General features: G+C 45.1%; 3 protein-coding genes across 6 annotated transcripts; 1 reads left to right on the plus strand and 2 right to left on the minus strand.

The window, feature by feature from the left end:
- Positions 1-5,375: 5,375 nt before the first annotated feature.
- DYNLRB1 (dynein light chain roadblock-type 1) lies at positions 5,376-13,110 on the minus strand. Its single transcript, XM_084645856.1, has 4 exons — positions 12,976-13,110; positions 8,829-8,904; positions 7,379-7,546; positions 5,376-5,863 (listed from the first exon to the last, which is right to left on the minus strand). The coding sequence occupies exons 1-4, from the start codon at positions 12,976-12,978 to the stop codon at positions 5,820-5,822; spliced, it is 291 nt and encodes a 96-aa protein (XP_084501982.1). The 5' UTR covers positions 12,979-13,110; the 3' UTR covers positions 5,376-5,819.
- Positions 13,111-36,536: 23,426 nt separating this feature from the next.
- Positions 36,537-151,364, minus strand: ITCH (itchy E3 ubiquitin protein ligase; the record flags this gene model as incomplete). 4 transcript variants are annotated; one of them, XM_084645714.1, is made up of 25 exons in its annotated part: positions 36,537-39,187; positions 42,385-42,457; positions 42,907-43,003; positions 48,246-48,350; positions 48,945-49,065; positions 50,801-50,941; positions 53,153-53,286; positions 53,587-53,746; positions 54,949-55,037; positions 59,487-59,558; positions 61,884-61,956; positions 62,800-62,928; positions 73,524-73,608; positions 76,046-76,112; positions 77,198-77,372; positions 79,401-79,496; positions 85,309-85,543; positions 87,280-87,449; positions 91,705-91,747; positions 98,686-98,823; positions 100,187-100,311; positions 106,892-107,033; positions 122,320-122,410; positions 135,514-135,620; positions 151,259-151,364. In XM_084645714.1, the coding sequence occupies 25 exons, from the start codon at positions 151,362-151,364 to the stop codon at positions 39,088-39,090; spliced, it is 2,874 nt and encodes a 957-aa protein (XP_084501840.1). In that variant the 3' UTR covers positions 36,537-39,087. The 4 variants fall into 4 exon arrangements, with proteins under 4 accessions (XP_084501840.1, XP_084501839.1, XP_084501837.1 ...); XM_084645713.1 differs by lacking the exon at positions 135,514-135,620 and having other exon boundaries at positions 36,537-36,570; positions 39,043-39,187; positions 151,259-151,346; XM_084645711.1 differs by lacking the exon at positions 135,514-135,620 and having other exon boundaries at positions 151,259-151,346.
- Positions 151,365-167,389: 16,025 nt separating this feature from the next.
- Positions 167,390-219,473, plus strand: AHCY (adenosylhomocysteinase). Its single transcript, XM_084645715.1, has 10 exons — positions 167,390-167,548; positions 174,644-174,834; positions 177,504-177,579; positions 183,351-183,503; positions 194,027-194,139; positions 198,417-198,624; positions 199,474-199,561; positions 200,521-200,638; positions 204,668-204,862; positions 218,528-219,473. Exons 1-10 carry the CDS (start codon positions 167,521-167,523, stop codon positions 218,657-218,659), a joined length of 1,302 nt encoding a protein of 433 aa, XP_084501841.1. The 5' UTR covers positions 167,390-167,520; the 3' UTR covers positions 218,660-219,473.
- Positions 219,474-247,513: the final 28,040 nt, after the last annotated feature.

A 247,513-nucleotide genomic window follows, 5' to 3' on the forward strand; every position in this document is an offset into this window, starting at 1 on the left:
CTGAATTTGGCAGTTTTCCAAACATACCACGGAATTCAGCCTTTTTGCTGTAAAACTCAGTATTTTGCTGCAGCCAGGCACTTGGCTTTTGTTTTCAGGGACCTGCCTGCAACCACCTCTGGCTCCACACCTTTCCCCACATAATCACAATGCCTGTTCCCTTCACTATTCTAGAACTAGGCTAGGGTTGCCAACTCTCTAAGAGACCCTGCCCCCTGACCCTGCTTCCCTGAAGCCCCGCCCCTGCCCCTTCTCTGAGGCCCCCCTCCCTCCAGCCTCTCTCCTTCCATTGCTTGCTTTCCCTCACCCTCACTCATTTTCACTGGGCTGGCGCAAGGGGTTGGGGTGTGGGAATGGGTGAGGACTCCAGCTGGGAGTGTGGGCTCTGGGGTGGGGCCAAAAATGAGGGGTTCAGGGTGCAGGAAGGGGATTAGTGCTGGGACCAAGAAGTTTGGAGTACAGGAAGGGGCTCAGGTCTGGGGCAGAGGGTTAGGGGGGTGAAGGCTCTGGCTGGGAATGTGGGCTCTGTGGTGGGGCCAGGGATGAGGTGTTTGGGGTACAGGAGGGTGCTCAGGGCTGGGGAAGGGTATTGGGGTGCAGCAGGGGATGCAGGGTGCAGGCTCCGGAAAGGAGTTTGGGTGCAGGAGAGGGTTCTGACCTGGGGCAGGGGTGCATTGGGCTCCAACCGGGCGGCGCTTACCTCCCAGTTGGTGGCGCAGCAGGGCTAAGGCAAGTTCTCTGCCTGACCTGGCTCTGTGCAGTTCTCCAGAAGCGGCCAGCATGTCCCTGCGGCCCCTAGGCAGAAGCGCGGCCAGGCGGGTCTGTACAGTGCACGCTGCCCGCGACCACAGGCACTGGCCCCACAGCTCCCATTGGCCATGGTTCCTGGCCAATCGGACCTGTAGTGCCAGCACTGGGGCAGCATTCAGAGCTTCCCTGATCACCGCTGTGCCTAGGGGCTGCGGGGACATGCTGGCCATTTCCGGGGAGCTGCACAGAACCAGGGCAGGCTGGGAGCCTGCCTTAGCCCCGCTGCGCTGCTGACCAGACTTTTAACAGATTGGTCAAGGGTGCTGACCAGATCCGCCAGGGTCCCTTTTCAACCGGGCATTCTGGTTGAAAACTGGATGCCTGGCAACCCTAATACCAGGCAGTAAGGGGGGTAAGGAGCCAGAGTTCGAGTCCAATTTGAAGCTCTGGAGCAGGGGAAGCCAGAAGTGCAAACAGGGAAACTATACTGCCTAGAGAACAGAGCAGTAGCTGAGGCCTGGGGAGCTGAGAAGATGGAGCTGTTTGCAAGCTCCCCTCTTCCCTGGCACACACGAGATGGGAACTGTTCAGGCAACATCATAACTGCTGATATCCAGAGCTGAGTCATCCACAATATGCAGTGCAAAAAAAAAAGAAAAATCCACCATCTAAAATAATCATTGCTGAACATAATCACTGGTTAACTGCACATCATTGAGTATCTTCAAACTATGAGCTGGGGGGAAGGGGATGAAGAGTATTTCATGGAGCTACAATAATAAATTAACTTTGCTGCAGAATTTAGGTCCGTTTGCTGCAGAACTGTGTCCTATTGTGCCAAGTAGTACACGAGGCCCTAACTACAACACACAGCAGTGGACAGTTTCAACAGCTTGTGCACAATCATAAAATCATAGATTGGGGTTGGAAGAGCCTTCAGGAGGTCATCTTGTCCAACCCCCTGCTCAAAGCCAACTAAATCATCCCAGCCAGAGTTTGTCAAGATGGGCCTTAAAAACCTCCAAGGAGGGAGATTCCATCACCTCCCTAGGTAACCTATTCCAGTGCTTCACCACCCTCCTAGTGAAATAGTTTTTCTTAATATCCAACCTAGATCTCCCCCACTGCAACTTGAGACCATTGCTCCTTGTTCTGTTATCTGCATCACTGAGAACAGCCGAGCTCCATCCTCTTTGGAACCCGCCTTTAGGTAGTTGAAGGCTGCTATCAAATGATGGGTTCTGAATTAGTAACCCATTAAGAACAAGATGTTTACTGCTCTTATATAGAGTTGACAACTGTCTAATCACACAAATCCAAACACCTATGCCCTGCCCCTTCCCCTCCTTTTTCTGAGGCTCCGCCCCCACTCACTCTAGCTCCCCTCCCTCCATCGCTCACTCTCCCCCACCCTCACTCACTTTCACAGGGCTGGGGCAGTGGTGCAGGACGAGGTGCGGGCTCTGGGCTGAGGCCGAGTGTGGAGGGGGCTCCGGGCTGAGACTAGGGCAGGGGGTTGGGGTGGGGTAAGCGGTTTGGGGTGCAGGCGGGGGTTCAGGGTGCAGGCTCCGGCCAGGCAGTGCTTACCTCAGGCGGCTCCTGGAAGCAGCGGCATGTCCAGCAGTGGCTCCTAGGCTCATGGGCGGCCAGGCAGCTCTGTGCGCTGCCTCTGCCTGCAAGTATCACCCTCGCAGCTCCCATTTGGCCATGGTTCCCCATTCCTGGCCAATGGGAGCTGCAGAGTCCGCAATCGGGATGGGGGCAGCCTGCAGAGACAACCCTGGCTTTGCCTCCTTCTAGGAGCCGCTGCTGGACATGCGGGCCGCTTCTGGGAGCGGCGCAGAGCCAGGGCAGGTAGGGAGCCTGCCTTAGCCCTGCTGTGCTGCCACACTTTTAGCAGCCTAAAATCTCCTAGATTTCCTGAAGGCTACTGAAGCCAATCGAGCCTGATTCCGGGAGACTCCCGGCCATACCAGGAGGGTTGACAACCCTATTCTTATATTGTGAACTCCTGGGGGCAGGGACTGTCTTCCTATCTAGCCACACCCCCACACACTAACTAAAATGTGCTAGGGGCTGTCCTACACATCCCACCATCTATATTGGGATGGCCAAACTTACCGGTCCTCCATACAACAATCTTCAGAAATTTGAGAGCTGGGGCACACTGTGCCCCCACCCCTGATTTTTGCCAGGGTTTGCTGGCTCCACTCGGTCACATGATGTGCCCAGGACCCCTCCCTGCATGGCAGCTGCTGGAGCCAGCTGTGGGGAGAGGCAGCAGTAAACCGCTTGGGATCGCAGGGAAGGGTTGCTGATTTAGGTGGTGAGAGGCAGCAGCAAACAGCTGGGAGCTGCAGGGAGAGACCACTGAGGGTAAGAGGGGGCACATGCCTGGAGGTGTGTGACTCCAGTTCCTCACCCCCCCCCAATGGCTTAACCTTTAAATTGTGCCACCCACTCTCAGCAGGTACCAGTTATCTCTGGCAGTAGCCTCTAGTCCCCCAGCACTGCTGCAGGGCAGTAGCCCTGAGCTCCCAGGGCTGCAGTCTGGTAGGTGAAGAATGAGGGGGTCGGGTCTGGGGGGCTCTGGGAGCCACACTTTAACTATAAAAGAGCAGCATGTGGCTTGTGAGTCACGGTTTGGCCACCCCTGGTCTATACACATATATGATAGCCCCTAGCACAAACGATGGTTGCCAACATGACTAACAAATAGCATTCAATAGGTTGTGCCAGCCAAAACTGTGACCAAGGTAGGGAACAAACATACTGGGACTATTACAGAGGCCATTAAGGCCATCAATGGCACATCTTCACGCTGAATAGTTTTCTCAAAAAGAAAAGGAGTACTTGTGGCACCTTAGAGACTAACCAATTTATTTGAGCATAAGCTTTCGTGAGCGACAGCTCACTTCATCGGATGCATACTGTGGAAAGTACAGAAGACGTTTTTATACACACAAACCATGAAAAAATGGGTGTTTATCACTACAAAAGGTTTTCTCTCCCCCCACCCCACTCTCCTGCTGGTAATAGCTTATCTAAAGTGATCACTATCCTTACAATGTGTATGATAATCAAGGTGGGCCATTTCCAGCACAAATCCAGGGTTTAACAAGAACGTGGGGGGGGGTAGGAAAAAACAAGGGGAAATAGGTTACCTTGCATAATAACTTAGGCTTGAATAGAGACTGGGAGTGGCTAAGTTATTATGCAAGGTAACCTATTTCCCCTTGTTTTTTCATATCCCCCCTCCCCCCTCAGATGTTCTTGTTAAACCCTGGATTTGTGCTGGAAATGGCCCACCTTGATTATCATACATATTGTAAGGAGAGTTATCACTTTAGATAAGCTATTACCAACAGGAGAGTGGGTTTGTGTGTGTGTGTGTGTATGTGTTGGGGAGGGGGGAGAAAACCTGGATTTGTGCTGGAAATGGCCCACCTTGATTATCATACACATTGTAAGGAGAGTGATCACTTTAGATAAGCTATTATCAGCAGGAGAGTGGGGTGGGGGGAGAGAAAACTTTTTGTAGTGATAAACACCCATTTTTTCATGGTTTGTGTGTATAAAAACGTCTTCCGTACTTTCCACAGTATGCATCCGATGAAGTGAGCTGTAGCTCACGAAAGATTATGCTCAAATAAATTGGTTAGTCTCTAAGGTGCCACAAGTACTCCTTTTCTTTTTGCGAATACAGACTAACACGGCTGTTACTCTGAAACCTGTCAAAAAAGGATAAGTGAACACACACCTGGAAGACAAATGGTCTCTCATATAGGAGAGATTAAAAATCAGGGATATTTCATTTGTAAAGAAGAGTAAAATCAGACATAATAAATGGTACAGAGAAGTCCACTTAGGTATCCCTATTTACCCTTTCCCATAATACAGGGACAAGAGGATGTACAAAACTAAAGTCAACATTTAAAAAAAATTATCTATATATAGTTACCATGAGAACTCACTATATAGGGTATTGAGGCAGATAAAACAAGATTTTAAAATACTCATTCGAAATTCAGAGCCTTGTTTTTAAAACAAGAGGCATGCTCTGACACATGCATTTGTGCATCTAATTCGCCTGAAGAATTACTGCAATTGTATATTCACATCATGTTTGCAGGTTACTGTAACCATTTGCACAGGTAGGTATCCAATTTGCATGCCTCAATTGTTTACAAACCAAATCCTGAATACCTCAAGACTGAATACCTGATTAGACAGATTATTGGACTGTACTGGAACGGCAATTCCAACAGATGAAATCCTGCTGCTGTTACTCAGGACAAACCCCTAATAAGTCAATTGTATTTTTCTTCTTTGTCCCTGGTTTAAAAGCAAGTGCATAGGGTGAAAATGGATGAAAATAATGGACCACTACTAGTACAGAGCCCGTTCGCTTCGAAAAAGTCACCATTCAGAGAGATAACATTGTGAGGTAGGGACATCCTCAGGGAGAGTTCAGAGCTTCTAAAGATTTGCAGTAAGAAGTTCAGTCATCAAAGGGCCATTGAAAATTTCACAAGAGAAGGAATAGAGACATGACAAAAATAATCATTGATGACACTTTTATTGAGTTGATAAGGCAAGACCTTTTCAAAATAAATCATAAAAGCGGCAACAAAAAAAAAACCAAAAAACAAGAAGGTAAGTTATGAGTAATCAAGCTTCATATTTACAGTCATTCAAAACCAAGAAGGTAAAACCATACTTCAGTCAGAATTGACAGGAGTGTGCAAACCACAAAGATTCATTTTTTAGATCACACTATTAGAATTTCTATTATATTATCTTCTTGAACACTAAAAGAAATCTGTCCATTTCTGACTGCCCAAGTCACTTGATTTCAATCCTCAGACCCCTTCCACGGAATGCCATTTTAGTGATACAAAAGAAAGGTACTTTTACTTCTTTGTAAACAACAAAAGAGCACAAGGTGGTCCTCCTGGTCATTATTAAGGTGGCACAATAGAATTAACCCTAATGCTTTGTTTTTGGCTATTAAATTTAAAAATATTGGGTACTGGGGGAAAAAAACATACTAATTTAGGATCTCATTCTCATTCTGTTGGATTCTGGATGACGATCAGGAAATAGTCTTTATCTGCAAGGGAAAAAAAGGAAGTTATTCCTCCATTGCTAATGCTCATTCACAGATTAAGAAAAGTTGTTTTCTTGTTTTGTTTTTTACCTTGCACGTTTATCAGACATTGACTAGTGACAGTAAATGTCACCTACTTAAATGTTCATCAGCTCCACTTCAATTTTAAAGTAGTGTGAGAAAATAAAAATACCTGACAGCAAGTGTTCCTTAGTGAGCGAGGTGGGCTTGACAGGTATTTCCCATGGATAAATCAGGTCAGTCTCTCTAATCCTACTGTGGGGGAATAGTTCCAGCCTCTCTAGAGAACGGGATGTACCAAGCTGATGTAATTTAATGCACATTCCTACATTCTGGAACAACACCCACTACCCCTCTGCATCTTCCACGTGGGGATTCTGGACCACTAGATCCACATAAGCATAAATCTCTCAGCCATTCCCCCACTGCAGCCACAACCAGCACCTCTTTGCCAGCACAAATAGGTTGTTATACAAAGAGGACCCCTTGCCCTGTGCAGTCACTCATCGTGAACAGCTCCCTACTCATCACAGCTCCACCACAGGTCTTAAGTGATGTGGAGGGGCATATATGAGCCCTCTACACCTGGGTGAACTGCACTCATATTGCACCAGTTCCCTCCGTGACACTATCTGGTGATTTCATGAAACATTCTGGCCTCCTCGGCATGAGGCATTTTCTCTCGACATGTCCCACCAATGCTACATCATTGCAAGTTCCAGTGTTTCCAGGCTACTGGTGTTTTAACCACTACGTTGTCTAGACACGCTCTGACCAGTGGCGAAAAATTAACAGAGTCTAGTGCAGACACAGACTCAAACTGAGAGATTCTAGGACCAGCAAGTACTGTAACAATATGCGTGCTCCTCCAATTCTGAGAAAGACGCCAGCCTCCCACTCTGGTTCGTTTCAGTAGTTATGCTAGCAGTGCTGGCCTGAAGCAGCTCATAAAATGTGTTCCGCTAATTTCAGACTCTTCTGATCTTATCTTGAAGAAGGCAAAACACAAGAGAACCTTCTTTCAAATGTACAGTTTGACTGGCAGTGAGATGGGAAAACTGGTTCCTTCCCACACCCCACCATGAAGAGGGAGGCTCAGTTTAACAGAAATAGACCCATCTCTGAACCGAGTATACCACCAGAAATTCTTTGGCTACAGCATACTAAATTAGACAGTCACAGAATCATAGACTATCAGGGTTGGAAAGGACCTCAGGAGGTCATCTAGTCCAACTCCCTGCTAAAAGCAGGACCAATCCCCAATTTTTGCCCCAGATCCCTAAATGGCCCCCTCAAGGATTGAACTCACAACTCTGGGTTTAGCAAGCCAATGCTCAAACCACTGAGTTATCCCTCCCTCAATCACTGGTAGGATTCACTTCTTCAGGCTGTATAGATTTTGTGCCATGGAAAGCTTGACAGGGAAGGATGAGACACATGCCGCGAGAAAGGAATTTCAACAGGAGGCTTTGAAGCCTGATTCTTAGGGGCTTTTACCTGGAGCAATCATGATCTCGTTTTTCTTGGAGCGGATTCGCAGGAATGTCAGGTCGTTCTGGGGATCAATGTCTCGCACAGTGCTCCTTGCCTTCATGATGAAGCTGTGCATTAGGCCTGCGTATTGCACTGTTGTGGAGTTGTCCACCGTGCTTTTGATAGGAATACCTGCAAAGAGAGAAGGTAAGTGTGGTGAGATAGTTAATGATGGTAACCTCTGAGACTAACTTAATTCCTGGCTACCCACTAGACACATCTGTACAGTCCCTTTAAACCTCAGTAGATTTTATGCTTAAAATTTAGCATATTTAAAAAAAATTTTTTTGAAACAAAGTGTGACTAGAAACCCTTCTGTGAGTGGTGCAGAAACATGTGGGGGGGGGAGGGGCTGGCTGCTTCTGCAGACCACCAGCCTTCCTTCCAAAAAGCAGCTGGAAACAAGGAGAAACTTCCACTAGGAGCCACTAATACATACAAAAAAGAGAACATATAAGAAAAGCCCTCAAGGAACATAGATGGTAGCAGAGAAGAGTTGCTCACCACCACTGGGACCAGAGCCCTCCATAGGCTTGTGTAACATTGAGAGTTTTTCATTGTTTTTCTCGGGGGGGGGGGGCAGGGAGGGAGTGCTTTATAGCCAGGTGCCATATGAGCCGGTCCGCTGGAGGCTGCTGACGGGATGCACTCACTCTGTGCATCACCTTGGTTAGGACCGATCCGTAAGGATGGGGAGGTAGCAGTTGCTCTCCTGCTCCACAACCTCCTCCTGAGGGGGCTTTCCAGTACCAGTGCCCTGGCAGAAGCCAAAAAGCCAAACTCAATCCACATTTGTCGTACGTTGTAGTATGGGACGGATGCAGTAGCAAATTGCTAACATTTGATCTATCTGTTTTTCTAGTACACTGAAGATGTATACCCCACAAGCACAACCCAAACATTTGACCTTCCTCCCAGTCCTAAGACACCAGCACTACCAAGGAAGGGAAAGCCGAATGCTGATTTGTAAATGAGGTCACCAATTATCAGATCTTCAATAGAGCCTCCACGTATTTACCAAATGTCTTTTTTCTAAGACACTTATCAGTTAAATTAAAATTAAGTGTTGGAAGATTTACTGTACATTACATATGATCAGAAAAACCTTTTCATTGTACTGGCAAAATGAGCTTGCCTTGTTCTACATTCTATACACTGATATTTTTCCTCTTGGCTGTAAAGTTATTCTTAAAATGCATGAGGGCAAATTTTGCTCTCAGATACATCCGCTCAATGCCACTGACTTCAATAGGCTTGCAGAGAGACAGCTTGACTTAACCTGCCTCTCTAAGGGAAGAAAACATATCTAGAGAGACATTTAATCTCTTTCTAAATAGCAAATACATTGATCTTTAAAGTGCCCTGTTCTGAAAAAGTAACATCCTTAGGAAATATAGCCAGAGTGGCACAATACCTTCCGAATTAACAACAATGATTCCTTGGACGCCCTTTTGGCTCTGAATTCGCTTCAGTGTTTCTTCCACCTCAGCCTGAAAAAAACAAACAAACAAACAAACGATTAGGCAACATGATGTCTTGAAGGTGCAATCTGCCTTCAAATAATGCTTTGTAATAATATATCTGGAAATACAACTGAGCCAAGATGATTCCAATAGATATTACTCATTTTCTCAGAGCAAAGCACAGCTATCTTTTGCACCATCATATTACCAAGGCCTTTTTAGTTGTTTTCAAGCCCCTTGTTGTCCATCAGTCATTTGCCATAACAAGCCTTTGGAAGCCTGAAACCTGTTCCCCAATACATCCCTCACCCTTTCTCCCCACCCCTCACTGCAACACTGGTTTCTCATTACAGGTTCGCTCATGGGCACAAGGCCACACACACACTATTTTGTTACTGTGGGATTGCTCATTAGGGCTGCTAGCACTTCTTCTTACTATTTTACAGTTATACAAAGGACAGGGCTGCAGCACTTGTTTTGAAAAAATACATAGAATTTACAAACAAGAAAGAAAAAACATCGAGTTTTGGGTTAAACTCCATTTATCAAAAATATGCTAAAGGCAATAAACAAAGCAAACGAGGGGAAAGAGTCTGGTTTACAACCATTAGCCTACAATAACGATTCATGGTGGATGGGCTATTGTTATCTATTGCTAACAGTTTATTCTACTACGTTAAAAAGTCAATATACAAAGAAATCTGCAAAGGTATTATTATCCGTTTGTTGTCTCTGTAAAATTAGTGTCAACTCTGAAAGATTTTGAAAGTTTTCTTAGCAATGCTAGCTCTTACATCAATTACAACTCACTGGGGATCTCGATAATGGAGCCTAATGATCTGAGTGGCCGAGGTGTGATTCTGCATGGTGCTGAGTGCTACTTGAGAGGTGCTGGGCACTGTGAACTCCCATTAAAGAGAATGGGGGGCTGGAGCACTCAGCACCTTGACTGACCGAGCTCCATAATGCAATGTCGGGCAAAACAGACTTCTTCAAACAAAGAAACATGCTTGTCTTCACAGGAACAAGGAAACAACTGCACAGGAGACTAAGCAACTAAGTCTAAAACAATACTAACTGCTGCCAACTATGGGAACCATACAACATTGGATTTGTTTTGTGTCTGCAAACTACAGTTGGTCTTATCCAGCATGGAAAATCAAGAGCTATTTTAAAATGATTATCAGGCATGGAAAATCACAGTGCAAATTTCAAAATGAAGGAAACGGAATGGTAACTAAAAGGAGATTGTAACAAATGAGTTGTATGCTGGAGAAGTGGAAAAATAAAATAATAGCAGCTGGTGACTGCTATTAAATCTGAAAGTAAGTGCTATTATTCCGGTTTAAAGCCCCAACCCTACAACCTGTTCCAGGCATCCGGGCCCTACTGACTTCCAAAGAGTGTTGCCTGAGCATAAGGATCCATCCGTGCAGATCATCATCTAATTTTGCATTTCTTCTCACATAGCAAGCAAGACTAGTCACTCTCTCTTTGTTTTTAGCTCACACCCAGACTGAGATTTTAAAAGGATCAAAGGGAGTGTGGTGCTCAAACACCAATTCAATAGGAGTTGGGTGCCTAACTCCCTTGGGCTCAACTGAAAATCCCAGCTGTAGACTATTTCATTTTCAGGTTCTCATCTGCAATGCAGGGAAACATCTGTTTCTTAAGAAAATATTTCAGCTGTATTTTTTGTAAACAGAAACAGTTTATGGTGATCTTTGTAAAAGTCTGTTTTCAGTGTCTCCTTTAATAGAATTACAATAAAAAACAACAATAACAACCCTTCCCTCCCAATCCCTAAGATTTCCTCAGGGAAGCACCTCGTAGACCAACATCCCTGTTGACTTGGTACATCCCAGTGCCCACGCTTCTTTGAAAAAAGACACCCAAGCCATACAGTCAATGGCATTAATTAAAATGAGATTTTTTTTTTCGCTCACCCAAAGCCATGCAGTTAAGGGATAGTGCATTGGACTGGGAGTTAGGAGTCTGGGTTCTATCCCTGGCTGTGTCACTGACTCCCTGTGTGGTCTTGGAAAATTTACAGAACCTCTTCATTTCCCCATGTGTAAAACAGGGATTTCACTTGTCTTCCTTTGTAAGGTGCTCACTCACAAATTATTGGCTTGATAGCATTCAATTATGTATCATGGAAGAATAATTCCTTCCCTTGTAAGAGTTACTGTGTAGAATTTTATGGTCTGTGTTATGCAGGAAGTCAAACTCAATAATCATTGTGGTCCTTTCAGGCCTTGAAATCTAGGACTCTGAGGATATGTCTACACTGCAATAAAACACCTGTGGCTGGTCCTTTTCAGCAGACTAAGGCTCACTGGGCTGTGGGGCTACAAAACTGCAGGGTAGATGTTTAGGCTTGGGCTGGTACCTGGGCTCTGGAAGCCCACAAGAGGGTATAAAAATTTTATTAAGATGGTGTTTTAAAAAAATAGTGAATGGTACAGAGTTTAAGCGTAGAAATTTCTGGTTATCAGGGAATAGTGTACAGATTATCAAAGAGTGCAATCTGCACTGCCATGTAAGCCCAGGGTTCAAACTCAGGCTCAAGCCTAACTCCCCTTCTGTCTACATACAAATTGTGATAACCCAAGGCTCAGACGCAGGCTACCAGGAGCCCATCGGGGTGGAGGGTCCGAGCCTGAGTAAAGCTGAGACCCAGGGTTCAAGCCCTATTGCTTTGAAGGGTAGATACAGCCCCACTGGACTTGTGCTCTGGGAGTTTGCCAAGGGTATCCCACAATCCCATGGGCCAACTCTTTTGGTCCTTTGGGGAGTCAAGTTTGGAGGACAATCAAGTTTTCTCACACTGCACCACGAACAAAGGCGTAGAGCTGCCACAATTTGGGAGGGCACTAAAAAGTCTGGATATGGGTGGCTGGACTCGGGCCGGCATCATGCAGTGTAGACACTGGAGCCCCTTGTCTATGTTATGTAGGACCCAGGGTTCAACAATTCCTAACCTGGGGGTTACAAATAAATGCAAATATTCAAGCCCTAGATTCATAGGCACTGGCTTCCTCCGGGCCCGGGAGGGTGCTCAATCCACCGCTCTGCTCCACCCGAGACCCCACTCCCATCCAACCCCTTCCCCCAAGCCCCCATCCTGCCTTTTCCTTTTCCTGCCCCAGGCCCTGACCCCGCCCCATCCCTTCCCCCAAGCCCCCATCCTGCCTTTTCCTGCTCCCGCCCCATCCCTTGCCCCCAACCCTGCCTCTTCCCCTCCATTCCCTGAGCGTGCCAGGTCCCCACTCCTCCCGCTCCCTCCCAGAGCCTCCTGCATGCCCTGAAGCAGCTGATCTGGGCGGGCAGGAGGCACTGGCAGTGCGAGGGGGGAGCTGGCTGTCGGTGGGTGCTCAGCACCCACTAATTTTTTTCTATGGGTGCTCCAGAACTGGGGCACCCACGGAGTCGGCCCTATGCCTAGATTAACAAACCCAGGGGCCGCTCACTCCAGTTCTACTAACCCTGGGCTCATGTTGCTGCCCAGACGTACCCTGAAGTCCACTTCGGAGGGCTCGTACAGATGGGGACAGCAGGAAAATGAATCGCTCCGAATTAACTAAAGCTGTGAATTTGAAGTGGATTCGCTAAACCCCATTCAACCCCTGTGTGGCTGCTGATATCGAGAATTACAGTGGCCTTAATTCAGTTTGTCTTCATTCACTTTGGAAGTGACTCAGACTAACCCAATTTAAGGCCCCTTTTGTTCGGAATGAGGGTGCTCACGCAGGGGCTGAATGCGGTTTAACTGATCCGCATAACTAATGGTGTGGTGCTGTCACTCCGGACTGATCTGGGGTGACCCCTCCGGATTGAGCCCCCCAGGGAGCCCCCACTTCCCTCCCGTGAGCCTCAGGCCCCCAACCCCCCTCATGTGGCTCCAGGTTCCCCCCACAACCCCCGGCCCCGCCTTTAACTCCGCACCCGGGTCCCCGAGCCCGGGGCTCCTTGGGCTGACACGGGGTCTCGAACCAACGCCCTGGGCTGCGGCCCGGCCCCTCTGCCCCAGCCCCGCCCCTGCCGCAGGTGAGACGGCGGCCGCGGGGCAGGGGTGCGGCCCCGCCCTCCACTCACCATGTTGGGGGATCTTCGCCTGAAGCAGCCACCGGTCCCCAGCGGCACGCAGACCCGTCACAGCACCAGCACGCATGCGCGGCCCCCGAGCTGGGGATGGGCAGCTCCATCGGCCAATGGGCTGAGGCAGCGAGCGGGGGGGTTCGACTCGAGCCAAGGGAGCGGGTGTCGTCATTTCCCCCGGTGCTGGTTGCCCCGGAAGTGTTCGGGGGGAATGCCTCGGTTGTCACGGGTGGGGTCGCCTAGGGGTTTCTTCGCTATCTGGGTCTTGGGGTGCTGGCTGCGGGGGCACAGGCTGGGGAGGGGCACCTGGGTCGGAGGGGCTGGCTGGGGGGGCACAGGGCTCTGGGGGCACAGGCTGGGGAGGGGTACCTGGGTCGGAGGGGCTGGCTGGGGGGGCACAGGGCTCTGGGGGCACAGGCTGGGGAGGGGTACCTGGGTCGGAGGGGCTGGCTGGGGGGGCACAGGGCTCTGGGGGCACAGGCTGGGGAGGGGTACCTGGGTCGGAGGGGCTGGCTGGGGGGGGTACAGGGCTCTGGGGGCACAGGCTGGGGAGGGGTACCTGGGTTGGAGGGGCTGGCTGGGGGGGCACAGGGCTCTGGGGGCACAGGCTGGGGAGGGGTACCTGGGTTGGAGGGGCTGGCTGGGGGGGCACAGGGCTCTGGGGGCACAGGCTGGGGAGGGGTACCTGGGTTGGAGGGGCTGGCTGGGGGGGCACAGGGCTCTGGGGGCACAGGCTGGGGAGGGGTACCTGGGTTGGAGGGGCTGGCTGGGGGGGCACAGGGCTCTGGGGACCTGGCCTGGGTCGGGGTACCTGGGTCGGGGAGGCTGCATGGGAGGGCACAGGGGTCTGGGGCGCTGGCTGGGGAGGGGTACCTGGGTTGGGGGGGACACTGGGGTCTGGGGCGCTGGCTGGGGAGGGGTACCTGGGGGGGTACGGAGGTCTGGGGACGTGGTCTGGGGGGGCGACAGGGGTCTTGGGGGCTGTTTTGTAGGGTCCCTCCCTAGCCCTTGTAGACATTTCTGGGCCAGCTGGAGTCTTGGGATCATCTAGTCTAAGGTTCTGCCTTGCCCAGTTCAGAGTGCCAAGCTGGAGCCTGCCTAAAGTCCTGCCGGCCGGGTGAAACCAAGTGGCGTGGCTAAGAAGACACCCTTCTCCAAAAGACATCACATTCCGGTGGCTGATTGTTCAGTTGTGCCTCTTTGACAGTCAAGACATGTGGTCCCCCAGCACACACATTCTTACTTCTTGTTGGGAGAGGTTTAATTATGTCCATGGGAGAGCTCCCTCCCATCGGCATAGAGCAGCTACACTGGAGATCTTACGGTGGTGCAGCTGCATCAGTACAGTGGTGCTGCTGGAAGGTCTCTAGTATAGCCATAGCCTTAGTCTCTTTGTGCCTTAATTCCCATTCTGTACAATGGGGATAATAGCACTTGTATTAAGAAAAGGAGTACTTGTGGCACCTTAGAGACTAACAAATTTATTTGAGCATAAGCTTTCGTGAGCTACAGCTCACTTCATCGGATGCATTCAGTGGAAAATTCAATAAGGTGCCACAAGTACTCCTTTTCTTTTTGTGAATACAGACTCACACGGCTGCTACTCTGAAACCAGCACTTGTATTGTGAAGATAAATACATTCAAGATTGAGAATGGGGCACGGATGTACCTAAAATAGATAGATAGTTGGGTTCCCAGGCTCAAGGAATGACCATGCTGTTAGCCTCAGGGAAGAAAATTCACGCTGGGGATAGGGACTGAGAAGGCAATATAAAGGCCATATGGCAGAATTCAGCTCTGGAGTACAAGTCCACTGACTAGGAAAATGCCTTATTCACCTTGGCTGAGTTTAGTTTATGAAGACTTGCTCTGTTTCATGTTCTGACCGCATTCCATCTCTGTCATTGATTGGATGAGTTCATGATTTCTGTAAATGAGTGTTTTATTCACCACGTTGTTCACAGAATCCTGAATACTGGTACAAATAACTACTAGGAAGAACAATCACTCCAGAGAGGAGGCTTGCCACCATTTTGAAGAGCTTTATCTGTTACACTATGGGTAGGGCCCAACCGGATTCACAGTCTATTTTGATCAATTACACTATCGGAGGATTTTAAAAATTGTAAATTTAATGATTTCAGGTATTTAAATCTGAAATGTCACAATATTGTAATTGTAGGGGTCCTGGCCCGAAAAAGCATTGTGAGTGGGGTCACAAGGTTATTGTGTTGGGGAGGGGGGATTGTGGTACTTGACCTTTACTTCTGCGCTGCTGCTGGTGGGGCGCTGCCTTCAGAGCTGGGCACCCGGCCAACAGCCACAGCTCTCTGGCCGCCCTGCTCTGAAGGCAGCACGGAAGTAAAGGTGGCAATACTGCGACCCCCTAAAATAACCTTGTGACCCTCCGCAACTCTCTTTTGGGTCAGAATCCCCCATTTTTAGAAACGCTGGTCTTCGCCATGAAATCTATATAGTATAGGGTAAAAGAATACAAAAGACCAGATTTCATGGTCCGTTTTTCATTGCTGTGAATTTGGTAGGGCCCTAACTATGGAGTCATCGGACAATTGTGAATTTCATTGATCTTTTGAAACACAAGAGGGCACACTGCCTGAACACCAAACAGAGCCAGGCCACTTTGCTTGAAACTTTTAAAATTCAATGAAAAATCATAAAACTATTTTTGCAAAATTTTTTTCACCAGTTTTTGATCAGCTCTAATAATGAGTATTGAATGCTCACTGCAATTAATTTGCAAACAAATTAGAGACCAAAATGCAATGTCTCTCACCAAACCAGTGAATAAAAATCACAACGGGGTGACACGTAATTCATGAACAATAAAAATCCACAGGAGAAATTATTTGTAATGAATTCATACAGCTCTCCCAGTCAGGAGACACATGATCACCTCAGCCATTATTCTTTCAACACAGAAAGAGAATGCAAAAGCACCATGCTGCATGCTCAATTCCAGGCATCTAAGCCATCAGGATTCTCACAGCTCCCATGGCGCATTCCAGTCAAATCCTCCACCATCTGCAATGAGCAGGGAAATACTGATGTTACATCCAGAGATGGGGAGATTAATGGACTCAGTTCCTGCATCAAACTGCCTACAGAATCGAGAGTAACCATACAAAAGCCCCATGCCATCCCCTCCTGAGCTTCACTGTATTGCACAGATAATCACCTTCTGCACAGACCTTGAGCTACGACACATGGTGAGAATTCATCTCCCCCAGCATTTCCTGTAATGATACAGGGGTAGGGGCTGCCCTTGCACTACTTGAGGGGTGTCAGCAGACTCTTCCCATCCCCTCTCTGCATTCAAACAGCAGATCAGGAACTCTCCAGAGTGCCTAAGAAAGCCACTTACCGACCTTTACTGTAACTTGTTCTTTGAGATGTGGGTGCAGACGTTTATTCCATATAGGCCTAGTGCACTGAAGCCAGAGAACTCTGCCGGCAGTACCCTTCGGGGCAGCACTTGTGCCCTCTGGTCCTGTCGCCCCTCCCATGACTATTGAAGGGCAGCACCTCCTGACCCGCCTCAGTTCCTTTGCATTGTACACGAAGAGTTGAAACTGGTGCAGAGGGGATGGAGGGTGGGTTGTGGAATATAAATCTGCACCCACAACTCAGAGAACCACAGTTCTAGAACCGGTAGGTAGCCGTTTATTTCTTCAAGTACTTACAGATGTGTATTCCACTGGTGGCTCACAAGCCATCTTGGTAGGAGGTGGGACTCGGTGTAATTAGAGAATGGCTACGGAACTAAGTGCCTTCCCCAAGTTTGCATCTGATCTAGATACAGCTGTGATACCATAGTGCTTGGTAAAAGTATGTACAGAAGAGCAGGTAGCAACCCTGCATTTCTTCAATATCAAAACATTGCTGAGGAATGCAACTGAAGGCGCTTGGGCCCTCGTTGCAGGAGCCTGTAGCCTCTGTAAAGGTATGGTCTGAGTTACTCCATAAGCCGTCATAATTCAGGAAGTTATCCACCTAGAAATCATTGGCATGGAAACCACCGGACCCTTAATTTGATCCACATAGAAGACAAAAAGTCAAGGTGATGAATGAAAGGTGATGAATAAAAACGCCAAGCATCATCTCACATCCAGTGTAGGTGCTGCTCATCTTCGTTTGAATGTGGTTAGGAAAGTATGCCAGTAAAGTATATTATGTGGCTCAGGTGTAACTCTGAAACCACTTTAGACAAAAAATTTGGATGCAGCTATAGAGCCACTTTGTCTTTGAAAAACTGCATATCTGGGGGCTGTGCCATTAAGGCCTGCGGCTCACTTACCTTGCAGATTTCAAAGCAACAAGAAAAGCAGAGAACAGCCCTGTAGAGGAAAAAGGTGCCATTTAAGTTCATGCAGCCAAGTGACCTAACAACTTTAGGCATACACAGCTCGTAGCTGAAGGGTGAGAGTGGAGGGACAGACAGGTGACAAATTGCATGAAATTGTTCCTTTGGCAGAAACACCCTCACACTAGTAGGGTATATCTACACTACAACATAAGCCCAGGGTTGGTAGAACTCCAGTTAGCAGACCCTGGGTTTGTTTACCTAGGGTTTGAACATTTACACTCATTTGTAACCCCAGGTTAGGAATTGTTGAACCTTGGGTCCCAAGCTATGGCTCCAGTGTCTAAGCTGCATTATGTGGGCCTGAGTCCAATCATCCATATCCCAGACTTCCTAGCCTCCTCCCCAAATGTGGCCATCTAGCCCTTTGTTCATGGTGCAGTGTGGGAAAACTTGACTGTCCACCAAATCAGAGGACAAAGGAAGTTGGCCCTTGGGATTGTAGAATACTTTTGGTGGATTCCCAGAGCACAAGTATAATGGGGCAGGTTCTACAAAGTGAAGCGATAGAGCTTGAACCCTGGGTTCTGGCTTGATTCAGGCTCAGGCCCTCCACCCCCATGGGATCCTGGTACCCTGGATCTAAGCCCTGGCTGGTTAGCATGATTTGTGTGTAGATAGAAGGGGGGGTTGGCTTGAGCCTGAATTCAAACTCAGAGGTAATGGAAACAGAAAATAGTTGACAAAAAAACAAAAGTGTAACATACTGTAAAGAGAAAAGGAGTACTTGTGGCACCTTAGAGACTAACCAATTTATTAGAGCATAAGCTTTCGTGAGCTACAGCTCACTTCATCAGATGCATATCGTGGAAACTGCAGCAGGCTTTATATATACACAGAGAATATGAACCAATACCTCCTCCCACCCCACTGTCCTGCTGGTAATAGCTTATCTAAAGTGATCATCAGGTGGGCCATTTCCAGCACAAATCCAGGTTTTCTCACCCTCCACCCCCCCACACAAATTCACTCTCCTGCTGGTGATAGCCCATCCAAAGTGACAACTCTTTACACAATGTGCATGACAATCAAGTTGGGCTATTTCCTGCACAAATCCAGGTTTTCTCACATCCCCCCCACCCCCATACACACACAAACTCACTCTCCTACTTTGGATGGGCTATCACCAGCAGGAGAGTGAATTTGTGTGGGGGGGTGGAGGGTGAGAAAACCTGGATTTGTGCTGGAAATGGCCCACCTGATGATCACTTTAGATAAGCTATTACCAGCAGGACAGTGGGGTGGGAGGAGGTATTGGTTCATATTCTCTGTGTATATATAAAGTCTGCTGCAGTTTCCACGATATGCATCCGATGAAGTGAGCTGTAGCTCACGAAAGCTTATGCTCTAATAAATTGGTTAGTCTCTAAGGTGCCACAAGTCCTCCTTTTCTTTTTGCGAATACAGACTAACACGGCTGTTACTCTGAATACTGTAAAGAGACGACATGTAACCTTAGCAGGCTCCAAGCTTTGTCTACAGCAATTGTCTCACCTTCAACTACTCACTGTCCCCAACCCACAAGGCTGGGGACCCACCGTTCTTAGATGCGAAGAGCCCCTTGTTTCCCGCAGTGATCGATAATCAGATACCCTTCTGCTTCTTATATTCCCCAAAGTTCATTGTCTTTGTCTCAAGAGACAGGATAATCCCTGGGATCAGACTGCCCGGTGTGCTCCAATGGGCTGACGACAGGCTGGTTCCTTAGCCTCTTGATAACTAATGGCTGTTTCCCACAAATGCAGATGAACTGCCCATTGAGTCTGGCAAGACCCTGTTTGGTTTACATCAGAGATGCAAGCAAAGCGGCATTCTTTTGTCTAGGACAAGCTTGCTTACCCAGTCTGCCCCTAAAACAAATGTATTTCCAGTGCACCTACATAACTCCTTCCACACCACCCATCCGTCCGTCCTGCGGTGTCATTAACGATCTGTGTGTCACCAGCTTTCCTCTGACCCTTTGCACTGCACACCTTACAGCTGAGTGTGAGGACAGCAATGCAGCAGGTTTGGTGAGCGTGTCAGGTCTGACTGGAGTCACAGGACGGGAGTCCCTCTGCCAGCTGACACGGAGGGTTGCTTAGAGTCCCGCTGGCCATGGCCAGGAATTAACCCTGGAGCTCTAGAAAGAAGCAACGCTAATTGTGGCTCTCAAGCGCCCTGAAGGGCAAGAGGACGGCGTCCCACTGGCCCTTCAGCACTCAACAGGCACTTGTCCTGGGGTCTGCCCAAGGCCCTGGTTGGCCAGCCGGAGGCCCAGGTGCAACTGGCTCTGAGGCATTGTGCATCCAAGACAAGGGGAAGGTACAAGGAGGGATGAGGAATGTAACTGGGGAATGACCAGCAGGTGCTGGCAGCCAGGCCCCTGGAGAGAAATTTCAGGCCCTGGTATATCATTTGCTTCCCCCCATTTAATCATTTACCCAGATGTTACAGATGTTTTGGGGGCCTCCTGAGCCCAGAACCTTGTTACTTCCCCCTTTTCCTCCCCCATCTTCAGCCCTCCTGGCAGCTGCCCAAGGATCTCACATCTCACTCTAGCATCCATCTCCCTCATGTCTAGCAGTGCCTCGGACAGGAGCAGCTGGACATTTTATAGACAGTGACCCAGCCCAGAGGAGCCCTGAGTCCCTACGCCGAGACATAAGGGAGGACAGTGACAGATGCAGGGGCTGGAGGGAGCAGGACGAGGGCTGCAGCAATAAGACCCACCAGGTCACTAGTGATGTGCACAAGACATAGGGCGTTGTTTGTCTGGCAGATGAAAAGTGCATAGGATGGTGGCAGGGAGGGACTGCAGCCACGCCCCTTACTCATTCAGCACTTAGTGAACGCAGCCAAATGGGATCGAAGTGCAATGCTGCCTCCTAGTGATCCATCTGTAGAGGGGCTGTCAGAGGCATCATAACTATGAGTAATACTGTACTCGTCTCCATATAAGACCTTGTACCTGGGCCTGACACATCCCAAACTTCCAACCCAAACATCGTTTCCCCTAGTGCTGAAATGCAGCTGCCCCCCGGAGTCAACATAACAGTTATTTAACAGCCTAGAGAAAAGCTGCACAGCAGTTTAGGACAGGCAGTGAAGAACACAGTATCTAGTCAGTAAAACTACAGATGCAAATTTAGGCAGGAAGAATGTAATTACTCAAAATGCAGTTTGACCAAGACATGGAGGTGGGGAATCCTGCACCTGCAAAAACCACCATGAGGGTCTTTGATGACCCCAGATTTGAAGGGTCTCAGATTTCCAAGCCGTTTGAAAGACAGCCCAGCACCCCTCACGCCATGCTGGGGAGTGTGTGTTCGCGTTGGCCACCTTCGGAATCAGCAACGCCATTTCCTGCAGCACATGCTTTTGCCAAGCTAGTCTGACAAGGCCGGGCGCTGCTCAGCTTCTGGGATCAAGGGGCTCTGGCTTTATTACTTCCTGTTTACCCACTTAAATCCTTCACAGAGTCCCAGTCACCTGGAGGCATGTAACCATTCTGGCTAGTGGCATAGGCTGTCCTATTCAGAGCACATAACTAGTTCAATGAACTGCAGCGAGCCGTCTCCTCCTGAATGCCTCATGCCATCAGCTGCGTTGTGGGGGAAGGGTACAATGCTGCCTGTCATGGCTCTGTACAATAGCCCTTTCAGTTCTCTAGGCATTACTTAATGCCCCATTCATCTGCCTCGCCCATGCCTGCCCCTGTGCCATTTTCCATCCACCCCCTGTGGCATGGAACGCCCTCCCCAGTCCAGTGCACCAAGCCACCTCCCTTCATAGCTGAGCCACCACTAAGGGTTCAGGCTGGGATGTTGGCATCCAGATTCCAGTGGGAGTTCGGTGCCTAACTCCCAAAGGCATCCGATGAAGTGAGCTGTAGCTCACGAAAGCTTATGCTCAAATAAATTGGTTAGTCTCTAAGGTGCCACAAGTCCTCCTTTTCTTTTTGCAAAGACTCCTTTGAGATCCCCAGTCTCAGCTCTTCTGTAATGACCCACAAGAAGGGAAACACATGTAAAAAATGAGAATGGGAGAGCTTCCTCAGGGCTTTCCTTGGATTGCTTTCTCCTTAGCCGGAGAGCTCTTCTGAGCAGGGATTGTCTCATATGTTTGTACAGCGCCTAGCACATTGTCCGGGTTTACTAGATAACACTGAGGCTAGGTCTACACTGCACGCCACTCGTACTGTGGTGTAGGGTGTGTGACAAGCAGGCTGTGTCCACACTGTAGTGTGTGGCTGCGCCCTTCAGTGAAATGGTGGATGTAGGGAGCCTTTTCCTGCTGTCTCCTTCCTGCCAGAGGCTTTCCCTGAGAGTCAGCAGGACAGAATGCTGCTAAAAATAGCAGTGGAGACTTGGTAGGCCTGGCTTGAGTGTGTAGGGAGGTAGGATACATAACCACAGGATTCAGGTATGTCTTTACCTGCCTAAGCAGTGCCTCAGTGGCCATAGTGCTGTTTATACCTGTGCTGGGGGACCGCAGTGTATGTCCTCTACCCTCTGCTGTCAGATTTGTGCAGTGGAGACGTACCTTAACAGGCCCGCTGAAGCCCCGGAAGCACCATACTCCTTTGGCTCAGCAGCACACAGGATCACCCACCTCAAGCGTTCAGAAATAGAATCACAGAATATCAGGGTTGGAAGGGACCTCAGGAGGTCATCTAGTCCAACCCCCTGCTCGAAGCAGGACCAATCTCCAATTAAATCATCCCAGCCAGGGCTTTGTCAAGCCTGACCTTAAAAACTTCTAAGGAAGGAGATTCTACCACCGCCCTAGGTAACGCATTCCAGTGTTTCACCACCCTCTTAGTGAAAAAGTTTTTCCTAATATCCAACCTAAACCTCCCCCACTGCAACTTGAGACCATTACTCCTTGTCCTGTCCTCTTCTACCACTGAGAATAGTCTAGAACCATCCTCTCTGGAACCACCTCTCAGGTAGTTGAAAGCAGCTATCAAATCCCCCCTCATTCTTCTCTTCTGCAGACTAAACAATCCCAGTTCCCTCAGCCTCTCCTCATAAGTCAAATCCCAGTTCCCTCAGCCTCTCCTCATAAATCATAAACCAGGCCCCCAAAATCCCAAGACTGGCTTAAAACTCCTGAGCTTTTAAAAAAGTTTGGGGTGGGAGTTGATTTGTCTCTGGTTTCTCAGCCTTTGGAGTGCATTCACTTCACATTTGCATGCTTTTCTCCAGCCATGAGGGCTAAACACGTACCTGGTTAAAAAAGAAAGCTGAGAGTCACGTGCAGTCACATGACTCCTGGAGCTCGGGCTTCAAGAAAACCACCAAGTAGAGCAAGACTGGGGAAACCCCCCTGAGCTGGCAGCCCAGAGTGTTTAATTATACACCTACTTCTAGTTCCACAGCACGGCTCACTCTTTGTAATACTTATTTTCCTCTTAATCAAGGAGGACTTGCAGCTGTACCTGTGTGGTAACGTTACAACCACACATCCACAATGCAGGTCAGAGAAAGTTACAGGCAGCAGCTATTTGTGTTGAGGCCCTACGCCCCAGGCCAGCTTCTGAGCTGGAGGGGAGCCAACGGGCAGCGCTCTGCAGTAGTGGAATGAGGTAGAAATTACTGCTGTTATTTTTTGCTTAAGTTGGCTATTTTTCTTTGGATTTCAAATGATTTTTTTCTTCCAATGGCAGAACTGCCCATTTTAAAAACACAAACACCACACCTTTCTGTGCACTTGCCCCAGCATCTCGCTGTCTGGGGCAGTGATTTTACCAACATGTTCGGACTGTGTTGTTCTCTCCCACAAACACAACAGGAGAAACTGACTAACTCCAGGGGTGACAGGGTGAAACAGACTCTGCACAGGGTGAAACAGACTAAACGCAACCTGAGCAGAGATTTTTTTCTCCCTCTAGCACATTTTACTTATAAGGATCTTGTGTGCTACTCATAAATGTTCAGGCGACAGCCTAGAGAGGCAAGGTGGGGGAGGTAATATCTTTAATCAGACCAACTTCTGTTGGAGGGGGAGAGAAATTTTTGAGCTACACAGAGCTCTTTCTCAGTTCTGGGAAAGGTCCTCACCCACCTTGTCTCTCTAAGACCTGGGACCAATGCAGCTACAGCAACACCTGGCTTTTCAGTGGACTGTGCTCCTTTCAATCTATTCTTTATTAGTAGTAAATAGTTATCTTATGGCGGTGCCCAGGGCATAGCTGGGATTAGGGCCCATTGTGCTGGGTGCTGTATGAACACCGAAGAGACACAATCCATGCCTTGGAGGCCGTGCAGTCTAAACACAGACAGATGAAGGGCAGGGCAAGCAAAGGAGCCTGCTGAAGAACTGGCCTCACCTGGTTAGTCCCACATGTCAGTTTGAGGCTATACACAAACTGCTGTCTGTGTAAAACCAGTAGTTCAGTGTGTGCCATATGGCCCTTTCTCGTGGCTGGCTCAGGTAAGAGGCTCAGTGTCTACTTTAGCTAGCAGCTCACAGAGGCATTCCCTTAACACAGAGGGTAGAGACCTGTGCTTTATACCCCTAAAGGGCCTAGGTTCAAGTGCTTGGCTGACCCATGCTGGAGAGATCAGTACAAGCAGCCTCCTCCTGGGCCGTTTTGGGCTGACTCACATGGAAACGCCCCATCCACTCTCCCTGGCACTTTCTGCTGGCTTTTTATCACAGCTCTACTGTGTTACGCATCCAACCCTGTGGTAAGAAGAGAATCCTGGGCAGCTGTTTTTAAAAGCTTTTTTCAAGGTCACCCAGGGGCAGAGCCGGGTACCAGAAAACTCCAGCGCTCTTTTGATGCAGGAACAGCTACCTCTACTGACTAGCAGGTTAATGGCACTTTGGGGAGTCAAGAAGCCCATCCAAATGGCAAAGCATGGACAGGATATCAACATTCTTGATAGGTTACATGTTCTGTGTGTGTGTGATACACATGATTCTGTCATGGCCCCGCTTGCCTCTCTACACCCCCCACAGCATCTCTGCTGTCCATTAGTGCAACATTTGCAGGAAGAAAGGCCCAGCCCAAACCTCTCACTCAGGGGGAAGAGACCAGGATCCAGAAACATTTCCTGATTTCTCACAGGCAGCACCCCTCCCCTCTTGGCAACACAAACTGTAACACAAGCCAACCTCTCCCATCGGGGGCTAAGCATGTACCCCTTGGCTTGGAGGGGAAGGGGGGGGAAGTAGGTCTGACTGGCCTGAAGAATACCACCACCTAGTGCTCACAAAGCACGTTACAAGGGAGAGCAGAAGCACTGTTCCCATTTTACAGAAACCAAGGCACAGAGAAGTGAAGTGGCTTCCCCAAGGTCACCCATGGACAGAGCTGGGAACAGAGCCCAGGTCAACTAAGGCCCAGCATCATGCTTCATCCACTAGACCATGCTGGGCTGGTTTATCACCTGCAGTTTCTTACCCTCTACTATGCACTGATGACTTAGCTGTACATATCGTCATAAAATCTCTTCCAGATCTCCACAGAAGCTCTCACCCACAAAGTGCACCGCGCTTACTGCACGCTCCCGCTCCCCAGCCTGCATAGCGCACAGCACTGCTACATGAGAGCTAAGCAAGGGGAAGGAGCTCCAGCAGAGCAGCCCTTGGCCCAAGAGCCTCTTTGAAACCCAAGAGCCTTGAGCTCCATAAACAACTCAGGGGTTTTTCAGGGAGGCCTGGCGTGGGATAGATACAAATGTGTCCTGGCAAAGCCTCCATCCCATCCCAGCAGCAGCCTCCTGCTCCAAGTGCCCTCACCCAAATGTAGATGAGTTCCTAGGTGAGTCTCGGGCTGCTGTTGGTTTCCCAAGTGGAGAGAAACCTACCCTAGTTCTGGGAGGTGGAAGCAGCTTGAGTCCTGGAGCACTAACTTGTGGAAGACCTGAGCTTTAACCAGTTGCACCCAAGGACCTGTGGGCTGAGGGATGGGAGCAGAGCCAACTCCACTCCTGTTTCTCTCCTCCCCACCAGTTTGCTCTTTCTGGGTACTTCCTCTGCTTCTCAGCCAGTCCTTCCCCTACAGGCCCCCATTTAAGCTATTGTAAAGCAGATGCAAAATCTTCCACTCCCAATGCACCTGCCCTGGAGCATGGAACCACTTCTGGATACACGTGCATTCCACTGCTTCTGAGGCTGCAAGCCCCAGCCCCTCCTGGAACAAGGGCAAGGCAGCTGTGGGAAGCAGAGTGAGCCTCTCAGGAACCTCAGGGATTTTGGCCCAGACCTCTTTTTGAATCACCCTTTGGCAAAGAAACTGCTGTACAGTAACTCCTAGCTTAACGGTGTAGTTCTGTTCCTGAAAAATGCTACTTTAAGCGAAATGATGTTAAGCAAATCCAATTTTCCCATAAGAATTAATGTAAATAGGGGGAGTTAGGTGCCAGTGAAAAAAATTTTGCCACACAAAAGACATACACACATTATATATATATATATATATATCACACACACACACACACACAGAGTATAAGTTTTAAACAATGTAATACTGTGCACAGCAATGATGATTGTGCAGCTTGGTTGAGGAGGAGTCAACGGGTGGGATATTCCCCAGGGGATGCCTTACTGCTAAGTGATGAACAAGCACTGGGCTGAGCCCTTAAGGGTTAACACATCGTTGTTAATGTAGCCTCACACTCTACAAGGCAGCACGCATACATAGAGGGAGGAGACCCAGCACAGCAGAGACAGACAGACTGCATTGCCCCTTTAAGTACGCTGACCCCACTCTAAGTACAGTAACTCCTCACTTAAAGTCATCCCAGTTAACTTTGTTTCATTGCTGATCAATTAGGGAACAGGCTCCTTTAAAGTTGCGCAATGCTCCCTTATAATTGTTTGGCAGCCGCTTGCTTTGTCCACTGCTTGCAGGAAAAGCAGCCCACTGGAGCGAGCTGGGGGGGCTTGGAACCAGGGTGGACCAGCAGCCCCCCATCAGCTCCCCTAAGTTCCCCGTGCAGCAGCCGCCCAGCAGGCTACCAATTGCCGGCAGTTCAGCTGTCCCTCCCCCTACCGCCATATGCTGCTCCTGCCCAATGTATCATAGAATATCAGAGTTGGAAGGGACCTCAGGAGGTCATCTAGTCCAACCCCCTGCTCAAAGCAGGATCAATCCCCAATTTTTTCCCCAGATCCCTAAATGGCCCCCTCAAGGATTGAACTTACAACCCTGGGTTTAGCAGGCCAATGCTCAAACCACTGGGCTATCAGTGCCCTCTGCCTTGGGGCTGCTCCCGGGAGCCTCCTGCTTGCGGGGGGAGGAGGGGTCGAGGGGGGCTAATGTCAGGGTGTTTCCCCCCTGCTCTATGGATGGGGGGAGCAGGGAGGAGACACGACAAGGCTCAGGACAGAGGGAGCTTGCTGGCTGCAGCTGCCATCTCAACTTCCTGATAGATTTAAAAAGGCAATGTACTTAGAATGGGGTCAGCGTACTTAAAGGGGCAATGCACATCTCTCTCTCACACGCACGGGTGTGTCTCTCTGTCTGCCATGCTGTCTCCCCTCCCTCCATTTGTGCTGCCTTGTAGAGTGTGAGGCTACATTAACAACGATGTGTTAACCCTTGAGGGCTCAGCCGAGTGCTCCTTCATCACTTAGCAGTAAGGCATTCCCTGGGGAATATCCCACCCGCTGACTCCCCCTCAACCAAGCTGCACAATCATCATTGCTGTGCACAGTATTATGTTGTTTGTTTAAAACTTATACTCTCTCTCTCTCGGTGTGTGTGTGCGTGTGTGTGTATATATATATATAGTCTTGTCTGGTGAAAAAAATTTCCCTGGAACCTAACCGCCCCCATTTACATTAATTCTTATGGGGAAATTGGATTTGCTTAACATCGTTTCGCTTAAAGTCGCATTTTCCAGGAACAGAACCACACCGTTAAATGAGGAGTTACTGTCCACTGCCTTTTGAAGTAACTGGAGACAGCAGCTGCTGCCAGCAAGCTCCCTCTGTCCCCCCACCCCCCGCTCTCTGGATGGGGTAAAGGAGCTGGGGGAAGGGGACACCCTGACATTAGCCCCCCTCTTCCCCCCCCCCCCCACCGCCTTGCACCGCAAGCAGGAGGTTCCCAGGAGCAGCCCCAAGGCAGAGGGCAGGAGCAGCACACGGCAGTGGGGGGAGGGACAGCTGAACTGCCCAGCAATTGATAGCCAGTTGGGTGGCTGCCGCACAGGGAACTTAGGGGAGCTGAGGGGGGCTGCTGGTCCACCCTGGTTCCAGCCCCCCCCGCTCGCTCCAACAGGGTGCTCTTCCTGCAAGCAGTGGACAAAGCAGGTGGCTGCCAAGCAATGTTATAAGGGAGGATTGCACAACTTTAAACAACCATGTTCCCTAATTGATCAGCAAGGAGACAGTGAAACAATGTTAACAAGGACGACGTTAAGTGAGGAGTTACTGTACTCTGCTAACATGCAATACGCCAGGTCTATTGCTCTTGGATTTGTCCCACTGAATTTCTACCTACTGCATGTGACAAAATCCATCCTCTGCCTTGGTGGGTCCTGTGCTTATTGGTGGATTTTCTTGCCTCAGAGATTCACGGCAGCCCTCAGTTTGGCCACTTTTGCTAGTGGCTCAAACCTGCTGTTCACTCAGCTAACCTCATCACTGGCCAGCATGGGGAAAAGGAGGAGAACAATCCCCGTAGTCTCTGCTGACCCACCTAGTGGGTTGGGGGATAGGCCAGGGACCTTCCTCTCTCATGGGACCCACAGGCCAGGTCACTTCCTCTTGCCTCAAATAGGGAGTTGGGAGGAGATGGGGGGAGCCCAGGCCCACTCTCTACTCCGGGTTCGAGCCCAGGGCCCTGTGGATTGCAACTGTCTACAGGGTCTCTTTTAACAGCTGCATGACAGCTACAACTCCCAGGGCTACTTCCCTCCCAACACCTTCTTTACCCTCACCGCAGGATCCTCCTCCTGAAGCCTGATGACGCTTGTACTCCTCAGTTCCTCCAGCAGCATGCCCTCTCACTCCCTGCTCCTTGTATGCACCCCCCCCCATGGGGTGAGTTTCAATGAAGTCACACAAATGAGGGTCATTCTTGTCAGTTGCCAGCTTGTGCAGATCAAGGAGTGACTGGTTCACATTCTTTTCCCCATGCTGGGAAGTCCTTTTTAAACCAGGTGTCCTGATTAGTCTGCCTGCCATAATTGATTCTAGTTTGTTTTTAATTGGCTCCAGGTGTCTTAATTAGCTTGCCTGTCTTAATGGGTTCTCACCAGTTCTTGATTGCTCTAGGGCAGCCCCTGCTCTGGTCACTCAGGGAACAGAAACCTGTTCATCCAGTGGCCAGTATAGTTGCCTTCTACGAGACTCCTGTAGCCCCCGGTCTGAGTCTGTCAGTCTGTCAATACATCCACAGCTTTCTGGTGCTATTCACTGCCTTCCTCCATTAGCCAGTATTCTAGTTTCGTCTTCAGTATGAGTTTATTCTGCCCTCTCTGTCACAGCAGCAGTAACAGGAGCGTAGGAAGGAGGTTTATTCTCAATTGTGTGATGACAGCTATGCTTTAGAATGGCTGTAGGGGGGAGGGGGTGTGTCCCAAGGGAAAAAAAAAAAGAGTTGTACCATTCAGAATTTGGGTGCAACTTGGCCTCCATTACACCCTACAAAAGACAAATCAGGCCTCAGCCTGCACTGCTGAGAAGAGAGTGGTCTTAGCCTTGCAGTCCAACATCCCAGGGACACTTACTGCAATCGTATGTCTTATGACATTGATGGTATTTTCTAACACAGCTGAAACACTCAAATCAGATTTCCAAACCCTCAGCTGCCTTCTTGCAATAGATGACCAGGTCACACCTCTGGACCACAGACTAACTAATGCCTTTTCCACATTGGCCAGAGTAGATCTTTTACACTGGTTCTTGACACAATTCATGCCAGCTATGTTTTGTAACTGGTCTACTTCAGATGAGCAAGGATTTAACTTACATCCAGATCTGCTCTGACTCTTTAAACCAGAGGTGGGCAAACTAGGGTCTGTGGGCCACATCCAGCCCACAGGACCGTCCTGCCCAGCCCTTGAGGCTAGCCCCCGGCCCCTCCTGCGCTGTCCCCCCTCCCCCACAGCCTCAGCTCACCACACCACCAGCGCCCTGGCCTGCTGCTCCTGCCAGGCAGAGTGGGGGGGCTGCGAGTTCCTGCTGCTCTGAGCAGCATGGTAAGGGGACGGGGAGGTTGGATAAGGGATAGGGGGTCCCCGGGTGGCAGTCAGGAGACAGGGAGCGGTTGGATAGGATGGAGGTTCTGGTGGGGGGCAGCTAAGGGATGGGAGTTGCAGGGGGCCTGTCAGGGGGCGGGGTGTGGATTCGGGTTGGGGCAGTCAGGGGACAGGGAGGAGAAGGGAGTTGAATAGGGGGTGGGGGTGGTGGCTGGGTTGGAGGTTCTGAGGGGGGCAGTCAGAGGGCAGGAAGTGGGAAGGGGCAGGGCCCAGGCTGTTTGGGGAGGCACAGCCTTCCCTACCCGGCCCTCCATATAGTTTCACAACCCTGATGTGGCCCTCGGGCCAAAAAGTTTGCCCACCCCTGCTTTAAATGCTCAAACTACCTTCCCTGGATTTATGAGACTCTACATTAGTAGGTTTTTTTTTATACCAGGGATTGGCTTGCTGTGTCAGGGAGATCTCAGGGGCTGGCACCCCACCTGTGAGGATCTTGAGCAGGACCTTGTGCATGAGAGGGATTGGGGGAGAGGCGCAGAGGAGACTGCCTTCCCAGGGTAGCAGGAATGTGTCTGCAATTGAGCCCGGGCTGCTTTTCTGGAGGGAACAAAACACTGGGCACTTCCTGTTGCTCCGTCGACCTGGGAAAATCCCCACCTCTGGAAAATGGAGTGAATGACATCCAGCCGGATGGACCATTCGTGGCTGTGGAAGGACCTGCTGAGGTGGTAAGCCAGTATGTTCTGGACTCCTGGCAGATATGATGCTTCCAGGTGAATGGAGTGGGCTATACAGAATTCCTAGAGCCTGAGAGCCTCGTGGCAGAGGGGCAAGGACAACCACCCTGCTTGTTGATGTAAAATATTGCAGTGATGTTGTCCGTCACGACTGCCACATGTTGGGCTTGCAGACTAGACAAAGGCCTGGCATGTGAGTCGCACCACTCTGAGCTCCTTGATAGGGATATGGAGAGAGAGAACTCATCCTGTGCCGAGGCCCTGCATTCGGAGATCTCCCAGATGTGCACCCCAACCACGAGCTGACACGTCTGTAACTAGAGACAAGGAGAGTTGAGGGACTCCCTCGCAGACTATCCAAGCATTGAGCCACCCCTGGAGTGACTCTAGGTCCTTCTGTGATATCACAACCACTAAGCTCAGACTGTTAAGCCGCAGGGAGTATGTCGAAGTGAGCCACGTCTGTAGAGGCCTGGGCTTCAGCCTGGCAGCCGTACCACATATGTGCAGGTGGCCATGTGACCGAGTAGTTGGGTACTCTCTCATGCACTGAATGATGCATGACATGGTTTGTAATCAGGACTCTGGCAGACATGCTCTTGCCTGGACCCAGTCCAACACTGCCCCAATAAATTCTATTCTCTGGGTCAGTGATAAGATTGACTTGTTCACTCTGCGGAGGAGACAGAATCTCTCGAAAGTGGATGTGACCAGGCTGACCTGTGACCCCATCTGCTCTCTGGTGAGCTCTGAGTAGCTAGTCATCTAGGTAAGGGTATACCTGTGGTATTGTCTGTCATGACTGCCACGTGCTGGGCTTGCAGATGAGACTGAAAGGCCTGGCTACCACCACCATCAACTTAGTCAGCACTCGTTAGGCTGTCGACAGGCTGAAGGGAAGGATCATGAACTGATAACGTTTTTGGTCGATCACAAACCTCAAGAAGGGTCTGTGAGCAGGGTGAATCACTATGTGAAAGTACGCGTCTGTCACATCGAAGGCGGCAAACCAGTCTCCTGGATTCAGGGAAGGATGATTGTATTGAGGGAGACCATGCAGAACTTCAACTTTACCATGAACTTGTTGAGTCCTCGCAGGTCTAGAATGGATTGGAGACCCCACCCTCCCGCCTTTGCCTTGGGGATTAGGAAATGGCAGGAATAGAATTCCTTGCCCCTTAGCCCCTGAGGAACCTCCTCCATCACTCCCATGGCGAGGAGTGCCTGCACCTCCTGGATTAGGAGATGCTCGTGAGAAAGGTCCCTGAAGAGGGACGGGGAAGGGGGTTGGGAGGGAGGGTAGGAGCAGAATTTGAGAGAATATCCCATTTCTACCGTGTGAAGAACCCAATGGTCCGAAGTTATTTGGGACCATGCATGGTAGAAGTGGGATAGACGGTTCCAAAAAATACAACCACAGGGAAGGATCTGGCATTGAGACAGGTGCTCCATCCTCGGGCACATCTTCAAAATGTGTTTTGAGCCCGACGAAGGCTTAGTCTGGCCCTGACTGGACAGGAAATGGGAAGGCTTACACCTGTCATTCCTACTCCTGCACCTGTAAACATCCTGCCTTGGCTGAGGATAAAGGCACTGTTGCGGCGGTTGGGGCTTAAAGGGCTTTCGTTGGGTTGCCGCAGTATGCATAGCCAAAGATTTCATTGTCACCCTGCAGTCTTCGAGGCTATGCAGTCTGGAGTCCGTCTGTTCCGCAAACAGGCCCACCCCCTCAAAGGGTAGGTCTTGCATAGTTTGCTGAACCTCGGGCGGGAGCCCTGAGGCCTGCAGCCATGAACTACGCCACATAACTATCCCTGAGGACGAGGTGCACGCTGTCGAGGCCGCAGTGTCCAGTAAGGCCTGTAAAGAGCTCCATGCCACTGCCTTGCCCTCCTCTACGTAGCTCCAAACTCCTCCCTGGTCTCTGCTGGTACCAGCTCCCTAAAATTCAGCATTGAGTTGCAGGAGTTAAAACTGTACCTGCTCAGGATTGGCTGCTAGTTGACAATCCTAAATTGCAAGCCCCCGGTGGAGTAAATTTTGCATCTGAATAAGTCCAGGCGCTTGGCGTCCTTAGATTTAGGTGCTGGGACTTGCTGACCCTGACTGTCCCTCTCATTTACTGCTGACACTATTATGGAAGTATAACATTGTATAAGGGGACATGCTGGATACATTGTATATGAGAGGCATACCAAAACATGATACAAAGTATCTGAGGGAGCACACGTAGGGACAGTTAGCTTTTGAATGGAGAAGCAATTAAGATAGAGCCAGCACGTCTAAGAAGCAGGCATCAGAATGGAAGGTGTGAAGGGCAATTAGTTAAGTTAACTGGAAGCTGTTAAAGGAGATTGTTAAGGGTGGCAGGTAATTGAAAATACGTGACTGGTCTCAGGGATCTCGAAGGGTGGTGACTAAAATCTTTTTCTTCTTTTGTCTGTAACTTCTCTGTAACTTGTTCTCCAAAAAACTGTATAAATTAAAAGACACAAGCTCCACTCGGGGGGCTCACTTCTAAATGTATTAGCAGAGCAGCTTTGCTGATAAAACAGAGTGGGTCTGAGTCAAACTTTGACACCACCAACGAGCAAGGCTGTGGGCATGTGAACAGGTAGTCGAACCCCTTGGAGGGCACAAAGTAATTCTTCTCCACACCCTTAGCGGTGAGAGGGAATGAAGGCCAGGATCTGCCAAATGGTCTTTGCATTGGCTTGTATAGTTTTGATAAGGGGTACAGCGACCGTGGATGGTCCTGCTGGTGCCGGGATGTCCACCATAGGGTCCTCCGACTCTACCACCTCAGTGAACGGGATCGGTGCCAGGCCAGTCCTGCCGTCTTTGGTGCCGGGGAGTGACAATGCCGTCGGTCTCTACCAGAGTCCTTTCACAGTGTCGCCTCCACCACTGCCGTTGGGGCACTGTGCACTGAGGAATTTGGTGCAGAGTCCTGCTGCACCGATCCGGGTTGCAGTCAAAGTGCCGCCTCCATAAGGAGCTGCTTCAATCTAAAGTCACGCTCTTCCTTGGTTCGGGGCTGAAAGCCCTTACAAATCCTGCACCTTTCTGACAGATGTGCTTTCCCCAGACACTTTAAATAAGCGTCATCAGGTTCGCCTGTTGGCATGGGCTTGTTGCAGGACTTGAACCCCTGGGATTTAGGCAGGCAAGTCCCCCAAGGAGAAAGCATTCAGGGTGGAGGGTAAACCACCCAGCCCGACAGCTAGCTAACTACTAACTAGAACTACAATAACTAAGAACTAACTGAACAACTGTAAAATACAAACAGTCCAAAAGAGAAGCTAGGGAAAGGTGGAGAGCTTGCAAAGCAAGATGGCACAGTTCCAACGACCGTCACTGGCGGTAAAAAGGCACTGAGGCAGTGCCGGGTCGGCAGGGTCATATATTGAGAGCCATGGAGGTACCACTCCAGGGGGCTCCACAGCCGACCCGGCAGGTGCTGCTAGGGGAGAAACTTTCCGACTGTGCAAGCAGTGCGCACACCTAATTGGAATCAATATGAGCAATCACTCGAAGAAGAATCTCATTAGGTGATCAGCCCAGACGTGAAGTGCTAAATCATAGCAAAGAATGTAATTACATAGCTAATTGAAATTAGACTAATTATAATGTCACTAATTAGACTGAATCTAATTAATTAGTTGCCATCTCTAGTATAGACTAATGCACCTCAATCCTGGAGTGCAACACCCCTCTCCGATTTTAGTCTTGCGTGTCTTCATCTTCACTTCTCATCCCATATGCACTTTGTCTGCCACACCCCTAGTATTCTGGTCTTGGGTCACTCTTGAGGAGACTCAGTTGCGTCAGTTTGTACCAAACAGGTGGTGATGTACAAGAAAAACAAAAAAGGGCAACTAGACCCACTAAAATATCATTTTTTCACTTCATTTTTATAAATAAAGATCTAAGGAGCAGAGGCTTCATCACAGAAACATCAGCAAAACCTCATGTCATGGCAAATGTTGATAAAGATGAGGGCTACATCCAAGGCTCTTTCTACATTACAAAAGTTACCATATTTAAGTACAGATTAGTACCATAAACTCTGGCTGTGATCCCACTGGGAGACTGAGATTCAACCCTGGGGAGATTCTTATACTAAAGCTTTGTTCCTTAGTAGATTTTTCCCCCTCCTGTCCACTCAGGCAAGAAGAAATTATAAACAGTTGGGTCACAATCATATTTCACCTTGGTCACTTCTGTAGTGTAGAGCCAAGGTGAATGACAGTTCATTTAATCCTATCTCCCCCCCACCAATGCCTTGCCCCTTTCCTCCAAGCAGCCCAGTGACCTAGATCTTGCTTCTTCGGACCATCATTCTCACTATGCTCTAGGCACAGGATCCAGGTACAGCACTAAACTTTAAATAAAATAATTCCTAAAAGTCAGGACATGGGACATCTGGCTGTGATGAAACCAATCATAAAACCCACAATAATGTGATCACACTGCTGAGTTCCTTTGAGATTAACCATGGCAGAACCGTTCCTAGAAGTGAACTGACAACAAACCAACCTTACAGCTTCCACTGCTAAAGGGAACATGTAATTACAAACTTAAGTTTCATATCAGGAAAGGAAATGATGACAGGAAGACCAGCTCTTGAAGTACTTTTATAAAAGTATTTGACTTTCTGAGATACTTTTACAGTTACCTGAGTATTTAAAATTACAGTTCAAGGAAAATTCAACAATGGAATTTCAGTACAGTATTTTACAATCCAGTGCTGCTGATCCTAGTTCATATACTAGTTCACTAGAGCACATATTTACAAACTATGATTCTGAAAGAAAATGAAAAGCCACCACACACACACAAAAACAGGAAGGGGGGCTGGAGATACCAACGGAGTGGAAGATGTTTAGATTACAAATCCAGTGCAGAATGTTAGGAAAACATGAAACAAATAAATGGTGAGTTATACCACAGTTTGCTTTTTTGTCATATATTAAAAACTGCAATATATTTGGTCACAAATTATTTTTTCTTTTACACAAATCAACTGGATAAATTAAAAAAAAATATATAAAAAATTTTATACTTAGAGCCCTACCAAATTCATGGCCATGATAAAAACCCATCACAGACAGTGAAATCTTGTCTCCCCAACCTCCCCCCAGCCCACAGTGAAATCTGGTCTTGTGTGTGCTTTTACCTTACACTAAACAGATTTCACAGGTGAGACCAGTGTTTCTCAAATTGGGAGTCCTGACCCAAAAGGGAGTTGCGGGGGGGGGGGGGGGTGTCATAAGGCTATTTTATGGGGGTTGCTGTATTGCCACCCTTACTTCTGCACTACCTTCAGAGCTGGGTGGCTGGAGAGTGGCGGCTGTTGGCTGGGTGCCCAGCTCTGAAGGCAGCGCCCTGCCAGCAGCAGGGCAGAAGTAAGGGTGGCAATGCCACATCATACCACCTTTACTTCTGTCCTGCTGCCGTCAGAGGGGGGCAGCTGGAGAGTGGCATCTGCTGACTGAGGTCCCAGCTCAGTAGGCAGCACCGCAGAAGTAAGCGTAGCAATACCATACCAGGCCATCCTTACTTCTGCGCTGCTGCTGGCAGCGGCTCTGTCTACAGAGCTGGGCTCCTGGCCAGCAGCGGCTGCTCTCTGGATGCCCAGCTCTGAAGGCTGCGCTGCCACCGGCAGCAGAGCAGATATAAGGGTAGCAGTACCGCAACCCCCTCTACAATAACATTGCGACCCCCCCCAACTCCTTTTTGGGTCAGGCCCCCTACAATTACAACACCATGAAAATTCAGATTTAAATAGCTGAAATCATAAAATTTATAATTTTAAAAATCCTGTGACTGAAATTGACCAAAATGGACCGTAAATTTGGTAGGCCCTATTTATACTGCAGCAAATTTTAAGTCATGACTCTTTTACGACACATTTCATTAATATGTTAACATTTTCTGAACTACCCAGAAATACCAGACTGTGTTAGCGGTAACAATTTTGATCCACTGAACTTATGTTAATCAAAATTAACATCTTCATAAAGCCAAATCCTAAATAGCGTTATTGTAAATCTCACGTAACTGGATCCACTGACATTCTCACGTGCATACAGTATAGACAAAGTATCAGTTTACTGCAATTTACAGGCTGCTAAATCAACTTAAGGAAGGCAGATACATGTTCATTAATCTCTACCAAAGATCACTTGGAGTCCAAAGTCACTCTGCCCATCACATGGTGTGCCAAACCGTGTGCTTGCACACATGATGGTTTCCCCAGATCCCCGTAAAGAGCAGAAGAGAGCATTAGTTGCTCGTATTAATTCCTTTTTATTTCAACAAAACATGCTGTAAAAAATTAACAGATCTGTTAGCATTTACAATGCTTACAAAGCAGAATGTATTTTAAAAGCAATTTTTAGTATGGTTTTCATAAATATTGCTAATTTAAACATTTACTATAAACCTATTTTTAAATGTTAACATTTTGGCCAAAATTCAATATTTCATTTTACAGATTAATTTTTCAGTGAAATATTTCTTATTTGCAATATTTTATAACATGACTTCTGGTGCTTGGGATATCCAGCCCCCTTTCCCCTTCCCTAATACAGCAGTAAAGACATATAAACATGCCATTTAAATTAAAGGAAGAAATGGAGTAAGTGAGACCCCGGACTGCAAAAATATATACAAGCATTTACCTTTTTCCTGAACTAAACATTTCAACCATAAAAATATTAAACAGCCTCACCCTATAGAACTAGGGCTATGGCTATTTCAACTATAACTATTCTTTATTTTAAAAATATAGGGCAGAAAGCCTTCTGGGTGATATTTATACATTAATATATCTAGGTCCCTACATGAAACATGAATCATTATGCAGAACACAAAAACTATTTTCCATAGCTTAATCTCCCATTATCTCACTTAATCTAATCTTTCTCGTAAATATGTTAGATAACTAGGCTTCATTGTAAGAATCATCAACAGAAAATATTTATCAGGCTTTTGTTCCATGAGCCATATGTTGCAAGATATTCATCAGATGTTTTGGGAGTTGGCAGACATTCCTCCAGATAAGATAAAGTCAGTTCACTTCTCATCCACCAGGGAAAAGATAAAAGTGGGTCAATTTCTCTAAAACCAGCAACATGTTTACATGCATTTCTTGGACTATGCATGGCAAAAAAAGTAAAAACACTAGAGGTCTAAGCCATTCCCCCTTCTTACAAGCACATGCTGAGGAACAACTGATCCCTTTGCATGACCTGGTACAGAAAAGCCCTCACAATAAATGTTAAGAAACATTTTCTTCCCAGATGGAAGTTCGATTGGACAGTGCCCATCTGTCCTCTTCCAACTCTAATATTAGTAGCCTTCCAAAGGGCACTGTGACACTCTGGAGGCAGAAGCAGGTATGCATTAACATGCACTACTGCCGTTTCAAGCGTCATCTCTCTTCCCATAGTTAGAAACTCATCCCATTGAAGTTTAATCAACCGGAGGAAGGAAGGCCAGGGAGAGAGCTGACCATATACAGAAAGTGCATTAATTCCAAAAGAGGAAGTATAATGTAAAATACTATTGTATGCTGTTAGAAAATTGTAATATTAATAGATAACAGGAAGTGAAAGGTGTTATCCGTCCAAATCAGAAAGAATACACACACTACAGAAGTTACTGCTCAGAAGCAACTCAGGGCCGAGTTAGTCTGAACACATTAGTTCTAACCTCTACGGAGCTACTGAATTTACTGATATATCAACATTTGGACGTCTGCAATCCTTGACTAAACTTTCTAGGACTGACTATTTCTTAGCCAATTATAGCACATCAGTTCTCCACTAAAATTATAAAGCAATACAATTTTGAGGCTGCTTTATAGCCATGTTTTAGAATCCAGTTACATGGTATACCTCTTCCTGACAACAGGATAAAATCCTAGAAGAAAACTATTTGATTGGGCACTTAACAGCAACATCAAGTCTACTTTCCATTAACACATTTGATAAGAAACAGCAATCTGCAAATGTATTCAGTGCATTTACTTGAAATCCCAGATGGTCTCATCTTTTGCAAAATGAGTGTTGAAGTACCACAGTGTTAATATTGTATCTGACATTAAGTGTGTGTATTATATGGAAATGGATCAAAATTCTTCTGAGATAGGAGAGGGAGCTCAAACATGGCAACAACCTCAGACAGGTTATCATGCCAGAATTAACAGGATTTAAAAAACAAAACAAGGTATACTCTGGACATGTGCAGTAGTTCTACACCCCCCTTAGCAATGATCTGAATCAAAATGAAACGTGAACAAGCTCCAGGAGGGGAAAAAACAAACAAACAGGCCACACTTGAGTAAGACACAACAGCCAAGCAATGGATCTGCTCATAGTACCCAGAAGCTGGCTACAAGCTGGCTCTAATAACACTGTTGTAAAGAGGCTTATGAGGATGCTGCAGCATTGCACTTCCCAGTGCATCAGTAGCAAAAGAAATGCTACTAAAAAGGAAAGACAGAGCCCAGTTTTTAAAAAACGGTCATTAAGGAGGACACATTCTAATTAATGAATTGTGAAACAAAGCAGAGCTGAGAGCTGTATTAAATCTCTAGTTAGGTCACATTTCATTTGTAGATGAATAATTTGCTGATTTGATTTCTGGAAGGGCTCTGTAGAAATCCAGAGTTAGTGGGGATAAAGTCTCAGGATAACATCCATTTACTTACACACTAGTAATTGTTTAAATAAATCCTAGTCAAGTTTACTTTACAATGAGATGTGCAACAAGCAGAGGAAGAGAAGAACATACATCACACAAGTTCATGTTCTTCGGGGTGCAAATTCACACATGTGATTACTCTTGCCCAAATCCTTCTGTTTCTTCAATTGCAAATAATAATTTTTCCTTCAACTGCTCATAACTCTTGTAGGGTGGCAGGTCCAAGCGATTGAAACTGAAAATAAAAATTAAACAACTTCTAAAAAAGAATTTAAAAAAATTAAAACACAACAAAACCAATCATTTTACTAACAGATGCACCTTGAACATAAATCCAGGGTACTCAACTCCCCACTATCCAGAGTAGAAATCACACTTATTACACAGCTATTTATTTTATATTTAGATGGAGAAAGAAAAAAAATCCACTGATAGCCTGGGTCTACACATTTTCAAAAGGTGACCAGTGATTTCAGATGTCCCTATTTTTGGGTGCAAATCTTGACACACTTGAAAGAGATTGGATTTCCAGAAGTGTGGTGCACTTATCCATTGACTAAAAATCTGATCCCTTTAAAGTGTTAAGCTGGGCACCCAAAATCATTAGTCACTTTTAAAAGTGTATGCACTGGTAATATTACTCTACTTAAAACTGCTTATTTTTTTCCCCCTGAGAAAAATGAAAATGGCTGAAGGAAAGGGTCTACCAAAGAGAGTAAGTTGCATCTTTTCTGTTTTTATTTTTTTAAGTCAAAGGGGAAATTTTCTAATATAAATGCATTGTGATTGATGGAATGAGACCAGATTAATGCTGACTTTTTTGGAAGTAAGTTTATATGCAATTTTTAAATTAAGTTACACAATAGCTGTGTAGTCTAGTTGTGCAGCTGTAGAATTTGCAGAGACAACTACCCCTTGCCACAGTATATTTGTCTGACTTTCAACTTTAAATTAAATACATTTTTGTGAAAATAACCTTGAAAATGCAACTCACGTATAAAAGAGAAGCAGTATTCTCTCCCTCAATTTGCAGACAGCAGCTTTGTGAGGTTTCAATTGACCTTTATCTCAATGATATGTCGATTCTAAAATTGGCATCTATATGTTTCAATGTCCACACTCAACTATTTCACCACTAAACATTTTAGCAGGAATATAAAGCTAAAATGCTTACCCAATCCCGAACTGCCTCCCCATGCCTTTACAGGCAGAGAATTTAAATATCATAACAAACAGATCCTCATGATTTATTCACAGTATTTCAAAAAAAATAAATGAAGCTGCCATAGAATTTTCAGTATGCTGTACGACAATGCCACAGAATATGGAGACCATGCTGTACGTTAAAGACAGGTTCTGGCTGTTGAAAGGTTCAAGTTATTTTGGAGTGAATAAGGGCAGGATTCTAACAATATATAATAATCAACTAAACTTTAAAGTCATGAAAAATTTGAGCTTCTCTTGATGCAGGAAGGAACAAATTTAGTATGTTAAAATGGCAACAGTCAGACTGTGCTGGCATTCAATCATCTTTATATAAGATTTACCACAGTAGGAAACAATTCCAGAGACCCTTACAGCTTTCGAAACTGGCAACTAATTGAGACATTCCTTTGGCCAGATGTTTATGTAACCTACACTAACAGCATGACACTGTCTCCTGATAGTGACTGCACCACATAGACAGAGTTACAGGTCCTTGCCTCTGTGCTAACAGATTTTGTCTTTTAGCTCAAGCAGTAGAAGCTCATGCTTTTAGATCTGGAGGTTCCGGGTTCAATGACTGCAGGTGACTTGCCCAAGGATATTCTTACAAAAGACAGCTGGCTATGAGCTAAGATTAAAGCTTTATTTATAGAAAGTGCAGTTACAAAGAAAAAAATTGCTATATAAGAAACAACTTGAAGTCAGAAAAAGAAAAGGAGTACTTGTGGCACCTTAGAGACTAACCAATTTATTTGAGCATAAGCTTTCGTGAGCTACAGCTCACTTCATCGCATGAAGTGAGCTGTAGCTCACGAAAGCTTATGCTCAAATAAACTGTTTAGTCTCTAAGGTGCCACAAGTCCTCCTTTTCTTTTTGCGAATACAGACTAACACGGCTGTTACTCTGAAACTTGAAGTCAGAGTTACAGCTATTCATAATTTCTGACTATCCTGGCTCCATTTTGTGTCAATACTTTATTTTTACTGAAACATCTATCTCAGCTGTAGAGCACTAGTCCAATGTATCCCCCATACCACACCCCAAAAAGCAGTCTCAATATCATTTGTGCCCTCCCTGCCATACTCCAAAGCATTTATACATTTCATGCAATATAAATACTTGACTCCTAACATGTCCATCAAAACATGCCAAGCACCAAACTATCAACTGAGGCACAACCAGTGCCGGAAGAAATGCTTTCTATCTGGATCTAGCTGTAGAAGGAAAATAACTAGGATTATGTGATGCTCATCATAGAATATAAGGGTTGGAAGGGACCTCAGGAGGTCATCTAGTCCAACCCCCTGCTCAAAGCAGAACCAATCCCCAACTAAATCATCCCAGCCACGGCTTTGTCAAGCCTGACCTTAAAAACCTCTTAGGAAGGAGATTCTACCACCTCCCTAGATAATCCATTCCAGTGCTTCACCACCCTCTAGTGAAAAAGTTTTTCCTAATATCCAACCTAGACTTGAGACCATTACTCCTTGTTCTGTCATCTGGTACCACTGAGAACAGTCTAGATACATTCTCTTTGGAACCCCCTTTCAGGTAGTTGAAAGCAGCTATCAACCCCCCCCCCCCCCATTCTTCTTGTCTGCACACTAAATAATCCCAGTTCCCTCAGCCTTCTCCTCATAAGTCATGTGCTCCAGCCCCCTAATCATTTTTGTTGCCCTCCGCTGGACTCTTTCCAATTTTCCCACATCCTTCTTGAAGTGTGGGGTCAGTTTCCTTTTACAGGCAGTTCCACTTTTGCAGAGGGTATTGTTTGCTACAGCTGGCCAGAAAAACAAATGGAGGGCAATAAATATGTAAATCAAGTTAAAAAAATAAATGGTTGATTACCCACTGGAAACAAATATGTGGATCACTAAGGTTTAGAGTAAGAACTATAAAATTGTTTTGGTTCTATACTAAACTACGATTCAGTTCAAAATGATTATCCATACTTAAGGCTCGACTCCAAAAGGTCCTGGGCATTCTCCACTTTCGCTAAAGCTAATGTAGGATTTGCAGAATACAGGGTGATTATGGCTGTAAAGCAGATTCCAGGCCAGAGTTAATTTTTCTTTGTAATCTCTGGACCCCTATATATTTGAGCATCACTTATGCTTAGAGTCCCAAAATAAACTGTTGCTATATTAACCCTTGCTAAAATATTAAAGTAGTCTAACAAAGGATTATTAGAAGGACAATAATATTCTAATCTAACGAGTACTCACCAAGTATGACTTCTGGGTAACCAGTTTTCTTTTCCAACTTTTTCAATACAAAACTTTTGGGGTCCATTGCTCCCTGCAATAAAAATCAAGTATTTTAAAGTGATACCCATATTTGCAACTGGCATGAGAAAGTGTGGGACATAGCTAGCTTTCCTTAATGCAGTAGATAATATTCTACACATCAAATCTAAAGCACCCCAAAAAGACAAGATTATCTTTACTGGCAATAGAAGAATAAAGAAGTCTGCCTTCAATCACTCATCTCCAGCCAGATCAAACCATTTACATGGTGAAGTGCACAAACTTAAAGAAATGGTTTTGAAGGCAGTCTGGGAGCACTCGAGATCAGTGTATGTTTTTCTCCACCCTGCCATGGTTGAAATATAATGGGGAATTATGAGAATAGCTAGTGAAATGTATTTGATTTGATTCATTACAAAAAAGCTGTTCATAAACAATCACAAAATACAATTTGTCCTTTTAAAAAATGAGCTAATACATTAGAAGGATTATTCTACATACCCATGAGGTCAGCAAATCCTCCAACTGGTAATCTGCATGTTCCTGTAACAAACTGCAATAGTCGCATTCTCTTCTCATTGTCTATTTCTTTCACAAACTGAAAGGGAACGAATATAAAACAGATATGTAGGTGCGCCTTCTACACACAATTATTTTTACAAAGAACATCTATGACCATAAATTAACCAATTAGTTATATTACTGTGAAAATCCTCTGGAGCAGTAATAGTATGCATTAATAAAGTCTCTCTCAGCACCTTACAAAGTTAGGGAAGCATTATGATCCCCATTTCACAAATCAGGCACTGAATAGAGAGGTTAAATTACTTGCCCGAAAGAACATGAGTTAGGTGAAGAGGAACATAAAAAGTTACATGTTATGTTACATTTAAGTTACTTGGTTTCTTTATTCAGAATTAAGAACATGTTAGGTTTCTGTCTGCATAAGTGACTACCAGAATTTTCTTTGGAGCGCATCAAGATAGCTCCTAAATATTTTTATTTTAGGAAAGACAGAAAATAGGTTTCTGAAAAATATTCTAAAATACTAACTGTCCAAAAGGTGATCATCATTTAATACTACACCGTTCTAATCTTCATTTTGAAGATCAGACACTCAGTATCCAACATTTGACATGCTAACGTCTGACTGAAAGATCGGCTTTCTACTGGTGTAACAGGAAACATACCCTTCCTGGGACTATATTCCCATGTTGGTGGCTGTATTAATATACTGGGGGAGGAGGGAAGAGAGCAGAATGTAATTTTGATAACAGAAAAATTAAACTCCGGTTGAATAACTAAGCTGTAGTGCCTATTGCCAACAGCCAAACATCTAGTTCTCCAAGGGTCATGGCAGTCATAAGGGAATTAATGTCTCCAGAACCTGCAGGAAAATATGTATTTCCAGGCTTGCTGTATGCAGGGACTGACAGTAGCATCACTAATGCTCTGTCTCCATTTCAGATTCACACTTTGTAATAAAGCCCAGGGGACGCAGAGGGACAGCTGGGCAGGATACTGGAGTACCTTTAGTGCTTTGGGGTTCAGAATGGTCAGTAGCGCCAGTCACTAGCTGCCCCTACAAGGCAGGTTTTTACTCCTAAATTGAGGAAACCTGTTAACAAGTCTCTCTGATCTTAGGTCCATCCCAGCAGAAGTTGTGAAATACTTTATCATAAAGCTGAAAACCATCAGCACTGCTAGGGCAACTACTTCTTCACACCTTATGGCCATTTCTTTCTTTTAGCAGGTAGCATGTTTTCCTGATCTGTGTAGGGCTTTATTAATAAGATGCATGATAGAAGGGTGGGTTTTGCTGCAAGTTCTTAGATAGAAAGAAAGGCTACTTACTTTCTCCTAACTGTTGTTCTGAGTTGTGTTGCATATGTCCATTACACTGTAGGCATCTGCACTGGTGCTGGAGAATTTTCCCCAGCAATACCCACTGGGCAGCCCTGCCCACTGCTCAGCTCCTCAGAGGGCAGAAAAGCCTCATCCCTCCTCCAGTTCCTTTGCTCTAGAATCCAGTGGTAGACTCTGATGCACTGGGGTAGAAGGGTGGGTCGTGTAACAGACACATGCAACACATTTAGAAAAACAGCAGTCACAAGAAGGTCACTAACTGCTTTTTCTTCTTTGAGTGCTTACATATGTCCATTACATTGTAGGTGACTCCCAAGCTGTTACCTCAGGAGGTGGGGCTCCAAGTCTCATCAGAAGAGGGACTGTAGGACTGCCTTGCCTACGTCTGGATCTTTCCTTGAAGCAACAGTCTGGAATGTCTGGTAAAAGTACAGACCGAGGACCATGCTGTTGCTCTACAAACGTCTGCAGGAAATGGGGTAAACTGTTCCAGAAAGGCAGGAAAGGGCCAGATGGATCCAGGTCAACTGGCACGCTGTCCTCAAATGAGTCAAATCTGCTATTTTGAGGACTGGGGATGCCTTTACCTGAGGAAAAGGCAGGCATCTGCTGCCTCCTCTGTGATCTTTTCCTCTTCTTAGGTTGGTCTGCCTGATGGTAATATTGCTGTCTAGGCTGGTATAGAGGATGATATAGTGTCCTTTTCATTGTGGGGGTGTAGAGTCCCAAGCACTTCAGAACTATTCTTATCAGAGAATCATAGAAATGCAGGCCTGGAAGGGACCTCAAGAGGTCATCTAGTCCAGCCCCCTGCACTGAGGCAGGACCACCTATTATCTAGCCCATCCCCTGACAGGGGTTTGTCTAACCTGATCTTAAAAACATCCAATGACAGAGATTCAACAACCTTCCTAGGTAATCCATTCCAGTGCTTAACTGCCCTGACAGTTTCCTAATGTCTAATTTAAATCTCCCATGCTGCAATTAAAGGCAATTACTTCTTTCCTGTTCTCAGTGAATAAGGAGAACAATTTATCACCCTCTTCTTTAGAGCAACCCTTTAGGTACTTCCCCCCTCAGTCTTCTCTTCTTCTGACTAAAGAAACCCAGTGTTTTCAATTTTTCCACATAGGTCATGTTTTCTAGACCTTTAATCATTGTTGTTGTTCTTCTCCGGACTTTCTCCAATCTGTCCACATCTTTTCTGAAGTGTGGTGCCCAGAACTGGACACAATACTCCAGTTGAGATCTTAACAGTGTTGAGTAGAGTGGAAGAATTACTTCTCATGTCTTGCTTCCAACACTCCCACAAATGCATCCCAGAATGATGTTTGCTTTTTTTGCAAGTGTTGATTCTCATTTTGTTTATGATCCACTATAACCCCAGATTCTTCTCTGCAGTACTCCTTCCTAGGCAGTCATTTTCCATTTTGTATTTGTGCAATCAATTCTTCCTTCCTAAGTGTACTACTTTGCATTTGTCCCAACTGAATTTTAGCCTATTTATTTCAGACTATTTCTCCAGTTTGTCATCATATAGAATTCCAATCCTGTTCTCCAAAGTGCCTGTAACCCCTCCTAGAACCGCAAACTTTATAAGTGCACTCTTTATGCCATTGTCCAAATCATTCATGAAGATACTGAATAGAACAAGACCTAGGACAGATCCCTGTGGGACCCCACTTGATATGACCTTTCAACGTGACAGTGAACTAAAACAGTACAACTGTCCAACCAATCGTGCACTCACCATATAGTAGTTTCATCTAGGCAAATTTCCCTAGTTTGCTTATGAGAAGGTCATGAGAGACAGTAGCAAAAACCTTAAGAAAATTGAGATATATCACATCAACTGCTTCGCCCCCCATCTACAAGGTTTGTTACTCTGTCAAGGAAAGATATTAGGTTGGCATGACATGATTTGTTCTTGACAAATTCATGTTGACTGTTATTTATCACCTTATTATCTTCTAGGTGCTTACAAATTAATTGTTTATTTGCTCCATAATCTTTCCAGGTACTGAAGTTAAGCTGACAGGTCTATAATTCCCTGGGTTGTCCTTATTCCCACTTTATAGATAGGTACTATATTTGCCCTTTTCCAGTCATCTGGGATCTCTGCAGTCCTCCATGAGTTCTCAACAATTGCTAATGGCTCAGAGATCTCTTCAGTCAGTTTCTTAAGTATTCCAGGATGTATTTTGTCTGGCACTGCCAACTTGAAGACATCTAACTTGTCTAAGTACAGTAATTCTTAACTTGTTCTTTCCCAGATTTAGCCTTAGAAACTATCCCATTTACACTGATGTTTACTATGTTATTCGTCTGATCACTGCTAATCTTTTTGCTGAAAACAAACAAAAAAGGCATTTAACACTTCAGCCATTGCTGTGTTCTCTATTTCTATGGAGTGCTTTAGAGTGTGCAGTCTTATCTGTTCTGGAAAAGAACAAGGCACACCTTTCTAAGGGGAAGCCCCTTAATCGTTTGTTGCACCTCTACTGGGATTCCCAAGAATTGCATCATTACATCTGTTGCCATAGACTGAGAAGTGTGCAGCACTGAATAAGCTATGAGGCAATCCTCAGCCATGAGTGACTGAAACTGCTCCCTTGAATCTTCAGGCAGCTTGGTGACTAAACAGGATATGGCTTCCTACTTGGAGAAGTCATACTGCAACAATCAGGTGTGATAGTTGGCAATCTGAAGTTATAGATTTCCTTGGAATAAATTTTTCCGCCAAAAACACCAAGCTTTTTAGTGTCTGTCTTGGGGTGACCTAGCAACAGCTCTGACAAATTTTCTCATTCATTATGGATCCATCTAAAAAGTCAGGAGTGGATGTAGATAGAACTGCTCAAATCCTGGGATGGAACCTGGTATTTTCGTTCTGCTTGTCTGACAACCGGAGAATGGAGGAAGGTGTCAGCCAGATCATTTTGTCTGGCTGCATGATAGCCTAACATAAAAAACATAAGAACCAACACACTGGATCAGACTAATGATCCACCTAGCCCAGTCTCCTGTCTTCTGTCCGTGGCCAATGCCAGGTGCTTCAGAGGGAATGAACAGAACAGGCAATTGAGTGATCCACCCTGTCGTCCACTCCCAGCTTCTGGTAGTCAGAGGCTAGGAGTTGCATCCCTGACCATCTTGACAAATAGCCATCGATGGAACTATTCACCATGAACTTGTCTAATTTGTTTTTTGAACGCCATTATAGTTTTGGCTTTCGCAATATCCCCTGACAATGAGTTCCACAGGTTGACTGTGTTGTGTGAAGTACTTCCTTCTGTTAATTTTAAACCTGCTGCTTAAATAATTTCATTGGATGACCCCTAGTATTTGTGTTATATGACGGGGTAAGCAACACTTCCTTATTCACTTTCCCCACAGCAGTTATGATTTCACAGACCTCTGTCATATTCCCCCTTAGTCGTCTCTTTTCTAAGCTGAACAGCCAGTCTTTTTACTCTCTCTCGTCATATGGAAGCTGTTCCATCCCCATAACCAAATTTGTTGCCCTTCTTTATACTTTTTTCAATTCTAATATCTTTTTTTTTGATGGGGTGACCAGAACTGCATGCAGTACTTAAGGTGTGGGTGTACCACGGATTTATATCGTGGCATTAAGATAATTACTGTCCTATCCATCCCTTTCCCAGTGGTTCCATCATTCTGTTAGTTTATTTGATTGCCACCGCACATTGAGCAGACGTTTTCAGAGAGCCAACCATGACTCCAAGATCTCTTTCTTGAGTGGTAACAACTAATTTAGACTCCATCTTTTTGTATGTATAGTTGGGATTATGTTTTCCAATGTGCATTACTTTGCACAAATAAAGTGGAACTGGACCTATTATGGTAGCACAGACTTGCTTTGTGATTTTGGTTTTTACTCATCGTGCTGTAGCATCGTCCCACTCCTTCTGTAATTCTTACTTTTAAAGATAAAGGAAAAATCAACCACAAACCTGCCAAAACCACATAATGTGTTTGCTGGTCCTGGTGTAGTGCCGATAGATGGTGTGTCTCTGCCAGTCATTCAAGTCAATCTCTTGCATTCCGCATAAAAGCACCTTTTTCGGGGGAGAATATAGAAGTATAAGCTAATATTTTGTTTCAATGGCTTCTATAGAGTGGCAGCAAAGGACATCTGTGCTTGCACTTGGAAACACCTACTATGACTGTATATTCACTTTTTATTTTAAAGTAGCTGCTTGCTTCCACCTATCAATAAGCAGTAATGCTGGTGACCTCACAGACACAGAGCTTTATTCAGACCTACTATAGGAAAGGGTAATCTCTGATTATGAAGAAACCAGACAGAATGGGATAATCTTCCCTAATGAAAAGATGAACAACTGCCTGTTTTTGGACCTCAAATATAGAGCTCGGTTAAAAGAAATATTAAAAATGACTACCCAGTGTGAACAGTAACACTGCTCTCTTCTGTGTATATAACTTCTCCATATTTTTGTTTTTAAATAAAAAATGCTTCCTGGGGGAAATGTATTAACCAAAGAAACTGTTTAGGAAAAATTTTCACCACTAACCAACAGTTTCTTCAACAATCACACAGCTCTGTTTTGCAAATTGAGGGCTGGATTCCCATTGAGTCTTGTTCACTTTAATTGCAACCGTACTTACCCATACCCAAATAAGTCCCTCACCTCTAGTTCCTTGGCATCAAAGTACTGCAAGTACTGCTGTGGAAGAATTTCATTGAAGCCTTCAAAGAAAGCTTGTGTCTGTTCTTCAACACCTCGGGAAAGTCTCCATTCTGCTACCAACCTGGAAAAGGAAGAAGATAAGGTAATCTGTCATTTAAACTGTCCCAAGCTGCCCAGATCCACATTTCTTTTGTTAGCCCACTTTGTGATGAACTGTGAACTATGTTAAAGAGTATTATGGAAAGTTCTGAGGACCAAACACCACATAATTTGTAACCTTATCTCAATACAGTGCAAACCAGCATTGAAGTGAAAGTTAAAACCTTTCATTTCTGACCATTCCGCTAAGAAAAAGCTTACATGATCAAAGAGAAGGCGGTATCTATCCAGCGATTATACTAATGAGTGCACAGCAGTCCCCAGGTATTCAAGAAAAAAGCAAAAAACTGTATTTTTGTCCAATATTCTCCCCAGAAATCTCAGTCATTAACCATGAAAAGGGAAAAACTAGGTCAAGTTGTACTGGTGAAGATAATGAGGACTGCTAGCTTACCAAGAAACGACTATGTCCATTTGGAAAGTTCCATATTTGTGTCTGTTAATCATGAAACTTTGCTCTGTGTCAGAAATTCCACTCTCCATAAATAAAAGGGTGAAAAGCAGGCAGGAGACCCGGAGAACCTGAACCCAGGGAGAAGCAGATATTATGCTGAATTCAAGCCTAACCTGGAGAATTGGAGTCTAGAGGAGAGAAGGCTAATTTCGGATATCAATCCTAGCAACTCAGGAGACAAAGCAGGGTACAGAGGAAGAGACAGAGAAGTGGGAGTGCAATAGGAATCCAAGCTTTACCTGGGCTGCTGGAAGCTAGAAGAGAAGGGTTTTTTTTTTTGCAGATTCTGTTCAGGGGTTTTTCTATTAATATCTTCCAAAATATAAAAGTGTTCCCTATCTAATGTGTTACCCTTTGTGTGACTTAGTGTTATTTATTTAGAAATGTTCGACACTATCACAGCTCAGTCATGTAATTATACCAAGACCTGCCAACCAACAGTAATCTTAATAGAATAAATCATTTAGAAATGAAAAAATGAGATTGAGTTTATTCTCTGCCTCCAATACACATCACTGGTGTAAGGTATTATTTCAGAAAGTCCATATCTGTAAGGAGGGTTTTCGTACTATAGCAAATTTGGAGGAATTGACTTCAATATTAACAAGTTTACTTGGCCCATACACTCCTGCATTCCCTTTGCTAGTATTCAACATAACAGTGTCTTTTTCAAATAAAGAATCCCTCCCACCCAACACAGCTTCAGAATGTTCCTGTGGTGAAGTCAATCTCATATTTACCACCATGTTTTCCAGGCCTCTGACTGTGACATCACAAAATAAGCATTTTGACTGCACTACAGGCGCAACTAACAGACAACCGGCTGAGAACAGAACTTCTAAACATATTTTTGATAAACAGACAATAAGAAAGAAACATTAAAAAACACATGACATGTAAACAAAAGTTTTAAATCTGACAGTATAAAAGTGGTAGGCTAGTATCTCAGTAGACTCTGAAATGGTTTATAATCTAACGTTCAGATTTTTGACTACCAGAGCATATTGGACATTAAGCTTGAACATCTTCAGTATAAAAGTGGCTCTTCAGCTTCTTTTAAAAGTCACTTTTCAGAAACAACATCCAGAACAGTCACTTGCTGCTAACATTATGAGTTGTTCATTTAAAGTATTTCTGTGGGCTTTAAATTATGTAGCTAGACAAATTCAACTCCTGCTTTAACTAGGGAAAGAAATAGATGGAGGTAAAGAAATAGATTAAAAAAAACTTCATTTGTTCTTACCTAATATATTCGTCTTTATTTTCTTCTGTGACCAGAATGTTGCTACCATTAGGTTTCAAATCATGGCTCTTTATTTCGCCTAGAATTTCTTTATCCACTGAGAAATACATTTCCAAGCCACATTCTTCAATATTGTTTTCTCTGCAAGAAGCAAACCCCACGTATTGTAAAGAACTGCAAAGAAATCCTGTGCCAATTAGATGAGGTTTTTAATCAAGAGTCTTATTAAATAAACTTTTTCGGAGTTCATGACTCAAGTTAAGAATCACTTTTGACTACTTTCCAATAAAAGCTATGTCTCTAATGCTACATGTGCACTTTTCTACTTGTACAATGTGTGCAGGCTAAACAGTAATTTAGTTGGATGGCTTTGCATCAGCAACACATGCCCTCTCATGATTACAAGGATCGTTTATTGTTATTTCCCTCTTGTAGGTCTTTCAGCAGGGCTTTTCTGCCATTTTCAGCTTATGCAGAGTGAAGTACTTGATATCTGGAGTTAACGTGATCGTACTGTATCAAAAAATGCATCCCTGCATTCCCCCCCTTTAGCTGATGATGATATACCAAGCTGATTTTATGATGGAACTTTTGACTTTAAAGCCGATAAATATATAAGCTCTAGTGATTATACTTCCTTTCTAAGCCTCAGTTTCATGGGTACCTTGCTCAAACCCCAATTACTAGCTAAAGTTCCCTTCACTCAGTCTTAAACTGCTAAGCCACTGGGCCTTTCTGTGGTGACTCTGCAGGTGTGGGACTGACTTCTTTATGAAACCGGTCTCAATCAATTTCTCCCTAGTTTTAAATATAGCTCAGTGTCACAGAATCATAGGAATGTAGGACTGGAAGGAACTTCAAGGGGTCTTCCAGTCCAGTCCCCTGCACTCAAGTAGAACTAAGTAAGTATTGTCTTTTTATTAAAATTTATTATTCCAAAAAGTGTTTTTAAGTTTGACCCTTAAAAGACTTGTAATTATTGTTTCCTACTCCCAGTTTCCATTTCCTTCATTTTAAAGAGACTCCTCCCTGTTTTTATTTGTTAAGTTTATAAGGCGTTTTAAAACTACATTCTTCATATTATTTTATTATAAAATAAAGCATCTTGAGTGCTCCAGCAATGCAGATGCTTTATAAATAATAACTACAATCCTATAGTTTTTGCTACTGATGACATCCACAGGGCCCGTTTTTCTCTTATATTTACATTATTATGGATCAGCTCCTTGTTAATCATCAGGTTGAATCTAGCTTTCCATTTTTTGGCGTTATTTTCAAATCTTCCTCCACTTTCCCCAGAAAGTAATTAATCTTACTGAAATTTTTAATATTACACCTCAATCAAGAATAGAGTTTTTTCTGGAAGTTTGCTTAAAAAAAATCTTAAAGTTATGATGTTTTCTAAATACACCTGAAGTTTTATAACTTGTTTTTACTCAACTTTCCAAAATGACTTGGGCCAACAAACTCTAAATTTGTTTTGTCTCCCTTGCAGGGGAGAAGGGCCCTTCAAGGTAGGGGAAAACTATGAGGTACGGGTGCATAGAGCATGGACAGGATATTGAGAGGGCATAGATGGGAGAGAAAAGAGGTGAAAGGTCATGGGGTCAAAGGAGGGGGTGCAAGGAAGCAGAGGAGTCAAGGATACGAAGAGGCAGAGGGGTTTTAATCAAGTTTAACTTTGAAGTGCTTTAAATGCTTTAGAAATACTTTTTTTTTTTTTTTTTTACACACTATGGAGCATATTTTTTTGAAAGTTTTATGAGACAAGTAGAATTTGGATGGGGTGACTGATGAAGGATTAGATGGAAGTGAGGATAAGTTGAGATCCACTAACTGTTCATTTCAGACATCCTAATACTTGGCCTATTTTTGGTTTTGTTTTTTCATAAAAAGAAAAGTAATACTGGGCTTGGGTATTAGCTGATTCCACTGAAACACCTTTTACATTAACTTACACTGAAGATGTTTTTTTTTAAATATTGAATCTACTGTTAGGGAAACAATATTTGATTATCTATTCAGACATTTCTATTTCCAACAATGTGTAAGACTGCTTATGCTCAGATTAATTCAACGGGAAAACAAGCAGAAACAGAATTCTAGTTTATGCAATATTTAGTGAATTATGGAGGACAGTTAACCTTAGCATTACCGAACTACTGAACATGTAGGTTGGAATTATAGTAAAATGCAAGAAGTTCAGTGCTGGTCTGCAATTTATACAGTTCTGTTATTCAAAATCTGTCTGCAAAACATTTCAAATTTACATCTAAATTACACAAATAAAATGAAACATCAAAAACATCTGGATTTTTATTTAAAGAACGAATTAGAAAGTTAGAAACTCACTTTACCCAGATGAGAGAGTTGTAAAACTCTGGATCAACAGATTCTAAATCCTTGAGTCCTGTCGGCTTGTTTAGGATACGCTTATAGAATGGCAAAGAGAAACCTGTATCTATGAATCTCACATGGAACAAAGCCTAAAAAACATGAAAACAGACCAGGAATGATCCAAAGGATGCTTGGTTACCTAATATTCCAGTATAGTGTATCAAATAAACCCTGGAGCCCAAAGGTGTTGTAAGATGTTCTGTAATACCATCACTACTAATGGCACACCTCAAAATGTGATCTGAATGTATTAGCTGTTACAGCCAGCCATCTGGCAACAAAGCACTAAATAGTTCATCTCTTGATTTGAAACAACTGCTGTGTTTTAAACTAACCATTTAAAAATAAACACACACTATGGTGGATGAGCACTGATTATCTGAACTTACCATGGCAATAAATCTGCCAATAAAACGGAAGTATTTCAGGTGGTCTGGATTAATGTAAGAAGCTGGGTTTATCTGTAAGCAGTAGTTATCCTTCCCTGCATATTCAAACAGGCAATACATTGGATTCAACACTTCATGTGACAACAGAAAGAACCATTCCCTGAAACCACACAAAAAACAAAAAAATCATGAAGACTTCAAAAGAAAATGGGATGACATTAGAAAGTATCCTTGCTACTACATATGCTAAAAATTATTTTAGGGATTGGCTGGTGCTCAACTGGTAAAACTGGCCTGTCCAGAAAATTATTAAGTTACCAATTGCTAACAGACAGTAGGTGTCAGTACGCTACATGGTTTACTAATGCAGCTCAAAAAAGTAGAACATCTAATGCCCAGAGTTGGCTAGTTCTCAAATGAGGACATCACTGAATTAAGCTTTAGTTTATTGTACCCATTAACATATGCCTGGGTGCTTATGTTCAGTGAGCATTTCTCGTTTAGAAAGTTAATTTCTTTTTTCTGTGGCAGATATTTACAAGGGCTGCTTTTCAAAGAGAAGCAGGAAATCTGGTAGAGATCAATTCTGACAGGTTCATATTTTAAAAAAATTATCACTATCACCTTTTGCGGAAGAGGTATCCATATTATACTACAACTTGGTTCCAATTCTTTGCTGGCAGCATAAGTTCAAGAATTCACTTTTTAACCTTAAGACTAAATACAAATTAGAATTTCCTGGTAGGAAGCATGTGTGTTTGATATTTATTTTCAAATTAAAATTCAAGTATAATCCCAAGGTTAAAAAGCAAATCGCATGAAATATACTACTGTCTCTCCCGTCACAATGTTGTCATCTTGCATTTTACATCACATTGACAATACTAAATAAGGTTACATTTGTAATGTTGCATATAAAAAAAACAAAGTATAGCAAAAACAGATCTGCAAGTAGTCTGTGCATATTCATTTTAAGTACTATAAAAAGACTTGCACATGAAGCAAATTTTGAGAATAATGAATAAGAAAGCATTTAGTAGGTATTTCAATAAATCTCTAATCTGCAGTTCATGGTTTTGTCTTATGAGTTGTGCAGAGTTGCATAAATGCTTGCTCTAAACTTTACTGAGGCACTTTAAACTTTATATATGTTCACACAGGAAGACGCATCCTCCTACAATAGTTTTGACAATGCATTTTAGAATTGGAGAGGTGATATTATAGAGAGAGAGGGGAAAACTCTCATTGGCATATTAAAAAGACAGCAAACAAAACACCTCCTTGTGGGAATCTTTCACACCAAATATTCATAGAATGAGGTGTTCAGATTGATTTGTTATGTGAAACACACATTTAGTTTACCTTGCAACACCTCCATAATCTAAACCTTCTTCTCCAGGAAAAATGACCCACAGGCGTCTTCGCAGATCCTGAGGGCTGAAGCTCATTATCTTAGTGAAAGAAAAAACATGGTTATAAAGAATAAAAGCAGCTGGTCTTGGAATATTACTATTTGCTATCCAATAGTGTGTAAATCACATTTTTCATTGACCATGAAGTGAACTAGGTGCAGTGAATAAAGCAATATTTAAGGAAATGTTTGAGGGCTTGGCAGAAACATTTCTATCCAGCGGATCAGAAGATGAAAGGTGTAAAAGTGAGACAGAAAGGAATATAAGAATTGTTAAATGGAATGTATTAGTCTAACAAGTATAGTCTTTCAACTATAAAAAGGATGAAAATCTGGACCCCAAATCAGTGGCTAATCCAAAAAGAAAACGGGGCTATTGAGGACCACCAAGATGTCACACTAAATAGTAAGCTAGCCAGGAAGAATACGAGAGAAGTCTCTAACAGACATGCTAAACAACTAAAAAAGCCACAATATAAATTCTTTAAAATGTGTTTACAAATTCACATTTTCCATTCCACAGTTTCTGCCCACAAGTAGATGCAATATAATTTTCAAGATAAAACTCATCTTTGCAGACAGGCCATATTTATTTCTGGTTCCAAGAAGAAAGTTGGATTCTACAAAGCAATTTCCTTAGTGCTATTTTTGGCATAATACCAAATTTGTGACTGTGCTGATTTGGTCAGACAGCAGACATTCACAACAATCCAGTCGATGTGGTGATTTCATATAAATCTTTGTCCAAGGACAACCAGTTTGTGCTCTCCCATGAGACCTTGAATTTGGAATGAAAGCCATATTTTAAGAGCTTTCCTAGCTATCCGCAGTTGCGATGCTAAATTCTATACTTCCACGAAATTCAACCGCTATTAATGAAAATTCTTGGTGCTGCTGAAAGATGACAGGACAGGACTCTGTACTGGTAGTGAGAGGCTCCTATTTGGAATCTGGGTTATTTTCTATGTGCCAGGTGAGTCAAAATGTGAAAGTAGGCATCTTGCAGGCCAAGAGCCACAAGCCAGCCGTGGAGATCTAAGGAGGGAATTAGGGTTGCCAGAGTTACCATCCTGAATTTGAAGTGATGGTTGAACTTGTTGGATCTCTCAAATCTAGAAGCATGTACCAGTCTCCCTTGTTCTTCGGGGTTAAAGAAATAATGGAAGTAAAACCTCTTCCCTCTGAATTCCAGAAGCACCTCTTCCACTGTTCTGAAATTTAGACGGGAATCCACTTCTTGTTTTAATAATGTCTTGTGAGAGGGGTCCTTGAAGATGGATGGGGAAAGAGAGTAGGGATAGTAAGTGACTGAAATTGGATAAAATACCCCTTTGCTTATAAATTTTGAAGACCTACTGGTCTAAGGTAATCAGAGTCCAGGCTTCCCAAAATAAAATGGCAGTTGCCAAATGGGGGGAAAAGAGATCTTGGAATGGTTCGGACTAGTTCTCAACAATGGTGTCAAACTTACTGCTGTCAAGTACACATGGGACACACAGTAGAGAAGGAAAAGACAGAAGGTCTCCTGCATTGGAATGTCTGCTCCCTATTTAGTGGCTTCAGTGTCCTCTCTGGATTGTAGTAATAAGCAGAGGGTCTCTGTCTCATGAAGCTTTGGATCTGGCCTGTTTCCTACTAGACACTGGCATGTAGTCCCAAGGAGAAGAAAATGGCTCTTGAATCCTTCAAAGGATGCAAGGCTTCATCAGTACGGGCATTAAATAGGTCGCAAACCTTCAAATGGGAGGTCCTCAATCATTGTTTGGACCTTGTTTAGTATTCCAGAAGAATGGAGCCATGAAGCCTTGTGCATTGTGATGGAAGTAGCCATTGAACATGCTACTGTATCATAAGCACGCAACAGCCTGAGGAATGTTCGGGCTGACCTTCAGACAAAATGGATTTCAAACCCTCTCTACATTCTTGTGAGAGCTGTCCTATAAAATTGTGATACCTTCTCCCAACTGATGTAGTCATGTATTGACAAAAGTGCCTGATAGTTTGAAATACACATCTGCAGACTTGCAGAGGAATAGGTCTTCCTTCCAAAAAATGCAAGTTTCTTTGTGTTGTTATTGGACCCCCTGTGCACCACCATCAATACCAGGGATCCTGGAACTGGGTGGGTGTAGAAATATTCAACCACTTGGGAAAGGATCTGACAAAATCTATCTGCTCTTTAAGCCATGGATACCACTGATTCTGTGGTCTGCCACAGTTTTTTTCTTTTGCCAGTTCCAAAAGCCCTTCATTAATAGGCATAGCAAGTCTACCAGGTATGGAGGAGTGCAGAATATCCAATAATTTTTGGAATTTGCTTGAACTACCTCCACAGGAATCTCCAAGATCTCTGCCATATCACATAGAAGACCTGGAAAAATCTTAAAATCATCAGGCTTGCTAGGAATGGAAGAGACTACTGCCTTGTCTGGTAAGGAAGAGGATACTGCTACTGGAATCAATTGCCCTTCTGCATCCTGCAGATGTTCTTTCTTGCTATTATGATCTTGCCAGTACAGAGAATGGGACTGTACAATTGGTCCTCTTGAGTAGAACTACAACATCCTGTAGAGGAAGGAAATTGAATACCCCGAGGAGCCCAATAAGGGAAAGACTGCACATTGCAGAGGTAAGGGGCTGGGGCGATAGGTTGGATAACTTGGTCAATATTCCCCAGGAGACCCCTGGGGTCTATGTTTGTAATAGAGAGTCCTGAAGTCCCTCTCAGACCAGTATGGCCCATAAGAGTGACTGTGAGGTGAATGGATGGGGAATAACTCCTTGCTACGTTCAGAAGGACAGGAAGTTTTTCCTCCAAAAGAGGAGATACCCTGTCTGGAGTCCCAGAATAAGTAGTAGTTTCAAGTAGTACCGTAGATACCTGGTGACTGGTCTTGCGGAGGCATCAGAGAGACTCAATTTGGACCATGAATTGCAGCATGAGGTTAAACAGTGGCTTGGTGAAGTTTTTTGCCTCCTTTTAGTAGGCACCAGAGATGGTGACCTAGGTCTGCACTCACTGCACTCCTACCCCTTTCTGATGACTGGATGGAAGAGGTCTTAGCAGCTAAAGGGTTTGATCTCTTCAATGAAGAGTTAGCCAGGGAGCTTGAAGCTGAGCTACAGCTCACAGGAGCACTAGAAGAAGACGACGACTCTTAGAAGCTGAGAAGAAAGGGCCCACCAAGTCTTGAGAAGGCACTCACTGAGCACTCCAGAAGAAAAAGTTTGAGATGGACCTCCTGCTTTCTGTGGTCTCTTGGAGGAGTGACAGATCGAGCATTTATTGGGGATGTACCCCTCTCCAAGGCAAAAAAGGCACGGGCAGTGATCACCATTAAAGCAGAATAGCTGTGTCACAAGAACAGCAGATTTTGAATGCTGAAGACTTTGTTTCATTCATAGCAGCTAGACCCTAGTACGAGGTGTTGTGTCTCAACCTAACAGAAAAAAAGTTTGCTTTTGTTTTAGTTTTTTTTTAAAATGGCAGTGGACATTATAACAAGGAAAACTGTACGAACTGATGAACTAGCCAAGAAAAAAATTAAATATAGTGCACCAAGCAGGAGATATTGCAGTAGTTCTGTCTCATTGCTACAGGCAGAAAGAAGGAACGGAGGGATGGCTGGGCCCTCTCCACTCTTTATGCCCTCTAGTGTTTTTTTTTCTGGGGAGGACGGAGGAAAGGAAGGATGTCTAAGGTGCAGGTGTGGCCCCCACAGACACTGCTGGCCAAAAGAACGTGCATGCACACCAGAAGTCGAATCCATGTGGACTATCATTTGAAGGAAGATTTATTTTTCTTAAAAACCTTTTAAATATTCTTTAAACGGATTTACTTCCAGCTAAAGACTGTGGTTTTCTGTATAGCAAACCTGAATAATTAAAACACCAGTTAATGATACATGTATTCTTGTCAGAGCAGTAGAAGAGAGGCAAAACAATTATGATGTAATCTTTTTGATACACACAAGCACCAAACAGAGATATCAGCTGTATGCTAAGTTTTTAACATTGCCTTGTGTATCCAATTATGCATCTACTCCAGGAATAGCATAATGAGTGCTTTTTAAAAAAATCATCACTTTAACCATCATTAATGAGGCTTGTCTACACTACTGCATGGGGTCGATCCAAGATACACAACTTCAGCTATGTGAATAGGGAAGTTGAAGTTGATGTACTTAGATCTACTGACCGTGGTGTCTTCACTGCGGTAAGTCGACAGCTGACGCTCTCCCATCGACTCCGTTTGTGCTTCTCATTCTGGTGGAGTACCGGAGTCAATGGGAGAGCACTTGATTTATCGCGTGATAAATTGACCCCTGCTCGATTGATTGCTGCCCGCCAATCCGGCGGGTAGTGTAGACAAGTCCTAAGATATCGAAAGATTAAGGGTGATGTTCTCTTTCAGCTACAAAGTTCAAAAAATTTGCCCAGTACTGCTTTGTATACAAAAGCAAGCAAGCATGTGTTAACAATACAATACCTGCTGAAATGAGTCCTCAAACAATGTCTTTCTGGACACTGTAATCTTTATGTGTTGTGGCATAGCCAGTTGCTGAAATGCAAAATGTTTCAAAAGTGAAATATATATATACAGCTTTTAAATAAGTGTTTTGAATAAGCATTCAGACAAAATTAACAGAAATTAGAAAAGGGACTGGTGAATCTGTCTGGCCTATGTGAAACAGAAAAACAAAATCAAAACTGGGGGCGGTAGGACTGTCCTTTTGTTCATTGTACAACACCTAGCACAATGGGGCCTAAGGCACTATGGTAATATAAATATTTGCTTTTGATATCACTACGACATGTATGATCCCATGATATAGTTTTAAACAGGTTCTAATATAATAACCTAGCACAATGTGATAATTTGCCTAGATCTATAGTCCCTTCTCAACAAGACAAACTGCTCACCCAAATTTAATTGAAAGCTGTTCAGTTTTAAACTGATTTATATTTAAATTTATTTTCCTCACAAAAAATACAAACTGCAAAATTATCGATGCCAGTGTCTCTGTTAATTTTCAAAGTAGATCCTGAGTGACTTATGAGCCTAAGACATTGGTGCCTGAACTTTTCCTCTTGTGCCCCCCTCCTCCCCAGGAATGGAATGTGTCCATACCCCCCTGGGTCAGGAGCGGAGTCGTGGCCAGGCTGGGGGCTGCGGCCAGGAGCTAGCAGCCGAGAACGGGGAGCCTAGCCACAGCTGGGAGCAGGGCTTGGGCCAGGAGTGGAGCTGGTACTGTGTGCAGGGGCCGGAGCAGAGCTGGGTGGTGCTCCCTCTCTGCCCCCCATGGAGGCCGGCCTGGGCCCCCCCCGAAGATGTTCCCCTCACAGGGGGCACATCCCACAGTTTGGGGACCACTGGCTTAAGGGCTTGTCTTCACTAAAGCGCTACAGTGGTGCAGCTGCGCCACTGTAGCGCTTTAGTGAAGATGTTACTATGCCTATGGGAAACCTTCTCCCATCAGTGTAGTTAATCCACCTTCCTGAGAGGCAGTAGGTACATCAATGGGAGAAGCTCTCCTGTCTACATAGGTTCAATCTACAGGGGGGGTTAGGTCGGTATAACTACATTGCTCAGGGTGCAAATTTTTCACACCCGTGAGCGACAGTTATACCAATAGAGTTCTGTAGTGTAGACCTGGCTTAAGTTATAAAAGTCAATGAAGCTGAGGGCCTGCCTACATGAACAACTGGTTCCTGGCAAGTGGGGATGTGATCTACCCTGCACTAGCCCAATGTGGATGAACTGTTCTTGCAGACCCTGCTGACGCACGCTAACAGCCTGTTAATGCGCTTTGATCTAGGTTCCTTTTCAAAGAGGACTAGATCAAAGTACATTAACTGTTAATGTACATCACCAGGGCTCATAGAGGCTGCTAGTCCTTGGCAGGTTAGTGCGGGGTAGACCACACTACAGCTTGCTGCAAACTATCTGTTCCTGTAGACAGCTCCTCAGGCGTTTAAGTCACTTCACACTTTTGAGAATGTTATCCTTCGAGCCTAAGGCCATGTCCACACTAGTACTTTTGTCCATACAACTTTTGTTGGTCAGGGGTGTGAGAAAAAACAAAACAAAAGAACAAACCCTGACCAACATAAGTTTCACCACCACCAGACACACCAGTGCGTACAGTGCTATGTCAGTGGGAGACGCTCTCCCGCTGACATATTTATGGCCGCTCGTTGGGGTGGTTTAATTATGCCGACAAGAGAGCTCGCTCCCGTTGGCTCAGAGCACCTACACGGGAGACCTTGCAGTGGTTCAGCTGTGCTGCTGTAAGGTATCTAATATAGACATAGCCTAAGACTTTTTTGGTCTTATGCTACAGACCAAGGGATTTATTCTCTTGATAAGTGGGAAGTTTTGAGTATAAAGACCTGCATATCAATATGTATGTCTAATCACCAGAATGAGCTAATTTGCCACATAGTACATTTGTTTGACGCTTCAAGGATATATCAAAGTACAAAAATACTTAGGAAGACTTAGACTTCCTGCCTTGTAAGTATGGAATTAAAGCAGAAACTAACTCCACATTATCTACACTGAATTCCATTAAATGTCTTCATGCAAACTTCTGTACAAGAAGAGCAGAAATAAGTTGTTGTATTGAGCCTTTTAGAAATGTTACCACAAAAATAATTGTGGAAGACAAAACTGAACGCTTCTTTGTTTTAAAAAGTTTTAAAACCATGTTGAAGCCTGATAGTTACTCAGTTTTAAAGCTTATGCCAGTGCATGCTGGCCAGCTGTATTAATCTAAATTGCTTCAAATGTTTTTAGATGGTCCCAGCTGAAGCTGTTTGGATGCAGCTTTAGAGGACACATTTCAACAAAGCCATTCCCAAGGTTAATTTTTTTTTTTTTTACCTGACACCAGAACCGGAAATACTGGACCTTCGCTTTGAAGTCACGCACATAGGCTATCTGGGGCCCATTGTCTCTGGAAACAGGAAGAAAAAATAAATTTCTGAAACACTGCTGAAAGTCAAGATAACAGCTTCAAAATACTACAATTATGAAGCTATGTGGTTTACCTGGCTGGTTAAACAAACCAGTTTTCTAATTGTGTGAATGCTTCGGAAAGGCCATCATTCACAAAAGTTTTTTTTTCTTTTTTTAAAAAAATCCTTAAGAGTAATTTACTTTACATTTATTTTTAACTTGCAAAATGCATCTATTAGAAAGATTCTGGGTTCATATGCAATTTTTAAAAAATGATGTCTTGTTGACCCAAAGTTAACAAGAAGATTCTTTCAATAAATTAACTAAATGCCAACCCCAATTTCCAATCTACTTGTATCCAACCTGACTTAAATTGGCATGTCAATTCTGCATACATCCACTTCCTGGTTCTCTGGATGCTAGAATATATTAAAGGACTGAATTTGCATCTACCTGCACACTAAAATACACAGAAGGAGAAGGGAGGACACAGCATTAGCACAATAGTTTTTATTGACTGAGTGGCTTAGTTAGAGGCCAAAGAGTCTTATCTAGTACTCGGCTGGAAAGATCCAAGCCAACAGAGGGGCCTCAAGAATTAGGAATTGTAAAGCATTCAAAATACGGTGTACGTAGGGGGAAAAAAATATTCAGGGATGTTGAAGATCCTCAGTAGAAGAGATAATGGGAAATTAAAAGCTCTACTGGTATGCCAAAAACCTTCTGCAAAAAAACACTAAACAAAAAAAAACAAAAACCATACTTGGCAATACCTGTTAAACAAAGCATATGTAAAAAAATCTCAGTGTAATATAGTTTGTCTTCTTGAATAAAGGCTTACAGAGCAGATTTTCCAGTGCGGGGATCTATATACGTTGTAGTTCTTCTATTGTGATCCACAAAATAGGGAATGCCATCCACAGTAAATCTCATTTCCCAGCCCTCTGGCAAGGGTTTCTCGTTTAATTGACTGTGGGACACAAGAAAATACAAAGATAATTGATCAAGTTAATATATTCTGTCAACTGATCATGGATAGGGACAACACAAATTAGCTGAAATTCTGGAAAACTTGTGGTGATTTCTCTGAGGAATTTTCTGTTTGATTTGTTTCTACTTGGCTTTACTCTTAAATTTTAATGTCAGATACCACAGTGAGACCAGAATAATCAATATCAGCTTGGTAAATTCAACTACAAAGAAGGAAAAACCAATATCTAATAGCAATCTGAAGAAAACTGGTAAAGTTTCTGGATGTTTTCTCTCCTCAACATACAGAATTTTGTTTGACAGTGTAACCAGATTTTTAAAAAATCACAGTAATTTTATTAAACAGCATTTGCTATTATTCATATAATTACGGCGGTCAAAGAGGAAAGATATAGCATGTCAGAGATATCACCACCCCATTAATATCTGCACAGATCTTTGAAAAAATTGCCAAGAAATAGTAAGACAACTTCAAAGCAAAATCAAAATAATACTGTCCCCTTTATACTGACCCATTATCATTTAGGATGGCTTCAAACATTGTGTGGTAAATTTAACAATCAAAAATATCAGGGGTTCTCATTTCACACTTTGCTGGAAGTCCCGGTGATGATAACTGGAGGATCTGAATGGTAACATCCCTGCAGTAACTCTTGCTCTCAGAACATATTGTTTCCACACAGCCACTCTGAAGGTATTGCATGTCTCATCAGGAGGTCAAGAGATTTTGAGCAGTAGTTTGTAGTTACTACTTATTTGTATTATTTCCTAACAGGAGGCTTGCACATTTCCCTCAAGTTCTATATTTCATAAACTAAAAAGTATATATAGAAATACTCCACCTTCTTTAAGGGAACTTCAGTTCCACTCTACCTTCATCTTAATAATCTGACAGATTTTTTTTAAATTAACATTTGTTATTTATGCTTCCTGTCTACTTTATGCAGCTCTTTCAGCTTGGACAATAAATAATTTAAAAAGACACGTATGTTTAACTTTTGGGTTCTCATGCTCTAGAGCAGCAGTTTGCAAACTGTGGGTCAGGATCACAAAGTGGGTTGCAACTCTGTTTTAATGGTGTCGCCAGAGCTGGCTTTGGCCCCTCCTGTCCGGTGCAGCCGAGCTCATGCGGGCTCAGACTTCAGTCCTTGCCTCCTGAGGATGTGTAGTAATTGTTGTTGTCAGAAGGGGACTGCGCTGCAATGGAATTTGAGAACCCCTGCTCTAGTGCTATGCTGTAAAGCAGTGGTTCCCAAACTGGGGTTCGTGAACCCCTGGGGGTTTACCAGAAAAATTTCACTAATGGCGGCCAGGGAACCCTGGGCATTGGAGGCAGCAGGTGAGACCTGGTTGCAGGGCAGACAGCGGGAGAGCGGGGAGGGCAGTTGGGACTGGCGCCCGAGCCCTGCCCCTGTCAGCGGGGGAGCCGGAAGCCCGAACCCCAGGGCTCCTTGCGGGGCTGGCAGCCCGAGCCCCAGGGAGAGTGGAGCTGGGCAGCTGGGGCTGGCAGCCCGAGCCCCAGCGGTCAGTGGGACCTGCAGCCCAAGCTCAGTGGAGCTCAGTTGACTGGGGTAGTCAATGGGGTCCAACAGCTGGAGCCCCACGGAGTGCGGAGCTGGCAGCCCAGACCCCAGTGCGGGGCCAGTAGCCTGAGTCCTATGGTGGGCAGGACAGGAGCTGAGACCCCAGGCGCACAGGTGGCAGCTTGGACTCCTGTCCTTGTCAGACAGGGGAAGCTGGCATCGAGGGCAGAGTGAGCAGGAGCCACACTGGACGTGGGGAGAGGTCCAAGCTAATTTGTCCCTCACAGGGCACCCTCATAGGGACGGAGCTTATGGCGGAAGAAAAGCTGTTTGCGAGCCAAACTAGCAGGAAGCACGTTGTAGACAGTGTAGCAGTATTTAAGGTGCCTCAGTAATGGTCATTCTCTCTGGAGTGCTGTTTTGCTTCAGTGAGACTTGAGTGAATCTTCTCATTTTCTAGTTTGTTGGTTGTTAGCAGTCTTATTTTTATTAGAACTTTTGTACACAAGTTCAATGGATAAGTCGCTGAAAAAGGAAAGTGTAAAGACGCAAGAATCCGCTAGTGTTTCCTCAAGTCCACACTGTGGAAAATCTAAATCTAATGATCATGATGGTCCTGGAAAGTCACTTACAAAGAAAAGAAAATATGACAATGATTATATAAAATATGGCTTTACATGCACTGGTGATCTGTGGAGCTCAGTTGATTTTGATTTAACTGGGAATTGGTCCTGCTTCGAGCAGGGGGTTGGACTAGATGACCTTCTGGGGTCCCTTCCAACCCTGATATTCTATGATTCTATGATCAAGATGTCCAAAACCAGTGAGAGAGATTTGTGGTGATGTTCTAGCAAACAGAAACCTCAAACTTTCTCTACTTCAGTGCCATTTAGAAACTAGGCATCCTGCACAACTCGACAAGCCCGTTGATTTTTTCAGGTGAAAATTAGCTGAGAGGAAAAGTGACATTACCAGTTTTATATCCAAAGCAAGTACTGATAATGAAAATGCCCTTGAAGCATCATACTGCGTGAGCTACTGAGTAGCAAAAGCATCAGAAGCCCATACCATAGCAGAGAGCTTGATTGGTCCATGTATAAAAGACGTAGTTCATTGCATGCTCGGAGAAAAGGCTGCAGAAAGGATTGACATGGTACCTTTGTTCAATAATACGTTGTCACGAAGAATTAATGACATGTCAAATAATGTAGAGACCACAATTGTACGTAGAGTGAAAAATAGTCCACATTATGCTATACAGTTGGATGAATCAACTGATGTAGGTAATCTAGATATTCTGCTACTGTGTGTACGTTATGTGAATGAAAGTATGGTTGAAGACGACTTCTTGTTTTGCCGACCATTGCAAGAACGTACAACTGGAGAAGATATCTACAATCTGATGTGGTAAACCCAGGACAAACAGCTACAAAAAAGGGAGGGGTAGTAATTAGTCCCAGAGGATTAAAAGGCCCCTCCCTGTCCACTGAGGAAATAATCACAGGGAAATAAGGTTCAGGTGGAGAAGGGGTTGCTAGGGAGCTAATTAGGTTCAGCCAGCTCCAACTGGTGGAGACCTTTTTAAACCCTCCCCAGCATCGAAGGAGAGGGAGGAGAGAGTGAGAGAAGGAGGGAAGCTGCCAGTAGGCTAAGGGCAGCAAGACACCGAACCTGTCAAGGAAGAGAGACTACACTCCCCCAGCCCCAGAAGGGAAGGAAAACAAACACAAGGGACGGATCAGAGAAAGGAATAACCGGACCCTGTGCTACCTGTAAGGATTTGCCTTGCTCAGGCCGATGTCTCCAAGGCTAAAAAGGACGGAGTCTGCTGAGGAGAACAAGGTACTTTGCCACACGTGGTGTCAGCAGTGGGATGTGGTGAGTGAGTAAGGCTTGGAGGCAAGCCATCTCAGGGCAGGGCTTTAAAAAGGATGTAGTGAAGGCATTGATACAGGCACTGTGGCCCAACAAGAAGCTACCAGGGTAAAGATGGTGACCCAGCAAGAGGCAGTAGATATCCAACAGGAGATGAACCAATTACTAATGAGCCAAGCGGCCCAAGATTGAGCCACCCTGACTGAAGCAGTGAACCAGTTGAAAGCCCTGACGCACGGACCCCAAGGGACCCGGCCGCTGCGGGTAAACAACTATTCACAGAAGATGACAACAGACGACGATATAGAAGCATATCTCCTCGCGTTCGAGAGAACGGCTCTACAGGAGGACTGGCCCCAAGACCAGTGGGCAGGGATCCATTTCTGTAAGGGGAAGCCCAGAAGGCCTATTTTGACATGACCATGGAAGCAGCTATGGATTACCCCCAGCTGAAGGCGGAAATCTTGGCAAGGTCAGGCGTGACGCCAGCCATAAGGGCCCAGTGCTTCCACGAGTGGGACAACAAAGCACCAATGTCCCAACTTTTTGACTTAATCCGCCTTGCCCAGAAGTGGCTCCGCCCCGAGACCCATGGGCCGGAAAAGGTAGTGGAAATCCTAATCTTGGACAGGTACATGAGGGGGTTGCCGCTGGACATACGAGGATGGGTCCGTCAAAATGATCCCTCCTCCTATGATGAACTAGTTGCCCACGTAGAGAGGCACTTAGCAGCCCAAGAACTTTCTCGGATCACTGGGGAAGGAAGGCAGGCGTCAGAATCGGAGACAAGTCTTCGTGCCGAGGCCCCGGTTTGCCCGAGTGCCAGGCCGGACAACGGATGGGAGGAAGGAGGCAGAAAAGCAGCCGGCGGTCCCAGAGAAACTTGAGGACTGGGGGATAAAGACTCGGGGGATAAAGCCCAGCATCCTGAAAGATAGGCGGCTGCCCCTAGTGGGGTACTGATGTTACACCTGTGGCAAATTAGGGCATTTCGCTGCCCAATGCCCAAATCTAGAAGAGCCCATGAAATGTGAACTGGGAGATATAGGGGGACCATGTGATCTAATAAGTCTAGTCGGGGTTGCAATGGTCCCTCATAGATACACTAAACCCGTTAAGATGAATGGTATAGAGACCACCGAGTTGTTAAGACTCGGGGAGTGCAATCACGTTGATCTCGGGGAAGCTGGTAGGGCAGGACCAACTATCCTGGGCCTAGTGCTCAGGAATATCCTGTGTGCATGGGGATGTCAACTATTACCCAACCATCCCCGTAAAAACAGAAGTTCGCGAAAACCCCACTAAGGTGACGGTGGGAGTAGTTCCGAAACTCCCCTACCCAGTTCCCTACCCCCCCCACCCCCGGCCTTCCATGAATTTGATCAGGATTTGTTCTCCCCACGGGGGAAGCCCCGGAAGGAAGGTAAAAGGAGGGGGACGAAGATCCTGACCCAATACCAGAAGTCTACACTTGTAGGGGAAAGAGGTGGCTCAACGAACAGCGGGACTGGGCCGGCAATCAACAACCATATCGTCGAACCGGGTTCCCCAGGGGCTTTCCCCAAAGGGGAGACTGAGGTAGACCCCCCTGAGTTTGGACAAATGGGGATCACACTCAGGAATTTTCGTCAGGATCAGGCCAATGATCCAATACACAACAATATTCGTAAAGAAGCAGTCGAGGTAAATGGGGTCTCTGTGGAGAGGAGAGTTAAGGGCCCAGGGCCATGTTATGTGATTAAGAACGATCTACTATACAGAGTACTCCGGGTCCAAGAGCAAGTTGTAGAACAACTCTTGGTCCCACAGAAGCATCAGAGGGATGGGATGGATCTGGCCCACAGCCATTTGTTCCGGGGCCACCTAGGTCACCCTTGATCAGATCCTGCAGAGGTTTTTTTGGCCTGGCATTTACGCGGCGGTCCTACAATATTGTACGTCCTGTCCCGAATGCCAGATACATGGGCCCCGTCCACACTTAATAATTGGTAGAGGTACCAAAGGGGCCCTTGAGATCCCATTTGAGCGAATAGCTATGGACCTAGTAGGGCCATTGGAGAAGTCAGCCAGGAACCACCAGAATATTCCGGTAATACTAAATTATGCCACGAGATACTTCGAGGCCATACCCCTGCTGAACGCCCTGACCAAGACCATAGCCAAAGAATTAGTCCAGATTTCCAGAGTAGGGATACCCAAGGAGATCCTGACGGACCAAGGGACCCCCTTTGTGTCTAAGCTGATGAAGGACCTATGTACAATGCTCCACATACGGACCCTCAGGACATCGGTCTACCATCCCCAGACCGATAGTCTTGTCGAATGCTTCAATAGGACATAGAAGAACATGTTGCGGAAAGTGGTTAGTCGTGGTGGAAAAGACTGGGACACTCTGCTGCCCTACTTCCTGTTTGCCGTACAGGAAGTACCCCAGGCTTCCATGGGATTCTCCCCCTTTGAGCTGTTATATGGTTGCCACCCCAGAGGCATACTGGACCTGGCTAAAGAGGGCTGGGAAGAACAGCTGAACCCAGGGAGAAACATCATTGAACATGTGTTACAGATGAAAGACAGGATAGCCCAAGTTGCCCCCCCTTGTACACGAACACATGGAGAAGGCACAAGAGGCGAAACAGACATACTACAATCGCTAAGAGGCGACCCAGAAGTTCCAGGTGGGAGACTGAATAATGGTGCTCATACCCACGGCAGAGAGCAAGCTCCTGGTCAGGTGGCAGGGGCCATATGAAATAATAGACGCTATAGGAGAAGTCGACTGTAAGTCGACAACCGGGCCGCCAGAAGCAGATCTAACATATAAATCTGCTGAAACCTCGGTAGGATAGAGAAATCTGGTGGTTGCGCTGGGGGCGCCATCCCCTAAAAGCAACCAGCCCGACCAGGTGGGGATATCTCCGAAGTTGACTCCGGAACAACGATTGGAAGTTATCAGCCTGATCAAACGCAACTAGGATGTGTTCTTGGAAAAGCCAGGCAGGAATACTGAGGTTCACCACCACATCCTCACAGAGCCTGGAGTGAAAGTGAACATCAAGCCATACCGGATCCCAGAGGCCAAAAAAGAGAAGAGATCAGGACAGAGGTCCAGAAAATGCTGACCTTAGGAGTCACTGAAGAGTCTCATAGCCAATGGTCAAGTCCCGTGGTATTAGTGTCTAAGCCTGACGGCAGTAGGATGTTCTGTAACAACTTCAGCAAGTTGAATGAGGTATCCCAATTTGATGCATACCCTATACCCCGGATAGATGAGCTAACTGACAGACTGGGAAAAGCATGGTTTATGTCTACCCTTGACCTGACCAAGGGCTATTGGCAAGATCCCACTGGCCAAGGCCGACAAAGAAAATACGGCCTTTGCAACTCCAGAAGGTCTGTATCCATACACTGTCTTCCCCTTTGGGTTGCACGGCACTCCTGCTACATTTCAACGACTCATGGACAAGCTGTTGCGACCCCATGGCAAGTACGCGGTGGCCTCTCTCGACATCATCACTGTATATAGACCCGACTGGGAGACGCACTTGGAGAAGGTGGAAGCAGTCCTGGACACCCTGAGGAAGGTGGGGCTGATGGCGAATCCCTCCAAATGTTCGATCAGGTTAGCTGAGGCCAAGTACCTCGGGTATATAGTGGGGAGGGGCATGGTGAAGCCCCAACTCAACAAGTTAGAAGCTATACAGAAGTGGCCCTGACCCCTCTGGAAAAAACAGGTCAGAGCCTTCTTGAGACTAGTGGGGTACTATAGATGGTTCATTCCCCACTTCGCCACCAGGGCATGCCCATTAACGGACCTAACAAAAGCTAGGGGCCCAGACATAATAAATTGGTCTGCTGCAGACGAAGGCGCTCTTGGGGATCTGAAGACGGCCCTGTGCACAGATCCCAGACTTGTAGCACCAGACTGGGGGAAGGAGTTTATCCTGCAAACCAAAGCCTCTGAAGTAGGGTTGGGAGCTGTACTTTCACAAATGGTCGGAGACGACGAACACCCCGTCCTCTTCCTCAGTAGGAAGCTCCTGCCTAGGGAACGGAAGTATGCCGGAGTGGAAAAGGAATGTCTGGTGGTAAAAGAGGCCGTAGAAAGCCTACGCTACTATCTACTGGGATGGAGGTTTACCCTTGACCATGCCCCTCTGCAGTGGATGCACCAAAAGAAAGACAAAAATGTGAGAGTAAAGAGATGGTTCCTGTCGCTTCAACCCTTCCACTTCACAGTACAACATAGGTCTGGAATCCAACATGGCGATGCGGATGGCCTATCAAGAGTGCACTGCTTTCCGACCCAAGTAGCCCAACCCTGTAGTGTTGAGCGGGGGGGAAATGGGATATGTGGTCAACCCATGACAAACAGCTACAAAAAAGGGAGGGGTAGTAATTAGACCCAGGGGATTAAAAGGCCCCTCCCTGTCCACTGAGGAAATAACCACAGGGAAATAAGGTTTAGGTGGAGAAGGGGTTGCTAGGGAGCTAATTAGGTTCAGCTGGCTCCAACTGGTGGAGACCTTTTTAAACCCTCCCCAGCGTGGAAGGAGAGGGAGGAGAGAGTGAGAGAAGGAGGGAAGCTGCCAGTAGGCTAAGGGCAGCAAGCCACCGAACCCGTCAAGGAAGAGAGACTACACTCCCCCCGCCCCAGAAGGGAAGAAAAACAAACACAAAGGACGGATCAGGAAAAGGAATAACCGGACCCTATGTTACCTGTAAGGATTTACCTTGCCCAAGCCGATGTCTCCAAGGCTAAAAAGGACTGAGTCTGTTGAGGAGAACAAGGTACTTTGCCACATTGACTAATGCATATTTTCAAGAAAAGGAAACAGATTGGTCTAGTTGCTTAGGCATTTGCATTGATGGGGCCACATCAATGACGGGGAAGTATACTGGATTTGTAGCTCGAACAAAAAAGGTTGCATCAAAAGTCTCTTGGACTCATTGCAGCATCCACAGACAAGCCCTCGCAACAAATTGCATGCCTGATGGACTGAAGGAAGTGCTGGACAATGCAGTGAAAATGGTGAACTTCATAAAATCACGGCCAACAAATTCCAGAATATTTCACATACTTTGTGAAGAAATGGGTAGTATACACAACTGTCTGTTGACACATACTGAAGTTAGATGGCTCTCACGGGGCAAAATCCTTGTGCGCTTGTCTGAGCTTAGAACAGAAATCCTAGGTCCCCCCCCCCCCCCCCCCAACAGCCACTCTTTGCACCTTGCCAGCTGTATGGAAAATAATGTCTGGCTCCAGAGCCTAGCTTATTTAGTAGATATTTTCTCAAGAATTAATGACCTAAATTTATCTCTTCAAGGCCACAATATAACAGTTTTCAACGTGCAAGAAGGAGCTGAATCCATGATAAAGAAGTTTCAGTTCTGGGAAAGTTGTTTGGAAAACGATCAAACTGAGTGTTTCAGTAATCTTCATGACTTCCTGGCAGAACATAAATTTCAGTTGGATCAGTGCACTAAAACAAATATAACTACACACCTAAAAGGACCTTGCACAACTTTCAGGGAATACTTTCCAGCTATGTCAGGCGATGACTGGATTCGCAACCCTTTTGATGATACCACTTTCTCAACACAGATATTGAACACGGAGGAAAAAGAGAAATTGATTGAGACCTCCTGTGATTATGAACTGAAAAGGAGTTTCAGAAATCTGTCACTGATCAACTTTTGGTTGAGTTTAAGAAATGAGGACCCCCTTCTGGCAGAAAAAGCTGCTGCAGTTTTGTTACCATTTTCGACAACATACTTATGCGAGAAAGCGTTTTTCTCGTTTGCACATCTGAAAACCAAATACAAAAACAGACTTGATACAGAAACAGACCCGAGACTTTATCTTTGTCCAGTGGTTCCAGACCTCCAAGAGCTATGCAGAGTAAAGCAAGTGCATCCATCACACTGAGGAAATTTAAACTTAAATCCCTGGAAATATTCATTTTTAGGAGGGGGTTCACGAGATTTCACAATTTAGTGAAAGGGGTTTGTGGGCTGTTAAAGTTTGAGAACCGCTGCTGTAAAGTGAGAATTACAAGCACTAAGGGCAGGGTTGCTTATTTCTATTTAATTTTCTCTATTACTGGAAATGTTTCCGGTTGGTCTTTGACTTTGTAATAGTTGTTTGTGTGTTTGGGGTTTTTTTTGCAAAGAGGTGTTGCTGTTAACTGGGACTTTCCTAATGGTTTTCCTGTTATGCAAGCAATGTTCCTTTTAGTAATTCCTGCTTTAGTTCTGGTTTCAGAGTAGCAGCCGAACGAAGTGAGCTGTAGCTCATGAAAGCTTACGCTCAAATAAATTTGTTAGTCTCTAAGGTGCCACAAGTACTCCTTTTCTTTTTGCTTTAGTTCTGTATCATTTTCTACATTGTAAGTGAGTCTTGTCTGAAAAGCCGATAGAAGGCAGCAAGGTTCAATCCAAGGCTTCAGTTTTCAGAAATGCCTCCTAATTCTCACTTTCAACCAATGTTCCCTCTAATTTTTTACATCCATGTGCAGAATGAATTTTGTTATGTGCACCAATATGGAGGTGATGCATGGTGGGGATGGGGCTGAGGGGTTTGAAGTGAGGTAGGGGGCTCAATGCTGGGGCAGAGGGTTAGGGTGCCGGGGACTGAGGACTGTGGCTGGGGATGAAGGGTTTGGGGTACAGGAGGCGGCTCAGGGCTAGGGCAGAGGGTTGGGCTTGGGGTGCGGGGGGGGAGGAGACGAGGGCCCTGGCATGGGCCCAGGGACAAAGGGTATGGGGTGCGCGAGGGGGCTTGGGGCTGAGGGTTGGGCTTAGGGTGTGGGGCCTGAAGGCTCCAGCTGGGGGTGAGGACTCTGGGTGGAGCCAGGGATGAGGGGTTTGGGGTGCAGGCTGCCCCGGAGTTGTGGTGGGTAGAGAGAACTCCCCATAGCCCTCTCTGTGCAGCAGCACCTGGGCTGGGGGAGAGGCGCCTCTCCCCGCCGCAGCCCTGCACAACCCAACTTGCTCCCCCACCCACCCCCTACCTCTATGCTCTCCAGGCCCTGTGGCTGCGTGTGTGCACGGTCCTTGATAGCCTGCTGCACGGCCGCGCTTAGAGGGAACTTAAGCTCTCAACTAAAATAATAATAATTATAACACTTATATTAAAAATCCATTTGAAATTATTTAACTGATTTAAAATTCTTACCCCTGATTTCTGGGGTCTTCCCATTGTGTGATACGTGTGTTGTGATTGACAAAATACACTCTGCCATTGCTGTCAGTTCTCTTTTCTAAGGAGAAATAAAAAGTGAAGAAATTTTAGTTCCAGCAAATTTACTCCTCACACTAACTGTGCTTAAAATAACCAATTAGCTGGACATCTTGTGGCAGTGTGTTTTCTTTAGGTGCTCTTGGCACCTCAATCTCAAATTTAACATATCTGATTCTTCATCATCTCTCCAAACTCATCATTTCTTACCAGTTTCTCAGCACCAGAAATCTATTTTAATTCAAGTACTAGTGTAATGTTTTGAAGTGTACCATAACTTACCCTCAGCAAAAAACAACATTCAGGGTGTTCATCTGATATTCTTTAGGGACTTGTCTCACTTGTGTGTTTCTACAGCACCTAACACAATGGGGCCCCAAACACAAGTGGGGCTTTTGGGCAACAGCATAATATATTTACTATGACTAATTATAACAACAACAAACAATAATAATAATAAAAGTAGAAAAGCCTTTTCCCCCCCTCCCATTATTTTAAAAATAGGTTTCTTTAGCAGATGCCCAAAGAAAGATAACTTATGGAAGAACCAGATTTGCATTTTACCTTAATTTCTCTTACTTTTTTTGGTTGTTCTGGAATGCTCATGTAGATATTTCCCCCTTGTTTAAAAATTAAAATACCAATATTGATTTTTTTATTTTTAAATCAATCTGAGCCTTCCATCTTCAACAAAAACTATACTTAAAAACATCCACATATGTACAGTTATTTATTATACTATTTATTTTCCCATTGAGAAAGGTGGGAAAAAAAACCTACTTTTAGTTGGAGATGAAAAAAAGGAAGTGGTTTTCTCCACAGGAAAACCATTTTCCATCATGAGCCATTATAAATCCCAACTCCCTGGATTATTGCCATGGGACCTCAAATATAGTTTAACTGATTAATGGAAGAATGAAGAAACGTGCCCGGGTACACCAGACATGTATACAAGTACGGCAGAGTATGAATGTGAAAGCCGTTCCACTGTTAAAGTATGAGCCAAAACTGCAGCAAGAGAAAAATAATGTTTACACCCCAAGTAAATAAATATGGATGTTTATTGTCTCACACAGTTAAAATATGTTTAGGCACATATGCAAACACTTATACACACATTCTGTTGAAAATCCATTTCTCCTTTACTTAACACCAAGATTCAGTCTTCTGCAATTTGACAACGTTAGATAAGCACAGCATATAAGCGCCTCACTATGTTTTAGATGTTGCAGGAGAAAAACAGAGCCTTGAAATCAAGCCATGGCAGGTAATAAGCATTTCTGTCCAGCTTTATAGGAAACGCCTACGTGCAGAGGCATGTTTGTAAGTAGGTTATAAAAGTAGCAGAACTCTACTGTACACAGAGATTTGATTTTGCCAGGGGGAGCGGAGCAAACCAACTAATTAGCAATGTTCTTTGAAATACCACACATGTAGAATAAGGTGCCATGTGGGCCTGCCAGTTTAATGCACTGATATTTTGCATACATCCAAGACTAGAAATCCAAATAATGTTTGAACCTTTAAAAAATTGCAAATCAAACTTTTGAAATGTTATAAAAAAAATCCATGTCTAGATCTGCCAAGTAAAAGGTATTCAACCTTAAAATGACATCATTCTGATTATCATCTTGTTTTCCCCACCCCACCACCTGAATACAAGGCTTAGTCTACATTACAAAGTTTTGCCAGCATAGGTCTATTATTTAGGAGCGTGGGGAAAAAAAAATCATCACACCCCATCTGACAAAGCTATGCCAGCAAAACCCCAAGTGTAGACACAACTATGCCGACAGAAGAGTGCTTCTGTCAGCATAGTTCCTGTCATTTGGGGAGGTGGTTTAGCTATACTGGCAGGAGAACTTCTGTCACCTTATCAGCATCTCCACTTGGGCACTCTGCTGGTATAGCTAATCCACTATAGCTATGACGACAAAGTTTGTAGTGTAGACAAATCCTGACAACTTTTATATTATCTTTCAAACAAATTAATGCAATGATATTGACTGCTGAAATTATGCTGGAAATATTTTTAATAAGGGGCTGGCAGACCTGTACAAACGCTTTCAAGACCAACAAAAACTTTCCAAGCACTGGCTCTCTAGCAGAAACAAAACAAAACAATCTGTATGACTAAAATGGTTAAGACAGTAACAGCAGCAGGGAAAAGTCCACGTTGTATGATAAGGACACTAAAAGAAAGTCAGTTGCAACTTAGAAGTGTAACAGAATAATACGGTGTACTTTTTTAATCTATTTATGGAACTGCATATACACCGTATCAGAAGCTGGTTCTTAAACAGTACTTTTGATTATATTTAATAAAAAGGGAATTTAAATTCAGATTTCATAAAAGAAAAAAAAGCAAAGTACGATCAAAAACATTTGGTAAAAAAAATGCCAGATGTATGTATTAATGTTTAAGTTATGTTATAAAACACCATTTGAACAAGACTTACCCCATCCATGTGGCAGGGTGCCAAGAGGATCAAACTCTGTCTTCTGTGTGGGGGTAGCGTCTTGGTTCTGCAGATCACACACAAAAATGGTGCATCAATCATGACCACCCACCACCAATTTTCTTTCCAGACCTCTAATTTAACCATAACATCAGTCAAGCAAATGCATTCTTGCTAGTGCTACACAGGGCATCACACCCTCGAGCAACTTAATTATACAGACAGAAGTGCTTGTGTAAACACAGCCTCAGAATCCAATACATGAAAGCCTAACACAATCAGGGAAACACACTGCTCTGTTTTTGAGGCTTAACATGAGTATTTAAGTAGCTACTAAAAACCTACATCACCTGTCTTGCTAAACTAACTGCAAGCAGTATTTGGAGATGTCCAGTCAAAGTCTACCATTCCTTAGTATTTGGTGGATTTTGGATTGCTTAACTCCCCTTGTTTTCCTCCCAATCACATGCTATAATTGCATTTTACCTGCATAAAATCCCTCAATTGCTTCCTCTGGGTGAACTTCCCATACTAATCTTTGGCCAACCAATAGAAGACAGAACACAGTGAAGTGACTAAGATTTAGAATTCATTTAAGACTGAATACAAATAGAATTAACCTGAACAAGTCTCCAAACATTACCAGCATAAACAGCCACTACATCTGCTAGCTGGCCACAACATCTAAACCACAGCTGGTTTTGAACCATTTTCTCACCACTTTGACCTTTCTCAGTAAATCAATGGACTTTGCTACATGAGGAATATTTCACAAGATATATACAATACAGCAAACACTACCGTTTGTCAGTTATAGTTGTGCCATACCTAACAACAAAAAGCAAGGAAATAAATTAAGGTTACCAATTGTACATACCACCCTCTACTCCCACATCAAGAGAAACAAACACACAGCCACCATACACCTCAAAGAATGCACAACTTTAACTCTGGTATCCTTCAGGGCACAATCTTCTGGCAGCCCCTTGCCAAGCCCAAGTGTGTGCACCTTCACAAAGCTGTGCAGAAGGGATGCAGAAGAAGGGGAAGGAAGTTTGATCTGTTTGTAGTGGAGGTGGATGGGTGGAATTTGGGAGTGGGGGTTCTCCTCCAGAACACGTTTTTTCCTCTATATCAGAATAGACTTCTCACCCCGTATATGAACCTCTGGTTAAACTGTTGCATAGCTCCTTGAAGCTGACTGCGTTGAAGTTGCCATTGCTCATAATTCCGGACAGATTCCAATGTTGGTCGTTGCCATGTTGTCGTTCTAGTGAAGTGGTCGACATAATAAATTCTCCCCATGTTGTCAACTCGTCGCTCCCAGCTAAACAATGCAAACAAGGAGTCTCAACAGCATGCAGCACTCAAAGCCTCAGAACGATTTTAGAGTCAGACAAGGAGCAAGGCAAGCAGGAGATAAATATGGAATTGGACGTGGAGCTTTGTTAAATGAAAAGTTCAATGTGGTCAGTGCCTATCTCCCCCTTACAGCTCCTGCTGAAACAATCTAAAGAGCTAGAGAAAAGTGCTATCTAAAATGAGAGAATTATTCTCAGGGCAGGTCTACACTACAGCTGGGACTGAGTCTCTGAGATCGATCCACCGGCAGCCGATTTAGCGGGTCTAGTGAAGACCTACCAAATCGACAACAGATCGCTCTCCAGTTGACCCGTTATCTACCCCCGTACTCTACCCCCGACGAGAAGAGTAAGGTAAGTCGACGGGAGAGTTAGACCCCGCGGTAACTCGAGTCCAGCTATATTATTCACATAGCTGGAGTTGTGTAGCATAGGTTGACTTACTGCAGTAGTGTAGACATAGCCTCACTTTGTTCCACAATACCACCATCTAGTCAGTCACCTACTTGCAATGCTTTTAAGTGGTGCTCAGGAGCTGCTTTATACATCTGGCTGGCTCTGGATAAGTCATTACTGTTGTTATACATTATATATTTGAGGGATAGGATGGACGCGTGAAGTAATTGCAGTCTACTGGTCTCTTTTAAAAAAAATTAAAGTAACATTGCTAGCTCTGGCTGCAAAACGTGAGATACTCTCATGCACTTTCTGGCACACTTCTAGTCTAACCTCAGAAAACCAAAAGAGTGCCCACATTTTACTTGGTTTCCACTTCATATCAATTTGAAATAAGTGACATTCATCAAAAAACTCAAATGAGCAGTGGTCAAGTATTGAGCAAGGTCTGGTGCAATACCTGTATTGATCAATACCTGATAAACTCTCTCCACTATATCAATGTAAAAGCCATAAAGTATAGTGCAACAGGTTGGTGTCTGTTGGGGGTGGGGGAGTGTATTTTCCCCTTTGAGATCAGTTCTCTCGGCAGTTCTACATTTTCTTGTTGTGTGCGTGACATGAGTGAGAGTGTGAATGTGATACGAATAAAGTGTGAAGGAAAAAAATAGTTTTTTGGTTAAAAGATGCAGTGTCCCCAGAAAACCAGGAAAAAGGACAAATATACAAATGTGTGCTCCTGTGTAAAAGCTAATGCTGTTGGCTGCTGGTCTATTAATGACTGGAAGAGTATGATTAGCAAAGCTCTGCTTAAGGTGCAGGTGTGCAGCAAGGTTAGCAGATGGGAACCTGAGCTTTGGTAACAGGATAGAAACGAGAGACCTCAGGAGAAAGAGCTAATCAGGGAAGCACTTATTCAGAGCTGACTAGTGAACATAGTATTTTTGGGGGCTAAGACCCATGTGCTGTTATTTGTGGTAGCCTTTGCTGTGGTTTTTCGGTTTTGGTTCCTTTCCCCAGAGTGGGGAAGACAAACAATCTATTTTCTTTTCCCATGACTGATCTTGAGCACCTTTTTTCTTTATTAAGCAGACACAGCTGCTTGGTGTCTGATTGTTAGTAAAACTTCCCTACTCCTCTTTTTCCTATACCTTCTCCCTCTCCACCAACCCTACACAACAGATACAATGCAGATAGCCATTTCTTCTCTCTTATTCTCCAAAGATTTAAAAAATAAAAATAAAAATCTGAGCCTCATCTCCAAGGCACCAGCATGTGCCACTCATATAGGGATAGAGATGGTCCAAAAAAGCACATGCAAGCTCTTAAGCGGGTCACAAAGTCTCCTGGGGTTTATCTACACTAGAAATTTAACTGGAGCTAGCCAACATGTTTATACCTGCTAGTCTGGACATTCCACTAGTGTTTGGTATTTACGTTAGGGCTCAGCTTAGTACAAACCACAAATGTGTGTGCCTTGGAATAAGTGTGTAATATCCAAAGTGTCCGCTAGCTCAAGTTAATTAATAATCAATTAACTTGAGCTAAACTATAGCCTAGACATATCACCAGAGGCTAGATGTCTTCCACAGACTCACCCTTGGGGAAGAGGTTCCGGCCGATCCCATGTTGTCCTTTTTTCAACATGATCTACGTAGTATACTCGACCATGCTGGTCCACCCTTTGCTCCCATCTAGAATTAAAAAAGGAAATGTTACTCAGCTTGTGTAGTAAGTGGAGTTCTTTGAGATGTGTCCCCCTATAGGTGCTTCACTTCAGGCGTGTACATCCCACGTGCCTTTGATCAGAGATTTTCGGTAGTAGTACCTGTTCAGTCCGTGCATGCGCCCTACACATTCTCATGCTCTTTGTCAAGAGCATACAGGGCTGCATGGGTGAACCATCTCAGCTCCTTCTCCGCGGCAAAGCCCCGTGGAGGAAACACTAAAAAAAAAGAGTAAGGAGACTGGGTAGTGGAGCACCCATAGGGACACACATCTTGAACTCCAATTATTGCACAAGATGAGTACCCTCTCCTCCTCCTTTGAGTAGTGTCCCACTGGGTGCTCCACATCAGATGACTTCCAAGCAGTATCCCCATCAGGAGGAAGGAGCTTTGGAGACGAATCTAATACTGAAGATATATGACTACATTATCAACTGCAGCATAAGTTCTAAAGGAATAAACTGTCACATAATTTTTGGAAAGAGTATATATCAAGGTCCAGATTGAAACCTTGCAGATTTCCAGCGTGTATGTCTAATGCCACAGAGGTAGATGGAGAATGGGCTAGAACTCTAGAAGGAGAGTGGATACACTGACAAATTTACAGCAGGAGATAATACATCCAGAGATCCTTGAGAATCTTTGGGTGGAGATTGTGGATCCTCTGTTTCCTTCAATTGCTGACTGATTGAAACAGTTTGGGAGACTTTCTAAATGGTTCTGCCCAAATAGAAAGCTAATGCCCTTCTGAGATCCAAGGCATGGAGAGTAGCATCCTGATCAGTCCGATTTCGCTTTGGGACAAAAACTGGGAGATGGATTGACTTGGTTGATGTGAAATACAGAGGACACCTTACGTAGAAATTTAAGATAGGGTCGCAATGAAACTGCGTCCTTGAAAAAACTGTAAACGAAGGGTCCACCATTCAACCGCCCATTTCCCTGACTCTTCAGGCAGAAACAATGGCCAACAAGAACGGCACTTTCAATGTCAGGGGAAGAAGAGAACAGGTGGCCATTGGCTCAAAGGGGGTTTTCATGAGACAATTAAGGAGCAAGTTTAGATCCCATACGAGAGCACCGTTCCTAACTGGAGGGAAAAGGTGCATCAATTCTTTAAGGAATCTTACTTTTGTGGGATGAGCAAACACTGAGAATCCCTCAGTTGAGGAATAAAAGATTATTATAGCCACTAAATGAACCTTGACAGAACAGAAAGAGTCCTGAGTTTTTTAATTCCAACAAGTAAATCAAGGACAGCTGAGATGGGAGAGTGAACAGTGGAAAGTTGTGATGAAATCTCCTTCATTTCTGAAGATAACACTTTTGTGTGGATGTTTTTCTAGTATTTAATAGTACCTTTCACACCTCTGCAGAACAGAAAGTCTCTATATCCAAGAACCATCAAACTCTGAGATGAGGAATCTCCAGGTTGGAATGAAGAGTCTGAACGAAGTCCGGAGATAGCAAATGGGGAATGGGCAGAAGACTCCATGCTGGACAAAAACCTAGACAAATTAGGTAAGGGTACTAGACTGGTCTTACCCATGTTGGAACAATCAATATGATTTTGGCTCAATCTCATTTGATATTGTTCAACGATCAGTGGCATTGGAGAAAATACATAGTAGAGACCTCTCCACCAAGGAACAAGGAAGGCATCCCCGAGGAAGTGAAGGCCAAAGCTTCCTCTCAAACAGAGCTTTTTGTATTTCCCATTGGCGGTGGCAGCATACAGGTCTTGAAGGGCTCAAGCCAGAAAAATGTGATTGAGAACCCCACAATTCCAGTTCCAATTCATAACCACAGGAGAAATGTCGGCTGGGAGAGTCTGCCATGGTGTTTTGTATGCCTGGAAGGTAAGAGGTTGAAATGAGGATGTGGTTGGCTATACTTCAGAGTTCCATAACTTAATTGCTTTGGAGCAGAAAATGAGGAACCTCACTCCCCCATGATGACTGATGTAGATTAGTACTGAAAAGGAGCAAGTTTCCAGTGTCAGTACCAGGGGCTGAAACTGTTTTGGTGGATTCCATCTAGTGGATGTGGCTGGTACCAAAGACAATGACTGCTTTGGGGGTGCCAAAATAGCGTGAGATGCTTGTTTCTTCATCGGTAGCAAGGGAGCCTGGGTGACTTGTTTAGGTACTGAGTGTAGCATGGGGTCTGTAGGTACTGCCTTTCTGGAGGTAGAGGTTTAGACTCTCTTGTAGTATGGTCATTCTCGGGCAGTACAGAGGATGCCTTTAGTATTAAAGCATGTTTGATACCGTGACCTTTGGAAGACTTCAGAGCCCTAGATACAGTACACCAAAGGAGTCTGGAGACTCAGCGGTACCCAGACCGGGACCTGAGATCTCCAACAGTCTTCTTCTGAGGAGACAGGCTTTTTTGATATAGGCGCTTTATGAGGAGAACTAGTACTCTTCCTTTTAAGAGTCCTTCCAGTAATCTCTGACTGTCTGTCCTGCAAAGGCCTGGGTGAATGCGGTGCAAAGATTGACAAAGCACTAATCTCACCTGGAGGCCAATGTACAAGGTAGTTCTCTTGGCCTGGATTTGAGGCCATCACTAGGAGCCCGACTCTAATCTCCCAGGTTTTATTAGCTCTGCTTTTAAAGGCTGAGCAGATACACACTTCCCTCAAAAGTGTAGTATCCCCTAAACAGTGAATACACCAGGAATGTCCAACAGACTTCCAGCAGGTAAAGCAGCACCTAAATCCTGGAGATCCTGACATATCCTGGCGATGAACCCCAAGGATTAAAATAAGCATAAAACAAGCGTCACACAAAAAATAAAGTGCAAGCATAAATTAAAAAAGAAGTAAATAACTACATTAAACTAAACTAAAAACTAGCACATTCTAAAGCTAAACTTTGAGTGGTAGATGCTGTCATAGGCTGAGGTGGCTGAGAAGGAACTGAGGGTGGTTCGTCCATGCAGCCCCAGGTCTTTGGTACCGGGCATAAGGATATGTAGGGCACATGTGCAGGATGAACAGATACTACCATCAAAAATCTCTGATCAAAGGCTCATGGGGCGCATGCACACCTGAAGTGGAGCACCCAGATGGACACTACTCGAAGAACAACAACAGTGTGTTTCTAGTTTCAGGTAGAAAATTATTCAAATCATGCATTTGCAGTTTAAAGCTAACGGAAATACTATAATTACTTTGTATAAAGTATTTATTATTTGCAAAGCACTTTTATAACTAGTACCTTGTTCACTGGATCTATTAAAACTGTGTACAGGAGGCAGTGGTACAACATAATACTTAAAAGGGGAATTTAAAAGGAAACATTTTCAAACACTTCAAAAGCAGAATGAACAATCAAATTCCAAATAGGCTAGGGATGGAATTCTACCCACTAAGTACTAAGAGAACTAACACCCCATATCTGAAGCGTGCGCCACAAAGATGACAGAAGTCAATTAGGAGCAATTAGTCTGAATCCAATTTTTATCCATGTCATGTCAGTGGCACTGGATCCATAATATGAAAAGAGCAAGCTGGCACATAAACCCGAATAAAACTTTGCAGACACTGAAATTAGGAGCTGAACTATTTTAAAATTTTAAACTTTATCACTAATTCTCTAGATGCACAGCAAGATAATGTAAATATCTGAAAGAATAGGAGGGTGACAAAATGGCACGAAATGGAAAAGAATGACAAACTGCATACAGCTCAGTTTATCCACAGTAAGCTAACAGAATGGTTCAGAACTGTAGGGAAACTATTCTAGCCCAGATGCTGAGGCTCTAAGATCAGCATAATGTAAACATCTAGTTATTTACTGCAGTGCAGCAAACTTCAATGCAATTATACAACTTGCTATTTAAGACATATAGCACAAATACTGCTTTTTAATTCTGTAAGACACTAAAAATGTTTCTTTGACCCTATGGATACCATCTAGTCTTGAGGTGCTTTATGCCTTCAGGCTAGTTTCTTCGGGTTGTGGCAAAGTCTGGAAAGAGGGTGCCTCTATGGCTAAGGAAGGACGCTTCAGGAAACCCTCTATGAAGACAGTCCAACCCTGCACACCATCTTCTTTTGACTTGAAGAGCGGCAATGGGTGAATAGCTCACAGCAGAACGAACCAAAGATGAAAACTTGGTGGCATGGAGCCAGGAAGCATCTCTATGATGAAGAGGAAGCTGCCAGATGTGTGACTGAATGTGAGTGAGAGCATATGGCATTGTCTGCTGTTTGGCAGAGGTCAAAGGATGACTAGGGAAGTGAGAGGAAGAGAAACTGAAAGAGTGGTCAGTGATGGGGCAGGGACAGGAACAGGAACAAAGAGACAGGGTCCTAAGTTTTCTTGGTAACTTTCCCTCCGTTTGGAGATCCAAAAAGGAGTTAACTCTTGAAAAGACTAAAGTGCCCACAGATTAAAATATTTTTTCAAATCCTCTCCTACTTGTTTGTTCCCCTTTCCCCCAACCATTCTATGGGGACTCTTGTACCAGGCTACTACTAAGTGTTTTGGTGTACTGGCAACAGAGTGAAATTCAATAAAATCCTCACCTATGAAATGCTAGAAATTTCAGAGATTGGGAATCTAGTAAAATTGCACTTCTTAGCCAGCATCTTGGGAGCTGCCTGATGAATGGGAAAAGCACTGCAGGCAATGAGTCCTGAAAAGAAAGCATCTTAGGAGTCCCAAGTCCTTAAACTGGAGCTGGTCTGAGCAGTATTCCAGGATCAACACACCTGTGATCTTGGTGCAATAAAAGATATACACAAGACCCTGTTTACTGTGCGGCCAACTGCATGTAAATTTTGTGGCAACAACAGGTAAATTAAAACACTGAGCTTTTTATTTAATTAAATTTAAAAATTAATAATACAATTAGAACAGCTGTACCCCATGTGTTATAGTTTTTGTCATTAAATTCAATTTTATTAAGTCCCTAAATGTTCATTTTGCCACAGATTTTTGCAGACAGCACATATCTGCATCACAGAAGTTGTCAGTGGGTAACTGGTTATACAGCATTTGGGACTTTTAACATCTGAAGAATGAGACAACTTGGTATTCGGGAATAACTATAATAGCTTTACATTTCTGCTGAAATGATCAGCAGTGAAATATTCGAGGTTGACATTTCCAGTACTATCATTTGATTTCAGAGTTTACATACAAGTATGGTGAATGGGGCAATTCACACTCTCAGAGCTATTGTTTCAGGCTGCCTACAAATTAAGGCAGGCAACACTTAATAAATTACACTGGTCACCTTGGAAAGGTTTTCTTCACAATCATGAAGTTTAGATACGCAGTTTTGAAGAAAAAAATGCTTACATTCTGAAGCACAATTCTGTGGCAAGGGGTTGATTCTCTGGCAAATTCTACAACTGAAGACTACGTAGGATCACGGCTACAGTGTTCACAGGACTTGGGCTATTTGGAATTAAGAACTTTAGAATGGCTTCTAGATCCTGATTACCCTAAGCAATAACTGCTTTCCTCAAAATAACAATGTTAGCTCACTAAGACCTCCTCCTTTTCTTTTTATATCCTACTAAGTGATCACATCCCGATTTGAAGACAAAGGTTGCCAGATGAATAAAAGCTCAAAAGTTTGAGGGCATGTTATCAAAGACAACAGAAATACCAACAAATTTAATTTCTTACTTGCATAACCTATGCCTGAAAACCAATCAAACCACACAGATAGTCTTACCAGGCAAAATACAGAAGCTGTGGTTGTTTGCATTACGTGAGATAAAACAGAACTAAACTGTACAATAGTACTGAACTCCTACCCAGGTGGAAGAGGACCCTGACTGACAGTACTGTGTGTCTGAGACGGAGGATTTACTGGCTGAACTTGTCTGGATACTGGAGGCGTGGTCAAAGCGGAAGCTGCAGGAACTGTTGTTCCAGCTGTTGCCCCCTCAAGGCTCTGTTCTGAAGGTGCATTTGGAGTTGTACTTGGTGAGGATCCTGCACTGGACTCATCATTTTCTATGGACATAGATGAAGGACCATTGACACATCCTATGAAATCAGAGAAAACAAAAATGGAAGAAAGGTTCTTAGTTGGTTTTCTCTCATTATTGTTTAAAACCCAAGAAATCTGTTTTAGAAAATTGTTAATCCACAAAAACAAAGGCTAGTAAAATAGGACTGTCAAAAAAGTGAAGGTGTAAAACCACATATTTTACCTTACTGGAACTCAGAGGCAGTTCTTTCCTACCTTGCAGGAATGCTACATTCCTAGTAGTATCATGAACCAGCAGACAGCTTTTATATTTCTATGATGGAACACTTCATTATCTTTATAATAGCAAGTTATCTACTTTCAATAAATATTGAAGGTATGTAAATAAATCCCTTCTTATTAAACAAACTTTTTTTTAAAAACTTAGTTTTTATTATTTTACAAATGAACAATGCAAATTTCCAAAAAAGGAAATTAGACGACATCTATCTGGAAAGAAACTTCACTCGAGAGAAAGAAGAAAAAAAACCCAACAACAATGGGTGGAAAACTTTAAAGGGAAGCATTTAGAGTTTCAACTTGGTCAGCAGCATATTGTTATTTAGGAAAAAACAGAAAACAAAAATTGTGTTTGATTTGGTCAAGATAAGTAGGTTTGAAAAGTTGAGATGCACATTCGCCGTATTTTTTTTTTTTTAAACAAACACTGCAATAATCTTAACAATGATCTCAGCATTGTAAGAGATAAAAGAGCCGCACTGCCCATGTAGCTATATTAAAATATTATAAATGAGGGATGCAGTGTAGTTTAGTGGATGAAAAAGAAGAAGCCAAGTCTTGATTCAATCTACTTCCTGAGCTCCGTAGGGGACAGCATTCACTATAGATGCTTTCCTGAGAAGATTCCATGCTGCACCTGCAACTGGCTATTCAATCAAATACTATTCCCACTTCTCAGTGGGCTGCTGGGATGGCCTGGTCTTTGCTCCAATGAGGAAACCGACTCCCACAAACGTCCCTTTAAGAAAAATTGCGTTTTCTTCTACAAATATGGTTTTCTAAGCACTCTATCTCTGAATACAGATTATATAACACATCATACATACATTTCATAGATACTACCTACACTTGTCCACAGCTCAAGATAATGTCTCCTAAGAAACTCTAGGATGTCACTTAAACTTAATCAGAGAAGCCTGAATGTCATGGCCTTTTGTAAGCAACTGGCATATGATAAAAAGTAACAAAACGTCTACTCTATTTTAAGGCAAAAAAAAATATTAAGAATTTGGCAGTCTTTTGCTATTATATGACAGTTTTTGACACTATAGATGATCAGATTTGTAACAAACACCCACTGTAATCTACCAGACCCAATGCTGCTACCTACTCAGGAAGGCTGTTTTAGACACCAGTCTTTCCAACACTTACTACCTAGTGTAGTTACATCAAAGTCAATTGGACATGTTACAGTAGTAAGCATTATCCTTGGTAGTATTTGCATGATCAGGCCCTTTGGGGGCTTTCTGCACTTGTTAGTGGTTGCAATATAGCCGTTCTTTCACAGACATGAAATGAGAGATTTCTAATGATAAAAATAGCAATTAAGCAAGAATGTACAAAGACAGGAAGCAAGATCAATTCTCGGTGGCAGAGCATTTCTTAAGGGGACTTGTTAAAAAAATGTGATCAGTACATCTGAGGAAAAGATATTAGAAATGGTCATGACTGTTCAAATAGAATGTAACTTACAAATAGCTTTTAAATGGATGTTTGGCACTGCAATACATACCAGCTGCAGAAGAGGGTCTACGAGGAGTGGGTGGAGGTGGTCGGGAGGGCCTGGGAGGCCTAGCAGGTTTAAAGACCCCATTTGTGAGTAACGGAGAATCACTGCCATTAACAGACTTGCTTTCACTGGATCCTGCATCCTCATAGCTTTCAAGGCCATTTGCATTAGCCCTTTGTGGGGGAAAAACAGAAACAAGAATTCTTAGGAATTTGTAGAAGATATTAGAACTGAAAAGTTAAACTATTATGGCTTTAAATAGAGGAAATTCTGAAAATCTTATAGATTATAAACATATTATACAAAACAAACAGTTTTTGTACAATATGTTTACATATTCGTTATAGCAATAAACCTCTTCACAATCCAGACATACAACTATACAGAATTTAAGTTGGTTGCAATATATTTAACAGGAAGCACTTGCAGAGGAGTTTAAACAGAGGTAAAGAAAAGCAAGAGGCCATGTTTGGAAGGATGGACTAGGAATATTGGAAACAGCAGAACAGATGGGGATTGGAAATCTGTATAAAATTCTCAGTTTGCTTTCAAAACTTTTTTTTTAATTAAACGATTTTCACACCAGTGTGAACACATCTTATAAAAATCAGTTTTGTACTAGGATACTGATGAAATTTTTCAGCATAACCTTAATAAATAAAGTAATCCATCATCAGAGGAAATACTTATGAATTAAACACATGAGTTTATGTAAAGGGAAATTAATAAATGGAAAGCACAATTTAGAGTTATTTTCAGTATTTGCAGGTTACACTTATACAATATTTGTATTTCTCTAGTGCCGTTTTATAGATCTAAAAGATCTTAATAAAAATTAAGGAATTAAGCTAACATCATTCCTGAAAAGCAGGCATTATCCCCATTTTTCAGACTGTTTAATACACCGTGCCTAAATTTATCAAAACAAACAAAAAACTTCTGTTAACTTAGAGTTAAGGTTGCTAAGTGCAATTCAAGAGAAGATACACTGGAAACACTTGTTTAACAATATTAAATAGTAGAGAAATCACAAGCTAAGATTATGTAAAACAATCCTGACACTAAGTGTCACATTTTTGCTATATCAGAGAAATTTACTTGTAAATATAGCCTCTGTAATAAACCAAACTAACTGCACTCCTTTTAAAAAAACAATGTAATTTCCTTGACAATGGATTGCTGAGGGGTTTGGAAAAGGAAACAAGAACTTCATTTCCAAAGGGATCACATGACAATTCTATAATCCAACAACTGAATTGCCATAGATTTTTAGATAGTGTTTGTGCCCCCTTCTGATACAAGGATCTTCCCAAGGTACTAACAATTTGTGAAGCTCCTTGCATCAGAAATGGAAAAAACATTAAAGAGGAAGCATTAGAGAAAGCCACAAAGTACTCAAAAGAGTTTGTAATGTGCTCCTACTGGCTGCTTTAATTTGAAAGCTTTCTTTGTTATGGGTAACAATATGGCATTGCTTTTTTACGTTTGAATTGTAAAGTTCTGTTAAACCTTAAGACAACACAAATTTTTAAGATATATTGGCCATCATACCAACTGGTCGTCACGCTGATTTGACAATTATTATGTGATGGCATCCCTGCATAACCTCCAACAAATGAGACTATTTACAAAAACAGAAATTAAGGAGAACTGGTTTATAACGATCACAACAGCGAGTTAAAATACACATATATAAATACAAAAACTACGTTGAAAGTATGTTAAGGTTGCAAGTCAAGCACTGAAAGTTAGTAAATGCCAGAAAAATTAATGCCATCTGTACAACTTTAATTTGGCCCCTTATGTATATGCTGGGGAGAACTCAGTCCTCCTGGTTTCCAGGACAGTGCTCTGAACACAAGAGACCACACCTTCTATCTTGAACTGTAGCTCTGTGCCTATCATGTAGGAGACTGAATGGACCTTGGCAACACGCTCAAGAACATATTGCATTTAAGACCTCCATGGGATTGGACCTAGGGTGACCAGACAGCAAGTGTGAAAAATCGGGACGGGAGGGGGGGTGTAATAGGAGCCTATATAAGAAAAAGACCCAAAAATTGGGACTGTCCCTATAAAATCGGGACATCTAAAATCGGGACCAGTCACCCTAACTGGACCATTCTCAATGCACATACAGTGTTTGAAGATTTTAGCAGCAAGCTCTTTAAAGTCTATACTTAGCATGTACACATTTCAAATCGGAGGCTTATAATTCGGATGTAGCTGGGTGGTTTTTCACAGGGACAGCAAAGGCACTTCTCCCTGGCACAGTCCCTGTGCCAAATTTCAAGTGCTTGCTCTAAAGCACTGAGGCACTTGTGCTCTTCAGAAAAATGGGTAGAAAAGCATAACGGGGCTAAATTACCTATTTTTTCTTAATCTTAATTTTGGAAATGGTTGAACTGTTTTTCTGAAACTTTCTAAAAAAATTCAGCCTGAGGCAGAAACCAAGCATAGAAAATTTCAGCCTGAATTATTCAAATCTGACAAAATTACAAGCAACTGAAAACAGGGACTTATGGAAAATGTTTGACAACTTTAACTGCAGGCTTCACTGCCTCTGCCTATCATGGATTTTCAAAAACTTTTACATAAGTCATAATTCAGATATAAATGACTCAATAACTGAAGACCTTTTTTGTACCAGATATTAGAATTGCTGCTATATAAACTAATCAGACTCAACACTTCTGAAAATAAAATTCTGTAAATGTAGATTGTTCATTGACCAGTATGGATGGCTCAGAATAAGTTTTACAGTGGACCACTACTTGCAATCTCATCTAGGGAATCATAACCAAGTATCTCTATAACAAACATATTATTTGCAACTTGGAATTTTTTATTCAAAAAAAGAAAGAGGCTAGGAACCCAAGTTGTATTTCATAAGATATGTGGAATCAAGCCTAATTACATACATGTTTGACCTAAATATACAGCACTACTTCTGCTCTGTATCAGGGACAGTGCTCGTGATAATTTAAGTTACTATGCCTTATTGCCCCCAAAGAATTTAAAAATAAGTGACTATTTGATCATGTGCTAATCAACAGTGATTTGAAATTTACTAGCGTTAAAGCCTAGTTTTCGCTCAGTCCCAGAACACATTACTCTGGTTTTGAACATTAAGGTCAAGAGCATTATATTTTATACTCTTGCATACATTATCAAAATCAGCCTGGGATGGGGGGTACAATGTATAAAAAGATGTTATTTGATATATAAGAACACCTACGCTACCCACACATTCTGAATCAGTTCATTATATAAGCAACACATAGGCTGTCCCAAGTTAAACCCTCACTGAGCATCATATAATTGTAGCTGGTATGGAGATTGTTTAAGTAATTCAGATGCTCATATATTTGATAAAAGCAGCTCTCAGAGGGCAGAGAGGTCCTTCTGTTTGGAGGCATACAGAACATATTGCCTCAGCAGCAGAGATGGCTTTCAACATGTGATAGGATGAAACATAGCCTTGGTACCTAAGAAGGAAAACATCCCCCTTTACATATCCAACTGGTTCAAAATGCAGTAGCTTGTCTACTGAACACACAGTCAATTTCAAAGTTTCAGTTCTTTGTCTTCAGAGCCCTCACAGAACTGGCCCCAGATGTTGAAAGAGATGGTTTCAATAAGATCAAGACCTCCTATAAGAACTGAATTGTATTGGAGCAATGAACATACTTGTTTCAATTTAATCTAAATCAATTAGGAGCAGGATTAAACGAAACCAAAATAAACATTTTTAAACCATATTAAGAATATCAACACATGAGTTTGCACTGATTTAACTAAACCACCTTATTTAACCAGAGCAGGTCTGTGTATGGATAAGGCCCAAGACCTGGGAGAAGGAAGAACTGGCCAAATCAGTTACACAGGCACAGCCTTGTGAACTCACAGCCATTAATCTCAGCAAGGTCTGGGATTCATTCAATCATTAAGTACTTATCAGTTTAACAATACAAGGCAGCAGAAGGAAACCTCTTTTTTTTTTTTTTTTTTTGGAGGGGGCTTGTAACTCAAGGAACCTCTTGGTCAAATGAAGCCAAATTTGTATCACTAATAAGAACATAAAAAGAAAAGGAGTACCTGTGGCACCTTAGAGACTAACAAATTTATTTGAGAATAAGCTTTCTTTAGCTGTAAATTTTAGAAATAGTGGCTATTTTTTTCGGGATTTGTCTCTGCAACCCCTAGCTCGAATGACCTCAAATTTGGACTACTAACCTTACCCTGCACTCTCCCACGGTGCACCTAACTTCAAAGGAATCCAATTGAGCATATTGATTTTAGAGTACTTAGAAAGGTTGACCTTTAAACAAAAGTCATAATGCAAGCTTAAGTATAATGATGCTGCTGCACAGCTATAATAATCTAAAAGAAGCACATTAACAACTCAGGCAAGAAACGAACTCCTACCTTGTGTCGCTTCTTGCTCTGGAACCATCATTCTGCGTGGGACCTTAAACACCGGAAAAAGAAAAGCAATGAACTTATTTAGTGTAGATTTCAAGGTAGAAAATATTCAACACTCAAATTCATTTCTAACGTTGAGGTTAAATGAAGAGCACCTTCCCATTTGTGAAAGCTTCTTTCACACAAATCTATGTACCAGTCACATTTTAAGCTATTAGTACTGAGGAGCACAAGAAAAGAGCAATATATTCTTTCCCCTCAAAGGTGTAACACAGATTCTGAATATTATTCAGCTACTGTGTGATATTGCCAATTGCATAAGTTCATCAATCATGAGAAATCACTTTTGTTTCCTATCCCCATGACAGATTCAAGCAACCTTCCACCGCCAAACTCCACCTTGCAGAGCTATTTTTAATGTCCTTCTCTCCCTGCTCTCCAGGTGGCAGGAGAAGACAGCAGAAAGCAAGCTGCACTTCTGGAATTTTTCCTTTCTCTGCTTCATGGATTCCTCCCTTGGTGACAACAGGTGTGGGGTTGGTTCCTGCTGCTTTGCTGGGCCAGCTCTCTGGTGCTCTCTTAACCTGGGCACTTTCCCCATTGCTCTGTAGGTTACTCAGAGAATAACAGAGGAACCATTGAGAGCTTTAGCAGTTGGCTACTCTCCAAGCAGAACAGCAGTTCCTGGTGGCCTCAAACAGAACTGTAGCAGATCAGTCTAAACTCCAGAGTTTCTTGTAGCTCTTCATGCAACTGCCTTGTACAAATCTGGCCCCAAAGCACAGCACTTGTGATACTGTGAGTTGGTAGTACTGACTGCACATTAGCCTATGTCTGGCTTCCACAGAGAAATATAAAGTTAACCAAATGCTCAGATATCACTATGATGGGGACAATATAAAAAAAGAAATCTAGGCAGAAATAAGCACATATGTAATATAATATATTAATTTAATCAGATCAAGAAAGCAAGCAATTGTAATTCCAAGAACAGAAAAAACACATGACGTATATATAGAATATTGCAAGTACTTCCCACAACTACATATATATCTATTCCCTTAGAGTGCATAATAAGAATGTATTGGTTACTTTTCCTCCTCTCAAATAGTGGCCCTTCATATTTATGTTTTTATCTTGTTAGTTTCCAATAACATCTGTATTTAAACAAGAGTTTGTTCCTCTACAGCCTTGCTCTTCCTCGTTGATCCTGCAGTGAAGTTATAACACTGAATGTGTAACTTCTTAAGTCACCTGTAGGTCTATGGATTGGGAGCTAAGCAGAGGAGGACTATTTTTCTTGAAGGATCAGTAGGGGGGAGAGCTTTTATTCAAGGAAGATCCAAAATAATAGTGTAACTTGATGCCTGTGGGGAGCAGGTGGGAAGTCAAACCAGGGACCTGAGCCTCCACTGCCTGAGATAAAAGACCTGGGTCTGTTAGCTCAAGGCCCTTAGTGCACTCAAAAAATCTATACGCATGGTCCAGCTACTAGAGGGGGACAGAGCACCACAGTCTGTAAACCTGGGTTACAACAGTAAGGAGAAGACAAAGATACTATGCATTTTCATTTTTAAAATATTTTTTTTTTAAAGTTAGAGGTCCTTAAAGAATCTCATTAATCAACAAAGTAAAGCACGTTAGATATTTGTTTCCTTCTTTCTCCCCCCAGCAAGCCTTTAAGAATAGGATAGCTGACGTCTGCCAATAACATGAGGTGACTTTCTAAAACATTGGAAAGAATCCTTGATTTTATACTTGACTTGTCTAAAAAGAATGAATAGTTAATGCACTGTCTCAATGAAAGCAAAAGTTTGTTTACTCTAATTTGAAGAAAAAAGGAACCTAAATGAAAACTATAATGAAGATTCTCTATCAAGGAATTCATTTCAATTAATCCATTTCACACATTACCAAGGCACAGCTGTGAAGAAGAACACAAAGTAGTAAGGAGCAATAACCGGAAGGAATAGCTGCCAAAAACAAGGAGGAAAATTAATGTCAATGGCACCTATTTTTAAATGTATTTTTTGCTGAGTCATGAAAAGGCATGAAATCTCAAGAAGCGTTGAGACCCACTGTTTCCTCTTGTCTTCACTGTTCTAAATCTGGCTCTAAGTTTTCTTAGGAAAGCAGAAATCTCTTTCAGAATTACGAATTCAGCATTAGTCTCAATACTTTGGTAGAATGAGCCAGCTAAGTCAGTTTTATACAGCCCTACATAAAAAATTTAGAGTCACCAAGTTAGTCAAGGTGGACTTGACATTAGAAGACTGTTTTGGCTGATCTACTCGGATGCTATGATACAGATAATGTTTGTACAGTGAAGACCTAACTCTGATAAAGGACTCACAAGTGGCATCATGGGCTTCATGTTTACTGATTACTGTAACAAACATGCTCCACTTAAAAGTATAATGATTTTTTGTTGTTGTTGACCTCTAGCCCTGCAAACTGAGCCTGGGCTATCCAGCTTATACAGCAATAAAATTTAACATCTGTGCAGTCCATTGTACTACTGACATTGGTGTAACTGTTTGGAACTTATGAATGATGAAGCGTAAGAAAAAAAAAAATTTATTTCATCACAAAAGTGAGAAGATCTGAATCTAAATACACACAGGAAGTAGATCTGCAGAGTAAGGTGGTGTCATTTTACAGTGTCTTAGGGCAGAACCACATTTTTAAAAAGCATCAAAAATTCTGCTAACCTCCAACTCTTAAACATATTAAACACAGAGTCGGCAGCACAGGTAAAATTTTTGAACATTTTACTTCATAGTTGCCCAATATCACGTTTAGTCATTTATGCTGGTACTTCAGGCTCTGTGCGATTTCTGATATTGTTCCTAGGCGTTTGAAAATAAAAATTAATTTCCCTATCTAATTTTTCCTCTTTCCATTTACAAGTATACATTTTTTAATTTAGTGAGTGAATTCAGTGCTCAGGAAAGGGAGAAACTAGAAGCACAAGCTCAAACCAAATGCAGTACAGAAAGAGGCGTGCAAGTTTTCCTGCCTAATTCTATCAACATACCTAGACCACGCACTGCAAATCCCATGCAATTCCAGTCCTTGTCCTTTCTTTAGAAGAAATTCCCATCTGGGCAAGCTATGTGATAACGTGTGTGTGACGGTGCAGCCCATAAGGCTTTAGGGAAATATGCTTATGAATGTATATATGACATAACTGGAATATATTTTATGCTACATATGCCATGTAACATGTCTCTAAAGGTTATGATCTACTGAATCTATTCATCCTATTTGTATGCATGTATCATCTTTGTATTTGAAGTTATGAATATTGGCTGTGTACTTGCTTGATTTTTAAGTAGCCTTTGTAAAGCATTTGGTCAGCTTCTTGAGAAAGGAATGTGCAAATTAAGTGCCCAATCAAGAAGCACTTAACGCACAATGGATCTTGGAAGATTCCAATCCACAAAAGAAGTCTACATGAGGACATTCAAGGTAGCATGCAAACAATGGCTGCTGCCTATAAAAACCGAGTAATGCATGGACATGTGACTTGCCTAGGTGACTCCAAAACTCCATTTTGGAGCTGGACTTTGCATAGGAGGGAGTTTCCATCCACAAGAGAAAATCTATTTAAGCCTGTGACAGAGGCCCCTCCATTTTGTCTTCAGCTGGCTCAAGAGAGATCCTTTGTGGTGGAGAGGCTACCTGAAAGAAACTGGAACAAAGGTCAGGAACTACAGGGGGTGTGAGTGATTGCTAGACCCAGACTAGAAGGAGACTAGTCTGTAAAAGGAAGTTTACTGGAACACCTCTGAGTGTGAGGTTTTATCTGTATTCAGGTTTCAGAGTAGCAGCCGCGTTAGTCTGTATCCGCAAAAAGAAAAAAGGAGTACTTGTGGCACCTTAGAGACTAACAAATTTATTAATACTCAAATAAATTTGTTAGTCTCTAAGGTGCCACAAGTACTCCTTTTCTTTTTATCTGTATTCAGTTTTCTTACTGTATTAGACATAGATTTGCATGTTCTATTTTATTTTGCTTGGTAATTCACTTTGTTCTATCTGTTACTACTTGGAACCACTTAAATCCTACTTTCTGTATTTAATAAAAATCACTTTTTACTTATTAATTAACCCAGAGTATGCATTAAAACCTGGAGGGGCAAACAGCTGTACATCTCTCTCTCTCTCTCTCTGTGTGTTATAGACGGTGAACAATTTATGAGTTTACCCTGTATAAGCTTTAAAGCAGATTTATTTGGGGTTTGGACCCATTGGGAGTTGAGCATCTGAGTGTTAAAGACAGGAACACTTCTAAAGCTTCTTTCAGTTTAAGCCTACAGCTATTAGGGGACATGGTTCAGACCTGGGTCTGGGTTTGCAGCAGGCTAGCGGGCCTGGCTCAAACCAGGCAGGGCACTGAAGTGCCAAGCTTGGAGGGCAGGGAAAGCAGGGGCAGAAGTAGTCTTGGCACATCAATTGGCAGCCCCCAGGGGGTTTCTGTGATCTAACCCGTCACAACGTGATAACATGGTAAATAGGGGGAGGGATGATACCAACAAAAAACAACTTATTTTCACTTGTGACCAGGGAGTCAGGTTTGAGCACAGACGTCTTCAGAAGTAGTAAGTAAACGTAAAAGGCTAATATGCTAATTCTCTCTCTGATTTCTTATGATATTTAAATGACACTTGAAATTAACATGACATTTATTGTTCACCTCCTTTTGGTTTTGCAGTAACAGCATCATATGAATTGCCAAGCTTGCAATTGCCAATGATCCACCTAATCTGGTACATAATCTCCGACAGCAGCCAATATTGGACTTCTCTGAAGAAAGGATAAACCTTTCACAATGCCCCTTGTCCTGCTCTACAGGAGAAATTTTTATCTTATTGCTCTCAACCATCAGTGCTGAGAACCCCTATTTTTATTGTAGCGTAACTGCAAATGCTGCTCTTATTCTTCAAGGTTTTTAATCTTAAAAATATTGTATTAAGCTATTTGCCACTGAAGAGGTCAGCAAAACATTGGGAATGCAATTTGTGCTCCCTCTTCTGGCTTTTTAGCAAGCAGCAATTATAGATTCTTCATGAACAGCAGCTCTTGTTTCGAATAATCAGTGACAAAAGTGGTGGACTTTAAAGTACTCTGTTTGATTTAGGGCTTGTCTACACAGTGGGGTAATGCAGACTATGGGGTTCTGATTTCTAAAGTGAAATGTACTGTGCATTAATTGATCCATGTAGACCCTACTGGCGTGCACTAATGGTTCCCTAGTGCTCTTTAACATCGTCCTGTTTGAAACCAGCAAGGTCTACACAGACCAATTAATACAGAGTATGTTAGTATGCTTTAGAAATCATACCCCTGTAGTCAGCATTACCCCATGGTGTACACAAGCCTTTCGAAACTGAAAGACTTTTAAACAAGACTACCATAACCCTGAGGTACTATTTAAAAGCTGTCTCTCCCCGACGAATCCAAAAGGCCACACCCTGTGTTCTGCAGCACTGTACATCGTGGCAACTTTAGATAAATTAAGAAAAAGTATAATTAGAAATGAAATATGAAAGTGAGTAATGCAGTAATTACAGTATTCCTTTTATTTTGTTATTAAATTCAGATTATTTTGCATTACTCCTATGTTTTCAAATGCCACAGATTTACCTACTGATGATGTTCAACTACGTTGAAGACTATGTCAGTTAGGAAAGCTGGTGGTTTTGACAGCTGGATAGACGTATTTTGACATCAAGGAAGGCATGGAAGATAGTTTGGGATTGATAGATAAAGTAGCATGGTCCAGAGAATAGGTGCCCAATATTATTGGTACTGCACTAATATCTACGAGCCCCAGTCATGGACTAGGACTCCAGGGCACTATGCACTGAACACACACACAGAACTTAGGATGAAAGTAAAACACATGGGAGGGCCCTTGTGTTAGAGGTAGGGACCAAAAGATTTGCAAAACCTCCATTATAATATATTTGTGGCTCCTTCTTGAAGAGCTGGGTGAACTATGTAAAAGCATTTTCAAAACTGGGACTCTGAAAATTCAGGATGTGAGACTACTGCCCACAATGGTGTCTCCTCAGAATTACATTAAGGCAGTTTAGGTCATAGTATGACTATTGCTACACTGATTTCACTATTCAAGCTTCTAGATTATTTTCTGGTAGAAAGAGCATTCTTGAAAGTGCTCATCTGAATACTGGAATATGCTGTTAGTTCAAAGTGCAGAGTGTAAAAAAATTAATGATTAATGAAGTTAATCTGCAGATTATCAGATGCTGAAGGCAGAGTCCATCTGACATCTCTATGCAGTACACAGCAGCTCCAACTCAAAGTACTGTGTCAGCTGCTCATACTTTAAGATCCATTAAAAAAAAAAAAAGAGAACCACAGGGAAAGACAGACATGGATAAAATACAGTTAAATGACAAGAAGAGAGCAACTCCAGACACCCAAACAGCTGACTTTATAATCTACAGATAAATAAAAAGCTTTGCGAGGAAATAAGAAACCCAAAGTGCCTAAATGGTAGGCTCCTAGGAAAAAAACATTTCATTTACTGATATTCTACAAACATGCAGACACGAGCTGCATAATAAAGTAACTAGCACACTTGGCTATGAGTCTGTAATAATCTGTTCAGCTTTAAAAAAATGAAACAGAAAGAACAAAGAATTCAGAAAACTGTGAATGAAACAGATGACACAAAGAAAGGAAAGTCAGACTGAACATTGGAATGAATCTTGAAATAAAATATTTTGAAGTCCCATCACTCCTTTTATTCAGTTATTTTATGGATCACAAATTCAAACTTCAAAAGAAACAAAGGTTAATGGAAGAGTTTAGTCTTTACAAGAGTGCAATATAAGTATTTATTATCAATAAAATGTTGTAAATTATTATAAATAAAATGTTGTACTATCTTCCAGTAAACAGCTTTAGATAAGCAGAGACTACACACCCTATAATACTTAAACAAACACTCACTTCTTATAGTCGTGGCATCACCATTAATCAGGAGCTCAGGATCTACCTGCATCCCATCCAGACAAACAGACAAGTCTCCTATCACCTCTGCTGGTTCTCGGTAACCGACAAGCTGCAACGTCACAACCACTTGCTCAACTAGAAAAGAAAAAGTACAGAAAAATTAGAAGCTTCCCTTTATGTTAACATATTGTTACATTTTATTAAAGAAATTATCATAAATCCAAAGGAAAGTATTATAAAATAGAACAGTTCTGAATCCCCATAGGACTAATGTTAATAATATTTATGCTTTTTGCAAACAATCCTCCCAAACCTCCTGTAAGTAGGCATTATTCCCTTAAAGATGGGGAGACTGAGGTAGAACTGTGAAGTGGCTTGAACACAGAAAGAACCAGAATTAGAGCAGAAGTCAGAATTCTGGAGTTTCTGGCTGTCTTGTGTTTAGACCACTGGACCACATCTCTCAAACAACTCCTAGAGCTGACCTCCAGAACACCTTTAAGAACCAGAATTCATAATATTCCTCATTAAGTGCATATACAAGTTTCATATACAGACAAGAATATTTATCCAGTCATTGAAAAAATGTACATTTAAAAACATGAAGCTTTTATCCTGTATCTACAGAAGGAAGGGTATTTACTTTTACAGGCTAAGCCTCTGCATCAGGTCACAATGGAACACAGTTTAGGATAAATATCTTTGCAATATCACAACAGAATATCTGATGCTACATAGAGCAAGAGTCCCCAAGTTAACTTTCTTCCAACTTTAGCAGTGGAATCACACACCTGTCAGGGCACTGGCCTGTTCTGCACTGTTACACGGATACCTATAAGTCCTGCAATTACAGTACAGACATTTGAAAAACCCCAAACAAATAACTCTTTGGAAAGCCAAAACAAAATGGAGCCAATGCAAAGGTATGTGCAATAGTAATGTGGATTCTCTGAGGAGGGTTTTTGTAATACAGTATTCAATGTGCTTCCCTTTCAAACAACGTGGGAGGTGCACACATTCAGCTACATAAGATATTTGAATATTCTGAAATGATATAGCATCTAATCAATTTAAACAAACAAGCAAACAAAAACAACCTTCACGTGCATATGTGTGTGTCTGGTGCCAGGAACACGACTCAGACAATGTTTAACGTTAAAATAATTCTTTTCCAATCTTCAGTTTGATTTTTCACTCCCACATTCCATCTCTTACTCCACACCAGTGAGGTGTAAAATACCATGTTTGTAATATCACTATAAAAACAGTGTATTATAAGTAAGACTACACTGCATGATCAGCCAGAATGAAATAAATTGCGAGAGAAAGCCCTTAAATAGAATCAGTAAACAAAAAAGAGAAGATATACTTTAGATAAATTGTCATATTATTGTTTGGAACTCCTGAAAGGGTTAAACACAGCACCTTGAACTACCATATAATGCAAGTCTGGAAAATTTCACACAAATAAGGTAAATTTTTTTAGTTACATACTTACGTTTCATATTGTTTGATTTCAATGTCTCATGAACCTCCAGAGTAGCACTACCCAGTAGAATATCAGACTTTAATGTCTGATGGCTCCAGACTCGAAAGTTTAATGTACTGACAGGAGTGACAATTCTGTTGGAAACGTACAGAGAACAGGACAATGGTGAACACTAGGCAAAGTGTCACAAACAAACTGTGATACACATCAGCCTTCATTTAAAAAACAAAGCTTATTGAAAATAAAAATGGTAATATTGCCACACCAAACGTCAAAGATTTTTTTAAATAACAGCTTAAAATGTATTAATTTTCTTGTTATGTGGATGACAGGAAAGCAAGATACCAGTCAAAGATAAAGAGAAATCAAAATTGTTGCTAAAACTGTCCATGCTTGGGTCAGAAAGTGGAGATGGTGTGCCTCTTAAACTCAGAAATAATCAACTTAATCATACTTGAAAATTGATATTAACTGTTACAATTAATACCTAAAATTGCTATAACCAAAATATTAGAGAAAAATATTTGTCTATTCTCATTTGTAGTGAAATCTAAAGATCTAAGACACTGGGATTTTCATAGTAGCATCCACTCAGGCTGAGGGGGGAGGAACGATATACACGTGTTATATGTATGTATTTAACACCTACATATAAACACATCAGTTTTGTGATGTCAAAGAGTGTATCCTTTTCCCAACAGTCACTGGGATATTACAGCAAGGAGCACCTGTCTACCAAAGGCAGCATCAGATGATGACTGCATATCTAGTTTGTAGAATTTGGAGAAGGTATGAACAGACGAGCAGCTGGCTGCTTTACAGATTTCCTCGTATGAGGCATATGATCTTTTCAACCACCATAGCCATGAGGGAGTGATTTTGAAGATGGAGTTATGCTTTTTGCTCTGCATGCTTCTGATATACAATAGTTTAGCCACCTGGAAATGGAAGATTTTGAAGCCTTCTTTCCCTTTTGACCCCAGATGATAAAGCAACAAACAAAAGCATTTGCCTTTCTGAACTGAGCTGTGCAGTGGAGATGTTACCTGAGACATCTCCAGAGCTCTCAAAGTATACCACGTTCTCTCTTTGGGGTGAGATGGAGCTGGGCAGAAGGATGGAAGGACAATTTCTTGTGTTTGGGACCCTGGAATCACTCTTTGGGAATAAAGGGCAGGGTAAGTTCTGAGTACCACTTTATCTTTATGGAAGGTGTAGTACTGAGTCTCCAGGAAAAGAACTCTCAACTCAGGTACCCCGTGAACTGACATGGTTGCTACCAAAAGGCTACCTTAATGGCTAGAAAGTAATGACACACCTTCATGAGTGGCTCAAATGGAGGGCCTCAATTGGCACTGAGAACCAGGTTAAAATCCCTTGAAATAACTCTGTGCTCCTCCTCAAGAGGATGTAGAAGAGATGCTGCTCTCAAGAAAAGAAAAAGAAAAGAAAAGAAAAGAAAAGAGAAAAAAGAAAAAAAGTTCAGGCACCTGGGTAAGATGCAATCTACCACCTGCCTACTGCAGTCAGGATGCGAGACAATGCAGCACCTTGAGGTTTGAATTTTGGAACTGCAAGGCCTAACCTAAGTCCATCCTGAAGAGAATTGATGGACACACATCATGTAGGGGTGAGACCCTAGTCTTGGCAGCAAGGGGTAGAGCTCAAACAGGCTCTTGAATTTACTGAGTTAGTTTTCTTTCTGGAAAATAAAAGTGTGTATTTTACCTGTCATGAACAACCTTTCTGACTTAAGAATCTCCATTCAAGAGCCAGGCAGCTAGGCGCAGACTGTCTGGATTCAGATACATGATTGGCCCTTGTAATATTAGGTCCCATCTTGATGGAAAGAGTATGGGAAGTTTTTATGCCATGTCGAGGAGCTCAGAGAACCAAGGCCTTCTTGCCCCGTACAGGGCTATCAGAACTACCAGTGCTGTGTCTCACAAAAATGCTACAGACGATCAGGAGAGTGGAGGGAAGGCCAAAAAGAGAAGACACTGAAACCTTGTGATTTAAGTGGGAGGCAAACAGATCTGTTGCTAGAAGACCAAATTCTTTCACCAGGAAATGAAATGCCTCTGGGTATACGTCCAATTCTAAATTATCTAATTTTTGCATGCTGAGCCAGTTGGCCATATGATTCTTTTTCCCTTGGATGAGAAGGAAGGGAGTGAATTGGCTGCTTCTCTCCTCTCCAAGTCATCAGGAGATAAGCTTCTCTTTGACTGGCAGTCATCCTTGTTCTGCTATATCTGTTGATGTATAACATGGCTGAGGTGTTGCCTGTTATGATGAGCACAGGAGGGAGTCCAGATATGGGAGCAGAGACTTGACACCATACTGGATTGCCATGAGCTCTCACCAGTTTATACTGTGCTCGTTCTTTTACTTGGACCACATATCTTGATCTCACATGAACACCCCATCTCTCCAGGCCTGCATCTGTGGTGATAACTGTCCTATTGGGAACCCCAACTTGAATCTGCTTGAACTCATTCACCTTATTCACTCATTCAATAACCTGCAAATCCCACTGGGGAGAGAGACCCATCCCTCAGTGAAGGTAAGAGATAGTTCAGGGAGGGATAAGAGGAAGCTCTGTAGTGGCCTCCTGTGAGCACTGGCCCACTAAGAATGTCTTTTCAAGAAGCCATTGAAGTGTATGAATGAATACATCCCTTGAGTGGTTGATGATTTTGATAAGACTCCTCAGCTTCTCCCATCTTTCCTGCAACACACAAACTTTGTGGAGGACATTATCTGTCTCCACTCTATGATGGGGAATCTGCTGAGACTATGTTAATTGACTCAGTCTGCAGCACCCTTATTGTCAGGATGGTGCTATCCGTAACCCTAGTTCTGAATAAGGCTCAGATAAAAAAATTGTCCAGGAAGAGGATGACATGGATCCTCTCCTGGCTGAGAGCTCCTATTAACACTACCAGCACTTCTGTAAACATGTGAGGTAAACATACTTCTGGGCTGTTGCTAAATCAAAGGACAAGGACCTGTACTGGTAGTGTTGTGGTTCAAAAACAAAATATAGGAGCATCTGTGAAACTATGAGATAGGCATTCTTCATGAAGTTTCTTTTGCTGATAGTGGCCAATACAGATTTCAAGGCCTCCATATTGAATTTTGATTTCTTCCTTGATCTACTGAGATATTTAGGGTCAAAAACTGTTGTGGCCTTCTGAAATTTTTTAGTTTTGGGGAGATGGGGGTTGGGGGGCAGAGAACTAGGCACAGTTTGGAATAAAGGCCTGATTCTATTAATTCCATTCATAGGATAATAAGAAAGGCTATCTGCATGCCCTTACTCCTCCCTCTAACTCAGGGAGAAGCCCTTAGGCCATGTGATTTTTCTCTCTCTCTCTTTTTAGGTTGAGAGGGGCCACACTTGAAATACTGTCCACCAGCATTAGCACTTCTTGTGAAAGCATGCGGGGCACTTGAAGGGTCAGATGACATTTCATATTTTTGACTTTAATATTGTTGACCTAATATCCCCTGATTGTCTCAGTCCCCTCTTTCAATCATAAAACCTATGCCTGCCTGTACCTGGCTACCTGCGAAGGCCAGTATACTTAGGTGGCCACTCTTTCAGATAAAACTCTCTCCCAGTTAGAAACTACGAGTCCCTGACAACGAGAAAAATAGGCACATTTATCTCAAGTATTGATACCAGGATAAATTTTGACTGGTGCACGCTAAGGAACCTTCTGGAACTTATGAATGGAGGTGGGGTGGGGGAGAGGACAGAGATAAATAAAGAGTGGGCCAAGAGACCCTTTACTGCCTGCTGGTTCTTTCCCATTTGTGTTGCTATCCCTCTCTACGCTCCAAAGCCACTTGCTAGAGGGGAGGAAGTGGAGAGGCACTGTAACCTACTACAGAATCTAGGAACAATAACCTGGACATTAGGGCATGGTAACCCACAGTAACTGAGAATGACAAACTGATACTTTCCCAGTCTTTTACAAGTGGGAGGAAATCCCTATCCCACTATTACTTTCTCAGAGGGATATGTGGAGGCTATAGCTCAACTAGGGCATCTGTAGACCTTTAAGTTTAGTTTACTAAACTCTGTATACCCTTACCTGAAAGGGGTCTGTTTGGGGGTTTTGGCTAAATATATATTTTAAATACTTGATTCTCTAACTTTGATTTGGACTGCTGGCCTTCCTCCAGTAAGGAAGGAGAATTCCCTTTGTGAGGGTGTGTGCATTAGAGGCCTGAACTTTTCGGCATTAATTTGTCACACTGCACACTGTAAGGGTGAGCTGAGGATCATGGCTTTTTCCTCCTAACCTTTGTAAAATACTGTGACATTGTTTCTACTGTTAAAACCCACATGTGAATCCTGACTGCTACTCATCTTCCTGGTATTCACCTATCCCGTCCAGTCCATTCTAAAAACATCGCTGACATAAAATAAATAACGTCTACCTATTCTGCTACTCATCACCCTTTCCCCTTAATTCCATCAACTGTTTATACTTTGTTCCACTTCACATTCAGTTGTCTCTTCTCCAGCAAGACTCTACTGTGCTGGCTGTCTTTTTCAGGCATTGTCTACCATAAGAAAATTAAGACCTAGAATTCTCCACCAATGCTCCTCTACCAGCATCGGCAATGGTGGAGGCTGCCGTGTAGAGAAAACTTGGCTATTTTTATGTATTTGCAGTATGGTAGCACAGAAGCCCCAACTGATATCGTTAGGCATTGTATCAAGTGTTTCCAGTCTAAATAAAATATCATCATATCCTCTAACCTGCTCTGCAACCTCCTACCTTGCTGAATTAGGGGTCCTATATTTGCTGGTATAGATAACACCCATAACACCACTAATATCACAGTGCTCATGTGGCTTCTGAATCTCAAATGCTATTTCCACAACATCTGATTAGGTCTTACACTCTGCCTAAGCCTCTGTTCTCTGTCTCCTCCTCCCATTTACAACAGTTTTTTCTTCACATTGTCACCTAGATCTGGAACAGTTTCTGTTCCATTATGTAAGACTAATACCTAGCGGTTATATAGCACTTTTCATAAGTAATTCTCCAAGTGCTTTACAAAAGAGGTGATATTTATTCCCAAGCATCTCTGCTCTCCTCCAAATGTCTCCTTTCAAGTTAATTTTTCATTCACCACTCTCTCTGGGGAGTGAGGGGGAAAAAAAATAGGTACACTATCCCGGCAAAGCACTTCCTTAGACTCCCTGCAGTCTAACATCGTCTTTTGTGGTCCTTTCTGCCCACTACCACTTGAGGTCATTTTTGCTGCGCTATTGACCTGACGTAGACTAATTTCTTAGAGGAAGGGACATGCTTTTTTTAATAGGTCTTTACAACATTATGAATACCTTACTATACATTCCAGCTCATGTGGCCACGCCTTAACGTTTTACTGAGTCCGACCACATTCTGTTGAAATGGCAGCAGCACAGCGGGTAGGACAGAAGATCTTTAGACGAAGGGTTAAGTGACATTAAAAGACGATCAGCTTATTTTGGCCTCTTTTCTCCTCTAAGGTGTCATGGAAGAAACCAACAGGAACAATTAAACTGCATACATTTCTACTAGTTTTAGAACGTCCAAGGAGAAAAAAAGTAATTTGTGGCTACCACAGCAAAGTAGGAGCTAAAACGGACCAGAAAAAACACCTTTTCATCAGGTTTCAGAGCAGCAGCCGTGTTAGTCTGTATCTGCAAAAAGAACAGGAGGACTTGTGGCACCTTAGAGACTAAAATTTATTTGAGCATAAGCTTTCGTGGGCTACAGCCCACTTCATCGGATGCATAGAATGGAACATAGGAGATATACACACACACACACACACATATACACACACACACACACACACACAGAGAACATGAAAAGGTTTTCATTAGTATTTGTCGATTCATTGAAATCTAAACATTTCACAAAGACGTTTTGATTTTGACAAAATTCTGACAGGACCCAGTAGAATTATGAAAGAAACCTGCCTGGTTCCTTGGCAGCCTGCCTTGTGGGGGCCCAACTTCCTGGAAGCACCAACTCCCAGGTCCTCAGCAGTCCATACTATAGCAGCCGTATTACAGTACACCTTTACCCTGATATAACGCGACCCAATAAAACATGAATTCGGATATAATGTGGTAAAGCAGCGCCGGGGGGGGGGGGGGGTGTCGGCGGCGCTGCGTGCTCCGGCGGATCAGTGCTTCTGGCTCTGACACGCTGCTCTGAGCGGTGTGTTAAGGGTGCTGGCCTGGGGCCGAGGGATTGGATAAGGGGCAGAGGGTCTTGGGGGGCAGTCAGGGGACAGGGAGAATGGGGGGTTGGATGGTTCGGAGGTTCTGGGGGTGGGACGGTCAGGGGATGGGGGCATTGGATAGGGCGTGGGAGTCCCAGCGGGCCTATCAGGGGGCGGGAATGTGGATGGGAAGTGACTGTTAGTAACGGAAATGCTAAAGGCCAAAGCAAGTTCGATGTAACGTGGTTTCACCTATAACGCAGTAAGATTTTTTGGCTCCTGAGGACCACGCTCTAGCGGGGTAGAAGTGTACCACCTTTTTCTTTAATATGAAAAATACTGGTTTTGTCATATTGTGTTGTTACAACACAGAGCACACTGTTTAGAAATGATTCTTTACATTAATTGCCTATAACATAATAATGATTACATTTCATATATTGATCTGTAAAGCAAAAACAGCTCCAAACCTACACTGTAAGATGTTGCTTCCACTTCGGACTATTTGTATTGTTGCATTTTTCTGTCTTCTTTGACTGTCCATCCACTGAGACTTCCACATAAGGGCTAGGTCCAAACCATTTATTTTTATTTTCTTTTAATTTTGCTGAGATAACTGTTAAAAAAGGGGAAAACAATGAATATTTTATTCTATTCAATAAGCTAACTGTTAAAAATGCACTTTGAAAACTAGCTGCATTCCTGTAAGAAACTAATTTTTTAAAAATGCATACAACATTGTTCTCCTTACTATTGGAAGTAGCTATGGCTGTAATAACCTAAAATACACTGATATGTAATACAGCTCAAATAAAATAAACCCCACAAGACTACTGCACAAGAATTATCTTTACCTTGAACTAGATTCACTGGTATGACAAATCACACTTTTGCGTACTGTGATTTCAAATCAAAGAAGAATTTTACGCAGACACTGGATTTGAAGAATTCAGCTGCTCTGAGAGCAGAAAGATCACTGCTCCAACACCAGCTGATATAATGACAGGTTTCAGAGCAGCAGCCGTGTTAGTCTGTATCCACAAACAAAAAAGAAGTACCTGTGGCACCTTAGAGATAAATAAATTGGTTAGTCTCTAAGGTGCCACAAGTCCTCCTTTTCTTTCTGCAAACACTAGCTGAGTACATGAAAGTATTCTCACACCAACATGGCTAGAAAATAACAGCTGCAGATGACCTCCAGGAAGCTAACGTGTTTGGTGTCTCCAGGTCATACTAGTTAGGGAGGTGCATGTTGCCCTCTTCAAAGAGGCTACAATGTTCAGACCCTGCCTCATACTGCAGCTGCCTGCCTTGGTTCATCCTTCCCTGCCTGGATAAGATCGCACATGAAATTGCTTAGGATGACTCCAGTAGAAAATTTCACCAGTGCATTTAAAATGCACATCCAAAGAGAGTTAGGTTTTTTGGTGATTTGAACAAAGAACAAGATTTGCACTAACTTTTACCAGTGTGTTTACACATTATTAGACACTTTATTTGGCTTGTCAGTTTCCTTATAACATTATTAGATATGCATATGTGTACAATGCCAATCTCTTTAGAGGCAATTTGACTCGAAGACCTGTATGTGCTCAGGAACAGATGAATTCATGTTATTTGCAAGTTCATTACCTGAAAATCTAAATTTCCTCTAGTCTATTACTACGACAATGGGACCTCCATTATTTGAACATGAAGCTCATTGACTGAAGCTCTTGGTTAGCGAAAGATCAGAGGGGTCCCTTAAAGTTTGACATAAGGCATGTGAAATCTTCTATATAGGAAGCTTTATAATCAGAATCCTTAAGTGTTTAAACTCTGCAACATTTAGTAGCTGTGTAGCATCCTGGCAGCAGCAACCCATATTTACCCTTGATTATTCAAAGGAAATTAATGTCACCCCATGGCATTCAGATAAAAAACAGTTACTTACTTGTACTGTAACTGTTGTTCAAGATGTGATGCTATCAGGGACCGTGGGTCTTGAACCCTGGCCCGCAGGGCTCTTCGGAGCCAGTAGCTTCCAACCTGCCACACAGAAATGTGCTAACTGCTGGCAAAATAGGAGCTGAACTCAGATTGAGGATCTCAATCCTGGAAGCTGACTGGTCCACAGTTCCTATTCAAACCCGGAACAGGAAGCTGTCCATGCAACTGGAATCCACCTTGCTCTGGACTGTGATCCTTCTACTTCCTGCTCCTGGTCCCCTGGCTTGACTTCCTGATATCCTGACTTGGCCTAACTCTGGTTATCAATCTGTGGTTCTGCTCTCAAGTTTGTTTTCTGCTTCTGATCTCCTGGTAACCTGACCCTGCCTGCCTCCTGACAACTGACTCTTGGTTTGCCCTCTGGCCTGTTTCGGACTCTGATCTCCTGGTATCTGACCCAGCCAGACTCCCACTCTGACCACTAAGTCAGACTGTCCATGTTCCGGTTGTAACAAATGCAGATGTGTATTCCAAGTAGGAGTGAGCGCACCCAGCACACCAAAGCTGGAGAACTTTGCCTGGCAGCACCAGTAGGGGTGCGCATTACACCCTGTGGCCCTAGCTCCTACCCTGGTTTTGTAAGGATCGCGCCACCCCAACCCCGTGTAGTCGGATGTTTGGCTGCATGTGTTCCCTCTGTGTGCTACCCTAGGCTCTCTTCCTACTACAACCCCATCAGTTCTTTCACACTGAATTTCAAGAGTACAGTCTCTGATGCAGACAGGATGGAGGATGGGTTGTGAAATAACATGTCTATGTCACATCTTGAAGAATAACCATTGCAAAACAAGTATGGAACTGTTTTTCACCTCTGAGTAGATGCAGCCATGTATTCCATGCAGGTGACTCAATCAGTACTCACAGGAAGTGGGGCTTGGAGTCTATTTAAAAAAGGACTACAGGATTGCCTTCCCAAAGTTTGCATCTGATCTAGATGCAGCAGTAGTGGCAAAATGGTTTGTAAACCTAGGTGCGCAGGACCAAGTGGCAGCCCTACAAATGTCCAGTATAGGAACGTCGCTAAGGCTTGGTATACACTAGCTCTTACTTTGTTATAACTTACGTTGCTCAGGGGTGTGAATAATCAATGCCCCTAAATGACATAAGTTACACTGCCTTAAGTGCTAGCTTGGACAGCGCTACGTCAGCAGGAGAGCTTTTCTCGCCTCCAGAGCTACCACCTCTCGCAGAGGTGGAGCTCTCTCCCGTCAGCCTCACCAGATGCGCTACAGCAGCACAACTCTAGCACTTCCAGTGTAGACTACTAGCCCTTAGAAATGGCATCGATGTTGCCTGGGCCTTTGTGGAATGAGCTCACACCCTTGAGGAGGCACAGTCTGAGATACTTCGTAAGCTGTCATGATATAGGAAGTTATGCACCTGGAGGTTGTCTGTGAAGAGGCTACTTGCCCCTTCATTCGGTCCACATATGAAGCATATGGACGAGAAGAAGAACAGAAAGATTCTATTCAGGTAGAAAGCTAAGCATCATCTGACAGCCAGTGTGTGACAACGCTACTCATCTGGGGTTGAATGCATCTTAGGAAAGAACCCTGGTAGATAAATAACTCTATTCAAGTGAAACCGAGAAACCACTTTAGATAAAAACGTAGGGTGCGGCTGCAGGGTTACTTTGTCTCTGGAAAACTGAGCGTAAAAGAGGCTCTGCCAGCAATTCTCTCTCTCTCCTTGCAGATGCTATTGCTACAAGGGAGAAAGAAGTTGCCAGAGACTCGAACAGAGGTCCCATAAAAACTGCTAAAGCAGTATTAAGGTCCCACAAAGGAACCAGTTATTTAATCAACAGGTGGAGACAAGCATTTCCCTTTCAAGACCGTCACCACCCTGCAATTCGAACACACTGACTTCCCATGGACAGGTGAATCAAATTCCAAAGTCACTTCCAGGTGCACTGTCGAACTAAATGCAAGACCAGAAGACTGGAGGTGTCACAGGTAATCCAAGACATCCTGGATACAAGCCATCTTTGGTTGAACTCACCAAGCTAACAAATCACACTGACAACCACTTCCACTTGGCCAAATAGACCACTTTAGCGCAGGGCTTCCTACTACTAAGCAAGATTTGCCGGACCACTTCCAAATATCATTCCTCCATCTCATCTAACCATGCAGCATCTATGCTGTGAGATGCAGGGAGCTGAACGCTGGATGCAAAATCTGACTGATGTGGAGTCAGGAGGTTGGGGTGAAGAGGAAGAGATATGGGAGGCTGAACTGATAATGTGAAGAGTTCAAAGAACCAACATTGTCTCAAGTATCAGAGGAGTAGCCGTGTTAGTCTGTATCCACAAAAACAATGAGGAGTCTGGTGGCACCTTAAAGACTTTGACCAAATAAAACTGTCAGTCTTTAAGGTGCCACTGGACTCCTTGTTAACACTGTCTCAGCCACACTGGAGCAATGGGAATTAACTTGGGACAATCCAATTTCATTTTGAGAATGATTGCGGGATGATTGGAACTGGAGGAAGAGCATACGGAGTGCCATTTCCCAGCTCCGGTGAAAAGCATCCATCAGGGAGCCCAGACTGAGATCCCCTCAAGAGCAAAACAGATGCATTTTTTGATGTCTCTTGAGATGAAGAGATCAATCTTTAGGATGCGCCAAACTGTAAAGATGGACTGCAAGACGTGGGACTTCAGAGACCACTTGTGATTCAGGGACAAGTTTTTACTGAGGTGACATACGAGGTGATTCTGGAACCCAGGTAAATAATCTGCCACAGGGCATTTTCCCCGATGCAAAAATCCCAGAGCCCTATCACCTCTGACACAGCATGTTGGAGTGTGCTCCCCTATTTGTCATATAATACATCATAGTGGTATTGTCGGTAAGTTTGTGCACCACCGAGTCCCTGATGTGACCTCAAAAGCCCTGAAAGGCACTGTAGATGGCATGAATCTCCAGGACACTGATATGCAGAGAAGCTTCCTGTTATGATCACAGGCCTTGAACTTTCAGCAACCCCATATGTGCTCCCCAACCTATTAAAGAGACATCAGTGACAACAGTCCTGGTCAGTGGGAACTGAGTTAAGGGAATACCCTGGGACACATTGCCCTGAGCTGTCCACCAAAAGGAGCCCAGAATTGACGCATGAAGTTGGATCAGTTTGTCCAATGGATGATAGCTAGGATGACACACCCACTTCAGCCACAGTTGAAGAGGACGAAGGTGCAATCTGGCACATTGGAGTATGTGTGTGCATGCAACCATATGGCCTAACAACCTCAGGCATACTTGGGCTGTAGTTGAGGGTTGAGACTACAGTTAGGCATAGTTGGCAAATCATGTGGAACTGGTCTGTCAGCAAAAACACTTTTGAACTTGTAGCATCTAGCAGGGTACCAATGAACTTGATTTTTTGAGTTGGAACCAGTGCTGACTTCCCACTATTTGGGATAAGACCTAGGTGACTCAGTAAGTGTAACATGAACTGAACATGAGAGAGGACTTCTTCTCTGGACTTGTCCCTCAGTAACCAGTCATCCAGATATGGGAAGATGAATTCCCCTCTTCCTGAGTAAGCTGTCACCACAATCATGTATTTGGTAAAAACCCTGGGAGTGGAAAACAGACAAAAAAAGGATGCACATTTTACTGATAGTGCCGATCCACTACAACAAACTGGAGACACATCCTGTGGCTCGGGAAAATTATTATGTGGAAATAAGCATCCTGAAGGTCAAAGTCAGCAAACCAGTCATCTGATTTCATGTGGGGACAATAGTTGTTAGGCTGAACCATGGTTCTGCTGTTTCTAAGCACAAAGATAAGAGAAAATGTGTTTTGTTCATGTTAAATATCTGACAACTGTTGATTGAGCTCTACCACTGCTCTACCACGCTTTGGAGCATGGACTTGGAATTTGAGAGAAGGGTCACACTGTTGTCAGGGATATGCTTTCCTTGTCCCTGTGAAAATCCACCCAAATTGGCCAAGTTGTAAGTCCTGAAAAGAGCAGTTCCCACATGCTCAGTAGAAGCTTGTTTGGTAGCTAAATTATCCAAAGATTCCATATGCAGTGATCGTATCTCAAACCAACATAGCTCCTACCTACTGACTGTGGGGATGAGCATGTGTGCACTCCAGAGTCACTGAGCATGTGCCATCCTAGGGCTGCAGAGGCTGAGCAGGACTTCCATGCACTTGCCCCTCCAAGCTACCAGGGGTCTAGATGGCACTGGCCATCAGAACTAAGGGCAGGTAGATTATCTCTCCTTTGCTCTCAAAGCTCCCCCTGCTGGTGCCCAGAAGTGAGGAGAATGAGAAAGCTGCCTGACTAATGCACATATGTGAGGATCCAAAGGCAGGGGGACAGGGACAGGAGCAGAGGCCAGGGGCTGGAAGTGAGGGCAGGCTTAGGGGAGAGGAGAACAAAGAGGTAGGAGGGTTTCGAGAGCACATTTCCCTTTAGAGCCTGAAACTTAACTCAGGATTTTTGAGTCTCAACGTTCCTTTGCCTTCTATCAAATAGTTATGAAATCCACGGACAAAGTGTGCATTTCATCCTCCTCTAAGTGGATCAGCCACGAGAAGATAACAGCTTTCTATAACAGCTACAAGATAGTTAGCTCAAGTGACAGAGGTCTATTCTGTTGCTCTAAAAGATTCCAGTCCCACTGATGACTCATGGGGCGTGTGTGCGTGCGCGTTTGTTTTTTAAAGTTAGGAAATTACATACAAGAACTGTCAGATGTACATTAAAGGTTGCAAAGTCAAGCATTCAAAAATGAGTTAAAATAAATCAATATCAAGGACACCATAAACCAGTCAGTCTTGGACAGGCCTTCACCTCATTAACACAGTAGTCAGAGTTCTTCCAACTCCCAGTTAACAAGACAGACCCAGGATCCTGATTCAACCACAAAGACACATGCTCTCCACCAAATTCTAAAAGCATGCTAAAAGACAACAGCACTTCACTCACAGGACAAGGAGTCAAGGATCTGGTGAATCATCATCATTGTATGTTAACCTCGACCATCAATACGTGGTCCCTAGATGGCCCCTTCCTGCCTTTTGGCCCCACAGGTGATCTCAGTTTTCCAACACCCTGTGCCACATGGAGAGAGAGGGATGGAAACTCAACAGTGGCAGAAAATAAAAGCTGATACAACTGGATGAAACAATTAATTCCTCTAAGCCTATCCAGAGGTTGTACTACAGGCCAAGAGAATCTTTCTTTCAGCCTCCACTGGTAATCCTGCCCCAAAGTAAATTACTTCATCAACCCTGACTGTCTACAGTACAGTCTGTACTACTGTCTACAGTCTGTACAGTCTGAGCACCAAGTGCTGGGAAGAACTATCATCCTGTTTTGCTGAAAAGACTATGCACATTCAGGAATGCTTTCAATACAACCTGGATTTGCCCCACCTGCTTCCACCAAGCCTACATTCTCAGAGTTCAATATATTCACTCATGAAGAAGTTCTGTATACCCTAAAAAGAGTCTGAACCCAAGACCTCTGAATCTGATGCATGCTCTTTATGGCTTGTGAAAGAGTCATGAGCAACTAGTGTCACTCATAAGCAAAATAGCCAATACCTCATTCAGGACAGTGCTGGCATCCTAAAAAAGAAGTGCTGGAACACAGGGCAGTGGGAGGACCCGGGAAGGAGCACAGGGGAGCTGGGAGAAAGGCAGGGGCAGCAGATGAGCTGGGAGAGGCCCAGGGGAAAAGGAGGTGACTCCGCACAGAACCCATCCTGTCCCTGGCTCCTGCTTCCCATGGATGGCTCCGCTGTCCAGGCAGCCCCACTACCCTGCTCCTGACATAGCCTGGCTCTAGCTCTGCCCTGGGCTTCCAGCCCCCATAACTTGGTCCCAGCTGTAGCATTCCTGGCTCCCTCCATGCTGACCCACTGCCACATGAGCCTGGCACAGACACCTGCCAGCTCTGATGATGCTCTGCAGCTGGGGAGAGAAAGGAAATACCTGGCCTAAGACCTGCAGAAATATTGGACCTAGGGCTGTCAAGCGATTAAAAAAATTAAATAGCACTGTTAAACAATAATAGGATTCCATTTATTTAAATAGTTTTCTACATTTTCAAATATACTGATTTTAATTACAACACAGAATACACAAAGTGTGCAGTGCTCACTTTTATTTATTTTTATTACAAATGTTTTCACTGTAAAAAACAAAAGAAATAGTATTTTTCAATTCACCTAATACTAGTACAGTAGTGCAATCTCTATCATTAAAGCTGAACTTACAAACGTAGAATTACATACAAAAACTAACTGCATTCAAAAATAAAACAATGTAAAACTTTAGAGCCTACAAGTCCACTCAGTCCTCCTTTTTGTTCAGCCAATTACTCAGACGAACAAGTCTGTTTACATCTGCAGGACATAATGCTGCCCGCTTCTTGTTTACAACACCATCTGAAAGCAAGAACAGGCATTTGCATGGTACTGCCATAGCTGGCTTCGCTAGACATTTATGCGCCAAATGCATTAAAGATTCATATGTCCCTTCATGCTTCAACCACCATTCCAGAGGACAGGCGTACATGCTGATAACTGGTTCTGCTCGATAACCATCCAAAGCATTGTGGACTGACGCATGTTCATTTTCATTATCTGAGTCAATCAGATGCCACCAGCAGAAGGTTGATTCTCTTTTTTGGTGGTTGGGTTCTATAGTTTCTGCATCAGAGTGTTGCTCCTTTAAGACTTGTGAAAGAATGCTCTACACCTCGTCCCGCTCAGATTTTGGAAGGCACTTCGGATTCTTAAACCTTGGGTAAACTGATGTAGCTATCTTTAGAAATCTCACATTGGTACCTTCTTTGCGTTTTGTCAAATCTGCAGTGAAAGTGTTCTTAAAACGAACAACATGTGCTAGCTCATCATTTGAGATTGCTATAACATGAAATATATGCAGAATGCGGGTAAAACAGACTAGGAGACATACAATTCTCCCCCAAGGAGTTTAGTCACAAATTAAATTAATGTAATTTTTTTTTTAATGAGCATCATCAGCATGTCCTCTGGAATGGTGGCTAAAGCATGAAGGGGCATATGAATGTTTAGCATACCTGGCATGTAAAGACCTTGTAATGCTAGCTACAACAGTGCCATGCGAACGCCTGTTCTCACTTTCAGGCGATATTGTAAACAAGAAGCGGGCAGCATTATGTCCTGCAAATGTAAACAAACTTGTTTGTCTTAGCGATTGCCTGAACAAGAAGTAGGACTGAGTGGACTTGTAGGCTCTAAAGTTTTACATTGTTTTGGTTTTGAGTGCAGTTATGTAACAACAACAACTACATTTGTAAGTTGCACTTTCACGATGAAGAGATTACACTACAGTACTTGTATGAGGTGAATTGAAAAATACTATTTCTTTTGTTTATCATTTTTACAGTGCAAATATTTGTAATAAAAAATAAAGTGAGCATTGTCTACTTTGTATACTGGGTTGTAATTGAAATCAATATATTTGAAAATGTAGAAAACCATCCAAAATACTTAATAAATTTTAAATTGGTATTCTATTGTTTAACAGTACAATTAAAACTGATTAATCGTGATTAATTTTTTAAATAATGATTAATTTTTTTGAGTTATCGCGTGCGTTTTCTGCAATTAATCAACAGCCCTAATTGGAACACAATTCCAGCTCCTAAAAAGGTGCTGGAATAGTGTTCTGAGGCATTCTGGCACAACTAGAGGACTGATTCAGAGAAGAAATCTTTCCTTCTTCCTTGAGGCATGGAAGCAAAATGAAGAAACCTACCTGGATACATCAATTATAGCCAACTATTGCCCAGTGTCAAATATTCCATTCCTGAGCAAGCTCATTGAGAAGGTAATCAAAGGCCAACTTCAAGATCATCTAATTGAAGCCAATATCCTCGACCTAACAATCTGGATTCAGGCCTGGACAAGGAACTGAAACTGCTTTAGTGGCACTTGATGGATGATCTCCTGATGTCAGTGGCTAGAAGGCAGATATTTGTTCTCATTCTCCTGAGCCTCTCAGCAGCATTTGACATTCTCAACCATACAAGGTAATATGCTAAAATGGGTCAAATCCCTCATGGAGGGATACACCCAATGAGTAATAATGGGAAACTGCCTCTTCACTAGCAGACCCCTCTACTATGGAGTCCTACACAAGGATCAATTCTCTCTCTGGTCCCATTCAACAGCTACAGGCAGTCATCAATATGCAATGACACACAGCTCTACCTATCCTGAACTACATACGACTATACTACAAGATGGCCGAATTCTTGGATGAGGTCAGCTTGTTGATGAAGAACAGCTGATTAACGCTGAACCTAGCAATTGGAGAAGTGGTACTGGGTGGCAGAGGAAAGCATTTTGAAGAGTTTGCAGCTACAGTGCAGTCTCCTTTGGTTGAAAGTACACGCCCACAATTAGTCAATTCAATCTACCCGTTAGGAATGCTCTTGGATTCCTCCCTGATACAAAACTTTCATATAGCAGCATTCATGAGTAATGCTTTCTATCATATCTGATTAGCGAGAGGCATCCCATCCTGGCAAATGATAGTTTGACCTCAGCCTGATCTCAGATCATTGTCACTTCTTGGCTGGAATACAGCAATACAATAAGGCTGAGCCTGATCTTCAGCACTTAAACTCCTAATACAGAACACTGCAACACATCTCAGCAACACAAGCGACCACAAACCTAGCAAACCTGTCCTCTGCTCTCTACACTAGTTTCCCTCAGGATATCAAATCGAGTTCGAGGTCTCAGTCCTTATCTTCTCTCAATAGCCCAGGGTATCCAAAAGATCATAGAAGTTCCCTGCATGAAGACAGCGGTCAACAATTTCACTCCTCCAGCACAAGACATTCTACAATGAGGATGAGGGTAAGGCTCGCCTGTTCAGAAGACAGAGCTTTCTGGGGCTGGTCCAAGAACATGGAGTGAACTCCCGCACAGGAACTAAGGGCCATAACAAACCTCACCACATTCTGCTCTAAGTGCCAGGTGCATTTCTTTGACCTTGCCTTCTCTAAAAGATATCTAGTTACACATCGCAAAATGTTTACTATAAAAAAAATCCATAAAAAAGCACTCCACTGCACACACTTCCCTCCCACTTAATTCAGCTCTTAATTGGATTGTATGCATACAGTCTTTAATGACACGATCACATGCTATTTTTTCCGCAGCCTTATTTACAACATTACATTCAAACGTTGCACTGAAAACAGAATTATGAATTTCATCATGGGTTTTCATGGCACACATCACAGTAACATCTTAGTATTTCACAAGAATTAATAAACTTATCTTTACAACACCCCCATGTGGTAGAGGATGATGGTATTATCCTCAACTGATAGCCGTGTCTCAGTTCCTTACAGCTAAAATTATCAAAAGTGTCCATGAATTTTGTATGCGCAATTGTAGATGCCTGGTGCCTGATTTTTCAGAGTAATTAGCATCTTATAGCGCTTTAAGTTCAGAGCACAGTGCCCACTGACCTCAGCCTCTTTTGTGAGTGCTGAATACATAAGAACATGACGACAGGTTTCAGAGTAGCAGCTGTGTTAGTCTGTATCCGCAAAAAGAACAGAAGTACTTGTGGCACCTTAGAGACTAACAAATTTATTTGAGCATAAGCTTTTGTGGGCTACAGCCCACTTCATCGGATGCATGCGGTGGAAAATACAGTAGGACGATTTTATATACACAGAGAACATGAAACAATGGGTGTTACCATACACACTGTAACAAGAGTGATCACTTAAAGTGAGCTATTACTAGCAGGAGAGAAAAAAAACCTTTTGTAGTGATAATCAAGATGGGCCATTTCCAGCAGTTGACAAGAACGTGTGAGGAATAGTAAGCGGGGAAAAATAAACATGGGGAAATAGTTTTACTTTGTGTAATGACACATCCACTCCCAGTCTTTACTCAAGCCTAATTTAATGGTGTCCAGTTTGCAAATTAATTCCAATTCAGCAGTCTCTTGTTGGAGTTTATTTTTGAAGTTTTTTTGTTGTAATATTGTGACTTTTACGTCTGTAATCGAGTGACCAGAGAGACTGAAGTGTTCTCCGACTGGTTTTTGAATGTTATAGTTCTTGACGTCTGATTTGTGTCCATTTATTCTTTTACGTAGAGACTGTCCAGTTTGACCAATGTACATGGCAGAGGGGCATTGCTGGCACATGATGGTATATATCACATTGATAGATGTGCAGGTGAACGAGCCTCTGATAGTGTGGCTGATGTGATTAGGCCCTATGATGGTGTCCCCTGAATGTGGGACACAGTGTGGCAACGGGCTTTGTTGCAAGGATAGGTTCTTGGGTTAGTGGTTCTGTTGTGTGGTTGCTGGTGAGTATTTGCTTCAGGTTGGGGGGCTGTCTGTAAGCAAGGACTGGCCTGTCTCCCAAGATCTGAGAGAGTGATGGGTCGTCCTTCAGGATAGGTTGTAGATCCTTGATGATGCGCTGGAGAGGTTTTAGTTGGGGGCTGAAGGTGATGGCTAGTGGCGTTCTGTTATTTTCTTTGTTGGGCCTGTCCTGTAGTAGGTGACTTCTGGGTACTCTTTGGCTCTGTCAATCTGTTTCTTCACTTCAGCAGGTGGGTATTGTAGTTGTAAGAATTCTTGATAGAGATCTTGTAGGTGTTTGTCTCTGTCTGAGGGGTTGGAGCAAATGCGGTTGTATGGTGGAACTTGGCTGTAGACAATGGATTGTGTGGTATGGTCTAGATGAAAGCTGGAGGCATGTAGGTAAATACAGCAGTCAGTAGGTTTCCGGTATAGGGTGATGGTTATGTGACCATCGCTTATTAGCACCTTAGTGTCCAGGAAGTGGATCTCTTGTGTGGACTGGTCCAGGCTGAGGTTGATGGTGGGATGGAAATTGTTGAAATCATGGTAGAATTCCTCAAGGGCTTCTTTTCCATGGATCCAGATGATGAAGATGTCGTCAATGTAGTGCAAGTCGAGTAGGGGCATTAGGGGAAGAGAGCTGAGGAAGCGTTGTTCTAAGTCAGCCATAAAAATGTTGGCATACTGTGGGGCCATGCGGGTACCCATAGCAGTGCTGCTGATTTGAAGGTATACGTTGTCCCCAAATGTAAAATAGTTATGGGTGAGAACAAAGTCACAAAGTTCAGCCACCAGGTCTGCCGTGACATTATCGGGGATACTGTTCCTGACGGCTTGTAGTCCATCTTTGTGTGGAATGTTGGTGTAGAGGGCTTCTATAGCCATAGACGTAAGAAGAACATAAGAATGTCTCTACTGGGTCAGACCAAAAGGTCCATCTAGCCTAGTATCCTATCTTCCAACAGTGGCCAGTGCCAGGTGCCCCAGAGGGAATGAACAGAACAGGTAATCATCAAGTGATCCATCCCCTCTTGCTCATTCCTAGCTTCTGGCAAACAGGCTAGGGACACCGTTCCTACTCACCCTACCTAATAGCTATTGATTTCCTCCATGAATTTATCTAGTTCTTTTTTGAACCCTGTTATGGTCTTGGCCTTTACAACTTCCTCTGGCAAGGAGTTCCACAGGTTGACTGTACGTTATGTGAAAAAATACTTCCTTTTATTTGTTTTAAACCTGCTGCCTATTAATTTCACTTGGTGGCCCCTAGTTCTTGTGTTATGAGAAGTAGTAAACACTTCCTCTACACCAGTCATGATTTTATAGACTTCAAATCATATCTCCCCATAATGGTCTCTTTTCCAAGCTAAAAAGTGCCAGTCTTACTAATCTCTCCTCATACAGAAGCCCTTTCATACCCCTAACGATTTTTGTTGCCCTTTTCTGAACCTTTTCCAATTCCAATATATCTTTTTTGAGATGTGGCAACCATTTCTGGTAAACCAAGATATGGGGTGACCACATCTGGTAAACCAAATACTTTTGTAAACCAAATTGGGTATCCAGACAATGAGGAACACAGTGGCCACCTACAAAAAAATTGGTTTACGTGACTTGCCAATACCAAATAGGAGCTTTGCAGAAGAGGAAAGGATAAATTACAGTTCTTCTGGTTGGCGTTCAACTGCCTTAACCATGAGACCATCCGTCCCTCTTCCTGCAGTCCCCTGCCTCATTCAGAACACATCTTCCAACTTCTGCAACAAATGAAGCAGGGGTCTTCATATAACAGTCTCAGGAAGGAGTGTGATCCGAGAATGAGCAGAGGATGTGGAATGTTGGGGAAAAATAGCATGCAATCATGCAATTTAAGTTTATCACAAAGCATATTCAGAAGAGGTCTGAATTAAGGTTGCATTGGAAAAAAATTATTTCTGGCATTTCCTAACTTTTGAGTATTTGACTTCAAAACCTTAACGTTCTGATAACTTTTTTTGTATGTAAAATATCCCAGTTTGTCTCATCCCTCACTACAGTCTTCATTTTTTTTTTTTTTAAATTAACCTGCCGCCCTTTCTGGGTGGAGAGTGGATGCTCAATTTTTTTGCCATAACATTTTACTCCCTTCCAAAAAACTTTTGCCATGGTCTTACAGTGATCTCCTTCGCCAGATGGAAGAGGGAATGTAGCGCTCTCTGAAGTTTGTCATCATTGCTTTTTCAAGTCAGCTTGCAGAGGGCGAAGTGCTCCTTCCAGTTCCTGTTGGTTCACTCAGTAAGGGGGCAAAATTAGTCCCAATCTAACATGCATTGCCTCTGGCTGCTGTTATCCCTTCTTTTGTCACTCTTCTTGTTATTTCTGTGCGCCTTTTTCAATCTATTCCTTCCATCCTCCCCAAACTCAAGTCTGTGTAGTTTCTGCACATAACCCCAAATGAAGCAGTTGGATTGTATCTCTCTGGGAAAAGGTGGGTGGTGGTGGAGAGGAATCCTCCTCCATAGGTTACAGAGGTGCAGCTGCTGCTCCATGGATACTCCTCCAGTTTCATGGCTGGAGTAACCTCTGGGCCTGTAGCATCTCTATGGGAGGACTGCCAGTGAATGTGTGCAGTGGTCGATTCACCACAGTCTCTGTTCCAAATCCCCATTGAACATGTACAGAGCGCCTCGCAGGCACACACAGAGGTGCACACTCAAAGAAAAGGTTCTACATCTCACTCTACTCTGCAGAGAATCCACACCAATTCCACTGGCAAGGTCTTCTGCATCCATGAGTATGCAAAAGATCTTATGACATTTCACTAATATTGTCAGACGCACTAGAGCAATGAAGCTGAATTGGCAAGTTATCAATTGCCGCACTGCTGGGGAGGCATTGTGTATGAGAGCGAGACATACAAATCCACTGTGTGAGCTCTTTAACCAACCTGCCTCACAAGTACTTAAACAGAGTATTATTCCCAAATTTAAATGTGAAACCTTGTATTTAAATATTCCCCTATAGTACTTGCAGCCCAACAGCTATAACATACTACTGCATGAGAATCAACAAGAGAACATGATTAGAAAGAGAGCAGTTTAAATTTACTCAACCTGAAATGTTCAGAGTATATTATAAAAGGCAATAAAAATATTAAGATTTAATCATTTTTCAATTTTTAAAGTGTTATCAGTAAGGAAAATGTTTTATGCATACAATTCTTAACCTCACAATTTCCCTTTAAATATAAGTGTATGGAGGAATATGAGAAAAATAAAGAAGTTTCCCATCTAGTTTTTATCATGTTATCAACTAGACTTTAGGAAGAAAAAGATACATCTAACAAAAAGATGTAAATAATAAGATGGCATTTCTGTCAGGGAATTACAGCAACACTGCTGGTTTCATTGCAGAACAAAGTTGAATGTCTTGTCCTCTTCACATCCAAAGCACAACATACCGCCAGTAGCATCTTATTACTTAACTATGTACACAACCTTTTTGTTTGTTATCCACCTCCCCCCCCCCCCAGGAATTGGGAGAAAACATTTAATCTTTTAAAAGACTTACCAGTAATCTGAAGCTGTGATTTCATGGCAAATCCACTGACAGTTCCTGATCTTGGCCCACTGCCAGCCATAATATGAGCTGGGCCTTGACTCTGAATGAGGAAGCAAAGAAGACATTAAAAACTCAATAGTAGAGTCTGAAATCAAATTATCTATTTTTTGGCATACATATACAATATATTGAGGATAAACACAAGACATTTGCTTTCCTTGCGATGGAAACTATGTTTCCATTTTGCCTGGGTATAAGATCAACTCTATTTATTAGCTCGTCACATAGTACCCAGGGCTACACCATCACACCTGGCTGTCATCATTCCTGTTTCGTGTGGTCATCCCTCTCTACTTCCCCACTCCCAAAAAGAAGGTTCTCCTAATCCTCAGAAGGGTTGCCACCCATCTAATGTATGGATATCTCCACCCTCTTGATGCCAGAAATCAAGAACAGTCAAGTTCAGTGGCAAACACTTTAAGAGCATTAAGAGGCAGAATGGCTGCTCCTCCCCTTCCTCTGCACTCCCAAAAGAAGATTATTCTTGCTATTTATCTTGTAAATGTAATGTAACTTACAAATAAAAATTCAGTGGAAGACAAATATTTTGTTTGTACTAAATCGGGTCCAATCTACAGCTGTGGCTCCTGGCTCTACAAAGCACTATTCAAAGAGCAAACAAAGCAGTTTCCTCTCATGCTGTGGAGATGCCCTTTATTTAGATCACAACTCCAACACAGTTTTCCCTTGCTCTTTCAACCTTTGGGCTCTCCTCTGTCTACTCCCAGGGCACACTGGAGTGGAGAGAGAGTCTCCTTACACCACTGATTCAAAGGCAAAGTACCTGTCCTGAAAAAAACAATGCATCAGATCAGTGGCTCTGATATGCCAAGAGATCTAAGTGATAAATGTGTGGTGCTTATTTAATAAACAGTGGAAGATGTGAAGGAAATGTCCGGTTATGCTAGTCTCCCACAGATTTTAAAGCGCACTGTTCAATCTGAAGGGACAAGGAGGTAAGTAGGTATCTGTCCCTTCTCTACTGGCTAGGCCATACACAATGTTAATGAGTCTACCACAGCTTCCAGCGAAGAGATGTAAACCTTTAGCAGTGGATGCTTATGCACTTAGTGCAAAAGGTTCCAGGTTTGTTCACTTTCAGGACACTCCAAGCAGGCTCAATTACACATGAACATGTCTATTCAATAAACATTTTAGATTATGTATTGTGCAGTGTAGAATATGGATAAGGAGACTAAATATATAAAAACGACATGAACTTCCTTGCTTGCAGGTTACAGTGTGAAGTGAAAAGTATGGCAAAGCAGAAATATTAATGTACTATTGACTGTTACAGTATCAGAGAGGCAAGGTGGGTGAGGTAATATCTTTTATTGGACTAACTTCTGTTGGTCCATATTTTCTAATATCCTGGCACTGACACGGCTACAACAACGCTATATGTCACAGTACTATATCCTGCCATTAATGCAATTAATATTTGTTTTTACTAGTTATGAAGCAAACCTTTCTAATAATCTTGTACAGTGTGAGTGTTCTTTCAATGTAAATATTTTAAAAGAAATTAAATTAATTAAAACGGATAAGACATTTAATCGACATTTATAGAGCAGCTCCATTCATATCAGAACAACGATTTAAGTCTAGCAAAATTAAAAACTTAAGGATCTTTTATACTTTAAGAAAGCAGCAGACCAAAAAGTCTAGACCAAAGCAGACATACCAGACAGCTTGGAGGTATTTGCACTAAAGAGTGAAGCTGCTATTTTCCATGCACATAATGCATCTCTACTAAATGTGATAATTACCTGATGTTTGAATTCACAGACAGTAAGTACATAAAGCATAAAAATTTAATCCTAAAATCTCTCTCATGGCAAATTTTAATTTAGATGCTTGCAAAATACTCAGTATTAAAAGACCTGAAAATATGTGACCTCATTTTCACCGAGAATACAGTGCATGGTTGAATAAGTACTGTAGTGAGCAGTCCTATTTAATTAAATGGGATTTATTCACATGTGTAAGTATTTTCAGGATCAAGACCTAAAACTTTTACAAGCAACTTGCTTACTGATGAGTTTCAGGTGACTATAATTCCATTAATCATTATTAAAAATGATAGACCAGAGTCTGTTGTATATTGGGTAGTTCTCCAAACTTCAGTGAAATCTCAGTTTTCAGTGGCTCTGTCAATCAAATCTGAAACCTGAGATACTTTTGTTGGATGTTTTCTAAAATTTCATAAAAGCCATTGGTCTGTTGTTGCATGTGGGTAACATGACACAAATCAAGTATCATTACTGAATTAGAAAAATTATAATAATCAACCTAATGAAATGCTTAAATAAAAATCCAAAACTGTTAATGAACAACCTTTGAGGAAGAAAGAATATCCCAGCTGGTGGCAATAGTTAGACTTATTTTTAAGCACATAACACCTCTGGTTTAATACAAATTAAATATATTCATTAAAAATTCCCACCCATTTTGTGCTAAACAACAACTTAGCTGTATAATTTAAGTCTTTGGATCATTTCCCTAACCTAAAGGAAAAAAAAAATCCAACATAACATCATTTAAAAAATTAGATTTGAGACAGGTAGGTGAATTATGCCTTGTAATATTTTCATTTCTACTGTAACCATGTTTTCAGTGATGAACAGGTAACAGAAACTTTTGCAAAAGCTTCAATTGCTTGCCAAAAATAGATAAAAAATGTCAGCCCTGGTCCTACAAACAGGTGCACTACAGATCCTGACACCTGCACAGAGATAAGGGTCTGTACCTGCATCTCTTGGCAGGATTCTGCAAGCCGTTCTGTTAAGGTAGATCCTTGAACCCATGAAAAATGTCCTTATCAACTTAATGTGCCAGTTGAGTGGCCTCAATCAATGTGTGAAGCCTCTATATTAAGAATTAATTAGTCATAGAGGGAAGTATTTTAATTTTTTTAAACGACATTTTAATTTTTTAACTATTTTAACTGGTATAAGAACACTTACCAATTAAAGCATGAGCTATTCTGGAAAATGACTAACAGCAGCATAGGAAGGTTATATGTTTATTGTCTGAATGATTACCGTACCAATACATTAAAGAATAATCAGATGACTGTCAGCCTTGCAAACTCAACTTCAGTTCTTTTCCATCTCACATGTCACCACCAGTAATAAAGACTACACAACCACACCGAGAACCATGCAGCCCCACAGTCTGCGGGGGGTATGCCCAAGTGGAACTGATTAGAAATTAGGCCTAGTCTACACACAAGTTGCAATAGTTTAACTGAAACTGTTTTTAAATCAATGTATAGTTGAACAGGTACAAAAGGTTGTATAGCACTTTTTTGGAACAGCTTAACTCAGTTCTCACCTGACTTAACCTAAATTGAAATAACCATGGTCTCATCTGCAGTAAGAGTTTCCATACAAGCTTTTGCACTGGTTGAGCTACGGGCTTTAAAAATCACATCTTAAGTTAAAATTAGTACAATTTCCTCATGTAGACAAGTCCTTACTATTTTGTTGATGGATGCTAAAGGAATAAGAGAATGTAGTTCATTTCCTAGCTGGCATCATAGAACTCTATGTTATTGTATCAATGTTTTCTGTATCAAAACAAACAAACAAACATACATTCTCAATTTTACAAAAACAGGCTTTCAAAATAAAAACCACCCTGCAAGTCTTTCCATCGTTTCCGGACTTTTCCATCTTGGGCATCATCATCATCAATAGTGAAGATTGGGTTGCACAGGTGTAACTGAATTAACTCCATAAACAATCCTGTTGATGCACAATGGACAGAATCCAGATTACTCATCCCTAGAGGTCATGGCTCTTTTATGGGTTAACAGTAGCAAGAACTTCCTACCACTAACGTCAGCAGATAATCATAGAACTGGAAGGGACCTCGAGAGATCATCTAGTCCAGTCCACTGCACTCATGGCAGGACTAATTATATAGACTATTCCTGACAGGTGTTTGTCTAACCTGCTCTTCAAAATCTCCAATGGAGAAGATTTCACAACCTCCCTGGGGCACTTTATTCCAGTGCTTAACCACCTGACAGTCACAAAGTTTTTCCTAACGTCCAACATAAACCTCCCTTGCTGCAATTTAAGCCCATTGCTTCTTGTACTATCCTCAGAGGTTAAGAACAATTTTTCTTCCTCCTTCTTGTAACAACCTTTTACATACTTAGAAGACTGAGAGGGGACATAACAGTTTTCATTTTCCAGACTAAACAAACCCAATTTTTTCAATCTTCCCTCATAGGTCATGTTTTCTAGACCTTTAATAATTTTTGTTGCTCTTCTCTGGACTCTCTCCAGTTTGTCCACACCCTTTCTGAAATATGGCACACAGAACTGGACATAATACTCCAGCTGAGGCCTAATCAGAGAGGAAAAATTACTTCTCATGTCTTACTTACAACACTCCTGATAATACATCCCAGAATGATGTTTGCTTTTTTTTGCAACAGCATTACACTGTTGACTCATATTTAGCTTGTGGTCCACTATGACCCCCAGATCCCTTTCCACAGTACTCCTTCCTAGGCAGTCATTTCCCATTTTTTGTGTGTGCAACTGATTGTTCCTTCCTAAATGCAAAGTACTCCATTTGTCCTTATTGAATTTCATCCTATTTACTTCAGACCATTTCTCCAGTTTGTCCAGATCATTTTGAAATTTAATCCTATTCTCCAAAGCACTTGCAACCCCTTCCCAGGTTGGTATTGTCTGCAAACTTTATAAGTGTACCCTGTATGATATTATCTAAATCATTGAAGAAGATACTGAACAGAACCGGATCCAAAACTGATCCCTGCGGGACCCCACTCATTATGCCCTTCCAGCATGACTGTGAACCACTAATGACTAAATATACACAAGGAAGACGACTTAAGTAGGGAAGAATTATATTTAGATTAATGTTTCAAGAAGAACTGAATTTCCTTTAAAATATATATTTATTTTGTAATGATTGCATAGAGCTATTTTACTATCACAATTAGGCATTCCAGAGTATCTGGGGTGTCTTCTTGCTGTCTCCCATGCTTAATTACCAAAGCTTAGAATATTTAAAATATGCTAATTGTTAATATTGTAATAAAAGAGAAAAAATCTTAAAGCTATAACTAACAATTCCCTGAGTAAACTGAATGTGACTAGGCCCTCATGTTTGCTATTATAATGCAACTAATAATGACTCCATTTTTGTATTTATTTTTTATAAAAATATTAACATTTTCCAGGGTCTGTGATAGCTAGAAGCAGAAACCAGTTTGCTTTGAAACACTGTTATATGACTCCATGATATAAAAGGTAACCATTTAGGAAACTTTTCATTGTAAGTCAGCTGAGTAATCAAATATATTTCTTAAAAACTGAAAATGAAGAATATTGCACGAAGTCTTGTTTGGCATAGAGAAGGATACATTAGGACAACCAGGGAATCAGTGCTTTTAGACATCCAGCAGAATTAATAATTCAGTGCTTGACTGGGTAATATCAATGATTGCTTTTGACCTCTCACAGTTAAGGATTTTCTCCAGGAAGTTCACCTTCATGACCCACGCCCCTTGTAGTATGTGGAATTTAGATAAACTATTCTGCAGTGCTCCCTAATTTAGAGGCAGATAGGACGCACTGAATTCTGAAGGAATGCTAAATGATTTTAAACCATTTGACAATCTTTAATGTTATGCAGCCTAACATTTTCTGGAACTTCCGGAATTCACAGACAGCTTTCATTTTTTATCCTTTGTGAATTTTATCCTTCAAATTCACACACATAATGAATCAGGAATAGTTAGACTCTAGGTAAGAGGTTTGTGAAAAGAAAGTAATGGCAGTAGATGCATTATTCAAGATTAACTTTAGAAGATAAAACTACATTAAGTGAACAGTTCACCTTCAGAAGTTCGCACTTATTCAAGTACGTAGGATGGGAGTTATTTGAAGCAGGGTGGTTATTTGAAGACACAGTTCTGTCATGCAAAGCTGGGGAGCAACAGAACAAGAGGCTAGCAGATCCAGTGAGACTCAAAAACTCTATACAACTCCTGTACGCCTGTCTTTGGCACAAGTATTGGAGCATCTCTGTTGCTAGCTGGCCCTGCTGCTTCACTCCTTTAAATGGCCAGTCTCCCCATCTGCAGAACTCCTTAGCCTCACTTGTGTAGAGCAGTGTAAAGTGGGACCTCATGCCTCCTCTAAACCAAACCAAACGATAAAATGCAAGGAAGAACTCCTACTACAGAAATTTTAGGCAGGCGAGTGATTGCTTGATATTGCTACTCTCCTGTCCTTGCTGCTGTTCAGTCTGAAAAGACTCCCCCTTCTCTTATCAAATTGCTGCCTTTTGAGGGCAGAATGCTGGAGCAGACACAGGGAATTCATTAAACTCTCTAGCATAGGGAAAAGACAGAAGAACAGAAGAGGGCAGGACAAGCAAAACGGTGGTCAATGAAACTCAGGTGCACAAAGCAGCAGCAGCATAACAGATGTATGCAATATCTGGACAAAAAAGCAAATTGTGGCTAATTATGCTCCATAAATTCCATGTGATCCTGTGCATATCAAATACAATCTATCATATCACCCCTCTTTAATCTGGTGTGCAAAATGCCATAACTTCAAAGGGGTAAGGAACTTGGTCCACACACACACACACACACAATCAAGAGTTGTTTTAATTCCAGCTCTGAACTTGGCTCCTTCGGTGGCCTTGGGCAAGTCATTTAACCTTATTGCTTAACTTTTCCCCCATCTGTAAAATGGAGCCAATACTTACTTGAGCAATAGGAATTGGGAGGATTGATGTTTGAAGTGCTTGAAGATGAAAGTTCCATAACAGAACTGCTATCGGGGCTTGAAAAACCAACTCAGGCAGGGTGAGTTGAACTTTTGGCCTTGAACCACTGGCTCCTTCTCTGGAGAGGAGCAAGGAGGCAGGGACCAGATCATCTCAAGTACTGATTCTAATTTGACAGGAAGAGAGAGGGCCAAGAGGGAACACAGCAGAGCAGCCACCACTAGCTCTTTTTCAGGAGGGGAAGGAGGCAGGGAGAAGAGTGACTTCTTAGCTACTCCTCTTTTCACATAGTTGGCAGGAAATGAGAAGAGCAGCTTCTGAGCCACTTCTCATTTAAGAGGAAAAAGTGGGAAGTGAGAAGCAGAGAGTCCAGGTGGAAAGTGGAGCTGGAAAGCCAAGGGCCTCTTACATATGCAGGAACAAGGGCACAAGCAGCTGAAAGGCCCTGCAAAAGGCTATTTTGGAGTGGTGGAGAGAGCAGTGTGGATTCACTCTGGGCATAGCATTAACTCATTTTATCTAGGGGCAGAATTAATTTGGAAGGGGGAAAGACTGACTGGGGACAGAATGGATTTATTTTGGAGAGAAAGAAAAAATTAATATTTTGGGGGGAGTGAACGAACTGATTTGTTGAGTGGGAGTGAAAACGTGCCAATGGAAATCAAGTATGCTCATCTTCGGAGAGTGGTGGCACATGTTCATTACACCTTGCCGAGTAGGCTGAGGTATCGTGGAAATTTTTCAAGCCCCATGTATCAATAGTTTCAATATTGTATGTAACCCCAACTTTAGGTTGATAGGTTGGACTGCCTTAAAAAGTCTCATTTATGTCTTTCCCCGTCTCCTTGAGATTTGTATGACACCATTGATTTGAAGTATTTCTGAAAAGATAAAAGCTATCCAACAGAGTTTGTCTACCTTGTGTATAGAAAGTGTTTAGCACAGAGGTTACCAAACTGAAGTCCAGGGAGAGCTGGTAAGCCATATGATTCTGGTTCTGTTCTGTGTTTCCAGATGTTAAAACACAATACAATAACAAAAACAGGAGGTAGCCTACATCATAAAGAACAGAAGGGGAAGTCCATAAGGGACTGTAAATAAAATTTACATCCCTGATCTAGCACATTATTGGCACTACCAGAATACTAAGAAAAACAAAACAGATTTGACATTACGTCTTCTACCTATCAATTCCCATAGTAGTTGAGTGCCTTTTATAATCTTTTAGTGTAAAAAAAAGAGTTAAAAAAATGCTTGGAAAGAAATAGGATTCAGGAGAGTTTCTGCATCAGGTTGTAACTGGGGTCAGTGAAAGGATCAAGGAGGTCTTTTACAGCAAAATGCAGCCTGTCCAGTTTCCCCACCCACGCCTTTATATGTACTTCACTTAACCAATACACTGCCACAACAGTCAGCCAGTTAATCAGTTTTAATTTCTAAACAGATTTATTTTGTTCAAAGTAGCCTGTGCCCTAGTACTCAAGGACTACAAGTTAAAACCTAAAATCCAGATGCTTAAGTTACGAATACCCAAAAAGAGGTCAGTGTAAGTGGTTAAAAAGAGCTTAGTGTGATTTGAGTGCAAGAAAGAAAGGAGACAGCCCTGTAATTCAACAACAGTGTTCTAAATTTTTCAAACTTTTCAAAAACAATGCTCATCTGAGATGAAGCCAGAACACTTTCAAGCCAAAAGGAATTTTAAAACATTATTAGAGGCATCAGAAGTAAGATAATTGGTGTTTTATTACACAACAGTTGGCCCCTGAATTTAAAATTAAGACTTATTTATATCAGGTAATTTAGAAGAAATAGGCACAAATAAAACCAGCTATTACAGTGTCTAGATTCAGGTACAACTCAGCTTATTATTAAATTGTTAAATTATTAAATAATATGATTATTAAAGAAACCAAAACATGTCTCAAATACTTGAATTTTTTTAAACCAATACAGAAAAGCAGTATCATAGTTTAACTCTGCTTACTGAGTCAACGTGTAAGTTACTCTTCTGGTATAATCAGTCAGGTGCAGCTTCAAAGACAACACTGGTAATTTCAGAGCCATAATAAAGTACCAGTGAGAAAAAGAGGAAAGTTTTGAGATGCTCTCCTGTGATCGAATAAAAAGGCACTGACATTCAGGATGACAGTGGCTGTAACATGGAGAAAAGGAAAGAGTATAAAGCAGAAGAAAATGGTGAAAACCTGCCCAACTCCTCCCATATTTTCTCGAACTGTTTACTGCCTATGGAAGAAACATCTGATGTTTTAAAATAGATCTTAAAAACTCTTAAGAATGTGTATTGAAAAGAGGTTCCTACTTCAAGAGTAGCAACGTTTCTACCTCTCTCTCACATATACAGATATACAGAGATAGAGATTTTGAGACACACACACAAAACCACCCTATTGTTTTGAGACAGGTGGCAGTCCTTTCACCTTGATCAACCTACCTACAGGCCTGGCTTCCCCCCCGCCCACCTTTCCAATGTGTAATGTCACGTTACACACCACAGCAACTTTTCCTTTAAGCCAGTTGCCCTGTAACTGTATGTGGTGGATGAGACTGATGACAGTCTGGTTCTTTATACACCTGCTGAATCTCTGTTCCCATTTCTTCCACCAGCAAGTAATCAAGCAATACATGCAACAAATCAAATCATCAGCCTGACACCTTTCTGGCATCCTTCACTAGCAATAGATCATCCAAAAGCAGCAGTATTGTCTGTGTAATACCCAGATGTAAAACTACACTGATAAAGATCAAGGAAGTTTATGGACTCCAGTGAAGACTGCGGGTCCATACTCACCTTCTCCACAACTTTTCCTAAAAAGTGTCAATTCCTGGCAAGATTGTCATCAAGAGTTTCTTTGCTTTTCTGAATTTCCACACTCACACCCACCTGAAGAGAAGGATGTGAGAACAGGAAAACCTTTCTGAACGCAGCACAAGCTGACGGGTTAGATAAGGAAAAGGGGTGGTGGGGGGGAAATGCATGTCCTGATTACCAAAAGGGGGAAAAGAATGCCCTTCTTTATGAAACATACAGAGAAAATACTTCAGTGACATTGTAACCAGATACTCAGAATTGGCCCAACTTGCAACTTTTGATCTAAATTCCTAGAGATCAGACATGTTCTCTCTACAGATTATACAGATTAGTAAAACTGGTCAACCAACTCTATATGCCTGGAGAAAGATACCCTAATAAGAGCCTTGTTGAACTCCAAACTGCATTATGATGACTACAAGTTTCCTGAATTCAACAGCTTATGTAATATTCATTAATTTACATTTCTATGCACAGAAAACTAATTCTGTAGCTTGCATGCAATTAGTACAAGGTCACATGACATGAATTACATCTTCTATAGATATGCATGATTTGGTCTGAGTAAAAATTTAAAAGTAAGGCATTTTAACCATTAGAACTGCAGCATATAAAATTAAAAGAGGAAAAAAGAGGAAAGAAAGGAACAGAAGAGAAATAAGGGGAAAATGATGACTAGACGATATCCTCTTGGTAGCATAATACTATCACCCAGCAGTGAACTGCTCATGGGGAGACAGAAAGTGGATAAATTAGGGGAGGAAGGAAGGGGCAGCGCATCACTTATTACACACACACTCTGAGATAAGAAACTAATTTGGAGCCTATAATTTATTTTCTGTACCTTGAAAATAACAGCAAACGAATGAAAGAGTTAAAAGGGTGATCGTTCTGATTAGACTAACACAGCTGCTACTCCGAAACCAGTTCTGATTAGATTTTTACATATATACGTTCAGAAAAAAGGTACAATTTTCATGTATAGCATTAAGACAGTTGGCTTCTTGAAGCCTAGCGAAGTAGAGCCCCCCAAAAAGCACTGCACAAAATAATTAAAGCCATTTCTGAAAACAAAAATTGTATTGTGACATTCCCTAGAGTACAATCTGGACTGCTGAACAGCTGTGTACCCTCAATTTCTCCTGGGGTGCTTTTTGCACTACTTTGCCATGAGAACCACTACTCTCACACAGCCTCTAGCATGTACATTACTTCCAGCTGAGATATGAGTGGTCTAACCAGCTGCTCCTGAATTATATTGCAGAGTGACACCAGCAAATTCCCTGTCCCAGACTTGTCCCCAGAAATGTGCGCCTTGTACTGCCCAGCTCTTTTCTTCTGGACAATACAAGCTCATACATAATCCATCATTTTATTAATAGAAAATTATATGCACAAACCTCATCGCAAAATGGATTCAGATAAAACAACAAGTTTATTAACTACGGAAAGATAGATTAAGTGATTACAAGTAATCAGGCATAAAAGTCAGAAATGTTTACAAAGAAATAAAAGTTAAAATGCAAACTAATACCTAACTTAACAAGCTAACTGAATTTAAAGCAAAAAGGTTTCTCTCATCATATATTTACAGCAGCCTGGCTGGATTTCAGTCAGTACCCTTCCTCCCCCACTTCAATGATGCTTCCTTTGTCTTTCCAGTGTAGTACAGATGAGTACAGATGAGGGGAGGGGGTAATCTGGGGCCTCTGTTCCTCATTTTTCCTCTCTCTCCCTCTTCTTTGAGAATCATCTTCAGCTGGGGTTCAGGCAGCACAGTCTGTTTGCACAGGAACCTCCAGCTGTTCTATTGCCAAGATGTAAATGTATTGCTCACGCCCTTCTTTCTGCCAAAGAATGGCCACTTACCCAGGTGATAGTCCATTTGCTTATGTTGACCCCTAGCTAAGACATCAGTTTGCCTTCTGCCTCTGAGGAACTGGTTTGTGCCTGCTTTTCTAAATCTGGAACATGTCTTATAGAATAGAATTTTATAACATCACACACAATGTTGCCACATATCTTTTACCAGGACAATAATGTACAGCGTATGATGAGTTTTCAAATGATGCCTCACAAGGCATACTTTATACAAAATTTATCATAGCTTTGTAAAAAGGATGAACATATGGGTACATACAGACTACTGCATGTATATTTTTATTTCAGTTGTTTCCTCGTCATGATGCAAGTCATTTAGAAAAACATAATACTGCATACACGAATAGCCTAGTTATAACTGATTCACCAGGACAATACTCAAAATGACAAGCTCTGAAAGGACAACTGAAAAACAAATTTTGTCAATCCAGGCCCAAATGCTGAAGTGCCGCACAGGGTCAAATTCATTGTGGGGAATGGGTGGAGGAATAACTAAACTGCACCCTGTGCAGCTACAACCAATTAAAAATGTTTGCAGTCATGAAGAAATTATTGGGACAAAATTCTATGGCTTTTGCTTTTCAGGAGGTTAGACTAGATCATATTGGTCCCTTCCAGCCTTAAAAATATATGATTTTAATAAGACTGCAACACAATGATTGTATTCAATCAAAGTGGAGACCAATTTTAAAGCACTTAAATTCAAAGCTTCCATGAAGGTACTTACATTTTCAGCACAACTGCAGTGACAGTACTAACATCAATTCTGGGGTGGAAAGAACACTTGAAAGTTGGCACCTCACTCCTCCCACAACAGGTCACAAACTATCTTTGCATAGACTCGGGCTCGCAGGACTGCTGGTATGGCTGGAGCTCAGGCTATGAAACTCAGTGAGGGGGCTAGGACTCAGACCTGAGCTCCAGCCTGAATGGTAAAGCCTACGCTGCTACTTTTAGTGCTGCCGTGCAAGCCCAAGTCTGTAGACCTGGGCTCAGACTTGCTGCTGGGGGTTTTCTGGATTTGGGGGGTTGTTTTGCAGTCTAGACGTACTCTCAGGTGGTTGCTGTATGATGGCTGAAAGTGCTGTTGTTGCTGCCATAGTCTGGCAATATGCAGGTAAGTATGGGGGGTGGTCTGTGAAGGGCAAAGGAGGAGACCATTTTCCAAGGAACAATGACAGGGAGCCTACATACAGTTCATTCTATTAATCAAGGTCAGTTGCTAATAGAGGGAATTTGGCCTGTCTTCATGCAGAAGCAAGTTAAGCATTTCTTAGTACAAGAAGTTTTGTACCTACTTTTTCAGACAATACTCAATGGATTTACACAAAACCTGGCTCCATGAAAGCGGATCCATTTTGGGGACAGAGAGACAACTGTGAAGTCTTCTCTTGTTGAGTTTCAGCAAATTTACTCTTAAATGCTCTAGGCAGGACTGGGGCTGCAACCTATAAATTAAACTCATGACCCTTATGATTAGTTAAGTCTAGCTGGAGAGGACACTGGGATTAATAATGAGATGTTGTCATTTTTCCTTTCAAGAGGTCAAAATGCCAAAGTCTCTCAATGGAGACTGTTCAATGTACACTCAAGAAATCACCCTTGACGTTAACAATTTATGCAGTCATCAATGCCCCTCCACTTGCCTTTTCTGGGAAGATGTTAAAGCAACTCTGGCACCTCCAGGAATCCTCAGATTTCCTTCTCCTCACACAATTTGGTATTAAGACCTGGACATGGAAGACAGACAGCTCTGGACCCTTGTTAATGATCTCTATTGTGGTAATGGACAAAAAATATATAAACCTGGCCATTTGTAATATGCTCCTCAGCACATACTGTAAGAAATGAGGTGTGGCTCTCCCTCCCAGCCCTTTTTATCCAAATATTCTATCTTCCACATTGAGTTTTGTTCAGATACAAATGAAAGCAGCAACGGGTTGGTGGTCAATACATCCTGTGCAGCCAACTTTCCCTGCATGGTCCCTTCTCTCTTTCCCTAGAATTCATTCCACACCTATGTATCTATCTTAAGCACTTATATGGCCCCAACTACCACAGAATCTGACCACCACACAATCTTTAAGATATTTATCCTCTCCCTGTAAGGCAGGGAATTGCTATTATCCCTATTTTACTGATAGGGAATTGAGCCAAGCTTCCCCGACTATGCCACTGGTTCACTAAGTCTGCTCCTCCTTCTGCGGCTAACCAGACCCCTCCCCCAGGCACTCTGGCCAGGCCCCCCACCTCAAAGAGGAGTTACGTGAATACTACTTGTTTTCTGGGTTTCAGATGTTTAAGTTTGCATTACCTTCAGTCCCTCCCACCACAGATTCCTGTGTACATGGAGGGGCAGGAAGGGGGACTCAGAATCTCAAGAAGAGTGGGGTCATTCAAATCCCAGAACATGGAGCAGACGAGGAAAGGGGCTCATACTCCTGCAGAGAGAGATAAAGCACTTCTAGATCCTAGCACACACACAGAAGGCAGAATTCAGGGCTGACAGGACATCACACTTCCTCGGCTGCCCCTCGTATTCTCCAACCCTTCCTCTCCTCTGCACCCTCTCCCACCTTACCTGAGCCCCTACTATCCATTCCCATTTATCCCCTCCCCATAACATCTTCATCCCTTTCTGCAGGCCCAAGCCCCTCTTCCCCTATTACCACCTACTCTTGCGCCCCAATCATCCCTCCCCTCTCACTGGGAATTCCTGGGGTAATTTATTCTCTTTTCAAAAATAGTTTTTAAGACCTTCTGACTGTTCTTAGTTTGGAGAAATGTAATCAGAGTACAGCAGAACAAACACAACTTTGATAGACATTTTCCCCGAAGGCTTACAATTCATTCTCAGATTGCTGCCCAAGGCGGGCTTCAAACATCAAAGTTGCAGATTCAGAGAGGTATTAAGCGGTCTCCATTCATCTCAATGAGGTGTTCTCAGCTCAAAGAGAATACCCAATGGAGATTAATACAGCCTAAAACAATAGCTCTGAGGCATGGTCTACACTACAGCATTAGGTCAATGACAGCTATTCCGGTCACTTTTCCCACATAGATAAGATTCTCCCTTGTGACACCTCATACATTTAGGCCTGTTCTGCACTTGAAGGATAACTACACCGCTCAGAGGTGTGAAAAATCCATATCTCAGAGTGGCATAATTAAGTCAACCTAAGTCCTCATGTAGACAGCGCTAGGTAGATACCTAGCTACTGCCTCTTGGGGAGATGGATTGCCTATGCCATGGGGAAAATCCCTCCGATTGGCGTAGACAGTGTCTATGCTGAAGTGTAACATTTTAAGTGTAGACAAGCCCTCATCCAAAACTAGCTCCACTGCGGTTTATTATTACCTTTTTTGTAGAGACTTGGTCATTTTTTAATCTACAGGACAGTGCTCATATATCCAAGCCAATCAGAATGAATTCTGTGAATACGATTTCATGCAACACAAACAAAAGCTTTACTGAAATTCCAAATATCATCTACCAAGTCTCCTTCCACTAATTCTATAGTTCTATCTAAGAAAGCACTTTGACAAAATTTGCAATCCCCTGCTCCTTGTTACTCACTGTTCCATTATTCTTTATATGTTTAGTGATTTTTTTAATATGGTATGAATATTTATATCAGGTTTTGAAGTTAAAATTAGAGTGTAATTGCCAAGATTACTCTTTCTGGCACTTCTCCAGCTCATTATGCTTTTTCAAAATTAACTTGAGGTTTAGTAAATTTATTGGCCAATTCTTTTGGCACAGCAGGATATACTGTCCTCCAGACCTTTTATCTGTATATATTCAGATTGTTCAAGTATTTCTTTACCTGCTTTACAATAGCTATTGTTACAAAGACTTTGTCCATTATTTTCAAATTGCCCCCATTTTTCATGTTGGGCAGATTTTTAAACAGGAACTAACAAGCTTAGTTTCTACTATTAGAAATTTTCCCAAAAATATACTTGTGAAAGCCCTTCAGCTTGCATTAACTCATTTTGTTTTCTTGCTGCCCTCCTCTTTCATGGGAAGCCTTGCCTAACTGGATATTCTTGTTTAGCTACCTCACCATTTTTCATTTCCAGAACAGGATTCTTTTTACATTCAGATCTCTTAGAAACCACACAAACCACAATGAGCACGTCTTACTACTTGCGTGAATCTGTTGTGCCTTCATTATGTGTGTTTTGGAATCCTTCCCCGAGCCCCGTTCCACACTTGCGAATTTTCAGATTGTATTTCCCCCGCCCCCAACCTGACATACTGTGCCACCCCTTAACATGTTCCCATTTTATACACATCTAAACTGAGCAAGTGGGCTGAATGGGACCAGAGAACCATTGGTTCTGTATGGAAAGAGTAGGAAGAAAAGAAGCACAGTAGCCCAAGTACCACTTATCTCTTAACTGGCTGGGATATCACTTAATCCAAACAGTTGCTTCATTAATAAACCAATCCTCTCAGCAGCAGCCTGGTGCATCCATTGAGATCAGGCTTCTTTCTTTGCTCATACTAGACACTAGAACAACACTGGCTAAGATTGTGTCACACTAATATCTATTTCTCAACAGATTCTTGAAGTCATCCTTGAGATCACTGAATCCCCTGTAGTGTCGTTTGCTTCCATGTCCACTACAGTTAGTGAGACTTCTTAAGAAACAATCTACCCTTCTTGTCACAATTATTCAGGCATCCTGCTGTCTATCTGGGTCACTATATCTTGTGTCACATTTCTTCTATGAAGTTACTAATCAAAATAACAGGAGGAGGAAAGTAGCGACTCCAATTTAATTTTCACAACTGAGCTACTATTAGAGTTTGGTTGCTTCAGTCTGCTCCTTCACAGCAGCAGAATACAACAAGATAAAGGTTAAAAGGTTCCAGAGATCTCTCTGCTCATTTTATTTATTCTTCCACTATATTTCTTCCTGCTCCATAATTATGTCAGGTGTTATCTCAATAGGTCCCAGATGGTGTCTTCTCTTCTGCTTCTTCGGTTTGTCCCAGGGCTTGCATTCAATTCCAATGGGCACATCTACACTATGCTTTTTTATCCCAAGTTAATGGATTGTTTTTTTACCATAAGGATCAGCAAACATTTGTAGCTTCAATCAAATGTGTAGTGTCCAAACTAGCCTTCCCAGAAGTGTTTACAATCTCAAGTTAACTATCAATTAACCTGAAGTAAAAATCTCTAGAACACACTAATAGCATCTAGTTCTTATATAGTGGTTTTCATCCACAGATCTCAAAGTGCTTTAACATAGGAGATCAGTATCATTATACATACTGTCCCCACTGGACAAGCCCAGTGACTTCAACAGCTGCAAGTCCCTCTAAAAAAAGTCACCATGCACATGTAGCACGCCTGTACTTAAAAAGGAACCATATACAACTTTTATATAATACTCCTTAAGATTACAGACAAGCTGCACAATCTGTTCTCTGAAGAGTCCTTTGGTGTCATGGTTGACGTTTTTTTACTCAAAAAGATGTCTTCACTTTTTATTACTTGTCAGTGTCTAGGTGCTTCTACCTTGTGGAACTGCTCCAATTGTTTCTCACACACAGGGTAGGTCTCCACTGTATAGTCAACCCAATCTCTTACTTGCGTGTTGCCCCTAATCCAGCTCTCTCCTACCCCCAAAAGCCTCCATTGAGAGTTTAGTGGTGCTTTCAGCCTGAGCTAGTTGGCCCATTCTGGGGTTCAGGCTTGTAAATCCCCACCCACTTTGCAGTGAGGGCACAGGCTAGACCATTTGAGTGCCGATAACCATCATCCAATGGCTTCACAAAATTTCTCCCATGTGCTCATAAGGACAGACAAGCTCTCCTACAAGTCACTGAGAAATAAGCAGAGTAGCTCAATTTACTGCAGCATGAAGAAGCAAGAGATATGCCCCCAAAAATCCTATCAGTCCACACAGGTGAATGCAGCACCAGTGAGGACGCAGTAATTCAAACATGGCTTTTTCAGTATAGCTACTCACACCCAGGCTAGGTTAACCTGGATGCTCAGACCCAGGTGCTGATCACCCATGTTAACTCTACACTGAAAACATACTCAGAGTGCACTCATTCACAGGTCTTGATGCATGCTTCAGCTCAACCAATCAGTTATTATGGAGGTGCACGAATGGCTCCATAATTAAGGTTGCATTGAGTTTTCTACTTCAAACAGCTTGAGTCCATTAACTTGCATGACACTGTAAGGCCTCTTTGTTTACCCAGCCTTTTGGTGAGGGAGGAGCATAATAAAGGTTGGCACTTGCACATGAGATGGGGGGTACTGCTTGAGTTTGAATAAATCTGACTTGTTAATTTGTGTATTTGGGTGAGGAAAAGCTGCTGGGTTTGTATTTTGTGTGACCGTTTAATTTACTGCAAAAATACTTACCAATTTAGAGAATGTTAATACACACACACACACCCAGAAAAATACACAGGTCAACCACCTCTGCTTTCACACACCCTTCAGACACAGCTTTCAAACAAAAAGCCTTGAAACAAGAAACATATTCCTTCATTAATTATGGTAAGTGTAGTACGGTATGCGTGTTTGATTCTGTTATCCCTCCAAAGCACTATTATCTTCTCTTCCTATTTACTGCTCAAACTTTGGTTAGACACATGCCTTTATACTTGCCTCTGCTCTACCCTTTCATCATCACTAATTGTTCATACACACCTCTGTTCACCCAGCTCTACACAGAGCTCTCAAAAGAAACCCAGCCTCACCCACACAAGGCCATAGCTACACCCTGCCCACCAGTCAGCCATGATTTTCAGTCACTCATCACTAAGTACAGTATCTTTAATTGCTTTGAAGAATGACCAATCTTCGCTTTGCATTTTTGCTATTCCATCTATTTTTTATTTAATAAAATAATTGCATCACTTGGCTAAAATGAGACAAATTAAATATATTAAATTAGCTTTAAAAGATTAAATCATCAGCTCATTTTTGCTTAAGTCCACTAATTGCCACAGGATTTGCACTATTGGTCTACAAAGCCAGTACCAACATAGGACAAAGCTATCTTCAGGACTGGGTCCTATTGGAGGAACTTTCCAAAATGTAGTGATGATTTATTTTGACAACTTTGCAAAGTTCTTTCTATGGTATATTAGGCACTCACAGATCCTTGACCATTTCAAAACAAGTCCTAGGGTAAAGTTTACAAAAGCACCTGTCTTGAGCCTTGTCTACATGGGAAAGTTTTACCAGTTATACCGGTGTAACTCCCTTTGTTGACAGTCTTATTCCAGTATGAGTGTCTTTTTACATACACTAAACTGAAAAATGGTGTTCATACCATAATACATGGCTACCCAGGAGGTTATATGGCCATAACCATATCACTACAATTTGTAAAACTTTCCTGTGTAGACAAACCTCGAGTCTGCTAAATCACTTGGGGACTTTTGAAAATGTTAGCTGTAAACTTTATTTGCTTCTGCTGTTTTTAATTTAACTTGTAAATAACCAGGAATTTGCTCTATCTGATTGCAGGGCAGGAGGATTAGAGTTATAGAAGAGGAAGTACAGAATAAATTATGTTAAGGATAGGATGTGAAATGTCAAAAAAGCAAAGAAATTCCGTTAAATTGGAGCATCTCTCTCCACCTATGCAAAACCCACCAACTTGGGGATATATTTATAAATATTTTTTGCCTATACAATGATACGTAGACAGTTTGTGGCCACCTTAGCTGTGTGCTGATTGGGCCACAAGCATCCTAGGGTTGAGAACCGATACTTTAAAATGTTAGATGTAATGTTGCTCTGGAAGTTTGCCATTCTGATCCATAAAAATGGCACTTATTGCCAAAGAAAACAGTCTCACTTATTTCATGAAGGTAGGAAGCATTTGAAGTTTTTCATTAATTAACAGATTTGTTTAATTCCAAATATGTTTTAATTTGTATATACTCCATTTTTTGTACTAGCAGGAAATTAGAAAATGGGATATTAACTGTTCAAATTTTAATTACTGCAGAAATAAAGATCCATAACAGGTTCAGAAAAAATGAATATTAACTTCTTGCTAACAATTCTATTTGGCAATTAATTAAAAGAATGCACCAACTGTCTGTCTACCAGGATAAGTTTTTCTACATATTTAGATTATGAAAACTTCATCCATTTTTGAGTAGAGGAGAAAGATGATAAATGGTCCATATTGACTAAACCATGCATTGTAAATTAGTAGACGAAAACCCAGAGAGTTTCCATTCACTTTTTAGCATATTGGGAGTTTTTTGTCTTAATGGCACTGTTTTCACTAGTGAATTGGAGGGCCAGATCATCTTCCTCAATTTGATGTTTTCTCCCCTTTTTCCTATTAGTGAGTGCTTTAGCCCCATTCAGACAGCTGAAATAAGGAACCTGCACTAAAGACTAAACTACTAAGAGTAATACATGGGGAAGGGAGATGTACACAAGAGGAACGCAGACTGGCCCTCCTCCCAAAACACAGCCCAGTTTTGTTGGCCTTCTATCTCCCAAACTCCTTTATTTTCTTGTGCCTTCTCTCCCTACTGCTCTGAATGATCTGGTCTGCAAGAGCAGCCTAAGGCTATGGCTACACTACAGATCTTACAGTGGCACAAGATCTGTAGTGTAGGGCTGCTGCTGTACCACTGTAAGGTCTCCCATATAGCCACTCTATTCCAATGGGGGAGAGCTTTTCTATCAGCATAATTAAACCACCACCACCAAGCAGCGGTAGCTATGACGACAGGTGAATGTTTCCCACAGACATAGCACTGTCCACACCAGCACTTGTTGGTGAAGCTTATGTCGGTCAGGTGTGTGTTTTTTCACACCCCCTGACCAACAAAATTTTTATTGACAAAAGTGCTAGTGTAGATATAGCCTAAGACACACCTTCACTAGGGTGGAAAAAGTGTTTTCTGAATACAAGCTAAAATCCTAGTGAAAATAGCTTGCAGTTTTCACACAAGTTTGCAGGGCCAGTTAAAGTCTAAATCAATCTGCTAACTCGGAGAAAAACTATGAACTGCCTTGTCTGCATAAGAACTTTTACCTTGAGTTAGCTACCACATCTTTTTTCCTAATGAAGACAGAGCCAAAGAGTCCAAGAGCAAGTCAGCTGTCTCCAGCTACAGACACCTGCACTCCTGCTTCAGTGAAATTGGTCATCTAATCACATATGCACCTAAAGGTACTCTTTGCGTACAGTAAGTGAAAATGTGGCAGAAAGTTGAATCTCATTTTTTTAAATTGCATATTTTTCCACAGCAAATGTAGGCACCTATTGCTGTTATGGACAGGTACATTTTGTAGATAGAAATCAAAGTAAGATGCATACTTTCTGTTCAATTCAACAACCATAATAATACAGCCTTAGCTATGATTTGACAATCTCAGTTAAGCTCCCAGTGGACACGTGTTTACAAATCCCTTCACCGCAACTGGCATCCTTTTGTAGTCTCAGAAGAGGAGAAAGGATTGAGCAAACATGGAGACAAAGCCCCTAATCTCTAAGGGTGTTCCCTCCAAACCAGAGTTGAAGAATACTGGCAGGGTACTGTGTGAAAACTTGTGCCACTCCTGCCAAGCTGGACCTGCTCTATGAATAGTCGCCTTCAGTCTTCATTGTTACAAATCCAACACATTTCAAGAGCACTAAAATTTACAATCAAGATTTTTAATATGAACACTTACTGACAGCAAATAAATCTAAGCCCCACACTCATAAAATAGGGAAAAGTCAAAATTAGAAAAAGATCAGACTTATTACTTCTTAAAGACTTATTTGGAGACGCCACTCTATTATTTTCATGAGACAAGAGTAAGTTTGTCCATTCCTCTGGGTTTTCCAGTTTATAAGATACTCATTTCGTTCTGTGAGAATTTGTAAAAATCCTCTAAATCAAAAAATGCTTCTAAAAAAAAAAATAAAGTAGTGTTTTTGCACTGAAGACTTCTTTTGAAACTACCTTAAAACAAAAATACCTATATAAGAATTTAACATTATACTTGATTAAATGATCTACATGGATTCCCAGCTAACAAGTGCTAGTAAATCTAAACATAAATCTCGACATATAAAGAGAAAAAACTTGTTTTTAAACTAATTTTGTGAAGCTGTTCTGCTCGGCCTTTCATAGACTTACGAAGAAAAACTTCATAAATAGCGGTCATTACATTTGGTCAAATATTCAAAAAACTCCATTTAATCATAATAAACATCAAGTAAAAATGGGACAATTTTTAAAATTAAGACGTTAAGATGAGTATTTTCAGATTGCGTTCCTTGTGTTACTGCATCTCAGAATACAGACAGAGGTACAAATAAAAATATCTTCGAGAGAAATCATTCTAAATAGTGTATGAAGCAACAGTTTTAAATGCTTACACTTCCTTGACTATTTAGAATGATTTCTCTCTAAGGAATTCACTTATATATGAATTTGATGCTGTGTGGTATGATATATAAAAACAGAAAAATAAACACTCCATCTTACTGGCTTAAAAAGTGAGGTTAGCACATAGTATGGATTAGCTAACCACATTCAGGTTACACTAAACACTATGCTCTTAATATCTGGAATACACATATCTATAGATAAGAATATTTGCTTCCTCCTTCCCTAAACAGAAGGTAGACTTGAAAACATATTGAGGGAAGATTATCTAGATAAAAAGCTTGTGTTTTGAGTGACACATTTATGGAATATGCTTTTGGGGGATATAAAAAGGGTCTGGTTAACCCCTTTTACACTTTTTTTTTAAATTCAAAGGCAAGATACACCAATGGAACTTTTAAAAAATAAAATGCAATAAGTACAACTTTAAAATAGTAAGTCAAAAGTTTTATTACATTTAAAAGTCAGCTAACAGCCAATTGTACATATTAATACTATTTAGCATTTTCTATCTTCAAAGCACAGATTAACTAAGAAATTTGCAACACTCTTAGGTGTGGAAATAGACAGAGAGGGTTCAGGGAGAGTGCAGAGGGCCAAAATGCTCAGCACACAGGGTTTACTAAGCACCTGTTCAGAAAGGGTTCTGTATACCACGGAGAAGTGTGTGTGAAAAATGCTCAGCAACATGCACAGTGCCTGAGTACTAAGTAGGAGGAAGTGGACACTGATCAGAGAGATAATGGTTACAGGATATATATACAAGGCATACCCTATGTACATTCCAATGAATACAAATAAATAATGTTATTTTATTTTGGTTGTTTAAAAATGTGTCATCCAGTAACCTGTATGCATACACAAAACAAACAATTTGGACCTATGGAAAAAAACATCTCTTCCAATCCGATCTGATTCCCCTCACAAGGCTCACACCCCCAAGCCAGCCACTTATTCATACTATCCAGCCCAAAGATAAACCTGAAGACTTGTTTACACATAGTTTTTGTACCACTTTAACTATGCTGGTTTCTAAAACATTAAAGCAGTACACTCCCCTTTTGTGGGCAAAGCTATATTGGTATAACTAAACTAGATCAATATAAGCACCTTTATACCAGAATAACTGTGTCCACATGAGGGGGTTATACCACTTCAACTATGTCAGTTTCCAAACCAATATAGTTATAGCAGTACAGACTGTACAGAAAAGCCCTGTGAGAAAGAGAGAAACTTCCAATGGGACCTGAGGTCAACAGATTAAGGCCCTGACTAACCAAGGTGAGAAACAGATTTCACAGTTGAGGACTCCTCACCAAGAAAAATCTGTCAAGGCCCCTTGTAAATAAACCAGGGGATTGCTAGCTCATGTTCCTCAGATCTCAACTGTTGCAGTAATATTACCAAGGCAGAGAAGCAGAGTCTGAGGCACCATGGTCTAGCTGGTTTAAAGCTTTACATGTTTAAAAATGACCAAACCAGCATGCCCAATTTTTGGATTCTCAGTTACCCCAACTGCCAACCAGGAGAAATGGTTACCAGAACATACTTAAGAAGTTTTTCTTTGAAAAAACTGAGAACAAGAACTGCCACAAGGGCTGGACACAGACACAAATATGTCCAAGGGTTTTAATGAAATGAACTCTCTCAAAGGAAGTTCACCAACATCTCATGTGTGCTGTTTATGCCGATTTACCAGTCTGCAGCTCACTTTCTATCTAATAAAGTGAAAGAAGCTGAAGGAAGAAAGCTCAAACCTTAGTTGCTCCGTTAGCAGCTCAAAGCCAGATTCTCAGTTCTGAGATACAACCATGCAGAAGCTATAAGTGACTTGCCCCAAAGTCACTCAGTAATCATAATAGCCAGGATACAAGTCCTGTGACAGACTTTTGACCCAGGCTGCTTGTGATTGCTCCTATCTCAATACTTCAGTTTATTTAAAATAAATTGCTAATTCTCTGAGATATTCACAAATTCTAAATATTCTTGATGATAAAGGTTCATTTTGTATGGCTATCAATTTAATCAAATTCATAGAATAGATGATAACCAGATTAAGGAATTTGAGTGGGAGTGCTCCTTTTTCCCATGCCCTCCACATTCAAGGCCTTTTGAAACACAGGGCAGGCTATCTTTCCTTAGTCCAGGGCTTAAAAATTTACTAGACATCCATTAGCCAGAAACCAATACAAATGAGAAATGAAAAACAGTGAGATGCAAGTGGAACCTCTTGGTGAGATGCTCAGACTTCCCTTCAACTTCTAACCGCTGACAAAGAGGAAAGCAGTAAAAAAAATTTAACAGGATGGTGTCAATGGATCCTGCTCAGAAGTGTCTGCTTTCATATAATGTTCTGGCTAATGGGTCAGGCTTCAAATTTGATGCCTCACTTCCTAGTTCTGCTCAACCAATGGAAAAGAAAAGGCACATTTACTCTTTTCCCCCATTTCACGATGGTAAATGGTGGGTGAATTTTTCAAGCCCTACCTCTGCTTGACTGGAGCACATGTATTAAAGATGCTTGTTTCAGGACCAACTATTTAAATGCAAACATTAGCAACTCTATTCATGTACAAGGCAACAGACACATCCTAGTTATACATTTTGGAACAGCTCAAATAGGTGTGAGGAAGAAGCTAGTAGTGTTTCTAGACAAAAGAACTGGAAGAAAATACCCTACTTGTGAACATTCCAAAATTCCATATTAGCATTGTATGCTTGTTTAAACAGTTAGAATAACCAATGTCAATGTCCCCATATCATGTTTCCTCAGAGAAAATCTATGTCCTCAATATTTTTATTAGTGTGTTCTGTGAACTAACTACTGTTAGTGTAGAAATTCCATTTATAATTTAAGAGTTTAATGGAAAAATGTCAGAGGTTTTTAAAAGTTTGTATAGAGCTTGGTAATAAGAAATTTTCCAAGAATGGGAACCTCATTTGCAGGTTTTCAAAGGTTTCTTTTCCAGTTTACAGTGAGTCTTTCTGAAAAAAATCACGGATTGTTCAATATAGATTTAAAGGAAATAAAACAATCCCTTTGGAGGCCTTTGACATGGCAAGAACTCTCCTCTGCAACCCAAGTTCTAAACACTACACAAAGAAGCAAGATTATTTACTTTCTTCTCTAGAAGGAAGAAAAGTAGGATGCAGACTACCCTTTCTTTTCCCAAAAGTGGGCACCAAATTAGTTCAGATGCCTGAAACACAGCCAAATGAACGATGCCAAACAGATGGACTGTCTGGAACCTTTAAAAAAACAAAACAACCCCAACACATTTGCTTGATTCTGTGGCAGACATTGGAAAAACAGAAAAAACACTTCCAAGATAGATAAGCAAACTGTGATTACATCCTATTTTGCCTTCTGGAGCAAGCATGCACATCATAATCCTTCTGTATGTGGGCAACGCTCATTTACAGTAAGCAGCTGTAAATGTTCTTCTCCCAGCTACACGTACATGTGCTGTGCTAAATGTCACTCCCTTTTGAAGTTTGAGGGCACACAAACTACAATCATCTATCACAAAGATAATCAGACCAGCAGACTGACAAATCTAGCATGAAAAAAGCACAGAACTGGAGAAGCAAACTTAGAAGCACAATGTCCATAGTGTAGTTTATAGCACATATATACGCTAGATTATCGTTTTCAGTTTCTTTTATACACATTGTTTTCCTCATTTGTTTTGAATGAAAGTGGAATTATTTATTGTTTGTATACTACCAGCATGTGAGACATTTTAACAGATGGTTTAAGTTAACATGAATAGTGTTATTTAACAAATTAACTGCATTATAATCCATTCATATAAAATATATTTGTCTGGGCACTAACATTGCTAATTGATATCAACACATCTCTGTGAAGCGTTTGTCGATTAACCATTGGATGAGTCAGAAGATGGAAAAAAAAACAAATGGATTTTGTAGGCCTCATGAGAAATGGATCATTTATTTTTGGAATTATTTTAGTTTAAACTTTCCTAGAAAATGGAATGGTAGATTTAAAACCGAAAGCAGACTCCTGACATATTTTAAAGCATGTAATTCTTAAACTACATTCAGTAATGCCTGTTATCCCATCTCTTCTTTTAAAACGTTGGGAAAGATGTCTAATCTCTAAAACAAGGAAATAAATCTCAATTCCCATGGCTGCTTAACCATGAACAATTAGAATATAAATACCTAAACAGGAGAGAAGAAAACAGAAACTATATTGCTTAACAGTTTTATTCATATAAATAATCTCCCCCCACTCTCCCTCCACCTTTAAACACTGTGATAACTGTTTAATCTGTAAGGAGCTTTCAAACTTAGTATTCAGAAGCCTCAGTTATTTTCCACTCCATCAGTTCAACTTCTTTCATACCTACTATACCATATCTTTGTTTAAAAGATGTAAGAAAAAATTCACTTTGAATCATAATGCAGATATTATTCTGATGATAACTTGGAAGTGAACTTATTCACAGAGACGGTTAAAACTGTCAAACTGCAACTAAGAACACAAACTAGAATGTGTTTGGCTCTTTTACAGCAGCACAAACCAATGTAACCACAATTAAGTCAGTAGAACAGCTCTCAACTTTCACAGCTGGAAGAGAGAGCATAACTTGATTGACTGCCTTCAAGCAATTTTTTAGTCTCACCCTCATGAGATCTGAACAGGAAGATGGAGCCAAGGTGGGACTTTATTCCTAAATTTCTAAGCCTGTTTTTCAAGTAGTGCAAACCAGCAGTGGTTCAATCTGCCTTAATTCCTTCATTACTTCTAGTCTGCCCTTTACATTTATTAGGCAAGATTACCCCCAGTAAAAGGGAAATGGAGGAAGATACGGAGTAATAAAGACTGGACAAAATAATGGGAAACACTCTAAGAAACAATCCAGTATTAGCCAAAGGAATGGAAAAGATGACCTAAAAGACCTTTCCCATCTCTAATTTCTTGGATTCAATAAAAGTTTGTTTCTGCTGAGAGGCTTTTGCCAATTCAAAGAGTAACGGATGTCTCTAACTATACCAAATTACAAGGTAGGCCCCTTATTCTACACCTATGCTACTTCTGCCTCTCACAATCTGGTGTTGTCTTTCCTATTTTAAATTATAGCTATCAAAACAAGCTAAATCCTGAAAAGCAGGTGGCAGAAAATTTCAGACCCAGTTAAATAACGACTCCCACATCATTTCAACCTTCCTCTCCCTATGTTTTGTTGTCACACAAGATCAGTGGTGCACATTTAGATACTGGAGGGTTAAGTAACAAAGACCCATCCATGTTTCCAGACTAAAAGTGAAGGCACCGATGCCGCCATTCTAGAATGACTTTACTTATTAAAGATACTACATTACTGTATAGTAATAACCACACACATTGCAGTTACACTCACTTATGCTTTAATGTTTTGGACCATTACTTTACAACACTACATTTTTTTTATAGGACAAAGCAAGTAAACGCGGGTTAGATTGCTGCAGCAAAAGAGGCTCTAGCAAGACTTACCAGGATAGAGTGGAGGCACTAGTAGTCAAAGATCTGGGGAAGGGGCTGAGCTAGAGGATTACTGAATTGAGAGGAATGAGTTGGAGGGAATAAATTATCAGTTCACGCAAGCCAAACACCTGGAGGGTCTCAATAAAATGGGCATCCTGTGGGAGAGAGGAACCTAGAAGAGGAGGGAAACCCCCCAGGGCTGGCAAATCATGAAGAACCACTCAGCAGTCTATGAACACCCCCAGGACAGGACTGTGCTATGTGGCCACAGGTCAGGGCACTGGCGTCTAGCAGCCAGAGTGGGCTGGTGGGTGAACAGGGAGAGGTCTGTGGTCAGAGCACTGGTCAGAGCCAGAGGAGGCTGGTTGTGGTTGGGGCTGTCGCCAGAGGTCAGGGCACTAGGGTTTAGCAGCTGGAGTGGCTGGTTGGAGACGGGGCTGTGGCCAGAGATCAGAGCACTGCGGTCTAGCACCCAGAGGGGGCTGGTCACAGGGGTGGCAAGACAGGGAGAGGGCTGTAGTCAAAGCACTGGATCTGGCAACCAGAGGGGGCTGGTTGGGGGCGGGCCTGTGGCCAGCGATCAGGGCTCTGGGGTCTGGCAGCCAGAGGGGGCTGGTTGGGGGTGGGCCTGTGGCCAGCGATCAGGGCTCTGGGGTCTGGCAGCCAGAGGGGGCTGGTGGGTGGACAGGGAGAGGACGGTGGTCAGAGCGCTGGCTCTGGTAGCCAGAGGGGGCTGTGGCCAGCGATCAGGGCTCTCTGGCAGCCAGAGGGGGCTGGTGGGTGGACAGGGAGAGGGCGGTGGTCAGAGCACTGGATCTGGTAGCCAGAGGGCGTTGTGGCCAGCGATCAGGGCTCTGGTAGCCAGAGGGGGCTGGTGGGTGGACAGGGAGAGGGCGGCGGTCAGAGCGCTGGCTCTGGTAGCCAGAGGGGGCTGTGGCCAGCGATCAGGGCTCTGGTAGCCAGAGGGGGCTGGTGGGTGGACAGGGAGAGGGCGGCGGTCAGAGCGCTGGCTCTGGTAGCCAGAGGGGGCTGTGGCCAGCGATCAGGGCTCTGGGGTCTGGCAGCCAGAGGGGGCTGGTGGGTGGACAAGGAGAGGACAGTGGTCAGAGCGCTGGCTCTGGTAGCCAGAGGGGGCTGTGGCCAGCGATCAGGGCTCTCTGGTAGCCAGAGGGGGCTGGTTGGGGGCGGGCCTGTGGCCAGCGATCAGGGCTCTAGCAGCCAGAGGGGACTGGTCAGGACGGGGGAGGGGTTGTGACCAGACGTCCTGCGGGAAGCCGGTCTGGGGGCTGCCCCCACGGGGGCAAGGAGCGAAACGCCTCCCCCCTCCCCGACTGCACATGTTGTGACCCCCGGAGAGGGGGCGGCGGCTCCCCCGCGCCGGGCCAGGCCTGCCCCACCCCCGAGCCCCTCTCCGACGGCGGAGCCGACGCGCCACTTCGAGGGGAGACCGGGAGGGATACAGTCTCTTCTCCGCTGCCACCTCCCGCCGCGGTGGGCTCCTTACCGGTCAGGGCGGCGGTGCCAGCTCCCCAAGCCTTCCGCCAAGATGGCAGCCCGTCCGAGCCCAACCTCAGGCAGCGACTTCGCAAAGTCGGGCGGACAATCCGCATGCGCAGAATCAGCGACGGCGGGGGGAGGTGGAGGCGGGCGAAAACTATAACTCCCAGCGTGCCCCGCGGGCCCTACGCATGCGCGTGGAGGGGACGGGGCGGCTCCTAGGCCGCGGCCTGGGCCTGGGCCCAGGCCCGTTGTAGGGGCGGGGGTGTTTCGCCTCTATGGGGATTTGGGCGTTGACTTGGCTCCCTCAGGGGGCGGGAAGGGGCTGAGCCGTGGGCACCCCCAGACAGGGATCCTGGGGGCCTCTATTTGGGCAGTGAGGGATCCTGGAGGAGGGGCTCTGTGTGGGCAGTGGGGACCCCCGGGCAGCGATTGTGGGGGGCTCTGTGTGGGCAGTGGGGACCCCCGGGCAGCGATTGTGGGGGGGCTCTGTGTGGGCAGTGGGGACCCCCGGGCAGCGATTGTGGGGGGGGGCTCTGTGTGGGCTGTGGGGACTCCCGGACAGCGATCCTGGGGGGGGCTCTGTGTGGGCAGTGGGGACCCCCGGGCAGCGATCCTGGGGGGGGCTCTGTGTGGGCAGTGGGGACCCCCGGGCAGCGATTGTGTGGGGGCTCTGTGTGGGCAGTGGGGACCCCCGGGCAGCGATTGTGTGGGGGGGGCTCTGTGTGGGCTGTGGGGACTCCCGGACAGCGATCCTGGGGGGGCTCTGTGTGGGCAGTGGGGTCTTCAGAGATAGGAATCTGGTGGGAGGGGGCTATGGGCATGTTTAGAAGTGCTTTGAACACTTTTCATACGGAGAAGCTAGAGTACGGTTATTCTGTGAAAAGTGGAATTGAAGGATTCCATTTTTTATCTCTGAAAGCGCAATCCGTCTTCATAATGGCAAATCTCAAAGGAACGTGGCCTTCTTGCAAATCAAGTGCCATCTGGTTCGATTTTTGGCAAGGTGCTTAAGGTGGTCTCTATAACAATATATGTGCAGAATCTAGCTTGAATTGGGGCTTCTAGATGCTGCTGTAAACAATAATAAAAATAGTAAGATTGCATTAGAGATTTCAAGTGTGCTGCTCCAGCCAGCTCCAGTATAAAAATATAGCAGAACTGGGGACCTTAGATTGGAGCTAGAAACATAATGATACAGTTTCAAAAAGAGATTTCTGTTCTGCATAGATCTGTGTACCTCATTAGAAAGAATTAATAAAATGCATTTAGAGCCCTGAAGACTGAAGTCCTTTTCATCCACAGATCTGTTACAGAAGGAGGGAAGCAGGGCAGCCTTCCCAAACACTGCCTACTGTACCACAACCTTCCCCTGGAGAAGTGAGTTGTCTCTATGGCTATGTCTACACTCACATTCCCCGCACTGCGTTAGATCCAGCGGGAGCATTGCTGACGTTTAGACTGTGTTGTCTAATTCTGTTTGGAGCACAGTAGTTAAAACACTGATGGACTGACTGCATTACTGCTGCCCATGGAGGTGCACCATTGGTAGTGCAATCATGGAAAATTTTAAGACAGCTGAGAGTGTAAACAAGGCAGAAGAGTGAGAGAATAGTTCAGTCTCCAAAATGGTATGATCAATCCTGGACTTCTGCTAAGAGCACCAACAAGACTGTCAATTAAAAGTACAGTAGAATCCTTTTTTATGAACTAATTGGAGAGTGAGGAATTCATAAAATCAAACAGTTCATAAAACTGAACATCTCAAAATTACAGTAAGTACTGTGCATAAGTTGCAGTATGGTGACATTATTGCTTTTTTCTTGTCCTTCAGACCACTACAAAGCAATTTCCAATGCACTGACGGTATCAGAACATGAAGGGATGTTGACTTTTTCTTCATCAACATCACTTTCATTATGTGATTTCCTCCCCCTTCCTACCCCCCCCATAAGGAAAAATGGTTTGTATAACTGGTCATTCATAATATCGGTGTTTTTTAAAATTGAGGTTCTGCTGTAATATATTGCATGTTCATCCACTGATCTCCAAGCACTTCACAAAAGTGGGTAAGGATCATCCCCATTTTAACCGATGCATGGAGAGGTTGAATAACATATTCAAGATCACACAGCAAGTCATTGGCAGAGTTGGAAACAGCATCCTGGTCTCCTGACTCCTTGACCTTTGTTAAGGTATTTTTGTTGTTTGTTATGTGTACTAGCGTAGGTCGTAAGGGCTTGTCTACGCTTACGGGCAGATTGGCACTGCTGCAATCAATGCAGAGAGTGTCGATTTAGTAGGTCTGGTGAAGACATGCTAAATCGATGGGAGAGTACTCTCTCATCGATTTGTGTACTCCACCTCCCCGAGAAGCATAAGGGAAGTAGATGGGAGAGCGTAGCCACTGCAGTAAGTGGATCTAACTATGTCAACTTCAGTTATGTTATTCACATAACTGAAGTTGCATAAATTAGATTGATTTACCATGGTAGTGTAGACCAGCCCTGAGAGGGCCAATCATGAACCAAGACCCTATTGTGCTAGCTGCTGTACAAACATAGAACAAAAAGATGGTCCCTGCTCCAAAGAGACCACTGCAGACGTCCGGTTATGGAAGCAGTTTTCCTAATAGGGACAGTTGTCTACTTGGGCATTGGACTAGGAACCCCAACCAAATATCACATAAGCTCCTGAGTAGTCATCAGATCTTACCTATTTTCAGTTACTGCTGATCTAGTCTAAATATGAAATAGCAACTTAGCACTTTCATGTGCTTTCAGACTTTGGAAAGTTGCTGATGAATAGGAATAGTAATATTTGTATTTCCACTACATTTTTCATCTGAGGATTTCAAAGCACTTTATTAACATTTATTAAGTAAGTCTTACAGCTTCTCTGTTAGGTAGATAATTATTATGGCAACTGATTAACATTTTACTATTGCCCTTGTGATTTTGAATTTTGCATTTGTAATAACAGAATTTCTTATGTGCCATTCTTTCTGTGTCCGAACACACTCAATTTGTCCCTGAAGATGGAATAATGCTATCCCACAAGGAAGTGGGTGAATGCTAATTGTTAATTATCATTTGAAATCCTGTTTGGCTACTCAGGATCTAGATATCAGTAGGCACAGATACTTGGCTTCCGAATGGTTGGAAAGTACTAACAAAGACTTCAAGGGACATAAGAGGCTATCATTTCCAGGAGAATCAATGGGGGCGAAACTAACACATGAGTAAAAAGAAAAGGAGTACTTGTGGCACCTTAGAGACTAAAAAATACAGACTAACACGGCTGCTACTCTGAAACCTAACACGAGTTGTTATTTTGTATGGCAATTGAGCACTACTGTGTTGTTGAACTGCTCCCCAATGCATAATCAGAATGTGGGGAAGGAAATGACACCACCAAGAAAGGTATGTATTTTAAACAGAAAGACATTGTGTATTTTGGGAATATTGTTTCTCACCTCCCTGCACAGGAAGTTGAGCATTATTTTTCTCCATATGAAATGGGACCTAAAAACATCATCACTGCTCTGCTGAGGCCTCTTTAGAGACAAATTAGGTCAGAAAGAGAGTGCATGCAGTTACAGTGATCTGCTGAGACATGTTCTCTGTTCTGTAGCTGAGCATTTGTACAGTAGATTCTCTTAGGAACCTTAGCAGTACAGCATGGCCAGAATTCTCAAACCTGCATGTCTAAATATATGCATTTTAACCTTAGGGAGGTAGTAATTGTAGGGTCAGGAGCAGGGAGAGATGTCAAGCCAGAGCCTGAGCAACTGCAGCAGCACCAGCTAGCTAGAAGGGGAAGAGGGTACCTTTACTGACATTTATGAAAGCATCAGGCTGTGCATAGAGCTAGTTCACATTTTTCAGGGTTTTTTTGTTGTTGTTATTGTTGGGTTTTTTTTGGCAGAAAAATGACCTTTTCTGGAATTAGAAATTTTTGCCAAAAAAAAAATTTCCAAATTTTTTCAATTTTGTTGACAAAAGTGGCAAATAAAAAATTCAGTTTTTTGGTTTCTTTCCCTCTCACTTTCTCCCTCTGTCCCCTCTTCTGACCCCCTTTTCAGGGGAGAAATAAGGGAAGGGCAGGAGAAAAAACTCAACATGTTTGATAAAAATGTTTATAAAAACTTTGCAAAATGGAAAACTTTTCCTTTTCTAAATTTGTCGAATGAAAATAACGGATTTAAAAAATAATTTTTTTTTTATTTTCAACCTGCTCTGCCTGAATTTGGTAAGGAGGAGGGAGCAGATGACAAATGAGCTCTAGGCTCAAGAAGTTTGAGAATCACTGACTTGCAAGGCAAATGGAAAGCCAGGGTGATGGGGCATTGCTGAAGAATGGTAAGTTATTGAACCTCACAGCACAGCGATCACAAATGTTACACAAACTAAATCTGTGAAAGCTTTGCTGCCTGATAACTGTGGAGGCTTACGGGAGATGAGTCTCAGGCCAGAAGACATGGTCATAGCATGGAAACCATCAGCATCTCTGGCTAATTGATAAGGTTGCTGGTATCCTGAGCAAAGAAATTGAGGGCTGAATGAGCAAAGGAGATGAAACAACTCGTTCCCACTTTGGAGATGCTTCTTTCTGGTCAAACTGGAGGCAAGTTGGTGTGAAGGAGCTTCCAGTCTGTCTGTGTGGTCAGAGGGCTTCACACTACAAGGCTGTGAATCCAGCACCTTTATCCACCAATACATTTACTCTTTATATTGCTTAAAAGGACATAGACAGACGAGTTGGGACTGTCAAAGAAGCCTAAGGGACTGGAGCACCCAAATCCCCTTGAACTTCAATTCAGGATCATTTGCCTATCTCCATTAGGCCCCTTTGAAAATTTCAGCAAACAGTGAGACGTGCTTTAGAAATGCAGATGGTGTGGAAGGAGGGAGACTTTATCTCATTTTAAAAAAAGAAAAGGAGTACTTCTGGCACCTTAGAGACTAACCAATTTATTTGAGTATAAGCTTTCGTGAGCTACAGCTCACTTCATTGGATGTAGCTGTAGCTCACAAAAGCTTATGTTCAAATAAATTGGTTAGTCTCTAAGGTGGCACAAGTCCTCCTTTTCTTTTTGCGAATACAGACTAACACAGCTGCTACTCTGAAACCGCTCTCATTTTAGGCCTCTATTGATTTCTGCCCTAGGCAAGCCTGCAGTTCCCTGGTTTGTTTTGCTGTAAATGATCTACATCCAAAAGGCTAAATCATCCAGTTAAGTTCCGGGAAATGATGCAAAATATATCAACTTTGATTTAAAAAAAAAAAATTAAGATTGAAAGTGTGTTTCACTGGAGTCCAGTTAACACCTAAACTCTCAATATAGATCAGGCTCCTATGAGCTACGGCAGAGGTGGGCAAACTTTTTGGTCCGAGGGCTACATCTGGGTGGGGAAATTGCATGCAGGGCCATGACTGTAGGGCTGGGGCAGGGGGCTGGGGTGCGGAATGCAGGAAGGGGCTCAGGGCATGGGGTTGGGGCAGAGGAGGGGTGTAGGGTGTATGAGGGGGCTCAGGGCAAGGGGTTGGGGTGTGGCAGGGAGCTCGGGGCAGGGGGCTGGGGTCCAGCAAGGTTGTGGGGTATGGTAGGGGGTTGGGGTGCAGGCAGGGGGCTCAGGGCAGGGAGTTGGGGTGCAGGCTCCGGCCTGGTGCCGCTTACCTGTAGTGGCTCCGGGGTGCGCAGTGGTGTGCACCGGGACCAGGCCAGGCTCCCTGCCTGCCTGCCCTGGCCCCGTGCCGCTCCTGGAAGTGGCCGGCACCACATCCCTGCGGCCCTTGGGGGTTGGGGGGAGGCGGCAGAGGGCTCCGCGCACTGCCCTTGCCTGTGGATACCTCCCCTGAAGCTCCCATTGGCTGCAGTTCCCTGGCAATCCTTCGGGCCGTAGTTTGCCCACCCATGAGCTACGGTAACACAATTAATAATAATTTCAAATTCTGAACAAATATTCTTCACCTTTTAAAAACCTGAAGTATTAGACTGTCTGGAAATGAACACTTCAGGGATCCAACCATTCCGAAAGCCTTAAAACCCTGCACAATTTGCTCTCCGTATCCAACCTTAACTTCATTCTGGGGCAGCAATTGGTTCTACAGCAAATACGTTGGATACCGAATCACAGAGTTAAGACAGTACTGATGCCAGGAAACAGTGAGCTGTTATATTTGTCCCAGCACCTGCCCTTAACATACCAGATGCGGTGCTCACAGTTTACCAGATTGGATTAGGGAAAAACCCATATTGAGCTAAACTTGCGACCCCAGGTTCAATCCTCATCTTCATTGAGCTCATGCTTGGCACAGCTGTGAGCAGAGATGGTTCTAAGCCACCTTTAAACCTCCACAGAACCTGGGGCTGGCTAGGAACCAAACCAACCCCTGGTGCAAGAGGGCTGCTCTAATTTACAGAGGTTAGACCAGAGCCTAGTTGAATGCCTTTGCTGAGGATCCCACATTGGTTTGAATGAGCCCTTATACTAGTTCCATTGACTCCAGCAGAGAATTCTCTTCTGGTTCTTTTTTCAGAGTAGCAGCCGTGTAAGTCTGTATCCGCAAAAAGAAAAGGAGGACTTGTGGCACCTTAGAGACTAACCAATTTATTTGAGCATAAGCTTTCGTGAGCTACAGCTCACTTCATCGGATGCTTGTTTCACTAGCTGGAAGTCCCTAGACATGAGAATGAATCACTTGAGGATATGCAACAAAAAGCCAGCCATTTTTTAATCCTTGGATCACCTCTGCTACTTGTATCAGGCAGTGGCATAAAAGAGAAAGTGACAAGTGTTTTGAGCATAGAGGCTCTTATCTAAATTGGAGACAGTTCCTCTCTTACAAGGTCTTTGAAACAAAGGTTACCTCTGCCCTCTGTTGGGGAGTTACTAATAGGAAGCAGCAGCTACTCAGAAACACACACACACAATCAGAATCCGGTGGAATGGGGATCTGTGGTATAGAGAAGTCCTGATTAGATGGGCTGTGGTGAAATCCAGCTTCAATTACGTTTGGCAACAGGTTTGTACCTAATTTAACATCGAGGGACAACTGTTACTTTTAGTTACACCATTGTAAATGTAGACTAACACCAATGAAACTGATGAAAGTGCTGCAGATTAGCGTCAGTGTAACTGGGAGCAGAGTTTGGTTACTTATGTTATTTATATTGAAAAACCTAAAAGACCCAGTCAGGACTGGAGCCCCATTGTGAGGATGCTGTGCAAACTCATACAAGCTCCAGTTCCTGGAAGATAAGCAACATATGAAGGATATTGGAGATGGTTATATTCAAAATATGAACAACTGTTACATTAAATACTTTTGTGAATACAGTATCATGTGCACATAATACATTACATACCAAAGCACTGTGTTAAAAGAACATTAAAATTGCAAAGTCAAGTACTTATAAGTTAGGAAATGCCAGAACTAAGGTGCTTGTGCAACACAAATTCGGCTCCTTTGTGTGTATGCATTATAATAGTCTTTAATCAGCTGATCAGACACTAGTATTCCCAGAGAACCCCTGCCTCATTCAGTGCAAAGGATGGACAGTTCTCACTGAATGGGTAGCTATTCAATATTTCCTTTTATCCTCATTATTTAGTGTGTGTCCACTGGATAAAAGGAAATGTTGCATATGTAACCCTTCTGCCCATCAGAGTTGGCAGCAACAAGGGCCGGGTTCAATATCTAGGGGATCCATTCCAATAACACAATGCAAACTGGCTCGAGCCCCCACCCAGTGACCTGGGACAAATATATACCACCCCCGCTGGGCGCCTCCAAGAGGCAATACTTCCCCTCTCGCAAGCACATAGTCTGAGTGTAGCAAAAGCCTTTTAATAACAGAGAGAAACAATGTGGCATTATGTTTGGGAAACACCACCAACAGGATTCATAACACAACCTGTCAAGGTTCCTCCCCCACTCTGAACTCTAGGGTACAGATGTGGGGACCTGCATGAAAAACCTCCTAAGCTTATCTTTACCAGCTTAGGTCAAAACTTCCCCAAGGTACAAAATATTCCACCCGTTGTCCTTGGACTGGCCGCTACCACCACCAAACTAATACTGGTTACTGGGGAAGAGCTGTTTGGACGCGTCCTTCCCCCCAAAATACTTCCCAAAACCTTGCACCCCACTTCCTGGACAAGGTTTGGTAAAAAGCCTCACCAATTTGCCTAGGTGACTACAGACCCAGACCCTTGGATCTTAAGAACAATGAACAATCCTCCCAACACTTGCACCCCCCCTTTCCTGGGAAATGTTGGATAAAAAGCCTCACCAATTTGCATAGGTGACCACAGACCCAAACCCTTGGATCTGAGAACAATGAAAAAGCATTCAGTTTTTTACAAGAAGACTTTTAATAAAAAATAGAAGTAAATAGAAATAAAGAAATCCCCCCTGTAAAATCAGGATGGTAGATATCTTACAGGGTAATTAGATTCAAAAACATAGAGAACCCCTCTAGGCAAAACCTTAAGTTACAAAAAAGATACACAGACAGAAATAGTTATTCTATTCAGCACAATTCTTTTCTCAGCCATTTAAAGAAATCATAATCTAACACATACCTAGCTAGATTACTTACTAAAAGTTCTAAGACTCCATTCCTGGTCTATCCCCGGTAAAGACCAGCATATAGACAGACACAGACCCTTTGTTTCTCTCCCTCCTCCCAGCTTTTGAAAGTATCTTGTCTCCTCATTGGTCATTTTGGTCAGGTGCCAGCGAGGTTACCTTTAGCTTCTTAACCCTTTACAGGTGAGAGGAGCTTTCCCCTGGCCAGGAGGGATTTCAAAGGGGTTTACCCTTCCCTTTATATTTATGACACAACTCATGAGCAAAAAACCCACCCCAAGCAAATTGGGGCATGCCCCTTTCCCTTTGGTTCTTGAGTCCAGCAACCCCAAATCACCCAAAGTCCCAAAAGTCCAATGCCCCAAAAGTCTCTGTCCCTGGTCAGGGCAGCCCCAGAGTTCGAAAGTTTATCTGCGGAGCTTTACCTCCCAACCTGGGTGGAAATGGGACAGGGGTAAGAGGCACCTTACATGATCTGAAGCTGACCGCCCCATAGCTCCATAGCAGCGCTCCGCTCCGCCAGCCGCCCCACGAACTCCTTCGCTCAGCTGCGCTCCGCTCCGCCAGCCGCCCCACAAACTCCTTCGCTCAGCTCCACGGCCCACAAGCAGCTCCTGCCATCCACAAACTGTTCCACCAGCCAACCGCTCCACAATATATCTTCAGGCTCCCCCACTACTTAACACAACACTCAATGATTTCAGCTCTTAGGTGAATTCAGCTTGTAGTAGGGCAAGCCCCAGTGCTGGTGTACTGTCAGCCCAAAGTGAACTCAGCAGCCTATAACTAGACTTCTAATGAAATCAAAATTAGCTCTGATACTCTACAGTGGGGAGAGAGGAGGAAGTGCAATTAGCATGTAAGGCCCTCACCAAGGGGCCCATGCCACCAAGTATTACTACTTGTCCCCAGCCTCTCTCTATTCACACAGTTTTGGAACCCATGACCCTTGCCTAGCGAGTGCTACTTAGTTGATGGTGAATCCCTCCATCATAACAAAAGGCCACATACAGTTCCAAGCACAGTTCCCATAATCAGGGTAATAACAATTTATTCTTCCTGCCCCAATAACAGAGACACTGGGGATCCCACAGCAGCCAAAGTGACCATTTGGGCAGCTATGGTCTCATTCTAGGCGTGGTGGGTGTGCCTATGCAAATGAGATCAGCCCCTGAAGTTCTTTTCCACAACTTGCCATACCTCACCACCAGATGTCAGGGTGGAGCTCATCCTGACACTGCTTACACATAGGTACCTTGTTTACTGCATCTCATCCAAACCCTGCACTGGGTACAGAACTGTTAATTTTCTCATGTGTGTTTCTGTACTGCTCTCACTGTAATATCTGAGTACCACACAAATAAATGAATTTATCTTCATGAGATGAGGGGGTATTAATATCACCATTTTATTGAGGGGGAACTGAGGCACAGAGTGTGAGGTCAAATGTGTCCACTAATATTGGGTGCCTCAGATGTCTCAACACAAGCACCCAGAAAATGAGGAACACCCAATTAGTGACCCCTAGTGCAGATTCTGGTTTAAGTGACTTCCCCAGCATCACACAGGAACTCTATGGTAGCTCTCATGGGGGGCATTTAATTGCCTTAGTCATGAGAACATCCTGTCTATATTACTGCAGTAGTCCCTGCTTCATTCACCGCACAACCCTGATTTGCTCCCAGAGCACAGTCCAATCCTGTGCACTGAATGTGGCGGGGGCTCTGTGAAAAAAATAGTATATGGTTATGGAATTAAAGACTATCATAATGCACAATATGTTTCTTATAATGCACATCATGCACCATATGCTTTTGTCAAATAAGTCGTTGCACTCAGCACAGGGGTAACTGGGTGAAATTCTCTGGCCTGTGGTATACAGGAGGTCAGGCTATATGATCTAATGGTCCCTTCTGGCTTTAAAATCTAGTTAGGTATGAATGAATTACAAGGAAGCCAAATTAGGGTTGATTTAATTTTAGCATTTTCTAAGTGTTGAGTGCTTGACTTTGCAACCATCATGTTCTTTTAACATAGGTTTTTAAAAAACATAATTTCCTAAATTGTTAAAAAAGCAAACTAAAAAACCCAGAAAGTTCATCATGTGGAACTCTATTGATCTTCACAGTCATTAGTAGGGTTGGGATTTTTAGATTCACAGTAGAGGCCTCTGCCATTTGAGCCAATGGAGTAACTGATAAGAGTAGCAGGCTGTTATCCTATATGTGGCTCAGCCACTAGAGCAGAATGAGACACACTCTGCCAATGAGTGTCACAACTATTTGCCACAGAGCACAAGAATATTGAGGCATAGAAATCCTGAGTTTGGTTTCAGGTTCTGGAGAGGAGTATGCTCTAGAGTGGTTATAGACCTTTCTGCTCCTGTCCCTTGGACTCTTGTCCGAATCCCTATCTGCTCCTATTTACAGTACAATGGCTCCTGCCCCAGACCTTCTCTGCTCCTGTCAATCTCTCCATGATGGTTATCCCTCCCCCCCACCCTTATCAAACCCACCTGGAACCTGTTCTTGTCCCCCTCTGTTCCAATTCCCACCCCCAACTTCTGCCCCTTATAAGCAACTTTAAGCTACTGAAAACAGGGTCTTGTAATGGAATGTGTTAGATAACCTTTCTAATAGATGGAGCTGGTAGCTTCATCAGATGTACCTGTCTGCTCCTCAGCCTACCCTTAATCAATTGGGTAATCTCTCATAGTCCTCATGGAAGAAATGAGTCTTGTGCTGGAATTTGAAGGAACAAAGATGTATTAAATCAGGTCAGTTTGCTGGCCTTGCTAATTAGTTCATGGAGAGCATTCCATGCATAAGGGTCACCGTGGGAGAATTCACAAAGACACTTGTTAAACAATAATTGACTGACTGCATATTTGCTGGGGAGGCTGTGGGCTAGAAGACTTGCAAGGCAAATCCTAGACCTATGTGGACTATGAAGTTTACAGATTATGTGCCCACACATAAGGGAGTTTCTTATGCCCCTGCACAGACTACCAGACCTTGCATCCAGGCATACAGAAGTAGATGCTGTATGCTGCTATTTGTCCCACTCCCAGAGTAGGTAGGTAGGGAGTGGATGGGGAATTGTCACAGCCTTGGCTCTGCTCCCTTTGTGCTAGCCTATATAGCCATAGGTGCTGGAACTTGGGATGTGGGGGGTGCCGCAGCACCCCCTGGCTTGAAGTGGTTTCCATTATATATGGGGTTTACAGTGTGGTTTAATGGCTCTCAGCACCCCCACTATAAAAATTGTTCCAGCACCCCTGTGTATAGCTGAACCAGCATAGGGATGTTCTAATTTGCTACAGATACAGACCAGTTTATTCTCCATTGAGGCAGCAGGGAGCAAGGGCTGGGATTTGTGTCTCAGAGGATTTGTGCTAGAGATACTGGCATGCTCACCCAATCAGGGAACTGAAACTGAACCCTGTGACTTAAACGACCAGTCATGGAGTATCCTCTGCAGCTCTGAGAGCAAATACTGAATCCAAAATTCTCATAGGGATCTGACTGTGATCCATTAACAGAATTAAAAAAAATAGCAACATAATGTAGCAAAAGCTTTTGAAAAATGAACACATCTGAGGAAATATCTTCTGCTTGCAGCTATTTCACAAACAGAAAAAGAGGCTAAATCTATCAGATAAAATATTAGTTGCAATCTATTCTCTTAGCTTTACCTCTGATGTTTGTGAAAAGCGCATTTCACAGAGCAAGGTAAGGGGAACAAAAGCAAAGCCAATGTAAACGTGCACAGTATTGCCTAATTGGCCTGGTTCATTACAGGGCATTTTGTCCCCCGTAGAGCTGCAGGCATTGGCTGTTAATGAATGTAGGAACCTAGGCTAGGAGGACCAATGATCTGATCTGGTCTGACTGTCTCCTGAACCTCTGCTGCAAACACACTCACTCATAACAGGTTAGCCAATTAAAATACATAAGGACCAAGTCTAAAGTTCAAAACAGACCACTGACTTAATCTGCATGCCTTCAGATCAGCCATTAGCAATTGTTGAATCTGCACTTTCACCACTTGCCGGAATGGCATTCTTAGGGTCTCTGGCTTTTTAATTATTGACCACTTTGATTCATGGGTGATCCGTCACGGTGACCAGTATGGTATAAATGTATGATAGATGAGCTAGTTAGACAGACTAATAAAATCAAGAGATGGGGAAGGTAGCTGTTGTTCTTTCTCCTCAGGGGCAGGAGTTGCTGAAAAAAGCAAATCAGATTTGTTTTGTTTGAACCACTTGACCCCATTGGATCTGTAGGAATTATATAATAATATTATGTATTACTTAGGCCTAGCATACACTTAAATATTATACTGGTATAAGAGTAGCAGCCGTGTTAGTCTGTATTCGCAAAAAGAAAAGGAGGACTTGTGGCACCTTAGAGACTAACAAATTTATTTGAGCATAAGCTTTCGTGAGCTACAGCTCACTTCATCTGGTATAGTTATGTTTGTTAGGTGTGTTAGTTTTTTAACTGACATAGATATAGGGATAGAAGCCCTACTGTGGATATAGTTATACTAGCATAACTGTGCTTATTATATTAACATATCTTATGCCTGCTCGGGGAACCACTGTAAGGTATATCGGTATAAGCACAGTTTTACTGGTGTAACTGTGTCACACTAGGCAGGGTTTGCCAGTTAACTATACTGGTATAATTATACCAGCAAAACACCTCCTGGTGCAGACAAGACCTTATATAGTACTGATAGCATGCTAGGTACTTTGTAGACATGCAAAGCCTCTGTTCTCAAGAGCTTACAATCTAATGTCCTGATCCTGCAAATATTTTTGCATTTGTTTAACTTTATGTAAGCTGGTGGGGCGAGTGGAGTGGAGCAAACCTCCTCGCTCAAAACCCACTCCCCGCCAGGTGGGTGGAGCGGGTGGGGACACGGGAGCGCCCATTTTCCTGGGGCCCTGGGTTGGCCCAGTGGCTAATCCGCTACTGGGAGGAGGGTGAGTGGGCGGCCGGTGGCGGCAGAGGAGATCTTCAAAAAAGTCAGGCCCACCGCCGGGGGGAGCCAGGCCCAGCATGGGGCAGTGGGACCTGGAAGGGAGCCATGAGCACTAGAGAGCAGCATCTCCTCCAAGAGCTGGGTGCACACCTGGGGCTCCAGGGAGCCCATGGCCAGAGGGTCCATCCATCGCCCCCCGCAAGGCCAGCTGCAGGGCGTGGTAGGAGGCGGCCCCCCCCAATCCCTCCTGTACTCCCAGCCCTACCCCATAATTGCCACCCCCATAATTGCCCACCCACCCTGAGTCGGGGGCCCACCCAAATATCCCATGCTGGCTACAGTGCTGCTTTACGTATGTGAGTATTCCTGTTGATTTCAGTGGGACTGCTCAGAATGTAAAAAACGTGAAGCATTGCAAAGGTCTTTGCAAGATTTTGCCTGTGTTCTGCAGGAGGTCAGACTAGATGATTATAATGGCCCCCGCTGCCTTAAAAATCTATGAATCTCTCTGAAGATCAGAGCTCAAAGACTCAATCGTATAGCCTCTGCTCATGGCAGTGGTTCAACTGACTTCATTGGGACCACTCTGGTAAAAGCTGCAGGATCAGTCCCTAAATGTCTGCAGAGCAAAAGCTATGTACGAGCAAGCTTTGATTTAGCTAGGTTGGGTAACAATAGCAGTGAAGACAGCACAGCAGGGGTTTCAGTAGCCCAAGCCTGGAACAGGCCCTAGGTATGTGTTTGGCTCCCTAGGCTGCTCTGAGTCCATGTTGTGCTGTTACCCGTGTTTGCTGGATTGAAGCTAGCTCAGGTAGACTAACCTGTGCACAGCTTTTGCTGTGTAACCATACCCAAAATTAGACAATATAAACAGCTGAATGGTGGGGGAACAGATGCAATATAAATGCAAAACCTAAAAGTGACACAGTCTGGCATACATCTTGTTGGCCCCACAATTTTGATTGAATGTTTTATTTGTGGTTTTTGTTTGTTTGTTTGTTTTTTTACTATTTTTAAATATTGAGTGGACATTGGAATGTAAATGAAGGCCCTCGGACTGTAAAGCCTTCACAGTGCGTAAAGTTCAGCATATGTGTAATAGTGCAGTTAAATGGGATGGCTCACAGTGCATAAAGTTTGTTACCTAAACTTTGCAGAACCGGGAACTAATCAAATGGCCTCTTCTGGACTGTTTGTTTTGTTTAAAATATTTTAACTTAAACTCTGTTTCATCTGGAGGAGGCATTTTGTACTTTAAGCCTTTAACCTTTGCCTACTCTATTATTAATAATATTTCTGGTTTTGTGTGTATGATGCATGGGCTTTTTCTCTTTGTTTTATGGTTATTTTGTGTTTCCTTTTACCCCTCTGTTTTTTAATTTATAATCATTCCTGGCCCTTAAAAGTAGGTGATCTTGTGGTTAAGGAGACAGGATCTTGTTGGGAAAAAAACAGCATGTGATCCTACAATGAAAGACCAAAAGTTGTCCAGGTTGTTTTCATAGTCTATCATTTCACAACTTTTGGGTGGTTGACTTTGCGGCCTTAATCATCTGTAATTGTTTTAAATATTATTATTTGTATTACATTGGCCCCTATCAGGATCCTGGCTCTGTTTTGCGAGGTGCTGCACATAGAAGCAGACATGTTCCCTGCCCTGAAAAACTTACAGTCTAAGGGCCAGATTTGCAAAGGTATTTTGGTGCACAAAGATGCAGATAGGCACCTAGGGGTTTTCAAAAGCACCTATTCAGGATAGGTACCTTGAGTGTTAATCCACAAAGGATTTTAGGCACCTAAATCCTGTTTTTAGGCATCATTGTGAGACAAAAAGAAAAGGAGGACTTGTGGCACCTTAGAGACTAACCAATTTATTTGAGCATAAGCTTTCGTGAGCTACAGCTCACTTCATTGGATGCATAACTCCTGCTTGGTTGCTGCCTAACCCTGTAACTACCTACATTCATTCAGTGCCTAAGTTTTTGCAGGTTTTTTTGTTTTTGTTTTTTTTAAATTTCAATAGGAGTTAGGCACCTAACCTAACTCCCTGGCCCCTCTTTGCATCCCTAGATGTCTAGCTAGAACTAAAAATCTGGCTGTAGGGCCCTGCTCGCAGGTGCTTAATTTATTCCTATCTCCCATAGGGCCCCGCTCCTGCAAGGGGAGCCAAATTTGGCAACAATGCTCAACTTATGGGGGAAAATTGTGTGTGTGTGTGTGGGGGGGAGCAGAGGGGCGATGTCCTGAATATCAAGTGGGTTGCTTTAATATAAACAGTCGTGAGAAGTAAGGGGGCCACCAGAGGCAAGAGAGGCGGCCCCTACACGTAGTAAGGGCCCCCGATAATTGGAGCACGGCCCGTACAGCTGGGCGGAGACCCAGTGATTTCACGGTCCGGCCACACGGCGCTCAGTTGCGGGGTCAGGGACTTTCAGCCCCCCGCTACACGAGACACCTGGCGCCTGTACGTCTTCCCCTCCGTTACACAACCTGAGCGGGCAGGGCGCGGGGCGGGCACCCCCTTCCCTACATGGGCATCGGCAGCCTCATGCATATGCAGCAGGAGGCGAGTCTATTTAAAGCCAGTGTTGGCGGCGCCGGCGCCACCGCCTCCTCCTGTCCTGCTCCTTCCCCCAGGCCTTGCCCTGCACTCGCTGTCTGCAAAGCCGGAGCCCCAGCATGTCCGACAAGCTTCCTTACAAAGTCGGTAAGTGGGGGTTTCCGTGAGCCTGTGCTAGGCCCGATCCGCGCCCCGCGGGGCCGTGAAAACCGGTGCCGCTGTGGGCAGAGCCCCGCGCTGCATAGGGGCGGTTCAGTGGCAAGGGACAGGACAGAGCAACTTCTCCCGTGTCGGTTCCTTGCACCCGGGGGAAACGTGGCGCTCACTCTGCAAAGGGCGCCGCGCTTTGCACCGACCGCCCTTGCAGCTTGGAGAAGCCCCTCGCTTTGCACCCTTCGCCCCTTGCAGATAGGGGAGGCCCCTCGCTTTGTAACCCCCCCCATTAGCCCCCTGCAGCGGAGGCCCCTCGCTTTGCACCCTTCCCTCCACTGGCTCCCGCTTTGCACCCCCCCATTGGCCCCCTGCAGCAAGGGGAGGCCCCTCGCTTTGCACACACACGCCACCGGACCCCCTGTAGCTGTGGGGTGGGGCCGTTTCGCGTACATCACAGCGCTCCCCGGCCAGCCCCCGGCCCGCCTGCCGTCTCGGAGCGCGCGCTGCCTGGGCTGGCAGTGGCTGGACTTCAGAGCGATCCGCGTGGAGCTGCTGAGCAGGCTCCACGTGCCTCCTGTCGGGCCGGGCGGCTCCTGGGATTTGCAGTTCTACCCCGCGCTGCCTGGTGTCCGGCTGGCCCCGAAAAGACTACACTTCCCGGCGTGCCCCTGGCCGCGCGCGCGGGACACACGGGCGACTGACTTGCTCGGCGCGTTGGCGGGTTTCTTTTTGCGTGAGTGTCTTGCTCGCTTCCTGGAGAGGCTGGGACAGGACAGCTAGGGAGGGTAAAAAAAAAAAAATCGGGGATAGGAGATTGGCCCATAACTTGCTGAGTTGCATGCATAGGTGCTGGAACTAGGGGTGCACCCCCTGCCTGAAAGTGGTTTCCGTCATATACAGGGTTTACACGTCGGTTCAGTGGCTCTCAGCGCCCCACTACACAAATTGTTCCGGCGCTGCGGATTGCATGAAATCAGCAGGAGAGGAAGGGGGTTGTGTGGTAGCTCAGAAGGAACTGAAGAATGGCAGCAGCTGTGCTCCCAACATGTACAGTTAGAGCTATGCCTGACCTCCCAGCCTTGGATCCAAACGTTAGGTAAATGATATGGCTTTGGGATTCCTCTGTGAAGAATGAGATTCTCTGCAAGTCCCAAGTGCCTTTCATCCTGAAGGAGGCCAGATGGCTTTATAAACCCAGCATACTGTTGTATCGGCTTTGCACAGCAGTCACTCTGGGGTGGAAGACAGCAGCAGTTTAGGATGGGACCTGAAGTAAAGCATCCACAGTTGAAAGTGAAGGGGCAGTTTTAACAAGACAGAACGTAATGTTCTGAACTGGAATTGAAGGTTTTTTTTGTTTTTTTTTGTTTTTAAATTGTTGCTACGCCACAGGAGAGACGTGTGCTAACTTTTGCATCTTTTAGAAATGGGCAAAGGGGTAGAAATGATATAAATACCAGGAAGAGTGAGAAAATAATTAAGTACCTTGAGGTAAATTATTTGGCACTGGTGCGACCGCTGCTGAAATACTGTGACCAATTCAGGTGTCCACAATTCAAGAAGGATGTTGATAAATCAGAGGAATTGGAGAAGAGCCACAAGAGTGATTAAAGGACTCGAACACATACCTTACTATGATAGACTCAAGGAGCTCAATCTATTTGGGAGAGATTACAAATGCTCTAGAGCAGGGGTGGGCAAACTATGGCCCTCCTGCAGTCTTAATCCGGCCCTCAAGCGCCTGTTGGGGAGTGTGGTCTGGGGCTTGCCCTGCTCCAGCCGGGAAGCAGCGTTGGGGGTCGCTCCACACGGCTCCCGGAAGCAACAGCATGGCCCCTCTCTGGCTCCTATGTGTAGGGACAGTCAAGTGGCTCTGCTCTGCACACTGCCCCCACCCCAAGCGCTGCCCCTTGCAATTCCTATTGGCCAGGAACCAAGGCCAGTGGGAGCTGCAATGGTGGTGCCTGCGGATGGGGCAGCACGCAGCAGAGCCGCCTGGCCATGCATCCATGTAGGAGCCAGAGGGGGGACGTGCTGCTGCTTCTGGGAGCCGCTTGAGGTAAACGCCACCCAGAGACTGCATCCCTGAGTCTCCCCCTGTACCCCAACCCCTTGCCCCAGCCCTGATCCTTCTCCCGCCCTCCGAACCCCTCGGTCCCAGCCCGGAGTACCCTGCTGCACCTCCAACCTCTCATCCCCAGCCCCACCCCAGAGCCCTCACCCCCAGCCAGAGCCCTCACCCCCTCCCACACCCAAACCCCAATTTCGGGAGCATTCATGGCCCACCATACAGTTTCTATACTCCGATGTGGCCCTCAGGCCAAAAAGTTTGCCCACCCGTGCTCTAGAGGATACAATTAAAACCCAAAATGATCTGGACAAACTGGAGAAATGGTCTGAAGTAAATAGGATGAAATTCACAAGGACTCCTCCTTGTTTTTGCTGATACAGACTAACACGGCTACCACTCTGAAACCTGTCAAAACACAAGAAGTAATTCTTCTACCCTAATCCAGGCTGATAGGGCCTCAACTGGAATATTGTGTCCAGTTCTGTGGACAACTTGGAGAAAGTCCAGAGAAGAGCAACAAAAATGATTAAAGATCTAGAAAACATGACCTGTGAGGGAAGATCGAAAAAATTGGGTTTGTTTTGTCTGGAAAAGAGAAGACAGAGAGGGGACATAACTGTTTTCAGGTACATAAAAGATAGTTACAACGAAGAGGGAGAAAAATTGTTTTCCTTAACCTCTGAGGACAGGACAAGAAGCAATGGGCTTAAATTGCAGCAAGGGAGGTTTACGTTGGAAGTTAGGAAAAACTTTGTAACTGTCAGGGTGGTTAAGCACTGCAATAAAGTGCCCCAGGGAGGTTGTGGAATCTCCATCATTGGAGATTTTTAAGAGTGGGTTAGACAAACACCTGTCACGGATGATCTAGATCAGTGGTCACCAACCAGTTGATAGTGATCGACTGGTCGATCCTAGAGGATCTCCCAGTTGATTGCAATCTCCGGTGGTGCTGTGTGGCTGACGCTAATGGAGAATCCCAGCCCCATGCCACTCTCAGAAGCAGCCAGCGTGGCCCCAAGGGCAGGAGGGCAGGGGTTTCCCTCTGTGTGCTGCTCCTGCCTGCAAGCATCGCCCCCGCAGCTCCCATTGGTGGGGCTGGTGCTTGCAGGCAGGAGCAGCGCGCGGAGCCACATGCCCCCTTCTGCACCGTGAATCCGCACCCGAAGCCCCAGCCCTGACCCACCTCCCAGAGCCAGCACCCTGTACCCCCTCCTGCACCCAAACTCCCTTCCAGAGTCTGCACTCCAACACTGCCCCAGCCCGGAGCCCCCTCCTGCACCCAAACTCCCTCCTACAGCTTGCACCCCTCACCCCCTCCTGCATCCCAACCCTTTTCCCCATGCTCAGCCCAGAGCCCCCTCCCACACTGCGAACCCCTCAGCCCTAGCCCAGAGCCTGCACCCCCTCCTGAACCCCAACGCCCTACTTCAGCCTGGCGAAAGTGAGTGAGGGTGGGGGAGAGCGAGTGATGGAGAGATGGGGGGATGGAGTGAGTGGGGTGGGACTTCGGGGAAGCGGCGGGGCCTTGGGGAAGGGGCAGGGTAGATCCTGGGTTGCCCTTAGGTTCAAAAAGTGATCTTGGGCATAAAAAGGTGGGAGACCACTGATCTAGATAATATTTAGTCCTCTCTTAAGTGCAGGGGACTGGACTAGATGACCTTGCGAGATCCCTTCTTGTACGAGGATTCTATTTAGCTTAACAAATAGAAGATTAATGAGTGACTTGATTACAGTCTGTAAGTAGCTACACGGGGAGCAAATATTTAATAATGGGCTCTTCATCGTAGACAAGAAAGGTATAACACAGTAGTTTTAAAATTTTTCATTTGCAGACCCCTAAAAAATTTCGAATGGAGGTGCGGACCCTTTTGTAAATCTTATAAATAGTCCTCAGGGTCCACGGAGCACAGGTTGAAAACCACACTTCTGTGGTAATGACAACCTTTTGTGGACCCCCAGGGGTCAATGGACCACAGGTTGAAAGCCACTGGTATAACACAATCCAATGGGTGGAATTTCAAGCTAGTTAGATTGAGACTGGAAATAAGGTGTAAATTTTTAACAGTAAGAGTAATTAACCATTGGAACAATTTACCAAGGGATGTGGCAAATTTTCCATCACTCGCAATTTTAAAATCAGGTTTGGATGTTTTTCTCAAAGATAGTCTCTAGGAATGATGTGGGTAAATTCTCTGGCCTGTGTGATATAGGATGTCAGATGATCACAATGGTTGCTTCTAGCTTTGGGATCTACGATTGCAAAAAGAGCCCTTCCAACCTGCTGTGGTGGTTTAGTGGAAGCCAACCGAAGTGCTGTTTCTGTCAGCAGTTTTGCATCTCAGCCCGATTGAAATCCACTGTTACTTGTGTTATCATAGCACCTGCAAGCCCTAATCATGGACAAGGACCCCATTGTGCTAGACCCTGTACAAACAGAACCAAAAGATGGTGACTGACCGCCAAGCTGCCAATCTCTCATTATCTGCCACGCTTGTTCAGAAATCTCTCTTGAGCTCTTACTGTCTGGTCAGAGTCCCCATGAAACAGGGGGGCTCACGAAAGCTCATGCTCAAATAAATTGGTTAGTCTCTAAGGTGCCACAAGTACTCCTTTTCTTTTCATGAAACAGGACCTCAACTGGCATTAATCGCCTGGGCTCAGTTCCCCTGGCGTTTCCCCACTCCCAAGCAGTCAGTAATGGCCACGGTCAGAGGTCCACAACATACAATATAGGCTTTAGCACAAACAGAAGTTACGGACTTAATTCAGGAATTATTGGGTAAAATTCTCTCTGGCCTGTGTTAATACAAGAACTCAGAGTAGTTAGGATTTCTCAGATGTGGCCATGACAACTTCCTGGGCTGAGATTGGGGAACGGGGGGAGAACATCGACCTCTCCCCCTCCCTCCCTGTTGCTCCTCGGTGTGCCGCCCTGTACCGCCTCTGGAGAAAGGTTCGTTCGTGACCCACCTTGGGTGAAGTGGGCAGTGCGGCTCGGGCTTCAGCCCTGGGGTAGTTGGGCGGCAGGTTCCAGCGACGGGAATTCAGGAGCCTGGTTGAGGGGGTTTGGGTGCAGACTCCTGGCTCCAGCTGTGTGGCAGCAGGCGCTGGCCCCCAGCTCCAGTACCGGGCTCCAGCAGCACAGCGGCAGGAGCTGGCCTCTGGTGCTGACCCCTGGCCTCAGCAGCCCGGCTCCGGCCCTGGGCTCTGAGCATGCTGGCCCCACCTCCATCCCCCCATCACCCTTGGCCCCTGCAGCCTTCCCCTTCAAACCCTCCCCCCATCCAGGGCTTAATTTGTCTTGGAGCTTGCTAAGAAAAGTGATATTAACGAACGTGAAAGTATCCCTTTTCACAGTACACTTAGCTAGCTGGGAGGCTGTGATAAGTGATATTAACAAACATACAAGTACTGTATCATGTATCGCAGCCTCTCCGCTCCCTACTAAGTGTGCTGTGAAAAGTGACATTAACAAACATACAAATATAAGTTTTCACAGCATTATTTTTATTATTGAATCTGCACACACAAAAAACCCACCCTACATAAATAAATTACAGATATTTGGATGTGTATATGTGCATATTTGTTTGTTTTTCCTAAAGTTAAGTATTTTAGGAAAAAGTGACAGTGCGGCCACCAGCAAGAGTTGGTGGCTGAATTCTGAGGCCATCAAAAAACCTGTTGAGAGAACCTCTGGATTAATGATCACAACGGTACCTTCTGACCTTAATCTAGGAATCTGTGTATATTTTACTAACCGAAGGAGGAAGAGAAGTGACAAGTTGCTGAGGACACAAAATTCTTTAAGTTAATCAAGATTTGAGACTAAGGGCTTGTCTACGTTACCCGCTAGATCTACGGGCAGCGATCGATCCAGCAGGGGTCCATTTATCGTGTCTAGTCTAGAAACAATAAATCGACCGCCGAGCGCTCTCCCGTCATCTCCGGTACTCCACCAGAGCGAGAGGCGGAGTCGACGGGGGAGTGTCAGCAGTTGACTCACCGCAGTAAGTAGATCTAAGTACGTTCACTTCAGCTACGTTATTTTCACGTAGCTGAAGTTGTGTAACTTAGATCGATCCCCCCTCCACCCTGGTGTAGACCAGACCTAAAGAGTGTTGTGAAGGGTTCCTTAAGAGCCTGACTAAGCCAGGTAACTGGATAACAAGGCGGCAGGCGACGCTCGGCATAGGCCAACAGTGCGAGGTACTTAGGAATAACCTGTTGACGTGATTTGTTATGGAGAGAATTGCCTCCATAGGCAAGATTGGCACCAGAGCTCTGATTTTTTGAGCCCTGTTCTCTACCCCATGGATTTAGGGTAGAAGAACTCCTGACAACTTCTATGAGTTCTCTCTCTAGTGTAAAATTTATTTGCACAGTTGAGTAAATTACTAATTTTTTTTAGTTGTAGGACTTGGAAAATGACCCTTTTGAATCACAGGGTCTAGTAATCCTACCTAGGCTTGATCTTGTTATTTTTTTTCTTGGGTGGGGAAGTTGGTCATAACAGCCGCAAGGGATGCGGAACTGGGCCCTTTTCAACTCATTAGGCCTCTTGCATGAGGTATTCTTACACACACACATCTGTATACTCTGAAAATAAATCCGCGCACTCAGTTTTAGACCCTTGGGCAAAAATTTGTGAATGCAAATGCTTACAGAAAAGCTTGTAAGTGAAAAGTGTTGGTAATATTGAAAATTGTGTCACTTCTAATTTACATACATAGAGAAGGGCCTTAAATGCTTGGCTTTAGGTACATTTGAAAGCACGGGTTCTAAAACTTTGCTGAAGAGGCTTCCTTGCCTAAAGACCTACACAACGCTATGCAAAGACTTTAGGAGCTGAAGGGGGGGCTGGGCCTCCTCTTTCTCAGCTGCTTCTTCATGTCCCGCTAGGATGTCTCTTCATGGATCCATAGCAGTTGCAGCCAATGCCAACCTGCACGTGAGTGGATACTGTGGTTTTATGCATTTGAGCCCCAATCCAACCACATGTCATCCCTCTGTTGCAGCTGACATCAGCCTAGCAGAATGGGGTCGCAAGGCCATCGAGATCGCGGAGAATGAGATGCCAGGGCTGATGAAGATGCGGGAGATGTACGCAGCATCGAAGCCACTGAAGGGAGCGCGTATCGCAGGCTGCCTTCACATGACTGTGCAGACCGCAGTTCTGATAGATACTCTGGTGGCTCTGGGTGCTGAGGTAAAGTATTATCTCGGGTTTCCTCTTCACGGTGGCATGAATATGGGTTTTGTTTTATGTCATTACACCAGGAAATCTTAGCAAACAGCTGCAGTCCCTTCTGAAGAGACTGTTTGCAAACAGATGAGGTGCATCTGTTTCCCTTCAGAAGCATTGCCTTTCTCCTCTAGAATCCTAATGCCAGTGCCCATTTCAGCCAGGAAGGGGTGCTCGTGATCTCCGTAACCTGTTCTAGCATGAGAGCCATCATGTCCTCACCATGGCTAAAGGCCGCTGTCAGATCAGGGTTCTGAGCCATGACATCCAGCACTATTATCAGGCTGCCGAACCTCAAGTGGCTGCCTCCAAAGCAGATGAATCTGCATTAAAACTAATCCATGTAACCTGAAGATCAGCAAACAAGTTTCTGAATCCATCTGAGTGTAGCATCTGGCTTTCAAACTGGGCATGACAGTGTTAGGGAGGAAAGGAGAGTCCAGTGAATACAGTGCTAGGCTGGGATTCTGGAAGCCTAGGTTGAATTCTGTGTTTGACCTTGAGCAGGTCACTTGGTTTCTGTATGCCTCCGTTTCCCATCTGTACAATGGAGATAAGAGCACTTCCCCTTCCATCAATGCGGTGCTGAAGATACATTCTTGATTCTGAGCAGCTGATGCCATGGTAACAGGGACCATACAAGAACCTCCAACAGAGAAGTGTGTTGTGATTTTTTTTTTTTTTTTTTTTCAGGTCGCAAAGGGTGCATAATTGGAAAGTGACCTGTAGACTGTTTGTAAGAGTTTTCCTCCAAGTGTTAACATACCCGTTGGAGACACCTGGAATATCATTCTTGGGTTGTGGGTCCCTCATTATCAGGAACGTGGTGACAAATTGGAATGAGTTCAGAGAAAAGCATTGAGGAGGAGGCTGAGTGAACTGACTCTTTGATGAAAGAAAACGAGTCAGATTTTCCAAGATGCTTCCAATTATGCACATAAAAGTGGTGCATACATACCACCTATACATGTGCATCTGAGTGCTTGTTTTCAAGGGCAGATAGCTGCTGTGTAGGCACAAATACGGAGACACTTAAGGGTTGATACTGCAGCCTATACTTGCGTGGGTCATTCCAGTGACTTTAATGGGACTACCTGTATAAGAATTGAAGGATTGCCTCCCTTAGTGAGCTAATTAGTTTGAGTAAGCATGCAGAAACTCACCACTGTGCTCCTTAGAGAGGGCAGTAAGAATAAAAGCAAACAGTCTGTTCAGCAATGACTTGTGTGTCTCCATTATGCATAGGAGATTCTAGAATAGGTTGGTGCATGAACATAAGCACACAAACACTCTGTTCAGTGCAGCCCAGCTACGTTATGGTACTCTTCTAGGTGCCTGAACCTAGTTATAATGAGATTTGTTTGTGGAAAGCAATTAGGCCAGCAGGAAAAGCAGAGAAGAGCTGGGTGAGCAAAATCTTAAACTCTTCAACTGCACGTGGCATTTCAGCTGTATTTCTGGCTTTTCCAAGTTTCTGCATGTGCCTTGTTTTGTGCTCAACACAACAGGCGCTCCTTGAAAATCTATTCCAGATGTATCCACTTCATACTTTACCTAAACTTTTAATACCCTGCCATATTCTGCATTCTGTGAACATCTATAACTAGGTCCCTACCAAACTCACGGTCCATTTTTGGAAATTTCATGGTTATAGAATTTTTTAAAAATGTTGAATTTCATGGTTTCAGGTATTTAAATCTTAAATTTCACGGTGTTGTAACAAAGCGTGAATATGTATTTAAAAACAGCAAAATATAAACATGTAAAGCCCTTACATCAGCATTTCTCAAACTGGGAGTCCCGCCCAAAGAGGGTGTCACGGTATTGTCACCTTTCCTTCTGCGCTGCCTTCAGAGCTGGGTGGCTGGAGAGCAGCTGTCCGGACGCCCAGCTCTCTGAAGGCAGTGCCAGCACCAGCCGCAACACAGAAGTAAGGGTGGCAATACACCATACCAGGCCACCCTTACTTCTGCATTGCTGTTGATGGTGGCACGGCCTTCAGAGAGCTGGGCGTCTAGCCAGCAGCTGCCACTCCCCAGCCGCCCAGCTCTGAAGGCAGTGCAGAAGTAAGGGTGGCAATACCATGACCCCCCTCATAATAGCCTTGCAGTCCCTTTTGGGTCAGGACCCCCAGTTTGAGAAACAGTGTACTTCTGTATACTTTTACCCTAGAGCATAGTATAGGGTAAAAGTAAACAAAAGTTCAGATTTCACGGGGGAGGCCAGATTTCACTGTCCGTGACGCATTTTTCACCTCTGTGAATTTGGTAGGGCCCTATCTAAACTTAGTATCTGCAGTGGAATGTGTGTACAGCGGAATCTCTCACATGTTGGGAGGTTTGATCATGTGATGCACTGTGGGTTTTGATCACTGAGAAAAGGAACCTATGTTAAAACAGCCTGGCTCTCCTACCCTGAGTGATTTTTCTAGTGGTCCTAGTTCAGTGCCTAGTCTCTCCAGTAACCTCTGCAGATGTTGTGAATGAGGCAGGAATTTGGGCTGACTTACTCTCCTCCCTGCTCCCAGCTCCTCTTCATTTAGCTGCTAAAACTAGAACAAAGACCACTTTTATTTTGCCTGTTGTTTAGGGAGTTTGCTCAACAAGTAAAACTATTCTTGGGTTATGTTCCAGGTACAATGGTCAAGCTGCAACATTTTCTCCACTCAGGACCATGCTGCTGCTGCCGTTGCTAAAGCCGGCGTTCCTGGTAAGTCCTCTGTGGTCTCATTTGACTCTGACTAAGGGCTTGGCTACACTTGCAAGCTTCAGTGCAATAAAGGAGCCCTGGGCACACTAGCTCACTGCCCATCCACACTGGCAAGGCACGTAGAGCGCTCTGACTCTGCAGCTACAGGGCTGCTGGTACTGCACCTCGGCGAGTGGAATAACGTTTCCTGTGCCCTTGCTGGAGCACCACAGCGCCAGTGCGAACGAGGTGTTGCTTTACTGTGCTCTGATCAGCCTCCGGAAACACCCCGTAATCCCCTTAAGTCAAGTGGCCACTCTTCTCATTGTTTGGAATCGGCTGCAGGAATGCGGAAATGCCCCTTGAAAGCTCCATTTCTGACAGCTGGCAGCTTATCTGTCCGAGACAAAGCAAGCCATTAGTGTGGAATGCTGTGTGTGTGTGAGAGAGAGAGAGGTGAGGGGGCAGGGGGGAGGGTCTGCTGCTGTCTGAACTTACAAGACAGCACGCTGACATGCTCTCAGCCCCCCAAAAACACCCTCTCTCTCCCACGACATATACACAACACACTCCCTGTCACACTCCCCCCTCCCTCCCCCCCCCCCGGATTTGAAAAGCACGTTGCAGCCACTTGCATGCTGGGATAGCTGCCCATAATGCACCGCTCCCAATGCTGCTGCAAGGGCCGCAAATGTGGCCATGCCAGTGTGCTTGAAGCTGTCAGTGTGGACAGACTGCAGCACTTTCCCTACTGTGCTCTACGAAGGTTGGTTTAACTCAAAAAGAAAAGGAGGACTTGTGGCACCTTAGAGACTAACAAATTTATTTGAGCATAAGCTTTCGGGAGCTACAGCCCACTTCGTTGGTTTAACTCAAAGCACTCTACATCTGCAAGCGTAGCCATGCCCTAAGTGGTTTAGGCTGCCTGTTTTAGCTAATCAAAGTATGTGCAACTCAAGCTCTGAGAATAAACTCCAGGATAGAAATTACCTTCTGAAGTAGTGTCTGTTACACCACAGGGAGTTTAATCCAAGCTGGGTTGTGTCCAACAGCAATCCAGCTACCTTGAGAATGACTGGTGCTGCAATACAAGCTAAGGGAGCTAGGTTAGCCGCTTTCTTAATTCTGTTCACTGAGGTTGTCTGTACCACAGCTGAGAGCCAGCTTGGGTAGACAACCTCCGGTAGCTCAGCTGAAACTGGTGCACTAAAAATAGTAGCCACGGACGTTGTGGCTCAGACAGCAGGTTGGGCTCTGAAGCCCACCCAGAGCTGCAACATCCACACCGCTAGTGCTAGCTGAAGCGGAGCTCGGGTGAGCCTGTCTGTCCGGGCTGGAGGCTCATTCCCATCTGCAGTGTAGACAAACCCTAAGGTGATTAAACTGGCAGAGATGATAAAAATGACAGCTGCATATGGTGTTTATGGAGTGGGGTGCCTGGGGCTTTTCAGCAGACTCAGGGCTAACTGGCTAAAGAGAACATGCTGGCCCCAAAATATTCAATGAAGTGGCCTTTCTGGTTGGCTACAATGGAAGCATTTGAGATGTGTTGAGGCCAAAGCTATGCCTGCTGTGTAGACTACCATCCCTGAAACTCTTTAGCAGCTAAACTCTGCTCTTTTGCTGCTGCTGTAGGTTGGAAGGTGATAGAAGCTGAAAGCCATGGTATCAATGTAAACACGGGTTTCAGAGTAACAGCCGTGTTAGTCTGTATTTTGCAAAAAGAAAAGGAGGACTTGTGGCACCTTAGAGACTAACCAATTTATTTGAGCATGAGCTTTCGTGAGCTACAGCTCACTTCAAGCTCACGAAAGCTCATGCTCAAATAAATTGGTTAGTCTCTAAGGTGCCACAAGTACTCCTTTTCTTAATGTAAACACGTGCTCTGAAGATACCTTAGTGTGACCAAGGCTTATCAGGCTTGGGAGTAGTCCCTGCTTTAAGTAACTTTTCTTCTTTAGTGGAAGAGCAGCAGTTGACGATCCCAGGCATTTTGCATGCAGTAACTCCAAATGCTTGAATCCACTGCACTAAAGCTCCATCAGAACCTCACTAACCTTGTGAGGGATCATTTGCATAACAAAAAGAGGAGGCAAGGAAGGCCAGTCCCAGTTTCCTGGTTGCTTTTTGTACTTTCTACATTTTTGCCTGGTCTTGCTGCTGACTGATGTGAAGATTGGGGTTTTCTGTTGTATATTTCTGTCCCTTTTGGTGTGGCTGCCATTTGCTCTGAGTAGTTAGGGGTTTCCCAGTGTTGCATTTTCCAGCTAGCACAGTTGGCACTTTGCATTGAAATGTAGGTTTCGGGGATCATGCAGTTCTATGTTTAAAGCCCTGTTGGCAAATCGCTCAATGCAACCCACTTCAGGTGAGTTTTGTTACAAATTTGAAACCTGACCCAGGTGAGAGCAAGTCTGAGGCTCTGTTTCAGGCAGGGCCTGTGGCCACGTTATGGTTTAATTTGGAAGTCATGTGAAACTGGGCAATTTCTTTGGGGTATCAACCCCCAAAGTTGACCGTTTCAGCCATATTTCCCTCAAAGTATCCGGGTTCCTTTCAACTCAGAACTGAGTGACACTTGAGGGTCCCAGTCCCCTCTAAGGGTAAGAACCAAATAATGGCTGGTGAAGAACCATGTAGAGTGATACTTAGAGCCCTGCAGGGATGCAAAATGTGTATCCTTTTCCAATTGACGGTCTGTAAATATGGTCCGCAGATATTTGCAGATTTGTAGGGCCTGTTGCCGGGGTGGGCAAAACGCGGGCTGGATCCGGCCCATCTAACATTTCTGTCCCGCCTGCCAGGCTCTTTGGCTGCCCCCTCACAATCTATGGGCTGCTAAAAGTCCCGTGGCACTCGCAGGCTGCCTGCCTGCTGTGGCCTGATGCCGCTCCTGGAAGCAGCTGGCTGCTGCTGGGATGTGTCTGCGCTCTGCCCCCGCCCCCAGCACTGTCCTCCCAGCTCCCATTGGCCAGAAACCAGCCAATGGGAGCAGCAGGGGCAGTGCTTGTGGGTGCGGGCAGCGCACAGAGATCCGCTGCCCCCCTTCCCCAAGGGGCACACAGAAATGTGCCAGCACCAGCTGGCCACAGCCGCTTCTGGAGCAGCGTGGGGCCATGGCATGCAAGCAGCCTGCCTGAGCCCTGCTGCGCTGCTGGCCAGGAACTGCCTGTGGTAAGTACCTCCCGGCCAAAACCTGGACCTCCCACACCCCTACCCCAGCCCAGAGCCCCCTCCTGCACCAAACTCCGTCCGAAAGCCCGCACCCCAACGCTGGGTGCTGGAGGGAGCTCTGGGCTGGTGCAAACGCCCTCCCAGACCTCTCACCCTCCCTTGCACCCCTGCTCCAGGTCAGAACCCCCTCCTGCACCCAAACTCTCTCCCAGACCCCACACCCCCTCCATTAATATATTAGAAATGTGCAGCCCATAACGACTTACCAAAATTCGTGGAGTGGCTCCCCTGCAAAAATTATTGCCCACCCCTGGCCTCTTGGATTGTCCTCCACCCTAGTGCAGATGTCCAGTGGGAAACTGAGTGATCTGTTGGGAGTGGCTGCCTCCGTTTCTTCTCCTTCTCTTGTACTACCAGAGACAATGGCACAAGAAAGCTGCTCATTAAACATTCATCCACTCCTGATGCTTATTTCCTGCCTGTGAACCTAATCCATTGAGATCACAGTAGGTTCTTGCTGAAGTGACTGTGGCTCACAGACATCTGATTAAGGCTTTGCTAAGGAGGAGAAGCAACAGGTCGTGAGCTCTTGAGGAACATGGCTCCTATGCTCAGGCACCTGCCTCTAGTAGTAAAATTTGAGAAGAGAAAATGCCATATAAGCAGAATAGTTTCAGTTCAGTGTTTTTCAGAAATGTGATTTATCAGCAGCTCTTCACACAGACTGTGATGGTGATGAAAAGGGCAATGCAGCCAATGCTGTTGATCAAACAGAGCAGCATTTTCTAGTGGCTAGAGCAGAGCAGTGAGAAGCAGGGTTACTGGGCTCTCGTCCCAGCTCCACCAATGACTTGCTCTAGCATGTAAGACAAGTCATGTAAGTGCCCTGTGCCTGTTCCCTACCTCTAAAGCAGGGGTGATATTCACCTTTGTAAAGTCTTTTGGATCCTCTGAATATGTTGGCACCTTGCCGCAAAGGCTTGCTGAAAACGTGCAGAGGACGTTTGATCATCTGCCTTTATGGTTGCTTTGTCCCCAGGGGAAATGATGTTTAAGGGCCAGATTTAAATCCCCAAACTGAGAATGAGGGCATCTACGCTTAAAACATTGCGTCGGCACAGCTGCACCGCCACTGAACTGCTTTTAATGAAGACTCTCTAAGCTGACAGTAGAGAGCTCTTCCATTGGTGTAGTTAATCCACCTCCCTGAGACGCTCTCCCGCTGACACAGCGCTGTCTACACGGCGGGTTAGGTTGGTATAACGTCGCTGCTCAGGAATGTGGATTTTTCACACCCCCGAGTGACATAGTTATGCCAATACAGGTCTGTAGTAGAGACTGGACCTGAGAAATGAACTAAACGAAAGCAGTTTGACTGTCCATCTCAAACGTCTGTGTTTTTCATAATGCTGGCATTCTCGTGTGTGACAGGGAAGTTACAGAAATCTGGAGTTCGTTGTTAGCCAAAAATTGTACAAACTCATGGCTGTGCATGCCAGTAATTCCATGGCATGAGACCAGGCTGTATTAATGGCCAAATTCATTTTCTACCTCCCTTTGTGAAGGGATTCTCTTTCATTCCTGCTGTAATGCTTGTTACCATTAAACTCCCATGGGCCATTAGGGGTCAGGCTCCCCAGATAGGATTTTTTTTTTGTTTGTGGTAATTTAAAACTGTCTAGTCCTTCTCATTAATTTGTCCTGTCCTTGTATGCCAAGGAACTCGGACAGGTGGTGCACCAATCGGGAGGCAAGGTCTGGTTTTCTGGCATATGATGTCACTCATGCTGTGGTCAGAGTCTCCAAGGTTGGAATGGCCCCTCCTCCTCCGGTTCCAGCTCAGGAAGTTGAATCCTATTGCCAGAGAGCACGTTAAAGATGGGGTGTTGGCCTTGCTGCTCAGTCTCTGCCTTGAATTTCCTTTCTTTTTGGGTTCAAGTCCTTCTTTTGGTTTTCTAGCTTTTGCTTTGCGTATTGAACCTACTAGACCCCAAGGTGTATAGATACATGGCAACTCACTTGTGGCTTCGCTGAGTGCATCTGCGGAAGGAGCAGTAGCAAGATGGACTGCTTGCCTGTACTGAACAAAGAAGAGTGCATGAGTTTGCAATGTATTATGTGTCCTGTGGCAGGAGACGTAAACATTACTGAATGCGCCTCTGCAGTAGCTGAATGCCTGGGGTGCCTCGTAAGGCATGAGGCCAAATGCACAAATGCCTGGGGAGGAGAGAGAGCTGTTAGTGGCTCTGAAATTGGGAGAAAGTGGGGAATGGTAGTGTGTCTGTACAGGTTTGTTTTTCTGTCATCTTATTTGCTTTTGAGGGAAGTAGTGTCTGGCAAGCTCTGACCAAGGTTGCATAATTTTGTGGCCTGGAACCTGAGGCAAAGCTAGTTCTATCCTGCTCGCTCTAAGAGATCCTTCAATTTTCAGCTGCAAAGGCAGAGTAATTTCTTATCACTGCCTCCAGGCTGGATTACTCCTGACTACTAGGGCAGCCCGTACCATTTGGTTCTGGTACTGAGTGCTACTGATGGAGCTCTGATTTATACTCTTGTATGGACACACATGCTTGTGAAAGCGACCCAACTAATTATGCCTTCTGTTTATTGTGGTGTAGTGTTTGCCTGGAAAGGGGAGACGGACGAGGAGTACTTGTGGTGCATTGAGCAGACCCTCTATTTCAAGGATGGGCAGCCATTGAACATGATTTTAGATGACGGTGGGGACCTCACCAACCTGGTTCATACCAAACACCCACAGCTCCTGAAAGGTAACTCTGCTCTGTGTTATGATTAGATGTTGTAAAGGAGAAAGACATTCACATTTGACTCTGCCCCACCCAGACAATAAGACGGTTTCCATTTTAGTGGGAATCTTTCCCTCCAAGTTAGGCAGGACAGATATGTGCCAATAGGCTCTGATCGAGCCTGTTACATTGTTAAAGGTTATTCAGGACTTAGCCTCTTATTGACACAAACTTCTGTTTTCAGCTCAGCTCTGTATTGTCCCCCCTTCCCTGTGCCCCTACACTGGGAGTGGGAAATGACCTGGGTACCTGTCATAGGAGCTTTTGGTGGTGCTGACATCTAGCTTGTGACAGGTTGCTCAACTCACTGGTAGGATGGTGCCCCCTTCTAGCTGTTCTGGGGATTAGCTTTGTGAGGTTGACGCCCCTTCTCATGGTTGCACACCATCTCTGAGTCCTTCTCACTCTGGCTCCAGCCCCTCTCTCGCTCCATGAGCTGCTGCTGCTTCTTTGTGACTTGGCCCTCTGGCCAGGTCACTATGTGTTTTCCCCTTCTGGGTTATCAGTCATTCTTCAGCAATCTTGAGCAGTGTTCCCGTTCACTGCCTCATTGCCACTTCCTCTGTCCTAGGCAGTCTTCCCACACACTGCCCCATGGTGCCATGTCCTCAGTGACTGGCAGGGGAGCCTGGGCCCACCCTCTACTACAGGTTCTGGCTCAGGGACCCTCTAGTTGGCAGCTGAGGTCTGTTCCCTTCTAGACCTTACTGCTTTTCCCTGAGACCTTTCCTTACCATCTAGCACTCCCTGCCCAGGGTTGCCAGCCTCTCAACTCCCTCCTTCTTGGGAGTGGCTGTCTCTACAGCCTCTAGACACTCCTCTCTTCTCCCAGGGAGTGACTGCAGACTTTTCCAGCCCCTTTCTGTTCTGAGCTCCTGGGCTTTATACAGGCCCCTCCTCTTCCTTCACAGGTGAGCTACCTCCCAATAAACTCCCTCCACACAGCTTATATTGCCCTTGTTTGCTGCTTAATCAGCTGACTTGGCCCACCTGGCCCAATTCTGCCCTCTTCGAACCAGTGTGGGCAGTACCCCCCATCGCATAGGTCGCTGTTCAGGTTTTTCTACCCCCCCCCCCCCCCCAATCTAGCAGTTGCGGGCTTTTTTCACCTTAATACATTGTCTTTGCTGCCTCTGTTTGGGGTCACTGGATGAAGCCGTGACCACCTGCAGCTTTCCTTCAGAGAAAGGAGCTGAGATCAGTTTTCTGCAGGATGTAACATACAGGGGACACGCTCTTACTCTATTAATGTCAGCAGTCGAAAGGACTGGTGAAATCAGTAGTGATCGGGATCATGTAGTGAAGAGTGAAACTGACAGAGCAGGTCATTGTGTTTATACCATAGAAACGATAGATTAGCATGGGTGGCGTTAATGTGGGGGGTAGCTAATGACACACAACCACCGAACGAGGCTTATCTCACAAGTGAATTTAGCGCTCATCGAAGTGACAGACTGGCAGCACTGCACCAGGGAAGAAGAATGTCAGCTGCTTCTCTGCAGTTATGCAAACACACCTCCTCTTTACCTGCAACACCCAGTGCTAGCTCCATCCAGAGAGCCCCTCAGACAGTTCTGCTAATGCACCACATCCTGAGCTGAAGCACCCCTGCCATTCCATCCTCTGCCTTTTAGAAACCTGCCCATTGTGCCAAATGCTCGGATGTCATTGGGTTGTGGAGAAGAGTTCCTTGGGGGCTAAACTGAGACCATTCAACTCGTTGCCCTTTGTCATGGGCCTCAGAGGTGAGACTTCTGCAGTAACCCGCTGCACCAGCTCCGCTCCTTGTAGCGCGTCAGTGCTCACTAATCAAAGATTGGTCTCTGTGGAAACTCTAATGGGGTTGGTCTGTGGCCGTTGTGCTTCCAGGGAGCATTGGACTAAACAGTAGGAGAGCTTTCCTGGAAGGCGTACATTGAATCAGTGTGAGGTGCCTTGAATTCGCTTTCTGTAACAGAACCCTGCACTTAACCGCTTTACTGCTGTAGGACATTCAGTGGGAGCTGCGTGAAACGTTCCTTTTATTTTTTTCCCCCCATCGTGAAAACAGAGGCTTAGGCTGCGGTTCTGAGGTCACCACAAGAAAGAGCAAGGCACTGCCTGTACAGGTCATGCATTGGTACAGTAACTCCTCACTTAAAGTCGTCCCGGTTAACGTTGGTTCATTGTTACATCGCTGATCTATTAGGGCACATGCTCGTTTCAAGTTGCGCAATGCTTCCTTATAACGTTGTTTGGCAGGCGCCTGCTTTGTCCACTGTTTGCGGAAAGAGCAGCCCGTTGGAGCGAGCTGGGGGGGCTTGGAACCAGGGAGGGCCAGCAGCCCCCCCATCAGCTCCCCTAAGTTCCTTGTGCTGTCCAGCAGGCTACCAATTGCTGGGCACTTCAGCTGTCCCTCCCCCCACTGCTGTGTGCTGCTCCTGCCCTCTGCCTTGGAGCTGCTCCTGGGAGCCTCCTGCTTGCTGTGTGTGTAGGTGGCGGGAAGAGGGGTGCTAATGTCCGGATGTCCCCATCCTCCCTGCCCCTGCCCCCCGCTTACCCCATCTCCATAGAGCTGGGGGGACACGACAGGGTTCAGGACAGAGGGAGCTTGCTGGCAGCAGCTGCTGTCTCACCTTGCTGATCTACTTAAAAAGGCAGTGTAGTTAAGGTAGGGCAGAGCATGGGGTGCACGGGTGAGGGCTCTAGGGTGGAGCTGGGGATGAGGGGTTCAGGGTGCAGGAGGGTACTCAGGGCTGGGGCAGAGGGTTGGGATGCGGGGCAGGTTTGGGTGTGGGCTCTGGGGTGGGGCCAGGGATGAGGAGTTAGGGGTGCAGGCAGGCTGCCTCAGGGCTGGGGCCAGAGGACTCCACCCAACCCTCTCCCCGCCAGAAGCAGCTAGCTCTGGGGGAAGGGTCCCTCTCTCCCTGTTGGCAGCAACAAGCCCGGGGCCAGGGGAGAGGCCCGCAGCAGCCCTGCAAGCCCTAACTTGCTCCCCTCCCCAGTTCCCGCCCACCCCCTACCTACCTCTCTCCTCTCCAGGTCCCTGCTGCGTGGCCCTTTAGGCCTGTTCCGTGGCAACGATCATTATACAGTAATTTGAATCAGCAAGGCGACCCAGTGCCTGACATTCTGTGACCCAGTACTGGGCTGCGACCTGTACTTTGAAAAACACTGATGTAGAGTGCTTCTACAGAAGCTCAGCCACGAGGTGGCTCCCCATCCATTTCCTCTCCAGGCTGCACCAGATGCTTCAACTCCCTGACACCACAATTAAATCAAAGTGCCCTCTGGGAACATGAAAGGATAAGGGTAGCACAGAAAGAAGCCAGGATTCTGATCGCCTTGCTAGTGCGGGAACAGAAATGCTAGGATTAAGGTGTAAGGACATCATAACTGGCGTTGGTGCAGGTGTAGATATGAAGTGAGATGGCCTCTTTCAGATGAGGTGTACATCTGAGGGGGAGCCTAGAAGTCCATAGAAAGAGTGGGAGTTACTCATTCCTCTTCAGCTTTAGTTGGGTCTGGTTTAATGCCAGGGGATCTAACTTGCTCATCATCTCTGAATTTGACTCTGGGAGAATCCAAGGCATCCTCTGCATACACCAGTTTAACTTGTGTCGTTTTCCAAACTGGTTTAGTGAAATTGGTGCGAATTGCTGTGCAGATGCTCTGATTGTGGTTAGAGTGGTTTATTTTGGTTTAGCTTATCGTGATTCCTGATCTGTTTCAACTTACTAGAAATAAGTCTAGTTTAAACCAAAACAAGTGTCCATGCAGCCCTTTGCTCCGGTTCAACTAAATGGGTTGGAAAGAACACCTGAAGTTAAACTGTTGAAACTTGCTGACGTAAATGAGCCCCACAGTGGTATAAATTTACTTTCTTCTGGTCCCATCAGTGTTTAGTGGATACTGTTTTAGGTTCTTCCTTGATTTAGACTTGTTTGGACTCCTCCGAGTTTGGCCCTTTCTCACTGGGGAAAGCATTGAAACCCATCTCTGCATCATGAATTCTTTTTTCTCACTTCCTTCTTTCCTGCTCGTTCTTTCTTACCCAAATCTGAGTTTAAGCAGGAGTTCCCCATATTTGCATGTTTTCTTTCCATGATCTTCCAGTGAAGTTATGACAGATGTGTCTTTGCATTAGCGTCTCCAAAATCATAAATGCAAGGTTGCATCCCTGGAGGCACTTGGGTGTTAGAGCTCTTGTTCCATCATATGTGCAAGTCCTGAAGCCGTTTGGCAAAGTCTTGAACTTTTTTGCACAAACTTTTGTGTGTTTTTGGGAGTGGAACCCACCCCCCGCCCAAAGGAAAAAAAGAAAAGAAAAGGAAAAAAAAAGAGAAAAGTCCCTCTGCAAAGGATCCCTAGAAGGCAGCATTGCACTGCCCATTGCTGTGTCTGCCGAGCTATGGCTCAGACTAAGGTTCAGGTAGGGCTGCTCCAAGTCTTGATTTATGAATCCCTTGTGATTGCAGTGAGAGGGAAATCTGCAGTGCATTTTGATTTTATGCAATTTCACTTCCATGTGAGGCAGAAACAAGGGCTGTGAAAAATTTGATTTGTTGGCAGAATTTTCCACTTCATAAGATACATGCATATTAAGCTGCTGGCTTTCCTTCTTTTGAAGTGAGGGAATACTCCAGGCAATAGCTGACCTCTGTTTTTGTAACAGGTGTTCCACAGATGTTGGGGCAAGGAGAAGACCTATTGCTTCTGGTCTAAACTACAGTGCTGGCAATTGGTCTATGTATCATTGACTTCATCCCCCCCTTAAAGAGAACCTCAGGGAGATCTTGCATATGAACACTGGGTTCTTCTACATGAAGGGTGCCTCATTTAACTCAATTCTGTTGGGAATTCTCTAGGATTCTTCTTTACTTCCTTTTCCTGCCACATCCCTGCTCTCTCATCCCCTCTCTGGTTCAGCTGGTCATGAGTGACTGGCCCCTCTTTTCATCAGAGCATGTCTGAGTGGCAAAGGAAGATGCTCTTGTGCAGATCTGCATGATCTTCTGAGAGTGAATGCTCACTGTGGCACTGCCAGGGAGTGGACTTGGTGGGACAGTTGTTTTCAGCCTGAGTGAAGAAACAGCCAAGCTCAAGGATCCTAGCAGAGCCCAGTGGGCATGGGCACTGGGTATCATAGGCAGGGGGAGGCCATGCCTCCCCAAACAGCCTAGCATAGCCCCGCCCATGCTCCACCAGGCCCCCTTCTGCCTGCTGCTCCTTTCTGTGGCTGAGAGGCTGGGGCAGGCAGGCAGGGGGCCATGGTATGCAAGACCATGCTAGGGCCGGGGATGCTCCGGCCGTGCCACCCACCTGCCCCGGGGCTGGGAGTGCTCAGGCCACTGGGGGCGTGCAGGGGGGCCAGCAGCCACAGGGGAGAGCGGTGTGCTCCGAGCTCCAGTGGGGGAACAGAAGGGGTGGGGCCTTGGGCAGAGAGGGTGGGGTCAAGGGCTAGCCTCCCCCAAGAGCGCATTCACCCGCCGCTCATGCCGGTGGGATATCTGAGCCCCTTCACAGGGGAGCCATGCCCTGAAAGCCCAACAGGGCTTCGCCTGAGGAGCCCAGCAAAGCCCATGGATGTATTTGGACCCCAGTGAGGGGGAGCCCTGAGAACATATGTGGCCGTATTGTGAGCGTCTATGGAGTTCCATGTGGGCGAAACTGGGAAGAGTACCACTTCCTCTTTTCCCCCAAGTCTGACCCCAGGCTACGACCTTCCTTCCAGGAGCCTGGCAGGCTGGCTGAAGCTGATGCTGTTAGAGCCACTCCAGGCTGTTTTTTCCAGGAGCCGGAGAAGTGTCCCTGGCCTATCTCACCACTTCTGCTCCTCCTACCAGTTCCTCCCTCACAGTGTGATCTCTGCCTGGAATACTCTGTGCTGTCACTAACCCCGTGAACCTCCCACACTCACAGCTTCTGTGGGCAGCTGAGAGTGAGCAAAGCCCATTGCTCCATCCTGGGCGGCCTGGCAGCTCATTAGCTTTATCCCCACTCCTGGTGTTGCATTTACACCACTGCTCCTGATTGCCAGGACCTTGCTCTACTTGCCATCCGAGGGGATGGAAGAAGCTGTCTTTGACAGAGCAGCACAGACACTTACCTTTGAAATCTGCCACGGCTGGTCCCTGGGCCTCAGGATTAAGCAATGGTCAAAGCACAGCTTCTTTCCTGGGTCAGCAGCAGTCCTATTGACTGTCTCCAGCTCCATGCTCTGCTTGAGCAGTGCAGTCATTTAGATGGAATAAATGTGCCAAACCTAACCAAGTCACTGTCCTTTTCCCAGGCACTAGTGGCTTGTCAGTCTCACTTCACAGAATTCCTTTTCCCCAGGGTTTTAGAACATCACAATTAAAAAAAAAAAAAAAAAAAATTCCACGGTCTTGAAATTTCGAATTAAAACCTAAGCCTTGTGGGTAAAACTTTCAAAAGTGCCTCTGTGTCTTAAGAGCCCAAGTCTTATTGACTTTCAATGAAATTTAGGCTCCTAAGTGACTTCGGTGCATTTGAAAATGTTCCCCTGTGTGGCTCATAGAGCCTGCTGATGTTGATCTTTCATCTGGCCTTGTGCCTTTGGGTATAATTCCCATGGATCTGATGTTTAGTGAAATAGCTAAAGTCTGTAGGGAAAGAAAAGGCCACTCTGGTTCTGGCACATGTGAACTGTTATTTCTACTGAGGAAACCTGAGTAGTGACCTATTCATTGATTTGAATCATGTGTTAAGGATGTGTTGGAATATTTAGCATTTGCATAGCACTTTATCCCTTCAAATCACCATCCAAGACTTTGCACCAGTCCTTAGAAACATCACTATGAGGCATGTCTTCTTCTTTGCACAGGTGAAAACTGAGGTTAGGTGTTTAGAGCATGGCCACTGAATTGGTGACGAAACAAGTTTGAACCTGGGTGTTCCTGATTCCCAGGCCCCTGCTCAGTCAAGTTGAGCAGAGTTTTCAAACAGTGGTCTATGAGGAGGGTATCTGAGGGGCACAAGGACCTGACTGGTGCTGGGTAGATCCCTGTGCTAAAAAAACCCACCAAAATAAAACAACAAATCCCTGATCTGCCGGGTCACGGTGCTTCTTGGGTTTGGACTGGCTGCCCCTCCGTCGTCATGATGGTGGGGTAGCCAGGCCAAATCTGAGCTGTGCTGCGCCCCTGTATGACTGGAGTGGGAAGCCAAGGCCAGCCCCTAGGACACGGGAGCTGTTGTCTGAGAGTGAGTACAGGGTGGGGTCATTCTCCAGCTCCCACTACCCTCCAGGACCTCTCCTCAGCAGGCTTGGGTGGACTTGCTGTTCAATTGTTACCCTCCCCACCCCCAGAAGGACTTTGTCACATTCACATGGAACGGGGATGCACATAGGCCATGAATCACTAAATGGGGGAGGAGGGACAACAAAAACCTCAAAGACCATACGACCTCCGTCAGAATGCTGCCTGGGAAAGGAGCGTTGCACCGTGAGACTATCCCTCTTGCCAGCCAGCCAATGGTTTGTTTAATTGCTTAAGAGGGGCCAGGTTATTTTCCTATATAATTGAGATGTTTTCTGGACTGCCCTTGCCAGCATGACCCTCTTACTGCTAAAGCCTGAGCATGGTCCCACAGCAGGCAAACATGTGGTGTTTGCTGCCCCGGGGAGCAATTTGAGATCAAGGTGTTGAAATTTAATCCCAGTGAGTTAAGTGAATCCAGATTTCTGTCCCAGAGTGACCTTCAGCTAGGAAAACAGGTCCCATCCTTCAGCCTTTCAAAATAACTCAATCTGACTCCAGGCTTCATTCCCTCAAGAATTGTGCTCTTTAAAGCCGTTTCTGTGAATGCTACATGTGAACGTTCTCTTGGCTGGAGGTGCAGGTGGCTGGTGAGCTTGTGGGATTAGCATCTCTGCATGGCTTCCTGAGCTTCAGAGAGCACCAGTCTGAAATCCGCCTAGTTTTGCTCTGGTCTCTGAATGGAGAGCTACCACCTAGCAATGCAAGGCCCATCCTGATGGAATCATAAGGCCTGACTGCTGTATTTCTCTGTTACAGGTTACCTGGAGAATCTGTCTTTTGGGGGCATGAGGTGTCAGTTGCCCTGTAGACTTCAGTTTTTGGTCCCCTCCCATATGGAAAACGTAAAGGAGCAAAATAAAGCTGTTGCTTATTGTCCCACAGTTAAGGCTACGATATAGTCATGGGTATTTTTAGTATAAGTCATGGACAGGTCATGGGCGATACAATAAATTCACGGGCCCATGACCTGTCCATGACTTATACTAAAAATACCCATGACTAAATCTTAAGGGGGCTGCTGCTGGGGATGGAGGGCATCTGGAGCGGCTGCTGTGGGGGGGGCAGCCGTAGCACCAGCTGGGGGCTGCCTGGGGAAGTGGCTGCACTGGCTGCCCAGGAACTGCTGCTCTGACGGTCCAAGGGGCTAGCTGTGCCCAGGGCTGCCTGAGCAGCGGACAGTGTGACTGGCCCTGGGGTCACTCCAGCAGCGGCTGGCTGCGGGGCTGTTCCAACAGTGGCCGGTGGGGCTGGCCCCAGGGCCACCTGAGCAGTTGTCCCGGAACCAGCTGTTTGGGTAGCCCTGGGCTCAGCCACACTGGCCTCCACAGAAATCACGGAGGTCGTGGCAAGTTGCGGAATCCGTGACTTCTGTGACCTGCATGACAAACATGGAGACCTACCCATATTACATTTTCATCACCTGGGCCTGCTGACAGTGCCACTCATGTCCTGAATCAGATTATTGGCCACTCGGTGGCCAAAAGGAAGGGTGGTTTGGGAGCTAGTCTGGGACTCCCGAGACCTGGGTTCAGTTCCCTTTTCTGCCCCAGACTTCTTGTGTGACCTTGGCCAAGTCACTTAGGCTTTGTCTACACTGGCAAGTGAAAGACAAAACTTTTGTCATTCAGAAGTGTTTTTTAAAAAAAAAACACCACCACCACCCCCCCGAAAGACACATGTTTTGCCAACGAGAAGTGCCGGTGTGAATGGCACTTTGCTGGCAGGAGAGCTCTCTCCTGCTGACGGACAACGGCTACCCTGCGCACCTTTAGTGGCACAGCGATGTCACTAAAAGCTGCATAGTGTGGACATAGTCTTAGTCTTTCTGGTCCTCAGTTCCCAGTCTGTCAAATGGGGATCATAGCACTTCCCTACCTCACGTGGGTGTTGTGAGGATAAATACACGAAGCCTGTAGGGTGCTCAGATACCATGGTGATGGTGTAGAAGTACCTTCAGTACATAGTGCCTGTCTCCGTTACACCACTGATCTGCCCCAACTCCACTGCAGGAAGATGAGGCTCCAGAGACATGGAGGTAATTGTGTTTGGAGAGATGGCAGGGGCAACTGTAAAGGGGGAGGTGTCTTGAGCAGCTTTCTTAGTGCAGGCTATCGATTATTCCAGGTACTTAGGAGCTCACCTGGGATACTGACAGTCAGGTTAATGTAGATCTGGCCAAAACAGGAAAGACTATTTTGCAAAGAAACTTTTAAAGAAACAAAAAAGTTTTCACTTGAAATGTTTTTGTGAAACTGTTTTTATGACACCTTATAAATGAAACTTCGCAAAAAGGTTTCAAAATGTTTCAGATAGCTAAATGCAAGGTGGTGTCGTTGGTTGGTTTCTTTTCTTGTAAACTTATCTGTTGGCTGGAAAAAAGTTTCCATAGAAAATTTTCCACCAGCTTCTAGTTAACTTGCTCCTCCTGATACTTCATGTATGTGTTAGTCCTTTTTCACAACGTAGGGCTCTCCAATATGTGAAATCCTTTTCTTTTCCCCTAAACTCCTGTCTGCTGTTTTAGTTGGGTATGGTACTCTTCTTCGCTTTCTGTCTTAAAGGGTCCAGTGTTGCTGTGATAAGTTAAACAGCTGCCATGTTCCAACCCAGAGGTGGTTCCGTTTCAGTGGTGGGTAAAGGGATTTGTGCGTGCAGAGTTTGTAATATACTGTGGGATGAATTATATGAAATGTATGATATTGGCAATGGGGAGCCTGGTCTGGTGGTTGAAGCACAGGACTGGGAGGCTGGAAAACTGGGTTCTATTCTTTGCTCTGCCGCAACCTCTCTGATGCCTTGGGTAAGTCATGTAATTGCTGCGTCTCCGTTTCTGTATCTGTAAACAGGGGATAATGCCTTCAGAGGGGGGTTGAGACTGAAGTCATTAATGCTTCTGCAGCTGCTTAAGATCCCTGGCTGCCATCTGCAAAGTTATTTTGGGGGAGCTGTGACTTTCTCAAGCTATTTTCTTGGTAACTTCTTTATGTGCTGAAAGTACTGCTGCCCCCTGAAGACCGTACTTAGTCTGTTTACACTGGGAGAGGATCTGGTAAACACAGGGATGTAAATCTGTACTTTAAAGACCCAAACAGTCCCATATGAGAGGGGTTCTTGTCTCTTACCCCTCCCCACTAGCACAATTCTTCCAGAGGCTACTCTGGGCCCCACCACAGAGTCTGGACATTTCCGTTTGCAACATGTCTTTTCTGGTCTCACCTGCAGGAATTAAAGGCATCTCGGAGGAGACGACTACCGGGGTTCACAACCTGTATAAGATGAAAGCCAGTGGGAGCCTGAAAGTGCCAGCCATCAACGTCAATGATTCTGTCACCAAGGTAACGCAGCCAGCGCTCTGCTGCTCTTCTCCCCCTCCCCTGTTCCATTGATATGCAATCTGCTAGTGCCACGCAGGCTGCTGCTTTGCACTGCATCCGGGCGTGTGTGTGCTACGCTAGACTGCTTGCGGAATGGGGCTGATTGTTCTCAGGCCTGGTGGCTCATTAATCTTGACACGGAGTGGGTGGGCTGAGGCTGTGGAAGGAGTTAATGCAGTGTGGCATCTTAATGAACTTTTCTGTGTTTTTTTGCAACTTCAGAAGAATTGCGATGTAGAATAAATCACCAGTGTCTTGCCTGTGTCCAAGCATTCACATTCCCCCTTATTTATTTGTGTTACAGCAGCACGCAAAGTTGTCAGTGGCGATCAGGGCTCCATTATGCTAGTCCTTGTGCCAACCCACAGTGAGAGACCATCCTTGCCCTGAAGAGCTTACAGTCTAAACCAGTGGTTCTTAGCCCGCGGGCTGCTTGCGGCCCATGTGACATCCTTAGGGCCATACAGGTAGTGTGTGTATATATATATATTGTGGATGTGGCTCACGTAACACAGAGCTACATATGCGGCCCACAGTCGTAAACAGGTTGAGAACCACTGGTCTAAACAGACAGGACGGATAAAGGGCGGGAGGGAAAACAGAGACGTGGAAGTCGAGACTTACCTAAGGTGTCACCGTAGGACAGTGGAGGAGCTCAGGTTAAAACCCAGGTCTTCCTACTCCCAGTCCAGTGCCAGCTCCACTAGACCACCTTGCTGTCTCTCTCCTGCCTACTGCCACAGGCCTCTCAAAGGAGAGTCCCTTGCCCAAGCTCAGGGTTGGGCAAGGGAGTTGAGCTGTCCTGCCATTCCTGGAAGTGACGTTGGGTTGGGGGGCAGGGGGTGAGTGCGTGTTGCTTTGCTTCTTGCTGAATTGTGGCGGTGACTCTGCCCGCCTCCGCTCTAAACTATGGCCCGCGGGACCCTCCTGCCCGGCCCCTGAGCTCCTGGCCCGGGAGGCTAGCCCCCGGGCCCTCCCCTGCTGTCTCCTCTCCCCCGCAGCCTCAGCTCACTGCACCGCCGGCGCGATGCCCTGGGCGGCAGCGCAGCTGCAGAGCTCGGCCTGACCCGGTGCCCTGTGCCACGCGGGGTGTGGTTGTAGCGTTGCCAGCCACCGGTGCTCCGGGCAGGGAGGGCTGGAGAGAGGGTAGGAGAGTTCGAGGGGGTGGTCAGGGGGCGGGGGTTGTGGATAGGGGTCGGGGCGGTCAGAGGGCGGGAAACGGGGGTTGAGTGGGGGCAGGGGTCCCGGGGGCAGTCAGGAAGGAGTGGGAGTTGGATGGGGCGGCAGGGGGCAGTCAGGGGCAGGGGTTCTGGGGGCAGTCAGGGGACAGGGAGAAGGGGTGGTTGGATGGGGCAGGGGTTCCCGGGGGGGCAGTCAGGAATGAGAGGAGGGGTGGGATGGGGCGGTGGGGGGTCCAGGGGCAGTCAGGGGACAGGGGGTGCTGGATGGGGCAGGAGTCTTGCGGGGGCCGTCAGGGGGCAAGAAGCCGTGGGGGCTGGGCCACACCTGGCTGTATGGGGAGGACAGCCTCCCCTAACTCGCCCTCCCTACAATTTTGGAAACCTGATGTGGCTCTCAGGCCAAAAAGTTTGCCTGCCCCTGCTCTAGAGGGAGGCGGGGAACTTGGGACCAGTTTTTCAAAAGGTATTTAAGTGCCTAAAGATGCAGGTAGGCATCTTTCAAAAACGCCTAGGTGTCGAACTCCCACTGAAATCAGGAGTGATGTGCATTAGGCACCTGAATACCTTTGAAAATCTTGCCCTTACTGATTTTCTGTTCCAATGTGGGTGTTTGCAGGGCAGAGAGTCTTTGACTTGTAGCTTGTCCATGAGAAATGGCGCTGCCCAGTGCCACGCTGCATGTCAGCACTGCTCTACCCGTTGGGTTGTGTCGCTGGGTCCCCATCTGTGCCTCTGCCCTTGGGAAGGGAGAAGCTTCTCATTGGGCACAGGAGAGTTTGAAGAACAGGCTTTTGTACTAGCTACATAGATTTGGTTCCCCTAGGGAGTTTATTGTCCCACTGTCCAGACTGTATTGCTGCCCTCTAAGGTGGCTGAACTGGGACCTTAACTTGCTGTCTTATGGGGCATTAGTTCCCTCTTCCCTTAACTATTACTTGGCCCACTTTCTCTTCACTCTCCCAACTGAAGAACAGCCTCCATCAGCTTGGTGACCACGAAGGATTGGCCGGAGCGACTCCAGCCCCAGCGGTTAACCGGATAAACGATATAACGTTAATCTTTTAACCGGTTAACATTTTTAAACAATATTTACATCCCTAGCTCGCTGTGAGAAGCTACGAGAGGGAGACAGAGAGCCACACTCTGCCATAGTGGGTTAGTCATCTGAATTGCTCAGTTCCACGCCTTTTGTTCACAGCTATTAACTGTAACATTCTGAGTAGGAACATCTTGCAGCAGTAAGTTGCAGACAGTCCTTAACTTTCACTTAGTTTTATTTTTGTCTGGAATAGGACTGAAACGTGGCATTTGCCTTTCAGCATAATGTTCCTCTTATGTAGTGAGTAGCTGGTAGTGTCGGCCATATCTAGGGCAGCAAGATAGTTCCCATCCTAAAATGCTACGCTTCTTTAGATTTATCTCTTGATTTTATTCCACTAACAGCCATCTGTTCTGTGCTCCCAAATGTACAATGTCAGGTCTGTTCCCTGTGGTTTATAATCCCTATACGTTAAATTGAGATCAGAGTTTGTATGTTGAAGGTAAGTTGAGATCTAAGGTGACAGAAGGCACTATAATAGTGCAGTATTTGGTACACAGTTCGTGATCCCTCAAGTGATGTGCACACGTGAAGGGGCCAGGCTAGAGGTGTGTATTCAGTTGTAAAAAAATGCATCTCCTCTTTTGGGTGGTTCTAGCCATTCAACCTTACCACTGCATTTTGAGGACAGGCTTGGAGACTGGAGTCATCTTGTTTTCATTGGCTCTGTCTTCTCGTCTGTGATCTTGTTATTCATGTCCTGTAAAGAAAAGCAAAACTTGGGTAGCCGGAGTCTTTCCTGGCATCCTGTAATTTCTCAAACTGAGATCTAGGGCCCAGATTGAGTTTCACATCTTCCCTGTCAAAACAGAACCACAGAGTGGGGAGGAAAAGGTAAAGAGCATAAAGAGGGAAAGACACTTCAGCAAGAAATGCCCACTAGGCTCAGGAGGATAAAAACATGAAATGACACTATGTTTGGCTTCTGTTTCTAAGCTGAGTTTTAAATTAAGGGTTGGGCTGCTCACAGCCAAGATACCCGTGTCACTGATTTGTAAGGCAGGAGTGAGATAAATGAAATCCAGGGTTCCTTGCTTTGACTGCATGGTACCTTGTAGCAGTTTTACTCTGATTGTCCTTGGCTGAGTATCCTCTGAGGTGACTCTGTGGAACTTCAGCTCATTGCAGATGGTGTGGGAGCAGCGTCTGGAATGTGCTTTGGGACCTGGTGGCTTGGAATCCTGGAGTTATGCACGCAGGCAGTTGGCTGCTTGTCACTTCTAGAGCACACACGCGCGTTCCTTAAAGATGCTGCTGCAAAGATAGCAGAGTTATAAGTATCTGCATGCATGTTAACCATAGGTGCTGGAACTACAGGCGGCGGGCTGCAGCACCCCCTGGCTTGAAGTGGTTTCCATTATAGTACAGGCTTTACAGTTTGGTTCAAGGGCTCTCAGCACCTCCACTATAAAAATTGTTCCAGCGCCCCTGATGCTAACTGTCTTGTTACAGCTACCTGTTCAGCGTCCCACCTTGACATTTGGACCAGTCTGTAGGCTTCTGTAGCAAATGTTTAACATGGAATCTGAGTGAACAACAGCTCCCTGCTGTATACATATGAGAGACGCCTCTTGCTATCCATGCCCCTGTATGCGACAAGCTCCCATGCTTTATTCTGTTGTCGTCACTTTTAGTAATCCCAGGGAGGCTGTTCTCAGGAGCCCAAGAACTAGCCAACAGGCGCAATACACACATGAAATGCCTCTTATTAGAGTACTCCTGGATGAGGAGGGTTCTGACAGCAGATGTCTGCTGTAGCCATCTGGGCCGGGTTCAAAAGCCAGCGAAAGGAATTCAAGCAAACCCATATTCAGTTGCACTGATGTGGTTAAAGGCAGTTAGCTGACTATCAGCCTCATGGTATTTGATAAGTTTGTCTAGCTTCTCTGTAAATAGGAAGCATGTGTGTCTCCTAGCGTTTGCTTCAGCTCTTCTGAAACAGCTGCTTTCCTCCCCAGAGTAAATTTGATAATCTTTATGGTTGCCGAGAGTCCCTTATAGATGGCATTAAACGTGCCACGGATGTCATGATTGCTGGGAAAGTGGCCGTTGTGGCAGGCTACGGTGATGTTGGCAAAGGTTGTGCTCAAGCCTTGAGAAACTTTGGAGCCAGAGTCGTCATCACGGAAATTGATCCAATCAACGCGCTGCAGGCAGCCATGGAAGGTGAGCAGCTGCGGATTGTTGGGGTAGGGGATTCGGAACTTGGTGCACCCATTTCTGGGTTCTGTAGTCTGTTGTAGAGTACTAAGTGATGTTTGGCCAATAGTCACTAGGAGGATGAATAGCCCTAGTCCTCTGACAGAGGCAACTCCTCTAGTGTGATGGTGTCCATAATGGTCTGTTCCCTTCTGATTGTTGGGAGAGGAGTCATTAATGAGTTAAACTACATGCTCCTGTTGGGATGCTTGATGTTCTCCTCTCCAAATAGCTACCTGGATTTGAGGTTGCACCATAGTTGAAACATTTGGGTTAGGCCCTCTGTGTTTCATGGTGCTGTAGCCCAGTTTCTGAACAGGTGTTGAGTGGGCTCCTTCTGCTCAGACAGCTCTAACCTCCATCCTGGGTTAAGACTTTAAGGGACTCTCTCTGCTTGAGAATACCAAGCATTCACCTCCATTATGCTCTAGGCTGTTTAAGGAAGGTGAAGCCCCTGCTTCATAGAGTGACAAGGAAGCAAATCAGACTCAATGATCCCTGGACCCCCTGGCTGTTCCACATTCACCCCACTTCTGTGCATGAGTCCACGCACACACACGTAGGGCTTTGTGCTCCCTCAGACGTGGAGCCTGCAAATATTGCAGATGCATCTTCCTTTGAGAATGTGGTATTATGTCAATAATTGCATTGCATGGACACTCAGGATGAAGAAGTAACAGGTGGGGGATGATAACCTCTTGTGCTGGAGTTCCTGTTTAGTATCAGAACTGGGCTTCTTACCTTCATGTGCCGGCGTTGGCTGGGAGACGAGGCTCTTGCCAGGACAGAGAGTGACCATTTTCTTTTGACCTTCAGGTTATGAGGTTACGACCATGGAAGAGGCTTGCAAAGAAGGGAACATTTTTGTCACCACCACTGGATGCAGTGATATCGTGCAGGGCAGGTACTGTCCATTCCCTGGCTGAATGGAAACTGACTGGTGTTCAGATATGGACATGACTCTGCTCGGCAGCACAGTGGCTGGCTGTTCAGCTCTGCGGGGTTGGGTGTTGTTCACAGGTGGTCAGGATTTCAGTCTCCAGTGGAGATTTTTGTACATCCCAGTCATGGTTTGTTTGGGGGCGCAAGGCAAGAGGAGTAGAGGGGTGCTGTGATCTGGGGTGAGGGGCATTGGTGGAGCCGTAGGGAACACTGGAATGGAATAGCAGGGCGTGCTGGGGTTGGTGGTGAGGGACACTGGCAGAGATGTTGGGCGGAGGGGGAATCCAGGACCAGAGTAATGTGGGGGGGTATGTACGTCAAGACTGAGGCACACAGGCAGAGCTGCGGGAGGAAGCTGGGCCAGAATCTCTGGCTTGCGTCTTACTCTTGCTGCTACTCTTGCCCCCAACATTAGGAGAGACATGACTGATTCTGTTGAAGGTTTGCGATTCGAAGATGTTGCTATAGTGATGGCCATGGGGAACGTTCTGCCTGTTGCAGGATCTTGCCATGGCTCTCGGGAGAGAGATTCCATTTGTGAGCTAATGGGGCAGGAATGAAACAAGCTCATCGCCCCTGTCGTGCCTGACAAATACCCTGTTGGCCCCTCCCACAAGGCCCAGCTTGAAGTCTCTCCATCCGGAGCAGTCCCACTGCCCTCTTGCTGCTCTTGTGCCTGTGAATATTGACATCGTAAGGTGAAATTAACGAGGGGTGGTTGATGAGGTGACTCCCCCACCCAAACCTCTTTCAAGGTTACACTCTGGGTCCCCACAGGATGCCGCCAGCCCATTTTCTCAGGATTCACCTTGTGTTCCCTCTTTCTCCCTGCATGATGCTGTGCTGCCAGCCAGCACGGGTGGAGTGGAACATCACCCTCCGATGCCCTGCTCTGTGACAGCGCCTGGTTTCTCGTTGCAGACACTTCGAGCAGATGAAGGACGATTCCATTGTATGTAACATCGGCCACTTTGACGTGGAAGTTGATGCGAAGTGGCTAAATGATAACGCAGTGGAGACGGTGAATGTTAAGCCCCAGGTGAGTCGGCCCTCAGTAGGATCTAGCATGAGGAAGAGGCAACTAATCAGAATCAGTGTCTTCCCCATGCATAGGAGGGCTGATTCTCCCTCAGACACTATCTTTTCCATAACTGGAGACCCCCAGCCTTCCTCCTGGCTGTTGAAAACATGAACAGGTTCTCCTTTCTTCTGTATCAGATCAATGGGCAGAAGAAATGATGCACAGTTGTATTGCCTGGCATTTGGAACCATGGCTACGTGTTAGACCAGGGCCATCTTTGGCTAGGAAGCCATGGTTTGGCTTGTTCTTTGTATTGTGACCACTTTGGGAAAGAGAGACCCAGAACTTACAATGGTGCTAGTTTAGGCTGTGAACTGGATAAAGACCATTCGTTACAGGAGACAGTTTCAATAATGTCTGGAGGAGATGAGCTTGGAAGGGTGTTTGTTTGCAGTGCCATCATGGAGCATGGTCTCTGGCTTCTGGCCTGGCTCACTTCTCGAAAGCAGGCTGGGTCCTCCAATAGAGCTGGCTGTTCAGAGGCTAGGACAAATGGCATTTAACCTTCCTCTGGGCTCCTGTGGATGAGGCCTCTGAGGTTGTCTTGAGGCTAATATAACGGTTTGCTTGGGAAGATCCAGCCAGGTCATTGCCTGCCCAGCTGATATACAGAGCCTGAGACATACTGGGAGCATCCGTTCTGATTCTTCGGAGGGCCGTCTCCAGAGTAAGCAGCCAGGGGTCAGCAGCACCTGGCAGGGACCAGCCCTTTGTGGTTGGACTCGGTAATGACTGAGCTCGGTGCTAAGAGGAGGCAGGAGAATGGAGGAAAAAGGAAAACGTGATTCAGCATCTATCAGGGTCCCCAGTAACCCCCGAATAGAGAGTGAATTGGCAAAATGGAAGGCTAAAAGGAACATGGTGTCAGTGCACCCGGGTGGATTCTCCAGATAGACTGGAACCAGCAGGGGGCCTCTTTGCCAACAAGCCAAATACAGAGTTGCCTCTTTCCCAAGGCACTGGGATCAAGAAGAGGGAGGCTTGAGCTTCCTGTCAGTCACAGCCAACCGGTCTCCTCAGTGTCTTTCCTTTTCCATCCAGACCAGTGAGGAAAATTCAGCTGGAGAGTGCCAGTGATTCTAGAAGCCCCCTATTGGTCCCAGAGCTCTGGCTCCCTAGCCGATTGAGCTGTCTTTGCCACTTCCATATCCCCTTCCTGTGTCGAAACCTCCGAGTCATATGCTGCCCATGTTCCATCCCTGCCGTGGCTGAGCGCCCTGGCAGAGCACTCAGGTGTGGGCAGACTCTGGCTGATATCCTGGAGATTGAGCAGAGCAACTAGGAGTGAAAGCCTGTTCCACAAAAGTAACTGAAACCTTTTCAGTGTTGAGAAAGAAAATCCAGAGGGATTGGGAGGGACACACAGAGGAGAGAAGTTGTCATGTGTCCAATCTATTTTCAGATGGAGAAAAGCAATTGAAAATCCAGAAAATCCAGAGTGAAGCTCCTTCACGGAATGTTTTGTTTAGGAGAGCTTGGCTAGGCCTCTAAGGAAAGGGGCTCAAACAGCCAGCGCTGAAGACTCATGAATGGACCCCAGTAGCAATATGGCAGTAACTGTTGCAGGCTCCACCCTATTGTTGCTGCAGTTCCCCAAGGCTGTGGTCTGAACCCTGTGCTAGGCACTATAGGAGCCTGCAGGCCAGTGACTGATTGCTTGGCTGACCATTCTTGCCGCAGTGCCATTGGAGAGTAGACTGGCCGCTAGGAGAGGGTGGTTAAGAGTGTGACAAATCTGTTTTCAATTAGCAAACTTGGAATGCTTTAGGGCAAGATCTTTACAAATGCTCAGCTCCTCTGAAAACGTGACCTTTAGTGCCTGAGATCAATCACTTTGCCTCTTTGCCAGGTTCCTCTGACATGCTGGCCCTGTTAAAGCCAGAGGAATGTACAGCCACGGGGCTACATCCATCTTTGTACTTACCAGTTTCCTGTAGCTTCTGCCTGGCACCAGGATGGGAAGTGCCAAGAGAGATCCTTTTCCCTGCATTATAGCAGTTTGTAAACGGTTCCCTTCTGTTGGCCACTCCAAATGAGTGCTTCATAGATCACCTCTTCTCCCTTCTCACTTCAATATTTCGCTCCGGGGAGGGCTCTGCAGACCAGTGATGGTCCACAAATTACACCTGGAGAACTACTGTCCCAGAAGGAACATTGCAACTACGCATTATATCAGGGTTTCTCAAACATTGCACCATGACCCCCTTCCAACAATAAAAATTACTACAAGACTCCAGGAAGGGGGGCCGAAGCCTGAGCCCCACTCTCTCTACCCTCCCCTGGGAGGTGCCCAAGCTTGAGGGCTTCAGCCCTGGGCCCCAGCAAATTTAATGACAGCCCTGGTGACCCCATTAAAATGGGGCGTGACCCACTTTGCGGTTCTGACCCGGAGTTTGAGAACCTCTGCATTAAAGAACTGTCTTGCTAATTCCACCCAGCCTAACTGGAGTAGGAAGGTAGATTTATGGCCAGTCTGTTTAGGGCTTCTGTTTGAGGGAGTTACATTTACTTTGCACACAAACTGTGCTAAAAATAAATTACACAAAAGCATTGAAGTGAGACTATCTCTAGTATTTAAGCACAGGGAGAGAATGCCCTAGCTACATCACTATTCTCCAGTAAGGTTTTTAGTGCGACCTATGGAATTCCTTTGTATGAAAAGGGAGAGACCACGTTAGTTTAAATTTGGTGCAAAAGTTTATATTTTGTACGAACAAGCTTTTTTAAAATCTCAATAGAAATATTTCTTCAAACTTTAAAAATCCCCCTGAGAACAGTGGTATTTAAATTAACTCTTCGCCTTAGAAGACTTGAAACTTAAATATGGTAGCACTCGGATCAAAACGGAAAGTGTTTTATGTGCAAACTGAGTGAAATGCTAAGATTTTAAAAAGTGTAAATATCAAGAAACTGTTTTTGTCTTTCACTTTTCAAAAACTTAAGATATCAATAGCATAGGCAAAGACCTATAACGTGACAGCGTCCCTCCAAACAATGACACAAATAAATACCAAAGATCCAATCTATTCCATACTAACTCAGCAGAAGGCCTGAGCAGTGACCAGAGATGACACCAATATAACTTTGAGATCCAGAATTGGTCAGGATTGCACTGTTGGCTTTAATGAAGTAAGTTCCCAGAGGTGGTAAAGCAATAGGAAAGAGGGAGCCAAAGTGTTAACGCAGAAATGAATAGCAGGACTAGCCTGTGCCCTCGATGCCTGAATAAACGGTCATGCGGCACCCAGTAAACCTCTTGCATTGAGAAGCATGTGACAAATATACCACAAGTCCTGGATTTTGCCCATTCTTTTGGGGACAGGCAAAGAGACCCTGTTCGTCATCTCAGTCAATCTTATATTGCTGTCCACTCCTCTCGGCAGATGAACTTGCAAGATCACTTGTTTCTGGAGAGAGACTTGTGGCAGAGCACATCATCTAGTTGAAAGCTGCCCCTGGGTGGGGTGTGGGGGGGCCAGAAAGCAAAACTAGTTGCGTTTGCAATCTAAAGTGGAACTGCCTTCTTGTCTATGTAGTGAGACGATTGTGATGGGGAGGGAGGGCAGACTGTAGGTGTATGCAGGTGGTCTTGACACACTGCATAGATGCACCTGTTCGGCTGTATGCAGAGAACCACTCTGGCTCTGCATATGTCAGATGTGTGCTGTTAGGTAGCCCAGAGTTAGGTAGCCCTCCAATGGCAGTAGACATGCAGAAACCCTAGGCCTGGATAAACGATCGACTCAAAGTCCATCTTAATAAGCAGCAGCTGCTAAGTTCCATGCTGGGTGAGACCAGACTACAGAGGGTAGACAAATGTTTTTGACTTGGACGGTGTGTGGTATCAAGCTCAATTACAGTCAAAGTCTAAGTTGTATATTAACTGCTGGTCATCTGTGCAGGATGGATGGGGACTGCCAGACTTTGGGTGGAATACACTGCCTCCGTGCTCTTGTCTCATTGGTGTTTGTTTTGTTTCCTGTGGAGGTGGACCGGTATACACTGAAGAATGGCCACCACATCATACTTCTAGCAGAAGGCCGACTTGTCAACTTGGGCTGTGCCATGGGTCACCCCAGCTTTGTGATGAGCAACTCCTTCACCAATCAGGTGTTGGCGCAGATTGAGCTGTGGACCAATCCTGACAAGTATCCCGTGGGAGTCCATATCCTGCCAAAGAAGGTGGGTTAGGGTGCAGTGTTTTAATATTATTTCCATATACTTGCACAGGTGAACCCAACCCAATCCTTCAAATAGACTTGTAAGTAACCTAAGTTTAGAGAGCTAAAGTCCAACTTCGGCATGCGTTCATTCAGAAGCTGACAAAATGGCCGTACAAAGCAGAAGGTGGATGAGACCTACCCCAGGGCTGGCTAGTGCAAGGTTGTTCCATAGTACATCTTCCAGTCTTGGGTAATTTTCAGTGAAATCACCAAACCTGTAGGATTTGCACACTTTCTTTGAGAGGCCATTGCACAATCTACCAGCTCACTGTTAGGGAAATTTCCCCTCCCTAAAGTTTGCCTCCTTTTTCTCTCTCTAATATTATCCAGTTAGCCCTAACTACAACTAGAGCTAGTTGACATTTTTCAAACCTTTTGGCACCAAAAACACACATTTGAAAACGAAAATTTTCACAAATTTTTCAGTTGTATGAAACTTTAGTTGCAGTGTTTCTACATTTCTGGTGCTTTGCTTTTTGCAAACGCTTTCACAATGGTGGGTTTTGGATTTTTTTGAAAACACAGCGGCAAATAATTTTTCAATTTAACTTTTGATTGGGAGCAGGCTGTGACGTTGTCATGTGGTATTCTGACTGTTGGGTAGGATATGCTCACTCTAGCTGTGTCCTTCTGATTTGTACAGTTTTGGAAACTTGAAAACATTTTTTTATATATATTGTGACATTTTTGCAAAGAAAAGAAAAAATTTGAACTCTCTGCTCTGACCTAGCTTTGCCATGTGTCCTTGGGTATCCTCTGCCTCCATTTCCCCAGCAGTTAAATGGGAGCAATGCAACCCTCTCTCACAGGTATTGAGGCTAGGTTAATGTTGATTGGGATCCTTAGAAACAAGTTGCCTTGTGAGGTCAGTGTTTCTATTACCTGAAGCAGTGAACAATCTGATAAAATGGATCCATCAGGAGGCAGACATCTCATTTACATATGGCATCTTACCTGTGAACAAGCTAATTCTTTTATCAGGTATTTGCTTAAAGGAGCTTCATTGCATGAGGGTGTGGTTGGTTTTAAGGGTGCTAAACATACACCACTGACAGTCTTTGAAGTAGGGCTGCTCTTGTAGCCAGAATGTTGCTCACAACAGAGTTGGACTGGAACTTGTGACAGGAACGCTGCGGGTCACACTGTGGTTTAAATCCATGACCTGTATTTTGGCTCATGTAGAATTGTTCATGCTGTACACGTCAAGGTGTTTGTAGCATGTTCTTTCTGTGCCTGCCCAGCTTTGGTGGCTAGTGGATCAGGGGTAGGTCTCTGGCTTCATCCCAGCTCTCCCCTATCCCTTTGATGGCTAGTGGTGCGAGTCTCTAATTGCAGCTGGCTCCTGTGAGGAGCAGGATGGAGAAGGGAGAGGGAAAGCTTCCAACCCTCCCATCCCCCTTGCGCACCTGAGCAGAGCTAGCCACAATCTGGTCTTAATTGCCTAAATGTCCACCACGTCTCTGCAAAATCTCTGTCTGACTTGGATTTGCTACAAATTCTCCTGGGTTTTCTCTTTTCAGCTTAAAATGATCAGTGGATTCTTTGTTCTTGATGGGGGGAGGAATCTGGATCGTTTCACAATTGTCATAAGTTTACAAAAGAAACTGTCATCTGGTTGCAATTTTCGAAAACAAGCCTGCAAATTGGACGAGATGGTCGTTGTTTGAGAAAGGTTCTGCTGTTAAGTCCCCGGACCTTTGAAATATGGCCAGATCCAGAAGTGATAATGCAAAAAGGGTTTTCCTTTGGTCAATAGATTAGACAGATGTGGAATGGCTTACGAAGGGTTTGCTGAAGGACTTCTAAGCTCCCACTGCCACCTATTTAAAATAATGAGCCAGAAAGGTGTTCTCGGAGGAGATTGGGCGTGATTGACCCCCACAAAGAGTGGGGGAATGCACCTCTGCCTTTCTCCTGGGAGGAAAAAACCTTTATATGAAGTCATTCAGTGGCTATGCTACTTTAATGCCGCCCCTCAACACACAGCTTCAAGCCCCCTGTAATGCTGTTCCTAGTAACAAAACCCAGTAAAACCAACTGAATAAGGGAGAGGATCTGCGATCTAACCACTTACATAAAATGAAGTGTGTGGGGCTTAGTATCTCAGATAGGACTAATTTGCATCAATGTTTGATTTAGGGAAGTGCCTAGTACCAGAAACCCCAGTTAAAAAATGTGGCACTCGGTAGGGGAAGGTTTTCAAGGAGGTTAATGGGAGTTGGCATTAATGTGCCGGAACAAAAGAAAGATGTAGGTATTACCAATAGAAACATTGGATAGATTTGTACAGATGATCTAGTGCATGGTTTTGAATTTCTGTGTGTAATCAAGAAAACTACTCTCCCATCCAGAAAGAACTTTTCTGTTAGCTTGTTCAGGCATTTAAAAAATCCCTTTTGTGATCATGGCAAGAGAAGACAGACTTTTTAGATCTTGGTTGGTAGCGTGATGATTTTTTGCAAGTGTGTGTACTTATCTAGTGGGGGTGCATCAGTTCCCCTAGAATAACTTGAAATCAACACTTTCAAAGCTAACCTTGAATGTGAACCTTAAACTGTCTGCTTGCAATTGGGCAAGGAGCCTGCTCTAACAAGGGCTGTGTACCAATTGTTGTTCTTCGAGGAGTGTCCCTGTGGGTGCTCCACTTTAACTGATTGTGCAGCTCTGCGCTTCTAGTTGGAGATTTGCAGTAGCAGTGCCCTGGTTGGCCACGCACGCATGGCAGCCATCTCATGCCGCTCCGAATGGCCAACCAGTGCACACAGCCAACCGCCCCCCAGTTCCTTCTCTACTGCCATTGGCTTTGGTCAGAACAACAGCAGTGCCATCAAAACCTTGCTATTCTTTTAGTTCAACCCTCCTAGTTTTATCCTTCATTTACTTTGTCCTTTGTTTTTGCTCTATTGAAACCAACCAAAAAAAACCACAACCTTTTTTTCTTTTTTCCCTCCTGAGGTGGCTATCCACCTCACAGCCCAGAGGCACTCGGAAGGGACTGTTCTCATTCCTTCTTTGTGAACAGCCTCTCTGGCATTCCTGATTCTCCAGGTTTTAAACACTGTCTGACCTGTAGACCGTGAATCCCAGTCTCAGATGGTCACTTGCAGTGTGTCCATTGTTTGGGGGAGAGAGACACATGGCACAAAAGTGCCACCACTGCAAAGAGCCGACAGCAAGGACTAGAAAAGCTAGGGATCTGCAATTGAAACTTTTACGATGCTGGAGAAATCCCTTTGACCTGCTTCTGATCCTGATCGCAGGACCTCTCCCCGCAGCTGAGCCGCAGCTGCATCAGACATGGGATCCTCTTCAAAAACCACTGCAAAGGACCCAGTCCCATAGAAAACCACAAAAAAGTGGTCTCACTCCTTGCCTCAGCGAGAATAGCCTCAGAAAAGGCAATCTACGACTGCCAAATCTGCCCGGGTACCATCGGCACTTCGAGCCATGGACCGAGAGGCATGGGGACCGTCCCACACCGGGATCGCCCGAGGAGGAAAAGACCCCCTGTGGTCTAGCTCGAAGGCAGGCTACCTCGGCACCGAGCAGTGCAATGGCGTCATCTGCTGGACCAATACATTGCAGCAGGTCTATGGCACCGGCAGCAATCACAACGATTTCTAATCAGAGCCTGCCTCCTCCGTCGGCACTGAGCTTCCCTGTGCCGCAGCAGTTTGTTAGCCAAGCAGACCTCTTCCTCACGTCCACTCCAGGAATGCTTCTCTTTGGTATTGACAGTACCCCAGCCAGATCAGGGCCAAGCATGACTGATACGTCTGCTGCCTCAGCCCCTCCACTCTTCAACTACGAGGAGGAAGTGGGAGCAGGAATGTGCACCCCTTGCCATTCCTCGCCCAAACCTAGACCCTCACGACAGCAGCCAATAGCGTGGCAACCTCTGCAATGGATGCCCCCTCCTATAGTCCTCCCACCAAACTGGCCATATTGGGACTCATGGGCATTATACAGAACCCAGAACATGCAACAACCCTCCAACCCATCCAGGTCCAGAACACCCAGATCACAACAGTCTTCTTCCCCTTCTGCCGTAACCTCCCCAGAAGCTCTCGTAGAGGAAGCAGAAGCAATTGAAGAGCCACCACGGTGGCACCATTCCCCACCAAGCCACATCTCCTCTTTGTCTCCTGATGAAACAATGCCTCCTCCCACATCAGGCGATGACTTCAAATCCTTCCAGGAATTATTTAAACGAGTGGCTGACTCCCTCGACGTTTCCTTGGCAGAGCTGCTGGAGACTTACATATGCTGATGGATATTCTCCATGCATCTGCTGCCAAGATTGCACTGTCCATCGATGCAGCCATCATGGACCCAGCAAAAACTGTCTGGCAGATGCCAGCTGCAGCTTCTTCTAAAAGATTAGACAAGAAGTACTATGTCCAGTGATGAGCTGCCAAAAGCTGAAGAACCGGTTCCTTCACTTGCTCCGGGTCTTCGGTGGCACTTTGGCGGTGGGCCTTTCAGTGCCACCGAAGACCCAGGGCACTGCCGGGTGAGTAAAAATTAAAAAGGGATTCTCAGGGGAGCCTCCCCAGCTGAGAGCTCAGGCAGGCCGAAGTTTGCCCACCCCTTTAACAACCGGTTCTAAACCAGCTTCAACATTTAACTGGTTCGTGCGAACTGGCTCCAGCTCACCACTGGCTATGTCCTAGCTAAGGGAGCCAAGTTTTGTTCACTCACCCCACCCCTAATTCATTGGTGGTGGAGGCAGTTAATCAAAGGGGAAAGCAACAGCTGGCTAAGACCACCCCTAATGATAAAGATTGGAAGCACCTAGCCCTCTTTGGCAGGAAGGCCTGTTCCTTGGCAACCCTCCAGTTTCACATAGCAAACTATTTTGCATTACTGTCCAAGAACACACAACATTTTTGCACAAATGACCACTTTTACTGAACATCTTCCAACAAATAAAGAACAGTATAAAGCTAACCTAACAGAAGGGCTCCCTCCTTCCCTGGACTCCGCTGACATGGCAGCCTGCTCCATTGCCACATGTGTAGTCATGCGAAGGGTGTCCTGGCTCCACCTTTCAGGCTTCCCCAAGGAACTTCAGGCGACAGTCGGGGGACTTACCTTTTGAAGGTCAAAACCTGTTCACGAAAGGCAGAAATGCAACCTTACACACTCTCAAGGATTCCCGTGCCACATTGAAAACCCTCGGAGTATATGCCCCTGGGAACAAAGAGAAACAGGGCAGATTTTATACCCAATGCTTCCGCACTACTCTGTATACCCAACCTCAGAGCCATTATAACCAGCGCCACAAACATCATCAGACAAGATGCCGACAAGCCCCAGAGCAGTCAGCGACGTCTCAACCATCCACTTCCAGACAAGCATTTTGAAGTGCTGGTCGAGGGCACGAGAGCCCCACCACTGCTACAGTCCCTCATAACCTCCTGCCCATTTAGGGACCACCCAACACCCTTCTATCCATTCTGGGCAATGATTACATCAGACAAGTGGGTTCTGGAAATTTATAGGCAAGGGCTATTCTATCCCTTTTACCTCTATCCTGCCTACCCACCCCCCTTCCCCGTCCCTCTTCAAGGACCCATCTCACAACCGTCTGTTACAACAGGAAGTAAACCACCTCCTGCAACTAGGTGCTGTAGAACCTGTACCTGCCAAGCACAGGGGGAGCAGATTTTATTCACACTTTCTCACCCAGAAGAAAACAGGCGGATGGAGGCCCGTCTTGGACTTGCGCAAGCTAAACAAGTTCGTCAGAACACAGCGCTTCAAGATGATAACCCTAGCAACCATAATCCCAGCATTGGAGAAAGGAGATTGGCTCTCGGCCCTCAACATACAAGACACCGATTTCCATATCACTATTCATCTGGTGCACAGAAGGATCCTCTGTTTCACACTCTGGAACCTCCACTACTAGTACTGAGTGCTCCCGTTCAGATTATCCACAGCCCCATGGGTATTCTCAAAGGTCCTTGCCGTCATCTCAGCATGCCTTCGCAGACAGGGTGTGATAATATTTCCCTACCTAGACGACTGCCTCCTAAAAGCTTCCACGTACCAGGCTGCAGTCGATGCCCTTCACATCACTACAACCCTGTTTACAAAACTAGGGCCTGAATATAAGCTTTCGTGAGCTACAGCTCACTTCATCGGATGCATACTGTGGAAAGTGCAGAAGATCTTTTTATACACACAAAGCATGAAAAAATACCTCCCCCCACCCCACTCTCCTGCTGGTAATAGCTTATCTAAAGTGATCACTCTCCTTACAATGTGTATGGATAATCAAGGTGGGCCATTTCCAGCACAAATCCAGGTTTTCTCAACTCCCCCCTCCCTTCCCCCCCCCCACACACACTGGGTTTGTGCAGGGAGGGCAGGGGTTGAGAACCTGGATTTGTGCTGGAAATGGCCCACCTTGATTATCCATACACATTGTAAGGAGAGTTTGGATGTTCGGTGCTATCCACCATGCATTCAGTAACTCAGAAGCCCCTCCCCTCCAAAGAGCACTGCTCCACAGTCACCTAAAGTGGAGCACCCACAGGGATACTCCTCGAAGAAGAAGAGAAGGTTACTCACCTTGTGCAGTAACTGAGGTTCTTTGAGATGGTTGTCCCTGTGGGTGCTCCACTACCTCCCCTCTGCTTCAGAGTTCCTTCTCTACCCCAGAGGATTGAAGAGAAACTGGGGGGGGCTGCATGTGCTGGGTAGCTGCCTGGAGCAGCCAACCGGGGCACTGCTAATGCAGATCTCTGACTAGAAGTGCAGGGGTGCAAAACACCTACAGTGGAGCACCCACAGGGACAACCATCTCAAAGAACCTCCATTACTGCACACGGTGAGTAACCACCTCCTTTCTCCCAGGTGCCAGGAGAGGAGGGAGAGTGCCTAGGTCAAGCAGCCAGTTGGGATACTGTATATAGTAAAGGAAACCCCGTGCGTTCTCACTCTGCCCGTGTGAACACTCTTCGTTCCCCTGTTGTCACCTGAAGTTTTGGCACGTCTGTTGGTGCTGTGACAAGACCATTGAGAGAGGGTCCAGCCAGAGGAGCGACTGGAATGGCTCTGACAGCAGCCTTCACTCAGCCAAAGGCGGTTTGTGTTTAAAGTGAGAACTCAGTGGATAAATTGCTTTTCTGTTTTTACAGCCTGTTGCACCAGCAACCGGAGCAGCTGTGAACTAGCCTAAAGGCAGCTCCTGTCAGGGGTGGCTCTTCCGGTCAGCAATTCGCATCTTTCTGGCTGGGGTGCAAATTGAACAGGGCTGTCTCTCCCCGACAGGGCCGCCAGCCGAACCTCTTGGCCAGGAAGCTGGAGTCTGCGGCACTGAGCAGTTCTCCCTCCCCAGCACGAATGCTGCCTCCTCTGGGCATCTTCCCGAGCCCTGAGGAAAGCGGCCTTTTCTGTTGAGTTTTGTTTATAGCACTGGGGACATGGGAAGCAAACTTGGCTCTGTTCCGCCTCCTCTGCAAGTGGATCACCTTCTCTCTGGGTTTTGTGGCAGTGATTCGTCTTTTACCCTGAGAAACCTGTGACTCCTGACCCCCTTGGTGCACAGGGCGTGTTGTTTATTCACCACTGGAGAGAAAGTGGGGGGGGGTTACATTTTTTATTCTTTTTTAGCATTTTTGAAAATGTAAACTGAAGCGTTCTTCTGCATAGATTTGGCCAGTTTTTCTGTTTCAGCAAATGCTTCTAATAAATAAACTGAAAATTGTTTTCAAGTGGGCCAGGGAAAGCCACTCAGCTGATGCAACGGCCCCCTCGCCTGCTGTCACTTCCAAGCCTGTTCACTGCTTATCGAACCTGTTCCTGTGTCTCTGCAGTGACTGTCTCCTTCTACTGCCCAGGTGCTCTTACTGTGGAAAAATGCTTCCTGAATACCCTAGCTGAACTCTTGATTAGAGGAGGAGGGCAGCATGGTCTGGTGGGTAGGGCGCCAGAGACTGGGGTCCTATTCCTGGCTCTGCAACTGACCTGTGGGGTGACAGCCGAGGGCAAGTCACTTCACCTCCCCATTTCCCCATTTGTAAAATGGGGAGAGGATACTGGTCTCTGAAAGAAGAGCTAAGTATAATCCAAGTGATTTGCTTCTGGTTCTCTCATCTTCAGATGGGAACGTAGGGACTTACAAACTGCTGCCTTACTCTTCTACATTATATGCATGGCAGGATCCAGGCAATTCAGGGCCCCAGGCGTGCCACAACAGGGGGTCCCCTAGGACTCCACTCTGTGGCCCCACCCTCATGCCCTGGCTTTGCACCTACCTGGAATAGCCGCAGCAGAAAGGACCCCTTCTGTCCAGGTCTCCTTTCCCTCCCAGAGAGGCAGGGGTGGTGACGTGGGGCCTTTTGATGCCCCACAGGAGCAGCAGAAGGGGCACCCTCCCCTGGTGAATAGCAAGGGTGGCAGAAGGATTTCCCTTTCCCTCTGTGGACAAGCTGGGGTGGTGGCAGCAAGAGGGAAAGAGAGAGTCTCTAGGGGGGTGTATTTGGTGTGTAGGGCAGGCTGGGTCCTCTGCACTGTTTTACCTTCTGCCATACACGCAGCCCTTTGCTGTGATAGGGTGGGTGAGGTCCTTAGAACAGTGGGTCATGGAGCTAACACCCCACTGAGAGGCACAGGACGTTTCACCCCTTTCAGAGCTATTGTTTCAGGCTCTTTGCAGGCCCAGGCAGGTCATGTTTTCATGCTGTTCTCCGCAGCCTGTAAGATAGAAACTTCCTTTTTATAGTGGAAGCTTAGAGTCAGGCCTCATTGCAGGACTCTTCCAGGAGCTGGGGCCCGAGGCGTGGGCCTGTGCTTATGATTTAATGCTGCCCTAGCTACGAAGTTATCTACTTCAGTCTCTCCGGATGCTTTATCTGCCAGTTCTTATCATTATTTGGGTTTGCTCCAGCTTTGCTGAATTCTTCCTAACTGCAGGGACCAGAACACGGTTCCATGAGTAATCGCACCAGAGCTATGCACAGTGGCATCGCTACCTCTCCAGCTATGCATGTGAACACTGATAGCAGCATTTGCTTTTTGTAATAGATTCATGCTGCAAACTAGTTTCTTCTAAATCTGCTGCTTATCAAGCAGAGGTCTCTGTTTTGTGTCTGGGCTGCTTACTTCTCCTTTAATTGGTATTGATTTTTATTTGATTACCTATAGCCTACTGTGCTCCTCACTCAAAGATCGTGCTTCATCTTGGTTCTGTGGGTGGAAGGGGTGGGTGTGTATACGGACTCCTTTCTCTGGGGAAAATCTAGATCTGAATGTAGATCCATAAAATGTACCGCTTGATCTTTTTCTCCATTGCCTATCCCTGCTTTTATTGATCACTCTGTTCCTTGTTTGTTCACTACTTCGATAGTCGCCACATAGTTTTCCTCTATTATTCCTGAATTCAGAATTCCTTTGTTATGTGATATTAACCGTCTCATGGAAATGGAAACATGGTTATCTTACAATGGACGCTTTCCTCATCAGCTGGGGCTCCCAGTGGTTGGTATTGCAGTTTGCACATGGCAGTGCATGAAACAATGTTGATGTCACATCCAGTTTCACTGTGGCTGAGTTCAGGAAGTGTGTTAGTCTGTATCACTCTGTTCCTTTTTAGACTAAAATAGGGTAATTGCTTCCAGGAACATGCCAAGCAAATCTGTTTTTCAAAACTAACAGTTGGTGCTCAGATGCATTTCTTCCAAATGTTCTGATAAACCCCTTACTTTATGGCTTGGTGCTTTGCACAGGTTATACATCTGGCTGATTAGCACGATGATTCCTTGTTCTTCCTTCAAAACAGGGCTTCTTTTTACATTGATCGAATAGCTCTCGTCGCCCATGATTTATTTTCAGTCTGTGTGTTCCTCTGATATTCAGGTGCATTTTATCCAGACTGTAACTTGCTATAGATTTTTTTTTTCTTTCATCTTTGGTATTGCCATTTGTTCCTCATCTCCCCGATTACAGCCACAAGCATCTCTACAGAACGTTTTTTCTTCAGTGCAAATTCTGAAGCCATCTGGAGCACTGGTGCCATTACCTCCTCACTTTCTAAATCTTTTAGCATTCCTGTCTTCTTCACTAACTTCCCTTTTGCAGGTTTTTAGATCTTTCTTTCCTGCGACCCTCTTACACAGCATTGTCACTTCACGCCCTTGGCTCCCTTACATTCTTTGGTGATTTGCTCATCTCTACTTTTCAAGCCCTCTTCCACTTCCTATATATTTTTCTCCTCCATTTTTCTAACAGGAATGCAGGTATTTTAAATCTTCCTTGAACAGATATTGTTAGTAGCATTCATTACAGGAGACGATATATGGCCTAACCAGTCGAAGGAACCCCAAAGCACAAATATATAGCCCAAATAGATTGCAAAAGACTTTTTTTTTTTGTGGAGTGGGCTTCTTCATTTTCTTTTCTTTTTTTTTCAAATGCTTTATGAAAATAGCATTGTTCTAAAAGGGCGGCTCATTACTGTAGCCCTTTTTGTGCTGGAGATTTGGGGATTAATACTGAACCACTTGGGTGTGTTTGACACCCTGCATTGGAACCACCTCTGGAATAAAACGCACCAAGGGCTTACTTCACTAGGAACGCATATTGAGCTTAGCTTCCTTGCTGTAGCTTAGCTCTCTTTTCCCTAGTGACGGCACAGTTTTATACCTTCCAGGGTCTACATCAAGTTAGCTCACCTTCATGTATATTCCTAGTCTACACGTACCCAAACTGGAATGCCTGTTAAGTCTCCGTTCGTCTTCAAGTGATGTCCACTCCAATAGGTGTGCACATGCACCGCGTGCGCAGTCGTCAGACGGTTTTACTCTAGCAGTACCTGTTGGGTCAGCTGTGGAGCCCCCGGGACTGGCACCTTTATGGCGGTGTGTATAGGTCCTTGCCGACCCGCTGCCTGTTCGTTTCCTTCTTCCTGCCAGTGACGGTCATCGGAGCAACTGGTCTCTTGCTTTGCAAGTGTTTTCTAGCATTTTTCTGTGTATATAGTTACTACTTTTCACTAGATCGTTAGACAGTTTTATTAGTTAGTACGTTTAAGTTGGGGGGTTCCCCCTGCAATATTTTTCCCCGTCACTGGGGCATGCCGCAGCCCCAGGGATTTAAGCCATGCGAGAGGTGCGGTAAGCCTATGCCCAAATGGGAGCCGCATGTTGCTTGTCTGGAGTGCTTAGGAGAGGCCATTTGCAAGACAAGTGCATCACTTGCTGAGGATTCAAGCCCAGAACTATCGCCTCAAGCTCCTTTTAATGGAGTCTGTGCTTCGACCCCAACCGGCTCAAGAGTCTGCACCGGCAGCCTCAGTGCATAACGCACCGGCCTCGGTGCGGGACGCTTTGGCACCAAGGAAGGACTTGCATAAGGAGCATCGACACGGCTCCCCTGCGCGGAAGGCCGGCTCATCGGTGCAGTACTGTTCACAATCCCCAGTGTGGCACAAAAAGAAGAAGGCAGAGCAGGGCTGCTTCCCTGCCAAGAATAGTAGGCAGGACTCCAGCGTGGTGCATCCCACGTGGCCCTCCCCACGCTCCCGGACCTCATCACGTAGGATCACGGCAGACTACAGCACCCCAACCTGGAGTGTCTCCACCTCATGGCATGGAAACTCCATGGCTAAACCTGCTTGAACTGCAGTGTTCGGACTCTGTTAGGAAAGTTCTCTTGGGAAGCAGGAAACCCTCCACTTGCACAACGTACCCGGCGAAGTGGAAGTGCTTCTCCTTTTGGTCCCCACAGAAAGGTACACCCCCCACCCCCAGCAGCAAGTTTCTTTTTCCCTTGTGCTAGACAGCCTCTTTTACCTGAAGCAACCAGGGCCGGCTATATCTTCTATTAAGGTGCACCTGGCGGCAATCTTGGCCTTCAACCCGGGTGTGGGGGCAGGTCAGTCTTTGGCAATCCCATGGTGGGCTGGTTCCTTAAGGGTTTAGATAGGCTTTATCCCCAGGTAAGACAGTCTGTTCCCCAGTGGGATCTTAACCTGGTTCTTTACAGATTTATGGGCCCCTCCTTTTGAGTCACTGGTGACCTGCCCCTTATCCTACCTCTCCTGGAAGATGGCTTTTCTGGTGGCCATAACCTTGGCCAAAAGGGTCTCCTAGCTCAGAGCACTTACTTCCGAGCCCCCCTACGTGGTCTTTTATAAAGACATGGTGCAGCTACACCCACACCCAGGATTCCTACCTACGCTAGTTTCGCATTTTCATGTGAATCAGGACATATTTCTACCGGTATTCTTTCCTAAGCCTCATGCCAGCAACAAAGAGCAAACACTCCATTCCCTTGACGTCAGGCATGCCCTAGCCTTCTATATTGAATGCACTAAGCTGTTTTGTATGTCACCACAGCTCTTTTTTGTAATTGCCGAGAGGATTAAAGGGCTTCCCATCTTGACCCAGTGTATTTCATCATGGATCATATCCTGCATCAGAACCTGCTACAACCGAGCTAAAATTCCAGCCCCGCCGTTAACAGCGCACTCCACAAGAGCCCAGACGTCATCTGCTGCATTCCTTGCACAGGTCCCTATCCAAGACATATGCAAGGCAGCAACGTGGTCTTCCATCCATACCTTTACGTTGCACTACGCCATCACCCAACAGGCGAGGGACAATGCGGCCTTTGGCAGGGCAGTATTGCAATCAGCAACTCTGTGAACTCCGACCCCTTCTCCGTTGAAATTGCTTGGGAGTCACCTATTGGAATGGACATGAGCAATCACTCGAAGAAAAAACAGTTACCTACCTTTCGTAACTGCTGTTCTTCGAGATGTGCTGCGCATATCTAGTCCAAATCCCACCCACCTCCCCTCTGTTGGAGTATTCGGGTAAGAAGGAACTGAGCAGGCTGCAGGTCAGAAGGGACCTATATACACCACCATAAAGGCGCCACTCCAGGGGGCTCCACAGCTGATCCAACGGGTACTGCTAGGGTAAAACCTTCCCACGATCATGCATGCGGCACGCACGCACCTATTGGATTGGACATGAGCAACGCATCTCTAAGAACAACTGTTACGAAAGGTAGGTAATAGTCTTTTCTTTGGGGAACTCTTCTGTAAGTCTTATGGCTTATCTAAAATCTCCCCGTTGGACAATATAGTACCCTGTTGAGATACTGTTAGGGCCTGGGGAAGAGAGGCTGGCAGCATGGTTGACTTTACCAGCCTAACTTTTCTTCTGTCCACCACAACGAGGCCGGATACTTTTTTTGTTTTTGCTTTTAGCTGACTAGCTTGCTCCCTGCTCTTGAGCTAATGCATGGAGATTACATTGGGTACAAAAATGTACAGTCCAGGAAAGGCTGCCACAAGTTAATCTCTTGCCTTGTGATTGGACTTTAGATTGACTGAGCCAGGTGATGTGGGGAAGCTGCAGCTGAATGATTTCGTTACTGACTGCTCAGGTGTAAAGAGATCACTGTACTCAGGACAAAGGGGGGGACCTGGGAAGAGCAGGACTATCTCATTCTCACTCCTCTGTAGATCCTGTTACATTTAACACTTGGGGTTGGCGGTTGGGCCTCCCTGGTGTGATGGCCACCAGTGGGCACCACTTCATGGACTCCACCAGCCTTCAGCACTGGACTGAACCTCCGAGCTTAACGTTTTCTTGTTGTCTTTCAGCTGGATGAAGCCGTGGCGGCCGCTCATCTGGATAAACTGTGCGTGAAGCTGACAAAACTGAGTGACAAGCAGGCCAAGTACCTGGGATTGCCGAAAGAAGGGCCCTTCAAGCCAGACCACTACAGATACTGAGCCGCCGGCGCTACCCAAAGAACAATGTGCAGGGATAAAAATCTTCCAAAGCTCTCGCCTGTGTGCTGGGATTCTGAGAACAAGCCGTTCCCCTTCCCCCTCTCACCACACACCCATGCTCTTAAACAGACATGGAGACTCTCTAGTACAGGCATCATCCTCTCTCTCTTTGAACCAGCTGTTTAGCTAATGCATTTGTCTAGCAGATCCCATACACACCCTTATTGCCTTGTAATGTGAGGGGGGCTGGGTCGGGAGTTCTAAAACAAGGCTCCTGGTCCTTCAAATGTGCCCTGCTAGTAGCCTGCAGTCTGGATATGGGAACAGGCTTAACCAATAATAGTGAGGGTTAAGCGGTGACTTATACCAGAGACAGTCCACTGGTTCTGTGCAGTAGTTCATGAAAGTTGGATGGAGGAGACGAATATCCTGTGGGTCCTGGGGCATTCCACAGCACACTGTGTCCACTGAGGTTAGCATGACGCTTCTTGGTTCGCTTACCCTAGGAGCAGCCTACCTACTTAATCAAAGATGTTAGTCTGGCAGTTGATTTCCTGGGTCTAGTCCAGCTGCCTCCATCCCTCTACATTCAGCCTTCCTCATAATTCTAGAGGGGCATGGGTAACTCAGCAGCCTGTTCATTTCTGATGTGATTGGCTGTTGAAGGGGTGGGTGGAGGGAAGGATATTTGGTTCTCTGAAACCCCCAGCAGTGTGCTCCTGCCCTGATTTGGTTTTGTTAAGTGGTGAGGTCTGCTGCATCTTGTGCCGCTCATGATGTCTTAAAGCGCTTTTATTAAAAACCCACAACTGTGGTCTGCTATCGTTCTGGTCCATGTGTCGCGGGAGGGAGAGGTCTCTGTTTCTGGGCCGTGGCTGCGTCTGTTTGCACTGCCTCTCACGGCCCTCACAAAGCACTCTTTCTGTAGAACACTCGCGGTTTGGCTCCAGGAGCTGACGCCTCGCCCTGTTGTAGGAAAGGCTGTCTGCTCCTGCAGCTGGCTCTGCTGATTCACAGGGGCAAAGCTGCTTGCTAGAAGGGCAGCTGGAGCTGAGAGGATAACAAATAACTTTTAATCTTCTCATTACGAGTGCTTCATTGTGATTGTTCCACATTTATATTCCTATACAGTGTATATATAACACATTCCTTCCCTAAATCCAAGGAAAGGAAGGTAGAGCCTAAATAAACTGTAACAAACCAAGCTCAAAATGCTAGGGTTATCTACTCTTAAAATCACTAACTCCTAGCTCACGAAGGTGCTGGAGAGAGAAACCTACATCAGCCCTAGAGCACAGTGCCTTCCTGGGGAAGGAATATCCACCAAGCAAACGTGGTGAGGTTGGATTCCTATGTGTAATCTCAACTCCTCCATTTCGGGGCTAAATGTGGAACAGAGCCTCAAAACCAAGATCGCCATGGGCAGGATTCATTTCTTGCATGAAGTTCTGCAACTTTGTGAATCTGCAAGTTACAGTAGTAGGAAACAAGACCAGAAGGCTTGTATGGAATAGAATAGGGCTGGAGCACCCACAGAAAAAAATTTGCGGGTGCTTAGCATCCACTGGCAGCTAGCTCCCTCCTTGCACCTTCCACCTGCTGGCAGCCCTGCCAATCAACTCCTACCCCTCCCACTGCCTCCCGCCCACCACAATCAGCTGATCCACAGCATACAGGAGGTACTGGGCAGGAGGGGGAGGAACAGGGTTGGTGCATGCTTGGGGGAGGGGGCAGAACTGGGTGGGAAGGGTTGTGTGGGGGTAGAACAGTGGGTTGAGCATCCCCAGGGCCTGGAGGAAGCCTGTGCCTGTGCGAGTTTGACAAATGTCAAATGAGTAGGGTCTTAATTACTCCCACTTAAAAACATAGACCTTTGTTCAACAAAGCCCTTAAGTAGAGGCTTAACTTAAAGCGCAGGAGTACTACCTTGCTCAAGTGCTTTGCTGGTCCAGGGCCTTAACTTCCAGATGAGTGGTATGATTTAGCGGTCTGGACTGTCTGTTGCAGCATCCAGGGCCTGCTGAGTTTTACTCTTAGCTTGGAGGTTTCTCTGTGACCTTGGTTACATCATGTACCCCTATTTTGCAGCTGGAAACTCACCGGTAGAGACTCAAACTTATTGTTCTGGTGTATTAGGGCTTCAGAAGGCAATAACAAAAAACCTGATAGAGGTGTTCCCTGTTGTTCATGTCTCGATTGTCTGGGTTTAATTTCCCAGCATGATAGCTACTAACTCATGGCTTCTAAAGGGGTCATTGTGTATGTGTAATGGGCGAGAAACAAGTCCTGATCATCACCATGCCTAAACAAATCAGCGCTCCTTTTTTCTGAATTCCTACTGCTTGCAGCCATAAAGGGCTGAGTCCAGCTGGCGCTGATTGTAGCAGAAGTGGTCCAAGTCTTCTCTCTGCTAGAAGAAGGCAACTCCAGCTGTGTCAGTACAGTGTGAAATACTGAACACTGAGCTGTCAATACCACTTCACTCTGCAGGCTCTGTCCCAAGCACTGGCCAGGCCTGTCCCTTCGGTTAGGAGAGCTAATGAGATCACAGGCTGATGTGCACATAGAATATCCGAGTTGGAAGGGACCTCAGGAGGTCATCTAGTCCAACCCCCTGCTCAAAGCAGGACCAATCCCCAATTTTTGCCCCAGATCCCTAAATGGCCCCCTCAAGGATTGAACTTGCAACCCTGGGTTTAGCGCGCCAATGCTCAAACCACTGAGCTATCCCTGCTACTTGGAACTTGCCTTTGCCTCTGCGTATTCAAGGAACATAGAAGGGTGAAGGAGAAATCAACTGTCCTTTATTTTTTACATTGTTTCTAGCCCTTTTTCCTGCAGGTCAGTGATATTTTTTTGGAAGATGAGGGTAGTACAATGGTTTTCAGGCCTCTCAATAAAAAATGCTGTGTTGGCCCCTGCTGATAGCCAGGCTGAAAACCTGCAGAGAGGAAATTGCACTGGAAAGGTGATGAAATAGGAAATTCTCTGGTATTCATGCATTGTTACATACAAGGACAGTGCCCAGGGCCCCTATTCTAAGCAATGCGCTGCTTGAAATGTCTGAGAGAAGGCAAAAGCACATTGATCCAGGGAGGGAGGCAGGCTGGATCCATCTTAAATTAATTAACATATCACCTGAAACTGATCAAAGCATGAATGCCTGGATGTAGGTACCTCAGGGCTGGTGCTGATACTTTTGGCACTGATGTTGCCTCATAAGGTGGCAAAGTCCTGATAGAGGTGTGCGATGGGGTACACCCGCCCTGCACTGGGCTGGAAGGGGTTAACCCCATACTATGAGGGGAGGAAGCCATGCCCTCTCTCCCATCCTGGGCATGCTCCAAATGAAACCACAGTATAAAAGGGAGCAGCTCGCCCTGCCCTGATTGGGGCGGAGAGAAGACGTGTGGTGTAGGCTCCTGTCTGGAAGCTGTTGGAATCCCAGACCTCAGAGGCCAGGCACACCGAGACCCAGGTAAATATCCAGCTGTCCACAGAAGCCCACGAGGGGAAAGAGTTGTTGGGAGCTTTGCCTTCCAACTACCTTGGAGAACCTGTGGGCTATGGGGGAGGAAAACCAGGTAGGAAATAGCCCAGGGAGACCAGATATTGATCTGGTTGTGGTACCAGAAACAGTCTCAGTGTGTTTCCGAGATATCTCCACTGACTCAGCGGCAGATACGATTGCTGCTGATAGGGTCCTGGGTTGGGACCCAGTGGTGTAGGGAGGGCCTGGGTCCCCTATCCCAGCTGCCAACCCACCCCTGGGTGGCAGCCCACCCTCCTTTGGTCACTAGGCCATACTGTCCAGCATGCAAGGGTGGTCCTACCCGCCCTGATTCTTAGGACAGCCCCCCAGCCTCTAGTCATTGTGCCATGCTGCCATGGGCCACCTTATAGATGTAGGCTGCTAGGCTGCGCTGCCCTGAATCTAAGGACAGTCTGTCTGACTCGGACCATTAGGCTATACTGGCCTGAAAGGAAGAGCAGTTTGCTGGACTTGGCCACAGGGCCATAATGCCCATAGGGGTGACAGGGTATACCTGCCCTGCAACAAGGTGGCCGCTATCCTCTTCTGCACCACGGCTGTCTCTGCCTGGGGCTGCACTTGGCATTCCTGACCGTTCTGTGGTGGTTCATTTCAGGCTTACTGAGCAGAAGGCAGAGTCTGGGCCTCTGCAGGTGGGGAGAGCAATCTGATCCCCTCTTCCCACTCTCCCTTCCACCTCTAGGGCTAATAACTGGAATCTTTTGAAGTAGTAAAGCAAGCATCAGGTGGGAAATATCTGGACATGGCAAAGGAACCTCTGGTTTGAATCCAGAACAGATTGGCACAGCCCTGTATGCTTCTGAAGTAGGCATAGGTGCTAGAACGAGGGGCGCTGGCTTGAAGCGGTTTCAATGGCTCTACAAACACACACACGTCCGTATCAGGGGCCCTATGCAAGCCCCCTCACGGTCACTAGTGCAGGGGCTGGGCCCAGGGAAGGCACTATAGTGCTGCCATACTCCTGGTGGGCTGCTGTAACTTAGGAAGCTGCTCTGAGTTATGCTAGCAGAGCACTGTTTCAGCCCCTGGCACATCCCGGAATGGGGAAGATGCAAAGGTGGCCATCCTCCCTTCCTGCAGGCTGCCTCCAAGAGGCTCACAACACAGAGCCCTTGCACTGCAGCCTGACTTCTCCTTTGCAGGAGAGCTGGAGCATCAGCAGTGCAGGGTGAGGAAAGACCTTTCATGCTAGAACTACTTCATTACATCAACCACAGAGGACTCGGAGAGTCATGGGGTTTGGCAGCTGGGATAGTTTGAGCCCATTGGGGAAAGCCTCTCAAATGTAACTGAATCATGGAAGAAGCAGGTGGTCTTTTTGTTGTTGTTAAATCATTAACCGATGCTTTGGCCTGGCTTCCTTGCCCGTGTTTGAATATGAGGATGGAGAACCACTAAGCAACCCCCAGGAAATGGATGTCCGCGCTTTCTGATAAGTGGCCCTCCACAGCACTTTCCCATGGAGCAGCCTCTCAAACTTCCAGGAACAGGAAAGTTTGAAGGATCCCTTCTGCAATCCTGTGCTCCTTCTGGGAACCCCCAACGTCCGCATAAAAAGCAATACCACTACTATTCAAACAGGCCGCCCTGGATTAATGAGGCAGCCATTTGGGAACAAAATGCCGCGGTTTTGTGGTTTACTTAGTGTTAGGGTGTTAATTGCCTGTTTCAAAATATCGAGACAAGGTGGGTGAGGGAATCTCTTTTATTGGACCAGCTTCTGTTCGTGAAATAAACACGCTTTTGAGCTCCACAAAAGGTGGTCCAATAAAAGATACCACTTCATCCACTTTGTCTCTAGCGTCCTGGGACCAACACGGCAAACAAAGTCCCATAAGAGTTTTGTTTACTGCCGGGTGGTTTTTTTTGTAGGGTGTTTTCAAAGCTTTTTTTCTTTGACTTCTACCAGTCATTTTAGCTTTCAAAAACTAAAATGTTTGGACCACCCTCCAAATGAAACCTTCTAGCCCCAAAATAACCTAGAGAGAGTGCCAACATAATCATTCGCTTTACTGTTGCTGGGGTTTCAAGCCAGTGTGGGAAATCCCACAGGGAGTCAGTTCGTAGGCAGCGCCCAGTCCAGACTGATTCAGAGAAGCATTCCAAAGGGTTGAGGTTTGCCCCATCCCTAGTGAAATGGCTGGAGGTTTCTTGTGTGGATTTATGGGTTGGGGTTGATAACCAGAATCTTTACACTGGCCTAAAGTGGATTCAGTTTGTTGCTGCTTTATTTACTGCTTGCTGTAAAGCTGTCAGCCAGTTTTCACAATTCTCCCAGGAAAGAAAATGCTGGACTGGAGATCACACCCAGGGCTGTATCCTGAGACCCTGCCACAGAGGGTATGCAACACAGGTGTGTTTTTTTTTTACTTGTGGGGGTTAGACAACCCCTGGGTCCCTTCGGAGACCTGCTTATGCTTCCCTACACCAGCTGTTCTCAGTCTAGGTCTCCTCATAGGCCCGATCAAAAGCATGAGCCAATCAAGGTGGCCTTGTGTGACTAGGACCTTCAAACCCCAGAGAATGTATCTGGGCCAGAAATCTGGCTTCCAGTGCTTAGTCATTGGCTGTTTGATAGCATCACCCCGGAAGCCCTCAAGCCCTTGAGGTAAGAAAGAGACCATCTTGTTAAAGAGCACATCTTTAGAAATCAGGCAAACATGGAAGGGAAACACAGATTCCTTCACCACCCCGGTAAGAACTACACAATAATTTAGCTCAGATGTTGTTTGGATGCTGACAAAGAAAGCGCTATCTCAGCAGGAGTTCACACCGGACAATTTCAAGCCCCTCTCTCTGTTGATGGCAGCAATCACTGTGTGGTTCTTACCCCATCATAGCAAGGGTTTAGCTTTTGAACAGATTGAAAAAAATGTATTCCAGAGATTTAGTACGAAATGACCAGAAGGGGTGGTGAGTCTTGTAAAAATAAATACAATGCAAATAATAAAATAAAAACCCATAAAATCTCAGGCATGTCTAAATCCCCTCAAAATGTTTTAGCAAGCCCAGACAAGTGTTTCTTGCAATGATTTTCATGACCGCTTTTCTCAATAAAGTAGCTCCTACTGAGTTTACAGACAAGTGACTGGTGGTTTTTGGTTTTTACATGGAGCAGCTCAAAGAAACCAAACACTGGAACATTGTTTTCTGTACTTTTCAAAAATGTTTAAAGCAAAACCAGTAACATCTGTTAAAATTATGTTCTTCAAACATGAAGAAGATTACACCCTCGGCTGTTTTTAGCTAATTTCCCCTTTTTAGGAGGTAAAAGAGGCGATGACAGTGGTGTTTCTTGATCCAGCCCTGCGGTAGAAGATTGCAGGCGTCCCAAAGGATCTCTGTTAGTAGTGCTGCCCATGAGAGAAGATAATGTGTTCAGTTCAGCCATGGCTTTCATAAAAATATCCCAGCCTTTTAGGTATGCTCTTGTTAGGAAGGGAATGAGCCTGTGTGACACCCCTGATTAAATCTAGCATGTTAGAACCATTAAGAACAACGGATCCTTTGTACACAAAAGTTCCTTTCTCATTCTGAGTAATGCTTTTATAATGGCCCAGTATATTTAACCATACTTCAGCATTTTTCTTATAACATCCATTTACAGGGTTCAACACCTCCTGAGCAACAGTGTCAGAATTTGAGTGTTTCTTGGGGTTTGGTAGTCGTACTCTGTTCCTGTTCTGGAAGAAACAGACTTATTTTCCCTTTATTCACATCACACTGGATTACATACGTTAAATACCTTTCAAGCACAGCAGTGTAAAATTTAGCCTTTTCACTGTTGATTAAATCAGTCCTTTGGAGAATATTCTTCTTTTCAGCATCCAGTAAGTAAGTTGCTATAGTTCTGATATTTTTCTCCATTGGAGGGGGAGCCATTTACTGCTCCAGCTGGTGGTCAGACATCTGGTACACTTTTTTTTCCCTGCATACTCCATTATCAATTAGTCTAAAAGCCCCATTATTGGATAACAAAACTTAAGAGGACTGACTGATAACCCTCCCCGCCCCAGACTGTTTCACCAGATGTCTCTTTCTTTTAAGAGAGACCATTTTATTACAGAGGGTTTTTATAAATTTCTTTCTTTTTTTTCAGTATTTGCCCGTAGTTCTGTGTCAAAGGGATGTTTCCTTTTAAAGTAGTCGGTACTGTTTCTGAGATGACTGGTAGTAAATCTTCAAAGGCTGAATACAGGATAGCCTTCTTCTGCTGTGAGGATGATTTCATAAGTAGAATTAGAAGGCTCAGGTTTCTTTTCACACAGCTAGACATATTTTTGGTTGGCTATTAAAAGGAGGCTTGCCGATTAAATCATCTCTCTCTTTTTTTTTTTTTATACCCTGTTGTTTCCCCCTCTCCCCCAACTGTAGAATGCTGGAGGGAAAAGCCCTGTTCGTCATCTGTAAACCTCTTGCATAGAAGCATTTAAATCTACCACAAGGTATCTGTATTTTTTGCTGGCACCCTGAGCTTTTAGAAGGACTTGGGCCTTACCAGGATACATTTACTGTGCCAGGGTTGTGATCTGTAACTTACCTCTAGGGTTTTTTAAAAGAACCGTGTACTTTTGTTTTTAGGTCAATTGTGTGGCTTGTTTTTCCCTGACAGAATACAGTCTGAACGATATACATTCAACTCCAGCTCTGGTGGTGCAGATTTTGACAGGTATGCAATATCCAGAATAAACCTTACTGAATTAAGTTAAACCATATTGAATTCACTTTAATACTTTTAGGGTCCATTGTATTAAAAATGCAATTGTTTGTGTTACTGTGTGATTGTATGTAAATTTGCTAGGCGGAGAGGGTATGCTAATGTCTCTCCTCTGGTTATCAGCTGTTTGATGCTCAGCCCTGGGGAGGAAACCCTCCGTCTGGCTGATTACCTACTCATGCTCCCTTCAAAAGTTGAAACTGGCGTTTCCAGAGATGAGCAGACGAGCAAAGAGAGGATGCTGGGATAAATAACCTGAGTTTAAACTGACTCCTGGCTTTTTTTCTGGTCCAGCAAATGGATCAGACCTCCAGTTCACAGCGGGCCCCAAGCTTAGAGAAGGGTTGGAAGGACTTCAGCCTGCGGAAGCCCTATAAGACTGTTTTCTCATTCTGAGCAAAGGGTATGATGAACTCGAAACCCAAGGAAAACCCTGTGAGGGACTGCTCCTGCCTGTTAGAGGGGGTGTTCTCTAGCAAGTTTATTGTGTTCCAGTTCTTGTACTTTTTTTTGCTGTTTTCTCTGTAATGCTTTCACCTTAAGAATAAATTCTGCTTGCTTAGAAAGTATAGGTAAGTATAGAAGGGAAGTAGAGGTGCAGGAGCCGTAAACTGTGACACATACTTAGTGGAGGCTTTCCTCAACTTCATTACTGTCACAAGCAAAGTCCATCAGATCAACCACAATAATCTTCTTGACTTTGCTGGTCAGTGTAATGGACTGTCCCCATGCTCTGGGGCCAAGAAATATCCCTAGGGAGGCCACATTACCTCCACATCATTTATTTACATTATTTTCATGAACCCCAGTACAGTCCTGTACAGCAAAGTATTTCAGTGGTTTCTTGCCCTTTCCCACAGGGCCACAGAGGAACAGAGCTCTTTCTCCCTTGGGATCTCAAAGTATACTGGGCTCAGCTAACCCACTCCTCTCCACCTGCACCTCATGGCCTCTTCTGACTTTGAAGTCTATCACGATCATCTAGTACAGGGGTTCTCAAACTACATTGCACCATGTCCCCCTTCTGACAACAAAAATTACTACATGACCCCAGGAGGGGAGGTCCAAAGCTTGAGTCCTGCCACACTGGGCAGGCAGGGCAGCAAAGCCAAAGCCATACCAGCCTGGGCGGGGAAGCTGAAGCCCAAGGGGTTCAGTGCCAAACAGAGGGCCTGTAACCTGAGCCCTGCCACTCAGAGCTGATGCCCTAGGGCTTTGGCCCTGGGCAGTGGGACTCAGGTTTCAGCCCTGAGCCCCAGCAAGACTAAGGCCAGCCCTGGCAACCCCATTAAAATGGGGTCATGACCTACTCTGAGGTCCCGACCCACAGTTGGAGAACTGCTGATCTAGTCTAAGCCACGATCACCTAGTTTCTTCTTTTATAGCCATCAGCTGATGGCTAATTCGTTCATCCACCCCCAGAATGATCAGCTAATTAGCTACACAGTCCCTAGTCAGCCTTCTCCAGGGAATATAATTGGTGCCTAAGTGATCAGAAGGCTGGCTCACCTGTTAACTTCCCAGCTCACAGTGAAACAGCTGATCATCATTAAAGTACCAGGTAAACCCTCCACACAGTTGGTAAAAGAATACTTACAAAGAAATTCTTTATACAAAGGCAGCTGATAGCTGTCCTTCTCAGGCCCAACTGAATACATTCAACTGGAATTTTTCAGTAAGTCTTTATAAAAAAAACTTTCCTCCCATGGTTACTGGGCCCCATAAGAATAACTGGAAAAGGGTGTTTCCAACAGCTGTCCCTTTTAAAATCCTGTAGAGTACAACCCTCAGTGGTGACTCTCTTGTCGTAATTGACTTTTTCTGGGATTTTTTTAAAGTGTTTTTATTTGTATCAACCACTGCCTTTTGTTCTAGACAATAGATTGTTGTTGCATTACTATCTCTCTAGGAGTGGCCTGTGTGGGGTCCAAGCAAGAGGGACTAGATCAGGGGTGGGCAAACTACAGCCCTCCCGCTGGTTTAACCCAGCCCTTGAGCTCCTGCTGGGGAGCAGGGTCTGGGGCTTGCCCTGCTCCAGCTGGGGACCGGGGTCGGAGGCTGCTCTACACGCGTATGCTGAGGCTCCCAGAAGAAGCAGCAGCAGCAGCATGTCCCTCCTCTGGCTCCGATGTTTAGGGGTAGAGAGGGGGCTCCGTGCACTGCCCCCGCCCCAAGCACCACCCCCGGAGCTCCCATTGGTTGGGAACTGCGTCTAATGGGAGCTGCAGGAGTGGCGACTGAGGATGGGGCAGCGCGCAGAGCCGCCTAGCCGAACCTCCACATAGGAGCCAGAGGGGGGATGTTCCAGGAGTTGCTTGAGGTAAGCACCACCCGGAGCCTGCACCCCTGACCTCCAGTCCTGATCCCTCTCCCGCCCCCCTACCCCAACCCCTGCACCCCACACCCTGAACTCCTCATTCTAGTCCCACCCCAGAGCCCGCACCCCCAGCCAGAGCCCTCATCCCCTCCTGCCCCCCAACCCGAATTTTGTAAACATTCATGGCCCACCATACAATTTCCATACCCAGATGTGGCCCTTGGGCCAAAAAGTTTGCCTGCCCCTGGACTAGATCTTTCAAACATACAAAGTTAATCTTTTCATGGGTCCACACGTTCAGTTCATCCCCTTTAATTTTCATAGAGGCTTTTCTCCCTGGCAACTTTTACCTAGAGGTCTTTAGCCCTGCTGACACAAACACCACGGTGCGCCGATCTGGTGGAACCTCCTTTGTGAGCTCCCCTAACTAATAACCTGGAGGCAGGTTCTGCTCCCGCTCATGCCTCTCCGCTATCACAGAGCCTGTGGCATGCTACAGGCAGAGCTTCTGCAACTTGTCTCACAGGTCATGCAGCTGTAGACACATGTAGGCCATGGTGAAAATGTCATGTCTGGGATGTGGACAGCCAGGCCTAGATGTTGGAGCCAGAGTCAGGGCCAGAAACTGGAGTAAGAAACCAGGATTCAAGCTACACCCTTATTTTTAGAGTCCTAGCAGAAGCCCAAGTCTGTTGACCGGGGTAGAGAGGCTCACTGTCGCATGCTGTATAGACAACCACTGAAAATAAAAGACTGCTTGATCTGCCCCTGTTCAAACACAGCTGTATAAAATCATCTGGTTCTACCCAGGCTTTTACACCGCCAAGCACTGGTTGTACCTCCTATGAATAGCCTTCAGAGCCTGCATAAACGACTCAGTCTGGTCCAAGTTAACAAAGCAAAACTTCTAAATAATACAAAGTGGCCCTAAACCTTCATGATAGGTGTATGCGTGCATTGCGTGCATGATCATCAGAAGGTTTTACCCTAGCAGTACCCCTCACGTCGGCTGTGGAGCCCCCGGGACTGGCACCTTTATGGCGGTGTATATAGGTCCCTGCCAACCCGCTGCCTGCCCATTTCCTCCTCACCACCAGTGATGGTCATCGGAGCAACTGGTCTCTTGCTTTGCAAGTGTTTTCTAGCATTTTTCCGTGTATATAGTTACTTTTCACTAGATTGTTAGTCAGTTTTATTAGTTAGTATGTTTAAGTTGGGGGGGGTTCCCCCTCAATATTTTCCCCAGGCACCGGGGCATGCCACCCCCCCAGGGATTCAAGCCGTGTGAGAGGTGCAGTAAACCTATACTCAAAGGGGATCCGCATGCTGCTTGTCTGAAGTGCTTAGGAGAGGGCCATTTGCAAGACAAGTGCATCTAGGGTGACCAGATGTCCTGATTTTATAGGGAGAGTCCTGATATTCGGGGCTTTTTCTTATATTGACACCTATTACCAGCCCATCCTGTCCTTTTCACTCTTTCTATCTGGTCACCCTAAGTGCACCATTTGCAGAGGATTCAAGCCCAGAATTGAGAGAGAGAGAGACACTATTGTCTCAAGCTCCTCTTAATGGAGTCTGCTCTTCGGCCCCAACTGAACTCCAGTGTTCAGACTCTGTTAGGGAAGTTCTGTTGGGAAGCAGGAAACCCTCAACTCGCACCCCGTACCTGGCAAAGTGGAAGCGTTTCTGTATTTGGTCCCGACAGAAAGGTAACACCCCGCTTCTACAGCAACAAGTCTCTATTCCCCTTGTGCTGGACGACCTCTTGTACCCGAAGCTACCGGGGCTGGCTATATCTTCTAATAAGGTGCACCTGGCGGCCATCTTTACCTTCCACCTGGGCATGGGGGGCAGGTCAGTCTTTGGCAATCCCATGGTGGACCGGTTCCTTAAGGGTTTAGATAGGCTTTATCTCCAGGTGAGGCAGCCTGTTCCCCAGTGGGACCTTAACCCGGTTCTTTACAGATTTATGGGCCCCCCTTTGGAGCTACCGGTGACCTGCCCCTTATCCTACCTCTCCTGGAAAATGGCTTTTCTGCAGGCCATAAGCTTGGCCAGAAGGGTCTCCGAGCTCAGAGCACTTACTTCCGAGCCCCCCTACATGGTCTTTTACAAAGACAAGGTACAGCTACGCCCACAGCCAATGTTCCTACCTAAACTAATCTTGCATTTTCATGTGAATCAGGACATATTTCTACCGGTATTCTTTCCTAAGCCTCATGCCAGCAACAAAGAGCGAGCACTCCATTCCCTTGACATCAGGCATGCCCTAGCCTTCTATATTGAATGCACTAGGCCGTTTTGTATGTCACCACAGCTCTTTTTTGTAATCGCCAAGAGGATTAAAGGGCTCCCCATCTTGACCCAGTGTATTTCGACATGGATCACATCCTGCATCAGAACCTGCTACAACCTAGCTAAAATTCCAGCCCCGCTGTTAATGGCACACTCCACAAGAGTGCAGGCATCATCCGCTGCATTCCTTGCACAGGTCCACACCTGTAGACACACTTATTGGATTTATTGGGAGTGGACCACATCTACCCTGACTGAACTGACCTTCAACACCTGGTTCTCTACTTGTAAGGTAACTCCCTTCTCTTCATGTGCCAATATATATTGATGCCTATATCTGTAATGTGAAAGCTGTTTAGTCTTTTGATATGTTTGATGTAAGCTGCCTATGTTTCTGAGCCATGTAGAAAAGTGGATAACACATCTCATAAATACGGATTTTCAATTTAGTTGGCAATTTGTTATTGTTCCGTACTCTGTCTTGCAAAGGACCATAGTTCCTGGCTGCTTTGCCAATTCTACTAGTGAGCTCAGCATCAAGACCTACATTTGTGGTAACTGCTTTGTTTACCTTCTATGTAACTGTACTTTCGTTGTCCTCCACCTGTAATCAAGCCAGTCACACAGGTGAACCCACATTCCTTTGTCTCGGGCAGGTTGGGTTTATGCACTGCCTCCCAAACGCATTTTAAGAACATATTTCCAGCCCACATATGTAACTCTTTGTAAACCACCCGTACATGCATCATACAATGATTTTCAGGACCTGCATGACACCAGTGTACCTTACATGACCTTTACCATTTGATATGGACTATGACAGCCTGTTGGGGTAGTGAGCTATAGTATGGGGGGAGGGGCTCTGAGGGGCACAAGCATTTAATAAGCTTTTCAGGCACAGTTCAGCACAAAGACACTGGCGTTTGTGTGAACTGCACTTCAGAGAATATAAACTGCAGTCATGATGCTGCTGTCCTGCCATGTCTAATACACCCCTCACAGTCGTCAAAAAGCTTCTCTGTAAGACCGAATGCTTAAGAATACCATGGATATCCTTACAAAGGGTAAGAAACACACATGATAGACTGCCTAACTCTTATGCTTATTGCATGATTCAGATTCAGATAGCTCTATGGCTAGCGCCCTCCTTAGAGAGAGAGAGATTTCCCCGCCTCCCCTTTGCTCTCAGTGACCTCTGTAACACCCTGTCTAGGCAATGGGCAAAAACAACTTGGTCCTTTTTCATTAGTGTCTATTGATCTAATGCCGTCCTGGTTCTCTGGGGTGTCCAGAAAGGCATCATCCAGCTATTGAGAGATTTTCAGAAAAGAAACACCAGTAAGCACAGTTTTAGAAAACATCCAGGTTTCTAATGCCAACATTTTCGTCCTCTTGGTATTTTATACCCTATTTACCCAAAGCTTGGCTCCACAGTTCAAATTATTCCATGGAGAGCCCCCAACCTCATATGAGGTCTCCCGCTTTATGGGATCAGATAAAGGGTGGGCATCACATTTGCCAGATAGCCTCACGATTGCTTGTGTCTCCAGATCAGGATCTGGAGTCTCCAGTAGCAGCTGGACCAGAGGACTCCCCTTGACCTCCCACTTCTCCACCTCAGAATTGTTGCCAAGGTTGTTCTTCCTTTGCAGGTGCCCATGCACCATTAGCGCTAAAACTAATCTTGCAGTTCTCATGGGGTGAAAGAATCCATGTTTCCTCTCCACATTGCCCTGATTTCTGAACATATGCTCTTGAACAAGATGGTCTCTTTCATACCTTGAGGGCTTTCGGGATAGTGCTCCCAAACAGCCAATGGCTAAACACTAAAGGCCAGGAGGGTCAAGTATGGAGCCAAACATAAACAGCTTCTTTTCATAAGTAATTAATTAGCATCAAGATATTTCTTTGCATTATCCCAGTCTGTTTAATTCCTCCCACCAGAGCTGCGCAGGAAAAATCACTGTCCTTCTTACCACAGGAGAAGTCTCCTTTCATCAGTCTAAACCTCTTTCTACCAAGTCCTTGGCAGAGTCTGGAAATATAGTGAGGGAACTCCTCATCCCTCACTTCTGTCAAACCCTGCTCCTTAGCCTGCATAGAAACAATTATTTAAAGTATCACAGAATTTAAGAATCATACTAGTTAAAGAGGGAAAGACCAGCTAATGTACTGTCTCTGGAGTAACTATTGTAGTAACCTAGTATGGTGTATATTTGATCAGCCTGTAGAATATTCAGTGGTTTATCTAGGTTTTTTTTCTAGTGCTTTGTCTAGTTACAAATGTCTTGAGGATGAAATTTCTACCTCTTCTCTTGGCAAACCATCTCAGAGTTTAACAGTCTAGTCTAGGGCCCTAATTACAGTATCTAGCCACTGGATCTGACTCGGGATTTATTTAGCCTAAATTTGCCTTTTTCGTAATTTTATCCTACATCTTCAAATTTTGTTCATGTAAATGGTTGGGTTTGACCCATAAAACCCTAAATGGCTTAGGGGACTTGCTTATTTAGGAGATGCCTCTCTCCTCAGGTCATACTACAGCAGTTGCCATCACTGAAGTCCCTTGAGCTAAAGCCTGTGTTGCCTAACAAAGTCTTTAGGCTAAATTGTCCTCTCACACACGCCAGCTTCCTGCTGTGTTTCAGGTCCAGTCACCTCTCCCCCTGAGAGCTGATTCCCTCCCTCCCACTCATTGTTGCCTGTATGAATTAATGCAGGCATGCTCTGCGCTCTGGCCAGTATCATGCCACCATAAATCAGAAGCAGCACGGTTCAGTTTCTTAACTCGACTGTTACGTGCTGCTTGCTATCTCTTCCTGGGTTATTTTGAATTATTTTCACACTGACACCACCTCGCTGACCCCAGTTGAGTTCCAGAAGCTTTACAGAGCAGAGAGAACTTTGAAATACAGTCTTTGGAACAGCAGCTGTTTATCCTGTTGAAAAGACAATTGTTCTCTCTCACCATGTCCTGAATCCCAGCTAACATCTTAATTGGCACTTGTGACAATAAATGCAAGTCAAGTGTACCTGTCCTCATTAAGAGTTCCATTATTAATTTGTAACCAACATTCAATGGCAAATCCTTACCAGCTTTCACCATCCTTCCCCCATAGATTCACTGTTCAGTCCTAATTTAAGTCAAATACTTCCCTTCCCCATCCTGCAAACAAATGGTGTGAACTGTAGTGTGTTCCCATACACAAAGAGAAACCAGTCAGTATTTGTGACTTTTAAAATAGCTTAAGGTAAAAGAACAAAAGCAAAGTCTCCAGGAGAGAGCACAGTATGTGTATCTCCTCTGTAAGAAGCTGTATTTGAACTGACCTCAAAATGGCAATTGCCTCTCGCAGATTTTTCCACATTTTAAAGGTGCAGTTCACAGAAAATGTCACAATCCAATGATCCCCACAGCTTTTCTGTCAGGTTTATGCTGCTCCCAGCTAGTTTCACACTGAGAAGTGAGCACTATTGTGAGGCGAATACAATGTAGCCAGGGCCAGCTGAACAATACAGGCAGAAAAAATCATTGCTCATGGTGAGTGCATATTTACATGGCAAGAAAAAATACCTGACCCCTATGAATAACATCTGGAAATTAGAGGTTTTAAAGACTTTTGATTATTGGTTGAAAACTGAGCCTTAAATCATTTTAGCAATTAAATATTAGCGATTAGGGAACATCAAAAGAACAGGATGGGCCAAAACAAAAAATTATGACTACCTATCTGAGCCTTTGTGGGGTCATCAATACTGAGTTGGAGTGTCTACGAGAACAGGGGTTTTCACTATGCCGATGTAATGTATCTGTTCAGTGCTTGGTTGCTATAGTGAGGGTGTGGTAGAAATTGATTAGATCAATAGTTTTCAACCTTTTTTCATTTGCGGACCCCTAAAACATTTCAAAGGGAGGTGCGGACCCCTTTGGAAATCTTAGACATAGTCTGTGGACCCCTGGGGTTTAAAACCAGTGGATTAGATAGAAATCTTCATCTTCTAACACTTCTGCTTCCTCTCCCACCTGGAATCTAGAAGCACAGAGGCACAAGAATTTAAAAATAAGGGGAGTTAGAAAAGAATTAACTCAATGGTTGTGTAGCTCAGTGGTTTGACAAAGAAAAACAGTTTCTGGTTTGTTTTAAGCTTTTGGCAAATGTGTGTTTGTGTGGAGGAGCATTCTTTTCCCTGAGTCGATTTTTCCATCAGTAATAAATACAGGAAGCCAGATACCGTTGAGTTTATATTTTGTTTATTCAGTATGTAGATTTTACAAGCAGGGGAGCTGCAGCGTGTATTAGGTTACACCTGAGTTCTGTAGGGTTTCTCGTGGTGGAGAAGAATATTTTTATGAATTGAATTGGTGTGTTTGGTGTTGGGTATAACTGTGTTGTGTAAGTATACATAGATGTAAGTTTGTATTTTTAACTATACTAACTAGAGCAACTAATATATAGGGACTTACTGGTAGTAAAGTCATATTTGTAGTAATAATGCATTGGCCTAGTGTGTGTGTGAGGCTGGCTTCCTAGTCTAGGGGCTGACCCCAGCAGCTATGCAGCTTGCTATCCTTTGTAGAGATAAAGGAGTTTGTCTTTAGCAAAAATGGCACAGGTCTGTGCTTTTGGTGTGGAAGGCCCAGAATCACATTTATTCAGCAGGGATCAGCACTGGCCATTCTAGGGACCAGGCAAATGCCCAGTTGTCTACGGCCCAGGCTAGTTCTGATTTTGTTGCTATATACCACAGGCAATAACTCTGCAAAATTCTCTCAATTTTTGGGGGAGGTTTTGTTGGTTGCATTTCAGGGAGTCAGATTTTGGGGTGTGGCTAACCAGCTTGACAATGTTTTATCTCAGTCCAGATGGGTAGGAAAATCTGCAGGAAACTTGTGCACTCCAAGGCCACTAAAGAGAATCTGCTGGTTTAAAGACCTGCTAAAAATTCTTGTAGATATCTGGAGACTAACACCCATTCTCTGTTTTCCTTGAACATGTTTTTCACTAGCAAATTGATTACAGGCTTATATTGAAGTTTGGTCAAACTTATACCCATTGCTCCAACCAAAACCTTTCTGCTTCTGCTCTGTGCATTTGTCATCCCTTCTCAGATCTAACGGGAACCATTTGGCCTGCCCTTCCAATGGGATGGCAACCGAGCTTGCAAGGATGTAACAGACAAGAGGGATTCCGATACCTCTGTCACTCCCCTTTTTCTTCCCCTTCAGCTCACCTCTCTCTGCTGAAGCCCAGCTTAGAGTTCTGTCTTTTGAGAACAGTATTACATGGAGTTAAATCTGAAAGCCATGGGATGCCAAACCCTGAATGTACGTGTTAATAACAATGGCCAGTCAGCCTCAAGGAGAGAGTTCCATACAATTCCTTAGTGAACAAACATTTAATACATACACAAACCTTGACAAACAGTATTTGGAATACTTTCAAATGACTTCTTAAACAAAACAATTAGGCAGTAAACCAAAGCTGGTCAGAAAACTTCCAACAAGTTTTTTTCATCAGATTTTTCAGATTCATTGAAATTGAAACCATTTTTTAGAAAAAAGAAAAGGAGGACTTGTGGCACCTTAGAGACTAACCAATTTATTTGAGCATAAGCTTTCGTGAGCTACAGCTCACTTCATCGGATGCATACTGTGGAAAGTACAGAAGACATTTTTATACACACAAGCCATGAAAAAATGGGTGATTATCACTACAAAAGGTTTTCTCTCCCCCCACCCCACTCTCCTGCTGGTAATAGCTTATGTAAAGTGGTCACTCTCCTTACAATGTGTATGATGATCAAGGTGGGCCATTTCCAGCACAAATCCAGGTTTGCAAACAGATGGACATCGTACCAAAAGGACTGAAGGTAAAAAATCCATTACAATCTACATACCACACAGACTATGCTGACAGCTTGTGCCACACACTCTCAAAGAAACTGCGGAACCACCTGATCAACATCCTCTACAGCAAACAGGGAAAGATACAGAATGAGCTCTCAAAACTGGATACTCTCATAAAAAACCAACCTTCCACACAAACTTCCTCGTGGCTGGACTTTACTAAAACTAGACAAGCCATTTACAATGGTTTTCACAATGGTTTACAATATATTTACTTTGCTTCTCTACAAAAGAAAAAGGACACTAAACTTTCTAAACTACTACATGCCACAAGGGGCCACAGCAATGGTTCCCTCAACCCACCCAGCAATATTATTAACCTATCCGACTATACTCTTAGCCCAGCAGAAGCAGCTGTCCTATCTCAGGGCCTCTCCTTCTGCCCCTCCACCCCCACGAACATGATACAGTTCTGTGGTGACCTAGAATCCTATTTTCGACATCTCCGACTCAAGGAATATTTCCAACACACCTCTGAACAACATACTAATCCACAGAGACCTCCATACCAACACGACAAAAAGAAGGATTCTAGGTGGGACTCCTCCTGAAGGTCAAAACAACAGACTGGACTTCTACATAGAGTGCTTTCGCTGATGTGCATGGGCTGAAATTGTGGAAAAACAGCATCACTTGCCCCATATTCTCAGCCTTGCAGAACACAATGCCATCCACAGCCTCAGAAACAACTCTGACATCATAATCAAAAAGGCTGACAAAGGAGGTGCTGTTGTCATCATGAATAGGTCGGAATATGAACAAGAGGCTGTTCAGCAGCTCTCCAACACCACTTTCTACAAGCTATTACCCTCTGATCCCACTGAGAGCTACCAAAAGAAACTACAGCATTTGCTCAAGAAACTCCCTGAAAAAGCACAAGATCAAATCCGCACAGACACACCCCTGGAACCCCGACCTCGGGTATTCTATCTACTACCCAAGATCCATAAACCTGGAAATCCTGGACACCCCATCATCTCAGGCATTGGCACCCTGACAGCAGGATTGTCTGGCTATGTAGACTCCCTCCTCAGGCCCTACGCTACAAGCACTCCCAGCTAACTTCGAGACACCACTGACTTCCTGAGGAAACTACAATCCATCGGTGATCTTCCTGATAACACCATCTTGGGCCACTATGGATGTAGAAGCCCTCTACACCAACATTCCACCCAAAGATGGACTACAAGCCATCAAGAACACTATCCCCGATAATGTCACGGCTAACGTGGTGGCTGAACTTTGTGACTTTGTCCTTATCCATAACTATTTTACATTTGGGGACAATGTATACCTTCAGATCAGCGGCACTGCTCTGGGTACCCGCATGGCCCCACAGTATGCCAACATTTTTATGACTGACTTAGGGGATGAGAGCTGAGGAAGCGTTGTTCTAACGCCCCTACTCTACTTGCGCTATATTGATGACATCTTCCTCATCTGGACCCATGGAAAAGAAGCCCTTGAGGAATTCCACCATGATTTCAACAATTTCCATCCCACCATCAACCTCAGCCTGGTCCAGTCCACACAAGAGATCCACTTCCTGGACATTACAGTGCTAATAAACGATGGTCACATAAACACCACCCTATACCAGAAACCTACTGACCGCTATTCCTACCTACATGCCTCCAGCTTTCACCCTGACCACACCACACGATCCATTGTCTACAGCCAAGCTCTACGATACAACCGCATTTGCTCCAACCCCTCAGACAGAGACAAACACCTACAAGATCTCTATCAAGCATTCTTACAACTACAATACCCACCTGCGGAAGTGAAGAAACAGATTGATAGAGCCAGAAGAGTTCCCAGAAGTCACCTACTACAGGACAGGCCTAACAAAGAAAATAACAGAATGCCACTAGCCGTCACCTTCAGCCCCCAACTAAAACCCCTCCAACGCATTATCTACAACCTATCCTGAAGGATAACCCAACACTCTCACAAATCTTGGGAGACAGGCCAGTCCTTGCCTACAGACAGCCCCTCAACCTGAAGCGAATACTCACCAGCAACCACATACCACACAACAGAACCACTAACCCAGGAACCTATCCTTGCAACAAAGCCCGTTGCCAACTGTGCCTACATATCTATTCAGGGGACACCATCACAGGGCCTAATAACATCAGCCACACTATCAGAGGCTCGTTCACCTGCACATCTACCAATGTGATCTATGCCATCATGTGCCAGCAATGCCCCTCTGCCATGTACATTGGTCAAACTGGACAGTCTCTACGTAAAAGAATAAATGGACACAAATCAGATGTCAAGAATTATAACATTCATAAACCAGTCGGAGAACACTTCAATCTCTCTGGTCACGCGATTATAGCCATGAAAGTTGCGATATTACAACAGAAAAACTTCAAATCCAGACTCCAGCGAGAGACTGCTGAATTGGAATTCATTTGCAAATTGGATACAATTAACTTAGGTTACCTTGCATAATGACTTAGCCACTCCCAGTCTCTATTCAAGCCTATTTCCCCTTGTTTTTTCCTACCCCCCCCCCCCCCGACATTCTTGTTAAACCCTGGATTTGTGCTGGAAATGGCCCACCTTGATTATCATACACATTGTAAGGCGAGTGATCACTTTACATAGCTATTACCAGCAGGAGAGTGGGGTGGGGGAGAGAGAACCTTTTGTAGTGATAAACACCCATTTTTTCATGGTTTGTGTGTATAAAAACGTCGTCTTTACTTTCCACAGTATGCATCCGATGAAGTGAGCTGTCGCTCACGAAAGCTTATGCTCAAATAAATTGGTTAGTCTCTAAGGTGCCACAAGTACTCCTTTTCTTTTTGCAAATACAGACTAACACGGCTGTTACTCTGAAACCTGTCATTTTTAGAAGGGTTTGATTTTGCCAAAGTTCTGACAAAGCCCTGCCTGCTAGGATTCCATGGGAAACCTGCCTGGTTTCCTGCCAGCATGCCTGCCTGGCTCCTCAGTAGCCCACTAGACAGACTGCCTTAAAGTTGGAAATCCCAGGGCTAGAAGCCAGATGAAAATGAAGCTTGGATCAGAGCTGACTCCTTATCATCCTATGATGAAGCCATTAAATGGTGAGGGGCCAGCAGAGGCCAGTGTGGTGAATCCGCTGCTCTTTCCCTCCTGCTCAGGAAGATGATGGGTCATCAGCAGGGGAATGTTCTGCACCAGTTAGGGGGTCATGTGGGGTGAGGCAGAGTGTCTGGGACCCTAGGAGGAGTGTGGTGTGGAAGGCAGTTGGTGGGATGAATGTTGGGATTTACAGCATTTGCCTCAGTTGTGGTGCAGCTGGCCTGCCACCAGGGACTGTGTCAAAGGAAGATGTGCCAGAGCACTGAAGAGCCCACATGAAGGACGAAAAATTACAATCCTGTACTTCAGCAATAACCCTTGTGACAGGGTCGTGCCAGATGGCTATAGGAGAGTAAATTTTTTTTTTTTAAGCAGGAAGAATTTTATTGCATAACACTTACAAGGAATCACCAAAAAGGATGATAAAGCAAAACTATGCAACAAAACAAAAGCAAATGCAAGGTATAACACAGCAGCCTTCAGGAGGGAGAAGTGTTCAGGCTAGCCTGGGCCTAGAGCCGGGGGGCTTCCTCGATACTCGTGGTCTTCCACCCCCTCGAGTTACCTAGTGCCATGCCCAGTGTCACCGATTATTCCTCTCCTGAGAGTGCCTGACAAGATGGGCAAGGTTGCGGGGTGGGTAGTTTGGAGGTGGGGGGACGTACACCCACGTGTGATAGGACCCCTCCTAGGTGACAGTGATGATGGTATCCACAGCAGCAACGGCTGGAGCTGGGGTCTCTCGCTCTTCCCCTCAATCAAAGGGTCAGATGGAGGGAACTGGATGGCGTCACCGAGCAGAGAACCTCGGACAGCGCCCACTGCTCCTCGAAGGTGTCAAGGAAGTCGGTGGATGCCGCCCAGAGGAACTCCGCCCGTATACGTGAATGTACCAAGGAACGGAAAACGGCCCTACAGTCGCAGGATGCTTCATTGGCCAACCTTCCCTCTCTGGTTTTATAGATGGCTGTTTTAGCTAGGGCTAGGAGGAGGTTAACCAGGAGATCCCACGACTTTGTGGGGCCACAGATGGGGAGTGTATAGATAAAAAGGGGGAGGGGAAAAATGTAGCCAAAAGCGTAATAAAATATTTGCGAGGAGCCGGAAAAGGGGCTGCAGCCTGGCACACTCTAAATATATGTGTGCCAGGGTTTCCCTCACATTGCAAAAAGGGCAAGTATCCGCGATGGGGGTGAACCGCGTCAAAAACATGCCCGTGCTCACAGCTCCGTGAAAGAGCCGCCAACTGATGTCCCCGACGGGCCTCGGGACCAAGGTGGAATACAGGCTGGCCCACCGGGGCTGCTCACCCTCCAAAGGTGGCAGGAGGTCCTTTGTATCGGGGCGGGACACCAGGGTGTGTGCATGAAGGGGGTGAAGCGTGAGTGTGTATAGATGTTTCCGTGGCACGATTTGGAAGCAGCCGGCTCGCAGTGAAAGGGTGAGGGGTTTGTTGGTATCTACGGGGTAGGGGCCCAACTGAAAGGTCTGGCAGGCCTGGGGTAGAGGGTAGGCGGGGTGCGCCCTCGCGCAGGGCTCGGTTGAGATAAGCCCGAGCAGTGGGCGTCAAGGGAGACTTCACCTCCTGAAGTACGCACCGGGGGGTACGAGGTCTGGAGAGCCCCATGCACCAAGCGAGCGTCAGGGGATCCAGCCAGTCTCCCCGGTCGTAATCCAGGAGGTCTCCAACTCTTGTGACTTTCGCCAGTTTCGGAGCGGAACTCCGCCACCTGCAGACGAAGCTGGGGGTTGTGTAGCGGGGGCTCCACGAGGAGATCTGCTCCCAAGGTGGCCGCCACGGACCTGGTTGTTGAAAACAGTTTCCAGGTCCGGAGGAGGTCCTGGTAGAAGACCAGCAGCCCGGAGAGGTCTCACGGAAAGCCTCTAGGACAGAGATAAAAGAGCTGCTGGTCGTATCGGAGCCCTTGGAAGCGGCGCAGGAAGGCATGCGCCAGTATGCTCCATGTCGAACTACCTGCACTATAAAGGAGCCTCTGCAGGGCCTGGAGGCAGAAGACATGGACCTGAGTGTGCAGACACTTCAGGCCCTGCCCTCCTTCCTTCAGGGGTAGATGAAGAACCGCAACAGGGGCCCAGTGCATTCCTGACCAAAAGAACTCTAGAATCGATGTCCGGAGGTTGGTCAGGAAACCCGCGGCCGGTACCAGAGCGTGGACAGGACTAATTGGTTAAGCACCAGTGCTCTCCCTCGGAGGGAGAGACATCGGAGTAGCCTCGTCCATTTCCGGAGCCGCTCTATCACCTCGCCTTCTAAATTTTGCCAGTTCTCTGGCGGAGAAGGGTGCATGGCAGAAAGGTAAACGCCTAGGTAGAGCAGTGGACTCGCACTCCACCGGATGGTCTGAAGCGCGGGTGGGAGGGAGCTCATCTGCCGCCAGTCCCCCACCGCCAAGCCAGAGCTCTTGACCCAGTTGACTCGGGCGGAGGAGGCTGCCGAATAGATGGCCTGGCAAGCCTCCACCCGCGCCAAGTCGCCCAGGTCCTGGACCACGAGGAGCACATCATCGGCGTACACTGACAGGACCAGCTGCAGCTCCGGCTCCTGCAGCACCAACCCTGTCAACCTCCTGCAGAGGAGACAGAGGAAAGGCTCGATCGCCAGAGGGGGCACCCCTGCTGCACTTCTCGCCCGAAGCTGACCGGTTTGGTCAGGGTCCAGTTGAGCCTAACCAGACACTCCGCGGAGGCGTACAGCACCTGGAGAAAACTCACAAACTGAAGTCCGAATCCAAATGCCTGCAGAGTGCTCAGGAGGTACCCATGGTCTACTCTATTGAACGCCTTCCCCTGATCAAGAGACAGGAGGGCGAACGATGGACCGTGTCTATGCCCGAGTTCCAAAGGGTCTCGGACTAGAAATAGGTTGTCAAAAATGCTGTGACCTGGGACAGTATAGGTCTGGTCTGGGTGGATCATGTCTGCCATCACGAACCCTAGCCGCAGCGAGATTGCTTTCGCTACGATTTTGTAGTCCGTGCTAAGGAGCGAGACGGGACGCCAGTTTCGTAAATTGCGGAGGTCCCCCTTCTTCGGCAAAAAGGCGAGCACCGCTCGCCTGCACGAAAGAGGGAGGACCACGCCCTGCAAAGACTCGGCCCAGACAGGGGCTAGGTCTGGGCCAAGGATGTCCCAGAACGCACGATAGAACTCCACGGTCAGCCCGTCCATGCCCGGAGATTTATTGGTGGCCATGCGATGGAGGGCTTCCGAGAACTCTGCCAGGGTGAGAGGCAGCTCTAGTCGGTCTCAGTTGCTCACGCTGACCGTGGGGAGTTCCTCCCAGAGCACCCCGCAAGCACCAGGATCAGTTGGATCCGGGGAGAAAAGGCTTGTGTAGAAGTCACGGGCCCTCCCACACATCTCCACCGGATCCGTGAGGGGGGTGCCGTCTTCTGTTAGAAGGCAGGTGACGTGTTTCTTGGCCCCCCTCGTTTTCTCCAGGGCATAGAAGAAATGGGAGCCACGGTCCATCTCCCGAAGGAGGCGGATGCGGAATCAAACAAAGGCACCTCGGGCCCGATGGTCCTCGAGGGCCCGGAGCTCCTCCCGCTTCTCCCGGCACGCTCCGCAGAGGAACGGGTCCTCGGGGCTGGCGGCCAGACGCCTCTCCATCTCTAAGATCTCCCATTCCAACTGCTCTATCGCTGCATTTCTCCGTCGGCTGGTGTCCCGAGTGTAGTCACGGCAGAAGAGCTTGGCGCGCACCTTCCCGAGATCCCACCATCGTCGTGCCGAGGGAAAGGCACGCCGCTGCTCTCGCCAGGCCAGCCAAAACTCCCGGAAGGACGTCTCAAAGCCCTCATCCTCCAACAGGCTGTTGTTAAAATGCCAATAGGCCGGCCCCGGCCTCTCTGCATGGAGGGAGGCTGTTATGGTGGCTAGATGATGGTCGGCGAATGGGGCCGGCCGAATGTTGGAGTGGGCTTGTGAAAGATGGAAACGGGATAAATAAATACGGTCCAACTGAGAGCGGTGTGACCGATGGGCCTCCACCCGGACAAAGGTGAACGTGGAAATGTCATCGGGGTGGTGGTCACTCCAGACGTCTACGAGGGAGTGATGTTCGACTATTCCTCGGAGAATGTTCGTGGCGGCCGGGCTCAGCTCGGCCCCTGAGCGGTCCTGTTCCTCGAGGGTGGTGTTAAAGTCCCCTCCCAGGACTAGGCACTCGTGAGAATCAAGGGTGCCGAGGAAGTCGGACACCCGCTGATAGAATTGCGGCGGCTTCGGGCTCGTTATCGGGGCATAGATATTAACAAGGTTGACCACGAGCCCCTCCAAACGAACTCGGAGGTGCAACAAGTGGCCCGGCACGGCCTCAGTGACTCCGAGCACCTCGGGCCGCAGGGTGGGGGAGAACAGGGTCGCCACTCCAGCTTGCCAAGCTGTGCAGTGGCTAAAGTATACCCCGTCCCCCCATTCCAGCCGCCACCTATCCTCGGCGGTTGGGTCCGTGTGGGTCTCCTGCAGGAAAACCACAGAGTACCTCCCCTCCCGAAGGTAGGAGAGCACCTGGGACCTGCGGAGAGCCATCCTACAGCCCCTGGTGTTCAAAGTTGCGATAATGAGAGGTGTCATGCGGAAGGCTGGGGGGATGGGGGTTCCTTATTGGCGGGGGTGTTCATGGCCCCCAGCGGGTCGCACAGCAATCCGTGACCCATCCCGTAAGTGAGTAAATCATCATGGAAGCCATGGGCCCACCTGTAGGCTGCAGCACTGTGCCTTCCTTTCCGCTCTACCCTCCTTTATAAGGGCCCTTGTGGCCTGGAGGAGTTGATCAAAGTCCCCCACAGCTGTACCCTGTTGCGAGAGCCACGGATGTTTTCTAAAAACTCCCGCAATGTGTTTCGCAGCTCATTGGGGGGGTGGGCTTGCGATTTCCGGGTTATTCCCTGGTGGGGCTCTTGGTGCAGCCTCGTGGTCCGCTGAGGCGGGCAGGCAGGGTGCGGACTACCGACAGGGCATCTGACAGGCTAAAGTGATTAGGTCTGTCTCAAGCCTTGGGGTAGAAGAGGATGGTGGAGGGAAAATTGCAGCTCCTAATGGGTCGCAGCAGGAAAATGCAAAGGCTGCTCCCTGGGGGGAATCCGCAAAAAACGGGAAAGAAATAACCCCGGGGGTGGCAATAGCATTGCAGGAGGAGGTGGATTGGGCAGGGACAGGGGTGGGGGCAGAGGCAGAGGCAAGGCTCTGGGCTTCGGGAGGCAAGCAGGTGAAAAGTGGTGCCTCCTGAGCAGATTCGAGGGTGGAGGGGTGGGAGAGGGGGCTCTCAGTGATGCTAGGCGCAGGCTCTGTGGTGGATTTGGCGGCCATGGCATCAGGTGGTAGACCACCTTCTGTAGGGTGCCCGCCTGGGAAGGTGGTTAGGGGGAGGGAGCATGGGGAAAGGGGGACTGGGGTGAGGTTGCCCAGATCGAGGCCAGCTGGCAGTAGATCATCCTCTCCCTGGGTGATCGGGGTCAAGCCTAGGGCCTCAGTCTCCTCATACATGGAGGAGAGGTCATCTTCTGCTACCCCGGGGCCTCCTCCTCTGGAGCCCGCCTCAACGGTCTCTTCAGGATTCGCGGGGGGGTTCGGGTGGTATCTGGGTAGAAAGGGCTTTCTCAGGGGTCTCGGAGGGGAGGGCCTCCTGTGGAGGGGAGATTCTACCTTCCAATGCCATTCTATCTTCCCCTCCCGACCCCGGCGGCTGGATCTGACTCGTGGGCATAGCGGAAGGCTCAGTATCAGTGCCTCCCTTCCTGGTCTTCCGGGGGGCCTCCGCATCGGATGGGTGCAGCGGAGCTCGAGCCTTCCGCTTGCCTCGCTTCCCCTGGACTAGGGTCTGGGGGTTGGTTAGCAGGGGTCGTGTCAGGGGGCAGAGGCGATGGTTCAGGAGTTCGGGGGGGGGGTAACGGTGAGGCAGCATGAGGGGCGGGGGGTTCTCCTTGGGGCGGGCCTTCTCCTATACCTGGTAATATCTTTGCTGCACCCTCCTGCATAGGCTCTGCTGGATTGTTGATAGCAAGGGTGGGACTTCCTTGCTTGTCTGGGCGTTGTCGGGGAGGTGTCTCTTGGGCCCGGACGGGAGCAGTGGTGGATCAAGCAGGAAGAGAGGTGGTTTCAGGGGCCGGGCGGCCAGGGGCATCGGCAACGACTGAGCCGACGTCCTGCCGGGTCTCGGGGGTCTTGGGTGCCCTTCCCTGCTGGGTCAAAGGGCAGTCTCTTCGGACATGCCCCGCTGAGCAGCAGAGGTAGCACCAGGCTTCTCCCGTGGAGTAAAAGACCCAATAGCGGGCTCCCTGGTAGGGGACTAGGAAGGACCCCTCGAGCGCCTCTCCGTCACACGCCGGCCGTGGCAGTAGAAGCTGCACTTGCCGGCGGAACGAGAGGATGTGATGGAGGGTGGGGTCCTTGCAGCCCAACGGGAGAGGGCTGATGACAGAAACAAGTTTCCCCGGGGTGGTGAGAACGGGTAACAGGGCAGCATTGGGTAGAAAGGGAGGGACGGAGGTGAGGACTAGGCGAATGCCCAGGTCCTCTAGCGGCTCCAGGGGGACAAACACCCACCCCCCAGGCCCTTCTCCACCGCCTCCTGGGTGGCAGCCTCCGATGCTAAGAAAAAGATGACCTTCCTGTACATTTTGGAGGCTACCATGATAGCCGTGGGTCCTACCACCCTCGCCAACACCTGCATGTATGTCTCCACGTGGGGCGAGGCGGGGACCAGGAGGCAACGGACGCCGTGCTTCCTGGTCATGGTGGGAAAGGGGCCCCGGTCGCTATTGATGGTAGCGGAGGCGGTGGATGGGCGAGATGACGAGGCGGCAGGCGGGGGGGGGTGCCACTGCCCGGGCATACGTCCTGGGGGCCGGGGGAGGGATGCTCGCAGAGCTGGTGGAGGGAACAGCGGGGAGGGACGCCATGGTCGATGATGAGGCCACAGTGGTGGGGGCAGCCCCTGCCATGGAGGGCCTGGTGGT

Source organism: Lepidochelys olivacea (genome assembly GCF_965140295.1).
Source record: "Lepidochelys olivacea isolate rLepOli2 genome assembly, chromosome: 13".
NCBI classification, from domain to species: Eukaryota; Metazoa; Chordata; order Testudines; family Cheloniidae; genus Lepidochelys; species Lepidochelys olivacea.

Excerpts from the sequence above, each read along its gene's own strand:
- DYNLRB1 (XM_084645856.1), bottom strand. Across the intron at positions 7,547-8,828 it reads CATTGTTGTTAATTCGGAAG|GTATTCCTATCAAAAGCACG; the intron begins GTATTGTGCCAC and ends CTCTCTTTGCAG. Across the intron at positions 5,864-7,378 it reads CGAGATCATGATTGCTCCAG|ATAAAGACTATTTCCTGATC; the intron begins GTAAAAGCCCCT and ends TTTCCCTTGCAG.
- AHCY (XM_084645715.1), top strand. The coding sequence starts at position 167,521 with ATGTCCGACAAGCTTCCTTACAAAGTCG. Across the intron at positions 177,580-183,350 it reads TGCTAAAGCCGGCGTTCCTG|TGTTTGCCTGGAAAGGGGAG; the intron begins GTAAGTCCTCTG and ends ATTGTGGTGTAG. Across the intron at positions 194,140-198,416 it reads TCAATGATTCTGTCACCAAG|AGTAAATTTGATAATCTTTA; the intron begins GTAACGCAGCCA and ends TTTCCTCCCCAG.